Source organism: Macrotis lagotis, chromosome 7 (assembly GCF_037893015.1).
Source record: "Macrotis lagotis isolate mMagLag1 chromosome 7, bilby.v1.9.chrom.fasta, whole genome shotgun sequence".
Taxonomy (NCBI): domain Eukaryota; kingdom Metazoa; phylum Chordata; class Mammalia; order Peramelemorphia; family Peramelidae; genus Macrotis; species Macrotis lagotis.
Genome location: NC_133664.1, coordinates 195,521,772 through 195,810,129, shown reverse-complemented (window position 1 = coordinate 195,810,129; position 288,358 = coordinate 195,521,772). Strand labels below are relative to the sequence as shown.

The 288,358-nt window shown below is 33.8% G+C and overlaps 1 protein-coding gene and 1 pseudogene across 1 annotated transcript; one reads left to right on the top strand and one right to left on the bottom strand.

The window, feature by feature from the left end:
* Positions 1 to 104,263: 104,263 nt before the first annotated feature.
* On the bottom strand, positions 104,264 to 250,328 carry SLC15A5 (solute carrier family 15 member 5). The gene is made up of 9 exons (XM_074195312.1): positions 249,974 to 250,328; positions 240,761 to 240,983; positions 216,007 to 216,176; positions 189,863 to 190,083; positions 169,079 to 169,265; positions 150,609 to 150,797; positions 143,581 to 143,712; positions 108,580 to 108,688; positions 104,264 to 104,411 (listed from the first exon to the last, which is right to left on the bottom strand). The coding sequence occupies exons 1-9, from the start codon at positions 250,326 to 250,328 to the stop codon at positions 104,264 to 104,266; spliced, it is 1,734 nt and encodes a 577-aa protein (XP_074051413.1).
* Positions 218,789 to 224,337, top strand: LOC141493569 (PHD finger protein 6 pseudogene; annotated as a pseudogene).
* Positions 250,329 to 288,358: the final 38,030 nt, after the last annotated feature.

The following is a 288,358-nucleotide window of genomic DNA, read 5'->3' as shown; positions in this document are numbered from 1 at the left end:
TTTTCTTCTTCCCTCCCCCCCCCCAATGATTAGGAAATGTCTCTGATTCAAATTTTGTCTGTATTAAGACTTTTCCTCCATAAGAATTTGGCAAGTGTTGAAAAATCAATAATAATAGACATGGTCCCAAAGAAGAAATATGAACACACCACCAGTCCAATGCTTTGAAGACCTTGGAATTCATTTACGGAACACTGCATAATATATTTTCAGAGTTTTTCAATCTTTTGATTAGTTTGATGACTTTTTCCTCTTTTTTTCCTTTAAAATTTTATTTGCTCTTTAGGATGACTCTTCAGAAGGGGACAGAAGAGTAATGATGAGAGAAATTTTTATTGTACAAAAACAAAACATATCAATGAAAATTTATTTAAAAAGGAATATGGAAGGTTAGAGTTTTCTAAACCACAAAATTCTTCTCCCACTATGTGGTTCTGGAGGTGTGAATTCCCTTTGGCCCACATTTCTCTCCTTCCTTTTACTCAGATATTAAATTGTGTCTTAGGCACCATGGCTGACTGTTTAAAAAGTATTTTGGGGTGACTAGGTGGCGCAGTGGATAGAGCACCAGCCCTGGAGTCAGGAGTACCTGAGTTCAAATCTGACCTCAGATACTTAATAATTACCTAGCTGTGTGGCTTTGGGCAAGCCAATTAATCACATTGCCTTGCAAAAAAACCAACACCTAAAAAAAAAAGTATTGTGCTTATTCTAGGACAAAGGTAGGAAAAACCTTCCATCCAGATTGCTTCTGTCTTTTTAGAAGTTTATCAGAGTGAGTTATACTCATTAAAACCACAAATATGTCAGAATTACATTTTGGAATCCTTCATTTAGAGAGGAAATTCTAATATTTTGGATGGAGATCATATTTCTATCCCCATTTAGGTTTGTGTATATCAAGGTAATCACTGGTGTTCTACATATTTCTCCTCACTTGCATTCATTTAAAACTCATATGTCACAGAACTGTTATGATCAATTATTTCTTTTATTTTTTAAATATGAAATTAAATGAAAAAGTAGAGAGAAAAGTCACCTTAAAGCACCTGCTAGCAAAGGGCACTGGAGAGTGTGGGGTGGATAAAGTTAAACCTTTTATAGCTATTCTTAAACTGGTTCTTACAAATCAACCTTTGTCAGAATCTTTTTGAGAGGTAGAACACTGAAAGAGAAAAATTTCTTACCCCATCAGTGCCTTATAGGTAGACTGAAGCATACATATTTATAGTACTAGTACTTTACTCAGTCATTCTTTCTTCTCAGTTTCTGTCTCCTCTTGCTTATCTGCTGAGGACTCAATCAAAAATTCTTATATTAAAAATCTGAAAGAGGAAAAAGACTCATATATCCAAAAATACTATAACAGCTCTTTTTTAATTTCAAAAAATTATTTATTTATTTGAATTTTACAATTTTTCCCCAAATCTCAAAACCCTCCGCCTACCCCAGAGAAGGCAGTCTATTAGTTTTTAGATTGTTTTCATGCTATACACTGATCTAAATTGAATATGTTGAGAGAGAAATCATATCCTTAAGGGAAAAAAATGTAAGAGATAGCAAGATTACAAAATAAGACAGCAATTTTTTTTTAAATTAAAGGTAATAGTCTGTGGTCTTTGTTCAAACTCCACAATATTTTCTCTGGATACAGATGGTATTCTCCATCACAGATACCCCGAAGTTGTCCCTGATTGTTGCACTGATGGAATGAGCAAGTGCATTAAGGTCATCATCACCCCCATGTTGCTGTTAGGGTGTACAATGTACTTCTGGTTCTGCTCATCTCACTTAGCATCAATTCATGCAAATCCCTGCAGGCTTCTCTGAATTCCCATCCCTCCTAGTTTCTAATAAAACAATAGTGTTCTATGACATACATATACCACAGTTTGTTAAGCCATTCCCCAATTGAAAGATATTCACTTAATTTCCAATTCTCTGCTACTACAAATAGAGCTGCTATGAATATTTTTGTACAAGCGGATGTTTTTACCCTTTTTTATGATCTCTTCAGGGTATAGAACCAGTAGTGGTATTGCTAGATCAAAGGATATGCACATTTTTATTGCCCTTTGGGCATAATTCCAAATGGCTGTCCAGAAAGGTTGGATGAGTTCTTAGCTCCACCAACAATGCATTAGTGTCCTGGATTTCCCACATCTCTTCCAACATTGATCATTGTCCTTTCTGGTCATAATGGCCAGTCTGAGAGGTGTGGAGTGGTACCTCAGAGATGCTTTAATTTGCATTTTTCTAATAAATAATGATTTAGAGCAATTTATCATATGACTATGGGAAGCTTTGATTTCTTCAAATATAAATTGCCTCTACCACATATCCTTTGACCATTTGTCAATTGGGGAATGGCTTTTTTAAAATTAATTTAACTTAGTTCTCTATATAGTTTAGAACTGAGTCCTCTGGCAGAAATACTAGTTGTAAAAAGGTGTTTCCCAATTTGCTACATTTCTTTTGATTTTGGTTGCAGTGGTTCCGTTAGTGCAAAAGATTTTTAATTTTAATGTAGTCAAAATTATCTAGCTTTTTTTAAAATGATATTCTCCATCTCTTCCTTGGTCATAAACTGCTTCCCTTACCATAGATCTGATAGGTAAACTATTCCTTGATCTCCTAGTTTGCTTATAATATTGTCTTTTATGTCTAAATCCTACATCTGTTTTGATCTTATCTTGGTATAAGGTGTGAGGTGTTGGTCTAATCTAAGTTTCTGCCATACTAAAGTTCAATTTTCCTAACAGTTTTTATCAAAGAGAGAATTTTTTCCCCCAAAGCTGAACTCTTTGAGTTTATCAAACAGCAGATTACTATAAGCATTTTCTGCTCTTGCACCTAGTCTATTCCACTTATCCATCACTTTATTTGTCAGTTTTGATGACTGAAGCTTTATAATATAATTTTGGATCTAGTAGGGCTAAGCCACCTTCTTTTCCACATTTTTTCATTAAATCCCTGAAAATTCTTGGCTTTCTATTTCTCCATATCAATTTACTTACAATTTTCCTAACTCATTAAATTAGTTTTTTGGGGGGGATTTTGATTGGTAGGTCACTAAATAAGTAATTTAATTTAGGTAGAATTGTCATTTTTATTATATTAGCTCGGCCTATCCATGAGCAGTAGGTATTTGCCCAGATTTTTAAATCTTATTTTATTTGTGAGATAAGTGTTTTGAGGTTCTTTTCATAGTGTTTCTGAGTCTGCCTTGGCAGGTAGACTCCCAAGTATTTTATATTGTCAATAACAGCTCTTTTTGTACCAAAGAATTAGAAATAGAGTGGAGGTCCATCAGTTGGGGAATGGGTGAGCAAGTTTTGGTATTTGACTATGATGATGTACTGTAAATGATTAAGGAAATGATTTTAAACAAACCTGGGAAGTGTAGTATGAACTGATACAAAGTGACATGAGCAGAATCAAGTGAACATTTTATATAATAATACAAAAAATAATATAAGGATAAGGAATTTTAAAAGTCCATGGGACTCATGATGAAAAATGTTACTTGCATTCAGAGAGACAACCTATGATTCAGAGTATAGACTGAAGAGCAGCTCCTTCCCTTACTCCTTTTCCTTCCTCTCTTACTTTCAGAGCTGAAAATTAAAAAAAAAGTCTAATTGAAAACAAATAAAATGCAAATAACTCTTGGAAGAGCAGGACATTGCTCTAGTCCAGAATTAATGACAACCTAAATCTCTCTGGGTGTCAGAAAAACTTGTGGCCAAAGCAATTCACATCTTTGGTCATTCAGGTCCCTAATACCTTTTCTTTCTCCAAACTATCAATGCAAATTTTGTTATGAGGTGTAATGTTTTTGATAGACAATTTGCTCCACTAATGGACTGGACTGGTTTCTTGTAGAGCACAGTTGAGTGGCTCTCTCTAAAGATTACTAGATTGCTGGCTTGGAATCAGGAATACCCAATTTCACATTTGTTCTCAGATACCAGCTATGAGACCCTGGACAAGTTAATTAACCTTTGTTTGTCTCAGTTTTCTCAACTATAAAATGGAAATTAAAAATAGAACCTGCCTCACAGCAGCATTGTGAGATTAAAATGAGATAATATTTACAAAAGTACTTTACACACTTTCTGACCCCTTAGAGATGCTTATTCTTTCCCCACCCTCCTATAAGACTACTAAAATGAGGTCATGCAAATCATTAGGTTATGAAGCTGACTCCTTATCAGGTTTAGGTAGACTGGCCTCACAATTTGTTTTGCTGCTGGGCAGCAAGTGGAACATATTGTTCGATCCCAGGGTAATAGCTGCCCAGGCTAAGGATGGTTGGATTACTCTGCCAATGGATTTTTCTGAAATTATCTTCATTGGGTGGACCTGCTGGGATTTGTGGATTTATTATAAGGGCAGCTGACATTTTCAATCACTTCAACTTTTGCTTAGGATGAATGTTATAATTCTCTTTTTTGTAAGGGCAGAGACAACCTCAGATTTTTTTTTTTTTTTTGCAAAGCAATGGGGTTAAGTGACTTGCCCAAGCCCACACAGCTAGGTACTTATTATGTGTCTGAGGCCAGATTTGAACTCAAGTACTCCTAACTCCAGGATTGGTGCTCTATCCACTGCGCCACCTAGCCGTCCCCATAACAATCTCAGATTAACAGAATCCTCCTTGACTGTGTTTTGGGGTTTCTCACATCTGCCTCTTCTATTACACAATCCTTTTGGTTTCAGTAGTCAGATTATCATAGATTAGCGATTGAAGAAGCATTAGAAGTCTTTTCATCCAGTCCTTTCATTTTTACAAATTAGGAAATTGAGGCACAGAGTGATTTGCCCAGAGACGCAAATGTAGGAGTTGAACTCAGCCCTTCCTGATTCTAATGTTTACATAGTATCCATAGTGCCATTTACTGCTTCTCTAAGTGAAAGACAACCTTTTTTTTTTTTGTTGTGAAGTTACATGGTAGTTAACACTTTCCACTCGGGTTGGATCTTAAAGTCTCTGGTCCTTATAACCTTGATTCTTAAATGAAACTAAATTTTTTTAAAAAGATGGTAAAAAGAGAAATGGACTAGATCTTCCATCATATTAAAAATGAAAAGAACAAAGGAAGAAATAAAACTTTTGTCTTCTAGAATTATTGTCTTGCATTAGAGGTATAGGGAGCACAAAGGAGGAATGTGCAAGTCCATAGCTAATGAAAGAGATTAGATTATATTCAGAATAGAGTAAAGAGAAGAAAATAAAAAAAGAGATGGAAAAAATTGAATATTTCTTGAAAAGGATATCAAAAAATAGTTTTCAAGTTAAGAAGGAGTTTAAGTGGGGGAAGAGGAAGAAAAGAGAAAATATTATTTAAATTAGAAGAGGAAAGAAAAATTAGTCTAAGAAAGCCTACACTCATTCACAGTAGTGTTTGCCTATTGTGACAGACCAGTGAGAACTGCCCTGATGGGAGCAGCATAATAACATCACCAGAAGATATGGGCATCCAAACAGTCATGCTCTGTTCCTCTATTCATATTCCTTAGTCTCAAGTCTTCCTTAACTATTATACATTTATACCTTTATAAGATATATTCACTTTCACTCATGTTCTGGTTGCATGTTTCCTTTGGTGGCATATACATTTGTGGAGGAATGTTCCCCAAATTGATTGGGGGAAATGATTTATTGCTACTTCCTACTAAATTTCATCAAATACTTTTTCTTTAAACATATTTTATTCTCTAGTTGAAAAGTAAATGTGAATACATTGATTGAGTCTTGGCAGCTAAGGTTTTGAGGGGATGAGTACTCACTGGTGGGCTAGTAAATTTTTAATTACCACTTCTCCAAAAATGTATATGTTTTTAAATTTAAGCTGCATTAGGGACCTTTTCTCCATTATCTTCTTAAGGCTAAACAATTGGATCAATAAATCAAGACCTGATTTGTAGTATTTGTTAATTTCTGAGTTATAAATGTTCACAGTAAAAATTACTAATTGACTCTTACAAGGTAGTTTTGCTGGCTCCGGTATCCTGCTGTAACATGATGGACCTGGAATCTGGGTTAATTATATTTAGGAGATTCACATTGAGAGTGAGTTGCCCCTAGATTTTACATTTTTTCTACATGATGGGGTTCAGTGTGGGGTGACATGTATCATCTTGAAAAGAAAAAATTATTGATGTAATTTTTAAAAAAGTTAGGGATATTAGATGACTGTGAGCTCACTTTAAATCAGAAGTTTTAAATGACAGTCAAAAAAGTCAGTAGAATTTTAGACTGATTTGAGAGAAGTATAGAGGTTAGTTCCAGGGAAGTGAACTGGAGACATTTGGATTAGAGATGAGATGATTTAGAAGAGAAATGATAGTTGTTTTCAGGTTTTTGAAGGGCTACTCCATGGAAGATGGATTGGACTTGTTCAGCTACAGAACAGTGGGAGGATCTGAGATCACTGAGCGAAAATTGTTAAGATGCAAATTTAAATTTGATGAAAGAGAGAAATTTCCCACAAGTTAGAGGTATCCTAAAGCAGAATCATTGCCTAAGGAGATACCTCCTTCAATGAAGTGTTTTATTAAGGAAAGGCTGAATAAACACTTTTTTGGTATGATTTAGAATTTAGAGGGATTCTTTTGGGTGTATTGATTGGATTAGTAGTCATCTAAGTTGTCATACTTTTCTTTGGACACTGTGATTTTCTTGATTGACATCCCTCAGACTTATATTTTTCCAAGTTTCTGAGGACACTTTTAAAAAGCTATGGAGGTGGAGGTAGTTCAGTTTGGTTCTGTGAAATGAAAAAGAAATCAAGTTTGCTTTTTCATGTGCCTTATTTCTCTTTCACTTGTTTCCTCACCAACTGGCAAGTGGCCAACTTTATCAGAGCTAAAACATCAGACAGCTAGAGGAGAGTTTCTCAGTTGATAAATATTTGATTTACAAGGTATTGAGAGGTTTAAAGAAATGGAAGGGGTTTTTGCCTAATGGGAGTTGTGTTTAATATAGTGAAGGAGATAACCAATAACCAGGTCTGTTTTTCTTTCTCATGGACTAACTTTATCAGCCTTGTTACATTCCAGATTGCATTGAGCTCAGCTGACAACTAAGCAAAACCAAGGAGGACTGGGACATGCTGCACCCTTCTTCTCTACAACCTGTGATAAATATTGTATGACTGAGCTGTACTGGGAAAAAAATGATTGATCCTTTTTTAGTGATATAGATATGTTCCTATATTTGCTATATGCAGAATGCAAGGTTGTGAGAGAATGCGGAAAAGGGGAGGAGTGAGAGAGACATATTAGAATTTCCAACAGCAATATGAAGGATAAGGTAGGAATATTAGTACATTCAGGGTGAATTTTAACCCTAATTTGGAAGAGGGTTTTATTAAATGAGCTTCTTTTAACTTCTATTTCTCATCAGGGATGCTACAAGGAAAATCTAGAAAACTTATAAAGAGATAATTATAATAACAAATATTCATATAATATAGAATCATAAGTCGTGAGCTGTAAGGGACCATCTATTCCTCATTTTGCAAATGAGGAATCTAAGTCTCAAGGCAGTCAAGTGATTTATCCAAGGTCAAGAAAATATTAAGGATTAGAGATGAGATTTAAACCTATGTCCTCTGTTTTCAGAACTGGAGCTTTTTCCAGATTTTATGATAGTTTTCTTACAACATCCTGGAAGAGTAGTTTGTTTAAGAATTGCTATCTGGGTCCCTCTCTCCCACCATGAGAAAGGTGTGCCATTTTGTTAAGATATCTTAATAAAAACCATTAAAAAAGAATTACTATCTATATTTTATAGGCAGGTAAATTGAAGCTCAAAAGAGCTTAGATTAGTTTTTCAAGTTCATACAACCAATAAGTGATTGAGCTATGAATTGAAGTCAGGACTTCTAATTTTGACTCAGGTTCTTGTGATCTCACCCATTGCCTCTCAAGTCTAGAATATGTCGCCTAAGCTGAATATGGAAGGGAGCTTCATGTGGCAAATGTAAGGAGGATGGATATTGTAGGCACGAGATATAGCCTAAGAAAAGAATGGACATGGGAGATGAGATGTTAGTATTAGAAATTATGAAAAGATCATTTTAGTTTAGAATATGGAGTACTAGCATAGGCAATTCACATTGCCAGGGTTAGAGGAGTGGTGCCCCCATGATCTGGAAAATCCATGTAAAATTTTTTTATTCTGCCTTCATACCAGAGAAGACAACTTTTTTCTTTTTCTTTTATGGAGTATTTATTGTTTAGGTTAAGTTTCTGTTCATAGTCTATATTATATAATGCTGCACACACACACACACAAACACACACACAGACATATATAAAATTTATGGATTTCTGAGTTCCTAAACATTTTGGTGTCATCAGCTGGCATTAATGAACTCCCCAAAATTCCCTCTTAATTTCTTTTGCTTACTGATAATATAATGAAAGCATGATGGAACAAATCATGATGTGGAAGGGGTAACTATAATGTTAACTAATCTAGAAATACAAGCATGAGTCTATGAAGAACTTTAAAAGTCAGTTCCTAAAGGCAATGGAGTTATCATTCAATATTCTTGAGGAAATAAATGTCATAGTCACACATGCATTATGGATACTTTTGGCAGTTTAGTGAAGCTTATGCACCTCTTTTCAGAACAGTGCTTTAAAATGCACAAATAACTATAATTATAAAGGAGATCAATTGTAATGAAATGCCATTGTAAAATTATGCTTAAAAAAACCCCAATGAGTTAATGGACATAGTTTAATAACTCTTGATCTTGATAGACCTCAAGTTGTAGTCCAGAGTATTATCTTTCCTAGTAATCAGTGAAGATTTGTCCAAGGTATTCAGCTCAGATATTACTTGACTATTATCCCCCTTGGACAGAAGAGGAAAGGGAACAGGTCTTTTGAGTTTGAAGTCCCAGAGGGCAGTTGGAGGAAGGGACAAAGGATGAACAAGGTACAGAAGATGGAGAATTTGTGTGGAATGTAGAAAATGAAGCATGACAGTTAAATAGTGGGTGGAATGCTGATCCTGGGGTCTGAAATATCTGGGTTCAAATTCCACCTCTGCCACATAATAATGGTGTTCTTGTTCAGTCATTTTCTGGCAATTGTTCATGACCCCATTTGGTGTTTTCTTGGTAGAAGTACTAGGGTAGATTGTCATTTCCTTCTCTAGCTCATTTTAAAGAAGGGGAAACTGAAGCAGCTGTAACCTTGAGTAAATCACTAAACCTCTTAATATCAAAACCTACTTACTCATGTTTTTGTCTGAAAAGGCAGGTTAGTGTAGTAGAAAGAATAGGAGAGAAAGATCTAGAATCAAAAGACTGGATTCTAGTGTTATCTCTGCTACTTAGTAGTCACTTAAACAATAAAACGAATGGGAACAGGATAAAAACTCTCTTCCATAAACTGTTGGCAAAATTGGAAGTTAGTATCGAAGAAACTTAGTTTAGACCAACACTTCACACCCTATACCAAGAAAAGATGCAAATGGATACAGGATTTAGACATAAAGGAACAATATTATAAACAAACTAGAAGGTCAAGGAGTAGGTTACCTGTAAGATATATGGAAAGGGAAGCAGTTTATGACTAAGGAAGAGATGGAGAACATTAAAAAGAAACTAGATAGTTTTGATTACATTAAATTAAAAAAACTTGTGCACAGAAAAAACACTGTAACCAAGATAAAAAGAAATGTAGTAAAAAGAGAAATAATTTTTGCAACTAGTATTTCTGACAAAGGACTCATTTCCAAAATATACAGAGAATTGAGTCAAATTTTCAAAAAAACAAGCCATTCCTCAATTGACAAATAGTCAAAGGATATGCAAAGGCAATTTACAGTTGAGGAAATCAAAGGGATCCATAGTCACACAAAAAATTGCTCCAAATCATTTCTTATTAGAGAAATGCAAATTAAAGCATCTCTGAGATACCACTTCATACCTCTCAGACTGGTCAATGTGACCAGAAAGGATAACGATCAATGTTTGAAGGGATGCTGGAAATCTAGGACACTAATACATTGTTGGCAGAGTTGTGAACTGATCCAATCTTTCTGGAGAGCAATTTGGGATTATGCCCAAAGGGCAACAAAAATGTTCACACCCTTTGAACCAGCAATACTACTACTAGGTCTATACCCTGAAGAGATTATGAAAAAGGGTAAAAGCATCACGTACAAAAATATTCATGGCAGCCCTGTTTGTGGTACCAAAGAATTGGAAATTAAGTGAATGTTCTTCATTTGGGGAATGGCTTAGCAAACTATGGTATATGTATGTTATGGAACACTATTGTTCTATTAGAAACCAAGAGGGTTGCGAATTTAGGGAAACTTGGAAGGATTTGCATGAACTGATGCTGAGCAAGATGAGCAGAATCAGAAAAAAACATTGTACACCCTAACAGTAACAGGGGGGTGATAATCAACCTTGATAGACTTGCTCATTCCATCAGTGCAGACAATTTTGGGGCTATCTGCAATGGAGAATATTATCTGTAAACAGAGAAAGAATTATGGACTTTGAACACATGACAAAGAGAAAAGACTATTACCTTCAAATTAGGAAAAAAACCCGTTATCTTATAATGTAATTTTACTATCTCATGCTTTATTTTTCTTCCTTAAGGATAAGATTTCTCTGTCATCACATTCAAATGAGATCAGTGTATACCATGGAAACAATCTAAAGACTAGCAGAATGCATTAGGTGGGGGGTGGGGGAAGGGATGCAAGAATGGGGGTGGGAGTTGTAAAACTCAAAATCAATAAAATCTTTCTTAAAAAAGTGGTAACTAGACTTGTAATTTAATTAATGCAGGGAATGCCCAACCGAGGAGATCTCTCTACCAATGCAGTCCAGCACCTTCTCATCTTAAAGAGTTGCCTAGAAAGCCATTATGTATCAAAAGTGGGACATGTACATCCTTTTTACTCCAAGGTCAGCTCTCTTCCCACAATGTCATACTGCTTGTAGGTGAATAATAGCAATAGATCATATTTTTATAGAGTGTTCTGGTTTATAAAGCACTTCCCTCTTAAATAACCTTGTTAGTATGTAAGCTCTTCAAGGGCAGAGATTGTTTTGTTTTTGCCTTGGTGAAGTGAATACTTCTTACCTTGGATTAAATTGAAATATCTAGTGCAAATATAATTGCCTCTACTATAAATTAGTACTAGTGACTTGTTAAGTCATTCAATTAATAGTGTTGAAGCTTAGCCTTGAACCAAATTCCCAAATCCAGAACCATTCTTAACTTATTTTTCTGAGTCTCGCTTTTCTCATCCATTTGTTGTTCTGTTGTTTCACTTGTTTCTAACTTTCTTATGATCCAATTTCATGGGTTTTTTTTTGACAAAAAGCCTGGAGTGATTTGTCATTTCTCATCTCATCCTTTTTTACATTTAATTTATTTATTTTCACATTGCTACAATAGTCTTGTAAAAGTAAACAACCTCCCTCCTCCCACAAAGATAGAGAATCCTCAAGAAAAATAAAGTGAGAGGAAAAAAAGTATATTTCTGTCTGTGTTCAGATACCATCAGCTATGTCTCTAGAATGGATGACATTCTTTATCGTAAGTCCATCAGAGAAGGTGCTTCAATATTTTTTTTACCAGAGTTGCTATTGTTAGCTGTATTTCCTCCCTTCTATTCCTCCCTACTCCCATTTATCCTATCTCTCTCCTTTGTGTGTTGTATCTGACTATCCTCTCCCATGATTTTCCCTCTCTTCTATCCCCTTACACCCTCACTCCACTCCTCCATTCCCTTTCTCCCATCCCTTTCTTCTTCTTTTTCCCCTTAAGGTATAATAGATTTCTATACCCTATTGAGTGTGCATATTATTTCTTCACTGAGTCATTCCTGATGAGAATGAAAGCACACTCATTCCCCCTCACCTTCCCCCTCTCACTCTTGACTCTTTTACATGAAATAATCAAGCCATTCTACCTCTCCTTTCTCTTTCTCCCAGTACATTCCTTTTTCACCATTGAATATATAGTTTTTAATATATTATACCTTTATATTCAGTTCTTTCCTGTGCCTGTATATACTATATAGGCTATACTTTGTGTTTAGCTCTTTCCTCTTCAGGAAAGTTTGAAAGTCCCTTATTTCACTGAATGTTCATCTTTTCCCCTGAAAGAGGATGTTCAGTTTTTCTGGGTAATTGATTCTTGGTCATAATCCAAGCTCTTTTGCTTTCTAGAATATCATATTCTAAGATCTATGAGCTTTTAACTAATCCTGTGTAATCCTAACTATAGCACCACAATATATGAATTGTTTCTTTCTGACTGATTGTAATATTTTCATTTTGACTTGGGAGTTCTGAAATTCGGCTATAATATTTCTGGGAGTTTTTATTTTGGGATCACTCTTAGGAGGTGATTGGTGAATTCCCTCACTTTCTATTTTACCCTCTTCTTCTAGGATATATCAGGGCAATTTCCTGGAAAATTTCTTGAAAAATAATGTCTAACCTCTTTTCCTGGTCATAACTTTCTTATTATTAGTTATTAAGTATTAATAATTTATTATTAAGCATCAATAATTAATCATTAAGTATCTTTAAGACAGATTTGAACTCAGGTACTCCTGACTCCAGGGCCGGTGCTCTATCCACTGTGCCACCTAGCTGCCCCCCTGGTCAGGACTTTCAAGTAGCCCAATAAATATCTTCTAGTTTTTTATTCTTTTGTTTTTGTTTTATAGTTTCTTGATTTCTCTCAAAGTCATAACCTTCCTTTAGCTCCTTTCTACATATGAAGGAATTACTTTCTTCAGAGAGCTTTTGTATCTCCTTTTCCATCTGGCCAGTTCTGCTTTTTAAGGAGCTTTTCTCCTCATTGCCTTTTTAGACTGCTTTTCCCATTTGAATCAAACTAGCTTTTAAGATGTTATTTTCTTCAATTTTTTTTGTGATTCCTTTATCAACCTGCGGACTTGATTTTCATTATTTTCCCATATTACTCTCATTTCTCTTCCCAATTTTTTCTTTACCTTCCTTACTTAATTTTCAAAAATCTCTTTTGAACTCTTCCATATCCTGTGACAAATTCCTATTTTTCTTGGGGGTTTTGGACACATAAACTTTGACTTTGTCATCTTTTGAGTGTATATTTTGATTCTCTATGGGAGCAAAGTATTTATCTATGGTCAGATTCTTTTTCTTTTGTTCTTCCCCAGACTGTGACCTGATTTTTTTAAAAATTAATTAATTTATTTTTGAATTTTACAATTTTCCCCCTAATCTCTCCCTCCCCCCAACCCCCATAGAAGGTAGCCATGACTTCTCAAGCTTTTGAATATTGTGGGACTCCTCCCCAGGCCCCTTAATTTCTTCAAGTTCTTATGAGAGACTCTCACTACTCTCCTGGCTAGTGCTCTGATTATGATCACAAGCATTCCCTTCTGCCCTGACATTATGAGAAGAGTCTCTACTCTGCTATGGCAGTATGCCTCCCCTTTCATCCCCACCCCCATCCCAGATTGTGACCTGGATCTGAGTTTGGACAAAGCAATGGAATCCTGTCCCGGGAATAGCAGAGAAACTTCTACAGTCTCCTCTGACCACTTTACTGTCCATGGGCTGAGCACTCTGGAAGCAGCAGCTGGGTGACTCCACAGGCCTGCTTCCAGTTCCTGGGCTGAATTTGTGCTGAGGACTGAATTGCACTTGGTAATGCATTCACTCTGGTGTAGAAGAGTTTCCCACTGACTTTCCAATTTGTGCTTGGCAATCCTGGGCCGAGAATTCTGGAAACTACTCTCTCAGTCATGGACCCAGGTGCCCTGTAAGCTATTCCTGGAAGGCTGGAGTTGGTTTGCTCTGGCCCAGTGCAATCTGGGCTGTGCTGAAGTCCTTTTGAACCCTGGAGGAACAGATCCTTCCCACAGATCTTCCAAGTTGTCTTGGGTTGGAAAATAGTTTCATTCAGTCTTTCTGTGGGCTCTGCCACTCTAGAATTTGGTTATAGTAATAATTCTAAGGCATTTGAAGCGATCTGGGGGGGGTAGATCTTCTGGGAATTCCTGCCTCCATGCTGCATCTAGGGTCTAGTTCCCCCTCCTCTCTCCCAGCTCATCTTGAAAATGAGGAAATGGAGGGAAACAGGGTTTGGTGATTTATCCAAGGGCACATATTTAGTAAATATCTGAGGCCACATTTGAACTCAGATTCTTCTTGACTTGAGGAATGGTACTCTATTCACCATGGTAATTAATTTCTCCTTCCTCATACATAAAAGAGTGATAATGACAACTACTTCATCCTCTTTAAAATATTGTTGGGAAGCTTATATATGAAGTAATATGTATGAAAATGGTTTGTAAACATTAATCAGCATGTAAATATAAGGGTTTGATGGGAGTCAGAGCAAGGAATAATACCTATGACTATACAGAAAATATAACCTATTTGGAGTAAATTTATGCATTAAAAGAAACTCCAACTCTCCCATGAAAGAATTTGCATGTGACCCTGGTCATCCCTGACACTATGCCTTCTTTGCTCCATATATTTATAATATGTGACCCAAGCTAGGGTTGGTATGAGGTATAATACTTTGTCCTGCTGCCACCCAGGACTGGCTCCTTGTGAGTAAGGTCCCCCAATTAACCCTAATAAAGCCTATTAATAATCAAGCTGGCATAGTTTGGGTATCTCAGAATTCTCTTGGTAGGTATATAATTCTATAATTGGTATAATCAGGGCAGAAAACACCTGCCATGTTAAATTTGCTGGTGTTGGCTGTTGGGTTCCCCAAATCCCATGTCCTTACAATGAGTTATCATTATTTACTGTTTGTGGCCGGTTTAGATTGTGAACCCTTTGACAGCAGAGACTACCTTCTTATTCTTCCTATAGAAAACAAGTTCTAAAACAATGGTGAGTACTTGGAACTGACAAATGAGTGAATAACAGAAAAAGTATTTGTTTAGCTCTTAAAGCATACTAAATTCCAAGTACTATGTAAAACCCTGGGGATCCAAAGACAAAAAGTGAGACAGACAGTGTCTCTCATTGAAAAGCTTATATTTGGGGAATTTATTTTTTGGTATGCAAGAATAACTAACTCTGCTTCTGCCCAATTTTGGGCAGTTTATGGAAGGACAATCCCACATTACATGCTGAACCCTCCAAAGGCATTATCTATGGGAAGACTAAAGTCAAGGACTGTCATGTTCCTTGACCTCTGGGGCTTTCAATTCTAGTGACTGCTGAGAGCAGATTTCCCCTGGGTGTATCCCTGAATGTCATGGAAACAAAGTAAAGCGATTTGAAGAGATCTGCAACATTTATTCAGCATTTTCTCAGCCAGTCAGGAGTTACATCTTCCTCCATATCAGTAGCACAAAGCATGGGATCATTCTTTTGCAATACCATCCTAATCAGGACAGTAGGGTTTTTTAAGAGTGTACATGAAAAACACAAATTAAATGTGAGGTAATTAGTTTTGAGGGAAAGTGGATGAGATGCTGGGAGAAAGTCCAAAGCAGGTGTGTGGAAGGACAACGTCATGCCTGTGATATTGCTGGGCTTCTAGACAGTCTTCTCCTGAATGCTGCTCTGTTGGTCCTGTGATTGATGCTGACTGTTTCCAGGCAAAGCCAATTCCATTGGATACTTGCTTGTGGCTTCTGACCAGTTGTAGAGATTAGCTAGGTGAATAGCTCTTTATGAGTTGGTAATGCTATATGTTTTTCACTTTAAAAACTAGACTTTCCCCCAATTCTTTTAAAGAGCAGTCACCAAACTAACAACTAGTTTTTGGTTGGGGTGGATTTGCATCTTCGTGATTTTCTTTAAGAAGTATTTTTTCTGTTCCTATTAGAGCCTTGGCAAAAGCAGATGTTCTCATTTCCAGGAGCAAATTTTTGCCTCAGGTTGCAGATTCTCTCAGGTTTTGGTATCTTTAAGCTTAATTTATTTTTGTACCATATTTCCCAGTCACTGAGGCTTGGATCTCCACTAGAGACTGCCTTCTATTTTTGTGCAGAAATTCTTTATGCCTACACACATAATTCCATTGGGGATTCTAGTCCCAAAAATTCATTTTGGGGGGAGCTCCTCTACCACAAAATCCTACAGAATTAGGTGGGTCTGATCACTCGCAGTTGCTTTTTGGTATGGTGTCTGCTATACGGATAAATCTAATGCATTACAAAACCCATGGTAAGGGGAACAAGGATTTTGTTCAACAATGACAAGAAGCATTTATAAATTGCTTACTCTGTCCAAAGTGCTGTGCTAAAGGTTAGGTATGCAAATAAAGGCAAATATGTTCTCTGCTCTCAAGAAGCTCATAGTCTAATGAGGAGACAACATCTAAACAATTTTGTCTAAACAACACAAATACAAGATAAATTATATGTAATCTGAGAAAGAAGGCACTAAAACTAAGAGAGATAAGAAAAATTTCCTTGAAAAAAAGGTGAGATTTTCATTTAGATTTAAAGGAAGACAGGGGAGACAAAAAACAGAAATAAAAAGAGAAAATTCTAGGAGTGAAGGATATCCAGTGAAAATTCTGCATCTGGAAATGGAGAGATTCCTGGTTTTCTTAGTTTTTCACATATGCTGTGGCAGTAAAAAGTCCACTCACTCTATGAAACAACTTATAATAAGAGTATTTTAATCCTGTCTTAGTTATATTAGTGGTGAAAATAGCTTTCATGAAATTACATGTGATATCTACATTTGAAGATCAGTGAAGATGAATGATTCTTCTGAGTTATCATTAAAATTTCTGTTATAATCAAATGACAAAGACATTGTGAGAATTAAAGCAGTAGTTCCTTGACACCTGAGAAAATGTTGTCTAATGGCTTAGTGTACTAGGAATTAGTACCTTTTGTTTTGTAAAGGTAATATCTTAAAGACAATGATAGTCTTTTTATTCAGTCACCTCTTTCCATTTCATAAATATCTCTTATTTTTAGATTTTTTTTTGCAAGGCAATGGGGTTAAGTGGCTTGCCCAAGGCCACACAGCTTAATTATTAAGTGTCTTAGACTGGATTTGAACTCAGGTACTCCTGAGGCTGGTGCTCTATCCATTGTGCCACCTAGTCACCCCCATAAAGATCTCTTTAGGAAAAAAACAAAAAAAAATCCCAGAGGTGACTAGTCTTTGTATGTGTTCTATGCACCTAATTATTTTCATGCTTATATCCTTCATTAGACTGTGAGGTACTTGAAGATTAAAATTCTTTTTGCACTTCTTATAAACTCAGTTCTTATTGCAATATATTCTGTAATATATTGAGTTCTTTAAAAAAATTTTAATTGGCAAAAATCCCCCCAGTTTCTTTCTCTTCCCCTTTTAGCTTCCCCAACCAAGAAAGAAAAAATAAAAACTTTGCTAAAATATGTATAGTCAGACACAACAAAATCCATATTGACCATCTTAAAATAATTATCTCAATTTGCACTCTGTGTCACCTCACTGTTAGAAGGTGGGTAGCACTTTTTAACATAAATTGCTCTGGAATTGTGATTGGTTATAGTATTGATCAGAGTTCCCAAATCTTTTCAAAGTTTGTTTGTACAATATTGTTCTTACTGTATAAATTATTATCATGCTCATCTCACTCTGCATCAATTCATAAAAGTTTTCCAGGTTTTTGCCAATTTCCTTCATCATTTCTTACAGCATAATTATATTCTCTCACCTTTATGTGCCATAACTTGTTTAACCTCACCTCAAATCTTTGCCACTATAAAGGTTGTTTTTTTTTAATATCTTTAGACTGAGTTTGTTTTGTGTGGGACTGATTTCTTCTCCTTAGTTTATCTCCCTTCTTACTTTTTCCTCATCCTGCTCTTTTCTTCTTGTTTCCTTGTTAAGTGAAATGTTTTCTTGTATATTTTCCCCTTTGGTCAATTCAGATGATAGTGAAAATTAAGTTATCCATTGTTCTTTGTATAAATCTCTATTTGTATACCTTAAGCAAATGAGACAACATCTCCCATCCTTCATATACTCTTTTCCTCCCTGGTGCATTCTTCTTCTTCTTCTTCTTTTTTCCTTCTTATAAGATCATAAAAACAGGACTGAACTACTCCCAGATACTCCCAGATACTCACTATGATCTCTGATGATGATGGGGTCAAAATAATTGTGTCCAAGCTATGTTTTGTAGATGTTTTGAAGTAACAATCTTCTAGATTGTGTCTTGATTGTTCCTGACACCACAACAGCATTTTTATAAATTGGATTCTATTTTTGGAGGGAGAGCATATTTTTGTGTTATTGGATAGCAGGCTTCAAAACAATATAAGGAAATATTCATATCAATTAGAGCTGTCAATTGGGGAAATGAATTCCCTACAAGTAGAATTGTTCAAACAGAAGCTAGGAGGCCATTTTTCAAACAGATGAAAAGGGAATTATGTTTCTTGGAAGGAGGGGATTAGTTGAACTACAAGGTCCTTTCTACTGTAATCTGTCATACAGATATTCTAATAATTATGATCATACATTTAAAAGTGTTGTGAGTAGAACCCTAATTAATAAACTTATGGTAACCAAATTCCCAAGGTAAGGTTAATGACAATTGATTTGAAGTATGGATGGGAATCAAGATTCTACTAAGTGAGGGGCAGTTAGATGGTGTAATAGGTAGGAGGACTTGAGTTCAAATCCAGCCTCAGACACTTCTTAATTATTGCTTAGCTGTATGACCTTGGGCAAAACACTTAACCCCATTGCTTTAAATAAATAAAAAAAATTAAAAAAAAAATTTTCAAGGCGATGGGGTTAAGTGGATTGCCCAAGGCCACACAGCTAGGTAATTATTAAGTGTCTGAGGTCACATTTGAACTCAGGTACTCCTGACTCCAAGGACAGTGCTCTATGCCCTGCCACCTTAGCTGCCCCAATAAATAAAATTTTTAAAACAGATTCTGCTAAGTAACTTTGTAGAAGCCTCAACCTCTTTTGGCATTAGTTTTTCTCAAGCTAGATAAGATCTAATGCCTCTGCTCAAAAAAAAAATAGAGATGTTCTCCAATTACAGAATTTCAAGCATTTAGTTAGAGGAAAGAGAAAGAGGATATTCAGGAAAAGACTGCTACCTTAAATCTTTTCAGGAGGTGATAATCTATTCTACCTATTGGAAATTGCAACTTGTCAGAGTTCATAGTTGTTTGCATTATACAAAAATGTATGAATTGCACTTCTTACATTTTATATTAAGGAGTTGATTTCAGGTCACTTATTTATTTCTTTGCTTCCTTCAAAAAATAAAATGACAATTCTCAGGGAAGATCTTGCTTAACTTAAATGAAATTGGGGCAGCTAGGTGGTGCAGTGGATAAAGTACCTGCCCTGGAGTCAGGAGGACCTGAGTTCAAAAATGACCTCAAGCACTAAAAAATTACCTAGCTGTATGACCTTGGGCAAGTCACTTAACCCCATTGCCATGCAAACCCTCCCCCCCAAATTAAATGAAATCATCAACCAAAAGGAAGCTACAAATAGAACACCAATTTATGAATTTAGTGAAAGCTATCTAAAACAGTAGATCGTTTGGTTTTTAGTTATAAGTAATTATTTTTGTGGGGTGACCTAGGCCTATTTAAAAAGATGAGTAGCCAGTCTGGGTGGATTCAACCTCTTATCATTAACTCATCCAGCTCTCTTCAGGCTATGACACTTTGTTTCAATCTACCTTTGCAATGCAAAATCAAAGGCCAATTACCCAGCAGTCAAATATAAGAGAGCTCTAAAGGATAACTGGAGAGTGATATAAAAGGTTTACTAATCAGAATACCTAATTGTAAAGAGAAGTAAATAATTTTTATGAGTGTCTGAACCATAATTAAATACAAATAATCAACTTAGAGATTTCCATCATTTTTGTAGTGTGTTCTCTGAGGTAGTGAATGTTTTCCCTAGAGGGAATGCAATATCTTTTCAGGTAAATTAAGCTCATAAGAAAAAAAAGGCATAATATAAACCAGGAAATTGGGAATGTAGAATCTCCTGGGAAGAAGCTGAAAGAATTCCTGAAATCAAGAAGAGGTAGCAGGAGCTTTAGAGGATTAAAAAAGAGGCAAATTAAACAAAGGAGAAAAATTTAATGAAGAGGAAATAAAGGAGTAGAATGAGGGAGGGGAGTACAAGAAGAGATCATATCACTAATATCTTAGGATCTAATAAAGAATAATCAGTAACTATTAATTTGATTCCAGTAAAGATATTTTTGATTGAATAATAAATATTTCTCATTTAGTGTTTATTATTCCCAGACATGCAAATATATATTTGCATGTCTGGGAATAATAAACACTATATATATATATATATATATATATATATATATATATACTTCAAGAAAGGTTTAGTTCAGAGATTCTTAAATTTGTTTTGTCTTGTAGATCTTTTTGATAGTTTTGGTGAAGTTTATGGATCCTCTTAGTATTGTGTTTTTAAATGCAAAAGAATAAAATACAAAGGATTATAAGGAAAATCAATTATATTGAAATACATTCATACATATACATGAGTATCTCTGTGTATTGTAGTTTGTAGACCTTAGATTAATAACCATGGTTTAGATAAATTAAAAGATAAATATTATTGATGATGCTAAGGGAAGAGAGGGATTGTGGAGTATAGATGTTTCAGATTCACCAAATCTTAGAACTAGAGGAGTAACTCTGAAGTAATATACTTCTAAATAGAAATACTTTCTATGATATCCCTAAGCAATTTACATTCTCCAATGCCTCACAAAAGACCTTGAACATAGTAAATAATAAATTTTTATTGTTTAATTGAGTGACCCAAACTTCAAGTGAAGATCTTAAGTAATGATGAGATAGATTCCTCCAAGGGGGCAGCTAGGTGGTGCAATTGATAGAGCACTGGCTTTGGAGTCAGGAGGACCTGAATTCAAATCCTACCTCAGATAGATACTTAATAATTATCTAGCTGTGTGACCTTGGGCAAGTCACTAAACTCCATTTCCTTGAAAAAACACACCGTCCAAAAGTAATCCATTTGCAAAGTAGGTTGAGTTCAAGTCACAATCACAATCTAAAGCAGAATTTCTTTTACTCCATACATATATGAAAGACATCTATCCTTTGAAGATCACCAGTGGCAGAGTTTTGATCATTAAGAAATTTTTCTGTGAATTGTCTCAACCTAACTCTTTGTAACTTCCAGACATTCTAGATAGTAAATGAGGTTACTAAATTACAAAACTAAGCTAGATTGCTTAGAGCATAGAATCTTGAGTCTAGAGTCAGAAGATCTGGGTTCAAATCTGTTCCCAGACACTTATCTATGTTACCCTGGCCAAGTTCTTAAACTCTGCTTGCCTTAATCCTTTGGATAAGAAAATGGCAAACAACTCCAGTATCTTTGCTCAGGAAGCCCCAAGGATAGTCAATGTACTCATGAAAGGTTGGGATACAAATAAATGACTCAACAATAGCAACAGACTTTAGAGTCAGAGATCTTGGACTTGAATCCCAGTTCTGAGTGACTCTGGACAAATAGCAGCTTCTCTGCTCTCTGAGGGCACACACGTGTGTGTGTGTGTGTGTGTGTGTGTGTGTGTGTGTGTGCGCGCGTGCGCACTTTGGATTATATGACTTTTAAAGTTCTTTCCAGCTATAAATATATGATCCTTAGATCCCAATTCTTATCTGCTTTATAAGATAATTTTTTAAATATTTGGAAAAGAAATTGTCATGTCCCCATCTAAATATTTTTTTTCTGAAAAAAGATATATAGGTCTAGTTCATTCAATTTATTCATTCCACAAATATTTATGAGATACTTAGCATATAATACTCACATGCTATGTGTTAAGAATACAAAAATTTTTAAAAATCTCCACAAAAATTTAAAAACCCTTCTACATTCAAGGGAGTTATCTTTTTTTTTCTTGGCAAGGAAATGGGGTAAAGTAACTCGCCCATGGTCACACAGCTAAGTAAGTACTAAGTGTCTGGGGACAGATTTAAACTCATGTCCTCTTGACTCCAGTGCTATATTTCCCCAGGAATTGCCTTCAATTGGAATGTAAGATAGAAATATATAACAATGAGATAATTTGAGAAGGGAGAGAATACTAGAAATTAGAGCAAAGATTCCTATTGGTAGATGTCATAGATTCATAAACTTGGGCAGGAAAAAAACTGCATCTTTATTTTCACTAACCTTCAACATAAATAATAACATTTCCTTCAATTTAGAAAAGTATGTTAGTTTTGGAAGGGGTCCAGAGATTTTACCAGCTGCCAAAGGGTTTCATTTCACCAAAATGCTAAGGACTTCTTAATTAGAATAAAAAAATATTTCCACAAGGAGGTAACACTTGATCCCATTCTTAAAAACATCTAATAACAATGCTGAAACAGAGGCAAGGAAGGAGTATATGTTAGTATGGGCCACAGTCTGTGCAAAGGCATAGAGGAGGGAGATAAAAATAGCAAGTTTGTCAAATAGGTCAATTTGACTGGAAAATAGAGTTGTGAAAGGGAGTAAATCAAAATAAATCTGGATAAGTAGGCGAGAGTCAGAATTTGAAAGACATTAAATATCAGGGTGAGGATCTATATTTTGTCCTAGACACACAAAATGACACTGGTGATTGCTGAGCAAAGGAGTAACATGATCAGTCTTGTCCTTTAGGAGGATGGTTTTAGCATTTGCTTGGGACATTATACAAAAGGCAAAGAACATTTGGAATGTTATTGAAATAGATCACAAGAAATGCAATAAGGGATTGAACTAGGTGAAATCAGGAACAGTGATTATGTGAATGGAGAGAGATGTAGAGGCAAAATCTGTAATGCCTGGAAAGAAGGAAAGAGTTCAAGATTCATTTGTTAAATTGTTTCTTTATTCAACAAGCACTAATAAGTACCTATTCCAACACTGTTAATCTGATGATTTGGACAATGGTGGTAATTTGAACAGAAGTAGGGAAATTTAGCTGAGGTGGATTTAAGTGGAAATGCAAACTGTTTTATGGATGATGAATTTAAGATGACTATCAGGATAAGCAAACAGACATGCAAGTCTGGAACTCAGAAGACAGATTAGAGCTGGATATATAGATCTCTTAGTCATCTTCATAGAGAAGATAATTAAACCCATGAGAATTGATGAGACCTCCAAGAAAGGAAATAGAGAAAAGAAGGTACAACAGATCATTAAGGGAAATTGATATGTGTGTATGTCCATAAACATCATTACATATTTTTCAGATAAATTTCTGTCAAAAATGCCTAATCCTTTTTAATTATGCCGAGTACTAGATTTTTTTTAACCCAATTATAATTTATCCTTTTTAAATTTCATCTTATTCAATTCAGTTGAAAGTTCTAGTCTGTCAAAAACTTTTTGTATTTTACTCCTTTCATCTCATAATTTGCCTTCTTAGCTTCATGCCATATTCAAATTTGATAAGCAGGTTTCTTATACTTTTATCCTAGGACTGTATAGAAATATGAAATAGCCTAGGTCACCGGGTACTCCACTAAGGATTTCCATATGAATGGACCTCAAGTTATTAATGATGATTCTTTGGATCCAGTCATTCAACAATTTCCTGATTCCTTAAATTTTGCTATTAAAATAGTCTGTATCCATGTTTTCTGGAAGAAGATATGTGACTATCAAATACTTTGCTAAAATCTAGATAAATTATATTTTTATCTTTCCTATAACCTATCAGTCTAGTAACCTTGAGAAGACTTGACAAGATGTTCTTAAATATCACTAACAGATTTAAAACTTTTGGAATTTAAATGAATTTCATCATTATTACTACCACATTTTCTAAGGGCTAATTAGGTCTTAGAAAATATATTTTGAAATTTTATCCTTCAAAGATTCATGAGATCACTTATGTGACTTTACCTCATCCAATGTAGATTCCAAGTTTCTATAACCTTACACATATGTTCTTTCATATTTATTATGACTAAAAGTTCATCACTCTTCAACCAGTTTGGTGAATGGGTTCTTAAAACATAGGCCAGGTTTATACTAAGGCAGCATAGATTTGAAACTTTATACTCTTTGTTTCCCCAAAAGCATAGTTTATAAAAAATTTTTTAAAACTGAATCAAATTACATTTGAATAAATTAAAATACTGATTATAGTTTCAGAAGTAATGTATAGTAAGAACTCATTTCTTTATAAAAATTCCCAATGCTCTTCTTTCTTACAAATATTGAAAATTTACCATGACACCAAATTTGTCATTTGTATTTTTTGAATTTGAACTTATTGTGCAAGTCGATATCTGAATACTAATGAATGCTAGTGATAAAATGCCCTTGTCATCAGAAAAAATGTCTTGTAAAATCATAATAGTAAAAAGAAATTGAGATAACCAATGGGCAGACTTAATTGTCAGACTTCAAAATATATTTGCTATGTCCACTTATAGATGGTAGAAAATAATATGTAGTTTTTTTATGATGGCAAATAGCTGAAAATAAAAGTTTCCCATCAGTTGGAAATGACTAAACATTGTGATACATGAATATTATTGCTCTATATGAAACAATATATATGTATATATATATGTATATATATATATATACATATATATATATATAAAATTCAGAGATGTAGACTGAGAAAGACATATGAGCTTTTATGATGGAAAAGGAAGTAAATACAACCAAGAAAATAATATACATGGTATGTACAACATGTAAAAGTAAAGTGAAAGTTTGATCCTAGAAAAGAACTGAGAAAATATATCTCCCTCTTTTCTTTGAAGAGATAGGGAGACGAAGGATATACAATACTGTGCACACTTTTAGACATAGTTAATATATTGCTTGCTTTCCCAGTTTTTTTAAAAGAAAGCTTTATTGTTACAAAAGATGATTCATCAGGAAGGAATGAGAAGGATGAAAAGTCAAAAACGAAAGTAATATAAAAAATCATTTGCCGCTGGTGAAATCACTATTAATGACATAAACATATCAATTTCCTTCTCAGTTCTCCCAATCGTGGTAGAAATGAAAATATGTACCAGAATTCAAATTTAGGATGTTTTTACTCTGTTTGAAAAAGATATGTAAACGCCCAACTGAAAGGTTCCCTGAATTTATCATTTTGATTCATGCCATCAATTAGGAAGGGGGTGCAAACTACTGTAGATTTTTAAGAAACAATGGCATTAAATTGTGAAAAGTACAGTGACATACTTTTAGGAAGTGTGCGTATATGCACTTGCACCACAAAATACAAACTAATCTAAAAGTCAAGTACATAAGTCATTGGCACCTTAGGGTGGCAGCAGCTTATTCACAATTGACTTAAGCAGATGTTGCTACTGTTATTATCTTGCAATTCAACATTCATGAATAAATTTTCTCATCCTGAGGCACACAAACACATGCATTCATGAAAGAACCTACACAAATCTCTTTATTTTTAGGAGATTACATAAAATATTTATGGCCCTCTATCTTTTCAATCAATTACTTTTTCTAAGGAAAAAAGATACATATGAAATGTGATTAAAATTTTACCTTACAACAAATAACGTGCAATTAACTCCTACATTTCCACATTTCTTTCAGATATGGTTTGGTATATGTCAGAAAATAGCTATCACTTTTGAACAAACTAGCAATACTCCATATCAACTGTGGCAGGCAAGTCAAAACACAATGTAGATTTCTTATCAATCAGAATGTCAAATGATCTCATTATAGTTTCAGGTCTGTATATAGCTTCATTTCAACCACTCAGCTTTTTCTGCAAGAAGGCTTAGTAAAGATTAAGTCATTTAGCAGCGACAGTTGGCTAGGCTAAGGCAAGTGAGTGGAATCTTTGATGATCCTTGTCAATTGCTTTCTAGTAACTTTGCTTTAGACAGCTGAGTATTAGGAATAACCACTGTCAGAATTACCATCAAGACATGATCGCAATTTTTTGGAAACAATATTCCTTCCTTAAGTTTTTCCTCCAGCTGTTTTTGAGACCTTTATTCTTTTAACTATGCTTGAAAATGATAGGGTCAAATAGTTGCCTTGCAAATTAATTAACAGAGCATTATTGACTGTGATTCTCCCTTTTTTCAGTAGAGTAAGAGGTAAAACTGATTTTAAAAGTTGGTCTCTAGTTTTGTGAGCACAAATAAGTCATAATTAAATAATATCATATTTCCTCCTAAGTATTTGATGTTCCAATGATGATGATGATGATAATGTTTGTCCTTCATTCTTCTCAAAGACCAAGGCATCAGGGAGGTGATATCATGACAAGAACATGGAATTGGATTTGAGTAAGGGGATGCTAGGCTAAGTCACCAGTTATCTCACCTTTTCCTCCAGAGTCATCTGATCCAGTGACCAGATATGAATCTGACAATTAGAGTTAAATGACTTGCTCAAGGTCACACAGAAAGTAAATGTCAAGTGTCTGAGGCTGAATTCGAACTTCTATCTTCCTGATTCCAAACTCAGTGCTCTATCCACTGTGCAACCTAGCTGCCCTATGTTCTTATGAGAATTTGTTTGAACGTCTATTTTTTCCCTTTTCCAAATCGTTCCCTTTTTATTTCATTTTCAAAAGTTGTAATCAATTTATTAAAGAGCTGAGTGATTAGGCATCTGCAATGGTGACTTCTACACCTGATTCAATGCTGATAGAAGTGATCTGCTTAACACTTTCAGAAGGGCTGCGCAAATCAAGAAGGCATTGTGGATTCTCATCTGGAACCTCAAGGAGTTTTTCTGGTTGTGATGTGAAGCATCTTGGTGGGTATTCGAACAGGTCCTTCACTTTCAGCTTCTCTTCTTGGCTCCTCTAATTAGATCAGCACACACTTTCTCCAGTGACTTCACATTGCGGCTGGTGAGGGGTGATATGGATCCGGTGAATGGCCATTTCGGGCTCCACGAGTGTCTTGCCGGTGTCTCAATGTCATGGCAGTGGAGCGGCTTCCTGACCGACTCATTCCTCCGTGAGAGCGAACAGCGGTCAGTCAGGAGGAGGAAAGGCAGGAAATGCTGCCTGCACGGAGCCGCAGCAATGATATCTTCAACAAAAGAGCCCCACCCCCTTTATTTTAAACAAAATTTCTTTCTTATTTTGATTTAATTCTGGGAGTCATATGAGGTAAATAGTACTGTCTCTCTCATAAGTCTGAGGTAAATTAAAATGTAGGGTTAGGGCATTCAATCAGTAAATTAGTCATTCAAAATGCAAGGTGCTGAGGGCCAGAAAAGGTGAAACTGAAACATTCCCTTCCCTCAACGAGTTTATAGTCATCAGAAGAGCTTACACTGGAACATAGTGTAAAATCATATACTTCAAACTTCAGTTTGTATCAAGGTCCTATATCATCTCTAGTAGCTCTCATTTGTTATTAGGGATAGGTAGTCCCTTAGGGACATTCTTTCAGAAGCCATTAGCTATAGTAAGTCCAAGGTTGACTAGGATTAAATGAGATGATAAATATAAAAGTGCAAATCTTAAAATGCAATACAAATATGAACCATTATCCATGAATGTTATTTCCAGTAGCCTGATCAACTCATTTCCGAATGAGATCTCCTCTCAAGGAACTACTCTCAGGAACAAAGGTGTATGCGTGCAACTCCTCCCACCCCCAACACACCTACACACACACACCTACACACACACACACACACACACACACACACACACACACACACACACACACACACACATACACACACACACACACACACACACCACACAGATGCACAGACAAACTCATCTACATCTGCTCATGCAGAAGATGAACTTTACACCTCATACCACAAGTATGATACCTCAGGGAACTAGTTCCCACCAAACCTCCCTGGCTCTACAGAGTCAGCAACCTGTCATAACTTCTTAGCAAGGCTTGAAAGAGGCTGATCAGAATAACTAGCACTGGGAGGCCTCTGGTACTGATTTATATAGGGTACTACTTCTACACAGGGGGCAGAGGCTACTCTGCAGGGATAACTCTAACTGTGGCAGATGGTAACTTGTTTACAACCTACTGCATCTGTGTCTCTGAGCCCTGTGGCTGCTCTGCGGTGATGTTGCTGACAGTCATCAGCTCTGATCTGCTGACAGCTTGTGATGTATTTATATAGTGCATACAAATCTTAATCTTCTAATGTGCATGAGTGACTGAACACTCTAGGAATGATTCTAGCTGCTTCTGATCTTGGATTTTCAAAATATCGTTTCTCTTTTCTCTAAGAAATTAATAATATTCAAAACCATCTGGAATAGTGTATCTAGTTCTGGATGCCACAATTTAAGAGGAAAAATTGACACACTGGAATGAGTCCAGAAAAGCATGACAAAGATGTGAGGATATGAAAGTCAATTCCACACGAGGATTAGTTGAAAGCACTGGGGATGCTTTAACCTGGAGAAGGGAAGACATAATAGCTGTCTTTAAGTGGTTGAAGGACTGTCATATGGAAGAGGAATTGGGCTTGTTCTGTTCAACCTCAGAGGACACAACTGAGAATAATGAGTATAAGTTGAAGAGAGACACGTTTAGGCTAAAGTGAGATAAAACTTCCTGACAGAATTGTCCAAAAGTGAAATGCTCTGATTTGGGAAGAAGTAAGATCCTTATCACAGGAGGTCTTCAAACAATGACTGGATGATTAGTTTAGGAGACTATAATTATAATAGACTTACTGTTAAAGATCATGTAAAATATAAGTGTAGAATTCATTAACTCCCCTTGTGAGTTTCTCTCAATTACAATTAGGGAAGATAAAAGCACTGTATTTCCCTTTTTCTATCCTTTATCACACTTTTTTTTCTGGGAAATTATAGAGAGGAGTCTCTGATTGATACAAGGCAAAGTAGGGAATCTTCCAACTTAAAACCTCCAACTTGAATATAATAGATAATACCAAATTACTTCTGAAGTCCCTTGATTCACCACTCTGACCAGGACTCTTTTAATTCACAACTCAACTAGAAAACCCACTAAGGTGGGTTGTTTTATTATTATTATCAGAGAAGGGCATCCATAATTGAGTATTGCCTCCTTCCTTTAAAAAGAAAAACCATTTTCATTGACTTTTGTAGGTAGTAAAGTTTACAGAAGCTAAGATATTGTTCCTCCTTCAGGCAAATTATAGGGGGAATACTGTGTCCTGAAAATGTAGGCAAGGATTCACAAAAAGGTCTTCTGAAATCTTTCTCTTGGCCTTGCTTTATCCTTTTTGGTCAATCATGACTACTGCAGATTGTTGGCTCTGCTCTCACTCTTTCCTCTGCCTAGCCTCCAAGATAGCAGAAGCCTCTACTTGCTATATCTCCATTTCTCTCTCTGACTCTTTAGGAATAATGAAGCAGCAGGAGAGAGGAGACTGTTTTATCAGTTTCTCTAGAGTCAGTGGTGTAAAAGAATACTCTACTCTGTAGAGTACTGTGCCAATGCTACATCAATACTGTATCAATGCTACAGTGATCCTGAGGGTACTGGACCTCAAGGGACTTGGGGTTTTGCAGGCTCAGTTAGAGATGGTAGAAGATACAAGGGCAGGTGGGGAAAGATATGGTAGTGTTTTTCCCAGTCTTTTATTATCTCTTATAATACATTTCTCTTGGATGGTTTATTGTACTGAATTTTGCTCCAATACAGGTTGAACTAGAGCAAGCATTCTTTTTTTTAGGTTTTTTTTTGCAAGACAAATGGGGTTAAGTGGCTTGACCAAGGCCACACAGCTAGGTAATTATTAAGTGTCTGAGGCTGGATTTGAACTCAGGTACTCCTGACTCCAGGGTCAGTGCTCTATCCACTGCGCCACCTAGCTGCCCCTAGAGCAAGCATTCTTAACCCTTTCAGTGAGTGTGGTGGAACCTCTTGACAGCCTGGTGAAGTCTATTGACCCTTTCTCAGAATAGTGTTTTTAAGTGCATAAAATAAAACACCTTGGGTTAAAAAGTAACTAATTGCACTAAAATTTAGATAGCTTAAAATTATTCAAAGGCCTCAGTTTTAGAATCCCTGGAGAGGTAGATTTATAAGACTCCTTCCAGTTTTGAGATTCTGTGAAAGTCCAGCAAAAATAAACCACAGATAATTTTTGTACAGATCAAGGAAAAGAAAAGTACTTATTTAATACCTATTTGTGCTCAGGAATGGTGCTAAGAACTTTGTAATTTTATTTCATTTTACTCTTATAATAACCCTGTAAGGTAGATATCATTATCCCCATTTTACTATTGAGAAAACTGAGGCAAACAGATTTTAAGTGACTTGCTCAGGATCACACGGTGAATTAGTTCCTGATACCTAATTTGAACTCTTGTCTTTCTGAGTCCATACCCAGTACTTTATCCAACAACTGCTCAATCTAGGGAACTGAGTATTAAGCAATTAATCAGATGAGCTTTATCCATTTTTTAAAGAGTGTTAGGACAATGTGAAAGATACTTTGAATAAATTAACAGAATAGCAAACTGAGACTTCTACTGAAGTGGAGATACATATTTAAGTAATTTCTAGCTTTATTGTAATTATTGATGTCTTAAGACTGTCCAGAATTCTATGGCTGGTGATGAGAGGAAAGGATGGAATAAAATAGTATTCTTGTTCTGGTGAATCAAAGTGGGTACATTAGGCTGCTACAAGGGCAGCTTTCCAAGGAATGTGTTTCCCTCAGGATATCTCTTGAATCTGTGTTCTTATTGTGACACTGGGGCAGAGATCTGGGACACAGTTACTCTGTGATAGTTTTGTTTTCCTTGCCTCAGAGAAGCTTCATATAAGCTACATATCTTCTACTAAGTCTTTTTTTTTAAAGGCATGATGGTAGGGGGCAGTAATATGACAAAAATTCTTCTTTAACCTATTGGGTTAACTGCTATAAACTAACACTGTATAAAAGATTTATGGAAAGTCTTGTATCTAAATCTATGCCAACCTTTTTGTTTTAAAACAACTTGGTAATAGAACAAAATAATTTTAATACCAGCATTTTGCATTTCATTAACATCAATCAGAATAGAAGGTGAATTTTGGAGTTCAAAATATCCTAAAATTTGCTCTTGAATTCCTTTGTATGCATCTTCAATAGTGGAATAATCTTGGAACATTGAATGTTAATTTAAGTCCTTAAGGAAAAAGGCAGTTACTGTGGAAACAGTACCAAACAGTGGGAGCATTGCTAAATAATTTAGCTATATTAAAAAAATACTTCTTTTTGGATTCATTTCATGAAGAGGAAAATCTATATTATTTAATTTTTTAGCATTTATCTTATACACTTTAAGAATTTGTTTATTTTTATTTTTCCCACTTAATAGTATTTTATTTTTCCAATCTTATGTAATTTTCAACATTCAATTTTATAAAATTTCAAGGCCCAAACTTTTCTCCCTTCTTCTTTCCTTCCTCTTCAAGACAACAATCTGGTATATGTTATACTTATACAATCATGTTAAACATTTTTCTATATTACTCATGTTGTGAAAGAAGAATCAGAAAAAAGGGGGGAAAACCATGAGAAACAAAAAGAAAAAAATGAAAATGGTATGCTTCAATGTTATTTCAGATTCCATAATTCTTTCTCTGGATATGGATATCATTTTTCATCATGAGTCTTTTGAAATTGTCCTAGATCATTTTATTTCTAAAAAGAGTTAAGACTATCATAGTTAATCATTGCACAATATTGCTGTTTCTGTGTACAATGTTCTCCTGGTTCTACTCATTTCACTCAGCATCAGTTCATATAAATCTTTCAAGGTTTTTCTTTTTCTTTTTCTTTTTCTTTTCTTTCTTTTTTTTTTTAAGGTTTTTGCAAGGCAAATGGGGTTAAGTGGCTTGCCCAAGGCCACACAGCTAGGTAATCCTTAAGTGTCTGAGACCGGATTTGAAGCCAGGTACTCCTGACTCCAGGGCTGGTGCTTCATCCACTGCACCACCTAGAGGCCCCTTTCAAGGATTTTCTTGAAATTTACCTGTAGCAATAGCACAATAGTATTCCATTATATTCATATACCACAATTTGTTCAGTCATTCCCTAGTTGATGGGCATTCCCTCAATTTCCAATTATTTGCTAACTCTAAAAGAGTTTTAAATATTTTTGTATATATGGGTCCTTTCTCCCTTTTTATGATCTCTTTGGGATACAGACTTAGTGGTGGTATTTCTGGATGAAACAATATACACAAATTTTATAGCTCTTTTGCATATTTTCAAATTGCTCACCAGAATGGTTGCATCAGTTGCTAACTCCACCAATAGTACATTAGTGTCCTACTTTCCCATATCCCCTCAAATTTTTTATCATTTTTCTTTTCTGTCATATATCACAATTTGTTCAGTCATTCCCCAATTGATGGGCATTCCCTCAATTTTCAATTCTTTGCTAACCTAAAAAAAGCTGCTTTAAATATTTTTATTCATAAGGGCCTTTTCCCCTTTGTTATAGTCTATTTGAAAACACATCAGTTTTATAGCCCTTTGAGTATAGTTCCAAATTGTCCTCCATAATAATTGGATCAGTTCACAATTCCAGAAATAGTGCTTTGTGTTCCACTTGGAGGAAAATTTATTTCAATCAAAAGTGTGGGTGATCTTTTTGGGGAGGTTTTTCAAGGCAATAGGGTTAAGTGGCTTACCCAAACTCACACAACTAGACAATTGTTAGGTGTCTGAGGTCAAATTTGAACTTAGATCCTCCTGACTCCAGGACAAGTACTCTATCCATCTAACTTCCCTGAAGGTATGGGTGATCTTAAGAGAGTTTCTACAACTTTCTGGTTAGACAGTTAGCTAGATAAATGGCACAATTAGTTTTTTTTTTTTTAGGTATTTTTGCAAGGCAAACGGGGTTAAGTGGCTTGCCCAAGGCCACACAGCTAGATAGTTATTAAGTGTCTGAGGCCTGATTTAAACTCAGGTACTCCTGACTCCAGGGCCAGTGCTCTATGCACTGGGCCACCTAGCTGCCCCTGCACTATTAGTTTTATATGCTCAATAGATCCCTTTTCAGGGAGTCTAGGTGGGGTAGTGGATAAAGCACCAGCCCTGGAGTCAGGAGTACCTGGGTTCAAATCCGGTCTCAGACACTTACTAATTACCTAGCTGTGTGGCCTTGGGCAAGCCACTTAACCCTGTTTGCCTTGCAAAAAAAATAAATCCATTTTCATTTTGTTTACCTCATATTAAAACAAGGATTTGTACTTTTCATAACTCTTTGGATTTTGAGATGATGGTCATGAAAATGATGATGATTTTGATGCTGATGATGAGGATGATGATATAATAAGAGTGAGACCCACATATGAAGAGGGTCACCTGTAGGGAGACCCACATGTTGTGAGACTTAAAGGACTTAAAGAGAAGAAGAATATACATCTCTGGCTTCTTCTTTTCCAACTTTTCTCCAAGGGAGACTTTCATTCCTGCCATGAATAAAAACTTTAGGCTGGAGCTTAAATCTTTAAGAATATATGAAGAGAGGAAATCTTTCTGATAAATGTTAATGTTAGAAGCAGAGAATTTTCTCTATAAATGAGCAATTCAACCTCAAATGGCATTACAGCTGAATTCATCCTGAATACTCATCCTGGGACCTTTACAATGGAACTGGTATTTATAGCATTATGGAAAATGTTGGTATGGGACCAGAAGAAACTCTATAAGAGGAATGGTTATCTCATTTGAAAGCACCTGAAATATATGGATAGCTTTTGTCCTTTTAGCACTTGGTATCTATTTGAAATCTTACTGGTAATAATTTTTCTCCACAATAACTCTTCAATACATCTCACCAGATTATGGGTAAATTGTGGATTTTGTTCTCTTTTTAGTAGTGCGGGGTAATGATTCCCTCAAAACTGTTCATTACTATTTATTAGTTTCTAATTTACTCATTTTTGTTGAGGACATCACTATTCTCCCTGTCACCCAAGCTTGCAAATTAGTTGTCATCCTCAGTTTTTCACTCTTTAACTTTCCCAATATTCCCAGAGAGAAAACAAGCCTATACTGTTCTTCTTGCAGGCTCTATGATACATTTTTTCCTTCCTCTCTCCTTCCCTCCTGTCTCCTTCCATTCCTTCCTTCTTCCCTTCTTTCCTTTGTTCCTTCTTTGTTTCTTTCTTGCTTTCTTATAAGGCAATTGTGATTGATTTGACCAGGATCACAAAACTAGTAGGTATCCAAGGCAAGATTTGTTTTATTTCTTTTTCAATATTTATACGTAAAGGTAATTTTGAACATTCAATTTTGTAAAGTTTTCTCCCCTCTTCTTTCCATTCCCTCACACTAGGAAAGCAAGTAATTTAACATAGGTTATACACCTTCCATTGTGTTAAACATGTTTCCATATTAGTTACCCTATGAAATAATCAAAGCAAAAAAGGAAAAAATGAGAAGGAAAAAGCAAAAGAAATTTTGAACAGGTAAAAATAATGTTTTGGTCTTCATTCATATCTCATGGTTCTTTCTCTGGATCGATTTCATCATAGGTCTTTTAAAATTTCCTTTGTTTTATTGCTGAGAAGCACTATTATACTTGATCATCACAAAATGTTGCTGTTATGGTATGCAATGTTCTCATAGTTCTACTCACTTCACTTAGTATCAGTTCTATGTCTTCCTGGGATTTTTTGAAATCTTCTTGCTCTTCATTTTTTATAGAGCAATAATATTCCTTTACATTCACATACCACAAATTGTTAAGCCATTCCCCAATTGATGGACATCTCCTTAATTTTCAATTGCTTGCCAACACAAAAAAAAAAATTGCCATAATTTTTTAAATGAAGGTCCATTTCCCTTTTATGAACTCTTTGAAATATAGACCTAGTAGTGGTTTTGCTCCATCGAAGGGTATGTAACATTTTATAGTCTTATGGACTCTCCACAATGATTGTTCAGATCATAACTTCACCAATAGTGCATTAGTGTCTCAGCTGGCCTAATATTTATCTAATATTTATCATATCCCTTTTCTGTCATATTAGCCAATCTAATAGATGCAAAGCGGTATCTCAAAGTTGTTTTAATTTGCATTTCTCTAATTAACAGTGAATTAGAGCATTTTTCATATGATTTTTAGATAGCTTTTTAATTTCTTCATCTGAAAACTGTCTGTTCATATAGTTTGACCATTTCACAATTGGGAAACAAATTGTATTCTTATAAATTTAACTCATTTCTTTCTATATTTTAGAAATGGGAACTTTATCTGTAACACAGGCTATAAAAATTGTGTCTCAGCTTTCTGCCTTCCTTCTAATCTTGATTGTATTGATTTTATTTGTGCAAAAGTATTTCAATTTAATGTAATCAAAATTATCCATTTTGCATTTTAGAATGTTTTCCATCTCTTCTATAGTCAGAAATTCTCCTTCTCTCTATAGATCTGACAGGTAAACAAATCTTTGCTCTTCTAATTGGCTTATGGTATGCATAGGGTATAAGATATTGTTTCTATGCCTAGTTTGTTTCATATAATTTTCAAGTTTAACCAAAAGATTTTATCAAATAGTGAATTCTTACCTCAGAAGCTGAAGTCTTTGGGTTTATTAAACAGACAATTAATATAGTAATTTATTACTGCTCTGTCTTATGAACCTAACCTTATCCATTGACCCATCATTTTATTTCTTAGTCAATACCAGACAGTTTTGATAACTATTTTTTAATAATGTGGTTTTTGATCTGGTACAAGATCACCTTCTTTTGCATTCTTCTGGAGATTTTTTTCATAGGAGTTCATTGATGTTTGTTCAATTTCTTTTTCTCAAATAGGGCTATTTAAATATTTTCTTTCCTCTTCTACTAATCTGGGTGATTTGTATTTTTACAAATATTCATTCATTTCACTCAGATTATCAGATTACAATTGGGCAAAATAGGTCTGCATTATACTTTAATTTCCTTTTCATTGGCGATGAATTCACCCTATTCATTTTTGAAAGTGGGAATTTTGTTTTCTTCTTTCTTTTAATAAATAAAATAAACCAAGGGTTTATTTATTTTGTATGTTTTTTCAGAAAACCAACTCAGTCTTATTTACTAGTCCAATAGTTTTATTATTTTATGTTTCATTAATCTCTCTTTTGATATTCATGATTTCAAATTTGGTATTTTATTGAAGATTTATAATTTATTCTTTTTTCTAGGTCTTTTAGTTGCATCCCAATTCATTGATCTCTTCTTTCACTATTTAATTCATGTTTGCCTTTAAAGATGTAAAATTTTTCCTTAAGAACTGCTTTGTCAACACTTCAGTTCAGCTAAGATGGTGGGGAGAAGCCAGGCATTGTTTTAAGCTCTCCTGTCTTTCCCTCAGAACTAACATAATTCAAGCCTCTTAACAGATTTTGGATCCACAGAACCCAAGGAGAATAACAGAGAGGTCTGTCACAGGGGAGTGTGGGTGTGCGGGAGACAGAGAGCAGAGACCCAGCACAGGGGTTGGGGGGGGGTGAGGCTGGACATTAACTTAAGAACTGGCAGAAGCATTTGCTGTATGCATGGCAGGCAGATGGGAGAATTCCAGCACAACATCCAGATACCTAATCCCATTAGTTTGATTGATCTGGAAGACCTGGACCTTGAGGCCTCTTGCTTCCAGATGCAACAGTCCCCAGCCCATTCCTGTGGGAAGGCATGACTTTCTCCAGAACAAGCACACTACAGTCCCCAGGTGTGCCCCAAGACCCAGGTGTGGGTAGATCTCTCCCTCAGTGCTGATTAAGTTTATTAACATTTTAGTCTGAGGGCCCAGCCTACATTACCCCCATTACCCTCAGGCCTAGGGAGTGAGCCACTAATCACATCACAGATAATCCAGAGAAAGCTTCTGACATGTCTTACAGGATGGTCCACTGAGTAAACAAGGCCTCTGAACCAGTCCCTCTCCCAACACAAGACCCTAGGGAAAGGGCCAAAAATAAAAAAAAAATAGTCAGTGCAAAGTGGGGTCAAATGAATGTTACCTTGAAGACAAGGATCCTAACTCAGAGATGACTGGAGCTTCAGAGGACAATATGAATTGGTCTCCAGACCAGAAAGACTTCTTAGAGGAGATCTGAAAGGAGTTTAAAAATCAAATGGAAAATTTGGGGAAAGAAACACAAAAGAAAATTAATATTATGCAATAATATATGTAGCAAAAAATGAAAAAATAGAAGAAACTGTAAAATAGATTCAGAAGAAACAATTTAAGAATCACAGAACTTCTTGAAAACTTTGAAGAAATAAAGGCTCGGTCCATTCTTCAGAATATAGTGAAGGAGAACTGTCCTGATATCTTTGAAGCAGAGGGCAAAATAGTCATTGAAAGAATATATTGCTCCCCTCCTGAAAGGGATCCCAAAATGAAAACACCAAGAAATACTCTGGTCAAACTTCAGAGCTCTCAGATCAAGTTGAAAATCCTGCAAGTGGTCAGAAAGAAACAATTCAAAATTCAAGGAGTCACAGTCAGGATTACACAGGACCTGGTTGTATCAACATTAAGGGATCTAAGGGCTTGGAATATTCTATTCTAGAGAGCAAAGAAGTTTGGAATGCAGCTGAGAATTTACTATCCTTGTCTTCCAGGGGAAAGGATGGATATTTAACAAAATAGGAGACTTTCAACTTTTCTTGAGGAAAAGACCAAAGCTAAACAGAAAATTTGGTCTTCAAACAGGAGACTCAAGAGAAGCAAGATAAGGTAAACAGGGAAAAGAAAAATAAACTGTTATCCCATAAGATGAAACTGGCTATATCCTCACCTGGGAGAAAGATTTTCATAGGAGGAAGGGGAAGATTGAATGGGGTAAATTAAATTACATCACACAAAGAAGTGCAAAGGACCTATTGCAATAAGGGGGGAGAAGGGAGGAGGTGAGAACCACCTGAATCTTACTTTCATCAGATTTGACTCAAAGAGGGAGTCTCACACCCACTCAGTTGAGTTTAGAAACTTATCTTCACTTTCAAGTCTTAAGAAGGGAAAGGGGGAGCAGGGAAGAAAGGAGGAACTGACAGAAGGAAGGGAAGGAAGAAGTGGTAAAGGGAAAGTGGAAAGAAAGGGAAGGAGGATTGGATAGAAGGGAGTAAATATACAAAAGGAGGTGCTAGTCGGAGGAAAATTATGGGGAATAGGGATATGGGGAAAAATACAAATGTAGGAAAGATAGCATGGAGGCCAATAAAGAGTTAGTAATTATAACACTGAATGTGAATGAGATGAACTCTCACATAAAATGGAAGTAGATAGCAGAATAGATTAAAAACCAGAATCCTACAATATGTTGTTTACAAGAAATCCATTTGAAGCACACAGATACATACAGAGTAAATGTAAAAGGCTAGAGTAGAATATATTATGCCTCAGCTGAAGTGAAAAAGGGAGGAGTAGCAATCCTTATCTGAGACAAAACAGCTGCAAAAGTAGAATTTATTAAAAGAAATTAGGAAGAAAACTATATTCTCCTAAAGGTACCATAGTCAATGAAGTAATTTCAATACTAAATATTTATGCACCAAGCAATGTAGCATCCAAATTCTTAGAGGAAAAGCTGAATGAGTTACAGGAAGACACAGACAACAAAATTCTACTGGTGGGAGATAGATAAATCTAACCACAAAATAAACAAGAAGGAAGTTAAGGTGGTAAATAGAATGTTAGAAAACTTAGACATGATAGACTTTTGGAGAAAAATAAACAGGAATAGAAAGGAATATACCTTTTTTTTCTGCAGTACGTGGCACCTGCACAAAAATTGACCATGTATCAGGACATAAAAACCTCATAATCAAATGCAGAAAGGAAGAAATATTAGATACATTATTTTCAGACCCTAATGCCATAAAAATCATGTGCAATAATGGGCCATGGAGAGGTAGACCTAAATGAAATTGTTAACTAAATAGCCTCATTTTGAAAAATGAATAGATCAAGCAACATATCTTAGAAAGAATTAATGATTTCATTCTATACAATGACAGTAAGGAGACAATATACCAGAACTTATGGGATACAGCCAAAATAGTTGTAAGGAGATATGTTATATCTCTAAATACTTATATGAATAAAATAGAGAAAGAGGAAATCAATGAGCTGAATAAGTAACTAAAAAAGTTAGAGAAAGAACAAATTAAAAATCACCAATTAAATACCAAATTAGAATTAACAAAATTGAAAATAAGAAAATTATTGAACTAATAAATAAAACAGAGTTGATTTTATGAAAAAAAATAAATGAAGAAAGAAGAAAAACAAATTACTAGTATAACCACCAATAAGGAGAAAATTAAAGAAGTTATAATTCAGAACTATTATGCCAACTGTATGCCAACAAATTTGATCATCTAAGTGAAATGGATGAATATTTACAAAAATATAAACTGCCCAGGTTAAATGAAGAAAAAATTGAATACTTGAATAGGTCTCTCTCAGAAAAAGAAATTCAAAAAGCCATTAATGAACTCCCTAAGCAAAAATCTGCAAGGCCACATGGATTCACAAGTGAATTCTATAAACATTCAAGAAACAAGTAGTTTCAATATTATATAAACTATTTAGAAAAGTAGGTTAAGATAGAACTCTGCCTAATTCTTTTTATGGCACCAATATGGTGCTGATACCTAAACCAGGAAGAATCAAATCAGAGAAACAGAGAAAAGAAGATTATAGACCAATTTCCCTAATGAATGCAAAAACGGATAAATAAAATTTTAGCAAAATGATTGCAGCTAGTTAACACTGAGATAATACCTATGACCAAGCAGGATTTATTTCAGAAATGTAGGATTGGTTCAATATTAGGAAAATAACACCAAAATTGATATATCAATAGCAAACCTAAGAGAAATCATATCATCATCTCATTAGACGCTGAAAAAAATCTTTGACAAAATACAACACCCATTTCTACTAAGAACATTAGAAAGCATAGGAAAACATGGATTGTTCCTTAAAATGATATGCAGTATCTATCTGAAACCATTAACAAATGTTATATGCAATTAGTTAGAAGCATTCCCAATAAGATCAGGGATGAAATAAGGATGCTTATTATCACCATTACTGTTAAATATTGTATTAGAATTGTTAGCTTTAGCAATAAGAAAAGAAAAAGAAATTGAAGGAGTACAATTGGGAAGGAAGAAACAAAACTCTCATTTCATGCAGATGTCACGATGATATATCTAGAGAAACCTAAAAAATCATCTTAAAAAAACTACTGGAAAGAATTAGCAACTTTAGCAAAGTCAGCATTTCTATATATTACTAATAAGGTACAGCAGCAAGTGTTAGAAAGAGAAATCCTCTTTAAAATAACTTCAGACAATAAAAATACTTGGGAATCTACCTGCCAAAGTAGACTCAGAAACTATATGAAAACAACTATAAAATACTTTTAATACAAATAAAATCAGATCTATATTACAGAACAAATATCAACTGCTCATGGATAGTCTGGGATAAAATAATAAATATGACAATTCTGCCTTAATTAAACTACTTATTTATTAGTTTATCAATCAAACTTTCAAAAAATAACTTTAGTGAGCTAGAAAAAAATAACTGAATTCACATGAAGAAGCAAAAAGTCAACAATATCAAGGGATTTAATGAAAAAAAAATGGAAAAAGGAGGTGACTTAGTCTTACCAGATCTAAAATTATACTATAAGTCATCAAAACTGTCTGGTACTGGCTAAGAAATAGAGTGTTGAATCAGTGGAATAGATTAAGTGCAAAAGAGACAGCAGGAAATGATTATCATAATCTAGTGTTTGGGAAACTCAAAGAGTCCAGTTTTTGGGATAAGAACTCACTCTTAGATAAAAATGCTGGCAAAACTGCACTATAGTTTGACAGAAACTAGGATTAGATGAACATCTCACTCTTTATACCAAGGTAAGATCAAAATTGGTGTAGGATTTAGACATAAAAGGCAATATCATAAGCAAACTAGGAGCACAAGGAATAGTTTGCCTGTCAGATCTATGGAAAGGGGAGTGGTTCATGACCAAGATAAAGAGAACACTATTAAAAATTAATTAGATAATTTTGATTACATTAAATTAAAAAGCTTTTGCACTAACAGAACCACTGTAATAAGATCAGAAGAAATGTAGAAAATTGAGGAAAAAAATTTTACAACTAGTATTTCTGACAAATTTCTAAAATATATAGAGAATGGAGTCAAATTAAAAAAAAACCAAGCCATTCCCCAATTGACAAATGGTTAAAGGATATGAAAAGGCAGTTTTCAGATGAGAAAATCAAAACTATCTATAGTAATATGAAAAATTGCTCTAAATCATTATTAATCTGATTAGAGAAATATAAATTTAAGTATCTCTAAGGTACCATTTCACACCTCACAGACTGGCCAATATGACCAGAAAGGATAAGGATTAATGTTGGAGGGGTTGAGGGAAATCTGGAACAATAATCCATTGTTGGTGGTGCTGTGAACTGATTCAGCGTTTCTGGAGAATAATTTGGAACTATGTTCAAATGACAATAAAAATGTGCATACCCTTTGATCCAGCAAAACCAATACTGTGTCTATATCCTGAGGAGATAATGAAAAAGGGCAATAATCCCAAATGTATAAAAATATTCTTAGCAGTCTGTTTGTAGTGAAATCAAGGGGATGTCCATATTTGGGGAATGGCTGACCAAATTCTGGTATGTGCATGTTAAGGAACACTATTATTCTATAAGAAATCAGGAGGGATGGGATTTCAAAAAAGCTTGGAAAGACTTGCATGAATTGATGCTGTGTAAGATGAGCAGAATCAGAAAAATATTATACACTTTAACAGCAACATGGAATGATGATCAGTCTTAATGGACTTGCTCCCTCCATCAGTGCAATGATCAGGGACAATTATAGGGAATCACTGAGAGGGAATACCTTCTGCATCCAAAGAATGAATTGTGGAGTTTAAAGGAAGATCAAAGATTATTATCTTCAATTTTTTTTAAAACCTGTCTTATATATTACATAATTTTACTAACTCTAATATTTCCATCCTTATAGATATGTCTTTTTCTCTCAACATATTTAATTTTCATCTATGCATATCATGGAAACAAATGTAAAACTATATCAAAATGACTTTTTTGGGGAATGGGGGAAGGAGGGAAGGGGGGAATATTGTAAAATTCAAAAATCTTGCAAAAAATGCTTGGTTGAAATTACTATTGTATATAATTAGAAAACAAATGAAATATTTATATAATTAAAAAAAAAGAACTGTTATGTCTGGAGACAGCTAGATGGTGCAGTGGATAGAGCACCAGCCCTAGAGTCAGGAGGATCTGAGTTCAAATCCAGCCTCTGATACTTAACCATTACCTAGTGTGTGACTTGGGCCTAGTCACTTAACATCACTGCCTTGAAAACCCGCCCCAATAAAAACTACCTTATCTGCATCCTACAAGTTTTGGTATGTTGTCTTATTATTGTCGTTTTCTTGGATGGAATTATTGATTGTTTCTATGATATCTTGTTTGACCCAAACTTAAGAAGATTATGTTATTAGTTTCAAATTTGATTTTTAATGTGTCTTTCCATGGCACTTTATTGCATGTAATTTTATTGCACCATGATCTGAGAAAGATACATGTAACATTTCTGCCTTTCTTCATTTAATGTGAACTTTTTATGCCCTAATACATGATCAATGCTTATTCAGTTTTCTTCAGAGGTCTATCATATCTAGCTTTTTAAAAGATTTTGTTCATTTCCTTCATTTCTTTTTTGTTTGTTTTTGTGGTTAAATTTATCTAATTCTGAGAGCAGGAGACTGAGCTCCCAAACTAGGAGAGTTTTCCTGTCTATTTCTTCCTGAAATTTACTTAACTTATCCTGTAAGAATATGGATGTCATTACACTTGGTACATATATAGTTAGTACTGATGTTGCTTCCTTGTCTATGGTGTCTTTAAATAAGATGTTGTTTCCTATCTTATATCTTTTAATTAGGTTTATTTTTTCTTTTTGACTGATGCAAGATCCAGGATTGCTAGTCCTTATTTTTTTTTTTTTGGCTTCAGCTGAAGAATAGTATATTTTGCTCCAGTCGTTTACCTTTATTCTGTGTATAGCGCTCTACTTAAAATGAATTTCTTGTAAACAATATATTGTAGGATTCTTGTTTTTAATCCACTCTGCTATCCACTTCCATTTTATTATTCCCATTCATACTCTTAATGCTATTTTTTCCCATTTATACTTATTTCTCTTTTTTTACCCTTTCCCTCCTTCCCAGTACTTTGCTTTTGATTTCTACCTCCCTCAATCTTCCCCCTTCTATCAATACTACCATTATTCTTTCCCCCTTACCTTCCTATGTCTACTTTCTTCTCTTTTTTTTGCAAGGCAAATGGGGTTAAGTGGCTTGCCCAAGGCCTCACAGCTAGGTAATTATTAAGTGTCTGAGACCAGATTTGAACCCAGGTACTCCTGACTCCAAGTGCTTTATCCACTGTGCCACCTAGCCGCCCCTACTTTCTTTTCTATCATTCCCTCCATTCCTATTTCTTTCCCTTTTCCCCTCTTATTTCCCTGTAGGGTAGGATAAATTTGTAAACCCAATTGGAAGTGTATGATATTCCCTCTTTAAGGCAAATACTTGAGAGTAAGATTCAATCAATGCCACATACTCCCTTCATTCCCTCTTCTATTATAGTCCCTTTGGGCCATTTCATGTGATGTGATTTACCCTCTTCTGCTTCCCCTCTTTTCCCAATATACTTTTGTTCATGTCTTCCTTGTTTTTTTTAAAATCATCTCATCATTATTAATGTATACATAAACCCTCTGTCTAAATATACCTTCCAATGGTCATAATAGAAATACAGTTCTCAAAAGTTATGTTAACTTTCCTAGTAGAATTGTAAGAAGTTTAGTCTTATTGACTAATAATTTTTATCTTTCCATTTATGGTTTTACATATTTCTTGAGTCTTGTATTTGAAAACCAACTTTTCTGTTCAGTTCTGGTCTTTTTATCAGGAAAGTTTGAAAGTCCTTTATTTCATTGAATGTCCATGTTTTCCCTTGAAAGAGTATGTTGAATTTTGAAGTATACTTGATTCTTGGATGAAATTCAAACTCCTTTGCCCTTCAGAATATCATATCCTAGATCCTCTAATCCTTTAATGCAGAAGGCGCTAAATCCTGTGTAATCCTGACTGTGGCTCCTTGGTATTTGAAATGTTTCTTTCTGGATGTTTGCAGTATTTTTTTTCTTGAGCTGATAATTCTGAAATGTGATTACAATATTTTTTTTGGCTTTTACAAGGCAAATGGGGTTAAAAGGCTTGCCTAAGGCCACACAGCTATGTAATTATTAAGTGACTGAGGCCGGATTTGAACCCAGGTATTCCTGACTCCAGGGCCAGTGCTTTATCCACTGCGCCACCTAGCTGCCCCAATTACAATTTTTTTTTTTGTTTTTATTTTGTGATCTCTTTCAAGAGGTGATTGGTGAACTTTTTTTCATGGATCATTTTATCCTCTCATTCTATATATTAGAGAGGTTTTCCTTGATAATTTCTTTAAAGATATTGCACAGGCTTTTTTTTATTATGCCTTTCAGGGACCAATAATTTTTAAATTGTCTCTGCTATATCTGTTTTCTAGATCGGACATTGTCTCTATGAAGTGCTGTAAATTTTTTTCTATTTTTTCAAGTTTTTGATTTTGCTTGATGGATCCTTGATGTATTATAGTCATTAGTTTTCACTTGCCCTAATTTTTAAGGATCTTTTTTCTTCAGTTAGTTTTCATATCTCCTTTTCCATTTGCTCAATTGTACCTTTTTTCCTGTTTTTTTTTGCAAGGCAAATGGGGTTAAGTGGCTTGTCCAAGGCCACATGGCTAGGAAATTATTAAGTGTCTGAGATCAGATTTGAACCCAGGTACTCCTGACTCCAGGGTGGTGCTTTATCCACTGCGCCACCTAGCCGCCCCATTTGTACTTTTAAAGATCTTGTTTTCTTCAGTCAATTTTTATACTTCCTTTTCTAATTTTCATAAATCTCCTACATAACTCTTATTTTCCCCAATTTTCTTCTACCTCTCTTATTAAGTTTTTAAAATTCTTTATAAGCTCTTCCAAGAGGATATTTCTGAATTTGAGAACAACTCATAATCCCCAATGAGACATAAATATAGGCATTTTGTCACTGCTTTTCTCTTTTGATATGGTACTTTGATCTTCTCTGTTGCTATTACAGCTTTTTATGGTTAGGGGTCTTTGAATTTTTGCTCATTTTAAAAGTTGAACTCTGCTCCAGGTACATAGGGGCACATTCTTTACTTTTTTTGAGTTACTTTTTTGCACTGAGCACTTGGGTGCTGGCAGCTTGTTCCTTATGTTAGGATATTCTAATTTAATCCTGCCTGTTGCACCAGCACTCTGTAGCAACCAATATGCCTCTGCTGGAACTGGGGCACTCACTAATGCCCTACTGGACTGCTGAACTGAGACTGGCTAAGTACCTCCCACTAGCTTCCGTTTCTTGCCTAGACTGTGATCCCCTTTAATCCAAGTGAAACAGACATTTCCTGAAGTCCCTCCAAGATTTCTTGAGTTCAAAAATTATTTCATTATGTCTTTTTCTGGGTTCTGTCACCCTAGAGTGTGTTTAGAGTGTTTATTTAAAATTGTTTTAGATAAAAACTGGGCAAAGCTCAGGGAGATTTATAGTTTTTCTACACTATCATTCTGAGATAAGCATTTAACTCAAGGGTCCCTGCTTTCAGGCCCAGTGCTAGTTTTCTCTGTACTAGATAAGGAACAAGATAAGGAGTACCTAGCTGACCTTGAATAATTCAAGTTACCTGGCTCACAATATATCTTTTGGTACTGAAAGAAAAAAACATGTTACTGGTAAGCCACTGCACTAAATATTCAGAAGAGCATGGAAAAGAAGAGAGATATTGGAGAAAGAAAAATTTTCTTCATTTTTTTCAAAGGGGAAAAAAGGCACAACTATTTAAGTCAATGATTTTAACTTCAACTCCTAGGAAATTTTGAAAACAAATCACCATAGAAGTAATTGTTAGGTATCTAGAAAGTGAAGTGGTGTTTACAGAAAATCAATATGACTTCATCAAATATGGGTCATGACAGACTAATTTGTTCAAGAAATCATTCTTTATGACCTAGTTGGATTTATATCAGGAATAAAAACTTGTTTCAACATTAGGGAAAAAATCAACATAATTTAATATTATTAAAAATAAAAATATCTACAACTAATGTTTTTGACAAAGGACTTATTTCTAAAATATACAGAGAACTGAGTCAATTTTTTAAAAAAAAGCCATTCCCCAATTGACAAATGGTCAAATAATATGCAAAGACAATTTATGGATGAGGATATCAAAGCAATCCTTAGTCATATGAAAAATTGCTCTAAATTATTACTTATTAGAGAAATTCAAATTAAAGCTTCTTTGAGATACCACCTCACACCTCTCAGACTAGCCAATTTGACCAGAAAGGACAATGATCACTGTTGGAAGGGTTGTGGGGAATCTGGGACACTATTACATTGTTGGTGGAGCAATGAACTTATCCAACTTTTCCGGAGAGAAATTTGGAACTATGCCCAAAGGGGAACAAAAATGAGCATACCCTTAGATCCAGCAATACCACTACTGGGTCTATACCCTGAAGAGATGAGGAAAAAGGGTAAAAGCATCACTTGTACAAAAATATTCATAGCAGCCCTGTTTGTAGTGGCAAAGAATTGGAAATCAAGTAGATGTCCTTCAATTGGGGAATGGCTTAGCAAACTGTGGTATATGTATGTCATGGAACACTATTGTTCTATTAGAAACCAGGAGGGATGGAAATTCAGGGAAGCCTGGAGGGATTTGCATGAAATGATGCTGAGTGAGATGAACAGAACCAGAAAAACATTGTACAAACTAACAGCAACATGGGGGTGATGATCAACCTTGATGGACTTGCTCATTCCATCAGTTCAACAATTAGGGATAATTTGGGGTTGTCTGCAGTGGAGAATACCATCTGTATCTGGATAAAGAACTGTGGAGTTTGAATAAAGACCAAGGACTATTACCTTTAATTTAGAAAAATACCTGATATTTTATTGTCTGATCTTTGTATCTCTTATACTTTATGTATCTTCCTTAAGGATATAATTTCTCTCTCATCACATTCAATTTGGATGAGTGTATATCATGGAAACAATGTAAAGACTGGCAAATTGCCTTCTGTGGGCGGTGGGGGGGAGGGAAGTAAGATTATGGGAAAATTGTAAAACTCAAAATAAATAAAATCTTTATAATTAAAAAATAAAAATATTCAAAGTCATATATTTCAGAAAAAGTATTTGAAAAACATAAATCCGGGGCGGCTAGGTGGCGCAGTGGGGGGCAGCTAGGTGGCTTAGTGGATAGAGCACCGGCTTTGGAGTCAGTAGTACCTGGGTCCAAATCTGACCTCAGACACTTAATAATTGCCTAGCCGTGTGGCCTTGGGCAAGCCACTTAACCCCATTGCCTTGAAAAATCTAAAAAAAAAAAACCCAACAAAAAAACAAACAAAAAACAACACATAAATCCAACTATGCTAAAAACATCTCTATGTGGAAGAATTTTAATATCGTAAGAAGTCTATGTCTAGAACCAAAAGCAAGCATCAAATGCAATGAAGATACATTAGAAACTTTCCAAATAGAGAAGTAGGAAATATGCCCATTCTCCTTTTAGTCCTACATAAAAGTTCTAAAAATGCTTATAGGCACAATAAGAATGGAGAAAGAAATTAAAGATATGTAAGCAAAGGGGAGGTAAAACCATCCCAATTTACTGATAATATAATGGTTTAAATAGAAAATCCCAAGAAATCAGGCAAGAAACTAATTGAGACAATGCTCTTGTTTCCATAGCACTATCTTCTCTTATTTCTTCTTAGCCATTCTTTCTTGGGTCCTTTGCCAGCTCTGTGCATGCCTCAAGGCTTTGTCATGGGTCATCTTTCTTTTTTTCTTTATATCATTTCACTTGACAAAATCATCAGCTCCCATTATTTTAATTGTTACCCTACTTTGATCATTCTCAATCAGAATATCTGGTTTTTATTCTCTATTTTCAGCTCAAGTCTCCCATTGTTCAATTGCCTATTGGACATCTGAACTGTTTGTTACATATAAATCGTCATCATTTAAGAAAAAGGGAAGCCTCATTATCAGTGTTTTAAGGATGAAAATTGTTTTTATAATTAATTAGAACTTGACTGATTTTTTTTTGAGGCAATGGGGTTAAATGGCTTGCCCAAAATCTCAGAGCTAGTAAGTATCAAATGTCTGTGATTGGATTTGAACTTAGGTCTTCCTGGCTCCAGGACTGATGCTCTATTCACTGGTGCTCTAACCATTACCTATCTAGGCCTTGACTTTTAAAAGATAGCATTCTTATTGGCATTATTATAATATTATATACCTTATTTTCATAGTTTTTCTTCATTATGTATCAGTTCCTATAGTGTTCCCATATTTTTAATTCTTCTTATTCATTATTTCTTACAGCACAATTATATTTCAATAAATACTTATATTATAATATGTTCAATCATTTTTCAAAGAGAATCTAGCATTTTCAGTTTTTCTTAATACTACAAAAATACTGCTATAATTTTCTTGAGAACTATAGTGTATTAGGTATTTTGAAAGGAAAAAGGGTTAATAAGTTAGCACTAAAATTTTGTGAATACAGTTTATATAGATTAGACACTCCCTCTTTATTTGGTTTGCTTGGAATATAAACCTAGTTTTTGAATTGTTAGAAAAAGGATAACAATTTTGTTACATAATTTCAAGTGGCTTTTGAGAAACATTGAACCAATTCATAGTTTTATCAACAACATAGTATTTCCCTCTTCTTAAATTCCTTCCAAAATGAACTATAGCCATCTATTTTTTTTAATTTATCACTCTGATATGTGTTTTAATTTGGGGGAAGCATATTACATTCTAAGGGAGTGAAATTCTGTTTATTTGCCCACCTCCTTGGAAGAATGATGCAACCTCCAAAAGGGTCCTTTAAAAAAAAGTAAGATTTATTGTTACCACCTCTATCAAAAGTACTTAAAAGGATAAAGAAATTCTAACTGGCATTTTAGAAAAATAGAATGAGTATTTGTATAGAATTATTTGCTATTTTTGTTATTGATTATGGCCCCAAGACAAGTTTCATTTAAGAGGGGAATGACTTTTTTGGCATCTTATTTCAAATGACTCTGAATCATGATCAGGGTTGGTAACTGAGTTGCAAGTATCAGTATCTGTACTGTGACCCTGTTGTCTCTTGTCTCTCTTTCATTCCTGCACTGACCTCTTCACTAGTGTTTCCTACACTGAACCTCTCAAACTTGAAGTCTGAGCTGTCCAAAAGGCCACTGAAATCATTTCAGAGTAGTAGATTCTCCAGAGGACTTTCAGGGCTTTTTCCTTTTAGGGCCTTTTCATCATGGGGTAACATATAGTAGGGAGCAACATAGTAGTAAGGCTTGATTATTTTTTCCTAAAAAAGCAATGAAACCACCCTCAAGACTTAATTGTTTCAGGGGACTAAGGGTCAAATTTCTGATGTTGCTTTTCAGTCAATTAAGGTTTTAAAAAATCTAGCATATTAGTAAGTCAAGACTGATGTCATCCCTGTTGTCAATCACATTATTACATTTTTGGTGACCAAGCATCTGATGTTTGATGTTCACCAATTCAATGCTATCCTTTGCTAAGTATCCTCTTTCCTGATGCATATTCTCCTCTTAAATAAATTTATTCTGTTAAAGGTTATACAATTTATGAGTCCCATCTTGTTCTCCATGGGAGAAATACTAGAGAAATATTTGTCTAGCTTTTCTGTAATATTAAGAATCTATTTTCTCTTGCCTGGAATGTTCTGGGGGCTTTGAATTCTTTCCGTTTTTTTAGAATAACCCTCTTCTGAAATGCAAATTCACTAAGATAATAGGGAGCAACCTTAGGCCCTTCCCCCACCCATGCCCTCCTCTACCTCTCTGGCACATAACCTTCCAAGGTTATGTGACTCCAACCACATCAAGGGGTTTGTCCTTGAACCTTCCCTCTGGCTCCTCCCTGGATAGAAGGTAGAATAAATTTCCTAAAAAATTCTCATCACCCTCTTCTCCATGCTGGATCCATGTTGATCCCAATCCAGTCACCCATCTTGCGATTTAACTGTCCTTGATTTTCTCACTAACCCAGATTGTACTGTTTTTTAGTTGTTTAAATTTTACTATCTCCTTAAAAACTCATCCTCTTTACCTATCTGCCTTCCCAAAGAACTCTAATTAATTTGTAACATTTTGCAAAACCTGCAAATTAAAATCTTCTTATCATCCTGAGTCAGAGAACCTTGTGATTTCTTCACTGATAAATGAACCCCCACTGGTCCTCTCAAGTTCCTTTCCCCAAACAATTCTACTAGCTCTGTTCTATTTTCAAGTCTTAAGAACTCCAAAATATTGAATGAGGCCTGTTCAGTACATGGTGCTTTGTTCATTTTTTCCCCCCAAATTCATTATCATTCCTTTTACTATTTTCTTAATGTCTGTTCATAGAAGGAGAATTTTTCCTGAGTCCTAATTAATAAACTCTCATCTTCATTTTGTCATTAATTGCTTGCTAATTATTCTTTTATTAATTATTAAGTTTATACTTTGATTTAGGTCTATGTCATTTATTTGTATGCCTTTTATCAATGATATTTATTGCATTATCATCTTTAAAAGCTTGTTTACTATTTCTGCCTCTTTGCATGAGCTAAGTATATTATTTGATAGGCAGATAGAAGAATTGCTGGAAGGAAGGAAGGAAGGAAGGAAGGAAGGAAGGAAGGAAGGAAGGAAGGAAGGGAGAGAAGGAGGAAGGAAGGAAGGAAGGAAGCAAGGAAGGAAGCAAGGAGAGAAGGGAAGGGAGGGAAGTAGGAAATGGAAGGAAAGAGGGAAGGAAAGGACAGAGGGAAGGGAGGAAGGGAGGAAGAAAGAAACAAGGGGAGGAAGGAAGGAATGAAGGCAGGCAAATATTATCTTCATAAATATCATCTCATTTGATTCTCATAACAACCCTGAGAGGTAGGTACTATTAGCACTGATGATATTTGGGGTGATTCTAGTTTTGTATTTGAATGTGTGACAAATTCACAAAAGGACCAGTTCTGACTCAGAAGTACTTTAGGACATAAAAAAAATGTTAATTTACATATTACTGTGGTAAGGAGAAGCTAAAGCAGAGAGAGATAAAGACAGTGAACTGATCCCCTGATAGGATGGTCAAGAAAGAAAGTAGACAGTTACAGGAACAGTTGTAGTAGCAGCAGCAGAAGCAGCAGTAGTAGTCCCTACTACCATAAGAAAGTAGTAAGGAAGGAGAGCAGCATAAGTAAGAGAAATTAGGGATAGTTGAAAGAGCAATTGGCAAGTTTATATAGGGGAGTAGCAAATGTTATAAGTGCAGGCAGTAGTTTAAGGGGGAAGGAGGTGAAATTATCCCTATTATTTCAGTGAGTTTATATCTCAGAAGAGATTGAGGTAATACCCACAATTACAGTTACCCTTTTGATGTGGGATTAACCCTGGGGTGAATTTGGGAAAGAAGCTAAAGCATTTACATTGAGTTTGTTAAAGAATTTAAGACATCAGGGTGGCTAGGTGGCGCAGTGGATAGAGCACCGGCCCTGGAGTCAGGAGTACTGAGTTCAAATCCAGCCTCAGACACTTAATAATTACCTAGCTGTGTGGCCTTGGGCAAGCCACTTAACCCCATTGCCTTGCAAAAGCCTAAAAATTAAAAAAAAGAAAAAAAAAGAATTTAAGACATCTACATTTCAGTAGGGGTTGAGGTACTAGATAATATTTTCTCTATTTCTAGTATCCTCATTTTACAAGGGAGGAAAATGAGGCATGTAGAAGATAAGTGTCTTGCCCAGGATCACTTGCCCAGGGATACAGTGTTTGAAGCAAATGTTGAGTTCATATCTTCCTTAAGGAAGACTCAGGAAGTTCTTCTTGATTCTAAGACTTTATCCACTTCATCACCCAGCTACTTCTAGAAAGTAAATTAATATCATTTCTAAACATTTTAGAACAAAGAGTCAGAATCATTCTTAATAAAATATTATCTTCAGTCTTAACTTTTTATTTGAGCACAATTTCTTGGATGATTGGAGGTCCATCCTGAGATCTCACTCTAGCCTATTTGTCTGTCCTATTTGTGAGGCTGGCTGTGTGGGATCAGAACAGTTACAACTTTGGTTCTCCTTAAACAGAATAATCAGAAGACCTGGACTGGAGAACAAAAAGAAGTTTATTTGCTCTTCTCAAGAGGAGGGCACGACCTCTGTAACATGAATTACAGCACTAGAAGGAGTACAAAGTGCCAAAGTGTGCAATCCCCTTTTATCCTTGTCCCTAACACAGTCCCAACCGTGGACTCACAATCTTTCCTCTGTATCTAGCCAATTGTTACAAAGTATTTTCAAACCCTATTTCCATAATTATTTAGATTCAGTTTTACTCTATCAAAAAGAGATAATTAGTTTTACCCTATCAGAGAGATAATTCTGTATCCTTTCTTATATGGGGATCAAACAGCACAGTGCTATATAATATTTGTTATTACCTGACCTTGGGGAAGTGGAAACTTTGCAATCCTTGCTGATGTGGATTTGTGAAAAAAGGAAGACACATTGAAACCATGAGGGAGGCTGCATTCAGTTATAGTCCCACTCATGATTAATTTGTGCAACTTTGGCTCACTTAAAAGTAATTCACACATTATAGACTATTTTGCTCCAACATCATGCTGTTATGGTCCTCTTGGAAAATGAAGGTTGAACTACCTCAATCTAATCCCTATGCTTAGGGAATTGCATTTCTAATAAACTACTAGAATTCCCAGAATAAGGTATTCTCAATTTCTTACATTTTTGGATCTTCTAATCAAATGTACGGTTTAAGAATAAAGGAAGAAAGACAAAACTAAACCTAGTGGACTAAATTTTATCTTTCTACATAGTTCTACCTATATCTTCTAGCTACATTGCATCCCTTATTATGTATATATGAACAGCAATGTCTAAAGTCTTTTCAAACTCTTAACTTCCTTACATATTAATTATTCTTTAAGTCTTTGATAGAATTCAATGGAAAAAATCTCTCTAGTCTGGGTTTTATTTTTTTTCTCTCTTTCAATATTTTTTAAGGCTCATTCAGTTTCTTTTTCCTTTTGCTTTCTTTAGCTAAGTTGGGCATTTCATAGCATTATAAGTACTCATTCATTTCCATTTGTTGGCATAAAATTCTGTATAGTAGTTACTGATGCTTATACTGATACTTTTTTCATTATAAATTCACTTCATTATTTTATATTTTTGTAATTTGATTTTCTTCTCTTATCTTTCTGTGTCCCTTTCTTTGACTCTGTCTCTGTCTTTGCCTTGTTTCTCTGTTCCATCTTTGTTTTTTCTTCATTTAGACATATTCCTCCACAACTATAGATATATTTATAGCATTAAATTCTGTACAGTTCCCTAAATCCTTTATTCAGACTATGCAAGTGCTCAAAAATTATCACACCTCTGATCACCAGCCTTCTCTAACTGGTTCCTTAGCTTCAATTCACAGTTGTAGGCCTTGGTTACTTTCCATTATAAGGCTGTTAGTAACTGCATGAGTCTTCAAAATATGTCTGCCACTATTAAATTGTCAAGTAAGTATAATTAAACATTGAAATATGGCAACCTTGGGGAGTTGCATTTTCAGTGTGCTTTGAAAATCAAGAGCAGTTCCTCTGAGGCTCCCTAGTCATCTCAAGACTCAAAGAAAAGTTAAAAATATAACATTTATAAACATTTAAAAACAATTTTAAAATAGGTTTCAGTAAGTTAAATTGTTGAAGTAAAGGAAATGTTAAGAGAGATATGTTCTCTAATCTGTTCCCTGGACTGACCATGAATCTTACATCAGCACTGACCTTTCTACCCCACCTACCCATCCCCTTGTCCAAGCTATCCAGATGAGATCAAAGAACTTTTTAGTTCAACACCTTCCCCCTAGCCAGCAAGTACTTAACAAATCCTTGCCCCCAGGAACAAGACAAGCCCCTATCAGCAAAACAATGGATTCCTACCCTAGACTGAAAGTCTTTGAGTTACCACCCTCTCATCTACATATCCCTACTTATCTCATTTCTGCTAATTTATTGACCCCATATACATATAGCTAAATTATTTCATCTTTCTGCTCAATTAAAAGCTCTATCCTTTCCTCAGTCTTCCTTTGGGAAATTAGCCCACTCTTGGTAAATGTCATCCCCCAAATAAACATTCCTGCCTTTATACCCTTTTTACTACTTATACCTCAGCTACTTGTCACTTCCTAACTGAGTGACTTTGGGCAAGTCACTTAACCCTGACTACTTTACATTCTGGGTCATCTGGCCATGGATCTTCATGGCTCTGGAGGAGAAAGTGAGATTTGTTACCCCCTCAATCAAATTCAATTCATGTTTTTGTCAGGGCATCACCTCCCTCTTGCCATGGTCTTCTTTGGGAAGGAATGAAAAATATCATCAACAACTTATACCCTGATAGTTTGTCTCCCTTTGGGAGGTCAATCTACTCTGGTAGAGCATGGCTCCCCAAATAACCTCTCTCATGCCTCTATACCCTTCCTTACTGTTTATCTCCTGATGTCTTGTCTTCCTTTGGGAAGCTAGTCTTCTCTTGAGGAGAGCATCATCCTTCCAATAAACTTTCCTGTCCTTATAGTTTTCCTTACTACTTATATCCTGATGCTCATATCCCTTTGGGAGATTAGCCCACTCTTGGAGAACATGATCTACTAATTAAACTCTCATAATCCTATATCTTTCCTTACTGCTTATCCTCTCATGGTGATTGCTGTTGCTGTGGCTAATCTTTCTTTCCATAGCTTCTACTAACCAAGACAATATGTTAAAAAAAAAAACCAAAACCTTTTTTGTTCCTAAATTCTTCTGGGTCAGAGTAGATCTTTTAAGTGAATTCTTTCTTGCCCAAATCCCAGAAACCTTTAGCTGGTGGCATTTCCCTGCTATCTGATCTTTAGGAATAATATAATCTATTGGAAGGATGATACTAAATTAGTGTTCAGAAGTGTTATGGAGTTTCTCGTTTCACTTTGCTATTAAACCACCCAAACATTTTGTGTGTGTGTATATATATATATATATATATATATATATATATATATATATACACATATATATGTAGATATAGATATAGATATAGATATAGATATAGATGTAGATGTAGATATAGATGTAGATATAGATGTAGATATAGATATCTATGTACACACAGATATCTAGATATATACAAAATTGTTTGGATGGTGTAGTACCTACAAGCATACATATATATTCTTCCCAAGAACACTAAAAAAGTTCACAGGAACTCTTCCAATGCCAACATTCAGCTTCAAACCCACAGGATCCAGTTATCCCAGTTATCTCAAAATAGTAAGCAGGGGAATAAACACCATATAAGTTTATGTCACCTACCCTGAATTCATTAGACAGGAGACAATGAAAATTGTGTGACTGGAAAGTGGAAAAGACATGACTTTTTTAGAGATCCAAAGTGGCTAACCAAGGAGACTATCCCTGCCACACCTAACAGATTCTAAAATCTGATATAGTTTTTTAAAAGAAACTTATTAGGTTATTTGGTGGAGGAGAGTTAGTAGGGAAGGAAGTATGGCTGTGAAAGTTTTAGGTTAGAAAATATTTAGACAGGGTACCTGCACACAAATCACACAGAGTTAAACAAATTTGTCAAGAAGGCAGCTTGAAAGTCAAGCAGATTGAGACAGTTATGAGTACACATTTATTAAAATTTGAGTGAAGTCAAAACACAAGCTTGGGTAGACCCATCTCTAGTCCTGGGTTTGGCAACCCAAAACAAGATGGCTAAAAATTAGAACCATGACCTGGGAGAACTTAAAATACCTTGTAGACATCTCTAGCACTCCTAGAATTATGGGGGCCAGGAAACCTTCTGGGTGCAGGCAACTTTTAATCATATAGGGCTGGATTTAGATCACGATTTTTCCCATTCTAGGCATATTCAAATGAACAGTTGCATCCAAATATCCCTATCATTAGAGTCAATAAATATCTATCAAATCAATAGCCCTTTATAATAATCTTATTCAGTGATTGTGTGGTAATATTTTAATAACTCACAGTCATGGTAGTAGTCACCAGGGATACAGTTTTGGAAAAAATCTCAGTGTTCATTTAGTACAACCTATATAGCCTCATGAATCCTGGCTACATCATACTTAAATAATCAATCACCCTCTTTTTAAAGACCTTCAAAAAGAGAGCACACATCATTTGTAATTCTTCTTTCATATAGTTTGAATTATTAACAAATTTTTCCTGCCATGAAGCTTAAATTTGCCACTCTGCAACTTCTACCCATTTGTTCCTGATTCTTACCGCTGGGAATAAGTACAATGGAAGCAATACTTGGAGGATGTGGTTTCAAATCCTGTTCCTCACACTATGTGAACAACGACAAGTCAACCTATCTGGGCCTCCTTTTTCGACTAGAAGACCTCTGCGGTTCTTCCTAACTTGAGATCTATGCCCTATCCTCTAAAGTCTGATTCCTCTTACAAAAGGTAATCTTTTAGCTACATGAAGTAAGTTACTTTCTCTGCTTCAATTAGCCCTCCCCTTCTCTAAGTTAAAAATTAGTTACTTCAATTGATCTTTATATTTCTGCAGGAGCAGCTGGGGTGGGGAGATCCAAGAGAGAGAGAGTTGTGGTTTCTCTAACTCAGGAGGGAAAGAAAAGGCTTAGATTTTATTTCACAGGTTGCTGTTAAATTTCACTAGTTACTACAAAAAATTCAAAAGTTACTATAAAAAATTGACAGGTTAAATTCTTTACCAAAGAAAGAAGTGAGTATTTAAGAGATAAGTTTTAAGCAAAGAAACAGCTATAAGCTAGAGTGGGGAGAAAAGTAAAGACAATTAAGAAAGGGTAACAGTCATGAAACTGTTGCTGGGCTTAGATCATCATGGATTCAGTCTCATGGAGCTGGAACCACATGGATTCAGAAGCATGGAGCAGAGGGTGAAAGGGTTTGGGGTATCACACTCCCCCAAACAAGTTATCCTCCAAAAGAAGGCAAGCCATCAGGGAATAAAGCAATAAGGAAGGGGTTAAGAATGGGAGATCACGTTCCCCCAAAATGGGCTAGCTTCATAGGATGACAAACAACTCAACTGAGGAGGGAGTTGAACTTTGAAAGGAGAAGAAAGATGAAGAAATCTAGATATATATTGATGGGGGCATTAACTCATAGAACAGAGATGAGGTAATTAGGGATATGTAGATGATCAGTAGTCAAAGATGTAATCCTTTCAGGTTAAGGCAGGGATTCATTATTTTGTTGGTAGAGCCTTGTTTTGTGCCTGGGGGAAAGAGGGGCAAGGTACTTTAACAAAAGTCCATTGACCTCATCTTAGAACTTAGACAATGAGATAGGAGGGTTCAGTGTTAATGCAAGTTTTATAGTCAGTGCAAAGGAAACAGATGGCAGTCAAAACAATTTTCATAACAATCTTAAGATATTGTTTGCCAAGGAAAATACTCCCCCTTTTCCTACTATATGTCCCTGTGAGGTCGAATTTTCTTTCTATATTTCAATCAAAACAAGACATCACAACATTGAGTACAGAATCAGATGAGATTCTAATTGCCTTCTACTTGGAAAACTATGTTATAAAATGCTACTTTTCTCATTAAATTTTTGGGAGGGGAAATATAGTCATTTTTCACAAAATATTTATGTTAACATATAATATATTTTCTATTGCTATATTAAAATGAATAAATAAATAATTTTAACATTGGCCACTTTTAATTTTAGATATAGTGGATATTGATAGTATAAGCAAAAATTTAATTTTTAAGACTGAAAAGAAGTCCTGAAATAAAACAAAAAGTTTAGGGACCATTTTTTACACTATGAAGATCTTTTAAGTTCTTGACAAAGCCTAATACTCTTTGTGTTAATATCACTTTTTTTTTCAAATTTAAGGAAATAGGGGTAAGTGACTTGCCCAAGGCCACACAGCTAGGTAATTATTAAATGTCTGAGACTGGATTTGAACTCAGGTACTCCTGACTCCAAGGCCTGTTCTTTACCCACTGTTCCACTTAGTTGCCCTAATATCACTTTTATCTTTGTGTTATCTGCAAATTTGCTATAAATGTCAAATGCAATTTTACCTAGCTATTGGATATAAAGTCAAGAAATAACCCCCTGGGTTACTCCAGGTGAAGACCTCCTTCCAACCTGACATGGAATTCTTTGGGAATAGTCTTTGAAAGCTTATCTAAATTCAAATCATTAAATTATTCTTTAGCATATATTTCTGCATCTTTTCCAAAGGAAAATTATACAGGGCTTTGTTAAATCTTTTAAAAACTGTAATAACAACATTCTCTCATGAATTAGTAGATCAAAGTGATTAGATGTGTGATTTACTTGGCATCTGTTCAGGTGTTTTTCACTTATGTCCAACTCTTTGTGAACCCTTTGGGTTTTTCCTTGATAAGGTTATTGGACTGGTTTACTATTTCTTTCTCTAATTTATTTTTACAGATGAGGAACTTCAGCAAACAGGATGAAATGACTTAGCAAGGGTCATACAGTTAGTAAGTATCTGAATCCAGGTTTGAACTCAAGAGATGAGTCTTCTTTATTCCAATCTTGGCACTCTATTTACTGTAACCTAGTTGCCTTTTCTTTGGTATAAGGAAAGTTACAAGTAAAGAAACCTGCCCACCAATGCAGGTCAACCACATTCTCAGAAACCTATTGTCTTGGTTGTCTGAAGTACTGGGCAGTTCAGGACTGCACATCAGAGGCAGTTAAGTAACTCAGTAGAGTATTGAAAGTAGAGTCAGGGACAGCCAGGTGATACAGTGGATAGAGCACCAGCCCTGGAGTCAGGAGGGCCTGAGTTCAAATCCGGCCAGATACACTTAATAATTGCCTAGCTATGTGACCTTGGGCAAGTCACTTAAACTCATTGACTTGCAAAAACTAAAAAAAAAATTGAGTCAGAAAGCCCTGAGTTCAAATGTGGCCTCAGATTCTTCCTAACCTATGTCACTTGTCAAGTCACTTTATATGTTTTTTTATCTCAGTTTATTCAATTGTAAAATGAGAATAATAAAGATAGCTGTCAGGGTCATGTGAGGATCAAATTATATGATTTTCATAAAGTACTTAATACAGGGTCTGACAGATAGTAGACATTCAATAATTTTTTTTCCCCATTTTGATGACTAGAATAGCTCTCCATCCACTCATTACACTGCTTCTGTGTTTATGGCTAATGCTGATTATAACCTATCACATTACACTATAATGCTTTGAGATAAGTTTATACACCAAAACAATGTTGCCCTTAACTTACATATTTTCCCCCTCTTAAAGGAGATCAAATGTTTGCTTATTAAGGAAGCCTTTGCCTTCTTTAAGTTACCTCATTGTATCACTACTTTACCTCAATTTGACTTCACTAAAAGTAGTGATAGCACAAATATACCCCAACACTTTGGAATTATAAACTTATTTATAGACCAACTGGATCTGTTATAATTGCAAATGGTATTTTTTGATCTCATCAACCCCTGAACTTAAATTGAAATTTTTTGAAGACAGTCCTGGGATTACCTTCCCATAGATTGATTTCAGAAGACTCAAGTTGTGATATCTATAAATGGAAATTGAGGACTACATAACCAGTGTCTCTGTCTCTATTACATGATCAGAATTTCCTGATTTGACACTTGTGTCAATAAGGTGAGTTCAAAGGAATCCTTGCCATTTTTATGTTTGTCTATTAATGGGGTTGCAATCTCTTAGAAATTTATTAGAATTATTAGTATTTGAAAATATGTTTAAAAAGGATTCTTAACATTTGCAGTTTATTGATAGTGAATTTGGAGCTAACTATGGTGGAAAGGTATTAGTGAATTGAAGTCTAAAAGTAAAATGTAGTTAAAACATACCTTATAAGGGTGACTAGGTGGTGCAGTGGATAGAGCACTGGCCCTGGAGTCAGGAGTAGCTGAGTTCAAATCCGGCCTCAGACACTTAATAATTACCTAGCTGTGTGGCCTTGGGAAAGCAACTTAACCCCATTTGCCTTGCACAAACCAAAAAAAAAATCCTAACACCATACCTTATATGTAGCAATGGATAGAGCATTGGCCTTGAAGTCAGGAGGACAGGAGGACAGGAGTTTAAATCCAGCCTCAGACACTTGTGCTTTCTAGTTGTGTGACCTTGAACAAGTCATTTAACCATGATTACCTTGCATCCAGGGCCATCTACAGTCATCTTGATTCATATCTGGTCATTGGACCCAGATGACTCTGGAGGAGAAAGTGAGGCTGGTGACTTAGCAGAGCAACCCCCTCACTCAAATCCAATTTATGTGCTCATCATCTCTCTGATGTCATAGTCTTCTTTGAGAGCAAATGACAAACATCATCATCATTATATGCGGCAAACTAGTAAAGTTAACTGAATAATATGCCACACAATTTCAGATTTACTTACACAGATGTAATCATCTATTTACATAGTATCAGAAATGCAAATATTACCATTCTTGGCTGTGGTAATCATACACCCAAGAAAGATATAACATTTCGCTGTTGAAAGCTCCTTGGAAGAGATATAAGGGTGAGTCCCACTGGTGGTTTTGTCATTAATTCTGACATTTATTTGTAGTTAAGTGATGTACCCAACAGATGTCTGATAAGTAGACAACTGTATAAAGCTTTAAAACTACAAAATATATCAGTTATATAATTATAGTGTCCAAAGTAATTGAACCAAGGTCTCAGAGTAAATAGCCAGCAATGCAGAATCTATCAGAGGTGTGAAGATTAATTATACAGGAGAGAACTGTTTACAGACAAGGAATTAAGCTTTCACAGCAGCTCTAAAGAAGACTTTTGAATTAATGGCTAATTTCAAACAAAACATTTAATGACACCACTTGAAATGATTTAGTAATAATTCAAATAGTTTAATTCTGAGCCACTTATGATTAAATTTCAAATATGCTAAGGTATTATTAGACGTTTATGGGGAAAATAATTTTTTTCCTGCGAATTAAACATTTTTCTTTGACAATGATTTGAGTTAAAATAAGGTCCGTTTTTTCTTTTAATTATAACCAAAACACTTACAAGGATAAAGTAGCAACATGATCACTATTTCATTTTGGAGTCATTATTGCTGAAATACAAACTATCTCAATCCTTCTCCCTCCTTTGTACCCACCCCAAGGTTTTCTTTTTAATCCCATAAAAGCATCTGTCTTTGATTTCAAGTGGAATACCTGCTGTGCAGGATGCAATGCAAATCCAATTTGTGTGTAACAAAACCAAATGGGTTGAAATGAACTCTGCATTTTAAAGATGTTTTTGTTTAATCATTGCCATAGCTCCTCTTTAATGAATGCATAATCAAGTTAAACTTCAAGCTAGAAATGGAATGACTCTTCTTAAAGAGAAAGCAAATCCTTGTGATTTCCCTTATTGCTGGTCCTTCATTCCTGTGTTGGCTGGGAGAAAATAACAAAAGTCATCAAATGAATATTACTGTAAGTTGTTGGAAGCTAAGGAATGAGCAGCAGTATAATTGCTTTTTTTCTTTCCTCTTTAGAAATATACAAATGTGGGGTCAGAGTTAAAAAAGAAGGATAAGGAGTTCCTGATTTCCTATAGCAATGAGTTATGGTGACATTTCTGTGCCCCAGATTGCCAAATTATAAGGTCATAACAGGATTTTATATATGCAAAGGCTAGTAATAAAAAAAAGTCTCTCTTTAATGTATGAGATTTTAAGTAAGAACCAGATTTGGAATTCTGTCAGTTAGATACTGTATATTCATTTTTGTCATCATTACGATGATGGGGTATGGCCAGGTTATTTTTAGGTTCCATTCCAGTTCCAAAGTTATGATCTAGATTTGAATGATCACAGTGTAGAAGAAAGAATTTAGTATCAAGAATGTGAAATTTGAATTGTGGACAAAGTACTTCACCACTTTGAGTCTCAATTATCTCATGTGTAAAATGGAGATAATAATGTTTATCCTATTCACCTCACAAAATTGTCATGATAATAATGTTTTATAGAACTTAATATATATATGTATATATATTTTATGTGTGTGTGTGTGTGTGCATCTCTATAGCTATATGAAATGTATAAATGAGCATTTGAAATAGATCAGGGGTTTCAAAAGCTGTAGAGATTCCAAAGAAAAAGCCCACTATTAAAATGACTCGGTAACTGCCCTGCAATTTATAGTCCTAGAGAGTGATCTGAAGCATGGAGGGGTTAAATTATTTGCCTGAGAATAACATAGCAGTTTATCACAGTTTACCTCTAAAAAATAAAAAAATTAAAAGTTTTATTAGAGAAAAATCAGTTATCATAGAGGAAATAGAATAATAAAAAATTAAAGAGATCATAAAAATATTTTGTCCTGCTATTTTATAAATGAAGAAACTGTCTTAGAGGCACAAAGATTTAGCCATGTTCACATCAGAGTTGGTGCTAGATTTTAATTTTCTTGACTGAGCCCTAATTTTTTCTTTACCACTTTCCAATTACCTTTTCACTAGTAATTTATTGTTACCACTATCCCAAAATAATAGAATGAGTACTCTAGAACCATCAGATTCTTTTGCATGTTTTTTGGAAGTAAATGTAGGCATAAAAATGCCTACACATGATACTCAAGTAAATAATAATCATTTTTTAAATAGCCAATTTGCCTGACTCATATCTGTGAATTATTCACTATTAAGAAGTACCTAAGTTATTCTTATATACATGAGGAAGCTCATACAGGATATCTGGTGGGCATCAAAGAATTCATTAAAAGGTCCAACCAAATTTCAAAGTGCATTCATTTCTTTCATTTGGAATTAATTCCTTTGGAAGAAGACATTTTCATCTGTTTAAAAACAAAACTTTACTTCAAGAATATTTTGCTTGATATGAGATCCATATCACAACCTCCTCCATGCCTTAGAAGATCATTTTTATAAAATACTTGGCCCACAAGACCCATCATCTGTCAGTCAGTTTTTTGCTGATGAACATCTCCAAATTTAGGCAGTCTAGTCTTCAGAAGACAAAAAAAAATGTATTTTAGCATTAGGAACATGCTCCAAATTTGTAGGATCAGGCAGACTTTGAACATAAATATAAATAACCTTTGAAAAACTTAACTTCAGGTTAGGATGTGGTATGATCTATACAATTATCAACAATTTCATATGAATTGAATTTATTTTCCATATTTGAAAAATGAGTGGTTATTCTTCATGAATTATAAGACTCTCAAATTTGGTTTATGAATTTATCATATTTCCATTCTTCACTGATTGCTGTGAGGAGAGTTTTTTAAAAAGATTAAAGTTAATTTTACTTTGAATGAAGGTATAAATCTAGAGGACAGTTCTGGATAGGCTATGAAATTGGAATACAAAGGTAGCCAGAGAATGTCATTGAGACAAGAAATAGCAGGGATGATGGACTACAGGGCAAAAGACTCAATTTTTTCTTGCTTCACATTTTTTTTCCCTAGGATAACTGGCCCATATGAAAGCTCACTAAGGTGCAAAGAATATGAGTAGAATATACCAGACAAAGAAAAGTCCAAAATAATTGAACTTAATAATCTAGTACTCAATAATTTCCCAAAAAGAAATGACAAGAATTAGTAGAAAAATTGAAAAACAGTTGGAAGAATAATGATAATAATATTTAAAGAAATTGGAAGCAAATCAGATCAGGTACTTTTTAGAGCTACACATGGGAAGTACATTTTTAAAGTAACCAAGGATTGGGGCAATCACAGAAGTTAAAATAAGAAATTTTTATTACATGAAATTGAAAAAGTCTTTTGCATTAACAAAATTAATGTAAGTAGGTAAATAGAAAGAGTTGACAGGGTGGGGGGAAGGTTTCTATCATTTTTCTTTGATAAGGATTCAATATCTAATCTACATATTCAACTAACAGAAATACATAGGACAAAAAGCCACTTCCCAATAGACAACTGGACAAAAGATAAACCAACTAGTACTCAAAAGAAAAAAACATTAACAACAATATAAAAGAATTCTCCAAATTAAAGCAAATTAGAAAAAAAATCTGAGTTTTTACCATAAACCAGCACATTGGTAAAAATGACAAAAGATGGAATTAGTCAAAGTTAGAGAAATGAAAAGATGTTTTACAAATGCACTGTTAGTGGAGCTATTTATTATTTCAATTATTCCAGAAAATCAGTTTTGGATTATGTGAAGAAAATGCATAAAATATTTGGACACTTTGATTGAAAGATCTCATTGTTAAATAAATTCCTTAAGGATATTTCAAGTAGGTTAAATACACCTAACATTTATAGCAACAATTTTAAAAATAGAAAATAATTGTAAATAAAGTTAATGCCCATCGATTCAAGGATGACTAAAGAATTGTGTTATATGAAATGTAATTAAAATTCATGTGCTACAAAAGTGAATATGCTGAATAGAGAAAATCATAGGACATATATATATATTAATACAACTAATCAATTAATACAAATCAATAAACAGAACTGGGCAAACAATATAGTCAATGACATTATAAATGGGAAGAATAATAACAGCAAAACAAAACTGAATTCTGTAAAATTACAATGATCAAACTAGATTGATAAGGAATGCTACATGATGTCAAATTTTACTTTGCTGAGCTTTGACTTCATTTTTATTCTTTGCTCTAAGGAGTAGCTTTCTGGGAAGGGGTGAAGAAAGCTATCTGAAAAGCATTAAAAAACCCCAAATATATAAATAAAAATTATAAATAAACTAACTTGATATATACTAACTTGAAATGTATTAATTTGAGTTTATTATTGATTTTGTTTCTGTTGCACACACTGTCATTACCTGCCCTCATAGCTCCTACCAGACTGGACTACTCTGGGGATGGCTTCCCAGGGATTCATGCATCAGACAGAGGGTTGGATTAGATGTCCTCTTAATAACCTTTCCAACTCTTGAGATTCTGATTCTACAAGTGATCTTGAATGAGACACTTCAGCTCTTCATTCATAGATGGCTTGTTTTAAAAAGGGTAACACATCTTCCCCGCTGACTGCCCCATTGATGAGATTATTCCTGTTAAGTGTTTTGATCTTTTCAAATGAAAGGAACTAAATAAACATAAAGGACTCTTTTGTATCTTTAGAGTTCTGTTTTAGGAAGTCCTGCATTGGAAAAGGATATTTCAAGGATTGTCTCTATCTTAGCCTTTGAAAGAGAGTTAATATTTTAATTACTTATAGAAGATAAAAAAACCCTGGATATTATATTTTAATGGAACTACTATTTAAAAAAACATGCATTAAATAGTTTCTATTTTCTGAATATAACATTTAGATTAATATGTAATATATATTCTAAGTGGAACAAAGATTGCCAGTTTTGTTGAAACTGAAGGTATCACTTAATATGAATTAGAGGTAATCATTGCCCAGGATCACACGACTAGTTTTTCAAATGTCTGAGGCTGGATTTGAACTGAGGTTCTCCTCACTCCACTGTGCCACCTAGATTCTCTAATTATAACATTTTTAATAATGATTTTGGAAAGGTGTACAAGGATACTGAGGTTTTGTCTCGGGCTAAGGAGGTTGTATTTCCTTTTTACCCCCAATCTGCGAGTGCCTTCTGGATCTGTTTGTTGGGTCAAAATGACATCACAATATAATTTGTCTAACTGTGACTGATGACCAAAAGGAACTTGGAATGCTCCACTACAGATCTGACATCTGGGTGGAGGTCTGTAGGTTTGCACATCTCACATTTCAATATAATGGAATTCTACTTTATTCATAGTGGTTCCCAATTGCTACAATTGATACAAAGTTTTTTAGAGAGACCTTAAGAGAGTCCTTGTATCACTTTTTCTGACCTCCCTGTGAGGATTTGCCTGCCAGAGTTCTCAGTAAGAGTCTTTTAGGAAAATAAACATTTGACATACAAACAACAATGCCAGACTTTTGGAGTTGTGTTCTATGGGAGCTTTTTTCTTTTAAATAATTAATCTTTAGCTTTCAATGTTCACTTTTATAAGACTTTGAGTTCTAAATTTTTCTCACTTCCCCATTTTCTCTCTGCCTTCTTTTAGATAGCAAGAGAAATGTTACACATGTTGTCAGACTTCATGAGTTTGACCATAATAAAGAATTTATTAAACATAGTGTTAACTTCCAGAGTTTGTCCTAATAAGAGACAAATGTTAGCCTCTAGAGCTTGGTTTCAAGAAAGACATAGAATTAATTTACATAAATATTTATTAAATTTCTCTAAGCTCTGGGATAATGCCTACATGCCTTATGGAGACATGCATCCCAGATGGAATTATGGAGAGGCATTCTTATATAATTTTACTATCAGAAGGCAGGATCCGAAAAAGCTGTTTCTGACCTGTCCATCAGAGTGACCTTTTAATCAGGATGAACCTCTTTATCAGACATTCCATTGGGCCAGGGGGAATAGCCCCTCTCAGCTCAGGACATTTGTGCCTTCCTTATTTACTTATTTATTTACATATTTATGTATTAATTAATTAATTTATTATTTCAAGACAATGGGGTTAAGTGACTTGGCCAAGGTCACACAGCTAGGTAATTATTGTGTCTGTGGTCAAATTTGAACTCAGATCCTCCTGACTCCAGGGTCAGTGCTCTAACCACTTCCCCACCTAGCTCCATTATCATTTATGCTAAGGACCTCTACAAAACATTTGAATTATTTCCCCTCCATCATAGTAACCTTTGATGCAATGAGGATTCATATTAGTTATTAGAAAGAAAAAAAAGACAAAATTTATACTTGTTTTTTGGCAACTTCAACAACATGCAATCATATTCATCATATTCTTACATTAGTTATGTTGTGAAAAAAAGAAGTAAAGGTAAAAATCACGCAAAAGAAAAACCCAACAAAAATATGCAAAAAGATGAAAATAGTATGTTTCAATTTACATTTGAACTTCATAGTTCTTTCTCTAATGTGGACAGCATTTTCCATCATGTGTCTTTTGTAATTGTCTTAGGTCATTGCATTGCTGAGAAGAGCCAAACCTTAACATAGTTGATCGTCACATAGTATTGTTAATCTGTATAATGTTCTACTGGATTTGCTCACTTCACTCAGAATAAGTTCATGTAAGTCTTTTCAGATTTTTCTGACATCATCTGGCTCATTATTTTTTATAGCAAAATAATATTCTGTTGCATTCAAACATTGCAATTTGTTCAGCCTTTCCCCAATTAATGGGCATCACCCAAATTTTCAATTCCTTGCCACCACAGAAAAGTTGCAATAAATGTTTTTATTTTTTTAAATGTGGGTCCTTTTCTCCCTTATGTTACCTTTGATATCCAGATTTAGTACTGGTATTGCTGGATCAAAGGGTATGCATCATTTTATAGCCCATTGGGCACACTTCCAAATTGTTCTCCTGAATGGGTACATCAGTGTACCAATTTTCCCACATCCCCTCCAACATTTGTCATATTTTCTTTTTATCATGACAGTCAATCTAATAGGTGTGAGGTGGGACTTCAGACTTATTTTAATTTGCATTTATGTAATCAATAGTGATTTAGTTTATGAATAACTTTAATTTCTTCATCTAAAATCTGCTTTGATCATTAATTAATTGGGAAATGACTTGTAGTCTTAGAAATTTGAAACACTTCTCTATATATTTTAGAAAAGAGGTTTTTCCTCAGAAACATTGGCTGTAAAATTTTTTCCCAGTTTTCTACTTTCCTTCTAATCTTGGTTGCAGTAGCTTTGGGCAGTTACCTTTTGTTTTAATATAATCAGAATTATCCATTTTGCATTTCATAATGTTCTCTAGTTCTTGTTTAGTCAGAAATACTTTCCTTATCCATAAGTCGGGTAGATAAATAATTCCTTATTCTTCTCATTGGCTTATGGTATCACTCTTTATGTCTTAATCAAATACCATATATCATATTTTGATCTTATCTTTGTAAAGGATATGAGATGTTCATCTATACATAGTTTCTGAAATTCTATTTTCTACTTTTCCTAAGTGCTTTTGTCAAATAGTGAATTACTATCTTAAATTTTGGAGTCTTTGGGTTTATCAAAAAGTATACTTACAGTCATTTACTAGTCTGTGTTATGTATTTAACCTATTCTATCGATCCACTATTCTATTTCTTAGCCAATATCAAATTGTTTTGATTATAAAGAACCAAATTGTTTTTATAAAATTCTTGATCTACTACAGCTAGATCTCCTACTTTTATATTTTTAAAATTATTTCCCCTGATATTCTTGATCTCATCTTCTTTTTAAAAAAAGATTTATTTATTTAAGGCAATGGTATTGAGTGACTTGCCCAAGGACATATTGCTAAGCAATAATTAAATGTCTGAGGCTGAATTTGAATTCAGGTCCTGCTGACTCCAAGGCCAGTGCTCTATCTACTGCACCACCTAGCTACTCTATGATCTTATTTCCAGATACATTTTATTATTATTTTCTAGCTCTACAAAATATTTTTTGGTAGTTTTATTGACATGGCATTGAATAAATCAATTTAGAAAAACAATATTTTTATTGCATAAGCTCAGCCTACCCATGAGCAGTTGATATTTTCCAGTTGTTTAGATCTGATTTTATTTTTGCAAAATGTTTTGTATTTTATGTTTTCCTTCCTTTCTCACATTTTTTCCTTTCCCCTTAGTTCTAATTCTTTCACAACATGACTAATATGTAAATATGTTAAACATCAATGTACATATGCAACTTTTACCAGACTATTCACTGCCAAGGGGAGGGGAAGGAAAGGAAAGGGAGAGTGGTAGAAAAATGTGTAACACATCAATTTGCAAATGGATGAATGTTGAAAAAATACCATGCATGTAACTGGAAAAATAAAATAAAGTTTCAATTAAAAAAAAGTGTTTTGTAATTGTGTTCATATAATTCCTAGATTTGTCCTGGCAGATAGATTCTCAAATATTTTGTCTTATATTATTTTAATTTATTTCACTGTTTTATACAAAATACATCTTTTAATCTCTTGCTGCTGGGTTTTGTTGTTATTATATAGAAATGGTGATAATTTACGAGGGTTTATTTAGTATACTGTAACTTTATTAATGCTATTTCAGGTGGTTTTCTTTTTTTTAAGAAAGATTTATTTATTTTGAGTTTTACAATTTTTTCCCTAATCTTGCTTCCCTCTCCCCACGCCCCATAGAAGGCAGTCTGTTAGTCTGTACATTGTTTCCATGACATATATTGATCTAAGTTGAATGAGAGAGAAATCATATCCTTAAGAAAGAAAAATAAAGTATGAGAGATAGCGAAATCACAGAATAAGGTAACCTTTTCCCCCCTAAATTAAAGGTAATAGACTTTGGATTTTGTTCAAACTCCACAAGTATTTCTCTAGATACAAATAGTATTCTCCATCACAGATACCCCTGAATTATTAGTGCAATGATGGAATGAGCAAGTCCATTAACGTTGATCATCACCCCTATGTTGCTGTTAGGTTGTAAAATGTTTTTTTGGTTCTACTCATCTTGCTCAGCATCAGTTCATACAAATCCTTCCAGGCTTCTCTGAATTCCCATCCCTCCTGGTTTCTAATAAAACAATAGTGTTGTATGACATACATATGCCACAGTTTGTTAAGCCATTCTCCAATTGAAAGACATTCACTTGATTTCCAATTCTTTGCCACCCCAAACAGGGCTGCCAAGAATATTTTTGTATAAGTGATGGTTTTACCCCTTTTCATAATCTCTTCAGTAGTGTTATTGCTGGATCAAGGAGTATTTTTGTTGCCCTTTGGGTGTAATTCCAAATTACTCTCCAGAAAGGTTGGATGAGTTCACAGTTCTACCAAAATATATTAGTGTCCCAGATTTGCGACATCCTTTCCAACATTGACCATTGTCCTTTCTGGTCATATTGGCCAGTATGAAAGGTATGAGGTGGTATCTCAGATATGCTTTAATTTGCATTTTTCTAATAAGTGATAATTTAGAGCAATTTTTCATATGACTATGGAATGCTTTGATTTTTCTCATCTGTAAATTGCCTTGGCATATCCTTTGACCACTCCTCAATTGGGGAATGACTTGTTTTTTTGAAAATTTGATTCAGTTCTCTTATATTCTAGAAATGAGTCCTTTGTCAGAAATACTAGTTTTAAAAATTGTTTCCCAATTTACTACATTTCTTTTGATCTTGGTTACTGTGTTTTTTTTTTCTGTGCAAAAGCTTTTTAATTTAATGTAATCAAAATTATCTAGATTGTTTTTAATGATATTCTTCATCTCTTCCTTGGTCATAAACTGTTTCCCTTTCCATAGATCTTTATAGGTAAACTACACCTTGATCTTCTAGTTTGTTTATGGTATTGTTTTTTTATGTCTAAATCCTGTATTCATTTTGATCTGATCTTTTCTTGGTAGAGGGAGTGAGGTATTGGTCTAATCTAAGTTTCTTCTATACTAACTTCCAATTTTCCCAACAGTTTTTAATGAAGAGAGAGTTTTTATCTCAATAGTTGGACTCTTTGGGTTTATCAAACAGCAGGTTACTATAATAATTTCCTTCTATTGTACCTAGTTTATTCTACTGATCCACTACTCTCTTTCTTAGCCAATACCAGACAGATGTTTTATAATATGATTTTATATCTGGTAAGATAATATGAATTTACTTACAACTTTTTCAAACTCATTAAAGTAGTTTTTTGGAATTTTGCTTGATAGGACACTAAGCAAGTAGTTTAGCTTTAGAAGAATTGTCATTTTTATTATATTAGCTCAACCTATCCATGAGTAGTTGATGTTTGCCCAGTTATTTAAATCTGATTTTATTTGTGTGAGAAGTGTTTTGTAATTGTTTTCAAAAAGTTTTTGAATCTGCCTTGGCAGACAGACTACCAGGTATTTTATATAGTCTGAGGTTACTTTGAATGAGATTTCTCTCTCTAGCTCTTTCTGCTGTAGCTTGCTAGACATATATAGAAATGTTGAGGATTTATGAGGGCTTATTTTATATCGTGTGACCTTCCTAAAGTTGCTATTTATTTCTAATAGTTTTTTAGATGATTTTTTTTGGATTCTCTAGGTATACCATCATGTCATCTGCAAAGAGTGAGAGTTTTGTCTCTTCCATCCCAATTCTAATTCCTTCAATTTTTTTCTTCTCTCATTGCTGAAGCTAACATTTCTAATAAAATATTAATGGTAGTGGTGATAATGGGCATCCTTGTTTCATCCCTGATCTTACTGGGAATGCCTCTAGCCTATCCTCATTGCATATAATGCTTGTTGATGGTTTCAGATAGATGCTGCTTATTATTCTAAGGAACAATCCATTTATTCCTACACTCTCTAGTGTTTTTAGAAGGAATGGATGCTGTATTTTTTAAAGGTTTTTCAGCACCTATTGATATAATCATATGATTTCTGATAGGTTTTCCTAATATCGAATCAACCCTGCATTCCTGGGATAAAGATGGTCACAGTGTATTATCCTAGTGATTACTTGTTGTAATCATTTTGCTAAGGTTTTATTTAAGATTTTTCCATCTATATTCTTCAGGGAGATAGGTCTATAATTTTCTTCCTCTGTTTTAACTCTTTCTGGTTCAGCACCATATTGGTGTCATAGAAAGAATTAGGCAGAGTTCTGTCTTCACCTATTTTTCCAAAGAGTTTATATAGAATTGGAACCAATTGTTCCTTAAATGTTTGATAGAATTCACTTGTGAATCCATCTAGCCCTGGAAATTTTTTCTTAGGGAGTTCAATAATGGCTTGTTGGAATTCTTTTTCTGTGACAGGGCTGTTTAGGTATTTAATTTCCTCTTCATTTAACTTGGGAAACTTATATTTTTGTAAATGTTCATCCATTTCACTTAGATTGTCAAATTTATTGACATAGAGTTGGGCAAAATAATTCCAAATTATTACTTTAATTTCCCCCTCATTGGTGGTGAGATCAGATTTTTCATTTATGATACCAGCAATTTGGTTTTCTTCTTTCTTTTTTTAAATCAGATTGACCAGAGGTTTATCAATTTTATTGTTTTTTTTCATAAAAACCACTTCTTGGTTTTATTTATTAGTTCAATAGATTTCTTGCTTTTCATTTTATTAATTTCTCCTTTAATTTTTAGAATTTCTAATTTGGTATTTAATTGGGGGTTTTAATTGGTTCTTTCTCTAATTTTTTTAGCTTCATATTTAGTTCATTGATTTTCTCTTTCTCTAATTTCTTCATGTAACATTTAAAGATATGTGCCCTAATAGCTTCCTTGAGTGATTCCCACAGGTTTTGATATATTATTTCATTATTGTCCTTATCTAGGATGAAATAATTAATTTTTCTATAATTTTCTATTTAATCCACTCATTTTTAAATTTTTTAAAATGAGGCTATTTAGTTTCCAATTAGTTTTGGGTCTATATCTCTCTGGCTCAATATTGCATATGATTTTTATTGCATTATGATCTGAGAAAGATGCATTCACTATTTCTGCCCTTCTGCAATTGATCGTTAAGTTTTTATGCCTTAGTACATGGTCAATTTTTGTGTAAGTGCCATGTGCTACAGGAAAAAAGTATATTCCCTTCTATCCTCCTTCAATTTCCTCCATAAGTCTATCATATCTAGATTTTTCTAACAATCTATTTACCTCCTTAGCTTTCTTCTTGTTTATTTTATGATTAGATTTATCTAAATCTGAGAATGGGAGATTGAGGTCTCCCACTAGTAGAGTTTTGCTGTCTATGTCTTCCTATAGCTCTTTCAACTTCTCCTCTAAGAATTTGGATGCCATACCATTGAGTTCATACATATTCCATACTGAAATTACTTTATTACTACTTTTTAGGAGGATATAGTTTCCTTCCTTATCTCTTTTATCACTATCTATTTTTGCAGCTGCTTTGTCTGAGATAATGATTGCTATCCCTGCTTTTTCTTACTTCAGCTGAAGCAAAATATATTTTATTCCAACCTTTTACTTTTACTTTATTTGTATCTCTGTGTTTCAAATGAGTTTCCTTTAAGCAGCATAAAGTAGGATTCTGATTTTTAATCCACTCTGCTATTTGTTTGCATTTTTAAGGGAGAGTTCATTCCATTCACATTCAAAATTACAATCACTCTTTATTGCTCTCCATGTTATCTTCCCTGTGTATTTTTCCCATTTTTTCTCTTTATCCATATTCCCCAGTATTTTGTTTCTGAATACTGACACCTTCAGTTTGTTTGCCTTCCTATATTAACCCACATCCCCTTTCTTTCCCCTTTTCCTATGCCCCTTCTTCCTTCCCTTCCTTCTGTTAGTTCCCCTTTTTGTTCAACTCCATTTCCCCCTTTTAATACTTGAAAGTTAAGATAAGTTTCTTAACTTAAAAGAGGGTGTGTAAGTTAACTTTAAGCCAAATCTGATGAGAGGAAGATTCAGGTTGTTCTCACCTCCTCCTTTCTTCCCCTCTATTACAATAGGTCTTTTGTACCTCTTAATGTAATGTGATTTACCCCACTCAATCTCCTCCCATCTCCTTACTGTCCCCCTTTTTAAGGAGGTATTGTTTTTAAATCATTCTATCTGAGTCATAAAAATGTAATGAGTGCCCATAACTTCTAGCTAAGTATATTCTCTCTAATATAGTTACAATTATCAAGAGTTATGAAAATCTTTCTCCTAAGTGGGGATATAGACAGTTTCATCTTACTAAATATCAATTTTTTTTATTTACCCCTCTATTTATTTACCTTTTCATGTGTCTCTTGAGCCTCATGTTTGGTGTTCAAATTTTCTATTTAGCTCTGGTCTTTTCTTTAGGAAATGTTGGAAGTCTCCCATTTCCTTAAATGTCCATCTTTTCCCCTGGAAGAGAAGGCTCAGCTTTGCTGTATAATGGATTCTAGGCTGCATTCCAAGCTCCCTTGTTCTTTGGATTATCTCTTTCCAGGCACTTCTATCCCCTAATGTTGATGCAGGCAGGTCTGCATAATCTTTTCTGTGTCTGCTTGGTATTTAAATTGTTTCTTTCTGGATGTTTGCAGGATTTTCTCTTTTTTTCTGATAGTTCTGGAATTTGGTCACAACATTCCTTGGTGTTTTCATTTTAGGATTTCTTTCTGGAGGGGATTAATGTATTCTTTCAATAAGTATTTTGCCCTCTGGTTCCATGATATCAGGGCAGATTTCCATCACTAAATCCAGGCTTTTTTTCTCTTCAATGTTTTCAAGAAGATCTATAATTTTCACGTTGTCCCTTCTTGATCTATTCTTAAGTCCAGTGGTTTTGTTGATGAGAAATTTTACATTTTCTTCCAATTTTTTAAGTTTTTGTTTTTACAGACTCTTGCTGTCTTATGAAGTTATTAGTTTTCACAGACTCTGATCTTTTCTTTAGAGAAGAATTTTCTTCATTTATCTTTGCAACTCCTTTTACACTTGGTCAATTCAATTTTTGAAAGAGCTTCCATTTGACCAATTGAGGTTTTGAGAGTTTTTTTTTTGATTTTTGCATTTGTCTAATTGCATTTTCCAATGATTTGTTTTCTTGTTGGAAGGTGTCAATTTTCTCACCCAAACTTTCCAATTCATTTTTAGGTGTTTTTTTGCAAGGCAATGGGGTTAAGTGGCTTGCCCAAGGCTTCACAGCTAGGTAGTTATTGTCTGAGGCTGGATTTGAACTCAGGTACTCTATCCACTATACCACATAGCTGCCCTCCAATTCATTTTAAACTCCTTCCTGATTTCTTCGAGGAAGTCATTCTTTGCTGGAAACCACATCATTTTCTCCTCAGAGGTTCTAGGTCTGAGTTAGGGTCTTTGCCTTCTAGAAATTTTTCTATGGACTGTCCTTGGTTCATATACTTTTAGTAGTGCTATTATTTCATTGTATATGATACCTTTTAGCAAGATGTACTTTCCTTCTTCCCTATCTCTTAAAAAGAGCTAGGCCAGCAGGCCTTTCTTCATTTTCCTAAGATCTTGTGTTGGGGAGGGGCTGGTTCACAGACGTTTGGTGTTGAGATCCCTAAAGGCTTTACTGACTGGGTTTAGTTGCTCCACATGGACCTGCCAGTAGCCTGTGGTGGTTGCTTTCTCTAGATTGTCTGTGACCTTGATTTGAGGCCCTCTCCCTTGGACTGGAAGGGGTGGTTGAAGCTGCTGAATCCTTTTATCTTTGCACAATGATGGGCTATGCTATAGAGCAAGGTAATTGCTCTTCCTATTCACAGCTGAAAGAGTTCTTCTGCTCATACCTAAGCCTGGGGCAGAGGTGGGCTGTATTTGTGTTGGTTCTGGGAAGAAGCCTCAACTGAAATAAAGGTATGGCCTCTGAGTTCCTCCAGACCACAGAAGCACAGGGATGGATATCTGCAACTCTCCTGCACTGGAACTCACCCTCCAGTACTACTGGCAAGCTACAGACCATCAGTGCCCCTTTGGCTGATCATGCCAGGCCCCACTCTGGCTCTTGCCCCACCACTGATCAGGCTGGTCCCACTCTCAGGCTCTTAGGCTCTCATCCCATCCTATGCCCCCAGCAGAGACCATCCTCTGCACCTGGGCTCATCCACAATCTTGGAAGACAAACCTTGAGGTAGATGTTCTTCTCCTAGCTTCTCTTTCTGGGTTTTGTAGATTGGATTTCTGTTAAGAAGTTTGTTTCAGGGTGCTGCTAGGTGGCATAGTGGATAAAGCACCAGCCTTGGAGTCAGGAGTACCTGGGTTCAAATCCCGTCTCAGACACTTAGTAATTACCTAGCTGTGTGGCCTTGGGCAAGCCACTTAACCCCATTTGCATTGCAAAAAAAAACCTAAAAAAAAAAGAAGTTTGTTTCATATTATAGATCAGGGAAGATCAGGAGACTAGCACTTTGCTTCTTCTCTTTACCATCTTGACTGGAAATCCCTTTCAAGTGGTATTCAAAGTTGATTTTTAAAAAATTTCCTATGTATACCATCATACCATCTGTAAAGAATAATAATTTTGTTCCTTTGTTGCCCATTCTAATTCATTCAATTTTTTTTCTCCTATAGCTAAAGTTAACATTTCTAGGAAAATATTGAATAATAGTGGTAATAATGGGCATCTTTTTTTTTATCCCTCATCTTATTGGGAATGCTACTAGTTTATCCCCCTTGCCTATAATGCTTTCTGATGTTTTTTAATTAAATGATACTTATCATTTTAAGGAAAACTCCATTTGTTCCTATGCTCTCTAGTGTTTTTAATAGGAATGGGTGCTATATTTTGTCAAAAGACTTTTCCAGCATTTATTGAAACAATCATAAGATTTCTGTTAGTTTTGTTATTGATATGATCAATTATGTACATATTTTTCCTAACATTGAACCAGTCCTACATTCCTGGTATAAATCCCACCTGGTCATAGTGAACCATCTTGATGATACATTGCTGTAATCTCTTTCTTAATATTTTATTCAAAATTTTTGCATCAATATTCATTAGCAAAATTGATCTATAATTTTCTTTTATGATTTTGACTCTTGCTGGTTTTGGGATCAGCACCATATTTATCTCATTAAAGGAATTTGGTAGGACTCCTTTGTTTATTTTGCCAAATAGTTTACATAATATTGGAATCAATTAAACTTTAACTGTTTGTTAGAATTCACTTGTAAATCCATCTGAGTGTAAATTTTTTTCTTAGGGATTTAATTGATTGACTTCTTCAATTTATTTTTCTAAAATTGGGATAAGCATTTTAGTTCTCTTTTGTTAATCTAGGCAATTTAAATTTCCTAAATATTCATTCCTTTCACTTAGAACATTAGATTTATTGGGATTTATTTTGACAAAACAGTTTCTAAACTATTTCAAAACTTTAAAAAAATCAAATTAACCCAGGTGTATCCATTTTATTGATTTGTGCATAAAACCAGCTCTTAGTTTGATTTATTAATTCAATAGTTTTCATACTTTCAATTTTATTAATTCTCCTTTGATTTTCAGGATTTCTAATTTGGTATTTAATTGGGAGTTTTTTAATTTGTTTCCATTCTAGCTTTTTTAGTTGCATGCCCAATTCATTGATCTCCTCTGTACTTTATTGATGTAAACATTTAGAGATATAAAATTTCTCCTAATATTTCTTTGTAAGTAGTCTCATTATTGTGATTCTTTGTTGATTGTTTCTATGATTTGGTGTTTGAAATACTCATTCTGTAAGATTCAATATTTGGTTTCAAATTAATTTTTATTCTATCATTCCATAGCACTTTATTACATGTACTTTTTATTGCATTATGAACTGAATATTTCCACCCTTTTGCATTTTATTGTGAGATTTTTATGGCCTCATTTATGTTTGATTTTTTTATATAGGTGCCATGTACCACTGGGAAAAAATATATTATTTTTTATTCCCATTCAATTTTGTCCAAATTTTATCATATATAACTTTTCTAAAATTCTATTCCCTCCATAACTTTTTTCTTGTTTATTTTGTATTTATATTTATTTAGTTCTGAGAGGTTCCCCATTTATATAGTTTTGCTCTTTCTTCTTGTAACTCACTTAACTTCTCCCTTAAAATTTTGGAATCTATACCACTTGGTTCATATACTTTTAGTAGTGCTATTATTTCATTGCATATGATACCTTTTAGTAAGATGTACTTTCCTTCCCTATCTCTTAAAAAGAGCTATTTTTGCTTTTGCCTTATCTGAGATTATGCTTGCTACCCCTGCTATTTTTACTGCAGTTGAAATATAATATATTCAGCTCTAGTCTTTTACCTTTACTCTGTGTGATTCTCTCTGCTTCAAATGTGTCTCTTGAAAGCAATATATTGTAGGATTCTTATTTTTTAAATTTAAATATTTTATTTATTTGTTTTTTCCAACTTTATGCAATGGTAGTTTTTAACCAATCATTTTTTTTGCAAGGTTTTGAGTTTTACAATTTTTCTCCCTCCTTCCCTTCCTTTTCCCCCTGACAGAAAAGAAACCTGATATAACCTCTACATTTATAACTATGCTAAGTATTGAACATGTTGGGAGAAAAGAAACAGATCCAAGTGGAAGAAAGAAAACATTAGAGAGAGAAAAAAATGACATAATACATGACAACTTTCAAAAATTAAAGAAAATAACCTTTGATCTTTATTTAAACTCCATGGTTTCTTCTCTGGATATGAATGATATTTTCCATCACAAGTTTTTTAAATTTTCATTATTTTACTCTTGAAATCAACAAGTCTATCATAGTTGATCATCACCCCATGTTGTTGTAAATGTAAATAATATTCTTCTGGTTCTGCTCATCTCTTTCAGCATCAATTTTTTAAAAAAATTATTTATTTTGAACTTTACAATATTTTCCCCTAATCTTGCTTCTCTCTCACCCACCCCCCACAGAAGGCAGTCTGTTAGCTTTTACATTGTTTCCATGGTATACATTGATCTAAATTGAATGTGATGAGAGAAAAATCATATCCTTAAGGAAAAAAATAAAGTATAAGAGATAGCAAAATTACATAATAAGTTAACTTTTTTTTTTAAATTAAAGGTAATAGACTTTAGTCTTTGTCCAAACTCCACAATTTCTTCTCTGGATACAGATGGCATTCTCCATCACAGATATCCCAAAATTGTCCCTTATTGCTGCACTGATGGAATGAGCAAGTCCATTAAGGTTGACCATCACCCCCATGTTGCTATTGGGGTATACGATGTTCTGGTTCTGTTCATCTTGCTCAGCATCATTTCAAGCAAATCCTTCCAGATTTTTCTGAATTTCTATCCCTCCTGGTTTCTAATATAACAATAGTGTTCCATCACATACATATACCACAGTTTATTAAGTCATTCCCCAATTGAAGGACATTCACTCAATTTCCAATTCTTTGCCACCACAAACAGCTGCTATGAATATTTTTGTACAAGTGATGTTTTTACCCTTTTTCATAATCTCTTCAGGGTATAGACCCAGTAACGTTATTGCTGGATCAAAGAGTATGCACATTTTTTTTTTTGCCCTTTGGGTGTAATTCCAAAATGCTCTCCAGAAAGGTTGGATGAGTTCACAGCTCTGCCAACAATGCATTAATGTCCCAGATTTCCCACATCCCTTCTAGCATTGATCATTGTTCTTTCTGGTCATATTGGCCATTCTGACAGGTGTGAGGTGGTACCTCAGAGATCAGCATCAATTCTTGTAAGTCTTTACATGCTTTTCTGAATTCCTGTCCCTCATGATTTCTTATAGAATAGGAATGTTCCATCACATACATATGCCACAATTTGTTTAGCCTTTCCCCAATTGATGAGCAGTTTCTCAATCCTGATTCTTTGCCACTACAAAAAAAGATACTATGAATATTCTTGTACATGTGGGATTTTTGCTGTCTTTCATGTTCTCTCCAGGATACAGACCCAGTAGTAGTATTGCTTGATCAAAGAGTATGCATATTTGTATTGCCCTTTGGTCATAATTCCAAATTATTCATCAGAAAAATGAAATCAGTTCACAATTCCTCCATCAATACATTAGTATCCCACTTTTCTCACATTCCCTCCAACACTGATCATTTTCCTTTTTGAGTTATATTGGTCATTCTGAGAGGTGTGAGGTGGTACCTAATTTGTATTTTTCTAATCAATTTAGAGTGATTTTTATAAGACAATAGATAACTGATTTTTTTTTGACTGAGTATTACCGTTTCATATCCTTTGACCATTTATCAATTAAGGAATGACTTTTTTTAAAAAATAAATTAGAATCAGTTTTCTATATATTTTGAAATGAGTCCTTTGCCAGAAATACTAGTTGTAAAAATTGTTTCCCAGCTTATAACATTCCTTTTAATCTTAGTTGCAGTGGGTTTTTTTGTGCAAAAAGTGTTTCATTTAATGTAATCAAAATTATCCAGTTTGTTTTTTATAATATCCTCCATCTCTTCTTTACTCATAAACTGCTTCCTTTTCTATTGATCTGACAGTTAAACTATTCCTTGTTCTCCTTATAATTGGCTTATAATATTACTTTTTATGTCTAAATCTTGGACCCATTTTGACCTCATCTTCTTCTAGAGTGTGAGATTTTGGTCTATTCCTAGTTTCTGCCATGCAGTCTTCCAGTTTTTCCAGAAGTTTTTGTCTAAGTATGATTTTATCCAAGAAGCTGGATTCTTTGGGTTTATCAAACTGCCTAGATTACTATAGTCATTTACTGCTGTCTCTTTTGCACCTAATCTATTCCACTGATCTACCACTCTATTTCTTAGCTTGTACCAAATAGTTTTGATGACTGATGTTTTATATTTAATTTTAAATCTGGTATGACTAGACCACCTTCCTTTGCATTTTTTTTCATTAATTCCCTTGATATTCTTGACCTCTTCCTCCATATGAATTTAGTTACTATTTTTCCTAGCTCACTAAAGTTATTTTTAGATCTTTGATTGGTATGGCACAAAATAAGTAATTTAATTTAGGTAGAATTGCTATTTTTATTATATTAGCTTGGCCTACCCATGAGCAATTGTCATTTGCCCAGTTAGATCTAATTTTATTTGTGTAAAAAATATTTTATGATTGTTTTTTATAAAGTTTCTGAGTTTGCCTAGGCAAGTAGACTCCCAAGTATTTTATGTTGTAGTGTTGCTGTATCTTTTTAGTAAAACATAGAAATGCTGAGGATTTTATGGGTTTATTTTATATTCTGTGACTTTGCAGAAGTTGCTAATTGTTTCCAGTAATTTTTAAAAGATTTTCTAGGTATACTATCATATCATTTGCAAAGAATAGGTTTTGTTTCTTCATTATAGATTGTGTTCCCTTTAATTTCTTTTTTCTTTTATTATTCTTAAGCTAACATTTCTAATACGATATTTAATGATAGTGATAATAATAGGCAGTCTTTTTTCATCCCTGATCTTACTGGAAACAATTCCTGGTCTTATTGGAAATAATTCTAGTTTGTCACCATTATATATAATATTTGTTGAAAGTTTCAAGTAATTACTACTTATCATTTTAAGGAATATTCCACTTATTTCTATGCTCTGTAGTTTTTAATAGGAATGGGTCCTGTATTTGTATAAAGCGTTTTCAGTATCTATTGAAATATTCATATTCTTTCTGTTGGTTTTGTTACTGATATAGTCATTTATGTTGATACTTTTCGTAATATTGAAACAACCCTGCATTCCTAGTAAATCCTGCTTGATCATAGTGTATTATCCTAGTAGTAACTTACTGTAATCACTTTGCTAATATTTCATTTAAAATTTTTGTATCCATTTTCATTAGGGAAATTGGTCTATAATTTTCTTTCTCCATTTTGACTCATTCAGGATTAGATATATGTATGTATGTATGTCTATGCCTTCTATCTGCCTTAATAGAGGCACAATTCTCAACAGTTACAAGTATCATCCCCACATGGAGTGATGTAGACAGTTTAACCTTATTGACTGACATGATATTTTTTTTCCTGTTCACCTTTTTATTCTTCTCAAGTCTTGTATTTGAAGATTGCATTTTCTGTTCAGCTCTGCTCTTTTCATCAGGAATTTTGAAAGTCCCCTATTTCATTGAATGAACATCTTTTCCCCTGAAAGACTAGGCTCAGTTTTGCTGGGTTGTTGATTCTTTGTTGTAATACAAATTCTTTTACCTTCCTCAATATCATAATTCTAGGTCTTCTGATCCTTTAATGTTGAAGCTATGTCAATAATTCCAACTACTGCTTCTTGGTATTTGAATTATTTCTTTCTTGCTATTTGCAGTATTTTCTTCTTGATTTGATAATTGTGCAATTAAGTCATGCTTTAGAGTTTTTATTTTGAGATCTTTTTTCAGGAAATGATCAGTGGATTCTTCAGTGACTATTTTACCTTCTGGTTCTGAAATATCAGGACAATTTTCCTTGACAATTTCTTGAAAGATGCTATCCATATTCTTTTTATTTTTTTTACTCATGGCTTTCAAGTAGTCCAATAATAATTAAATTATCTCTCCTGAATCTATTTCCAGGTCAGTTGTTTTTCTAATGAGGAGCAAGTGAAACAGAACTTTCCTGAGGATCTTCCAGGTTTTCCAATGCTAAGGAAATTATTTCACTGTCTCCTTGTGGATTCTGTAACTCCAGAATTCCTTTAGAGGCATGCTTTACCATTATTTCCAAGGGAAACTGGAGAAAGCTCAGGCAAGTTCCTAGCTTCTCTCTGTCATCTTAATTCACCACCACCCTCATGGGAGTTTGAATGCCAGATAGATTAGAAAGGACCTTCGTATTCAGTATCTTATATCACCAAGTAATCTTCAGAATTTTTTAAAGATAAGTCAAATGGAAATAGTTTCAATTTTCACTGACTTATACTGTCCAGATTTTATAGTCATACAAGAGTGAGATCAGCACAATAGTTCAGTAGACCTTAAGTTTGGTAGGTAGCCTCTTAATTCTCATACCTTTTATCTGAGCTTCCCAAAATGCATCTATCTTGCCCTAAATGCCATTTTATGGTCTAAAAACCTTTGGGCATCACAACTATTCATCACTTATGGAATCACACTGTTCAGTGATAGGGATATGATCCTGGAGAGATAGGCTTACTGTTTCCATAGTGTTCTCAACAGACTGTCATCAATCAATGCTGCAGGTCTCAAGTTAAAGTTAATCCCTCTTTAGCCAAACTTCCAACTGGAGAAGAGGTATTTTTGAATACTTTTCATATTACTGTTAGGCTAATTGTGGGCTGACACGTGGTTCTATGACCATTGCACTTTTCTTTTCAGAGCTACCTTCCCACTGATATATCAGTTTTCATGATATCTCCCATACTGGGGGCATATACCACAAAAGATGCCCAAGCAATGCTCTTTGCTTCTTCACCTCTTTACATCCATATAATGAATGCTTTGAGTGGCTGGGCAGTGTCTTTTGGCTTTGTGACCCTGGCACCATTCTATATACATATATAACATTCATTAAATGTTAATAAATTATAAGTTGGTATCTTATCATATGCCCCACACATTTTTCTTTACCAGAGTAATATATTAAAGGGAATCCTCCTTAGAATCAATATCTGAAAAACTGCTTGTATACATTTTCAATTTGAAATTTTGAGTAAACTTAGTCCCTTTGTCTTTGGTCTTCCACCATATAGTATTAACAACAAATTCCTACTTTTTGTTCCTCTGATTTCTGTGATTCAACTAATTCTTCTGCCTAAGGAAAAGGTTCTTCCCCTTCTTCTAGTTCTCCCCAAATTATCATCTGAATTCAGTCAAACTCTAGTCTTCTTCAGGCCTTTCCAAATCCTTTCTTTCCACCATGTCCTGTGAAACACTTTTCTGTTGCTAACAAACTTCCCTTCTTTCCCTTCGTTGTTCTGAATATCTCTTTTCTCACATTTCTTCCATCTTTTTGTACTTAACTTAATTCTTCTAAAATATCTCTTTAATATTGATTATTCTTCAGATATATAGAAGCAAGAGCAGTAGGATTTGACATGTCACTTGATTCTGACTTCCTTTTTTCCCACCTTCCTTTTGCCTTTATCTCTGAGGAAGAAGTTCCTCTCACTTACAATTCATTCCAAATTCTTTAGATTCTTGTTGTTGTCTTCTCTGGACCTTTAAGTTACTCTTCCTTCTCCCTGGAGGAGAAGAAACAAGGATCTGATCCAAAATCTTCTACTGTGCTATTACCTCCGAAATGCATTCATTGAATTCCAGTACTTCATCCTCTTCAAATCCATGACTTTTGTCTTTAACCTACCCCACTACCCACAAAAGTTTAAAACTTAATTCTTCAAACCCCCTACTCAAGTGAATTTGCTCCAATTATTAGAATTCTTAGCTATGCTTCCAAAAATTGACTTTATTCTCTCGCTAATGTATTTCCTCCTAGTTAGAAGATAAAACTCTTATTCTCTCTAAATTTCTACTCCTGTCCAAATTGCCAGTTAGAAGATGCATTTGATATTTGCCTGTTCTTCACCCTCGGAGTTTGTTTTTCAACCTCTGAGAAAAAAGGGCCACAAAAGGTAATTGACTGAGTCATTTTAAAAACAATCATACATAATGTATTTTTTACCTGAAGAAGAAATATTTCCTGAAGCTCAAATATTTTAGAGGATTTGGGAAAGATGTATTTTGACAATTAAAATGATCAAATGGGACATCATATATAAGGCATTTTGCAAAACATAAAATTCTGTCTCCCATTTAGACATTTAACCATTGTTAAACTTCCTTGATCTATATACTCAGCAATCTTCTTCTGGAATTCATTGGAAAAAAGCATTGGACTCTAAAGGGTAGCATAAGCTAACTACTAAGAATGGATGCTTCACAAGTCAGAGAAAATAAAATAAAATTTTGAAAATTTAGTAGCCTGAATCAGAGATAGCCACATTATAGTAGTAGTCAAAAATGAACAAGGCATGAAGACTGGCAAATCCTCTTTTTTACTGGGAGATTCAGGTGCTATCAATCTACATGACCACTGGATGTCCCCATTCTTCCTCAAATGTAGCTAAGGTATCATTTAACTGGCAGTTACATTTTTCAGAGAGCAATAAAAATACCCCAATAATATTGCACATGTTAGTTCATGTCATATGTATTTGGCTATATCAAAGTGGTCATGAAGAGGAATGTACTTTGGAGAGGGATATGCTAGTAAATGTTTAACAAGCAGATTTCCAGAAAAATATGACATACTTTTAAGTTTAATATGCATTATGAACATTTTCTCCAGCATTTCCTTAAGTCCAGATAATCAACAAGATGACAAATTACGCCTTTATTTGTGTCTTATTGGAGCTGGTTCAAGCTAGTTCCAGAGTACTCCTGTTTACAGATAAATTTAAGGAAACATTGGAAAAAGAAATCTTTCCTCTTGTTCTTTGGATCAGTTTATTTAGTCTTATACTTCTCTTTAGTTTTCAAATTTCTTAATATTCTCTAAGAAGCATGTTGAGTATCAGAGGAACCTATTGATGCTGCAACTATAAATGGATCATGAAAGAGACAAGGCAATATGTAAAGGTTCCTAATGTATAAACTTCTTAGTCTGCTTTGTGTGGATAATCTCCACACAATAATTCTCCATTGCCCAGAGGCAGTTCTTTTTTTCTAATTATCTTTTTTTTAGGTTTTTGCAAGGCAAGTGGGGTTAATTGGCTTGCCCAAGGTCACACAGCTAGGTAATTATTAAGTCTCTGAGGCTGGATTTGAACTCAGGTACTCCTGACTCCAAGGCTGGTGCTTTATCCACTACACCACCTAGCTGTCCCCTAATTACCTTTTAAAAGTTAATGCAACATCATTGTTCAAGTATTAATTTTAAGGCTGAAATTTATGTAGCATTTTATTTTATCTTCACAACAACTTTGGAAAGTAAGTGATATACTCTTTTAGAGATAAGGAGATTGAGACATCATTGTCATTGGAAAATGAACCTAGGACATTTATTCATACTCCTTCAGAGAGTTAACTTTGTTAAAAGTATTTATTATTTTGTTAAGGGGACATCTTCAGTGTCACAACAAAATTTTCATCAGTGGGAAACATGGACTTTTTCACTTTTTAGAGTGAAGTTCAATTTTCATATTTTCCCTGAGTTAAAAATGTTTTGTATTTACAATAACTATAGCATAACTTTAGATCCATACTTGATTCTCCTGGGTGGGGGGATCCTGGAACATTCCACTGTTTCAGAAGTTCACACAATATAGCACTTTCCTATTTATTGTACACCATCCTTAGTTTTAGTATTAGCTCAAAAACTCTTCAGGAGGATTTGAAGTTCTTTCATAACTGCCTTCTTCTCTCTCAAATTCAATAAATTAGAGTATGCTCAGTCAAAATGCTTAATTACTACTATCATGCTTATTGGAATGATATCTAACTCACATGAGAACATCTTACCAGATGACCTACCACAGGTTTAAGGTAACTAGTAAGAAAAAAACCTCATGAATTCCCATCATTTATATGACAACATATATTCATAGCAAAAGAAGTTAATAAGCTCTCATATTAAGAAAATAGTAATAGAACAATGGAATATTTATTCCCCTCCCCTCCCACACACAGACACACAAGCACACTCACACATACATATATTCACACACTTCAGTAGGAAGGAAGAAAACAATTACAGAGCACATGAAGAGAACTGTAAAAGAAACATGGTTAGATCACATGTGTGGAAGGACTTATTCACTGGGTATATATATATATAGAGAGAGAGAGTGCATTCATAAAGAAGCACACTTGTTGCAGTATGTGGGCCTGGGATATATATATGAGTAAGCAATTCATGTTTTTAACGTAGTGGTGTTGCTCATTTATTTAACTGATATTGTCAACTTGTTCCAGCCAGGCTTGCTCTTTACTTGTCTTGTACGATATGCAGTCTTTACTGGATATGTTGTCTCCATGACCACTGCTTTTTGTCAGTTTTGCATAATTTTTCCAGGAATGACTCCACTGGGGATGAGGCTATAAAGTTTTTCACTGCTTCCACCTTTTGACTTCAGTTTGAGTCCTCAGATGAGGTGCTATAGCTTTCCCTAAGAGGGAGATTGGGCTCTGACATTTCTCTTTTAGCTTAAAATTCAGAGCTTAAACTTTAACTTTTTCGTTAGTTAGACCCTTTGCATACTGATTATCAAGTTATAGAAAAGTCTTACTGTTTTGTTAGTTACTATTTTTACTATGCCATCTTAGTAAATGTTTTTTAATAGTTATTTAGATATATTGGATGTTTGTTAATGGGAAGCATGCCAGTGAGTGAAGGATACCAGTTTTAGATGGGTGATTTCATGGGGTAAGTTTACCAGGAGGTAGTAAGAGTAGGAAGAATCTTCTGGTTAGGATTGAGAACTCCACAGATTAGGAATTCCCACATCAGGTAGACACCATTCTTACTGGTGGGAAGGTGGATCTTGGGACAGGCATATCATGTTTATGAATTTCTGTGAGGTGACATGGTATCTTTCTAGCATTGGCAAAAGAATAATCAAGGAGGAGGAGGGAAGTTGGTTTTGATTCTCATTGGTCTTGTAGCCAGACGGAATTTCTTAAAGGAGATATGGATGCAGTTCTCAATCTTCTGGGGCATTTTTAGAATGGAGGAAGACTGAACATAGAGGGACAGCCTATAGAAAAGGTTGTCAGTAGGTTTTTTACCATTGTTACATATATTTTTATGTTGTGCTTCCTGTGTTTCTTTGAAGCCATCGATATTGTACTCATTTTACAACTGAAGAAATTGAACAGAGGGAAGTTAACTGACTAACTCAGAATCATATGGTTGGAGAGTCATAGAGGTAGGACCTGAACCAGAGTTCACTGACTCCCTGAGATCAAATGACTCTCACAATCAGGCACTATTTATGATGGACCTAAAGAAGAAAGTTTTAATGAAAGACTAGTAATTTCTTTGAGTTCTTCAACCCAGCAACCTAAGTGAGAAATTGTTATAAGCATTTGTAAATTTAGAATTCAGAATCAAGCACTCTGCCTTCCTGGTGCACAATGGGTTGCATATGGTGATTTGCAGCTACCGTATGGGATGAAACTCCTGCCTCAAGAGAAAGTTTCTCTTGTTCACTGTGGTTGTGGGAAGCAGATTGGTTGTTGAAGTGTTATTAGTAATGTGAATTACTTCTGGACAGCTTGAATTGGAAGATAATTTATTCTCTGTGAACTTCTAATTGCAGAAAAGCAGTTCATTCACTGCCACATTTGTCCATCTTGTTTGTTCCTCTCTTTTGGGCATGTTTGGCTGCAGATAATAAGACAGATCAGTCCAAACTGCAAAAGAAATAAAACTCTGCACTCTTGGAGAATTTATGGAATCTGATTTATATGGGCTCCTTTTAGATTTGTGAAAGTTGTAAAGTTCATAATAACAACAAACTATTAGATGAGCTAGGATCATAGATGTAAGAGCAGGAAGGTACCTGAGAGATCATCAAGTTTTATCCCTTTATTTTACAGATTAGGAAACTGATATTCAGAGGTGTTAAGCAAAAGTGCAGAGGGAGAGGTCACAAGAGTAAGCCCAGTTTGCCTTAACACAATATCATGAATTGTGCTAAATAAAATTAAATAGCATGATGTAGTGGAGAGATTAGTAGACTTGGAGTCAGGATGAATAATGATCAAAATACTATAGATTTTATTAAGTTAGGAAGTATCATGGTCAGCCAGGAATTTTAGGAAAACCAGTTTGTTACCTGTGTGGAGGATGCATTGGAATGAAGAGAGACTTGAGCAGGAGAGACCAAATTAGAGTCTATTGCTATAGTCTGGATGAGAGGAAGTAACATGAAAAATTAGAGATAATGGTACATATGTGAGAGATTATATAGAGAGAAACAAGGTCTGTAGCTGGTTGGATATGTGAGGAAAGAGAATGAAAAGACAAATTTTATTCCAGTTTGAGAAAATGGGTAATTGAAATGTTCATGGTGCTCTCTATAGAAACAGAGAAGTTCTAAAAAGGGGAAAGTTTTGATGAGAAAGTTAACGAACTCTTTCTATTGAGATTGAAATGCTTACAGGAAATATTGCCAGAATGTTCAATTCACTAGTGAACTGGTTGCTCACTAGAGAGTAGGGATCTCAAAAACAGGGATGGAAATTGATCCCATGGGAGCTGATGGGTTCACTAAGTGAGAGTGTACATAAAGAAAATGAAAGAAAGCCCAGGCCACAGAGCTTTGAGGTACACTCATGGTTAGTGGGGATGCCATGGATGAAGAACCAACATAGGAAACTAAGGAGTAGTCAGAGCGTTTGAAAGAAAATCAAGTAAGAAATGTCACACAAGAGATTATCCAGGAGGAGAGGGCTGTCAGTAGTACTGAATGTTTAAAGGAGTTTAAGAAGGATAAAGACAGAGGAAAGAACATCAGATTTGGCAATTAAGAGATCGTTGGTAACTTTGGAAAAGAAATTTCCCTTGAGTAGTGAGGTTGAAAATAAAAGTTTTTAGGTTTTGAAGAGAATGAATGATGAATTGGTAGCACTGAATACACACACACACACACACACACACACACACACACACACACACACATATATATTTCAAGGACTTCAAGGAAAAGAAAAATATAGGATAAGGACAGAAGGATTAAGTGAGAATTTGTATAAGGATGACACATGGGTTTATCAATAGAAGGGAAGGAGTCAGTAGGCAGGGAGATTGAAGATTAGAGTGAGAATAGGGGAAGACAGTGGAGTCAATCTGCTGGAGAAGGTGGGAGCAATGATAAATGTAAAGGTACTGGTTAGTTTCTTAATCAGATTCTGAAGTGAAGGAGGATATAGTTAGGAATTGAATGTAAGGCTGAGAAGCTAAGCAGAGGGAATGCCTTGGGACCTTCAAGAGAAAAGGCTAATTTTTGGAATATCTACTATTATGATGATGGAGATGAAGGATCAGTAGAGGAAGAATAGAAAGATTACCTTGTGGTAAATGATGTCAAAATGTTAGTGAGATGTGATGAAGGAACTGAGAAAGTGATTTCAAAGTAGAGCTTAGTATAGACTTGAATTGGAAATTAAGGAAAGTAAATTTAGAATCTGTGAGAACATTGAGGGATAAAGATGTTGGAACTCCAAATAACAAATATAGATTTAGGAAGGGTAAGGTACATAGGGAGAGGAAGAATGATAGGAAGGTATATATGATAAAAAACTTTGTAACATTTAATCATAGAATTTGTGCAATTATAAGTGAGATCAAAGATGTGACTATCTTTATTACTGAGATAGAGTGGAAGAGATCAAGGAATTGGAAGGTTAATGTGTTTGAGAGAACAACAATATATGGATCAATGTCTCATTATATAAGGGCAATAGTTGGTATAAAGAGTGAAACTGTGATTCAGACAATGTATTCATTGAGAAGGATGGAGAATATCTTGGGTATTGATAGACGGCTACCATTAGATCTTGATTGTATGAACACACCATATAGTGGGAACTACAAAAACATCATAAAGGAGCAAAGGAAGAGTTGATGGAATGAATGGGACATTAAAGTTTGGGAAAAAGGATGGTTATCTCTTGAGCAGCTGGTGATTTTCTGTCACAGAGACTGAGAGAGGAAGAGATGATATGGTTTTGCTGACCATAGGGACTGAATTTAGGTAGAGGATGTATATGTTTGGTGGAATTAGTAGATAATGGAAACAACTTTGCTAATGGCAGTACATTACAGTAGGTAGAAGGTTTCTCTGGTTTTTCTTTTTAGCTCTACCTAATGCTATCATAAAAGTGAAAATATCTACCTTGAAGGAAGATAGAGGAATTTTTTGTGGAGTACACTCATAAAGTCATTCTGAAAGGGAGGGAAAAGAGTACTATTCTTTTGCAGTTACTTTGTCTACAAGTCAGTGAGGTGACAAAGAGAGATCAGTTTTGGGATTGGGGGTTCAAAAATGAAAATGAAAAGTAAATCAGCAATAAAAGGACATGGGAGAAGTTGGGGCATTTCATATGAAAGCCTTTAAATGGAATAAGTGGAAGGTAGGCATCTCATGCAACTCACTCATCTGGGTAAAGTAAAGTAAAGGAAGGTTATAAAAATTTCTGTAGAAAAGGAAGTAGAGTAAAAGGGCTGGCTAGGTTAGGAAAGGAAGAGAGATTTTTGAACTGTCAAGTTGGGATGGGAGAAGGATCCTATAAGCCAAAAGAAAGTATTTACTATTATGAGAGGAAAAAGATGAGTACATTGAAGTAAGATCTTATAACTTGCTTCAAGTTGGGAAGAGAAGGGGAAAGGAAGAAACTAATATCATATTATTCAAAGTGTTAAAGATAGATTCCTAACTCTGATTTCTCTATTTTTATTCTTTGAAAAGGGAACAAAAAGAAATGTCCTGAGATAATTTAATGGAGGGGAAACAAAAACATTCACATTTATGAATATAATGAAATTAATGATAAAGAGGAGGATGAATTAGAATTAAGTAGGAAGCAAATTGAGTAATTATTATTGCTTATTAGAAGCACATAAAATAAAAGTGAGTCAAATAGAGAATGAATTAGGGAAGAGCAGAAGGATTACTTTGTTGTGAATGATTTCAGGGGAAAAGAAGATATAAAGAAGGGGAGAAGAGGGACTTAAGAGACAATGGTCTCTATCTTTCTTCAATTAATATGTACAATTATGGTAGAATTTGTTAGGCTTCAAGGTAGAAAAGTAGCAATCATAAGTTCAGATAATTCAGCAGTTAGTACAGATATAAGGTTGATGATCAATTGAATCAATAACTCCTATTCCATTTAAAGTGAGGTAATTCCATTACCTTAATCATATGAAAATATCTCAATTCAATCAATCAATCAACCAAAATAGTTAACTAGTTAATCAATTTGGAAGGAATGAAAATTATTTATAATGAGACTACATGGGAAGTGTAATTGAGGAGACTCCAAACAATCTTATAGGAAAAAAGTAATAAAATTTAGAATGTGCAAATTCTAGTTGTGGGACAGGTTAAGGGAATAGTCTTGTGAAGCCTCTGTCTATTCTTCTCATCTTGATCTGAGGATGACCTTAGAAACTTGGATGGGTCAAAGGACTTGAACTTCTCACTGTCAAACTACGAGTACCCACACCAATGGGTAATGGCAGTGTCTGCATCTGGAGCCAAGGATAAATTTGATATACTGAGGGAAGGCAGCTTCAAGGAAGAAAGCTACATTATATGCAAGATGACTTCATGAAGACCTTTAAAGAGAAGAAAAGGACTTATTGCAAAAGGGCTATGAGGTATTCCTTTGCCACAAATACTCTGAGTCTAACACTATTTTCCCAAGTGCTTTGTATATACTTGTGAGAGAGCCTAACCTTGATTTTGTCAGTGATTGTGGTGGTGGATATGAATATTTTGTAGCAATTGGTCTTACTATATCACCTTGGCATATAACCATTTTTGAAAGCTAATTAATTCTCTAGTTAATTAATACCAAGTGATAATTTTTGGGAGGAGCATACTGATGGGAGAATGGCATTAGAAAAATATCTCTAATCTCTCAATATTACCCCTAGCCCCTTGAGAAGAGAGTCAGTTGTCATCTGAGTATCCAGGATACTAATGAAAATATGGGTTTGAACAAAAGCTCAGAACCTATGCTATACATTTGTTATTAATAAAGGCAAACAGAGAAACTGCATTATGTTTAAGATCATATGATTATTGATCATGTTGCTATGATAATAAAATACTATTGACAATTAGTGAATATATAGTAAATACATATGTGTATACATATAGTGAATAATGAAGCAGCAACGTACTAAAATGAAAACAGAACTATGAGTAACCTCTTAGACAGTAAGAACATAGTTATTAGCTACATCTGTCTATTTTAGAATCAGAAAACTAAGAGAAAGATAAAATAAAAACTTTGGATCTCAAAAGAATATTAGAAAAATGAGATACAGTAGAAAGCTTTCATTTACTGAATAGAAATTCTAAACAGAATGCTAAATTTTCAGCTTTAAATAGCTTGTTTGCAGAAAAATATGCTAAACAACTAATCAGAAAAAAGAAAGATAGAAATACTAAATTGCACAGTGCAATAGAAATAAGATCACTAAGAGAAGTATGACCAAGAGGCACAGATTTAAATAGATATTTTAAAAAATTATATTAAGAATGAATAACTCCAAAATCATAAAACATTAAATAATTGTATTAAATATAATGGTATCCAAGAAAGAAAATGAGACAGTTTTTCAAAATTCAGGAGATATAACTAAAAGGAGTTGTTGTTGTTTTTCTTTTTTTTCTTTTCTTTTTTTTTAGGTTTTTCCCAAGGCAAATGGGGTTAAGTGGCTTGCCCAAGGCCACACAGCTAGGTAATTCCCAAGTGTCTGAGGTTGGATTTGAACTCAGGTACTCCTGACTCCAGGGCCAGTGCTCTATCCACTGTGCCACCTAGCCACCCCTAAAAGGAGTTCTTAAAGGACAATTTTTGTCTTGGGACACATATTAACAAAATAGAAAAATAAATCCAATGAACTGAACATTGAACTTTAAAAATGAAAAATCAACAAATTAATCATTTCAAAATGAGAACAAAAATAGAGATTGTTTAAAATTAAAAAATAAAATTGAAAACAAAAAGACTTTAATTGATAAAACTAATTTTGAGAGAAAAATAGCTAAGCCATTAGTTAATTTGGTTCATTGACTTTTCAGAGTGATTGTATTGCCCTCAAATAATTATCAGCTAGAAAAATGTCTTATGAATAATGTTTATTTTAAATTCAAGAGAATAAATCCTGTAAGATTTTTTCACTTATCTGAGGCAAATTTTTATCAGTCTACTTCGATTATTCAAGACCCTTACTTCTCAAAATGAAGACCACTATTTTCTTATATTGAGGCCTTGGCTATTTAGGCTCACATGCATCCCAGTTTCAGTCCTTGGGTAAGCCTGATCTCCACTGAAAAGGTCAGAGTCTTTTGTGGGTCTGGCTCCTTATACTCCCATCTCAGAGGTTAGTCAGGTTGGAGTTAATATTATGAAGTACGATTATTTGAACAAAATATGAGGACAAGTAATTAAGAGGATTAAAAAGCTAATGAGGGAAAATCATATAATTTGATGCATTTCTACTTATGTGGAAATTATATTTTACTATTAGAAATAAAATTTCTTTTCTTTATATTTAGATACATTCACATTCAAAGCATGAAATTGTTTTCAATTCCACAGAGGTTTGAGATGTTACACAAGGAAAGGGTAAAGAGGGACTAGTAAAGATGATGGAATAAGAAGAAAGTAGTTAAGCTGATTCCTTTCTCATAATTATTCTACAAAAATCTAGAAAACATACCTCACCAATTCTGTTCAAGAAATCCAAGACAAAAATTATAATGAGTCCTTTATCCAACCTAGTTTGGTATAGGGAGACAGAGATAGAGGTCTTCAGAACTGGAATAGATTTTAGCTGGAAGAAGCAGCTTGGAGTCTTCTAATGAAAAGATCAGTGCAAGAAAGAGGTTCCAGGTCTGATTCAAAGGAGCCTGTGCAAGGAGGAGGAAGAAGTGTAAACTGATAACTCATTTTCTATGCTGTGCTGGATCACAGATCCCCTGTCAATTGAGGAGACCTGCAAGTAGGGTTGGCAATCAAAGATAAAATGGTAGTTTCAGGATATGTACTGATATGTTTTGATTAAGATGAAAGTACTGAAGCAAGTAGTAATTATAAGGTTCTGATCTAGAAACTGAACATGGTCTCAGATTCAGTCCCCAGCACAGTCTGAAACATGTAGCAAAATAACACTACCAACAACAAAATTCAGCATTAGTCTACTGGTACTCCAACTAGTTGTAAAGTGACAGATGTGTTACTTGATCTAAGGTCAGGAGGGCAGTGATCAGACTTTAACCTGGGTTAGATTATTTTTAAAAATATTTTATTTGTTTTCCAATTATATATAATAGTACTTTCTACCTATCATTTCTTGTAAGGTTTTGAATTTTACAATTTTCCCCCCCATTCTCCCTTCCCTACCCCCCCCCACAGAAGGCAGTTTGATGTTCTTTACATTGTTTCCATGCTACACATTGATTTAAATTGAATGTGTTGAGAGAGAAAATATACCCATAAGAGATAATAAAATTTTAGAGATAATAAAATCATGTAGTGCATAAGAAGTGATTACATAAATGAAAGAATGCAAGATAAAACAGTTGAAAAAGAAATGACAGTGTAAGGGGGGAAAGCTAGAAAAGAATTGAGAGTTGTGGAAGAAATAATTTGAAAGAGAATTAACACAGGATTTACAAATTTCTTTGAAGACTTCTTTAAATTAGAGTGGACCAAATAGAAGTCAATGATTCCATGAGACAACAATAAATATTAAATCCAAGACGAAAGACTAAAAAAAATAAAAGGATAAGGTATTATATAAAAAAATCAAATTGACCAGGAGAACAGATCATAGAGGGATAATTTAAGAATCATTCATTACCTGAAATCCATGACTAAAAAAGAGCATAAACATATATATTTTTTCCCCAAATAATCATAAAACTGTCTAGATAGCTTAGAATCAAAATGCAAAGTAAAAAGAGAATATATTCATCACCTCCTAAGGGAAGCCCCCAAAATGAAAACTCCAAGAAACATTTTAGTTAAAATCCAAAGTTTTAAAGTCAAGGAAAATAAGTTTACTGTAAGCAGACAGAAAGAAGTCCTTAAAATTTTGAGTAGTCAAAGTTATGACCACAAACAACTTAGCAGTTGTAACTACTTAGAGTTTTAATTCTAAGTTCATAGAATTTAGAATATTATATTGCAAGCGGCAAAAGATGTAGCCTTAAATCAAGAATAATTTACTCAACAAAATTGAGCCAAATCTTCTAGGGCAGATAGTCAAACTGGACTAGAAAGAAGGATCACTAAATCATAGGTCTGTATTTTTATTGCCACATTTTGACTTAGAAACCATTTATTAATATTGTGTATGCTTTATGGTATTTTTATTATTTTGTTAAATATTTCCCAATTACATTTTAATCAGGTTACCTGGAAGTGTAACAAGGTATACATCTGATTTGGGGGTGGGGGGGGGGGAGATGCTTTAATGAAGCAGAGAAATCCCAAGCATCCCTGATGAAAAAATCAAAGCTACATAGACATTTTGAAATACAAACATAGGTAAATATGTGAATGTAAATATAAGTACAGAATCATAAAGGACTAAACAAGGAAACATAATTTATATGTACTATGGAGAGATAAAACATATATTCCTTACAAAGCTATATCATTATGTATGGTAGAGTCCATGACTAGGGAGCCATGAACTGTATCTGTCAGGATTTGCACTGTATAAGTCTAATAGAGGTAGCACAGGTACATGCTTATTATATAACTCAATCCAGTCTGTGAGCGATTGTGCAGTTTGAGGTGAAGCACAGCTCTACTTCCTCTGCCTTCCTTCACCGCACATTCCTGTGATATTAGGGGTAATAGAAGGAGTTTAATAAGGTAGAATGTCTGGGAATTCTTTTCATGTTTTGATGTTCTTAAAAGAAGAAAGGGAAAGAAGGGAAAATGGAATACACTAGAGAATGGGAAAGGTAGAAAGATCATCTTACATAATTTAGTGAATAAACAGAATACACAAACAAAGATCATATACTTCCGGGATTATATGTAAAAGTCTGGCTTTGGGCATTCATAAATTTCCCCTTTCCAGTCTTACATCTTACATTGCATACTTTACCCCATTCTCTCTCATCCATCATATACTCTTGTATCTAGTTTCATTGGCCTTCTTGTAGTTTCTTGAACAAGACATTCCATCTCCCAACTCTAGGATGTTCCACTGGCTGTTACCCACATTTGGAATTAATTTCCTCTTCATCTCCTCCTTCTGGCTTCCCTGACTTCTTTCAAATTTAAGATAAAATTCTATCTTTTAAGGGAAGTCTTTTATTTCTTTTTTTTAAATAGTTTTTTTGGGAAATCTTTTCTAATTTCCCTGATTCCAAATTTTCCCTATTGATTATTGCTAATTTATATGGTTGTTTGAATGTTATTTACCCAATTAGACTGGGAACAACTTGATAGCAAGGCTTGTCTTTCACATTTCCTAGCACAGTAATAGCTGGTAATTAATAAATTTTATTGATATGCTGATTCAACAGGAAAACAAGAGAGAAAAATAGAAGATGAAGAATAAATAATGGAAATACCAGTCATAAGGAAATAAAAACTCTAGTTATGAATATTGAATCATAAAGAGGAAAAGAAAGAAAGAATAAGATCCTATGATTGGACTGGGCAGTGGAGCAGACATATTGCATCAAACCCAAGAACACTGATACTGAGCACTGCTTATTTCTTACCAACTTCTTCTTTATAAAGAGGGATGAGAAACTATAATCAATGCAATGGTTAACCAAGATTTAAGAATAACTTGATGGAATTTTTCTCCTTACAAAGAGTTGATGAATTTGAGGTATAATTGTGCTTTTATTTCTTTTTAATGGAATGGGGGAGTTGGGAGTGCTAATTTTTGTTAATTGAAAAATATATTTTTTTGATATGTAAAAAGTAACTGTCAAAAATCTTTTGTGGTAAGTTTCTCTGGTTAAGGTTTTGTTTCCAAGATATATAAGGAATGGATTCAAATTTATAAATGAGTCATTTCCAATAACAAATAGTTAAAGGATATGAACAAGAAGTCCTTGGGTGAATAAACTAAGTTATCTAATGTTGTTGTTCATTTATTCACTCAAGTCTAATTCTTTATGATATTATGAACTAGAGCATGACAGGCCCTTCTATCCTCTACTATCTTACAAAGTTTGTCCAAGTTCATGGTTGTTGCTTCCATGTCACTATCCATCTCATCATCTGAAGACCTTTTCTCCTTTTGCCTTCAATCTTCTCAAACATTAGAGTTGTTTCCAAAGAGTCTTGTCTTTTTGCTTTGTGGTTAAATTATTTTTCAGCTTTCAGTATTTGTCCTTCCAATGAATACTCTAAAATAATTTGTTTTAGTATTGTATGTTTTGATCTCTTTGCTGTTCAAGAAATGATTGAAAGTCTTCTCAGCACCACAATTTCAAAGTTTGATTCTACTCAACTTTCCTTTCAATTCATCTCTCAAAGTCATACATTACTTCTGTAAAACACATAGATTTACCTCTATGGACCTGCAAATTTGCCTTAGCTTTCCTTCCAAGGAATAAGTATCTTTTAATTTTTGACTACCAATGGCTGTCTGCAGTGATCTTTGAGCCCAAGAATATAAAATCTAAAACTGCTTCCATTTATTCTCCAGTGTTTTCCAGGAAATGATAAGATCAATTGCCATGATCTTAGTTTATCTTTAAGTTAAGTTTCATCAAGAGACTTCTTAATTCTTCCTTGCTTTCTGCCATCAGAGTAATAATATCTGGCATTTCACATCATGTACTCCCTTTCCTTCATCATACTCCTTTCCTACTCTTAAACCAATTAATTGTTCCAAGTTTGTTCTAACTGTTGCTTCTTGATATGCATACATGTTTCTTAGCACACATATAAGAGGATCTGATACTTCCATTTTTTAAATTGTGATCCACACAAAGTCTTTAATGTACTCAATGAAGTAGAAATAGATATTTTTCTGAAACTCCTTTGCTTTCTCCATAATGCAGTAATTATTTCAGTCTCTCGTTTCTTTGCTTCTTTGAAAACCAGTCAGCTTGCTTTACATATTGCTAAAGCCAAGCTTGCAAAATCTTGAGCATAACCTTGCTGGCATGTGAAACAAGTGCAATTACTCATTAATTTTCCCATGCTCTGGCATCACCCTTCTTTAGGATTGGGATATAAACTGATCTTTTCCAATTTAGTGGCCACTGAGTTTTCCATATTTGTCAGCATATTGAATAATGATGGGATTTTAAATAACCTCAGCTGGAATTCTGTCATCTACACTAATATTATTATCAATGCTTCCTAAGGTCCATTTGACTTCATTCCCTTGGAAGTCTGGCTCTAGATCAATAACCATACTATGGTGATTATTAGTGATGTTAAGATATTTCTTTTTCATATTCTTGCCACCTCTTCTTAATATTTTCTGCTTCTATCGATCTCTACCATTTTTGTCTTTTATCATGCCCATTTTGCATGAAATGGTTCCTTTGATAACTAATTTTATTAAAGAAATTATAGTCTTTCCATTTAAAAAAAATCTATTTTCATTGCTCATCTAGGAAACCTTTTATCTCTCCTTGGTATTCTCTAGTATTTTATATTCAGTTAAGTATGTTGCATGTTTTTCCCTTTCTCTTTTCTCCTTCTCTTTCCCTTTCCTTCTTTCCTCAACTATTTGTAAAGTTTCAACATATAGCCATTTTACTTTCTTGCTCTTTTTTCTTTGGAGTTTTTTTTTTGTTGTGACTAATTATCTATAACCATAGTTTTAAAAATGGAGATTAAACAACTCTGAGTCTCCATATCATACTTAGAAGATTGTAAAGGAAGACAAAAGTGGAGAATTATGATATTGGAGGGGCACATTCATGCATTGTTAGTTGAGTAGTTAATTAGTCCAGTCATTCTAGAACATAATTTGCAACTATATGGTCCCTAAATTATTAAACTCTGAATGTTCTTTAATATCATTATATCATTAATAAGTCTGTAGAACTGTACTCCAGAGAGTTCAAAGAAAGAAGAAAAGAATCTTTTTCATCCATCTTTTTCTCTCTCTTATACCTACATACAGAGATATATTTCGCATTAGTTCTTTTAGTGGTGGAAAAGAACTAGAATCTAAGAGGATGCCTCTCAAATGACTGAAAAAAATTAAGAAATAACAATATAATTGAACAACCTTGTGATAGAGGAAATTGTGCAAATGATGACTTAAGAGAAATCTGGGAATCTTGTGAAATGATGCAAAATTAATTGAGAAGAATCAGTAGAACAATTTGCCTACTAACTATAACATTTTAAAGATAAACAACTTTGAGACTTAAGAACTCTGATCAATGCAAAGACAAAACATGATTCCAGAAGACTAATAATGAAAAATACTCCTTATAGAAAGGTGAGAGTTTCAAGATGCAGAATGAGATGCATTTTTAATAAGTCCAATATGGAAATTTTTTTGCTTGATAGTGTATTTTCCTTACAAGAGTTTTCTTCTTATTTTTCCAGTGGGAAATATAAGTGAGGAGGAAAAAAATAAAAATTTGTTATAAATACATAAAATAAACTATATGTCATCATATATATGTATGTAAAATAAAATATGTCATCATCAGTTGAAGATAGGATTATCTTGGGTCAGTCCTATGCTCTTGGGTCACATTATACTCTTTCAAATATCTTTTCTCTCAGGTCTCAACTATTGGCACAAACAGAACACAAGGATATTTCAAAGAATACTTATATTGCCAGTTTGGTTTTTTTCTTCTGTATGATAAAAAGAGCAAATGCCTAGAGGGATAGAGAACTCTTGCCACTGAGTAACTGAAAAGAAATAGAAGAGTGAAGAGATCCAAAACTTTGCTTGCCACTGAGCAAACTATAAAAATACAGTATGAAGCCCAGCAGGCTTCTGCAAACAAAGTGTTCCTTTAAGTTAATTAGTATTATATAGAAAATGAACTCTTCTGCTTATTTACAAAGCTACAGATTTATGTAAAGCAAAACCAATTATACTTAATGCCTAAACTATTCCAGGTGCTCAGTGACAGTGTTGCTAAGCACTAGAGATTAAGCTACTCTTTGAAAATGTCTTGCTCTAAATGGAAGAATGCATTGTAGCTGCATTTTTAGATATTATTAATATTGCCAAATTTTAGTTTTTTTGTAGGGTTACTGTTGGGTAACAATTCCATAGCTTAACTTGTATGATATATGAACAACAGGAGGCTTAATATTTGTTTTTTGGTGTTTTTTAAACTACAGTCTATATGCTAATAAATCACAAGAAAATTAAGAAGAAAAAGACAAATTCCCAATTACATTAAGAACTATTGAGTAATTCCTAACAAAGGTCTGAGAGTGTTTTGACCATCTGATTTCCCTTTAGAAATCAATTTTACAATGGTACATTTTGACTTCTGCAATAAAAAAGATCTCTTTTTTATGTAATGAAGACCCATAAAAGTCCCAAGGAGAGTATTTATGGCTTTTTATTTTATCCTTAAAATAGAATTGGTAGAGAAAAAGAAACACCTGGAATTTTATAGCAGTAGCTTGGCAAAATGAATATTTTGCCACCACACCAAGTCAAGTTTCACATATCTTTTGTTTTACAAATCTAGAATCTTTTATATACACTCTAAAGGGCTTTATTACTGTCACAGTAATAGTAAAGTTTACGAATCTTGTGATTAAATAGCAGATGCTGATTTCATAGGCCAAGATGGCAGAGTAAGCAGTAAATCACTGCAATGCTCCTGTATTTTCCTCCAAATAACCATACAATAAGGTGGCTCAGAAAACAGACCACTAGCCCTGGAATCAGAAGGACCAGAATTCTAATCTGACATCAGACATTTGACATTTACTAACTGTGTGACTTTGTATAAGTCACTTAATTCTGATTGTCTCATATCCATGGACATGTCATTGTGATTAATATCTGACCATTGGCTCCAGATGACTCCAGAGGAGAAAGTGAGACTGGTGATTTAGCATAGAAACCCCTCATTAATTCACAGAACTCACCAATTCACTTGCTTGTCATGGTATCACCTCCCTGATGTCATAGTCTTCTTTGAGAAAGAAGAATTAAAAAAATCAACACAAAATAGCACCCCAACACAAATTCTGGGGTAGCAGAATGAGCAAATAGGGCAAAACAATCTTTTAGCTCAAGAAATTTGAAAGATTGTCAAGAAAGGTCTGCCTCATGGGTTAAAAGGGATACCAATCCAGTCCAGTAAATGTTCCAGAAAGCCAGTAGGAGAGCCAGTCTCAGCAAACCAGTAGGCTATCTTGAGCCTCATTGTGATGGAGCAGGTAAAGACCAACACCAGGAGGTCCCCCCCCACTCCACATGGCACAGTTTGCAAGACAGCTGACAGCCTTCATCTCTTTCATTTACTTCAGTGTAGCCCTAAGTAAACAGCCTTCCTCCCATGGCCAGACCTTCAGGTGTTTCAGCATAGACATCCTCCAGGTGCTCCTAGTCCTCTATGTGCTTCAGCATAGACCTGGATAAACAGATACCAACTCTATGGGTACTTTAGCAAACAGGTAGCTGTTAGTCCCAGCACCCCAATCCTACCCCAAAGGCATCGTAGCTCTGGACAAACAGAAAGCCTTCAATATCCAGACCACTAAGTATCCCTGAGAAAATGCAGAAACACCCTATTTGTCTCAGCACATGCCAGACACTACCACTAGAACTAAGCCTATGACCTTCAGCTGTGCCAATCATTCCATACCTTATGGGAAAAACAACTAACCTGGAAAATAGATCCAGAATAGAGACAAAGTTAGAATAATTGGGCTATCTTAAAGACATAATCAAAAGGAAGACTTGGATAGCATGTTTTGAGAAATTATCAAGGAAAACTACCCTGGTATCCTGAAACCAGAGAGCAAAATAGGCATTGAAAGAATCCACTGATGATCTCAGGAAAGTGATGACAAAATTAAAAACTCCAAATTCTAGCCAAATTATAGAACTATTACATCATGAAAAAATATCACAAATGGCCAGAAAGAAATAATTCAAATAGTGGGAAGGCAATCTATATTCAAAGAGATCATCAAAAAAGGAAAAAGAACTATATGTGCAAAAAATTTATAGCAACCCTTTTTGTTGTAGCAAAATATTGAAATTTGAGGGGATGCCCATTACTTGGAGAGTGATTGAATAAATTGCATACACTATTTGAATGGAATGCTATTGTGCAATAAGAAATGAACAGGAAGAATTCAGAAAAACCTGGAAAGACTTTACAAAATGATGCAAAGTGGAAAGAACAGAACTATGAAAACATTGTACACAGTATCAGCAATATTGCTACCTAAGGATCAGCCTTGAATGATTCAGTTCTTCTGAACAACTCCAAAACAAGTACAAAGGGCCTGGAAAGGAAATGCTATCTACATCTAGATAAAGAACTTAAAGTAGATTGAAACACTTTTATTCACTTACTTTGTTGGTTTTTACTTTTTTCCTTTTGATCTGTTTGTTCCTTCACAACTGTGACTAATATGGAAATGTTTGAAATCCTAGAATTTGTATAACCTCTATCTAATTGCCTACCATTTTTGGAAGAGGAGAGGGGAAGATAGGAGAAAACTTTGAAACTCAAAATCTTGTAAAAATGTATGTTAATATTATCTTGATATAATCAGGAAAAAATAAACTTCCTTTAAAAATAAAATTAAATAGCAGATGCTTTAGAATAAAATATCTCATCTCCCCTTTCTTGCCAGCATCAAATTGGAAATCAGAAATGAGTTATCTGACTTTCCAGAGCTCTGTCACTGCAAAATAATCACTTTCTCTGTAAATGGAATACTACAGATATCAAAATCAGTATCACATTACAAGTGGAAACAGAATGAAACTTGGGACTAGAGATTTCCTTCTAGCACCTCTGCTCTGCTTAGTTACTTTGGAAAGTTTTCTGGTCAGTCAATAACCCCATGATTTCCCTTCAGTTCTTTTTTTTCTTTTTCTTTAGTTTGCATATTTTCATTAATTCATATGAACATGACAAATACTACACAGTCTGAAAGTCATCTTTTTTGATCATTGGTTCTTTAAGGGGAACTTGACCTTTAAACTTGGATCATATTTTCTAATCATTCAATTTAAATCTTGGTTAGGGTGATATACAGGTAATATAGATATATAATTGCTATCCTCAGAGAAATCTGCTATAAGATAAAAACAATAAGATCAATATTATGAAGGGTTTTTTCAAGGCAAATGGGGTTAAGTGGCTTGCCCAAGGTCACACAGCTAGGTAATTATTAAGTGTCTGAGACCGGATTTGAACCCAGGTACTCCTGACTCTAGGGCTGGTGCCTTATCCACTGCACCACCTAGCCGCCCTTGAAGGTTGCTTTTCAGTAGCTATGCTCTCTCTACCTAAGGAATACATTAGAAATCTTCAATTTGAAAAGAAATATAATATATAGAATATAGGAAACTATTTTGTGGCATGATTAATTAATTTAACCATTCATCCAATACAATATGCATGTGTAAGCATAATTGTAAAATCTAAATTAATTTTTTAAAATTATTTTTATTTTCAGTTTTATATTCTCTCCCAATGTCCATTCCCTCTCTTATCAATTAAGCAAGAAATGCAACAGATATTATACATATGAAGTCAAACAAAGCAACATCTAAATTTTTATGTCTTTACAAATAAAACAGAAAAAAGTGACATAAATGACATAAATCTCAAAAATATTTGTTCTTAGAAGATACTCAAAACACTCAGCCTGAAGGTTACACATCAAAAATACTGTGATGACAAGTCTCATCTATTTTTCACAAGATTGTTTCATTAGAATCAAAAGTGGAAGAAAATTCCATGATACTGTCATAACATTTTAGATATTGGTCATTTTGTAGAAGTGTTTCTTCAAGATGATGTCTTCTGATTCTCTGGTCATGAACTTGATCTAGGTTATAGTATCTAAGAATAAGGGGAAGGAAGAGAAAAAGGAGGAAGAGAAGGAAAGAAAAAAGAAGATGTTACTATTATTACTACTGTTTAATATTTTCCTTTATTTAAGATAAGCTCTGAGGCAAGTAAACATAGCTACTTCTTCCTTTGTAACAATTGACAGCTGATCTAAAATGCACCATCAATTTGAGGAAAATGGATTTCTAATTCTACAGAGAAATTATAAGAAGAATTGGATGATATTGGATAAATTATTTAATCTTATTTTCTTCAGCAATAAATGTGGGGAGAGGTTTAGATGGTCTTTAAAAGTCTCTTCCATATCTAAATCGATTATTATATATTATATTTTAAAATTCTGTAGGATAAATTAGCCATATGGAATGGTAAGATTTTAGGACTAGCAATCTAACAAGAGAAAGAGAAACAATCTGTTGAGAAAAAGAAATGGGGGTGTATTTAAAACAGAGGCCCTTAAAGTAGAGTCCATGGGTAACTTTTAGGAAGTCTTTGTGTTTTGTTTATATGTATATTTTTTTAGTTTTTTTTGCAAGGCAATGGGGTTAAGTGGCTTGCCCAAGGTCACACAGCTAGGTAATTTTTAAGTATCTGAGGCCAGATTACTCAGGTACTGCTGACTCCAGGGCCGGTGCTCTATCCACTGCGCCACCTAGCCGTCCTTTGTTTTTATTTTGATAACTATATTTCAGCATCATTATATTCCTTTGGAATTCTAAGTACATTATTTGAAATATTTTAAATCTATTTTGAGGACAATACCAAAACATCTTAAAACCCCCAAAACTCCTTGTCTAAAGTGTGAGCAATGTGGAAGTCTGGAGAATACACCAATCAACTTGGAAGTTAAGTAGGTAGGTGAGTAGGGTGAGTACAAAAGACAAGATGATCATATAAGAATTATGTCAGGAGCACTTAAGTTCAAAATGAAATGATTCTGATGAAGAAATGAGGCTTTAAGAACTATATTGATGTTAAACACAATTGTACATGAACAACCTACATCAAACTGTTAACTACCAGAGGGAGAGGAAATTGAAGGGTGGGTACTAGAAAAATGTGGAACTCAAAAGCCTACAAAAGGATGGATATTGAATACCATCTTTGCATGTAATTGAAAAAAGTAAATTAAAAACTTTGTTTTCAGTATAATGGTTTTATACACACATGCACACACACATAAATATAAAAGAAAACTCTCAGAATTTCAAATGGAGTCAATTATATCAGAACATGGTTATCAAACCACATAAAACAACATAAAATTCTTTTAAAAGATGGATCCATAGGTGGGGACACCTGCTTGGTGGGGATGCTATGATAACTAAAAACTCAGAGAAGGAAGAGCCACTCTATTATTTTAAGTCTTTTTTCTCTGAAAAAGAATTTGGATTAAAAAGAGAAGAACAAAAATGACACGGGTATTTGTATCCTAGATAAATAAGGGGATGGAAGGAAGTACTTGACTAACCTTAATGGTTTCAAGTCCCAGCAACCTAAGTGACAAATGTCCTTGCTTATTGAAGGAATCAGAAACTAGAATTGCTGAACCCCTGTCAGTAATCACTGTAAAAGAGCATAGATGAGAGAAGTTCTAAAGCACTGAGGACAAAGCAATGGGAAGGGAGCTGAACATGCAATCTGTAATGCCAGAGAGTTTGGCTTTGATTCCTGGGGGGAGAAAGAAAGTCAAACAAACCCTAGAACATATTATTAAAGAAGTATTTAGCGAATATCTCATAAAGAAAGAGGTGATCATAAAGAGCTAAGCATACTTCATCATTCCACACTATCCATATTTCCTTTTGCTGATAGGATTGTAGACCATGAGAATGTTTTAGATAAAATTTATCTATATTTTACCAAACTATTTAAAAATAAAGTCTTTCATGATTTTCTTGTTAGAAAGAAGAAATGCACACTACCCAATACTATAACTGGATAGGTTCAGAACTGGCCAAATAACAAGACACAGAATCATTAATGATTTGAGGTTAATTTGGAAGGATCTTCATTGAATATTACAACCCCTACTTTGCTCAGGGACTTGTGTTTGCTTTAACCACTTAACAAGTATGTCAACACCATAGGGGAAAAGCATAGAAGGAAGTTTTCCAAATTTATCAATGATGCAGAGCTGATCGGAAAAATTAGCAGAAAGTCAAGAATCAAGAAGAAGTTGATAGGCTATAATTTTGGACTTTATCTAATTGTATGAAATTTAAAAGAGATAAAGAATAAATCTTATACTTAGATTAGGAAAAATACCCTTGGGGCAGCTAGTGGTGCAGTGTATAGATAACAGGCTTGGAGTCAGGAGGACTGGAATTCAAATCCAGTCTCAGACACTTAGTAATTGCCTAGCTATGTGACTTTGGGCAAGTTACTTAACCCCATTGCCTTAAATAAATACATTTCTTTAAAGAGAAAAATAGCTTTACAAGTAGGAATGTAAGAATCATGGCTATATAACAGTTGACTTGAAAGAAAGATCTTGGGGTTTGGTGGACTGCAAACTCATTATGCGTAAACAGTTTTGTATATTGTCCAAAAAATACATTGTGGATTGTATTAAGATGAGCAAAGGAAAATTAGAATAAAGAAGAGATACAATACTATATCTTTCTGGATTAGTTCACCGTTGTTGTATTGTGTGCAGTTCTGGACATAAAACTTTAGGAATTTCACTGAAAAATAGATCAGACACAAAGAAAGGCAACTAGAATGAAGAAACCTCTTGAAATCTATTTTAGTTTCAGGATTGGTTAAAAGAATTAGAGATGTTCAGCCTGGAGAAGAAGAAGGTGATATGATAGACATCTTCAAGTATTTGAAGAATTGACATCTCATAGAGTGATCAAATGTTGCTGTTTGTTCTAAGTGGCAGAACTTACAAAGATTTATTCATAATTAATATGAAAAAGACTTCCAAATAGTTAAAGCTATCCAAATCTGGAATAGACTGCTTGAAAAGGCAGTGACTTCCTACTCATTTGAGATAGTACAGAATAGCCTGAGTGTTTATTTGTTGGGGCTACTATAGAGAGGATTCTTTTTAGTTATAGGATATACTAGATGGTCCTTATGGTCTCTTACAACACTGAAATTCTGTGAGTCTGTGATATCTGCATATCTAGAAATTCAAAATCCATTGTTGTGGCAGGGGAAAAGAAATAGGAAGAAGAAGAAAAACAGATTCAGAATTGGAAGAATGAATAGGGTAGATAAGAGATGGCAAGAAGAAAAGAATTGGGTGAATAGTATAGAATGATTTTGACATTTGATTGATAGCTTTTAGATGGGTGGTGGGACTGGGAGCAAGTAGAGGAAGCATAGTTTAATTATATGTATTTAAGTAGGGGAATATTCCTGAATTAGTGAGTTGGATTGATGGGAGTGGGAATGAGGATGTATAAATGGAAGAAGAGAGATAGTGCCATAATCTCAAGTTGTTGCCTAAATGGTCCTTCTTAGGCTTCTGCTGATCTTGAAGTGGACACTGCTATTTCAACCACATAAAGGTAAATGCATAACATAGATGATTGGTGATAGGAGCCTGAACGAAGGGTAAAGCTGTATGAGTAGAGAGAAAAGGTAAGGTGCAAGAGAAACTATGGAGGTAGAAATTGCAATATTTTTGACTTATTGTCAACATGAGAAGAACAAAAGTAAGAAACTAAGAGTTATGCCAAGATATTGCTTTTTTAATGAACTTGATGTTAATTCCATATCCTGACTCAGTCACACTTTGAGATGGTTATACTTTTGATCTTTCTATCACCTAATAATTGCATTCCTGGTTATTTATTTAATGATATTTACTTATAATGCCAATTACTGCCAATTACTATAATTCTTATAATCCACATGATGATTCTTTTCTTTTAAAATGTCAATTTTTAATATAGGAAAAATGTACTATTTTATATAGACTAGAATTGTACAAAACAGTATTTTATTGAAAAATTAATGCAAAACTAAAAATCTAGATTTCAGTTCATTTCTCTGACTAATCTGTATTACATTGTGCTAGTATGTTCATTTTTCTATCCATTATAGACAGAATTCTTATTGGTTTAGTGATTGTTCCAGGACCAATATTTCACTGAATAAGAAATTGTTCCTACCACCACTGTCTAGTATTTAATTAGGTACTTACCTATGTGAAATGCTCCAGAATCCTAGGATGTTCAGCAACATTAATGATGCCAGAAAGAAGAAAGAGTTTTCTAAATTGCCTTTGTTTAATGCATTTGGAAACCAATTGCCTGTGTAGAACAAAGGTAATTATTATTCAACTCCAAAGGAGTTACTATGACTAATCATTACACAATCCATAGAACATGGTTTGATTCAATAATGTCAACAAAATTGCATCAAAGTTCAATTGTTGCTATTTAGTTTTATTTATAACAAGCAATCACATAGACCAGGCAGGACATTAAGAATATTTTCTATTATCATTGAAGGTCAGAAAAATTTAACCTCAGATAGCAGTCTAAAAGTCAGGACATTTTGATATTTATTCAGATTACATTGTTATCTGTGTGAACATGGACACTTCACTTCCTTTTTCTGAATTTGTAAAATATTTGTAAAATAAAGTTAGCAAACAGTGAATGATTATATATTAATTTTCCAGGCACTGTTGAGGCTTGAGGGAGGGTGGGACACAAAAAGAGGCAAAAGACAGTTCTTGCCCTCAATAAGCATGCAGTCTAATCGGAGAAGATATATGCAAACAAATATTGAGAGCCTACATTATAAGGATGGGAGAGAGTCAAGGAAAATAGTTGGACTTCCTTGTCCTGGAGAGGGAGTGATGTACAATGAACCTGGAAAGATAGAATAGTACCAGGTTCTGAAATGCTTTACAAAACTAAATAGAAGGGTTTAAATTTGATTCTAGAAGTCATGGATAAGTTATGGGAGTTTATGGACTAGGACAGTGACATAATCAGATCTGCACTTACAGAAAATTAATTTTACGGAAGTGTGGAAGATGTACTGATTTTCTAAGTACCTAGGTAATTGGTGATAAGAGCCTGAAATAAGGTGATAGCTGTATGAGTAGAGAGAAAAGGTAAGGTGCAAGACATACTATGGAGGTAGAAATTGCAATATTTTTTGACTTATTGGCAACACGGGAAGTATAACAGTAAGAAACTGAGAGTAATGCCAGATATTGCTATTTAAATGAACTTGATGTTAATTCCATATCCTACCTCAATCACATTTTGAGATGGTTATACCCTTGATCTTTCTATCACCTAATAAGCATTTCACTTCCATACTTGTGAACTCTGAAATTCCTTTATCTGATCATAAGTTTTAATTATTCTGTATTTCCCTCAGCCATATGACTTATAATCTTGTTCCTCTTTATGACCTTTATTTCCTTCATTGCTCAGTTCATTTCTAGTTCAATTCTCCACTGGCCATACTTTCTTCACTTCTCTATTTGACCCCTTGGTGTGTCAATTTAATTTTACTCAGTCTTCTAAATTTGAGTCTATTACCTCCTTATTTCATCACTGATCAAGCCTTGCTCAAACCTTGTATTACTTTCACAATTCATTGCTATCACTTTTATTCATACGTTGCTGAATGAAAGTAGAGAAAAATCATAAAACCATATTGACTGGTGCCATTACAAATTTATGTTACATCATCTCGACTGGGTCTTCACTTGAAACAATTAAATTTTTTATACCTCTTTAAGCAATTCATTATTCCACTCATCACAATAGCTATTCCAAATCTTTTCATTCCTCCTAAATTTTTCCATGGCATCCTTTCTGTCAACTTTTTACCTTCTTCATACTGAATAGAAAAAAGTTAGGTCATTCCTGAGAGCTCTATCTTCTCCTTTTCTCCTCAGTGTCATATCATTGAAATGTATTACCTTACTAGCTCCTTTGTCTTTGCTCACCTACCTCTCCTTGCCTTGGAAAACAACTCTAAATGCATATGTGATATTATATCCTCTCTTTTTCAGGAGATCATTCCATCTCTCATTCCTATTCTCTTACTAATTTTCAATTTCTTCTTGTCTGTCCACTGTTTCTTGCTGCCTGAAAACATGTCCATGTGTTTCTTTCTATTCCCCCCTAACTCTGCTTAAAAAACCTTCCTATGATCACGCTATTCTATTAGCTATTGCCCTATACTTCTTTGCTTTTTATGGCTAAATTCCTTGAGGAAAGATCACTACAATTTGTGACTCTAGTTCTTCCTCTTTCAACTTTCTTCTAAATCTTCTGCTGACTGATTTCCAGGTTCATCACTCAATTGAAAATACTTCTTTCGATGATGCCAATCATCTCTTAGTTGACAAAATTAATGGCCTTGAGTTCGGTGTGGTGGTGCATCCCTTTCTCTTCTCTAATACAGCCTCTAACCTGGTGGAGGTTCTCATTACTTCACTTCTGGACTATTGCAATAGCCTTCTGATTGGTTACCCTGTCTCATCTCATACCATTCTAATTGATCTTTTACTAACTTGCCAAGCAGATCTTATAGAATAGGTAGGCTTGATTATATTATTCTCCTACTCCATAAACTTCAGTGACTCCCTATGTTCTCCAGGATAAAGTATATAATCTCCTCTGTGTTTTTAAATGACTTTATTGATTTCCCTTAATTCTAATTCCCTCATCTGGTGACTTCCCATTTAGACTGCTCAAATCATGTTTCATTATTTTTATGCAGAACTAGATAGCTTTAGAATGTGAGTTACTTGAGAGCAGAAAATAGATTTTTGCTCTTTCTTTTTATCATCATAGTTTAGCATAAAGCCTCCTATATAGTAAACACTTAATACTACTTGACTGATTTTTTTCTCCCATTAGTATGTAAACTCCTTGATATCAAGGGTTATCTTGATTTCTTTTATTTGTATCCCCAGCACTTAGTCCAGTTCTTGTAACATAGTAAATAAATAATAACTGCTTAATCTATTTACTTATCTATTATTTGTCTACCAATCTACTGATCATCTATATTTTTCTTTTCTTTGAACCAATCTTAGCTAATCTCATAAAAGCCAGTCTGGCAATAAAATGAGGGATTTTTTCAGCATCAGCCAATCTCAGAGAGAACATACTAAATAATAAAAGGACTTCTCTATATGTTAGTGGATTGAATAATTACATCAAGCGAATTATCAATCCTTGAAATACTGAAACATAGATTATTTATGCATAACATATCATTAACTTATATATGATCATGACCTGCACTAAAAATCTATCTTTTCAAGAGTAAGAAGTAAACTTAAGTTTTTGTATATCAATCCAGTGGAGTACAAGCCAGTCAATCAGTAAAATTTATTGCGCACCTAATATATGTAATGTGCTGTGTAAAATATCATCTAAAGAGAGGAAATCCAATGGGATTTTAGTTGGGACTTGGAGGGCAAACTTGGAGGATCAAAGTCACCTAATCTGAGAAAAAATCACAAATCTGAGGTCCAGTTTAATTAAATTTGAGAGACTTATAAGCAGAGGCCTGGACTCAAAGTAATTATTGCACAGTCTAATAGTGGAGACAAAATGAAAACAACCATTTAAAAATAGAATATATGCAGGATAAATTGGAGTTAATCAATACAAAGAAGATACTAGCATTTAAGGGGATCCAGTAAAGGTTTCCTGTAGGAGAATATATATATATAAACATACACATACACATACATATTCATATGCATATATATCAAAGTATATATAATATATATGTATATATTTTATATATATGAAATTTACTTGCACACATATGTCTACATATAATACATTGCTCAGTCATTTTCTCAGTCATATCCGACTCTTTGTGACCTCATTTGGGGAATTTTTGGTTGAGATACTGGAGTGGTTTGCTATTTCTTTTTCTAGTTCATGTTACATATGAGTAAACTGAGGCAAATAAGATTAAGTGATTTGTCTGGAGTCTTACAGCTATTAAGGGTCTGAGGTCAGATTTAAACTCAGTAAGATGAGTCTTCCTGATTTCAGTCTTGGTATTCTATCCATTGTGCCACCCAGTTTCCCTTCTTTATGTACATACATACATAAATACATACATACATACATATATACATACATACAATACACATTTTAGACTATTATAATACAATTTTCACTCATAATACATCTGTTTTATTTTATGAATTTAAAAATATTATTGTCAAAAGGGGTCTATACTTTTCATCATACTGATAAATGGGTTTTTGCTACAGAAAGGTTAATACTCTCTGCTCTAAATGATTATTCCCAAAAGGACAAGGACTCTATATGCTTCAGAGAAAAAACAAAACCAATTATTCTTCTTAGATCATTCTAGACCATTCTGATATATAAATAGAACAGAAGTTTACAGCATTTGAAAAGATTCATGAGACAAAGTTCTGACTGATTTTTTTTCATATTGTACTAGAATTTAAGAAGTAATATGGGATATCAAGGTAAAGCTCTGGAAAGAGTATACCCTTTTACTAAAAGTAACTGGCACTATTTCTCAAGATAGTTGAGGAGAGTTATATAAGAGTAGAAATCTAGGCATTTGGCTTTAGCACAGTTTCAAGGAGAGGGTTTCAAGGAGAGGTTTCAAAGGAGAGGGAAGGCTTTTTTGGACTAGAGAATTGTATCCTTTCATATCATAATGTATTGGAAAAACCAATCAGTGATTAAAGCTTTTGTTTAGAGAAGTATAGAGAATAGTGAGAAGTTTTGAGTGATCTGCTCAAAAAATGTCTTTAAAGTCAAGGCCAAGAAATTCTTATCTATGCTAATCAAATATTTATTAAAGATGATAAAGAAACTGCCTATCTTTGCCAAGTTAGATATTATAGGTTCTATGGAGAACATGATAAGGTAGGAGACTTTTACATCATTACACAACTGAAAAGAACCATTGAGAACCTCTGGTGCCACTTGTAACCAAATAAGAATCCCATTCTTGATGGTCAATTTTTGCTTAGTTATCAATTTCATGCAAGAGAAAGTCCAATCTAAGTTTTTCCCTCTAGTATCAAGAGCAGAAAACTTCAAAACTCTTCACTAATATAACTCTTCTCCACTATAAACATCCTCAATTATGTTAATCTATCTTCATATGGAATGAACTTCAGGTAGTATCTACTATTTTGGTTGCTCATTCTTCAGCTTTTCAACATTCTTCCTAAAGTATGGCTCTCAGAATTAAAACTATATTCTAGAAATAATTTGACCAACACTGGATGTAGTGAGCTGGTTTTGAACAATATGCTTCTACTTCAGTATGATTGCATCAACTTTCTACTAAACATCCTCAGTTAATTTTCAAATTGCTATCTAGAAAATTCCCTTATCCTAATCTAGTGAAACTGATTGTTTAAACATAGAATAAAAATATACATTTATCTCTTTAAAATGCCCTTTATAATGCCATATGTAATCCAATGTTTTATACTGTCAAGAACGTTCTGATTTTCCAACACTATCATGCAATGTGTTCGCCATCCCTGCCAATATTGGTATTATTGTCAAGTTTGATAAGCATACCCATTTATGACTGTTAAAGATATATTAGAATTTTAGGGGGTACAAAATTTAAGAAATGAACAAGCAATAAAATTCATGACCTTAAATTACTAAATGAAAATGGACAAAGTATGAGCAACATAGGACCTGAGGGTGAATCTGAGGCAAATTTGACCACATGATTATCATTTAGACATGGTAAGATGCTACCTAAGATTGCTATGTGATTATAGCAATAGGGTAGGTATGTATTATTCAGAAAGAAAGATTTAAAAGTGTGAACAGGGCAGTATTTTCTGTTAAGAGGTCATAGAGTACTTATGCATAGAAATGAAGTCACTTGTTTGAACATTAATCTAAAGAAGCAAAAATCATTTTCAAGTATACTAAAAACAATTGCATGATTCTGGATAGCAGATTTCCCAGTCACCAATGGAGTGAAACAAGGATATATCCTTACTTCCAAAACTTTTACCATGATACTTTCAGCCATGTTATCAATGCCTTCACTGAGACTGAACATGGTGTCAAGGTCAGCTACCTTACTGATGGCAAATTCTTCAACATGAAAAGATTACAAGCAAAGACCAAAGTGGAGGGAGTGTTGTATGATCTTCTGCTTGCAGATGATTGTGCATGCAATGCAGACTTTGAAGCTTAGCTGCGATCAATTATCTGCTGCTTGTGCTAATTTTGGTCTAACAATTAACACCAAGAAAGCACAGGTACTCCATTAGCTGGCATCACACCATCCATATATGAAACCATTGTTTAAAGCAAATGGAGAAATTTTGAGTTCTGTGGACAAGTTCACTTACCTTGGCGGTGTTCTTTCCAGGGAGGTACACATTGACAATGAGGTTGACACATGCATTGCCAGAACTAGCTCAGTAGGAGGCTCCAAAAGAAAGTGTGGGAGAGAAGAAACATTATACTGACTATCAAACCAAAGGTCTGCAGAGCCATTGTGCTGACCTTATTGCTATATGTCTATGAAACCTAGACAGTCGACCAGCACCATGTCCAGAAACTGACCTGCTTCCATTTAAATTGTCTTAGGAAGATTCTGAAGATTACCTGGCAGGCAGAAGATACCAGTTCTTTCTCAAGCTAAACTGCCTAGCATTCCAACATTACTACAGAAAATGCAACTGTGATGGATTAGATATGTTATTAGAATGCAAAACATAACACTTGCCACAAAAACTATTTTATGGAGAATTCACACTGGGAAAGCGCTCACAAAGGTGATCAGAAGGAGTGATACCAAGATACCCTGAAGGTTTCACTGAAGAAATTTAGAATTGATTGGGCAGCCTGAGAGACACTGGCACAGGATTGCCCAGCACGGCAGGCCCTCAGCAGAGAGGGTGCTACACTCTATGAGGAAGGCAGAATTGAAACAACTCAAAGGAAATGTGAAATACGTAAGTGTAGAGTACCCACCCCATGTTCACATTGTGTCCAACATGTGGTAGAGTATTCCAAGTTCATTTTGGTCTGATCAGCCATAGTTGGACACACTGTAATTTATCTCAAACATAGTGATGTCATTTTGGCCTTCTTTGATAATAAAGGAAAAGAACCACCTAAAACCAACTTGTAAAGAAGGAATATAGATTGGCAATTACAGAAACAAAATCCAAGCCTGGAACAGTAGCATAGTGAAGACAGTGATTGACCTGTAATCAGGACAGACCTGGGTTCAAATCTGAATTTGCATACTTGTTAGTTGTGTGACTTTGGACTTAAGCCCTTGAAAATTAGTTTTCCCACCTGTAAAATGAAAATCATAATAGTGTCTACTTGACAAGGTTGTTCTGAAGATCAAATGAGATTATATATGTAAAGTTCATGGTAAATTTTAAATCATGTTCCATTAAGTGTGAGATGTTATGATGATGTGACCCCGGGATTCTAATCATCATAACACTTGGAATTTCCTTTCTTAAAAAGTAGAATATCTAATAATTTCTGGGAAAATCTTAATGATAATTTCATCTTTTGAGAAGTGCTATCCTGGTACTTCTCATCAACAAGGAGAAATTTGTTGCCCATATAGAAATTATGGAGACCTTCAGTGAAATTTGTAATTGGATAGAGATTAGTACTTGACTTGAGCTTCAGGAAACTCCTAGATGAGTGTAGGGTCACTTCTTTTTATTCATATTCAGTTCTGATTCAGTAATTTCTGAGTCATCAGTTTTTCTGGTTTCACAGTCAACTAGAATATTTTCCCTCATTACACAGGACCAACCAAGAATAAAAATTTACATTTATCCCTTTAAAATTCCATTCTATTAGATTCAGTTCTATATTTAAGGCTGATAAGAGCTTTCTGATCTCCATTGCTGTCACCCATCCTATTAGTCATCCTTTCCAACATTGGTATTATCTTCTAGTTTGATAATCATGTAATTTCTGACTGTTAAAGACAAACAGAACTTCAGAAAATTAAAAAAAATGGAGGAAAGGAGCCAGCAATAAAACTCATGACCTCAAATAGCTATCAAAGTCAATTGATGAGTCACTCTGTTGTCAGAAATTTGACTCTGCACAGTTTCCATGGGGTTGGATTAGAAGTAAGTATAGAACATTCACACATGCTGTATACATTTCCCTAGGAAGAGCAAAATATAACATGTCCCCTCTGTTGATAATATTTTGTACAACCAGAAAAATAAAATTTGTTATTGCCACTAGTACTTAGCATGAATTTGCTAAGTCAGACCTGTCTCGGGTCAATCTAATCTATTTGCTTGCTATTTAACATTATACTGGAATGAACTATAAAATATACCATTTAACATTGTCAGTTGACAGCTCTTAGGTGCTATAACTTTATTTTAGTAATTTTTAAGCTTTTACTGTTACTATTCAAACTCATGCAGATTTTTAGCTACATTTCCAGAGACTGAGTGAAAATAAGGAATACCAATCCATAAGAAGACACAATAAATGATTTTTTAAGCCTGTAATTGGATCATAATATTTTTGAGGTGGTAGTGACCTTGGAGAGTATTTAGTCCAACCCTATAATCTCACAAATGAGATTACATGATTTCTCCAAGGTTACAAGATAGTAAATGGAAGAGCTAATATTTGAACCCAGATCTTTTGAATCCAAATCCAGTTAATTATTTTTTTAATCAAAATTTAAATCCAATCTAGAAATTGAGGAAAGACAACTGGGTAGCACAATGATAGAATGCTGTGCCTAGAGCCAGGATAATCTGAGTTTAAATCTGACTTTAGCTTTTTACTAACTTTGTGATCTAGGGCAAGTCACTGAGTTGTTTGTCTTATCTGTAAACTTAGACAATTTTCTCATCTATAAAATGAGGTGGAGAAAGAAATGGCAACCCACCCTAGTATCTTTGCCCCCAAACCCTAAAAGGGGTAACAGAGTTGTACATGACTCAAAAACAGCAAAATAGAGTTCAGGGTAGCTTATCAAACTTGATAATTAATAAATGTATATAAGCAAAGTAATATTTTATTGAATTATAAACTTTATAAGAATATTCGGGGGACAGTTAGGTGGTGTAGTTGACAGAGAACCAGCCCTGGAGTCAGTAGAACCTGAGTTCAAATATAGCCTCAGACACTTAATAATTATCCAGCTGTGTGACCTTGGGCAAGTCACTTAACCCCACTACCTTGCCCAAAAGAAACCAAATCTAAAAAAAAAAGAATATTTGTCAGGTTAGGGTTTACTTAACTTTCCAAAATTGAAAATATATGGACAATGAATAAACTCCCAAAATAATTATTTGGAAAAGTGATATGACTCATCTATGCTAGTGACTTCATAATTTGTAATTCTTTTGTATGAGTACGTGTTACTTCTACCTTTAAGAATATAAACTACACGGGGGTAAAAATTGCTTCATTTTTTTCCTTTTCAATTCTAAGTACATGGTGCATGGTGGAACTTTTTTCTTTCCCCATCGACAAAGAAGTGATCTTAGTCTCAGTGAGGGAGGTGAAGTGAGTCAAATGCAGATCTCTGGGCTCCCCCGGTCTTGACTGCTACCATATTACTAGTTCCTTCCTGCTGACTGGCTCAATGACAAGCATGATCTTGTCGTTTTTTTTTTTTAGTTTTTTTTTGCAAGGCAAATAGGGTTAAGTGGCTTGGCCAAGGCCGTACAGCTAGGTAATTATTAAGTGCCTGAGACAGGATTTGAACCTAGGTACTCCTGACTCCGCGGCTGGTGCTTTATCCACTGTACCACCTAGCCACCTCCACCATCTTGTCTTAACTTGAACCACAAAATTTAGAGGTGGAAGTTGCCTTAGGGATAATGTAGTTTAATTTAATAATTTCTTTTATATTCTAAAGTGACAAAAGAGTAAATATGAACATTTCTAAATGAAGAAAAAATGGAATTTTAGCTTCTGTTGTATACATTTTGTTCGACTTTCTTTTTTCCACTACACAGCTTTTCTAGAGAGGAGAGAGAGAGAGAGAGAGGGAGAGAGAGAGGGAGAGGGAGAGAGAGAGGGAGAGAGAGAGAGAGAGGGAGAGAGAGAGAGAGAGAGAGAGAGAGAGAGAGAGAGAGAGAGAGAGAGAGAGAGAGACCCCTTTCTGAACATCCTGAACATCTGGCAGTGTGTTCTTCCAATGATCAGCAGGTGATGTCAATTAGTCAGCCACACTTAATTAGCTTCTTAAGGTGGCAGAGAAAGAGCTGCTAATGTAAATCATCCCTCAAAAAAATCCATAACCTACTCTTTCAGAATCCAGGGGAAAGTGTATTCAATCTTAGAGAACACAAGTGGAAAAGGAACAATCCATAACTTTTAGAAATCCTTTGGTTGAAGATCTCAAGGTATCTCCCTTTAGGATGGTATGGTTTTCTTCTGGATACGGAATTTGAATTTACCTTTGCTCTTTATAGCCAGCTGGTCCTCAGATTTTTTTTGTTTGTTTTTGCAAGGCAATGGGGCTTAAGTGGCTTGCCCAAGGCTACACAGCCGGGTAATTATTAAGTGTCTGAGGTCGGATCTGAATTCGGGTACTCCTGACTCCAGGACCGGTGCTCTATCCACTGTGACAACTAGCCGCCCTGGTTCTCAGATCTTAATGCAGATACTAATACTCAGCTGATCCACTTCTGGAGTCAGTGCATATATAAATCTAAATTTTCTACTAACTAAGCTAGGGGTGGGAGAAAGGAGAGTTCTGGAAGGTTAACAAGGCTGGAGTGCTCACGTTCACATTAGTATTTCTTCCATTTTCTTCTCCATATTATTTGAGACTAGATTTTATTTGAATAATTTTTTTCTTAAAATATGTGACTTTTGTTAACCTACAATAATCATTATTTTAAAATAAGTTAAATATTTTAAAATGATTGGTTTTTTATTTCAGATTTGACAGGTATTGAGAGATATAATCTATATACATGAATAAAAATGTTCTATGGTCCTCAATAATTTTTAATATTGTAAAGGGATCCTAAGCCCCTACATTTTGGAACTATTCTAGAAAACTACTTAAATTATGGAAAAGTCTTTGACCTACATTGGTAGAGGGAATTTCTGCTTCTGGGGGTACCCATATTAGTGAAATCACAAATCCAGTTTCTATGGCAACAAAAAAGTATTGCTATAAATATATTTGCTTATATAGATTCTTTTTCTCTTTCTTTGATCAAAAGACTAGTAGAATTATTTTGTAACTCAGTAACTTTTGAGGTAGAATTACAAATTACTTTCCAGAATGCTTGAATCTATCCATTTTCTATACCTATTCCATTTTTTGTCACTAGCATTATCTTCCCATATGCCACCTAATTCTCTCCCTTTTAAAAAACAAAGTTTTCCACTATAATAAATTTGTATAGTCACATAAAAATAAATGTGCCTATTGGCTTTAAAAGAGTGTCTCATTCCATAACCTCTGTTGACCACTTTTCTTAGTGGAGGTAAAGAATATGATTTATCAGCAGAGTTGTACAGTCATAATTAGCCAATGTAGTTTATATTTCTTAAATATTTGAGTTATTTTTCTTCAAAACATTGTATTCATATAAATCATTCTCTTGTTTTTACTCACTTTACTCTTTTTTAATTCTAAATAATCTTTTCAGATCTCTAAATTCCTTTCACTATTTCTTTTAGCCAATGACATTCCTTTACATTCATATACCATAATTTCATCAGGCATCTTTTAATTGATATAAACCCCTTTGCTTCTAGTTATTTGCTTCAACAAAAAAGGAACAATAAATATATCTGTTCATATAAATCCATAACCTTTTCTTTTGAACTTTTAGATGTCTAAGCCTAGTAGTGATAATTCTATAACTTAGTATCTTTTGGGATATCATTCCAAATTACTTTTAAGACTGATTGGATCAATTCACATCTCTAACAACAATGCCTAACAAAAGGCATCAGTGCATGTATCCTTCTATAGCTTTTCCAAAAACTATCATTTTCCTTTTTTTATCTTCTTTGCCAATCTTATGGTTGCATAGTAGAATCTCAGAGAATTTAGAGTTTTAATTTTCATTTCTCAGGGTCCAAAGTCATGGAGTAGCAGGAATAAATATACCTAAGATCCTCCTCATAATTCTTCCAGTTAGATCTAGGAAATACACTGGACTGAGTCTGATTTAGGAAATATATGAAAAAAAAACCATAATGAATTCTCCCTTTCCCTCTCCTACCCTAGCCCATGTCAACATAGGGAGCTAGACAGAAAGGTCTATAGACAATGGGCATAGACATCTAGCAGAGATGACTGAGAGAACAATTCATCTCAGGGAGACTATACACTAGAGCAAGAAGAGTTTTGAGTCACAGATCTCGGATTGACAGGGATGATGATTGATGCCTATAGATGGTGCTCCAAGGAAAAGAAATGTTCCAGGACCAAGATCAAAAAGGAGCAAATTCAGAAGCAGTATCTGTGGTTTGAACAGTAAGCTCTCAGTTCCAGCCTCTAGCCCAGTTTGAATCCTAAAGTAGAATAATTAGGGCAAGAATCCTAGATGGAAGGGAAGCTTGTGGGTCTGTCAATCTGAACCAGTAAGGCTTTTCAGTTTCAGGTTGAAAACCCAACGATGCAGATCTAAGTCAAGAACTTTCAGAGTTCAGACTAGGAGAGTAGAAATTGCACTGTTTTGAATCAGAACATATTGAGGGTATTGAAAGTTTGCAGGTTTTCAGTGGGCCCTGTCTTTGAGTTCCTGAAATAACTCAATTCTTTTTTTTTTTTTATTGTTTTTTTTGTAAGGCAAATGGGGTAAAGTGGCTTGCCTAAGGCCACACAGAAAGGTAATTATTAAATGTCTGAGGTCAGATTTGAACGCAAGTACTCTGGCCTCCACTCCACTATGCCACCTAGCCACCCTGAAATAACTCAGTTCTTGATGACTCAAGAATGCAGTAACAAGATCAATCTGAACTTCCTTCCTGGAATAGGCAGAAAACTAGAGGAATGAGAAAACTATAAAACAAGAAAAACTCTTTGTGCTAATAGGGCTGTTCAAGATGTAAACCCACAAAAAAGAGATTAAGTCAAAAGCAACTATAAGCAAATTTTAGAGATAAACATTCTATGGGAACAAATTCAAACAGAACTCCTGGAAGAGATGCAGAATAAAAAAAAAAGTTTGAAATGTCTTTATAAATGAAATGAGAGCACTAGAGTGAAGCATTTGAAAAACAAACGCTAAGTAAATAATTGGAAAGAGAAATAACAGCTTGATCCAAGAGGTACAAAACTTTTTTCCAGGGATTAAATTCTGAAAATTAGAAAGGACCAAAAAAAAGTTAATGAGTCTATATGACAAAAAGAAAGAAGTTAAATCAAAAGTTAATAAAAGAAAATTCTCATAGTAAGGATTTTCATTGTAAAAACAAAAACTTGGAAAACAGATCAAGAAGGGATAATTTTAAAATCATTGAACTACCAGAAAGACATAACTGAAAAAAAGCCTATATATCATATTTCAGGAAATCTTAAAAGAAAGATACCGAGATTTCTTATAACAGAGGGCAAGTAGAAATAGAATTTACTGTTCATCTCCTGAAAGAAACATCAAAATGAAAATTCCCAGGAAAATTATATCTAAAATTTTGAACAAGCAACCATAAGGAACTAAACAAGAATAAATGTTGACACTCTAATATGAAGAGATGATACATGTAAGCCATAAAATATATATGATTATCAAGAGTTATAGAGGGAATTTAATCAGACAGAAGACTTAAAAGTGGTTGTGTTATGCTTTAAAGAATGAAAAAGAAGGGAACCAGTCATATACTTGGAGGGAAAGAGAGAGGATGGGGAAAATTATCTTATAAAATCATGACTTACAAATAGAAGACTATACATACAAGGAAGCATGAACATCACTTTTCATCTCAATTGGTTAAAGGAATGAAATCTACATAGACAATTGGGGAGAGAAGCATTTTTCACTCAACATAAGGAAAGAAAAAAAGGAAGAAACAGAAACAAGATGGAAAGTAGATTACAGAAAGATTTAGTCCCAATTATCTGGGGTATCATCTATCTATCTATCTATCTATCTATCTATCTATCTATCTATCTATCTATCTATCTATCTATCTATCTAACTATCTATCTATCTATCTATCTATCTATCTATCTATCTATCTATCTACTTGTCATCACTCTCTCTCTGTATATATATATACATGTATATGTATACATGTATATATCATATGTACATATGTATCCAGCTATATAGTACAAAGACCTGAAAACCTAGAGTTATTATTCAGTCATGTTCAACTCTTCCTGCTCCAAGTTGAGGTTAAAGATACTGCAGTGGTTTGCCATGTCCTTCTCCAGATCATTTTACAGAAGAGGAAACTCAGGTAAACTGACTTGTTTAGGATTACATAGCTTGTAAGTATCTGAAAATATATTTGAATTCATGAAGATGAGTCTTCCTGGATTTGGTTCTGGTATTTTCTGATTTTGTGCCCACTTAGCTGCCCTGAAAATGGATAAAGTATGGTTTAATTTGAAATTGATTAAATAACAAATTGTATAATTATGTGATGAAATAAGCTTGCATTTCTATTATTAGTAATTTAGAACAGTTTTTATTTCATTGTTGATAATATTTCTTTCTTCTTTTGAGAACTGTTTAGTCATTTTCCTTTCACTGTGAAAAGATCTTATACAATTACTTATGTAATTCTAACTGGTTTTTTAAAACTTGAATTCATTTTTTCCCAAATTACAATTTTTTTTTCTTTGACTTGGAAGACCTGAATTTTGTGTATGTTATTTTTAAGAGCTTTTACTTTGGAACTTTAACTTTCTTTAAGGAAGTGATAGGCAGAATCTTTCTGTTTTTCTTTTGCCTTATGGTTCTAAAATATTTAAACAGGTTTTTTTAAGATTTCCTGAAATATGCTATTTCAGTGTTTCTTTAAGTAAGTTATAGTTTTCAAAGACTTTAATGATGTTTAAATTATCTTTCCTTTATCTATTTTTTTAGGTTTTTGCAAGGCAAATGGGGTTAAGTGGCTTGCCCAAGACCAGACAGCTAGGTAATTATTGTCTAAGACTGTATTTGAACCCAGGTACTCCTGACTCCAGGGCTGGTGCTTTATCCACTGCGCCACCTAGCTGTCCCACTTTATCTGTTTTTCTAGGCAAGTTGTTTTTGATAAAGAAACTTTAAATTTACTACTTTTTCAAACATTTGACTTTGTTCTAAAAGTTTTCTCTTGAAAAGTCACTGAGTTCTGCTCATTAACTCCATTTTTTTAAGGAGTCCACTACTTAGGTAATGCTCTCTACTTTCTATTTTAAGATATTTATTATCACTTAACCTCATTGCCTTGAAGAAACAGACAACAACCAAAAAAGTAGCTATTAGTAAGAGATCTTAGGTTGGATTTGAAATCAGGTCCTCCTGCGTCCAGGATCCATACTGTATCCACTGCACCATCTAGATGCAGCCTCCCCCTACCCTGAAATCTTAATTTTTAATTTCCTTTTTAAAAAATCTTGTTTCATATCTTTCAGCGAGTCTTGTACTTCTCATGGCTGTCTTTTTTTAAAATTCTGCTTGTAGATGAAAGTCATGAATTACTTTCTTCTTTTGGACTTAACAGTGCTTTCTTAGCTCGAAGTATGTCTTCATTGTGGTTAATGCACTCATAAGTTCAGTCTTTGTTCTTGATTTAGGATTTTGAACTTGATATGGATCTTCTGATGGAATAGTCTTTCTTTGATCCTCCCTCCTCTGTAGTCTCAATGTTTCTATCAGGTCAGGTAGGGTGCCTAGTAATCGAACTCATTCTCTGCTTCAATCTCTGACTTCCATCTTAATTTTCTAGTAGTCCATCGTGACTATATTCTCTTTTTTCTTCTTGTACAATCCTCAGTTGCAACCTGGATCTGCCCACTGCAGTAGTACCAGGGGGATGCTGGAAATCAAACTGGTCTCATGTCCTCTAAATAGCTTCTCTGACCTTGGCACCAGGGAGATATTGGCACCAATGTTGATTTGGCTTTGTCATCTGCTTTAGTTTCCAGTGTTCTGAAAAGTATGCAGCCAGGTCCTATCTCCCTTCAAAGTAATCTGTTTGATCTTGCTCTTTCCCTGTCTCTGCTCTTCCAGACTAGGGCTTAGATTTCGTTTAAGGACCACTACTGGAACATACAATTATGTGTGATCTTCTTGTCTAGAGTGTTGACTTGGCTTTCTGTTTATTTATAGGAGCCTGGCTGGGTTCCTTGGGTTAGCTCTGGTCTTTGGTTTCAATAGCTTCAGACTTATTTATTGGAATTTGTACTGGCATGCCTGGCAAGACCTCCTCCAGCTTCCATTTTTTTTCAGACACTTCTTGACTGGAAGGGGGAGCTTACTATGTTTCTATCCAATTTTATCTTTAATCATTTTGGAGTCCTTTTTCATACATTTGCTGCAGTTTATGTAGATAAACTAGGATTCATTATATGTAGTCTAAAGAAATATATGCTGAACTGAATTGATTTGAACATTGTCTTAACTAAGTTTTATATACTCCTCCTTCATGCCTTCAGTTTGATGATAATGCTAATCCTTCATTTTCAGGGAGATGATTCCATAACATGTATTTGAATTGAATTTGAGAGAGGATGTCCAGTGGCCAGATATGAATCAGGATGATTAGAGATGACCTTGGATGTGAGGCTATCAGAGATAAATGATTTGTCATGCAGCTAGCTAGTAAGTATCTGAGGCTGCCTTCAATGTACCTTGATCACAATATGTACTGAGTAATTTTTGTTGTGTCATTTTTGAATACTGAAGATGTGTTACAAGATGAAGTTTTCATTAAAACTCATAATACAGGGGGCAGAGCCAAGATGGCGACAAGAAGGGATTGAGTCTTAGGAGCGCTCTGATAAAACTCATAAGCTAAGGACTAAACTTTTGAGAGACAGAACCCACAAAGGGACCGAGTGAGGCAGTTCTCCTACTCAAGGTAACCTGGAAAAGAGAAGAAAGGCTCTGGTCCCTGGGATCGGAGAGGCGACCTGCCAGAGGGGTGGCCTGCCAGAGCCAAAGAACTTCAGCCTCCTGGAGGCAGCCCCAGGGTGCTGGGAGCCTCAGCTCACAGCAGCGGAGGAGTCTCCAGAGCTGCACCCCGAGGAGCACCAGGCACAAAGTAGGGGAACAGCGGGGGACCTCTGCCAGAGCTAGCAAGTGGAGCCCAGCCCTCAGGGCACACAGGTCTTTCCCCAGCCCTGATCCAGGAAACAGAAGCAGGCAGAGCCCTAAGCAGGAACCTGCAGGACATGAGCCCATTGAGCTGAGGGAGGCGAGTGAAGAGAGACTGCAGAGCTCTGTCCTCTGCCTCTGGAACAGGACTCTGGGGCTCTGACCACATTCAGATCCTGATTGCAGTCTAGGCCCCCCCATAGAACAGCAGGGCCCCCTCCACCTTAGCCCCCTGGCAGAGGGAGGTGCTTATGGTCATTCACAGACCAGGAGGGAGGACAGAGCCTCACACACTGAGGACCTTGTGGGAGTGTCCCAAAAGCTCAAGAAACACCCCAAACCAGGCCCAGGCTGGTAAAATGAGCAAGCAGAGAAACAAAAAGAAGACTATTGAGAAATATTTTGCAAATGAGCCCAAGAAGGACCAAAATACTTAGTCTGAAGATGAGGGAGCACAAGCTCCTGCATCTAAAGACTCCAAGAAAAACAAAAATTGGGCTTTAGTCAAGGAAATCCAAAAAAATGCTGAAGAAAATAGCATGCTAAAAACCAGCTTAGGTCAAATGGATAAAACAGTTCAAAAAGTTATTGAGGAGAAGAATGCTTTAAAAAGCAAAATTGGCCGGATGGAAAAAGAGATAAGAAAATTCTCCGAGGAGAACAAATCCTTCAGACAAAGAATAGAATGCAGGAAGATTAATGAATTTACCAGAAATCAGGAATCAATACTTCAAAACCAAAAACATGAAAAATTAGAAGAAAATGTGAAATATCTCATTGAAAAAACAACTGATATGGAAAACAGACTTAGGAAAGATAATTTAAAAATTATTGCAATACCTGAAAGTCATGATCAGGAAAAGAGCCTTGACATCATTTTCAAAGAATTACTACAGGAAAATTGCCCTGATATTCTAGAAGCAGAGGGCAAAATAGAAATGGAGAGAATCCACTGATCCCCCAGAGAAATAGATCCCAAAAAACGAACCCCTAGGAATATTATAGCCAAGTTCCAGAACTCCCAAGTCAAAGAGAAAATATTACAAGCAGCCAGAAAGACACAGTTCAAATATCATGGAGCTGCAGTCAGGATCACACAGGACTTAGCAGCAACTACATTGGAAGCTCATAGGACTTGGAATACAATATACTGGAAGGCAAAAGAGCTTAGAATGCAGCCAAGAATGAACTACCCTGCAAGGCTGAATGTCCTCTTCCAGGGAAAAAGATGGACTTTCAATGAACCAGGGGAATTTCAAATGTTCCTTTTGGAATGGCCAGAGCTGAACAGAAGGTTTGATCTTCAGATACAGGACTCAGGTGAAGCATGGAGATTGGAGGAGTAGGGGAAAATATGAGGGACTTAATGATGATGAACTGCATGTATTACTGCATAGAAAAATGACACTGATAATACTAATATGAACCTTCTCAGTTAATAGAGCAGGTAGAGGGAGCTTTTATAGTTGAAGCACAGGAGAAAGCTGAATTCGAAGATAAAATGTGGTGTAAAAACGGAGTCAATAGAAAAAAAAAGGGAAATGGAATGGGAGAAAGAAAAAGGAGAGGGGGAATAGTCCAAGATATTTCACATAAGATTTTTTTATTACAATGAGCTATTGCAATGATATGGAAGGGGGGGAGGCAAGGGGGAATGAAGGAACCTTTACTCTCATCACAGATGTCTAGGAGAGGAACCAGCATATATACTCAATGGGGTATAGGCATCTGGAGTAAGAAGGAGGAGGGAGCAGGGGGAAGGGGTGGGGATATGAATAAAGGAGGAGAGGATGGACCGTGGGGGGAGAGTGGTCAGATATAATACATTTTCTTTCTTACTTCTTGCAAGGGGCTGGGATTGGAAGGCCTGCCTAGGACCATGGGGCCAGGTGGATTCTGGGCCTAAGGGGTGGTATGGGGGCTCAGGGCTTCTTGGCCCCAGGACCAGGGATCTGTCTGCTGAGCCAATCAATGACCCTACAGCAGAGCCAGAGTGAAAGGAGAGAGAAAATAGAGTACATGGTAGTGGAGAAATAAGAAAGGAAGGAGTTGTGATCAGCAAAGGCGAAGGTGGAAAAATATGTCAGTACCTTTTTTGATGGACTTACCATAAAGAATGAGATCCACCCATGACAGAGTTGTTGGTGTTGGAACAAAGACTCAAGCACATTTTTTTTGTTATTATTATTTGGGGGAGGGTACAGGGCAAGTGGGGCTGGATGGCCTGCCTGGGGCCACATAGCAAGGTAATCTTTGGGTGTTGGGGGGCAGATTTGGACCCAGGTGCTCCTGGCTCAAGGGCCAATGCTCTGTCTGCCACCCACCCACCCCTACTATTATTACTATTTTATTTTATTTTGGGTCTTTTTTTCTTTTTTTTTTTGGTTTTTGCAGGGCAGTGGGGATCAGATGGCTTTCATGTCACACAGCTGGGTGATTGTTGGGTTTATGAGGCTGGATATGGGCTTGGGTGCTCATTGCTCCAGGGCTGGTGCTTCGTCCATTGCACCACCTGGCCATACCTACAATTATTACTATTACTTTTTTTAATTTTAATTTTTTTTCTCTCCCCTTTACTTTTTTTGCCCAAGCAAATCTATCTATATTCATGGGGGAGGAGGGGTATTTTGTTTACTTGTAAACAAGAATATTTTATTAATGTAAAAAAAATTTGTACAAAATGAGAATAAAAAAATAAAAAAATTCAATACCTTGCAAAAAACTCATAATACATTTTAGATTTAGTATTTGACATCTTATCTAATTATTAATGTTATTGTTGGATAGGCCATCTATTAATAAAATACAATAGATGACTTTCAAAATCACTGAATTCTTGTCTCTAATTTGCTTTTTAGGGTTGTTAAAATCTTTTCTTAACTATTAGCAATAAAAACTTTCTGTTAATAATAGGAGTTACACTTAATAGATTACAAAATATGTTCAGATACATTCACTTATTTTTCCTTATCCAGTTCCATAAGAGTTGAATAAATCCTAGTGTTTGCTTTGGATGACACTAGATTGAAATATATGCTAATTTTTTTTTTTTAAAATAGAGAGGTAGAAAGATACTAAAGATATAAAATGTTGCATGCCCTCTCAGATAATGATATCAATGCATTATTAGTTTTAGTTTTGTTACAAGAGACCTCTTGAGCCATGTGAAAAATCTATTAATATGATTTAAAAAGCAAAACCTCAATAAAATTTAAGGAAAGAAAAGACAAAAAATACAAAGACATCAGTCTTCTCCTCCCTTAGAATTTTCACGCAGCCAGGATCTAGTGAATAAAAATTTGTTTATGAATTCTAAAACTTAGCAACATGGTGCTGATACCTAACAAAAATTCAGATAATTGGGATGATCCCAAGAGATCCTGATTTACTTTGTCACAAATCTAAAATTTTTTCCAATTTTATTTAATTTTCATTTACAAATTCTCTGTTTTCCTTCCCCTTTGCCAATTAAAAAAGAACAAAACTAAATATAAATATGTATAACCATACAAAACAAATTTCCACATTAGCCATGTTCACAAACTTTTTACTCTGTTTTTTTTTGTTTGAATAGGTAAAAATATCTCCCTTTAAAAAAGATAAATGTTTTTGTATAGTCTCTTGATAAGTGGTTGAGAGACAAGTCTATTGATAAGTGGTTGATAGACAAGCAAATGAATGAAGAAGGACTCCATGATCATTAATGATGAAATTGGATAGAGACAGAATAAGTTCCCTCTTCCAGTCAAGAACTGCATGAAAAAATGGAAGCTAGGAGGCCAGAAGAGGGGACATACCAGGGAAGCCAGTACAAATTCCAATGTCAATTTACTCCATGTACTAAAGGCAACTAAAAATGTACCAAAGTTAGGGTAATTAATATTTTAGTAAGAAGAGGTGAAAAGTCATAATTACCTCCAAATAATGCAATGCTGTCTAAATTGCAGGAGACAACCTACCCAAAGATACTACTCACCACTGTCTCTCCAAGTCTGCCTGTTCTTGATACACATAGGAGATATAATCTGATGGGTTTGCATTTTCCACTTTGACTGTGGTGGCCTTTATTCTGCCACCTCATAGCATTTCCTCAATCTGTCCCACTATGGAGAAACTATATTTCCATAAAAGAAAAGAGGGCACAAATATGAAGTAGTATAAAGACTCAGAAGTATAGAATTTGTTAGAGGAGAAGATACCTTCACACTTATGGGAAAGGGGAAATAACCCAAGTTGTAGTCATCAGTCTTCTCTCTTAGAATTTTCACACAACCAGAATATAGTTAAAGCCCTATATACCTCAACTGAAGCAGGCTAAGGTCATCATGCTGTAGGAGTCTGGATAGGAAAAAATGTATCCCATATCAGTGGAAGGAAGAAAGATAAAACAATATTTAAAGCATTGGGAATAGAAGGTGCAAGATGAAAGATAGATCCAGAAGAAAATGGTAGATCTAGGCTAGCCCCTTACCAAAATAAACCAACAGTGAAGACAAATAAAGAAGGAAAAATGAACTAATATTCTAGATCAAGTAAATACACTGTGGTCAACAATTCTATTTTTGAAGAAAGTGAATGCAAAATTTCCTACTAATAGTGAAAATATATGTGACTTTAGATCATATAAAAGAAAAAAAATTAAAAGGAAAATAATTTGAATGGAAAGAAAAAGTGTTCATGATTAAATCAATGAGTTTAAGAGTAGAATCTCTCCAAAATAATAGAACAAAAGATTTGAAATTTTTAAACTTGAGAAGAAATTTGACAGAAAACAAATTAAAAAGTCAACAATTTAAAAATATTTCATAAGTCAAAAAATTGACCTTTGAAGATATGGTGTGTGTGTATATATATATATATATATATATATATATATATATATATATATATATATGTTTATACACACACACACACACACACACACACACACATGCATATAGTGTGTGAAGTTGAGGAAGGAGAGAATTATAGGCAGGGAAAATCAACCAGAGGATTTTACATTTAATCCTGGAGGTGATCGGGTATCACCGGAGTTTATTCTAAGGTTTTGCCTCCAACAGAAATTATTGTTTGGAGGGAAGTTTGATTGGTTGTGGAAGATAATCTGTTCTGTTTTAGATATGGTAAGTTTGAGATGATTTGGGGACATGGAGATATCCAGTCAAATATTGTGGCATTGGAGTTCAGGAGAGAATTGGACTAGATAAACAGATTTGGGTATTATCTTCATAGACTTGACAATTGATCTGATGGGTGATGACTGGTTATCAAGATTTAGGGAATAGAGAGAAGAAAGGAGTACCCACTTTCTGAAAAAGAAAGAAAAAATATTTCTATGTAAAGAAAAATAATGGAATAAAGAAAAAAATAAGTTCCCATCTCTTTCTTACATGAATAGTTTGATTGCTCAAATGATTTCACATAAATTAAGTGTTTAGAAAATCTTAAAATACTATATAAATGCTAGCTTCTCTGATACCACTGTTACTGCTGCTGCTGCTGCTCCTGCTTCTACTACTTTTTATCATCGTCATCATCATCATCATCATCATCATCATCATCATCATCATCATCATCATCTAGAAAAGTGAGTTTCATCACTTTTACCTCATTAAGAAAAGAATTATATATCAACAGAAAGCTCCAATTTGGGTAGTAGGACAATTAAGTCTATAGTAGCTGAGAATGAAGATGTCAGGAGGAGAGTCAGTTAACAGGAAGAGTTCAGCTACTATCTTAGGAGAGATTTGATGAGAGGCTTGCTTAGCAGATCAACTGAAGAAAAGGCTGTGAACATATTCATCAAAGAAGTGAACTCTGCTACAATTTAAACTGTTGCTTTCCAATGCCATTTATAGTTTTAGAAAGTTGATACTTCTCTGAGCTACCTTGTTGCTCTCTTCTGCCCTCTTTGGTTTTGAGATAGAGAAGCAGAGTTGTGAGAATAGACTTGTGTAGCTGAGAGCAGATAGTCAATGCAGAATCTTAATGAGAGAAGAGGTTTATCAACACTGCCAGAGAGCCAGTGGGATGGGCTTTGTAGTTTTTGGGCTTGAGGGAATTGTTTGTTACCACAATAATATAACACATTCAGTGCCCTTTTCAGGATAACTACAGGTTAAAAGAGTTTGTCACTACTTTCTTAGCTTGTGAGCAGCAGTGGGTTTGATCAACAGCAGAAGAATGATGAAAATTAGAAAGTGTGTAAGTAGTTAGCAGATAAATGGCTTGGTATGGGGCATTTTTTCCTCTGAAGGGACAAAAAACAACAAGGAATTGTAAACTGCCCTCACTCATATGTTGGTTAATTTTTTTTTTTTGAGCTCACTTCCCCCTCTATGGACATTGTGCATTTGGTGTAAGAATGTAACCCAGGTTTATGTGTGGATTGTGATGTTTTGAGTATTAATGCATTTGACATACTGAGTAACATGTTACTATTCTTGCCTTTGCCTTATTGTTAAATAAATGCTTAAAAGGTTGAGTCAAAGGTGCCACCTCGTATCAGAGAGACAGATGATGGATCCAAGATATAGAATGAGAGAGAGCCAGTACATGTTGATTCTGGGTTAACCCTGGAACTGTTCACCCAGTCTTCCATGCTCTGGTTTTAAATTTAATCTTAAAAAGGTGCTGGTGGTAAGAAGGAGCAGAAAGCCATTATGAATGAGGAGATACCAGCAACAGGCCATTGGCAGCAAATGTCACTATACTTGTTGATGTTTATTAAGTTCATTATAATAAAAGAAAATTATAAAAGGAAAGATAAATCATGAGAATCTTCTGATTGTTTAGACTGGTATTGAACAGAACTATAGATAGGAGAAGGACATGTGCAATTCAAAGGTTGTAGGAATGAGACTGTGATTCAGAACAAGCTAAAACAAAAAATTTGGGAATCTATATTTCTTTCCTTATACCCCCAGATATCTAGGCATACACTAGGAATAATGGCACCTTTCGACTTTCCTTACTTTGTTTCTCCTGGGGAATACACTCTTTCAAGAGTTTCACTTTTTTCCATCTATTAGGGAAAATTGCTTATCATTTTTTTCCAGCAACAAGTAAAAGTAACCTGAAGTTTACAAACATGCCTGTTCCTTAATTCCTACTTTGTTTGGATTAATTTTTTAAACTTATCATAAAAGGCATCCCAGTTTAATATTTATGTATACACTGAAAAGAAGGGAGATCTAAAGTTATGAAGGATAAATTAACTCAAAATGGCTTGGGATTCAAGGTTGTATATTTAATAGAAATAAGAGGGATTTTTATGTGGTTTAATGAGGACACTAAAAAGAAAGGAAAGGAAGCCATCTTTGGAAAGATTCTTCTAAGTAATGTGAGATGAACAGCCCCAGAAGTGGAAGGATCAAGCAATATAGAAGATATTTTACTTACTCTAAAAATAAATCCATGCTGTTAAAACAAAAGACTATAACCCAGGAGAGAAAAGAATGGTAAGTTAAGATCCTTGTCCATGTCAAGGGAAGATATAGAAAGAGCACTCCTTAGTAATCATGCCAGTATAAATGTAGTGGAAAGCAATGGATAGAAAGCCAGTATGTTTGGGATGTACTCTTGGTTCTGCTTGCAGCTAGTTAAGTGACCCTGAGCAAGTCACTTCATTATTTTGACCTTTTTCTTCATCTCTGAAATGAAGGGGTGAGATTAGATCAGAGGCTCATAATCACTTTTTTGTTGTTGTTATAGAGTACTATGGCAGCTTATAGAATATTTTTAAATATTTAAAGTAAAGTACATAGGATTACAAAAGAAATCAATTATATTAAAATACAATTATTAAAATAATTTAACAAACAAGTTCATGGATTTAGGGTCCCAGATTAAGGATCTTTGTACTAGATGTTATACAGGGTTCATTTCAGCTCTATTAACATACAAGTTTCAGCAGAAAATCATAATTTGTAAATAGCTTAATAATGCCTCTGGCTAGTATCAATTATATTAGCATTAATTAAAAGCAATTAACAATACTAAATGTAAGTTAAATATTTCTAAAGATTCCTACCCTTTAAAGGATCATTAATACAGGTTTTGTTTTTCTTACAACACAAAAAGAGTGTCTTAAACATAATGGGTGCTCAGTATTTATTAGCTGAATGAATAAACAATTAAATAAATCCCTAATCAATTTGAAATAAATTTATTGAATTTAAATAATGCAACATAGTGCAAGGTGTAACTAAAATATTTTTGTTTACAATTTATTCTCTTATTCATATATATTATATGAGATCAAACAATGCAGACAATCAAAATACTCACTTTTGGATTTTGAGAAGAGTATAATTAATATTAAAGGAAATTTTCATTATGATTTGAATTCTAGTCTTTCTGATTCCAATTCCAGGACTCTGTCTATGACATCAATTCTCTGCTCCTTTCCCTTTCTGGTTCTCAGTTTCATTATCTTTGAGTAACATAATAGGAACTCTCTAGTTTTCTTCTCATTCTAGCCAGGATCTAGAAGTTGAACTTGGGGGGAAAATGCTAAATTTAAAGTAAAAAAGAATATATACCTTGAAAGCAGAAACAAGCCTGTGAATTCTGAACCACTATTTTTTCTTTATACACATTTTTTTCAAGTTATTTCTAGCAGCAAGTTCTTATTTTATAAGTGACTCAGTGATTCATGCTGACATGCCTGTCAGCAACCTCTAAAATTGATGGATATTCAAATGAGAGTTTTAAAAGGATCTCATTTTTATTTAATATGGTTTTGATGGAAATTAAATACCTAGATTCTTTGTTCCTCCTCTGAACTTTGAGGAGGTGGTAAAGGAGGGGTAAAGAGGTGCATCTCTTGGCCTCTTCTTACATCCAATTACCCTTTTCCTCTTGGGTATTTGGCTTTGTACTTTTTCTATTATCAGTGTGTCCATAACTAAGATATAATTTCCCCTGAATTCTATTTTGTTATTTATGTCATAAGGGTAAGTTGGAATTCACAAGTGTGAGAAAATTGATACTGTTGCTAATGGGATACAGTAGAAATAAGCAGTTTGACTGACTTCTTCACTCCCTTATATTTGCATTGCTATTCTACTGCTAAACTATTCCTGAAATGATTAGTGTAGGAGGATGGGTTTGGTCTTGAATCTTCTCCCTTTGAGTTTTGAGAGTTGGAGATCCCAGAAGGATCAGTTTTCTCACTTGTACATAAAATGTCACTCTAACAGTTATCTGTCTGCACAGTCAAATTTCAAGAATACGTTTGAATTTACCGCATTCACACCATTTTCTGTCGTGGTGCTAAAAATGAGTAATACAGCCTAGAGCCTGTGAGGTTGTGATAACTGATCAACTTTGCCAATAAGAAAAAAAAAACCTCACATACATTCAACTGACATTAGAAAGTCATGAAAGGTTTTAAAAAATTCTAAATATGAAATTCAGGGATGAGAAATGGAATTCATACATTGCCTGAGTCTGCCTTCAACTACTGATGATTGTTATGGCCAATTTAACAAAAAAATCAGTAAAGTTGTTAGGATAAGGTGCATTTCACTGTCCTGGTTTTTAAATTAATATAATCATTGCAGTGTTTGATAAGTTATTAATAATAAAATTCCTAGCATTGCTATAACTTTATTTTTTCTCCTTTTGAATTTAAAAAAAAATTTATTTAGGGCAATGGTATTAAGTGACTTGCCCAAGGTCACATATTCAGGAAGAACTGACGCTTACTAATCTCAGACACTTACTAATTGTATAATTCTAGGAAGTTCACAACTTCTGTTTGCCTTGGGTCACTTAAATATGAAATGAGAATGATAATAATACCTATCTTCAAGTTTTTTTGTGAGAATCAAAAAAAATAATATTGTAAGGTGCTTAACAGAGTGCCTTAGTGCACAGTCATTTATTAAGTTCTCAATATTGTTGTTGAGTCATTTTCAGTTATTATTGATTCTTCATGATCCCATTTTCAATTTTCTTGGCAGAGATACTGGAGGGGTAGGGACAGCTAGGTGGCACAATGGATAGAGCATCAGCCTTGGAATCAAGAGGTCCTGAATTAAAATCCAGTCTCAGTCACTTAACAATTACCTAGCTGTGTGACCTTGGGCAAGTCACTTAACCCCATTGCCTTGCAAAAAAAAAAGTATTGGAGGGTTTTGCCATTTCTATTTCCTTATCCAGTTCATTTCACAGATAAGGAAACTGAGACAAACAGAGGTAATTGACTTGTCTAGAGTCACACAACTATTAAGTGTCTTAGACCATATTTTGAAATCTTCCTGTCTCCAGATCTGATACTCTATCCACTGAATGACCAGTTTGTTCTATTTAACTCACAGTAGGTATTTGATAAACCTTTCATTTCTTCCTTCCTTCCTTCCTTCCTTCCTTCCTTCCTTCCTTCCTTCCTTCCTTCCTTTCTTCCTTCCTTCTTTCCTTCCTTCCTTCACCTTCTTTTTTCCTTCATTCCCTCCTTCTTTCCTAATTTTAAGGCATTGATTTGGAGAATTTAACTATACACATTGATAAATCAAAATGTTGCTATGACCAGAATATATTCTTTGACTTATCTTGCTGAAATCACTTTCTTTCATTGACTGCCCCAAATGAAAGATGTTAACTTTATGTTTCAATCATTGCTTTTGTATCACATCCAACATGTCATCTATTCCCAAATAATGGTAAGCAGTAACAATATACAGAAGCATTTGTAGTATATAGGGAAATGAGTATAATTAATGGGCAACTTAATATAATTTTACTTTGTATAGAGAAAAATACTCTGTAAGATACACACAAATCCAAAGAAATTAAGTTAAATAACAGAAAGGATCTTATTTGAAGAAAGTTTCAATATATGGAACCTGAGGATAACATCAGAGTGAGCCTCCTTCACACATTGCCTTAAGCATAATCATAGAGGAAAATCCATATTTTTTAAAAAGATAAATTTGGAACATATTATAGAGCTCACAAAAAATTCACACAAGGATTTCTTAAAATAGCATTTAAAAAATATACCTCCATTGTGTATTCTGCAACTCTTTGCTGTAGTAGCAATTGTTGTCTCTTTAAAATAGATTGCACAGCTTCAGGCTACTCTTAAAAAAAGCAGGAGGTACAAGAATGATTTCAGATGAAGCAACACTAAAAATTGATAATGTCAAGAGAAAAGAACCCAAGAAACTACATTATGCTTAAAGGCACCATAGATAATGAAAAAAAAACACTAAGTATATATGCACCAAATGACATAGTGTCAAAGTTGTGAAAAGGAAAGTTACGCTGAGCTCTCCAAGATGGCAACATTGTTATCATCATGAGCTTTTTCAACCTTACAACCTCAAAGGAAGGAAATATAAGCCAAATTTAATGCAATGAATACTAAATCTACAAGATAAGAAAAACTATATACTACATAGCAATAAAACTTTATGTTCTGAAATAATAGAAGAGAAATGAAATACCTAAAATTATGACTCACCAATTCCTATCTCAGAATATCCTATGTATCAGGTTTGGGCTAGCTAAAAGAAAATGTAGAATTATATGGTTTCCATGATCTGTTTGTGGTGGCCCAGCTCTGATTCCCCTTGAGAAATAGAAGTCATTATATAAAAAGTGCGGATAACTTGGGGTAAGGGAAGAAGTTGTGGTAGCATAGAGGCAACTTAAAAGGTGTTTCCACATCCAAGAGAAAGGAGACTAGAAACCTAACTAGAATCAGATCTTTTTCCTAATGTGTTTATTTGGACAGACTAAACTGGATCTATAAAGCTACAATTGGGGAGAATAAAAAAGTCTAGTTTCCTGAGTTTGTGTTGGAGACCTCATATAAGAAACAGAAATTGAAGGAGGAGGGTCAAAGAGGACAGTCAGAGAATGAGGAAGGGAGAAAGATAAAGTATGAGAAAAATAAACAAAAATAATTTCAAAAAATCAAGAGAGAAAGTCTGGAAAATAGACAGTCAAACAAACTAACCAACATTTCATTCATAAAACAGAAGAGAAAATACATTAGAATTTTTTAAAAGGTTGTTAACATATTGAATAAATATTACACGTTGAAGGAAAAGGAACTCAAAGGTTCCAACTGACAAAGAAACTTGTTGTCTATTCAGGCATTATTGAATAATTGCAAATAAATCCAGAATTGTTAAAAAAAAGTAATACTTTTCAAAGATTATATTAGTATGGAAAACAAGTCAGAAATCAGAGCTTTCAAAACAGACATAACTAAGACAAATGACTAAGTAGATAAATGGGACTAAATAATGGAGAATCCCTTTCTGTTAATGGAGGTTAATTTAGTCCATTATCAACTTCACCAGGACAAATACAATGGCTTGCTAACTATTCTCTCTGCCTTAATTCTCTTCCTACTGGAAAATACCATACAAATAGCTGCCAAAATGATTTTTCCTAGAGCAGAGGTCTGATCATACTCATTCCACTACTCAACAAAGTCCAGCAGCTTTCTATTACTTAATAAAATCTTTCATTTGGTATTTCAAGGTTTTTATCCCCTTTATCAAGATCTTTATCATCTTCTCTTTCATGATTCTCATTATTCCTAACAACAATTTTATGGCCCAGTCATATTGTTCTATTTACTGTCTTTACACATTTACACTGGTTATTCTCAGTGTCTGTTATGCTTTCCCTATGCATATTTCCTTATTCAAAACATGTCCTTCCTTCAAGACTCATACAAGACAGCAGTCCTTCTGAAAGTTAGCTAGTGCTAACTTTTCTGTTTACCTCACACTTAACTCTGTGCATACCTTGTACTTAGTTACTTACATATTTTCTTCTCCATGAGACTGCAGGTTCACTGAATGTAGAGATTGTTTCCATTTTTTTTATTTTTGGATTTAGAACAATACTTAGTGCATAACCAACACTTGACAAATGTTTTTTGATTGAATTAGAAAATAGAAATAGAAAAATGCAAGAAAATTTATCAGAAGAAAAGTTAAGTGGTAATAATTTGGTGAAAAATTTGCATACAAAAATATATTAAAAATAAATGTACATATATAGTTAAAATGAGATGCTAAAACAAAATTTTAGCTATAATCATGGTATCAGACTAGGAATCAGAATAAGTATAGAGCCTGTAATTTCACTAATATGGGAAAGTTTTGGATAAGGAAGCTCTCTTGAATGAGGGAGGTTAGTACTTTCTTTGAAATTCAAAGTGTTAGAAAAGTTGCTTAGAGAATTCAGAGGTTGTGATTTACAAAGAATTACATATGTTTCAAAGGCAAATCTTGAAGCTAGTCTTCCTAATTTTGAAGGCGGTTCTCTATCCATTATATGTCTATCTCTACTTGCTTTCAGTTAAGGGAAATTTAAAAATTCAAAAAGTCAAGAAATATAAATAGGTCACTATATATTATTCTTAAGGGAAGCATATATGTCACACTATTATTAACATGCATTTATACACTGAAGAGCATAATATCTAACTTCATATGGAAAAGGTTACTCTCTCAAACCTGGAAAAATCTAGCAGAATGATAAGCAAATAACAGAACTAAACCAATCTGAAAAGTTAGATATGAAAGAATTATGCCATTTTCTAAATTGATATATATATATATATATGTGTGTGTGTGTGTGTGTGTGTGTGTGTGTGTGTGTGTGTGCATATATATATGTGTGTATATATATATATATATATGTATATATACATATATATATATATATATATATATCACCATAGGATGATACCTTTAAAACTAAACAATAAGCTATGGCATAGAGAGATTAAAAATAATACCAGATGAAATATTAAGTATACTTTCATCCTGATATTAGTGATTAATACAGAGACTACAATCAAACATACTTAGATATAGAATTAATAATGTTACCTTGAATAATAAGAAACTCAAGAGAAAAATCATGAAAATATTTTATAATTATGTGAAAGAGAAAGATAATTGTGAACCAAGATATCAAATTTTCAGGGACACAGTTATCATGGGAAATTTATTTCTGAAAATATTTATTAATAAAATAGAATAAGAGGATAATAAATTGAGTATGAAATTTTAAAACCTATAAAATCAACAAGTGAGTACATGAATCATCAATATTTTAGTCATTAAGTCCTTTATTCTGTTATTTTCAATAATTGAGAAAGAATTCTACTAAATTTATTTTATAAGAGAAAATTTATCCTAAGATAACCTGAGGAAGGAAAAAAGGATAGAAAGAGAAGTTTGGACTAATATGACTAATTTATATTTATTTTAAAATGTAAATAATGTTCCAATTAAAAAGTAGAGAAATATGCAGACACATATGTATATACACATTATTATAAACAAAAAAATAAGATCATGCAATTATGAAAACATGCTGAAAAAATTCTGGCAAACTACAACATTCATTTATTCTAATGTGTTAAAAATATAGGCAAATAAAGACATTTTCCAATGTGATAAAATGGCATTTTAATTATGTTTTTGTTGCTTTTTATACTTTTATAGGAAACTCTCTAAATTTTAGCATAGATGATGATGTATCTATACATTAATCAGCACAGAAAATGGACATTTGAGTGACTATACTTCTGGCCTATGTAAAATAGGGAGACCAAGTTTCCAAATTTTTTATATACACAGATGTGTGTGTGTGTGTGTGTGTGTGTGTGTGTATGTACACACATATATGCACACACACACACACACACACACACATATATATATATAGACACAGATACATATGTATAAACATGCATATATATATATATATATATATATATATCTCAGTAACTTGAATTATTCACAATGGGCACAGACTGAAACTTCCCAAATAAGTTTACAGGTAGAGCAAAGATGTTACTATGCCTTTATTTAGCAAGTAAATAAGATAAGATAAGAATCAAGTATTAAAGAGAGGAGGAAAAAAGTATTCCTTGTGGGTCACATGAAGATTTACTTAGAAAATTTCATGTATTTTTTTTCTTTAGTTTTTGCAAGGCAATGGGGTTAAGTGGCTTGCTGGGTAATTAAATGTCTGAGGCCAGATTTGAACTCCAGGGCCAGTGCTCTATCCACTGTGCTACCTAGCTGCCCTGAAAATTTCATGTATTAAAAAAAATTGTGATAGTAATAGTTTCTTCAAATTAACAGACAACATAAATCCTCAATATAATAACATTTCTTTACAGCATCAAAAAGAGTAGAAAATGATTTTTAAAATGCATTAAGCATAACTTCAAAATTCATAAGATATATTGGAAGTTAATCTACCAAGACACACTTAGGATATTAGGATATATTTTCTGTTTGTGTGTGTGTGTGTATGTGTGTGTGTGTGTGTGTGTGTGCGTGTGTGCACGTGCGCGTGTGTGTGTGTGTTTAAAGTTCACTTTATAGAAATAAAAGAAAGCAAAATATTTGGACAGATATTCAATATCCATATTTGAGCGACATCAATTAAATGAAATAATTTTATTATTTGAATTAATCTATAGATTTGGAATTATATGCAATGACCAAGAAAATACTTCATAGAATAGACAAAATAGTAACAAAGTTTATTTGTAGGAACTAAAATTCTAGAATATCAAAGGAAATGGAGAAAAGTAGGAATGAAGAAATGATCTCATTATCAGATAAAATTATAATAATAAAAATATTTGGTAAAAAATAAAAATTTATTATTAGAGTGCTCACATAGAAATAATTAGAAAGAATTCATCTCAAAATTCCATTCTTTCACTACCTGAGAATTTACTCTATTTGTGAAAGAACGAATTCTTTGACAAATAGTATCCTGAAAACAGGAGAGTAATTAGGCAGAAATTAGTTTTACAGTAATACTTTATAACAGATGCAATGATATGCATAAATAGATACCAATTTGAATACAAAAGATCAACCATAAAAATGGGAAGAGGACATGATCAAATGCCTTTCACAACTATGGCAAAGGAAAGAAGTTTAAACTAAATAATGGATAAGGGAGATTTTAAAGGAAAGAAAAAAACCAGATAATTTCCATTACTTGGAATTAACAATTTTTCATGAGCAACATCTATGCCACTGGTCACAAAGAGGATTCTGTCCATTTGGGGGGGGGGGTTTATTCATTAAATTTCTTTTCTCATTGTCTGATAGCTAAGATAAATGGGAAATTAATACAAATATAAAAGACCAGGAGTCATTTCCCTGTGATCAAAGGATTAAACAAATGTTCTCCAGAGTGGGAAACTATTAACAGAAATGAAAGAATTATTCAAATCATTAATAATAAAGGAAATGAAATTCAAAACAACTCAGAGGTTTCAAATCACACCCAGTGAAACATATCAAAAGATGAAAATACTCAAATCTAGAGAGGCTGTATGTAGTTAGGCACACTGAAATAACATTGGTGTCCTAATGTATTTGTCATATCATTTTGAAAAACAATTTGCAATTATGCTAAAAATAATTAAAATGTCCATGTCTTTTCTTAACAGGTTTTATTTTGAGGAATATTCTTCAATGTTGTAGAAGATAGAAGGGTCATCATTAAAATATCCAGAAGAGCAGTTATTGTAGCAAGGAATCGTAAACAAAGTTAGCTAACCAAAAGTGAATAAATTTTTGAAAGCATTTCTTAAACAATTTCTAAATGCTAAATAATGGTAATAACAAATACCAAAATGATACTGTCCCTGCCCTAAAGAAGTTTATATTGCATTGGGAGAGACAACACATTTAGGGCAATGGTTGCCAGGGAAAGGAAAAATGGTCTGGGGATTTTGATTGGATCCACATAGCAGTTTATTACCATATCCTTTCCAATACCAGAGATAGTAATAATTGGATTACTATTTGTAGATCAAGAAATGGAAAGTAAGAGCTTGTATTGACAGGACAGATGATAAGATACTTATCAATTTGGGCATTGATTGTGGAATACAAATCTTAAGGAATAATACTGTACCACAAGAAATAGTGAATAGGACACATCCAGGAAAGAATGTGAAGGTTTATGTAAAAACAAGTGAAGTAATAGAAGTCAATCAGAAAAATGAAATATACAATAATTAGACAATGTAAATAACAACAGTCAATTTGAATCATGTGTGATTGTAACAAAAGAAACGGGTCCTGAAAAATAGCTCTTTTGGATTGGAGAGCAAGAAGGAAGTGAGAAGATATAAATGTGGCAGAGAAATTGTTTTGGTGAAAGGCATAGAAATAAAGTGATGGTAAAACAATAATTGCATGACTAATCATTCTGCACTATTTATTTACTGAGTCTATGATAAAAGTAAGCACAGCATGAAATATTTAAGCATATTTGTCTGCCTCAGGCTAAAGTTGAGAAAAGAATCATGCCATTGTCATGTGACTAGATATCATTGAAATACACCAAATTTGATGTTTTTCCTGTGAGTGGACACTCAAAGGAAATTTTAATCAGACCCACAAATTCATATACCCCTGGAAATGAACCATTCTTTAAGGAGAGAGATGGAGTCAGTTAAGGTCCTCATGATACAGACTCTTTTTTAGCAGCATGCTCTCTGAAAAATTCTGAAACATCTCTCATAGCTCTGGTCTCCAAATATTGTCTATCTTTATGATGCATTTGTATTATAGAATAAAGCTATATTGACAGGTCTATTAGATATATACACTCATCATTGAGTTTTAAAGTACACAAAATACTCAGTAAACAAGTCTGCAAGAGAAGTGACATTCTGTAATTACCTCTTCCTATCAAAAGAAAAACAATTCACAGAAATTTAATTAATACAGCAAGAGTCTATTTCCTATCTTAATTCTATCTTAATTGCAAAAGCAGATCAATTAGAATCAACAGGAAATAGTGCAGCCCCTATGCAGTTTTAAGTTTCATGTAACAATTCCTTAGTCAGTAGGATCAATATATAGAAGTGCTTAATAGATGTTGAATTGAATTTAATTATGAACATACCTTCTGAAGTTGCATATACTACCTTCACCATCAGTGCCCCAATGAAGCAACCAAATCCATTAAATAGAGTCAAGAAATTCATGGAAATTCCTCTGACTCTACTTGGTATGAGCTTATATGATATTGTGGAACCTTAGAAAAGCAAGAGAAAGGAAGAGTTCAGGGAAAAATATACCCCAAAACAATTATAAAAATTGCCTAAATCCTGTTGAATTAAATCCCAGATCATTATGGGGGAGATCGGTGTGAGAATGAGTCATAGTTTATGTGAAGTTTGCTACTCAGGAGTAATTCTTTTGACTATTATTTATCAATGACTGCAAGAGTTAAAATTAAGCAAAACATAATTTTGTTAGACTATAAGAAATGGATTAGTTAATAAAAATATTGCAGTATTCAGAGATCTCCCTACAATTTGTTAGAAAGGTAATTTTTGATATATTTCTACAATGAGTAGGCAACCTTTTGTGCCCTATTCTAGCACATTGATCCTGGGATTCTCTTAACATTAATTTAAATGCAGAAATATAATCTTTCTTATAAAATTCTACAAATATTTATTGAGTCTCTACTACATATAAAGCATTGTGTCAGACACTTGGTTGTTGCTGCTGTTTTTAATTTGTAGAGTTGACCATTCATCTAGAGTTAATACAGAGCAATAGAGACACAATGAATCTTTGGAATGATTCCTTTCTCTCAACATTATTAAAATAACTGTGTGTCTCAGTCTCACAGGATCTAAGGAGGAAAATTAAAACAAGAGTGAAATATTTCACTTTTCTGGCCCTTTCTTCTGGAAAGGAGTGCTTTTACTCACTTCTTCCCTCCTGTTGGCCTCATGCTTGTGACCTTTCCTTCTTCAACAATAGGTGAAGCAGATTTGAAGTCAAGGAGAACAGAATTCAAATCCGTTCTATGTGTATATCTTCACATACATATATAAATGCAGAGTAGGTGTGAGAGGTGTGGGACTAAAATTTGGGGAAGGCAAGCAAATTGGGAGCAGGTTGCAATTGATATATGAAAATGATTATCAATTAAACCTTCACTTTTTTATCTTTTAACAGAAGGTAAGCTACTTGAGGGCAGGGACTTTTTTATAGTTTGTCTGTGTATCTCTAGCACCTACGAGGACTTAATAAATGCTTGTGAATTGATTGATTGTTGGCAATTATAATGATTTCCCTTCACCTTTCCCAGTATAGGTCTTGAAAGTTATATTTCATGATTTCATATCAATTACATTTCTACCCTGACTTTTTACTTCCAAGTCTATCTCTCAACACACAAATGTCCTGATGCCTCATTCTGTTTTAGTCTAACATTTTTGCTCTATTGTTTATGTGTCCTGAATATATATGTCTGCAATGTGTCTGCCTTCAATTATCAAGTTCCAAAAAACACATAGTATATCTCCAAATATAGAATCCAAGGGATTCTTTTTGTAAAGTACTTAGCATAGCATAAAAGTAATCAGGTACTTAATAATTTATTGCATAGTTGTTTTTTTCAGTTATGTATGACTCTTTGTGATTCTATTTGGGTTTTTCTTGATAAAGATACTGAAGTGATTTTCCATTTCCTTTTTCTGCTTTTTCTATAAATGAAGAAACTGAGGCAAACATGTTTAAGTGACTTGCCCAGAGTCTTTCAACTAGTGACATGACAGAGACAAGATATAAACTCAGCAAGATGAATCTTCCTGACTTCAGGCTCAACATGCTATCCACCTTACTGCTCTCACTTGAAAATATTATGATGAGTGATGATGGAACATCACATGAGAAAATACTTTGAACTTTTTTTAGAAAAGACATTATCCAAATCCAAGGCTATCTTATGTAGTAGCATTTGGCAGAAATCCTGAGTCTAACTTTAAGAGTAATGTAAAGAAGATATTCATAAGACAAACCAGAAGAGGCTAAAGAAGTTTTTGAGAAAAATAATTGTTAAAAGAAAGGGAAAAAAAACTTTTCTTGTAGACTTTGCTATCTATAAATTTAGAAATGCAAATAATTGTCTAAATAGTCCTATTTCTTTCATTGTGGGGAAGTAGAATTTTCAGTCCATTATTAACCTGTTAATTATTAATTGACACTTTTATCTTGGTGGAATTTCTAGTACAATGTAATTTATTAACACATTTTGCTAGTTCTTTGCTTCATGATCCCTCTTTTGTGTCACTTTAGAAGTGTTGAAAGTGACTACTTCCCTTTTATAGCACTTACACTTTTTAAGACCAAGAATTTTGACCCTTTCCATTTCTCTTCCTTCATACTCCATTCTTCAAACTATAAGTGAATATTATTTTTAGGTCCAAAGGTATTTTATCTCAGCTTCTGATTTTTTGGCCTGAAGTAAACCAACCACTATTAAAAAGTTCTTTTAGTTCACTACTAAATTACACATAACTACCCATAAGCATTAAGGACATATCTGAATTCTAGTCCACCTACCACTAAACTGCTAAAATGTCTCTACAGGTGGTGGGTGACTACTAACACAGATGTTTAATCAAAACATAATCAGAGTAAACTAAATATATTGTAACAATAATCTTTTTGAAGTACCTTGGAAAGTTCATTAACTTTTTTTTTAGCAAGGCAAATGGGGTTAAGTGGCTTGCCCAAGGCCACACAGCTAGGTAATTATTAAGTGTCTGAGACCGGATTTGAACCCAGGTACTCCTGACTCCAAGGCCAGTGCTTTATCCACTACGCCACCTAGCTGCCTCAGTTCATCAACTTTTGCAGAGAGATGAAAGTCTTTCCCTGTCCAAAATTCAGGACCAATGCAAAGACCTAATTAGCTGCTGATAGATATGCATAATAAAGATAGGAAGAATGTCTAAGTGGATGGAGAATATTGACTTTGCTTCTTTACTTACCTTTGATTCTGGTGCAAATTCATTTTAATAATAGAACAGAGAGTATTTTGAGAGCATTTTGCCCTAAATTAGATAATTCTTCAATAGAGTGATATGATTTCCAATGAAGACATAAAAAGAGGTATCTAGTATTGGCTTGGGTACACTCTAGCTGATTTTTGTTAGTTGAGTGTAGTGGTGATAATTAAAGAGTTGTGAATCTGTCTTCATCAAGGAGAAGTCCTACATACTCTATTCTTGTCTACTTAAACAGAGATGACTCAGGTCACTTTGAAGAGAAGATATACCAGGATTCAACACTGCAGACACTGTGAGTCAGTAGAGGGATTTGCCAAAGGCAGAGGCCAAAGACCATGAAAGCAACATGTCCACAGAGACAAGCTACATAGCATTCAACAAAGCAATAGAAATCAGCAGAACACTGTGCCCAGAAGAAGTTCACCTCCAGAGAAGAGATGAATATATGAACATAAAAAACCTTGATATTCTTGCTTTGTCAAAAGAAGGAAACTTTGCCATACACATTCACATTCACATACATATGGGTTCCTAATCTATGATCCCAACAGATGATGACTTTTCAATTAGGGTGAGCTTATTTATGGGAAAATGTACTCCACATTTATGCATGAAATGTAATATTATGAATCATCTTAATATATTATTTCATTAATTGCTATTTCCTTCAACCAACTGTGTCCTCTTAGTGACTAAAGAAAAAGTAAGAACCTATAAGGTTTGAATTTTCACTTTGAGTGGAGTAGACTCTAGGAGTACCTTCAACCTGAAGTTGAAAGTCCCACATAATAGAGAGGTATCTTCTATGTTGTTCTTAATAAATATTACAAGTTGTTCCTAACTCCCATATCCATTTTAATACTCTAGTTGGCCACTGATGACTTCTGAATATTTGAGTAAGATTGAGGGCATTAGAAGAGATGGTCTCTTATTCATGTAATCATATCATAGGAATAATCTCCAGTGAGCCATAGCCTGAGGAAGTGGTCTTCTAACATAGATATAGGACAGGACCCTCTTGATTTATTACAATGGACACTAAGAAGGGAGATGGTTCACTGTTCAATTTATCAAGAATCAGATTCTGTATCAAATGTGTTGGCTGTTTTCAACATGGGAAGGCATCATATTTCCTTGCAGTATCCAATATGAATAGACATTGCATATCCTCTAATGAGGTGTTGAGGACAGTCACAATACTCAACTTATTTTACCAGAAATTGGAGCATTTCTGGAGTTTTGACCCTTTATATTCCTTTCTGCCATTTTCTTGCCTTATTGCTATAAAAGGAGAAGGAATTTGAGGATTCTGAAGCTCTTTCTTGTTTTACTCTTACCTGTTAGCTAGAAGAAGAATAAAAATCTGGTGGTTCTGCTCCTATCATTGCTTCCTGGATTGTGGGTAGAGGAACTCAACCATATATTTTCTCTATTCATACTTAATGAGAATGGAGAAGAGAATTGTGTTCACGGTCCATTACAAATTAATGTTATCTAACCTAAAATTGATTACCAGTGTGACAAGAAAGTTACCTTACCACTGACAACCAAAACTTTTATTTTTCCTTGTTTGACTGTCTACCCCAATCTCTTTATGAACTGATCTAAACCATTTTTTCTCTCAAGTCTCATCTTCTCCACCTCTCCCTTTCTCTCCTTTATTAAGAAAATCCAGTTTATCTATTCTTACTTTTCTTCTCTATATGGGGAAGAGGTGACCCTTTTAATTGTTAAAGCAAACCCCTATTCCTGGACCCTGGCTCTATTCTTTTTTGCCATCTTCAAGAACATAGTTTTTCTCTCTCACACTTTCACTTTCCAATCTTTTGACTCCCACCATTTATTGTCTCTTTTCTTGTTTTCTAAATTTATTTAAGACAATGGAATTAAATGACTTGCTCAAGACAATTATTAAGTGTCTGATGCTGAATTTGAACTCAGGTCCTCCTGACTCCAGGGCCAGTGTTGTATCCATGGCATCACCTATCTGCCCCTGTTGTCTCTTTTCATCATGCTATAAACAGGATAAGACTTTCCCTACTTGAAAAATACCATTTTGCTGTCCCATTTTCTTAAACCATTACTATACATTTTTCTTCCCTTTCCCTTTCAAATTTTTAATTGTAGTAGTAGTAGTAGTGGTAGTAGTGATAGTAATGGTAGTAAATGTAGTAGTAACAGTAGTAGTAGTAGCAGTAGTAGCAGCTGCAGCAGCAGTAGGAATAGTAATAAAAAGTATGAGTAGTAGTAATAACAGCAACTTGCACAGGGTTACATAGTTTGTGTCTAACATGGAATAAGAACTCAGCTCTCACTGTCCCTGTGACTGACCCTATAACTGCTATACAGCTTTTAGTTAGTTCACATCCTCTGACTTCATTTTCTTACCAGTTTCAGAGCCCCTTGTAATATTGCTTCTAATTCCATCACTAGAATGAAAGTTCTACAAAGCAGCCAATTTTTTGCTCATAACTTTAATAGCTTTTTATCAGTGCTCAATCACTTTGGCCTGTTTACATTTTTTGATAAAACCTTTTCTCCTTGACACTTCCCCTCCCCCTGCTCCTTTTCTGTAGCATGATTCTTTGCAGATTCTCCTCCTTTTCATTTGCTCTTTCTTATTCTTCCTTGCTGGCTCATCAGCTACCTGCTGTTCTCTTAGCATGGATATTCTCCTGAACTATATTTTCTTATTCTTATTTTTAATCTACTCTTTCCTTTGGTGATATCATATACTTCCATGATTTCAAACATCATAGCTTAAAAATGATTCCAAAATCCATATATCCAGTCCTAATCCCTTCTGAACTTTATTCCTGCATTGTCTATCATGCATTGGATAGTTCTTGTTTGTCTTCTAGACATCTCAATCTTATGTCTGAAATCAATTTATTATTTCTTCTTTCCCCTAAAGCTTCCCCTTCTCTAATCATTTTTACTGATTATAAAATAAATAAAAAAACTCTTTAGGCTGGCATTTGAGGCCTTTATCATCTGGTTCCCACTAACATGTTCAGCCTCATTCTGTCTTACCACCCCTCACAAATTCTACATTACTTGAATTCAAACATGTAATCCACTGTCTTCATACACTGGCCATTCTCATGCTTTGTGGGGACTCCCTTTTAATCTCTACCTCTTGCATTTTTTATCTTTCTTCAACAGCTATCTCAGTTGCCACTTCCGCTATGAATAACTGTTTATAAGAAAGGAATATAAGTTGTAAAAAAAAGGGGGATTTTTTTACATAATATCCAGTTATGTTGTAAACTAATGCCACTGAATTTTTTATTCAACAAATTGTTTTGGTTTTATATAAATTTAGTCAAACTATAGGATTTTCTATTTCATAGAAATATTTCCTTCCTTCCTTCCTTCCTTCCTTCCTTCCTTCCTTCCTTCTTCCTTCTTCCTTCTTCCTTCTTCCTTCTTTCCTATGTGTGTGTAACCATATTAATGTCGAACTTAGTATGCAAACCCAATAGACTCATCAACTTATTCCAGTGTAGTTCAGAGCCCCCATGCTCAAGAGTTCTGTTGACTTCGGTCTGACTTTTGCAAAAATGAAAGAGCATTCAAACTCTAAAGATACCCTAGATCTTTAATTGAGGTAAATGTTGAATTTTATACCTACTTTCTGAGATGTTATTGATTCCATTCAAGAGTTCAAGTTTTGTTAGTAACACTAATTTTCTTTTTTTTTTTTTTTACATTTCACTTTGAGTAGATGCCATTAAAGCACCTTATTACTTGACGTCTCATAGGCTTGCTTGTGAGCAAACCAGAAAGAGATAATAATCCTTAAAGACAGATTGCCTCCTTCCAAATATTTTTGTTTTCTTCCTTTTGAATATCTGGCCTAATGATTAATATTTTGTTTCAGTTAGTATGGCTTCCACTCCACACAGTTCTGATAGCATCAATTATTGTTTTACATGTGACAAAGTGATAAAAATAAATTAAACACTTTTAAATGCAGATGATCCAGAGGTTTACTCAAAATTATGGAAAACAGCCAGGGGGTAAAAAGGCAACTATTTTAATTGTTCTTACAAGGCTGATGTTATTTTTCATGAAATAGTTACAAAAGGTCATACAACTGGTTGATGCTTCTACTTACAAGCAGGATTTACTAGAGCTTCAGCCACACCAAGTAAAATGTACTGAGGGGTCAACTGGAGACAAGACATAGCAGAAACTGGAAGGATTTTGCCAGAAAGTATCTGCTCCATCAGAGGAAAGTTTTTTCTATGGATCTCAAAGAAGCCAGCTCCCATCACAGAAAAGGCAGCAGAAAGGTTACCAGCAACTGAAGGAAACAAATAAAAAGGGTAAAAATACAAATTCATGGAAAAAAAGATTGTACTAAGCAGCAATAATGATTCTTGCAACAAAAATGCTTCAAATCCCTAACATCTAGAGAAAAAAATGTATTAAAATGGCTAGGAGGTTTATTGCATGCCTTAAAGAAGACCATGACAATGTAGGAGTTTGGTAAAGATAACCTAAAGAGGAAAATGACAAATGGTAGAGGAGTTGTGAGAAACAGACCCACTGATGTACTGTTATTGGAGTTATAGATTGTTAGAGCAATTCTGGAAAATGACACTAAATTGTGCATGCCATTTGATCTTGTGATACCTCTACATGACATATACCCCCTAAAAGACAAAAAAATGAATAAGGTCAATCAATAATAACATATTTATTAGCAACTCTTTTATTTTTAAGTTTTACAAGGCAATGGGGTTAAGAGGCTTACCCAGCTAGGTAATTATTAAGTGTCTGAGGCCAGATTTGAACTTGGATCCTCCTGACTCCAGGGTCAGTGCTCTATCCACTGTGCCATCTAGCTGCCCCCCCAGAAACTCTTTTTTATTGAAGAACTGGAAAATAAGAAGGTGTTCATTGACTAAGTAATACTAAACAAATCATGTTATATGAATGTAATGGAATATTTTTGTGCTCTAAGAAATGATGAAATGAATGGGTTCAGAGAAAACTGGGAAGCATTTTTATGAACTCAGAGTAAAATGAGTCAAACAACATTAAAAGTCTTAAGAGGACTGATCAATGCAATGACCAAGCATGATCTGATAGGAATGATGATGAGCACTGCTACCTACATATATTATCAACCCACTCAATATGCAGAATGAAAAAGATTTTTGGACATGGGTAATGTAAAAATTTGTTTTTCTTGAATGCATGCTTGTTTCAATAGTTTTCATTTTTTTAAAGAGGAAGATGGAAGGTGGAGGTAGAAGGGAAAGAAAAGGAATACCTGAAAATTGAAAAAAAATTCAAATAAAAATGAGGCAGCTTAATTTTTTTTAAAAAAAAGTGAGTTATCTCAAAAAACTTAATTTTTTAGAAAATAAATTCTGAATGAAAAACTATTAGTTTTTAGTCTGATGTATGCATGGATACACACACACACATTCATATAAACCTCCTGCTATTCAAATTGTAAAATGACTATGAAATCTAATTTTTGAGATTTATAATAAAAATTCACATCCATATAAGAAGTTAGAGTTATAAGGGATATGTTTTGTGTTTTATTCCATTTGTCATAATAACCCTGTAACTGAAGAAATACAGATAGTATTATCTCCATTTTACAAACATATCTATATGTTTGAAATCTATGAAACATATAGATTGTGCTTGTCCAAATTCAAATAGATAAGCTACCCGATCTGTAACTAGGAATTCTGGTAGGAGACAAATTCATTTGAATAGGTTGATGTGATCCATGGGACTTCTTCCATTTTATAGTTGGCCTTACTCTTTCTCCAGATTGAACATGGCACAGAGACTTACATCTTTTTCCTTAGACCTGACTAATTCCTGCCCTTTGAGGATTCAGAGTCCTTTTGTTCTCAATGAAAATTCCTATGCCTATGCATCCTTTTTTACCTCTCCTGAGAAGTTCTCCCTTTATTCCTTCCTTTATTCCATTGGAAGATTTAGAGCTCTCAGCCATCACTGGAAGGCTTATTTCTTACTCTCCTGAGTAATCCTACATCTTTATCTAGGAGGTCAAGACCTCTGACGTATCAGGAAGAACATCCACTCTTTTGAGTAACCCCTATCTTGAGAGAGAAAAGGACTCCTATACAATTGGAAATATTCTTTGCCATCTTTAGAAACACTTGACCCTTGTCATGAGGGTACCTGGAGTTCTAAATTCCTCCTTCTCCCTGGGGAGATTATGGTTGAGAAAAATCTAAATATTGATAAAATCTCTGTTTTTTTCCCTCTCTCTTGTCTGTATTTGCCTCTAAGGATTGTATTTAGTTGGAAGGAGTATGAGAATTTTACTGGATTCATTCAACACTTGATCCTTATCCTTGGACTGAACGACTGAGAACTTGGAGTCTAATTCTTCTTCTCCTTCCTTGGATAGAAAACTACTACTCATAAAGTCTGTGCTTAAGTTTATTTCTTTAGTTTGTGTAAACTCCAGTGACCCCATCCTTATAATGGTTCTGGGGACTATAGTTCTTTGACCTCAAATGTAATTTTCTTTTCCTTCCTTTGAATTAATTTATGATTGATTTCATTATTTTGCAATATTCTATAGAAATTATAAAATTTGTAACACTCCTCTTCCAAGATTTCTCCATGTCATGGTATTGTTATTATACACATAATGCTTGAAGAGAGCTAATGTTATTATTACACAGAATAAGGGAAAGAAAATTTTGAAGTTAATAAAACATATCTTATTTCTATCTTAAATTAGGTCCCTAAATTATCAGAGCTCTTTTGCTAAAACTTGAAAACTTAGAGACTGTCCATAAATTTTCTTTTTTTTAGTTTTTGCAAGGCAATGGGGTTAAGTGGCTTGCCTATGGCCACATGGCTAGGTAATTATTAAGTGTCTGAGGTCGAATTTGAACTCAGGTCTTTCTGACTCCAGGGTCAGTGTTCTATCCACTGCGCAACCTAGCCACCTCAACTGTCCATAATTTTATAGTACACTCTAATTCTCCATCTCTCTGTTTTTATGTCTCTTTTATTACATTTGGACATCAAGGTAGTAAGGTTGACTAGAGTATCTTGGTATGAGCTATACTGCTTTTTTTTCCTTGTATCTGTCAAGCAGACAAAGGACTTAGATAGTAAAGAACAACAACTCTTTAAAAGCAATTTACCTCTTTACCTACCCCGGGAACTAGAGTAAAGCATGATCAGAAGAACCTGTTTTTCAATTTTTGTCTATTAAAGAATTTCTGGCACAAGGTTTATATAAGCTTAAAATGGAGGACTATGTTCACCTTTGGGAGAGGGTAGAGTTCAAAAAAAGAAGCAAATAATGTACCAAGTGTTTTGAATTACTGGTTCAAAATTAACCAAATAAACTCTTGTGGATGCTGATTTTTTTCCCCTGTGAAGAGGAGTAGAGGTATGGGGAAACATTTGGATCTCTTTAGAAGAAATATCTCTGCTTCTGCACAGCTGAAAACTGGGGGGAGGGGGGAACCATAAAGATAGTGACTCTATTCAAAATAATGGATGACAATGAGGCACATTGAAATGGTGTTCTTAATCAAGAGCAAGTTTGCATAAACAAGATAATTTAGAAACAAGAAGAGAGATTAATAACAAAGAATGTAAATATATTCCTAGATTTAGGAGAGAGAGAGAGAGAGAGAGAGAGAGAGAGAGAGAGAGAGAGAGAGAGAGAGAGAGAGAGAGAGAGAGAGAGAAGCAACTGAGTAAAAAATGAGCCATCTGAAAAAGGTAAATCTGTGCCACTCATCTGAAATATTTCTTAAGTGGAAGTGACATCCCCATTCAAACTTGCATAACTTGCAATGCTTTGCTTTAATTTTTTATTTAAGTGACAGGTTGATTTCCAACCATTAATAGAACTTAGGGACTTTCTTATTCTTTATTGTATGTTAAATAATAGTATTGATAAGGTTGAGCTTTTCTTTCTCTATAAACTTATTGGAGTTCTTCCAGTATTTTCCATCACAAAAAAATGCTACTATTACTTTTAGATGTATCGCTAATAATCTAAATAATTCTTTTATATTTCAAAGAAGAGCACCACTGATTTTTAGTATTTAACATACATTAACCCTCTATTTTGCCAAAGTATTTTTCTGTATTCATTATACAATCATGAGATAATGTTTTCTTTTTATGTTATTATTCTATCTTCTTTTTTTTTGCAAAGCAATGGAGTTAAGTGATCTGCCCAAGTTCATTCAGCTAGGTAATTATTAAATTTCTGAGATTGGATTTGAACTCAGGTCCTCCTGACTCCAGGCCTGGAGTTGTATCCACAATGCCATCTATCTGCCCCCATGTTATTATTCTAAATTTTTATTATATTGACTTTAAATCCCAAGTACACATTTGTTTTAGTCATTGTTAAATTTTTTGATATATTACATTATTGTTCTCTGCTACTTCTGTGAGTTAAAACTGGAGCTGATCTTTGAATTCACTTATCTCACTTTACAAATGATAAAATTGAGACCCATAGAAGTTAACTGTCTTCTGTAGGAGTACACAACTGGCAAGTAGCAGATTTGAACTCAGACCACTTGACCTGACCTAAATCTATTTCTCTTTCCATTGCAGAACAGTATTTAAAACTTAATGAATAGAGTTTATATGCTTTGGAGTCCTTGAGATAAAGGCTCATTCCCTACTCAGGCAACATACTAGGTTTATCAACACTGAAAAATTACTTAACCTATTGGTGTCCCAATCAATCCTTTAAAACTATGAATTACAGAATAGTGGCGAATGTGCTTTAATGGAGTGAGTTTTGGTAAAAGAAATTTTCTATGCCACAGAAGTAACAGATCTAGAAAAAACTAAAGGGAAAGATTTACTTATGCAATTGGCTTACATTTTTTTCTTTTTATACACTGATTCTTACCTATATTGGGAATCAGTAATACACTTGCTTCACAAAAGGGATTTTTTCTATATCATTGAGTACAATTATTAAAATCATTGGTATTGATTTCTTTACTAAGCCTTGTTCCAGTGATTTATAATTGCTTAAAATCAAACTTGGTTTCTCAGAAACTATTCTAATAAAGATATAAATGAAATTCTACTGAAGTTTTTTTCACCTTTTCTTCTAGAAAAGGAATGAAAAATTAGAGCCAGACTCCTAGAGCTTATATTTCCATTTGATTCTGACCTGAAAAAAAAACAAAAACAAGAATTACTGACTGCTTTCTGAAATCAACTGAGCTAAATATAGGGAGACTAGGTTTGACTCTTTAGTCATAGCCAAGTCTATGAATTATCAGATAAATCTAAGAATCAAAAAGTAAAAAAAAAAGTGCCGCAAAGCTCTGATTACCTGTCTTCCTGACTTTTTCAGCCTGTGTCTATCTCAATTCCTTGTCCTAGACAAACATTTCACTTACTCTTGGAGATTTCTGAGATCTTGGATTTGAACTAGAAGAAAAACTAAACTAAGAACGAAAGATTATGGTCCTAGAGTCAAAGATATTGCTGACTTTATTTTGTTTTCTAAGCCTCTTAGACTCTGTGTTATATTATAACATCTTGCTATTTAGTGAATTTACGACAAAGTGAATATAGAGAAAAATATGTAGGAAAAAGAGACATAGATTTAAAGAAGCCCCATGCTTATATATCATTTATATTTCCTCTTAGAAAAGAACTGGAAGGTCTTAGAGATAGAAAGTATCAAATAAAATCCAGAAAATTAAATGTATTATATTTTAGTAGATAGAATATTGATTATAAGTTGTGGATAAGTATTCTTAAATCAACTTACATGTATGTGTATAATTAAATAAAAGACTTGCTAGAAAAAATATTTATACAAAATAAAATTTAAAAATTAAAATGAGGAAAGAATTTGATATGAAATTAAACAATTCAAACCTGACCTACATAAATGACTTACTGATGCAACAAAATGGGAAATGAATGGAATTATATCACTAATTATGACAAATTTGCATAGAAGCTTAACTAATAAAATTCAATTTTTAGAGAGGCCAAAAGAATTTGAAAATCACCTTCAAAAAACACGACCTACTTCCCAATTAAAGTTTTGAGTTAAAATTATTTTTAAAATGTTAGAGGATGATGGAAGGCTATTTGCATCATAACTTCAAAAAACAAAAAGAAAATGTGGAGAATAATAAAATAAGAAGTTTTGGTTATGAACTCTACTGACAAAATAGTGCCAAGAGTGTCGAGGTGAGACTTGAAAATCATTCAATTTTTTAAAAATAGCAAACTTTTCATCATTATGAACAATAAAGCAACCACAAATGAAATCTATTATCATGGTCTCTCATATGTTTTTAAATGATGTGAAAATTTCCCTGAAGAAAATCAAGAAGTTGGACTAGGATCAACTATGAATAGGAGAAATCCGCATCAGAGATGAAACAATTTTGAGGGAATTACAAGATGGAGGGAGAATTGAGATGGATGGCAATATCAAAGGTGTGGAAAATATCCCAGACCTTATCAATCATTGAATATTTATTAAGTGCCTACTATACTTATGTCATTGAGGCAGGTAGACAACTCAACTGAAAGAATGCTGGGTCAGGAAGGCCTGAGTTCAAATCTAACTTTAGATATTTACTAGTTGTATGATCCTGTGCAAGCCATTTAACCTCTGTTTTCCTTAATCCATTGGAAAGGAAAACGGCAAATTAATCCAGTATCTCTTCCCAGAAAACTTATTGAAAAACATTGACATCCTATGGCCCACAGGTTACTAAGGGTTGGACATGACTGAACAACTGAAAAATAACAATAATCTACACCAAATTTGACCAAGTTTAAAGTAAAACAAGATTCAGTAGAGATAATAAGTTTCTCCAGGTGTCTTTCTTTGCATGTAGTATTGTGATGCTTGAAACAAGTCCTAGAATATTACTGAATTTATGAAACTAGAGTCAGGAAAATCTGAATTTGGATTCTGCTTCATATACTTTCTACCCATGTGACTATTAAATTGCTTAACTTGTCTTTCTTTGGCTGTCTAATTCACTACACTATTTCTTGTTCTTCCTAAGTGGCAGGTGACCATTAGAGATTGAATGATTTTACCAGTGTCAATCTATTGATAAAATGTTAGTAAAGATTAATTATTTCATTTTTAGCTAATAAGTAAAAATAACTATAAATCTTAATTTTTCCAGGTTGCCTCATTTGTAAAACAGAAATAATAATAGCACCTACTTCCCAAAGTTGTTGTAAAGATGAAATGAGATAATTGTAAAGCCTTTTGCAAATCCTCAAATTCTGTATAAATGCTAGTCATTGTTATTGGAGCTCTTTCATGATCATGACTTTGATCCAACTATTCACATAGGAAAAAACTGGAGAAGACTACTACTTATATGAATATGCTAGTAGTCTCTAAGTCTCCTGATCTCTTATCTACCAATAATTTAAAAAGTGCCTTTGCCTTTTATGCCTTTATCTATATCATATATAATCTATTTTGTATTCATGTATGTATAGATACATGTATTTTGTATATGTATTACTATACTCACATGCTGTATAACTAAAAACTGACAAACACAAGTTAAAATGATGCAATAAAAATACAATATAAAATAAACTATTTTATTTATCAGTAGTACGAACAATTTTCTGCTTCTACTAAAATCATTATTGATATTTTTTAGAAATATCAATGTGATTAAATGTTTCATTATTTTTAAGAATATTAGTTTAATATTTTGTGATATAGTGATTCAAAGGTTGGGTTTAAGGTTCAGTTTATATTGATATTAGATTTAAATGACTGAAAATGATTCCTCACCAAAATGAATAGATTCAAATGAAAGCCATGAATAGTTGATTGCACTGAATAAAATCATGACACTAATTTTCAGTTCCATCCACCAATTATATTTGTTGTGGTTTTTGAAATTTGACTAGAAATTTCAATTTTCCTTGATGTTAATCAGTTGTTCTTGCAAACTAATAGGAGGTTTTAGTACTTTCATAGTTTCAAAATCCACTGAATCTTAATTTGAAATACTTTTACTTTAAATAAGTTATAAAGTTCTGTTCCCAAGTTTTTAGTAGTTGGCACATAAATTTTTGGCAACAAAAGCTTAATTTTTAAATGTCTTGCTAAATGACTTCATAGTATCTTTAAGCTAATACACTCATGGCAAGATTCCTTATTAATATAGAAGTTGAAAAATCATATTTCAAATTTTTAATATATATATATATATATATTTTGGCTGCCTTATTGTCTGATTTTAATAGTTCTTCATTGTTTTTATCTTGCAATAGGACTAATGAAAAAGCTCAACTAAGGATTAGAGTTGTCAACTCTACAATCTTCTAACTGTTCATCTATGCTCCCATATTGTCATTAACTTCATCATGTGCTTTCTTTGCAGCAATCTTTATAAAGTTTGGTTTAGTTAAAACTGAACAATTAAACTGTAATCTATTTCACTAGATAGAAATAGTTGAAAACAAATTAACAAAAGATGGAGTTTCTGTGTCGTTTGAATGTATAATTTGGTAAACTACTTGTTCATTCTAGGTGACAAGTGACCATTTAGACTGAGTGATGATGCCAGTGTCAATCCATTGATTAAATATTAGAAAAGATCAATTATTTAGTTTTTATATAATAAGTAAATATAACTATATGCTTTAATTTTCCCCTTTATCTTGATGGATCATCTTACATTATATATATATATATATATATATCTTACATTGGGGTCTACTGATGTAAAAGCTGATATTAGTTGAAATAACACCCTGTAGGAGACTTCTGGGGTGGCGTCAAGATGTGGTCTGAAGGTATCATACTCCCAAAGTTTTTCCGTATACAACACTAAATGAAGCCTCTACAGAGAAATTAAAACAACAGATCCCACCAATAAAAGACAAGATTGAAGCAGGTTTTTCATGGTAGACATCGTGGAGGATTGACAGTGAAGGTCTGTCTCTTTTTTTTTGGGGGGGGGGGAAGTAAAATCCAGGTAGGGAGGAGAGCAGTGAAGTCAGTGTGAAACTTTTAGTCACAGTGCAGTCCAGGTCCTGGCAGCTTGACAACAACACTGGTCAACAGGGAGGATCCCAAACCCAAAGAAAATATGAATACTGCTGGGAAAACTAGGGCAAAAGACAGGACTGGGTTGGGAACTAACCAATGCTTAGGCAGAACCTGGACATAAAGGAGGAAACAAACCTCTGTAAAGGCAACATCTAGGCAGCATAGGCAACATTTTAGTCAGTGATAATCCAGGGATCAGATTCCGGATCTAGCATAAAAAACCCCCAAACTTTAGTCTATAAATCACTATACACTAGGAGTAGAACTCAAACCATCAAAATGAGTAAAAAACCCAACAAACAAACAGAAAACAGAGTTAAACAGATATTATGCAGATAAAGATGATAATAGTATCACCTCAGAAGAAGGAAGCAGAGAAAAATTACCTACATGGGAAGTCTCAAAAGAATCTATGAATTGGACTCAAATCCAAAAGCTCATTGAAGAGTTTACAAGAGAATTTAAAAACCAAATAAGAGAGGAAGAAGAAAAATGTGAAAAAAAGAAATGAGAGTCATGTAGGAAAATTATAAAAAATTGACCAAAGAAATCAGCTCCCTTAAAAGTAAAAAATAACCACCTGGAGAAAGATTGTAACTCTTCAAAAAATAAAAAAGTGACCAACTGGAAAAGGAATGCAACTTATCTAAAACTCAAATCCACCAAATGGAGAAGGAATGCCTCAGCAAAAAAGTAAAATTACCTACTGGAAAAAGAAACAAAAGCACATTGAAGAAAATAAAGCCATAAAAATTAAAATTTGGCAAACAGAAAGAAAAGAAACTATAAGACTACAAGATTCCATCAAGCAAAGAAAAAAATGAAGAAAATGAAAAGTACCTTTTAGGAAAACAAACAACCCCAAAAATATACAGGAGAGATCATTTATGAATTGTTGTGATTCCAAAAAGCCTAGATCAAAAAAGAGCCTGGAAAATGACTTTCAGGAAATTATCAGGGAAAACTGTTCAAATCTGTTAGATCAAGAAGACAAAATAGACATTGAAAAAACACATAGAACTCCTCCAGAAAGAAACTTAGGGATAAAAACTCCAAGGACTATGGTAGGCAAATTATGGAATTCTCAAGTAAAGGTGAAAATACTTTAAGCAGTAAAAAAGAAGTAATTTAAATACAAAGGAAACACAATCAGACTTAGACAGGACTTACCAGCTTCAACACTGAAGGACCAAAGGACCTGGAATCAGAGGGTAAAGGACCTTGGATTAACCAATAATTTACTACCCTAAAAAATTCAACATATTCTTCCAGGGGAAAAGATGGATATTCAAAAAAAGAGGACTTTCAAAATTTTCTGATTAAAATGGCCAGAATTGAATAGAGAATTGAAGCTCAAAATACAAAACTCAAGAGATGCATAAAAAAGAAAGAGGGAAAGACCCCCAAATAAATGTTAGTCAAGAACATTAAATTATATACAACTCTACAAGGGAACATATATATAACACTTGTAATGCTTGAGAATTATATTTCTCTTAGGATAGTTAAAGGGTTGAATATAGTTGACAAGATTGGATTTTGAGGACATGGAAAAGGTTGCTTCTTGTATTTTTGTTGAACAGGACCAAGATGACTACTATGTCTGAAATATATAAACCCAGGTGAAAAGTTGGGTGTTTAAGATTATGTGTCTCACATTTCCTTTGACCTTTCTTGCTCATAGAGCTTAGCATTTCTCTGATGAGGGCATCCCATGTTGGGTGGTCCTCAACCAGTGTCTTCCATACCTTACAATCAACTGTAAAATTCTTAAGAGAGACCTTCAGAGTGTCCCAGTACTTAAGAGTACTTAGAGGTTTTATAGTTAATTAAATCAGAGGTAACTTGACTTTACTTGATACTTAGGGGTTTGTAGTACCATAGAGGCAGAGGGTGGGAACCAACTTAGAAGAGTAGGAAATAAGAAATTAGGAAGAGACTTTTTTTTAATCTAAACTTTAGTTAATGAGGGTTCCAGTACCATGGTTGGGAAGCTAAGGGGTTGTGTGGGAGAGAGTATGCTTGGAGGGTGCAATGGTTCATGAAATGATCTGGCTTTGCATAATGCTTTGACTCATAAGGCTTGTGTGTCCATGGTGTATGCTTGAAAATGAGATAAGGTAGAAAGTGATTACAATTTGATGTGGTTCATGAATCTTGAGAAGTGTAATTGTAATGAGACAGAAGAGGGGAAGGCATTTAGTGATTGAGGCAATGCTGCTTATCAGTCAATCAATTAACTTCTGATTGTACTTTGAGTTTAACAAGCAATCAAGCAATCAATTAAAAGGAGTACAGTTTGATTAAAGGCATGTAGGTATAAGACAGGGCTAAAACTATAAAAATATAAAAAGAAGAAGGCTAGGCATTAGTGAACAAATACCACCAGGTAAAGAGGCACAAAGACCAATTTTAGTAGAGGGGAATGAAGGGAGAGTGTGAACACTGAGTAAATCTTATTCAAAAATCTTATTCAATAAGATACATTCTCACTTGGATTTAAAAAATCTATCTTACTCTACAGGGAAGGGGGTAAGGGGAAAAGGGAAGGGGAATAAGGGACTGATAAAAAGGAAAGCAAAGTTATAAATGAAAATAAACTGAAAATTAAAATTGAAAAGAAAAGTTAAAGGGGAAAGGGAACTTTGGTGAGGAGACATAAGAGGAAAGGAAAGAGACAAGTAAGAATGGGGTAAGATAACATGGAGGGAAATACAGAATTAGTAATCTTGACTGTAAATGTGAATGGGATGAACTCTTCCATAAAATGGGAGCCAAAAAGAGATTGGATAAAAAACCAGCATCTTACAATAGGTTGTTTACAAGAAACACATTTGAAGTAGAGAAACACACACAGGATAAAGATAAAAGACTGGAACACAATATTTTAAACTTCAGCTAAAGTAAGAAATCAGGTGTTATGATGCTGATCTCACACAGCACAAAAGAAAAAATAGATCTCATTAAAAGAGATAAGGAAGGGAAGTACATCTTCTTAAAAGATGCCAATCAATGAAGGTATATTATTATAAAACATGTGGAATAGCATCCAAATTCTTTGAGCAGAAGCTGAGTGAATTAAATGGAGACATAGACAGCAAAACTTTAATAATGGGGGGACCTCAAACTTTCTCTCTCAGAGCTAGATAAATCTAAGCACAAAATAAACAAGAATGTGATAAAATCTTAGAAATCTTAAAAAAAATGATAGACCTCTGGAGAAAGTTTAATGGAGATAGAAAATAATATACTGTTTTTTCTCTGCAGTATGTGCACCTTTGCACAAATTGACTATCTACTAGGGTGTTAAAAAATCAAATGCAGAAAGGAAGAAAAAATAAATGCATACTTTTCAAATCAAAATGCAGTAAAATTACATGTAATGAATCACAGAAAGATGAAGCAAAACCTAATTGGAAATTAAATAACAATTTTAAAGAACAAGTGGATCAAGTAACAAATCATAGAAATAACTATTCATTTCATCCAAGAATATGATATCAATGAGATGTCATACCAAAATTTAAAGGATGCAGTCCAAGCAGTTTTTAGGAAAAATTTTATATCTCTAAATGCCTATATGGATAAAATAGAGAAAGAGAAAATCAATGAATTGGGTATACCCTTTAAAAAGTTAGAAAAAGAACAAATTAAAGATCTGAAATTAATTATCAAATAAGAAATTTTGAAAATCAAGGGAGAGATTAATAAAACTGAAAGCAAGAAAATCTTTCATGTAATAAATAAAACTAAGAGTTGGTTTTATGAAGAAAACCAAATAAAATAGATAAAGCTTTGGTAATCAGATTAGATTAAAAAAAAAGAAAGAAGAAAACCAAATTACCAGCATCAAAAATAAAAGGGTGAAGTATAATTTGATGTTATTTTGCCAAACTGTTTTATCAATAAATTTGATAACATATGAGAAATGGATGAATATTAATAAAATACAAACTGTCCAGATTAACAGAAGAGGAAATAAAATACCTAAATAACTCCATTTCAAATAAAGAATTGGAAGAAACTATCAATACATGTTCTAAGAAAAAGTGTCCAGGACCAGATGGATTTTACAAGTGAATTCTACCAAACATTTAAGGAACAATAAGTTCTGAATTCCAAATTCTACATAAATTATTTAAAAATTAGGAGGTGTTCTGCCAAATTCCTTTGATGAAATCAATCTGGTGCTGATACCTAAACCATGAAGAACCAAAACATACAAAGGAAATTATAGACTTATCTCCCTAATGAGCATTGATGCAAAAATCTTAAATAAAATTTTAGCAAAGTGATTACAGTGAGTTATTACTAGGATAATACACATTATCAGGTTGGATTTATATCAGGTAGGTAGAAATGATTCACTATTAGGAAAACTCAACATAATTGAACATATCAATTACAAAACTAACAGAAATCATATGATTATCTCAATAGATGATGAAAAATTCTTTGACAAAATGCAACAAAAACTAAAAAGTATAAGAGTAAATGGGATTTTTCTTAAAGTAATAAGTAGGGGCAGCTAGGTGGTGCAGTGGATAAAGCACCGGCCCTGGAGTCAGGAGTACCTGGGTTCAAATCTGGTCTCAGACACTTAATAATTACCTAGCTGTGTGGCCTTGGGCAAGCCACTTAACCCTGTTTGCCTTGCAAAAAAACCTAAAAAAAAGAAAAAAGTAAAATAATAAGTAGTATCGAACTAAAACCATGAAGAAATATTTTATGTAATGGGGAAAAACTAGGAGTATTTTTAATAAGATCAGGGGTAAAACAAGGAAGCCCATTTTCACAATTACTATTCAATATAATATTAGAAATGCTAACTTTAGCAATAAGAGAAGAAAAAGAAATTTATGGAATCAGAATGGGCAATGAGGAAGCAAAGGTTTCACTCATTGCAGAGGATATGATGGCACATCTAGAATACCCAAGAAAATCATCTAAAAATCTACTTGTAACAGTTAACACCTTCAGCAAAGTTGCAGGATATAAAATAAACTCATATAAATCATCAGCATTTCTATATATGAACAACAAAGTTGAAGAGCAAGAGATAGAAAGAGAAATTCCATTTAAAGCAACTGCAGACAACACTAAATACTTGAGAATCTTCCTCTCAAGACAAACCCAGAAACTATATGAACACAATTACAAAGCACTTCTCACATAAATAGAGTGAGATCTAACCAACTGGATAAATATTAATTGCTTGTGGTTAGAGCGAGATAGCATAATAAAAATGGCAATTCTACCCAAATTAATTTACTTATTCAGTGCAAACTACCAAATAACTTGCTTTACTGAATTAGAAAAAAGCAGCAAAAAATTCATCTGGAACAACAAAAGGTCAAGAATATCAACTGAATTGATGAAAAAATGTAAAGAAAGGTTGCTTAGCTCTACTAGAGCTAAAATTATACTATAAAGCTTCAATCATCAAAGCTGCTTGGTAATGGTGAAGAAATAGATTAATGAATCAGTGGATTAGGATTAGTTCAAAAGAACCAGTAGTAAATGACTGCAGTATGCTTTGACAAACCCAAAGATATTAGCTTCTGGGATAAGAACTCACTATTTGATAAAAATTGTTGGGAACACTGGAAAATACTGTGGCATAGACCCACATCTCATTCCCTATACCAAACTAAGGTCAAAATGGGTATAGGATTTAGACATAAAAAGATACCATAGACCAATTAACAGATCAAGAAAAACTGAATCTATCAGATCTAGGAAAGTGGAGAAATTTCTGACCATTATAAATTGCAGAATGGATGATTTGGGTTATATTAAATTAAAAAAAAAAGGTGTTGCACTAATAAAACCAATGGTGCCAAAACTAAAAGGAAAACAGACAATTGGGAAACAATTTTCTTAGCTAGGGGTTCTGATAAAGGTCTCACTTCTAAAATATATAGAAAATTGCATCAAATTTATAAGGTTGTGATTCATTCCCCAACTGATAAGTGATCAAAGAACATAAACAGTTTCCAAATGAAGAAATTAAAGTTATATATAATCACATGAATAAATGCTCCAAATCATTACTGGTTAGAAAAATGCAAATTAAAACAACTGTGAAGTTCCACCTCACACCTATCAGATTGGTTAAGATGACAAAAAGGAAAAACGATCAACACTGGAGAGGTTATAGCAGAATTGGGACATTAATGCATTGTTGGTGGAGTTTTGAACTGATCCAACCATTCTGGAGAGCAATATGGAACTATGCCCAAAGAGCAATAAAACTGATCAGAACCCTTTGATCCAGCAATACAAATACTATGCTCATATCCAGAAGGAATCATAAAAAATAGAAAAAGTACTACATGTTCCAAAATATTTATAGCAGCTCTTTTTTGCAGTTGCAAAGAATTGGAAACTGAGTGAATACTTATCAATTAGGGAATGACTGAATAAGTTATGATATATGAATGTTATGGAATACTATTGTTCTATAAGAAATCATGAATGGTTAAGCTCCAGAGAAGCATGGAACGAATTACAGTAATTGATGCTGAGCAAAGGAAGGAGAAGCAAGAGAAGATTGTACACATTAATGACAAAATTGTGAGTTGATCATCCATGATGGATACAACTCCTCTCAGCAGTTCAGATAGCTAGGACAACCTCTAAGAGACCTGCTAAGGACAATGCTAATCCACATCCAGAGGAAGAAAAACAAAATAAAATAAAACTACAGAATGTGAATGAACATTACATTCACTTTTAAAAAATTCCTCTAATGTTTTTCCTTTCCTATCTCATAATTTTCTTTCTTTTCCCTTAATCCTAATTTCTCATACTGAAAATGACTAATCTGTAAACATGCTAAACATGAGTGTGTATGTGCAATATTCACCAGACTGTTAGCTGCTAAGGGGAGGAGGGTGGGAGGGGAGGGAGGAAGGAAATTATGTAACTTAAAACTAAGCATTTATATATGAATGAATCTTGAAAAACTTTCATAATGTAATTGGAAAAATAAAATAAAATATTAATTAAAAAAGAAAAAACACCCTGTAATTCTCATCTGTTGAGTATATATATATATATATATGTATATGTATATATACATATATGTATATATATGCATATATATATCTCACATAGAATTAATAAGAAAAGGAGAATTGCCTTAGGAAGTTACAAGATTCTTTTAATTTCTTCTTGTGCTATAGAATAGTGTTGGGTCATAATTCTTGAAAAAGTGAAATGAATCACTCAGAAGACAATGGGGAAACTCAATGTGAACATGACCAAGAAGCTATATATTAAATAAAAGATATCATGAGGAGAAAGCAATATTTAGCTTATTAAAGAGTTGTACACTTAACAAAGATGAGCAGTCATATCAGCAGAAGCAAAGAAAAATTGATGAACATTTTGCTTCATTAGTGTCCTGCCTTTGCTAACGGAACTCACAGAAAGTCTTGCGAAGACTGTGCAATGAATTTATGCAAAGAAATGGAAAGGATAACATAGGATGAGCAGGTCTAATAACTTGTGATATGTATTGCTGGAAGGTATATTCATATTTATGAAATCATAGATTTAATAGAGAGCTGAAGGTATTAATTTATCTTTTGACATTTGATGGCTTATACTATCAAATATATAAAATTTAGATATGTGCTGTCATATATAACTCTATTGTATATAAAACATATCAGAATAATGTAATACATATAAATTAGCTTTAAATAATTTTTATTTTATCAATGGTATTTGAACCCTTTGAATTACATCAAATTAATATTTATATTTTCAAAAAAGCAATGTGAATAAATATGTTTTATTATGTTTCAAAATCTTAGTTTAACATCTTTTGATAAAGTGATTCAAAGGTCTGGTTCTAAGTTTAATTTATTTTAATTCTAGAATTTAATGACTGAAAATCATTACTCACAAAAATACCTAGTTCCAAATGAAAGCAGTGCATCTTTGATTACATGATATTGCAAATACAGCTAGATGTTGTTATATAAAATCTTGTTATTTAGATTTTTTCTCTAATTTGTCATCAATTTACAAAAGCAAATTGCCATTTCATTTCTTATTCTACTTTCATCTTCCTCTCTGTCTCTGTCTCTGTCTCTCAGTCTCTGTCTGCCTGTCTCTCTGTCTCTGCCTATCTCTGTCTTTGTCTCTCTCCTTCCCGCCTTCTCAAAACTCCAGCCCAATGTAAGAGAACTAATATTTGTAGTGAACAATAAGAAGGAATGAACTTCAGATTTGCCCACTGTTAATTCCTTCTATTCTTTCTTTCCTTACTCAAATGATTTTCCACTGTCCTCCCTCCCTCAAAATGTTGATTTTTTTCATTAAAGAATGTATGTTTATGTCTGCAAAATAGTGCCCCAACTTTATCCCTTTCTCTACTGATTATTTGGTCTTCAGAATATCCCCATTGAGGTTAATTCCTTGTTGTCTCAGTTGTCTTCAAAGCTTATGAAAGTTCAAACAAACTCTCTGATCCAACATGTATGTGCACACACACAAAATCATATATGACAATAGAATTCCCTTGTCTTAGATGCAAAAAAATTAATTTCATTGCAGATGGTTTTCTTTCCAGAAGTTCTTTTTTCTTTTATATTGCTTTGTGTCCTGAGTTTGCATAACAAATCCCCTGTTTACTTCATATTTCTTCAAAGAATCCTATACTTCTTTTTTATTGATAGTTAAATAACTTGTCAGGTTATTCTTGTTTCCCACACAGATGCTCTGGACTTTATATTTCTGGAAACTCATCCTACAAGATCCTGCAAGAGTTGATCAAGAGATTAACTCTAAAACACTCTAAGCCCCTGATCCTGGGGTTCTTCTCTCCCTCTAACTAGAAAGGGTGGTGGTGGGGGGAATGAGAATGCATCCTAGATCTTCCATTATTTAGGAGGCCACCCAGGGAATTCATCTAATTAAGTTCCACTGAATGCAGTTACAATGGCTACCTAACTCTTTCACCTTGTTTCTTTTTATGTATTGTCTTTCTCCTGAAATCCTTGAAGTCAGTGACAGTCATGCCTTTTCTTTGTATCTTCAGTGTTTAACACAGTGCTTTGTATAGAATAGGCACAAATATTTATTGACTGATTTTGACTCTGATATTTGTGGAGGAAAATAATATTCTTTGTTCTTTAGACTATCATTTTTCCATTTTCCATCTGCTTTCTTGTAACTGAAGAATCATCTTGCACAATCTGGATTGTTTTTCCTTTTTAAGTCAAGAACTTTTTTTTGGCTGTCTACAATACTTGATATTTAATATTCTATTTCTGAGGCCAGTCCCAATATTTTATAGTGACTCAAACTTGGGGTTTTCCACAAAACTACATTATGTTTTTTGACTCTTTTCAATGATCCCGATGTGTTTAGAATCATCAGTTAGCTCTTCTATCATTATCATTTAGGGTATTTTAAAGTAGAAATCTGCTCACATAGAAATATATGTATAGGAATAACTACATACAGATATACACAAATTTCTGGAAGTAAGTTATACTTACTAATATACATTAACAGTGGTGGTCCTCCCCTCTTTACAAGAAATAGACAAGTACTGATACATTCAAGAAAAGGAGCAAGAATTAATAGAGGTATGATGCTTATCACATTCATTGCTGCAATTGGCAGAAGAAACCCATTCAGATTCAAGTTGGAATTCATAGTCTGCAGATAATATCCTGAAGGAATCTGTATTTGGGAAAGAGGAAAAAAGCTTCTTCATTAAAATAGCGACAGCTTTAAAGAAAGCTTTTTATATATTCTCCCAGTGAACATTATTCTATTGACTAGGCATCTGAGAAAGACCAGAATAAGAATTCTCACCTTTTTAATAGTTTTAATTCTGAATTGATATAGCTTTACTAAACTGATGGCAAGAGAAGTTCTGTTCACTCTATGCACAATAGTAGTGCAGTTCATGGAAAAATTATTTGTAAAACCCATCTATTTTCATAATTTTTTCTCTATTGAGTATTTATACCATGCAGAATGTGTCCTTCCTAGGGTTGATATATAAGAAATGATATCCCTTAGGTTTTGAATTAGCTGTCAGTACCTTTTATTCAATCAACAATGAGTAGCAATCACTTAAAAGTGTTATTGTTGCTTTTATCTACATTGCAGAGTTAAATTCCTCACCAAGAGATATCCCAGAGCTGGCATTATGATCACTGGCAAAATCACCAAGGATGAATTTTGTTCTTTTTCTCACAAGACATACATGGAATGGTGGACACATTTTTGAAATTTTTAGTCATTGATTCATTCAGCTATTCACTAAGAGACTTCATAAGATAGTCTAGTGGGGCTTGCTAATTGAACCCAAATGACTTAAAAAAGGAAATGGAGAATAATCAAACACTTCATCTACTTTATGGTTTGTACTGAAGTACGTGGGTACTTTTATTTTTGATTCACAAAGAAAACCAAGAGAAGGGATATATATATATATATATATATGTATATATATATATATATATATATATCAATAAGCACAGGTCCATCAGTGTACTGGGAGACTAGGAGAGCTCCAATTAGAAAAATGAATACGGGGTGGCTAGGTGGCGCAGTGAATGAAGCACGGGCCTTGGAGTCAGGAGTACCTGGGTTCAAATCCGACCTCAAACACTTAATAATTACCTAACTGTGTGGCCTTGGGCAAGTCACCTAACCCCATTGTGTTGAAAAATCTAAAAAAAATTAAAAAATTAAAAACTGAATACATTTTAAAATTGCTATTTCACTCTCTGCAAACTCCACGGAAGCCTGAACTTTTAATAGCTCCTTTAAACCTTATAAAGTGCCTTATTTAACAAATAAACACACATGTCTTAGTTAAGTAGCTATATCACCTATTATGTAGACATTTCAGGTATTTATATGTTGTCCAACATGCACCCACAAATGTACTTCCTACATATTATATACATATACATCTCTTTAAATATATACATATATGTGTATATAGAACTACATTTCTCTATCTCTTTTTCTCTAATATACAGTTAACTAGTGTGTTCTTTAAGTTCCTTGGGAAATATAAAGATATTAAAGATTTAGAATTTATCTTCATGCAGTTTTCACTATGACAATTTATAAATGTATATAAATGAATACATATTTTATATGCAAATATGTGTATATATGGAGAGAAATAGCAGAGAGAGAGAGAGAGAGAGAGAGAGAGAGAGGCCATAGACAAGAAACAAAGGCTAAATCTAAGTAACATTTACTCATGCATCTTATTTACCAACTTACACAATAGTGTTTTTTTCTCCACCTAAGAACACTATCAAGTTCTCCCTCCACTTCTCCATCCACAATCACAATACACCTTTGGTTATGAAACAAAGAACTGGGTTCATCATAGTGCTAAAAGGGAGCAAAATCTTACGTAAATTCTTACTCTCATGTAATAGTATTCATTGAGGGCCCATAGTTATATGACTATTTAAGCAAGTCAGTTATGAAGTAATCTTTAACTTCTAGAGTAGGTATTAGTAACATGGGATTTCAATCTTGGTCATCCAGTAAATCCATGAGGGAACCAGAGAGGTAGAATTTAGGATTTAAATGCTACCTCATCTATTCCTAATATTTAGTATAATCCTTGACTCTATTTGGATCCTATATCACTTACATTTTATAAAAATACTTAATGATTGATTGATTCTTAGTAGATGTAACAATGTATATATACTATGAGGAAATTCCAGCTCTACTAACATTCCTAAAGAAATTTAATGTACAATTATACAATATACAATATAATTATATAGTATAGAATATATTGTAAATGGCATTACACTTGAAATGATTATTAACTCATTCTCCTTCAGAATTTAAAGGGAAATGTAGTCAAGATATCAGGAAATTTCAATAAACTTCTGAATATACATTAAGAGCATTATTTATAATGGAACATAAAAGAAGAGGAACATTATGAAATTAGTAAAAATTAGTGAGCAATACACCTATGCATTCACTACACTTAACACAATAGGGAGTTAAAAGTGACTTACTTATATACTTATTTTCGCTGACCTTCAATTTCTCCATTTGCTAAACAGAATGTGATTCACAGGCTCATAAATTTAGAGTCAGAAACTACCTTAGAAATATGTTCTCCATATTAACACAAGTTGTCTACAAAGAATCAAAGAGACAGTTAAAAATAAAGTTGAGATTTGAACTCAGATATTTTTCCTCCTCCACAGTAACGTATTTCCTCATGTTAGGGAGATTGTGAGAGCATAAGTAAAAGATGTGGGTTAGCTCCTTATTTAGCTTGGCACTTCTCTTATGTGTTTTCTTTTCTCCTATAACCGGGAACACGGGACTATTAGGAGAATAATTATCTATTTAAAAAAATCACAGCTCTATTTATACAAAGCAATCCTAATAATGCATGAATTATTGTAAAGAAATTTAATTAAAATGAAATGACAATTCAATAACAAGGAACTGAATGTGGTAAGAAGCATTTTCAGCACCCATTTCCATGTAGGTGCTAATCCTAGCATGTCTCCCAATAGTTCTAATCAATTCCCAATTAACTCTTCTGTCTCCCCAACACAGCAGGAGAAGGACATATCAGATCACTCACAGAATGGTATTAGGGAATCTTGTTACTGTAGAAGTAAAAAAAAGCAAAAAAAAAAAACCTGTTGACTTCTCTGGGCACAGCAGCTGTAGTCTAGCGTTCATTGATCCCTTGGTGATACTTCCCATGGTATGGTCTAGATGAAGCTGCAAATTTTCCTCATCTCTCTCATCTATTCTCTCTAGCCTCCCTGGTGAGACTTATCAGCTTTTCAAAACTGTACACTGGCACTGTGCCTGCCCGAAAAGAGTCCATGCTGGGTGACATGGTCATACTGTAGAGTCCATGAACAGGTTTCTGTGAATAGCAGTCCAAAGACAATTTTCTTCAATGATCTAGAAACTTTTCACCCCAACTTTGTGGGGAAACAGAGCATATACACTCATCCAGTCCTTACTCTCAAAACACACAAAATAAATTTTATATAAATTCTATTTTCATTTAAAATATACTTTACTACATTGTGTTTCCAAATTTATTTTTTATTTCATACACTTAAAATCTCCACTAAAGGTAAAATTTTATGAAATGTGAAGACTCAAAGTAGTGTGCTCTTGACCCTAATATCTTAATAATTCTTCTAATGAAGTACCTTAATGGATTCTACCAAGCTAAAAATCATTTTAATGCAGTATCTGTATACAATGTATACTACATATAGATTGTAAATATAGAAGGTAAATATAAAAGATATTATTAACACTGGGTATATGCATATGTGTGTTTATTGCTCATGTACATATCCATATGGTTTTGTCTATGCAGCCTATAGGAAAATATGAATAGCTATCTCTAGGATTCTGTTTCAAGGAGGACTGATTTTTTTTCCCGAAGAGAAGTATGAGATTGGGGCTAGAGTTATATTCTCCTCAGAGAATTATATGTATCAGCTTCCCTAAATATTTCTAGTTAGGAGTATATTATTTTTATATAAAAAACACTTTAAGTTGCTGTCCCTCAATGAAGAAGGAATGCCCTCTATATCCAAAAACTTGACTCCCTGTAAACCAAGGACCAGGATTCTAAAGACCATCATTCAATGTCACCTATGGGGAAGTTCCCTAAAGTCACTAGTAAAACAAACTAGAAATGAGGATATCTTTGAAATTCTGACTCCTCTACTTGCTGGTCCCTTCCCAGAGTTTTCTCTCCCTCATGGAGTCTCTCTCTTAGAACTTCAGAACCAGGTGTCCCTTCATTTGAAGCCTGAAACCTGAGGAAGCAATCTCTTCTTTCCCAAACTCTTCCCAATTTCACCACAACCTTCAAGCCCCCCCCCCCCCCAACACCCACTCCTCAGTCAGGGAGAGAGAATATCATGTGTTCATTATTTTTCCCTATGAGGAAAGTCTTATGAAAATAGCTGGGGTGGGTGGAGCCACAGCATGAAGGCAGGAATTCCTGGAAGCTCATCCCCCCCCTAAAACTCCAAAAGTTGTCAGATTATGACTCTAGTCAAAATTTAGAGGCGCAGAAATGACAGAAAGACTGGGTGATACAATTTCCCAGTCCAAGACAACTTAGAAGTTCCATGGGAAATGTCTCTTTCATTGAGACTGGGGTTGGAAAAAGCTGCTGCAGCTGCAGCCACAGTGCAGAACAGCTGGTGGGGTGCCTAGATTCCTGGGAGGTGCCTGGGTCTGTGGCAGAGGGGGCAATTTCTAGATCTCTTGACCCAGGGATCACTGAGAACAGCTTGAAGGGGTGGAGAGAGAACTCTGCAGCACCACAGTGAGTGCAGAGCAAGTACTGGCCTCAGAGCAGCCTGTGGTGAGAACTTACAGTAGGAATCGGGGAAGGCAACCTGCACCTCCAGAGTACAGCCCACAGATGGCAAGAGGGTCAGGGGAGACTGCAGAGGCCTCTCTGCTCTCCCTGGGGGCAGGATTTTGCTGTTTGCCCACACCCAGATCCAGGTTGCAATCCAGGTCCGACACCACTATAGCCTAACAGGGACCTTCCTCAGAGCTCCAGAGCACAGGGAAGGCTGGGTGATCATCTACATCCCAGAGCACAGACAAGGGAGCAGTCAGAGACTCTCATAAGACCTTAGACGAATTAAGGTCCCTGTGAGTTGTTCCAACTCTCTCCCCCCCCCCCCCCCCCCCCCCCCCCCCCCGCAAAGTCTTGGAGGCAAGGTAAATCAGTCATAGGCTGAGGAAACGAGCAAACAAAAGAAAAAGAACAATCTAACCCTAGAAAAATTACTTTGGTCCCATGGAACCTGCAGAATATTGAAAAACCCAAGCTTCTGTACCCAAAACCTGTAAGAGAAATAGAAAATGGACACAGGCTAAGGATGAGCTCAAAAAAAAAAGACTTTGAAAAGCATTTAAGGGAGGAAGAGGAAAAATTGGGTGGAGAAATGAGAGCGATGAAGATAAATCATGACAACCAAATCAGCAACTTAGTGAAAGAAATACAAAAAAAAACCTGAAAAAAAATTGTTAAAAACCAGTTTTGGGCCAAATAAAAAAACAACACAAAAAGCAAATGAGAAGAATGCCTTAAAAAGCAGAACTGGCCAGCTGGAAAAGGAGATAAAAAAGCTCTCTGAAGAAAATAACTTCTTCATATGCAAAATGGAACTAAAGGAAGCTGATGACTTTGTGAGAAATCAGGAAAAAATAAAACTATTCCAAAAAACACCCCCAAATTAGAAGAAAATATGAAATATTTCATTGGAAAAACAATCAACCTTGAAAAGAGATCCAGGAGAGATTATTTAAAATTTTTTTGGCTACCCAAAAGTCATGACCAGGAAAAGAGGCTAGACTTCTTTTTTCAAGAAATAATAATACAGTAAAATTTACCTGAGATCCTAGAAGCAGAGGGTAAAATAGTAATTGAGGGAATTCATCAATTGCCTCCTAAAAGAGATGCCAAAAGAAAAACTTCCAGGAATATCATGTCCAAATTCCAAAACTCCCAAGTCAAAGAGAAAATACTAAAAGCTGCCAGAAACAAACACTTCAATTACTGTGGGTCTACAGTGAGGATTATGCAAGATCTGGCAGCATCTACATTAAGGGCTCATAGGGCCTGGAATATGATAATCTGGAAGGCAAAAGATCTTGGTTTACAACCAAGAATCAACTACCCAACAAAACTAAACATCCTCTTTCAGGGAAAAGATGGACTTTCAATAAAACAGGGGGCTTTCAAACTTTTCTATTGAAGCAACCAGAGCTGATCAGGAAGTTTTATCTCAATACAGGAATCAGGTGAACCATAGAGAGGGAAGAAGAAGACTAACTATGAGAAATTTAATGGTTTTGAACCGTTTGTATTCTTGCATAGGAAGAAGATATAAGAACAATTAGAAAGAGTATATAGAGACTAGGCACAGGAAGGAGCTGAATATAATGGTATAGTATAGTAAAAAGATGAAGTCAATGTGTGATAAAGGAAAGTATTGGGAGGAAGAGAAAGGAAAGGAAGAAGGGGCTAAGATATTTCACTTAAGAGTCCAGAAAAAGCTTTTGCAATGGAGTGGAACAGAGGAAGTTAGGGATAATGAGTGAGCTTTCATTCTCAGCAGAAATGACTCATAGAGGAAATAACATACACACAATAGGGTATAGAAATCTATCTTACCCTAGAGAAAAATGAGAAAAAAGGGATTGGTTAAGAGGGAATGGGGGAAGCAAAGGGAGGAGTAGGTGATAGAAGAGAGGAAAGATCGTGGGAGAGGGTACTCAGATACAACACACTTTTGAACAGAGACAGGGTGAAAGTAGAGACAGAATAGAATAAATAAGAGTGGGTTGGAATATAGTGGAGGGAAATACAGCTAGTGATAGCAACTGTGGGAAAAGTACTGAAGCAACTTCTTTGGAGGACTTACAATAAAGAAGGCAACTCATTGCATAGACAGAGCCATTGGAATCTGGACACAGACTAAAGTACATTTTTCTTTCTTTCTATTCTTGAGGTTTCTCACCTTTTGGGGATGCTGTTTTTACTTTCAAAACAAGATTATTGTAATAATATAAAATAAATAAACCAAAAACATGCAAAAAAAGAAAATAGCTAGACTTGCTCACTGCTGAAGAATCAGAGCTTCGGAGATCTTTGATTTTGCACTGCTAGTGAGTGTCAAGGACAAATTCCAAATCTAACATCTCACTCCAAGTCTAGTATGCTTGGGAGATTTTACTTTGAATTTGAAACGAACAAAATATTGACTATCAGAAGAATTGTTTTTTACATAGCAATTCCCAAAAATTATTTAGCAAGACATAGAAACATTACAGTAGCAGCATTTGCACCATTACAATTGTGGATTTCTAAAAAAATTTAAAAATAGAAATATTCTCAGACTAATTCTCTGTGAGAGTAAATAAGTATTGTAGAAGGTCTTTGAGTAAGTATCAGCAGGTGAGTGGGCAAAATATACATATACACATATATGTTAGAATAAATAAGGAGAGGAATGATGAACTTTAGATTATTTGATTTTAGAAAGATTTCAAGACTATTATTAGAATTGTCTAAAATCACAATGGATTTCATTAGCAGGTAGTACATTATTCACTGGAATTATTGATACCTTGAAGACACATTGTTGGGGAAGTTTTGAAGAAAATTCATCCTCTAGTGATTCTTTTATATTAATATTGATGATGTTGACTTCTTTTGAAGTTGAAAAACAACTGTCAAAGTCTTTAATACATCCACTTCTATTAATATTATGGAACCAAGAAAGACTTTAATGGAAAGTTGACCAAACCTTAGCTTTGCAATTAAGAAAACCAGATTTGAGTCTCAAACTTCCTAGCTATTTGACCAACAGAAATTCACTTAACCTTTCTTGTTAAAACTGCTGCATATTTTAGTTGAATTATTGTCTTTTTGACTCTTCAATGTATTTGTGAAGTAAGTTTTTGCAAAGGATGCAGGAAAAAGTCTATACATTTATATTTCTCACAATTACATTTCATGTTTTTTATGCACCTGATTCCCAACCATAGAGATCTATTTGAATTATGACTCTCTCATACTTTTTTATAGAATTTAAGTCACATTGATAGAAATATAATCATCAATGTCAGCTCTAAAAATTACTCTTAAAATAACTTCTTATTGACTTTGAATACATGATGAAACCAACTCTACAATCTGTTCTGTAATACACTCTCTGTGAAGAACTTGTGTTTTTTTCTTCCATTTAACTACAGCTCTTTTATGTTTTTTCATCTTTATCATGCATGCTAATATGTACTTTAGTTTGTCCAGTTTTTCCAATGATCTTTGGGCAAAAATTAGATATTGATTAAATCATGATTTTAGATGACTAAAGTTTTTATACTTAGCATTCTCTTCCCCATTCTTATAATTTTCAGGTTGACTCTAAAGAAGCAGAGACTTGCATTTCTGTCCATTTAATAAATTGATAATTTTATTCTTTCTCTGGTGGGCAAACATGTTTGCATGAGCCTTATTAAATTTAGGCTTGTACTTAGGGAATAATATGTTCATGTATATTTAGAGTCAGAAAAAGTTTAGAGATCACTTAGTTAAATTTTTTCATTTAATAAATGAAAAAACTGAGTTAGAAGTTGAATGACTTGCTCAAGGTCACATAGCTACTAAGTATCTAAAGTGGAGTTCAATCACACAGTTTTCCCTGTCTCTGAGTAGACACTCTATCCACTATACTATATTAACTACTTGGAAAATAGTAAGTCTCTAAATTTACCCTTGACACCATTCCAGTTTAATCACAGAACTTGCCAGAGATTGTGCTCCATGCTATAGTCTCCTAGAAACCAGGGTGTTTTCTATTGTACAAGATATTTGGGACCTTTATGGAGAATTTGGATTATACAGTATTATAAATTCTAAGAAAGAAAGATTATGCTTTCATTTAATTTCCAAGAGAGTTGTCTCCTCCAGATGTTTGTATAAAAATGTTTCCTTCATTATTTGGAGATAATAATGTCTTATCAACCTTCAAGAAGGGGTAGGGATAGGTAATTTCCTTCATTCTCTTCTAATTCTTCTAACTCTACTGTACTAAATGATAATGGATCTTAAAACCAATAATATGGCTCATTGGGCAGTAAATAAGAATCAATTCAGTTGGGTACCAAGGAGAAGTATGATCTAAATATCAGTTATTACCCTTATCAGTTCAAAAGATTTATTAAGAACATATCTCCTAATCAAAAGGAAAAATGAATAGTATGCCAAAAAAATGCTGGCAGCTGAGCTATTGCAAATAGGAAGGGCTGCTAGCACAACTTTCAAGTGTCTGTTAACTGATTTCGAATGAGAATTATCGTTAAAAGGAATAAAGTTATTATCAGCATGAATCACAGACACAGAAACCTGTTAACTTAATAATGTGACAAAAGTACTATTAATCTTTAGTGGAGCAATATTAATATATTACCTAATCTAAGAAAAGGCTCCAATGTCTTGAAAGCTTGAAATCATTTTTGCTTCTACCTCAAATACTGAAATTATTCCCTCTTAAAATTTAAATACTTTTATTTTATATATGCCTGTGAGTATTCCAATATAAATGCTGTCAATAGAGTTTCATTATCAACTTTGAGTGTCCACTGATGCCAAGTGCCAAAATCATCACCCCTAAGCTCAAAATATTTTTAAAAATATATCTCTGAAATAAAGGTTAGTAATAACTACCAAAACTAAAACATAGAATTAAAAGATTGTATTATATTCTCCTTCAGTACATTGGTCATCTTTAAAGGTTGATTTTTTTTCTCTTTTAATAAACACACAACCAATCCCATTAAAAGTTTCTCTATTTTCCTTAAGATGTGGAAGATTCCACTGATTCTTTTACATTTTCTAATCTAACATCATTTTAAATAACATGCACTTGGACATTAACTACAAGTAAAAGAACATTAAAAGGATTATGATGGAAAGACTTTAGTATCTAAAGGTCCCTGCCTGAATTCTGATGCTTATTTATTATGCAGATACTTTCATGCCTATGTGATGTAGTTTCCTCATTTGTAAAATGAGAATATGTATTTTCCTAATTACTTCACAAATTAGTTAGGAATAAAAACACATATAGCCTACAAAACATGATATAAATGAGTTAATAATCACTTAATCGATCATTGTAAATCAAAATCAATGAAAATAATAATAATGAATCATAAATTATACAATGAATCAATAGAAACTGTGCAACATATTACTGTAGGCTGCAAAAGTATAACACTTATCAACTATCTATCTAGAAAGATATGACCTGAAACCAAAGATGACCAATGGCAATTAAATGTCTCAGTTGATAGAATTCTGGACCTGATATCAGGAAGACAAGTTTAAATTGGTCCTAGTTTGTGAAAACTGGGCAAGTTTCTTATCTTCTTTTCGCCTCAGTGTCCTCATTTGTAAAGTAAGGACCATAAAAATAACACCTACCTCCCAGGATTCTTGTTTTGGGGATCAAATGAGACAATTGTGAAGCATTTAGCTTAGTGTCCAGGCACTTGTCAAGTGCCATATAAATTATATGATAGATAAATGTTATCTATTATTATGCATCAGAATTTTACTACCTTTTTTTTATAAACTAACCAGTAAATCTATAGAGTACAAATATAGAACTCAATATATCCTTGTGAATTCAAGATACAAACTATAGTGGAGAAAGTTTCAGATAAAACTGTTGACCCCAATTGCCCAAAAAATAAAAATTTATGAACATAAAGCATTAAGAATGATATTTATAATAGGTATTGACATACCAAATACTCATAATCTCAAAGTTAGACAGAAAACTTTTCAGATATTGAGGTATAACAGAAAAATAAAAACCATGTGAGCACTGATAAGGTACATATCATCTTTGTTATCTCCTCTGCTTCTGGGATTACTCTAAGGATATTTTTAGTAAGCAGAAGATGAATTTACATGCCATTTCTTTTACTGAATTATAGAAAGCTCCTCTGAAATGGACTTTAGAATATTATTAATAAAAGAATGGTAGGATAATAAAATGTCCAAGGGCAACTTCTATTTGAATTCAATCTAAAAAGATGAGAATAAGATGAATAATAATAATAATAATAATAATAATAATAATAATAATAATAGAAGCAATCAGAGTTTAATTTATCAACCATGATTGAGTTGTAGGGAGATTGGGCATAGGAGGGTAAAATATCAAATTAAGAAAATGTCAGCCCTGGTGATTAGAATGAGAATTTTGCATGGCTTTAGTTCATTATAGTAGTTGTGAAACTTTGGCAGAAACACTGAAACTGGTCATGTGAGCTTTAATAAGACTTCTAGTTTTGTAAGTAGCCTAATTCATATCCTAAGAGTCAATGAAGTAGGTGAGTGGCTAAAGATTGTGGGTTGGCCCTATTCAAAACAGAAGACTGTGAAATTCTTTTGACTTTCTTGCACCACAAGAAGGCAATTTGCATTAGAACAAATCCAAAATAATCTAGCAATTCACTTTCTCAAGTACTTTAGTGTAGGTAGTGCTACATTCTAAACTGAGTAAATCACAGGTTCACAAGACATGGACTAAAGATGATCATTTTGAACCAGTAGTACATCATAAGAATATGGGAAACTGATATTGACAGTTATAGGCAAGAGCATTATATTGTTTTTCTCTATCTGTCCCTAAGTTCTAAATCATACAACAATATACTCCCACCAAGTATGGGGAAATCATAAGACATAATGATGCATAAGTACAGAATATGACATCAAAGAGCTTCCAATCTCTGAAGGAGAAAAAAAATCACATAATTTAAGAACATTGAAAATTTTTTAATTAAAACATCCTGAAATTTTATTTGAAAAAGAAATCTATGTCAACAACATTACCAATATTTCTGGGTGGTAACTGTAGACAGGTATGTAGTTGCACACAGTGTTGAATATGGTATTGAGAAGACCTAAGTGCAAATCTATCATCAAATACTAACTGGGCAAGACTAACTTTTCTTATTTGCAAAATGGGGATAATAATAGAAACTACTGTCCAGGCTTATCATGAAGATAAAATAATAAAATATTTTAAAAGTATTTATAAACTTTAGAACATAATATAAATGTTATTGTTATTAATAAAAAAGGAAATGGACATACTCAAACTGGAATTTTTTTTAAAAATCCTTTTTACGTTTGATATCATGAATCTTTTTTTTTAGGTTTTTGCAAGGCAAATGGGGTTAAGTGGCTTGCCCAAGGCCACACAGGATATCATGAATCTAACTTGAAAATCAATGATATCAAAACAGAGCAATTCAAGAAAGATTCTCTAATATCATAATGAAGAAGCACATTGTCCCAAAGTAATTGATAAAAAGTGATAAAAACAGATTAGGATTTGCAAATAATAGTATATAGATCAGTCCAACTGCAGCAAGTAATCTTCAGAAGGAAAGAAAATTACATAAAGAAAAGCATCAAAAGGTACCATGGAATAAGGGACTTCAGAAAATTGTGGAAAGTTTGTGAAAAGGCATTGTCAATATATCCAAAGACAGGCATCAAAAATGGTTAAGGCGGAAATGAATTTAGAAAAATTTGGAAGCTCTGTGGAAAAGTATTATTTGTTTGTACACATAGCAGGAAGTTTGAAAGCCATGTTGACCAATTAGACAACTCAAAAGAAGCATGCTTAATAGAATCTGGAAAAAGTAAAATACAAGTGATCCTCATTATTTGCAAATTCTATATTTGAAAATTTACCTGTTCAGTAAAATTTATTTGTATCCTCAAAATCAGTATTTGCAGTGTTGTTTTTTTTTAAACTATTCATGGACATGCAGAGAAGGGCAAAGCAATTCTGAATCTTCTAAAATATATTCTCAGTTGAAATCAAACAGGATGATCTCCCTTTTTCTTTTAACTTTCATAATGAAAATGAATAACAATTTTCATCATCTAGTTGTCAATTTCTTGCATAACTTTTAAAAAAATTATTTACTTAAGGCAATGGGGTTAAATGATTTGCGGTCACACAGCTAGGCAATTATTAACTGTCTGAGGTCACATTTGAACTCAGGTACTCCTGGCTCCAGGGCCGGAGCTCTATCCACTGTGCCACCTAGCTGCCCTGGAGTGATACTTTTTTACATTTTTGTGCCTTATTTTTTTTGTTGAAAATTTCTCTGTTTAAAATAGTCTACCTCCAGGGAGCCAAGATGGCGACAGGAGAAGAGCCTCTCCTAGGTGTTCTCTCCATAATATTTCAAAAAAATTTTAAATTATGACTCTAACTAAATTTTTGAGAGACAGAACCCATAGAAAGATCCAGTGAGGCAATTCTCCAGACCAAGGTGACCTGGAAAATAGTGGAAAGGCTCCACTCCATGGTTTTAGAGGGGCAACCTGCCAGAGTGAAGAACCTTCAATTTACAATTACTATATGCCTTTCATTGTTCTTTGTGGCATAAACCATTACTATTTTTGTGAAAACAATGTACTTCCTTGACTTGCAGACAAATGACTGAATATCACCCTTTTGATCTGGAATAATCTTTTTTTGCCAACTCTACATAATTTCAAAAAATAAAAATAAACTTTTCTTTTTGTCTTATTCAAATATGGAATCCAATCATTATCTTGTCATTCATCTTTATTTTTTCCAAGATGAATGTAGGGTGGAGGATTGTGGAAGGAGTAGCTTAAGACCTCCCAAGAAATATAGTTAAAACACCAGTTTAAAATCTCATTCCATGTACCTATGGAATGATTACAAGGTTAAAAACAGCAGAATGAGTCTGAATGGTTGTAGTGTTGGCACATAGGATCCAGGTAGAAAGTTATGACAGCAGAGGTATCCAAGAGATTAAAAAATAAAGGAGTGTAACAGGTGGTAGACATAGAGAATAAAGACTGTAGTTAAAGCTACTGGGCAACACCTAGTGTCTATCATAAGCAGAAAAGGCTACTCTGCAGAGGATGATGAGCTTGGTAGTGAACTTCTCACTTTGTGTCTAAGGGATTATAATTTTTTTCTTCTTTTTTTCTTTTACTCTACTTACTCATCACTCTCCTTTCCATATTTTCAGAAAGTACTTCTTTTGGGGTTTTTTGCAAGGTAATGGGGTTGTGACTTGCCCAAGACCACACAGCTAGGTCATTATTAAGGGTCTGAGGTCGGGTTTGAACTCAGATACTCCTGACTCCAGTGCCAGTGCTCTATCCACTGTGCCACCTAGCTGCCCCTTAGAAAGTACATTTCATTCAATGTTTCCTCTTTCCCTATTAAACTATATTATTTATTCTCCATAGTATTTTACAAAATTGATTTCTTCAGCTAGCAGAGTAGTTTCCTTTGGAGGAAAAGTCTTAATTTGTGATCACAGTATGCAGTGGGGGACTTCTCTGAGGAGTATCTTCAATTTATAGATTATGTAAACTTGGAGTTGCACAATATCATGCATGAGATATTCTGTAGTTTTAAATAACTTTATAAATTCCTTGAGTAGATCTTAATATATAATCTAAGGCTTTTTTATACTGCATCTGAACATGTAAACATGCCTAAGGGAACTTTGTCTTATGGCCTTGGCTAAGTCTCCTTCTTCAAATTTGGACTTATTTGGGAAAGAAAGGGAAAAGTGAGTTGCAACCAGGTGGGAAGATTCAACTGTAACCTGGTTTAATTAGGCATGGCCTTTTGGTCTAGGATTTGTGTTTCTATTCAGAATGGAAAGTAAAGTGAGCATAGATAGCTAGTACCAAAGTCATACCTATAAGTTACACCTATATTTTGATGGTTTAGGTCTATGGGGTCTTTAATACACTGTATGCCATGCTATCAATCATAGGGATTCTTTATTCACTTGTTTTTTCTTAAGTGGATATTTACTGTAATTATGGATATCATTTAAAAATCATTGCATTGTTCTGGAGTTTGATCTAATCATCACATTGTCATTAACAAAAGTAACAAATAAGGACCATTTGCTTCATGTTGTCCATTTTCTGACAGTGATGAGTATCTTTTGTTACATAATAAGTCATATATTTTGCTGATGTATGACAACATAGTTTGTCTAGTGGCTTGTAGGGAGATATGAATATTTATCTCTGGGAACTTAACAAGAGTTTTTTGCCTGGTAAGGAGTCAGAGAAGAGGCCCCAAGACTTGAACATTCTGCCATCCTCAAAGAAGAAGTGCCAGACCAGAATTACATTTTTCTGCCACTTTAAATATTTCTAATCCAAGGAAAAATATTTCCTCCACTTAGATTGAAGATATTTTTCTAGTTACTACCCCCTAAAGAGGATTGCTCCTTCTAATGACATGTTAATTACACAAAATATCATCCCAAGTAGTTAATGATTATACCCATTTATCTAAACAGACAGTCAACAGAAATTAGAGAACATACATAGATAAGAATCAGATGATCCAAAACAGAGAGAGAAAAGAGAGGTGGGGAGGAGGCAGACAGACAGATACTCATCATTACCTTTTTTAGGTAATCAAGCTGGAAATGGAGGTATATTCAGGACTGTGTTTATCCCTAAATATATGCCTTCCAAAATCTATTTTCTTGCTCACTGTATTGATACAAAGAAGATCTAGAATCACATTAAATCATTAAGGATAAATCATCTCTTCTCTTGAACTATCTCTTTAATGATGCTTTGTATGCATATACACATTATGATAGATTGCTCTTTCCAGCAATAAGGAAAGTTTTGTACAAGTACACCAAGTGTAAGCCACAATTTACTTGTAAATTCATGTCTCTAGTTTGAGCCACATTCTGTATTAATAATTATATATATATATATATATATAAACTTTTTCACATATTTAAAGAGATTTTTATGTGATACTAACTTTATACCTTGAAGTAGCTTTTTTTTTGGAGAAAAATCTTTATGATGTCATTTTCTCTACAACATAAAAAGGGGTTTTATAGACACAAAAAAAATAATCACAAGTAGGACTTCATATTTTCTACATCTTTTGGATACTCAGGTGAATGTAAATCTTTGGACTTTTTTGTAGAATATTGTATGGAGAAGCCTTCACATTCCCTTTTTCATACCCTCATCAAGGATGCCTTTGATGTGTGAAAATTATTCTTAGAAATTTTTTTAGATATGGGAAGTAGGCATTTGGGTCAATAATTATTGATATTTTCTCAGTTGCCTTTTTACTAATCATATAATCCTGTTTTTTCTCTAAGTCTTTGGTATACTCCTTTCATATATTTTGACAGGCCAATCCCGAACACCGTTAAAATTGTTTCACTTTCACCCAATCACTTTCCCAATTTTTCTTTTCTTCAGTGACATTTCTATTCTTTCATAGGGCATAGGGCACCCTGGGAACTTAAAGAGCCCACAAATAGTAGAATTTGCTATATAATTTTCTAGAGATTTTCCCCCATTTTTTATTTATTCTTTGACTTCATTCTAGATCTATGCTTCTGGGATCATTCTTTACATTTAAATCTCTCGAAGTCTTTCAATAAACTTATTTTTTTTTGCTTCTATTTTATAAAATGATATTGTTTCCAATTTTCTAAAATCCTCCTCTATAAGAATTAAAATACAGGTTTGTGCTCTAAACTGGTTTTGTCCTTGGAAGTCATATTACATTGTTTGTCAAGGAAAGCAAGCTTTTGTTCTACCTGAAGGGGTTTCTGGGTTCTGTGGCTGGCTTCGTTGTGGTCATTGATTTACATTAGGTAAACCTCTTTAGAAAATGTGATCAATTGTGTAATATCTTTTCTTGTAAATTAATTCCCCAATTTTGTCAACAATTTATTTAAATAGATCAGGTTGGAGTTGACTATATCTTTAATTTTTTTCTTGAAATAGGATATGCAGTTCAATACAGTGGGAACTAGGCTGAATGTTAGAGTAGTTGTAAGAGATTCAATATCAAATTCATGGAGAGCATTCAATGAAGGACTCAAGATCTGTGCTTGATTTTGTATTAACATTTTTATCAATGACTTTGTAACGTTATTAAGAAAGCATGTCTATCAAATTTGCAGATTATAGAGAGAAAGGAGGGATAGCTTATTTATTGGATTAATAGAATCAGGATTTTAAAAAAATTAGAACTGTGTACTGAATTTAAGGAGATGAAGTTCAGGAGAGGAAGTTATAAAGTCTTAGTCTTGGGTTCAATAAATCAACTTTGCAAGTTCAGGTTGGGGTTTGTCTAAACCCCATGTAGTTTGTCTAAAATTTTCTGTAGCTTTTATGAGGCAGCAGTATTATGTGGCAGTCAAAAAATAAACTCAAGGGCAAAACAAATAGCCCCCAGAATCTATATTACTCTGGTTTACATTGAGAGTGATAGCTTCTAAGAAGAGTGGGATGATACTTATTTTGTTCTGCCTTGATCTGAACACAAGAGGAATATTGTGCTTAGTATATATGAAACTTATTGATAAAATGAAAAATTTCAGAGGAAGGTTACCAGGATAATGAAGTACCTTGATTCCATTTTAGGGAAGTAATGACTGATGGAAATGGTGATATTTACTTTGGAGAAGTTAAGACTGAGGGGTATATGTCTGCATACATGGTTAAAAGATATATTCATATATCTGAAAAACTGCTGTGTGGAAGACAAATTCATTTGTTTGGTCTGAACCAGAGAAGAGCAGAGGCAGAAGCAAAGGGTGGAAAGTGAAAAAATGCAAATTTAGATATGATAGAAAAAACATTTTTTAACATTGGAAACTTTCGCAAAGTGGAATGAAATGCTTTGAAAAATTAAGTGCTTTCTTTTTAAGGAGATTTTCAAGTAGAAACCAGATGACCATTTTGTACTATTTGTTATATTACAGAAGAAATTCCTTTTTGGGTAAAGTTTAGATCAAATGGTCATTGAAGCCCCTTCTGAAATTCTCTCATTCTACAAAATTATTCACCTTCTCTTTGTCTGATTTTTCTTATTTGAAAATGAGTATGATGTATACTAAATGATCCTTCAAATTCCTTCCAGATTTTGATTTGGAAAGAGAAAAGAAGTCCAAATATATTTCTAGCCTTTAATCTCTCTGATTCTCTAGACTTGTAACTAAAAATTCCTCTACCTCCTAGGAGCATTGTTTTAAATAGATATTTCTAATGTAATGTGGTTTTTTTGGGTTGAATCATTTTGGAAGTTGTAGATAAATAAAAAAAAACACATCCCATGCCATTTCTTTCACAGACTAGTTAATCATAAAAATTGGTAGGCTTACAACTTTATAAACATCAGGGTGAGGTGGAAAGAGCATTGGAATGGAATAAGGAAATCTAAATTTTAGTTCTGGTTTTGCTATAAACATGCTAAGTAACTTTCATGTTTCTTAGCTACAGTTTCCTTATTTTTAAAAAGGCATGGAGGTGGAGTTGGACTATAGGGTTTATAGCTGGAAGAGACTAATGTCCAAGAATACAGGTCATTTGTTTTCCTCTGTATTCCAAATTGGAATTCATAAACCCTCAACTTCACTTAAAGATTTACATTCATTTAGATATTTATAGTCTTTTAGCAGGGGACACAGTAAATTTATTACTGAAACACTGGCAATATTTTACTCATCTCTTATCTGTTTACTGACTCATAATTTAATTTTATTATTTATTTAATTTATTTTTTATAGTTTGATTTTTCAAGAGAATTATAGATTGGAGAAGGAAGAAGCACTGGGAGTGGATTAGGTGCTAAGATCAATTTTGGTATTTTTTTGTTTTTACAAGACAGTAGGGTTAAGTGACTAGGTAATTATTAAGAGTCTGAGGTCGAATTTGAACTCAGGTCCTTCTGACTCCAGGGCTGATGTTTTATCCATCTCACCACCTGGCCGCACCCCCGCCCAATTTTGGTACTTTTACTATTCTTCCTCAGAGACTCAAATGATAAGAACAATTCTCAAAATATAACTGACAAACTAACAATAAATCACTAATAGTGAAAGAAATACAAATAAAATCAAATGTGAGCTTTCACTACGCATTCAGAAAATTGGCAAAATTGACAACAAAAACTAGGAATCCTCTGTGTTGGAGGGTTTGTAACAGATGGGCAAACTAATTCAATATTGGGGAGCTATAAATTGGATCAGTTACTTTCTGGAAAAGGAAATATAAACCACAAAGTTGTCTTTGCCAAGTAAACCTTAAATGAGGTCCTGTAGAGTTGGACATATTTGAAATGACTGAACAACAACAAAGAAATCAGTTCAAACTTTCTCTCGGTTATTAGATATATACCCAGAAATCAAAGAAAAAGAAATAACCCACATATGTCAAAATATTTGTGGTCATATTTATATAGTAGCAAAAGCTTGTCAACAAAACTGATATTCATCAATTAGAGAAATTACTAAACACATTGTAGTACATGTATGTTAGTGAATATTATTGGGTTACGAGGAATAAAAAATATGATGAATTCAGAAAATCATGGGAAGATATCTATATTGGTGAAAATTAAAATAAACAGAACCAGGAATACACACACACACACACACACACACACACACACACACACACACACACACACACACACACACATATATATATCACAGCAATATAAATGAACATGAATTATGCTAAATTATAATGACCATGTTTAGCTTCAAAGAGGAGAAATGAGAAGTAATATCCCACCACTTCATTATAGAAGTAGGGGACTATGAGTATAGGACATTGTATATATCAATTTACTTTTTTGATGTGTTCATTTTGCTGAATCTTGTCTCTCCCTCCCCCTTTAACTATTTTATAAAAGGAATCTCTTTGGAAGGAGAGGAGGTAGAGATACATTGGAAAGTATAGTCATAAAATAAATTTAACAATATCAAAAAATTTTTAAAAGAAAAACATTGCTACTTACTAACACCTCTAAAGGTTTCTTGGGAGAAGAGGAAGAAACTTTTGATTAAAGGAACATTTTATAATTGCCTATAGGTTTAAATCTTCTAAGTGCAATTAATCCCATGCCTCATTAGAGTATTGCTTAAATTGAATACCCATTGAGAATTATTTTCAAGTGTTGAAATCTCATGTTGAGATTCTAACAACAATTCCATCCATTTATGACTGTACTTCAATGTATTATTCCTGATTCTACTTATGAAATGAGAACCTGGCATTGACAGGATAAATTCATAGAATCATAGGATTTAGAACTGGAGGGGACCATAGAAATCACTCAGTCCAATGTCATAATTTTACAAATAAGTAAACTATATCCCAAAGAGGCAAGGTTATTTTTTTAAGGATAGCATTTGTAGGAAGTGGCAGAGGTGGAATTTAAACCAAATAAGGAAGGTAGCACAGTTCAACAAAAAGGTTTCCAGGTTTGAGGGTGAGGGACTTGGGTTTCTAACTCAGCTCTGTCACTCAGAATTTAAACAGTAAATCCAACAAATACAATACGATTCAATGAAAAGAATATTAGATTTAGAATTAGAATAATCCCAACTCTGTTGTTTAAGTGACCTTAACAATATGTTTTAAACTCTTTTGGCCTTGGTTTATTAATCTGTAAAATGAGATTGTGGATTAAATGACTCTAAGGTCCCCTTCAATTGTAAAATCTATTTGTTATCTTTGATCCCGAGTTCCCACAGCTCTTGAATGATGAAAATACTTGGCTGATATTTTGTTTTTAAAAGGTGTTATTGACATTCTATGTAATCTCTTATATCAGTGTTAAAGTATAATCATATTTTATAGAATCCCTCACCTGCATAATGCACACTCGATATAAGATCTGAAAAAGAAAAAGAGGAAAAAGTCTGAAGAATGATTTTGTATTTTCCACTTGAAGTTCGCTGTACCAGCCACCATTTTTTTCTTTAGCCCGATCTAACCAGTTAGCCACATCAGGTCCCAGTTGGTTATACTTCAGACAGCACATTTTTACTGCATTAAAAAACACTCCCCAGATTGTCAGTAGGGAGCCACCTGCAAATAATAAAAAACATCATATATTGTTAAAAGACATTAGATCACCATTTTAGAACTAGATGTTACCTTAAACACTCTCAAATAAGTAATCGAATTTTACAGATGAAATGATGCCAAGAAAGGGGATTTGGACAGAGGTCCCCTTACCCTCAATTCAGTATTCTTTACATTGCACTTCCCTGCCTTTCTTGAACCTGTTATCCACTGACCATTGCAATCAATAAGGAAAATAAGATTTTTCAGGTGCTAGTACCTGAAAAGCTAAACTCAAAGAGCTATCGGCATCCAATAAAGGGTGGTTTTTTTGAAGCCATTGCAACAAAGAAAAAGATAAGATCTTAATTTAAAATGAAAGGAAAGATGATAAAAAGGACACAAATTAAAACTTTAAGTTAAAGAGTTCAGAATCTCAAGCACTTGACTAAAATAATATATTAAATTTATGAAAGATAGACTTTCCTTTAACTATTAACTACTGGACTTTTCCTTCATTTAAGATAATAGATTTATATCTGAAAAGGATCTCAGAGGCCTTCTAACCATTTCCCTCATTTTGAAGAGGAATTAGATCCCAGAGGAATTAAATTAATTGTTCCTCACTAAGGAAGAAGAAAATTTGAACTTAGGTCTTTTTATACTCTTTCTGCTATTTTTTTCTATCAGAAAGTGCCATGGATAGTAGTGACATGCTTTGGTGTGACTAAAAGATAAATCATTTTTGTTTTGACATTTTCTTTGAATTCTGGAAATAATTGTAAGCTTTAATCTCTTTATATAAATGTATATATATATATATATATATATATATATATTTATAAAACCATAAAGATCTTGGTGAACTTAGCTTGATTTAGTTTTCTTCAGCTATTTCGAATTATTCTTGAATCATGAATACCATTGATTGATGCATTTTCACTTATACCTTAATACTTTGCCTTGCATGTATTAGTATATGTGAGACTGCCTGATGCAAAGAAAAGGTTAAAAAATTATTCAATAGTTATTTTATTTGATTGCAATGATTTTTTTGGGAACTCTCCTTGCCTAACTGGATTTTCAACCCAGAAACTCATTCTATAAATTATACAAGTGCCTGGTATCAATATTTCTAGGATAAGTGGGAGTGTAGAAAGTACATTGAGTTATTTAGAAAGGTGCTATACAAATCCAAAGTATAACTATGATTGTCATCATCATTATTATTAAATTAAATTAAATTTTTCTGTAATATAGAATAGATCAACATTTAGCTACACAGCTCATTTTCAAATTGCCATGGATTATTTAGTAGTGAAATTTAAATGAAGAATATTTATTAATATTTCTCTTTGCAGCAGTAAGGTAGTTTGATTTCATCAGGTCTTTTTCTTAAATATTGTAATGGATCTATTATGTCAACCTTTGATTAATTGGGGAAGCATGGAGTCCTGGTAATTGGATATGGAGCCTTTCACCTCCAAGTCACTGAATCAAATCTACTCCAAATTGGTAGTGACCAAGAATGATTATAGTGATGCCTCTTTGGTGGCCTCTGTGAAGTGTATTTAGGGGGTAGGAGGTGTTTCAGGAGAATGCCTGAAAGGAGAAGGATTTGTTAGCAGGAAACCCATTTTGTATTTGCCTAAGGCTGACAGTCTCAAAGGAGAGTCCCAGGAACTAATTGGACCAATGAGTCAGAACCACCTCTAAATAGGTAAACCAAACCTCTGAGGCAGGTCATAGGGACATATCTGTCCTTTTTATTGGAAAAGACCTGCTCTATAATGAAACTTTTATAGATTTTTCAATTAGTTATGTTTTAGCTAGAGCATGGGACAAATTGATATGCAGTAATAGAAAGACTGGATCTGAAAATTTTGGGGCTCAAAGGATTGAAAATTATTTTTACATTTATTTTTGTATACTTTTACATACCTTTAATGATTAAGAATACTTAATCATTGAAGGAATGAATAATTGACTGTGCTAGCATTTATCTTATTTTCCTATAGCTTTTAGATGGCATTTTTAAAATCATATGGGCCTTCACATTCTCCTATCACCCAGAAATATGGTTATGTTAGTAAAGAGATAGATATAAAACCTTATAATTTTTGTGGCAAAACATCTTTCCATTATATTGCTACATCATAATTTGTTTAGCCATTCTTCAATAGATAAGCAACCCCTTAATTTACAGTTTAGGGAAATTATGAAATAAGCTGCTAAATATTGTTGGATGTATAGACTCTTTTTTTCTTTTGATTTCTTTCAAATTTATTCTTAGTTATCAGAGGCACTGCACAAAGCGTATGAATAATTTAACACGTTTTTAGGCGTGGTTCTAAATTGTTTTCCACCAATCATATGTCTGTTTTCGCATAGCTCCTCCAATGTTTGTAATTTCCTCTATTTCTGATTTTGTCAGTATGATCCAAATATGGTAGTATCTCAAAGTTGCTTTCATTTACATTTCTCTGTCAGTGATTTCAAGTATGAAAATATGATCATTGAATTGCTTGCGTTTCTTCCTTTGAAACTTCCTGTTCATGTTCGCTATTTGACTATTAGGGAACAGCTCAAATTTAAATCATTTCCTGTAATATTTTGCATATAAGACCCTTAACAGAGTAACTTGCTCCAAAAAATAAAAATCCTCAGGTAACTGTTTCTTTTTCTGACAGTAGCTACATTGACTTAAATCAATTCAACTTAAAGATTACATAATAAAAATTTTCATTTTATGATCAATGATCCTCTTTATCCCTTGTTTGATCATCAATTCTACCTCTACTCATAAATCTGAAAAACAATTTTTTCCTTGCTTCTTCATTTTGGTTAGAATGTAACTTTATATTTGTCAGGTAGTCATTTAGAACTTTAGTACATGATATGAAGTGTTGGTCTGAACCTAATTTCAACCAGACTGCCTTCAAATTTTTCAAGTATTTGTTAGCATTTAAGTAGGTTGACAGACTTCTCAGTGCTTTTTTAATGTATTGTTAAGCTCAATTCAATTGCTACTGCTGATACAATAGATTCTGTCCTTACCTCCCTAAATAGTGGCTATTTTCTCTGCTTAAAATATTACTTTTAGTCCACTGGTTCTTGTTAATCAGTGGAGACACTGATAACCGAAATTTTCTCATACACATCTCTTGGTCCCATCTGCATTTACTATGTCTTATGTTATTTGTATCTTCTCTCTTTGAAATAAAAAAAATGAGCCCTTTTAAAAATGAACCCTTTTGTACCATCCAATCCCTTCTGTTGATGGATGCTAGGATATAATTTGAAGTTCTTTCTACAACTCATACCCCTAATCAAGTACATAACAATCTGATTGGATGATACCTACGGAGCTGATCTACTCCAGAACTGATTACTTTGTTTCTCAATTAGTCTCAATCAGGCTTTACTTGACCCTGGGTGCAAGTTGATACTGCTAATACTAAGAACTCTGCAAGACTTCCTTAATATTAGTTTGTAAAACTGTAGAAACTGTTTTTTTATCTATTGGCTTGTAAGGTCTTTTGCATATAGAATGTATTTCCATTTGTCGAATTTTAAAGAACATAGGAAACTAAAGAAAAGAGACTAGAAAGCATCAGCATTGCGAGGGAAACTAGGATTGGGAAAATATTATTAGTGAAAGGAAATGATATCTACTTGGAGAGACAATGGACAAGAAACTAGGAATGAGATAGTCATACATACACAGAGGGAGACAGAGACAGAGACAGTGAGAGAACAATAAAGAGAAATGGGGAGAAGACGGCTGACTTAACTGGAGTGAAAGATGAAAATAATATGAATGGCATGAAGAAAAGATAGTTCTCAGAAATACAGAATGGGGGAGTGGGAAAGAGAAGAGCAAACTAATCAGTAGGAGCTGGGTAATGCTAATTAATCCATCTGTGCCTCTCTGGGTACCCACGATCATGTGAGGGGTTTTATGTATCCTGATACACCCTAGTAATTGATTGATGAATTTCTAGATAGGAATAAGTGGGGCTGGATCCTGATAAGTGAAACACCAATCAGATTTTGTGAGGGGAGGAATCTTTATCAGGAAAGTCCTTAAGAAAGCTGGGCAGAAGAAAGTTGTGTGAGGACAAAGTTGTGCCTCAGTCAGGGAAACTGCTTCAGGAAACTGCTGTCATACCATATCCCATGCTTAAAAATTACTTGTTTATCGTCAAACATCTCAATTCCAATGTAAGATCTAGTTTTTCCATTATCTATAAAGGAACATCAAAAGATCTTATTAAATAAAACTATTAGATTCTAAGAGACACAAGTAAAACATCAAAAATTCCTTAGTCATCAGAAAATATCAGCCAAGACATTAGAATTTCAAATTGTTTTTCTGCATTAGGAAAAGAAATGGGAATGTGAACAAATCTAGAACCAGGAATTTAAGCAAAATGAAGACAATTTTATTGAAATGTTCAAAACTTATAGTTTACATATAAGACTTTGAGTTCACACAGGTCAAGTTAAACCTCAGGAATTTCTTATATAAACACTATCCTCTTTATTTTCATGCTCCCACCTAGGATTTCTCTTTGTTAATGTCAAATTTGGCTCATATCTAAGTCTGTACCAAAGGAAAAGAACTGTCAACTTTCTTTCAAGTACTGAGGCAAACAAAATATTAAATATATGGCAAATCTTATTTAACCTGACAAAAATCCACAAGGGATTCATACATAAGGTTATAAATGATTAAGACAAATTCAGTTTTCTTACTTATTGAGGCTCACTGCTTCAGAGACTTAGATAGTCTTAGAAACTAATATAGTTTTTGATAGACTTCTCTTCATGAGGGGAAAATATGTGGAATTATTAAAAAGTCATACAATTCATTCTTATGTCAAGGTCTACATACTTAGGCATTGGTATAGCCCTCTTGACTTTTAGTATCACAATGAATTGTCATTGTTGGAAGGGGAAAGATCAACTTTGAGAGAATGTTAACTAACTTTCTTGCATCTCCCAAGTCCTGATAACTCATAATACCAATGAATGAAAAGTACAGGTTTATTTATTCACTTAATAGTTTTGCCTTTTGATGCTTTATGTTAGTTCTTGCTTGGGTCAATAACATCTATGAACTCTACTGGTAATATGTTCCTTGCTAGCTGTATGAATTCCTGTGATATGAGGGGGATTTTCCCATTGTTTTTATTTTTTGTCAACTTATCGTTTGAGTTTTGATGGTTCAGAATGAGTGTAAATAGCAATTGTTCCTGTTCTAGCCAGAAATTCTGAAAGTCTTCCTCTTTCAGACTGATTCTTTTATGTCTTTTATGAAGGCAAACTAGACCATGCTTTGCTTCAATTCTTACCTAGCCTATAACTACTGAATGGGTAATATCTCAGACAAACTGAGGCCTGGGAAAGACCGTAGCTTAAAAAGGTCAAAGTTTCTCACTGCTTTCAGGGACTTCACATGTAGTCTTGACCTTTGTCTTGGACTCTGGTGACTCTGAAGAAGAGAGTGAGGCTGACGAATTTGCACAGTCCTATCTCACTTAAATCCAATTCACTTTCAAGCCAATACATCACTCTTGATGTTATTGGTCTGCTTTGAGAACAAAGGATGAACAATAATATTTTGCCATCCCTAGGCCATGCGATTCTCTCCCTTCCTGAAAGAGGATGAAATGGGGCTCCTTTATGCACATGGTTTTCTTGGAGGGTGGATGGATGTGCTTTGGATGATTAGACTTCCATTCAGGGAAACCAGGTCAATACATACCTAATCATCTTTTCTCTATTCAATCTCTGAGCTCTTAGGAACAGATCTTTTCCTGATCTCATTGTTCTTTGTCTTTGCTCTCAATTTTAAAGCCAAATCTCAGGATATAGAAAGGCACATGATCTGGTCATGAAACCATAAATATTCTATAATTCATAAGGAGAGGTAAAGGAGTTCATCTTCCTGACTTCAAATCTGATCTCAGACACTTAATAGCTGTGTAACTCTGGGTGAGTTATTTAACCCTCTTTAAAAACAACAAATACTAGAAATTTTGTTCCATATTGGGGGTTCATCACTAATCACTGATGAGTCTATGCAGGGAATAATTTGTACCTTGCATCAAGTTATAGTATCAATACCAGACCAAAGATTTAATTGTAAAATATTGTAATAAAAAACCTCCATTGCATTCTAGATGGTAGATCCATATTTTTCCATCTTTGGTCACCTGCCAGTTCTCAAAATTATAGTAGTGGGAAGAAATGCAAATGAAGGCAGTATTTGACAGCTAAACATAATGGAATGCATGGTCCACATTTGAAAAGCTACCTTAAAATAAAAGGTAATATATATAAAATTATTTCTTTAAGGTCACCTATGGCTTTGAATTACAGCTTTGAAGAATTTCCCATTTAGTCATTATAGAGAAAGAGGCCAAAATAAGGATTATACACTTTGCTAGAGGAAAGACAGAATTTACATCATCATAAATATGATCTCATAAATTAGAAGTATAAGAACTCCACAATAGTCATACTCATTAGCTAAAGTATTGTAAACACAAGTGAATGTTTTCACCTCAATTTTATGTTATAAGTACATTTTAAAATATTTATATAGATTTAATTTGATTCAATATAACTTTTTAAAAAACATATTATTGCAAGGCATTATTTTAGGTGCCAGAAATAGAAGGTGAAATCAAATAGCTCTTGTTCTAAAGGAGCTTTCAATTTGCTAGGAGTTATACTATGAATATTTTATGATATATTTACATTTAAATATGTAAACATGCATATATCTATGCATTATATCTCTAGATGTCTGTATAGATTTGTGTTTATTTTAGATATTTTTTATATAGTGTATCTCAGAAGGTTTAGTGTAGTTTTAAACTTTAATAGACATCCTAAATATTGAAATGAAAGAAGTCATGAAGGGATGAGTCTGAGAATTCTAGAATGATTAGAATAGAGACCTAATGGGTGAGGGGATCAATGGCATCTGTAATTTTTCTACCTGAGATGAGCCTTGATGAAAGTTTTGAAAGGCAGAAAAGATGAGAAAATTTCATTCACAAAATACAGCTTTTGTGACTATGTGTGGGCATCACAGAGAGAGAGAGATTACAATTTCAGAGTTGTTAAGAAGTTCCACCTCTACCAATTGGTCTAACAAACACCAGAAAAAGAATTTCCATTACAATACACTTTACCTAATAATCACTTGTGGGAAAGAATCCACTATTTTTTGAAAGCCACTCATTGATCCTTTGGGTAGCATTAATTTTTAGGAAATTTTCTTGAAATCAAGTCTAAATTTTACTTCTTTAAAATTATACCCATTATTCTAAGTTTCACTTTTGGAGTCAAACAGATTAGGTTTGATCTTTATTCTATACAATAGCCCCTGAAGTACATAAAGAGAAGAATCCAATTATTCCTAGGCCTTTTCCATTTCAACTGATCCTCATGTGGCATAGAGGAGGCATGGAGGAAGTGCACAGTACACACAATAAATGCATATTCATCGATTAGTTGATCTATTCAGTACCACCACCTACTACAGACACCTACAAGGATTAACCCTAAAACTTAAAGTAACATCCATTCCACATGAGAAACCCAAGTCTCAGAATGTGAATATGATCTGATTAGGGTGGGGGGAGGAAACTTGGAGGGGTGCTACATGAAAAATAAGACAACATTGACCTTATCTAGCCCTCCAGTATTTTTCCTGTTTCCCCCAATTTCAATCTTTCAACTATTACTGTTAATGATTCAGTTCTTTCACTTCCTAAGAATACAATACATTTGAACCAGGTGAGATGAATACATCAAGGAGCAGCTAAGTACTCTATCTAAGTACTCTATCTCCTTACTTATTTTGATTATTATTCATTAGCTATTTTTGTTTTGTTCTTTTCACTCTGTTATTCCCCTTGAGGGAGAAAATAATTTAAAAAACTCAACTCCACTTTCACTATGTCATTTATTAATATCTCTCATCAACCTTGAGAAATAGTTCCATCATTTTTATTCTATTTTCCCTCAATATAAGAAAAATATATCATTGTTCTCTTTAATTTTTTAATAGTCTTAGTTGATTCTAAGTTTTAGCACTCATAAGAGTCACACTTTTGTATTCATTTGCTCTATAGAGTTCTTCCTTTTTTCTTTTTAAAAAAATTTTTATGAAATAATTTATTTTTCCACATCATGTAATGGCAATTTTCAACGATCACATTTTGCTAGGTTTTGAGGATTACATTTATCTTCCTTCCCTGTCCTCCCCCTTCCCCTCACAGAAAACAATCTAATATAAGCTACACATGCTAAGCTTAGATCCATGTTAATGATATGAAAGAGAAATTAAATCCAGACCAAAAAAATTAGGATAAAAAGATAATTTTTAAACTGAAGCTTTAGTCTACATTTAAATGCCACAATTGCTTCTCTGAATATGAGGGATATTTTCTGTCACAAGTCTTGGATAATTGTACTTATGAAATGAAAGAGCCCATCACAGTTGATCATCACCCAATGTGGCTGCTGCTGTGTATAATGTTCTAGCTCTGCTTGCTAGTATTTTTTTTAGGTTTTTTTTTTGCAAGGCAAATGGGGTTAAGTGGCTTGCCCAAGGCCACACAGCTAGGTAATTATTAAGTGTCTGAGACCAGATTTGAACCCAGGTACTCCTGACTCCAAGGCTGGTGCTTTATCCACTACTCTACCTAGCCGCCCCTTGCTAGTATTTTTTAGAAAGATTTTATTTATTTTGAGTTTTACAATTCCCCCCATTCTTACTTCCCTCCCCCCCACCAGAAGGCATGCTGCTAGTCTTTACATTGTTTCCATGGTATACGTTGATCTCAGTTGAATGTGATAAGAGAGAAATCATATCCTTAAGGAAAAAAAATAAAGTATAAGAGATAGCAAAATTACATAATAAGATGATGGGCTATTTCTTAATTTAAGCTAATAGTCTTTGGTATTTGCTTAAAGTCCACAATTCTTTCTCTGGAAACAGATGGTATTACCCATTGCAGATAGCCCAAAATTGTTCCTAGTTGTTGTACTGATGGAATGAGCAAGTTCATCAAGGTTGATCATTACCCCCATGTTACTGTTAGGGTGTACATTTTTTTCTGGTTCTGCTCATCTCACTCAGCATCAGTTCATGCAGATCCTTCCAGGCTTCCCTACATTCCCATCCCTCCTGGTAGAAAGACAATAGTATTCCATGACATACATATACCACAGTTTGCTAAGCCATTCCCCAATTGAAGGACATTTACTTGATTTCCAATTCTTTGCCACCACAAACAGGACTGCTATGAATATTTTTGTACAAATGATATTTTTACCCCTTTTCATCATCTCTTCAGGGTATAGACCCAGTAGTGGTATTGCTGGATCAAAGGATATGCACATTTCTCTTGCCCTTTGATCATAATTCCAAATTCCTCTCCAGAAAAGGTGAATGAGTTCACAGCTCCACCAACAATGTATTAGTGTCCCAGATTTCCCACATCCCTTCCAACACTGATCATTGTCCTTTCTGGTCATATTGGTCAGTCTGAGTGATGTGAGGGGTATCTCAGAGATGCTTTAATTTGCATTTCTCTAATAAGTAATGATTTAGAGGATTTTTTTTATATGACTATGGATCATTTTTATTTCCTCATCTGTAAATTGCCTTTGCATATCCTTTGACCATTTGTCAATTGGAGAATGGCTTGTTTTTTTTGAAAAATTGACAGCTCTCTGTATATTTTAGAAATGAGACCTTTGTCAGAAATAATGGTTGTAAATATTGTTTCCAAATTTACTACATTTCTTTTGATCTTGGTTACATTAATTTTGTCTGTGCAAAAGCTTTTTAACTTAATGTAATCAAAATTATCTAGTTTGTTTTTAATGATATTCTTCATCTCTTCCTTGGTCATAAACTTTTTCCTTTTCCATAAATCTCATATGTAAACTACTCCTTGATCTTGTATTCTGCTCATAATATTATTTTTTTATGTCTAAATACTGTATCCATTTTGATCTTATCTTGATATAGGGTGTGAGGTGTTGGTCTAATTTAAGTTTCTTCCATACTAACTTCCAATTTTTCCTACAGCTTTTAATTGAAGAGAGAGTTTTTATCCCAATAACTAGACTCTTTAGATTTATCACACAGCTGATTACTATAAGGCTTTCCTGTGACTGCACCTAGTCTATTCCACTGATCCACCACTCTATTACTTAGCCAATACCAGACAATTTTGATGACATACTTTATAATATAATTTTAGATCTGATAAGGCAAAGTGACCTTCTTTTGCACTTTTTTTCCATTGAATCCCTGGAAATTCTTGACTTTTTATTTCTCCATATGAATTTACTTACAACTTTGTCTAGCTCATTAAAGTAGTTTTATAGAATTTTGATTGGTAGGACACTAAACAAGTAGTTTAGTTTTGGTAGAATTGTCATTTTTATTATATTACCTCAACCTATCCATGAGGAGTTGATGTTTGCCCAGTTATTTAAATCTGATTTAATTTGTATGAGAAGTGTTTTATAAATGTTTTCAAAAAGTTTTTGAGTCTGTCGTGGCAGGTAGATTCTCAGGTATTTTATATTGTCTGAGGTTATTTTGAATGGGATTTCTCTTTCTAGCCCTTTCTACTGTATCTTTTTAGTCACATATAGACATGTTGAGGCTTTATGTGCGTTTATTTTATATCCTGATGCTTTGCTAAAGTTGCTAATTATTTCTAGTAGTTTTTTAGATATTTTTTTCAGATTCTCTAGGTATACTATCATGCCATCTGCAAAGAGTAAGAGTTTTGCCTCTTCCTACCCAATTCTAATTCCTTCCATTTCTTTTTATTCTCTTATTGCTGAAGCTAACATTTCTAATACAATATTGAATAGTAGTGATGATAATGGGCATCCTTGTTTCACCCCTGATCTTATTGGGAATACCTCTAGCCTATCCCTCTTGCATATAATGTTTGTTGATGGTTTCAGATAGATACTGCTTATTATTCTGAGTAACAATCCATTCATTTCTACACTCTCTAGGGATTTTAGTAGGAACGGGTACTGTATTTTGTCAAAAGCTTTTTCTGCATCTGTTGATGTGATGATATAATTTATAATAGGTTTGTTATTGATATAATTAATTATACTGACAGTTTTCCTAATATTGAACCAATCCTGCATTCTTGGGATAAATCCTACTTGATCATGATGTATTATCCCAGTGATAAGTTGTTGTAATAATTTTGCTAAGATTTTATTTAAGATTTTTGCATCTGTATTCATAAGGGAGATAGTTGTATAATTTTCTTTCTCTGTTTTAACGCTTCCTGGTTTAGGTATCAACACCATATTGGTGTCATAGAAAGAGTTAGGCAGAGTTTCGTCTCCACCTATTTTTCCAAAGAGTTGATCTAGAACTGGAACCAATTGTTCCTTAAATATTTGATAGAATTCAATTGTGAATCCATCTAGCCCTGGAGATTTTTTCTTAGGGAGTTCAATAATGGCTTGTTGAATTTCTTTTTCTGAGATACGGTTATTTAGGGTTTTAATTTCCTCTTCATTTAATCTTAGCAACTTATATTTTTCTAAATATTCATCCATTTTTACTTAGATAGTTAAATTTGTTGGCAAAGAGTTGGGCAAAATAATTCCAAACTGTTACTTTAATTTCCTTCTCATTGGTGGTGAGTTCACCTTTTTCATTTACAATACTAGCAATTTGGTTTTATTCTTTCTTTTTTTAAATCAAATTGACCAGAGGTTTATTGCTTTCATTGTTTTTTTTTCATAAAACCAGATCTTGGTTTTATTTATTAGCTCAAAAGTTTTCTTGCTTTCCATTTTATTAATTTCTCCTTTAATTCTTAGAATTTCTTGTTTGGTATTTAATTGGGGTTTTTAAATTTTTTCTTTCTCTAATTTTTTTAGTTGCACATTTAGTTCATTGATTTCTTCTTTCTCTAATATATTCATGTAAGCATTTAAAGCCATAATATATCCCCTGAAAGCTGCCTTGAGTGTATCCCATAGGGTTTGCTATGTTGTTTCTTTATTGTCATTATCTAGGATGAAATAATTAATTCTTTCTATCATTTGTTGCTTGATCCACTCATTTTTTAAAATGAGATTATTTAGTTTCCAATTGGTTCTGGGTCTATAATCTCCCTGGCCCAATATTACATATGACTTTTATTGCCTTATGATCTGAGAAAGATGTATTCACTATTTCTGCCTTTCTGCAATTGATCATAAGGTTTTATGCCCTAGTACATGGTCAATATTTGTGTAAATGCCATGGACTGCAGGAAAAAGTATAATCCTTTCTATCCCCATTCAATTTCCTCTATAGGTCTATCATTATTCAGGTTTTCTAATGATCTATTTACCTCCTTCACTTCCTTCTTGTTTATTTTATGATTTGATTTATCTAATTCTGCGAGTTAGACGTTGAGGTCTCCCATTAGTAGACTTTTGCTGTCTATGTCTTCCTGTAGCTCTTTCAACTTCTGTAAGAATTTGGATGCTATACTATTGGGTGCATACATATTTAATATTGAAATTACTTTATTGTTTATGGTACCTTTTAGGAGGATTTAGTTTCCTTCCTTATCTCTTTTAACACTATTTATTTCTGCAGCTGCTTTGTCTGAGATAAGGATTGCTACCCCTGCTTTTTTTTCATTTCAGTTGATCAAAATATGTTTTTCTCCAACTTTTCTCCTTCACTCTATATATATCTCTCTGCTTCAAATGACTTTCTTTTATGCAGCATATTGTAGGATTCTGGTTTTAAGCCACTCTGCTATTTGCTTACCTTTTAAGGGACAGTTCATCCCATTCACATTCAAAGTTATAATTACCAAGTCTTTATTGCCCTCCATGCAATCTTCCTTCTGTTTGTATTTTTCTCCTTTTTCCCTTTATCCATATTCCCCAGTGTTTTGTTTTTGAATAACACCACCTTCAGTGTGTTTGCCCTCCTAAATCTACCCCCTTCCCCTTTCTTTCCCCTTTCCCTTTTCCCTTTCTTCCCTTCCTTCTGTTAGTTCTCCTTTTCTCCCCCTCCTGTCCTCCCTCCCCTTTCTCCCTTTTAATACTTGAAAGATAAGACAAATTTCTTAACTCAACTGAATGTGTCTAAGTTAACTTTAAGCCATGTCTCATAAGATGAAGATTCAGGTGGTTCTCACTTCCTCCCTCCTTCCCCTCTATTATAATAGGTCTTTTTTACTTCTTTACATAATGAGATTTATCCCATTCAGTCTCCTCCACTCTCCCATCTTCTTACTGTCCCACTTTTTAAGGTGATATTGTTTTTAAATCATTCTATCTGAATCACAGAAAATCAGGAATGTCCATAACTTCTGGCTAAGTATATTCTCTGGAATAGAGTTACAGTTCTCAAGAGCTATGAGAATATTTCTTCCAGGTAGGGATATAGCCAGTTTAATTTTATTGGATAGCAATTTTTTTCTTTACCCTTTAATTTATTTATTTATTCATTCATTCATTCATTTAATTTTTTTGTTTGTTTATTTATTTATTTGTTTGTTTGTTTGTTTACCTTTTCTTGTTTCTCTTGACCCTCCTGTTTGGTGTCCAAATTTTCTATTTAGCTCTGGGCTTTTCATCAGGAAATATTGGAAGTCTCCCATTTTGTTAAATATCTATCTTTTCTCCTGGAAGAGAAGGCTCAACTTTGCTGAATAATGGATTCTTGGCTGCATTCCAAGCTCTCTTGTTATTTGGAATATCTCATTCCAGGCCCTTCAATTGATCCCCTAATGTTGATGTATCCAAGTCCTGCATTATCCTTTCTGTGGCTCTTTGGTATTTACATTGTTTCTTTCTGGATGCTTTCAGGATTTTCTCTTTTATTTGATAGTTCTGGAATTTGGCCACAACATTCCTTGGTGTTTTCATTTTAGGATCTCTTTCTGGAGGGGATCAATGTCTTCTTTCTCTTTTTTGTTACACAAGAGACACTGATCCTGGCTTTATTCACTCAAAGTTACATCTAACATTTGTTATAGTTCTTTCTTCAAATTCCAAAATGCTTTTTAGAATCTCAAATCTGGATTCATATTGTTGATTTCAAATTGTAATCAAGAATTTCAAATAAAAAAATGACTTGCCAATAAAACTGGAAACTGTCAGTGCAGGTACAAAATAAGTAAAATCCAAATAGAAATTTGAGTTCAAAAATAATTTTAGTCAGCAATTGTCACCTTGGGTTATCTTGGGTCTAGACACCATAGGTATATGTCAGTAACAAACCATCTACCCATTAACTCTTTTTTTTTAGTTTTCTTTTTTTTTTGCAAGGCAAACGGGGTTAAGTGGCTTGCCCAAGGCCACACAGCTAGGTAATTATTAAGGGTTTGAGACTGGATTTGAACTCAGGTACTCCTGACCCCCAGGCTGGTGCTTTAATCCACTGTGCCACCTAGCTGCCCCACCCATTAACTCTTAATCAAGTTTCCTTTCTTCTTGACTTGTACTTTAAAATTAAAGGTCATAGTGATTTAAAATTAACATAGTTAAGTCAGTTGGATGCCAACACAGCCTGATGTCTTCTTTTATTAACTATTTTGCCCTCTTGTTCCATGATATCAGGGCAATTTTCCATCACTAAGTCCTGTAATAGGAAGGCCTATAATTCTTGGGTTTTCCCTTCTTGAAATATTCTTGAGGTTAGTGGTTTTGGTGATGAAATATTTTACATTTTCTTCTATTTTTTGATCTTTTGGGTTTTTTAACAGACTCTTGTCTCATGAAGTCATTAGTTTCCATCAATTCCATTCTTTTTTTTTTTTAGAGAAGAATTTTCTTCAATTACCTTTTGCAACTCCTTTTCCAGTGGGTCAATTCTATTTTTGAAGTTTTCCATTTGTCCAAGTGTAGTTTTCAGAAAATCATTTTCTTTTTGCATTTTCCCAATTGAAGATTTGAGAGAATTATTTTCTTTTTATTTGAATTTTCCCAATTGAAGGTCTGAGAGAATTATTCGCATTTTGTATTTTCCAAGAATTTGATTTCTTATTGCAATGTATTAATTTTTTCTTGAGTTTCTTTTCCCAATTTTTGCAAATGATTTTTAAACTCCTCCCTGATTTCTTCAAGGAGGTCTTTCTGGGTTGGAGATCAATTCATATTCTCTTCAGAAATGCTAAATCTCTCTGGGTAAGGTGAGTTCCCTTATAATATGTCAAATCTGTGCAAATCTAACTGTTCTTACTTTGAATCAAAAGAAATCTGCTCCTGAAATCTAGAATTTAATACATACATTCTTCTAAATTTTCTCTTATTACCATCTAGCAATCAGTCTTCCTTGGTGAAAATAAGATTAGAATTCTGCTTTATCAAAATAACCAATTTAATAGTAGAGCATGTCAAGAGAACATTTGCCACTCTGTTTGTGGCATAGACAGAGAGATAAACAGTGAGAAACAGAGACAGAGACAAAGAGAGCTCCTCTGTACATGTGTTTGTCTTTCTGAATATGTCTGAATAATTGAAATTCCTATTCGCTTCTCTATCATGCTATTTCCTCTTTCATCCTGTGTTCTCAAGAAAAAATTGCTAGTGTTTTCCTGTATTTTGACTTTTGTGCTTTATCTGTCTTCACCAATTAGAATACAAGCCTTTTTGAAGGTAGAGATTATCTTTTTGAGTTTATATTTATATTGCTGTCTCATGGCATATGGTAATTGTTTAATATATATATATATATATATATATATATATATATATATATACATATATATATGTATATACTTATTAGCTGACTTGACTTATTTAAATCTCTCTTTTTCAGGGATCAGTTGAATGAGTCCTTCATGTTTGTTCTCTTACTTTTGATTCAATCAAATTCTGACCAATCCAAGACATTTATTATGCAAGACACTGAACAAGGTGCTTAAAATTAGAAAGACAAAATGAAAAAGCCTTACTTTCCCTAAATGATATATGTAGATGTGTGTATGTGTTCACATATACATATGTATACATTAATGCATGTGTAAGCATATACAAATATTTGTCTGAAGAGGCATACAATAATTAACAACTAGGGGAATTAGGAGAAATTTAACAGAGTAGGTGCATGATTTTAACCTTGATGAAAATTAGTGATTCTAAGAGACAGAAGTCAGGGGTGGGGTGGCTTGTGCAAAGGTATAGTGAAGAGGGATAGAATGGAGTTTAGGATTGAACAAATAGGTGATTTGCATTAGAGCACAACATGTGTAGAAAGGGAGAAATGTGCAACAAACCTGCATATCACCAAGACCTTTAAATGTCAAACTGAGAAGTTTGTATTTTATTCTAGAACCAATTGGAAGGACAAAAGGTTTTTGAACTAGTGAGTGATTTTATTGGATCCATCCTTTAGGAAAATTATTTTTGGAGCCCATGAGGCAAAGGATTTGAGAGAGAATGAAAACAAAAGATCCCAGAAAGTTAGGAAACGATTGCAATATTCCAGGGAATAGGTGAAGGAGGCCTAAAACAGTGAGGTATAATAAATAAACCTTAGCAGGTGATTTGATATAGAGTACAAGGGAACCATTGGGGTCTGTAATGATCTAGAATTGGATACCTGACTAACAAGAAGAATGATGTACGCTTAACACATATAGAGAAATTTAGAGAAGAGATTGAGTTAATGGGAGTAGTATATTAAATTAAAAATGTCTTTTGAGCATACAATAGGCAATAGATGATGTATGACTGGAGCTCATGAGAGACTGGATGGATAGCTTTTTAAATCATCTGCATAGAAATGATAATTAAATCCACAAAAACTTATGAGATCTTAAGTGGGAGAACATAAAGGGATAAGATGGCCCAGGAACCTTGGAGGACACCTTTACTTAGAAGATCAGGATAGCAGGGATGATGATCAGTCAAAAGAAATTAAAGAGATATAAAAAGAAACAGAAGAGTATAATATCATAATAAGCAAAGGAAAACATAAATTTCACAAGCAGGAAGTGGATAGCATTATAAAAATATTTGAAAGCTGTCAGGAAGAATAAGAAAAAGTCAATTAGATTTAAGAATAAAGAACATAATAGAAACCTTAGAAAAATTTGAGTGGTGAGACAGGCTGGAGAATTTTGCAAGAACTTGAGAAATGAGTCAGAACAGAAGAAGTTTATGTAACTAGTGTAAATAGTGTTTTCTAGTATTTAGACTGGTAGAGGATAGCTATAGTCATTTTAACTGGCAAATATTTAAGATTAATCTCCCTAAAATAGTCCCTATAATACTTTTTAAAGTTTAATCAGCATTATTAATATTTTCTCCATTATTTTCGTTATCTCTGGACAATCCACAAAACAATGACTCAAGTTAATTTCTTTGAAGATTTCTGAGGTGTAAATCCTCACATCGAAAAGTTAACAAATGGGGAGGCTAGGTGGCACAGTGAATAGAGCACCGGCCTTGGAGTCAGGAGTACCTGGGTTCAAATCTGACCTCAAACACTTAATAATTACCTAGCCGTGTGGCCTTGGGCAAGCCACTTAACCCCATTGCCTTGCAAAACTAAAAAGAAAGGGAAAAGTTAACAAACAACTCTTGTCCCCTGAAATGTGCTCATAAACCCTTGGATATAATATAATAGTTTGAGTGGGGAACAGGATTATATAAAGGGTTTTTTGGGGGGTGCATAAGGGAGACAGACATAAATAGTAGAAAGAGCTGGAGGATTCTCTTGAAAAGAGAGAAAAACACCCAGAGATGACAATAAGTAATGGAATCAATAATACAAGTAGAGGTTTCACTATTAGAAAGGAAGAGTAATATTTTTTACTTTGAGACTGGAGGATGATACTGAAGGGATTAAAGATAAAGGATGGAGGGGCGGCTAGGTGGCTCAGTGGAGAGAGCACTGGCCCTGGAGTCAGGAGTACCTGAGTTCAAATCCGACCTCAGACCCTTAATATTTATCTAGCTGTGAGGCCTTGGGCAAGCCACTTAACCCCATTGCCTTGAAAAAACCTAAAAGATAGATATAGGATAGGAAAGAAAAGCATATTTTTGATGTATGGATTATCCTTTTTGCACAAAGTATAAAGTGGGACTCTTTATTGAGAGAGTCAAAGAGAGGCCTGAGGAGGGACGGCCATGTAAGAATAGAAAATGGTACAGATGTCACAGGGTTGGAATTTTGCTATATAGGACAACTGATAGGATAAAGGATCAATAATTCATTCTAGATGGTAATGTATAATTAAAATAGCTAACTAAAAGTCAGGATTTTGAATGTACAAAAATGATGCCAAAGTAAAGGTGGACTTTCACAGTGATTAAGAGAGGAAAAGGTGGGATTTTGCTATTCATTGAATGAAGATGTAGGGCATTTGAACTGGACTCCTACCCTTAGAGCTTGTGTAATTGCAGAAAGGGACACAGTTAGTTTTTTTTCAGGTACATAAAGAAAGGAAAATTTAGTTAGTCACCTGGGTCTTTAAATATACTAGAGTTAGTTTGCAACAATTTGACTGACATTTGCAATCTGTATCAATTTAAAAAATAATCCCAAAATTGTAGGGAATGATACATAGTTGGAAAGTTTCTTGTATGTAGAAACAAATTTTAGGTTATACTCCTAAATGTATTCTGATTTATGAACTTTGGTTTCTGAGACTAGTCCTAGTTAAGAACTGGTTCAACCATGGAAGTTTCTCCTCTGCCCCATTATAATGGTAATAAAGAATTCTAGTGTTGTTGTGGTGAGTCAGGACTTTGCAACTTCTCTGAGTGTTCCTTACTTTTCAGAATAGTTTCTGATCTTCTGATATTGACTCTCCACAGAACAGGAAGTTACTTTTTTGCAGCCCCATGGTGTTTGCATTTCTAGACCCTAGAGTTGATTCCTTGAAATGTTCAGTGGTATTTCTAGAATTAAGGGCCTAACACATCTCATACTCTTGTTCCTGCCTCTACTGTGAGGATATATTGCACAAGGCTATCTCAAGTAAGATAAATCACATACTCAGACTAGGAGCAGATTTATTGGCATCCATGTCTGGCCAACTCATGTTTTGTTATGATGAATGCTATGATATATACTGCTTCCCTTTCTTAGCTGTAACTCTCATAGTGTAAATTAGTAATAACAAAATTTCTTAATTTATGCACCCGTCTAACAGCCCAGATGAAATCATGGCAGCAGTCTACTTTTGCAGAAAGGGCTAGGGATTATTGAATATGCCTGCTACAGGTTTAACTGAAGGTCAACATAAGGATACAGCATAAGATAAGGGAATTTTTGTTAATGAAAGAGAAGAGAGTTCAGAGGACATGGGAGAAGGCAAAGGCAGAGGAGGGTAGGAACGGGGGAAATGGAAATAATGAGCTGGATAGGAATGAGATTTTGGGGAGATATTTCAGGACAAAATTTGGTGCTGCTTCAATCAAAGAGATTAGGGGAACAGGATGTAAATGTTTGCCAGTCATTGGATAGGGGAAATACCAGCTCCTCAAAATACTCAATAGCTCAGAAATGTAGGTAGTAAGGTTGACAACAGTAGAGGAAAGATTGTTTGGTGAAGAAGACTATCATCCTGTGTAATATATATTGAGGGCATCTATTTTGTCTTCCATTGCTCTTCTTATCAACCGTTTTGTGGGGCTACGTGATTTAGAAGAGTTAGTTTAACCTGTTTAAGAAAGCTTAACTTTTATTTTAATGCAAATCAAATAAAAGTAGTAATAATAAAAATAATACAAATAAGTGGCTGAGTCCTGAGGAATTAATTATAGAATAAAAGGGATTATGATGGCAATTGAGGAACAGGTAATTCTCAAAGAACCCAGAAATATTGATTCATGCAGATAAAACAAATAAATAGAATTAACTGTGCCACAAATCATTTCAAACTGCAAAAATTTCATACCTGCTGAACCCTGAACATGATATGACTTACAAGTAGGATTAAAACTGTCTTTCATAAACTAATGTATAGGAAATAGGAAAAGACTTTGAAATTGGTTTTTTTTTTTTGTTTTTTGTTTTTTAGATTTTTCAAGGCAATAGGGTTAAGTGGCTTGCCCAAGGCCACACAGCTAGGTAACTATTAAGTGTCTGAAGTCAGATTTGAGCCCAGGTACTCCTGACTCCAAGGCTGGTACTCTATCTACTGTACCACCTAGCTGCCCCAAGACTTTGATATTGTCTTGGAAATTTAGTAAATAAACTCTAGAGGAACTTGAGTATTATCAAGGATGGAACTGTGACTACGACAGGGTAATAATCTATAAAAATTTAAGATGATTTTTATAATAAGTCTCCATATCAAATATTTATATTTTTCAAATTATATGAAATTAAAAGTTTTCACAATATAAAAACCTAACTGAAGAAATTAAAATTATACACAAACCATATACATAGCTCAGTGAGTACTAGACTTGTAATTAGAAAGATCCAAGTTCAAAACTTGCCTTAGACACCTACTAACTTTATGTCCCTTCAAAAGACTTTTAATTGATGTCAAATTCTTTTTGTTTCTTCATCTATGAAATGGAGTAATAATAATAATCTCATTGTGAGAATTAACTAAGATGTATACACACATTTATATACACACACACACACACACACACACACACACACACACACACATACATACATAACATTTTGTAAACCTTAAATTCCTATTTAAATGTTAGCCATTAAATTTTTTCTAGAATATTCCTATTGCTTTTAGGAAATCTACAGAAGTGGAACCAATGTCCCAAAACTTTTAGTCAATTGCCAAAAAGCAGTGATTTCATCCATTTGTATGATAGTTTGCAGCATGTTAAAAAGTAATAACAACAGGATAGATACTTGACCTGGAACTATTTCTACCTGAATGCCATCAAAATTTAAACAAAAAGAAAGAATGAGTTAAGAATAGTAGCTCATATTTTTATAGAACTATAGTTTCCAAGATACTCATGATAAATTGGCTTAAATTTCAAAGAAGGAATAACCATTTTACCTATTGAAATGAGAGAGAGAGAGAGAGAGAGAGAGAGAGAGAGAGAGAGAGAGAGAATGACTTCCCCACTTTATTATCACATCGTGTCAGAGCTAGGACTTAAGGACAGGATATTTTGATCTGAGATTTATATGTCATATTTGTAATAAATAGAATGCCTTCATTTCTTCAACAGATAATATATCTACCTTCTTCAAAATAGTCAAATACCTTCATTAATAGTTATATATTTAAAATGTTATTTAGGTTAAAATGAAACAGTTGAAAAACTACTCTGTAAATCTAAATCTATCCAGGCAATTCAGTTCTTCCCCTTAAAATAAATCACTCAAATTCATTCCTTTTTTTGGGGGGGGGGGCAAAAATCCAAGTTGAAAAAATAGATCAATATAATCTTTCATTGTAGATAATACTGATTTTTCCCTATATTGTTCATTGGATACCCCAAGGGCTATAAAACTGTACACATCCTTTGATCCAACAATATCACTAATTAGATTTATATTCTGAAGAGATTCATAAAAAAGGGAAAAGGATACACCATGCAAATATATTTATAATAAGTCTTTTTTGTGGAGGTAAAAAATTGGAAATTGAGTGGATATCCATCAATTGGTGATGACTCAAGTTGTGATTTATGAATGTAATAAAATGATGCTGTTTGTCCTTTGAAGAGGACCATGGCATCAGAGAAATGTTGCTATGACAAACACATGTATTTTTTCCTATGGACTTTTGTAAGGCAATGTAGTTAAGTGACTTACCCAGGGTCACACAGCTAGGTTAATTATTTAGTGTCTGAGGTCAGATTTGAACTCAGGTCCTTCTGACTCCAGGGTCAGTACTATGACAAACACATGGATTGGATTTGAGTGAGGGGGGGGGCTGTTCAAAGTCACCAGCCTCACTTGCCCCTCCAGAACCATCTGGATCCAGTGGTCAGATGTGAATTAGGATGATTAGAGATGGATGAGGGAGTCAGGGTTAAGTAACTTGTCCTAGATCTCACAGCTAGTAAGTAGCAAGTGTTTGAGGTCAGATCCAAACTCCCATCCTCCTGACTTTAAGACCAGTGCTCTATCCACTGCACTACTTAGCTGCCCAAATGTAATGGAATACTATTGTGATATAAGAAATTACGAGCAGAATTTCAGAAAAATATCCTGGGAATCCTATATTGTTCATGTTTATTTTGAGATTTCTTAATTTCATTCCTTTAAATCCATATCTCCTCTTACTATCAATATCTCACACTTAAGGATTATGCATAAAGGAAACTTCAAGATAACTTCAAGGATTTGAATATTTCCCTACCCCATAACTCTAAGCTACAAAATAACTCCTTCACTATTTCCCTTTGGGAATCCAAGAATAGTCTTCTGTAGTTGACCATGTAGTTTTACCATAGAGACCAGTATGGGTTATTAATTATTGAGAAAGTTTTATTATCATTGAAAACATTGTAGGTTGCAAATATTTATTTTTAGATTATCATCAGCCTTTTCCCACTAAGATACTACTCTGATCTCTTTTCATAGTGTGAAAATCATCCCAAATTCTCAGAGGCTTTGTCTTTTGAAAATAAATTCTAATAGATTTGCACATAAGCTCAGCATAGTCTGTGATTTTATTGTCAATGGCAAATTTGAAAAAGTCAAACACCAGAAGCTTAGCCAGCAAGGGATGCATTTTTTTTAACTAGCATTTTTGACCATTATTTTATAAATTGGAGGGCTTTTGTAAAGTCAAAATATAATATGATTAGGAATTAGATCTGGATGCTGATTCAACTTTTTCCATCCCTTGCTATTCAGTCTGACTCTTATGACTCCATCGACCATAGCATACCAATGCTGTCTCTTGAATTTTCTTAGTAAAGATACTGGAGTGTTTTGCAATTTCCTTCTTCATTTTAAGCGTATACTACCTGATAATCTCATTTGGTCACTCATTCAAGGGTTAACCAGACCAACCCTGCTTAGCTTTTGTAGATAAGAAGAAGAGTAGTTATGTTCAGCCTCTTATAATCATGGATGATCTACTGACTCATTGTGTAACAATGAATAATTACTTAAAATGATATATACAATATCTACTCAATAGATTTATTTGTTTATAAACATACGGACTGATAATATATCTTAGAAAGCTTTTAATTTTTAAAAAAATTATAGAAATTTAAAGCATTAAGTTTATATGTTAAATATCTAATAGTTTCTTTGGGTTCCTTAAAGTCATATTCTGTTAGATCCTAAGAAATTAGATTACTAGAATTTTCCTGAAGACCAGACTCAGTAAATTAGCAATTCAATTCCATCAATAAATATTTATTACTATGAGCCATTCACCAATAAAAAGAAAGTCTTTGTTTTTAAGGAGCTTACGATCTATTGAGGGAAGACAATAATTAGAAGAAAGCTGAAAACTGAGAATGTATGATATTTTGTGAAGTTTAAACCAAATAAAACAGTTGATCTATAAAGGGAGGATTTGGGAGGAGTTTATTACTCCATCCTCCAGTTCTTCATGTTGAAGAATATTATTAAATTAAAGAGAATGTGATCTGTTTCAGCAGTAGTAAATTAATTATTTAAGGAGGGAGTTCATAGTGGATTCTTCATAATTTCTTGTTTGTACAACTTCACCATGCCTCTTAGGTACTCTCCTACTTCTTCATCCTCCACCCTCTACTTTTCATTTTCTTTTTATATATTGTCTTTCCCCACTAAACTATGAACTCCTTTAGGGAAAAGACTATCTTTTACCTTTCTTATTTCTCCAGGTCCTAGCACAGAGCCTGATACATAGTAGTTTCTTTTTTTCTTTTTTTTTAAATTTTATTTATTTAAGGAAATGGGGTTAAGCGACTTTCCCAAGGTCACATAGCTAGGCAATTATTAAGTGTCTGAATCTGGATTTGAATTCAGGTCCTCCTGACTCCAGGATGGGTACTCTATCCACTGTGCCACTTAGTTACCCCTATAATAGCCTCTTAATGAACATTTATTGAATGATAGGGAGCATAATTACTAGATATAATCATTAATACTTTAATATAGAAAATGAATAAATTAAAATTAAAATAGTATAAAAGTGTTAAAGGAGAAAATTAGAGCTAAGTAATGAGATAGTAAGAAAGTATTTAGCTATCCTTGAAGAATTAAAGGGACTCGAATACCTTGGATTCTGAAAGAACTAGCAGGTTTGATTGCTGAGGCATTGTCAAAGATACTTATAAGAAAATAGTGGGAAAGAGAGGTAGTACAACATTGGGAAAAAAAGCAAAATTTATCCTAATTTTTTTTAGTTTTTGCAAGGCAAATGGGGTTAAGTGGCTTGCCCAAGGCCACACAGCTAGGTAATTATTAAGGGCCTGAGGCAGGGCCGATGTTCTATCCACTGTGCCACCTAGTCGCACTATCTTATTTTTCAAAAAGAAATGTAGGTCAGATGAGCTTGACTTGAATTGTGAGCAGAATACTAGAATGTACTACTAAAGATATCACATTCAAACTTCTAGAAAAAAGTCATAATGAACCAGCATAATTTCAAGAGTTAATCTAAATTAATCTAATTTTCTTATTGACAGGTATAAACTACTAGAAAACAAAATTGTATAGGTAGAATTTATCTAGGTTTTAGTGAAATTTTATTAAAATATCTCATGTCATTTTAATAGAAAAGATATAGAGGGTTTCAGCTAGACAATAGTTTAATTGAATGTATTTGGAACTGGTTGAAAGGATGAAACAAAAAAATAATGATTTGATGATACCTTGGCTAGTGGTCTCTAGGACATTGTCCTAAGTGCTTGGGCATGTACTACTTAACATTTTCATCAATGACTTGGATAAAGATATTATGATATGCTTGTCAAATTTGTAGATGACACAAAAGTGGGAGGGATAAGTAAGAGTGAATAATAGAGTCAGCATAGAAAAAAAGATCTTGACAATCTAAAATCCTGAATGAGATGGAATTTAATAAAGATAAAAATTTTGCTTCTGACACATAATGAGAGTGTAATCCCATGCAGGTCACTTAACTTTTCATTACCCTAGGGAGTTCTCTAAGGCTGTAAAATGGAGATCTAGTACTGATCTGCATTAATAGAATGATTTTCCTCATGAATTTCATATTCCAATAAAGTCATGGGATTAATACAAAAAGGAAATTATTGATCTTTTATTAAAATAATTTTCTTCACTTGTAAAAAATTGGCAAAAACATGTTAATTAATAAACATGTATTAAACACCTACACTATACCAGACACTGTTGTTTGAAAGAAGATCTAATGTTTTCTGGAAACTGTAATCTTAAATGAGTTTGCAAAACATGACAGTAGTTCCCCTCTTTTCTGCCCTGGTCAGATGAAGTCTGTAGTATTGTGTCTAGTTTGGAGTATCACATTTTTAGAATGAAATCATACAAAAATGCCTCAAAGAAGGGCAGTCCTTTGAGTACTTGCCATATGGATGGTTTGAAGGATGGGCTATTTTATCTGGAGAAAACTTAGAGAAACATAACTGCTGTTTTTTAAGTTCTTGAAGGACAGAAGGATCAAAATTATTTGGCCTCAGAGAGCAAAACCAAGATCAATGGATGAGTACTGCCAAGAGGTAAAATTTATGATCAATATTGGGAAACCAATTTCCTAACTATTACAGTAGATCACACCAATAGTGGAATGGGCTGCCTGGGGAGGTGGTGGACTCTTTCCATTTTATTAGAAATGTTCAAGTAACAACTCTATGTCCCTTTATGAGCTATGTTGTAGTGCAAGTTCTTTGGGGAATATGTTAAGACTGAAAAGAGGTTTAACACTCAAATTCTTCCAATTTCAAAATTCTTGTGATTCTATGTTTTGGCAAAATTAAAAAATAAAATGGCAATACTTACAGAAGACATTCACCTACCTTTCTCTGGTTGGTAAATTAGTTCACTGTGTACCATGTGAATAGTAATCAGAGCCATAAGCATAGACACAAATGGAATAAGGAAGACAAAATTTCTGGCCACTGATTGCTGGATATAACATATTCCCAGAAAGGCAATAACTGCATTTAGATTCATCAGCCAATTGCACCTATAATAAATGAAGAGACCAAAAAAAAACCCAACATCCTAATGAGCCCACTTCAGGTTAAAAATAGTCATTCTAAAATTTTTGCAGAAATTTGAGGAAGGAAATGATTTAATCTAAAGGTTTAAATAGATGACTAGAAAATTGTTTTCAAATACTAGATCCACTAATTGTATGGTCAGGGTATAAATAACATATTTTCTTCATCAGTTTAATAAACTTAGGAAATAAAAGGAAATAAGTGAACTTTGAAAGACATCTGCAATTTTCCTATGTGAACTTTATAAACAGTCTAGGTAAGAAACCCTTCAAGTATAGTTTATTTTGAGGAAAATTTCCAGGTTGCAGAAAAACTTCTTTTCTTAAAATATTCTCCCAAACAACATAGTGAGTTGATCTACCTTGATGGATGCATCAACCTCTCAGCATTCAGATATCTAGGACAACCCAGGGAAACCTATTATGGACATTGCTATCCACATTCAGAGGAAGAAAAACAGAACAAAACTAAATGAACCAAACCAAAAACCCTACAGAATCTGAATGAAAACTACATTCACATCTTTAAAACTTCCCTTATGTATTTCTTTCCTATCTCATGCTTTTCTTTCTTTTCCTTTAATTTTAATTCTTCATACTAAAAATGACTAATCTGTAAACATGTTAAACATAAATATATATGTACAATATTCGCTTCATTCTTTGCCATGGAGGAGAGGAGGGTGGGAAGGGAGAGTGGAAGAGAATCATGTAACTTAAAAACCTGCATATGCATGTGAATGAATGTTAAAAGATTTTCATGACATATAATTGGAAAAATAAAATATTGGAAAAAACATATTCTCCCCAGTGCTTGCTGTGGAGTTCAATGAAATTACTTAGAATTTCAAACTTAAAAAAAAATAAATCATAGAATTTTAGAGTTGGAAGGGACCCAGGAGGATCAATACCTAAAACCATAATTTTCCAAACTATGTAAGCTGATGCCTTGAAAAGATGCAAGACCTTTTTGGTGAGGGGAAGAGGTTGTGGCAGGCAAAATTATGAACCCAAATGACTAGAAATGTTTAATTATTTCTTTTACACATATAGGGTTTCATGTGTGCCTTGCCAGCGTGAATCATGTATATCTACTAGATTTTCTAGATATAGCTCAGGTCTTAATAGATTATCTCTAGTGTCTTCTTTGACCATTTTTTTCTCTAAGGGAGACTTTAATTCCTGTCAGGGAGGGAAGTAGGAGACCAGCCTATTCTCCTCTCCTAAGAAAGGAGGTTTCGAGCTATAATTTTAATTATCTACGTCCCTATATATTGACACTTTATAGGAAATAACTTCTAGGTTCTATATTTCTAGCCTTAGTTTCTATCCCTTTAACAGGGAATACTCCTAGTGACATACACAAAGGATTGAATTCCCACCCAAATGCCAGTTGCAGGAAAACCATGGCATGAAGTGAATACTAAATAAACTCATTTATCCAAGTCTGTAAGTAAAAAGAAATTATAGAAGTTACACCAATTACCAATTAGAATATGTCAGTTATTGGATTCTCCCACTGGGAAAGAAATAAAGAAGGAAAAGAGGGAGACAGAGAGAGAGAGAGAGAGAGAGAGAGAGAGAGAGAGAGAGAGAGAGAGAGAGAGAGGAGAGGAGAGGAGAGGAGAGGAGAGGAGAGGAGAGAGAGAGAGAGAGAGAGAGAGGAGAGAGAGAGAGAGAGAGAGAGAGAGGAGAGAGAGAGAAAGGGTCAGAGACAGATAGATGAATCAGACAGGGAGTTAGAAACAGAAAGAGAGAAAGAGAAGCAGACAAGATCAGGATTCTGGCTCCTCTTCCCAGAAGAATTAAATGAACCTTCTGACCTGAATGAAATAGAAGGGGAAAACCTGCTTATTATTCTCTCAACTAGTCCACCAAAACAATTTTCATTTTTATTCTAAATACTTAAATAGTTATAAACATAAATAGATAAATAAGTAGCCCATTTGCCATGGATAAATATGACACATTTGGTTTTTCTTCATCCAAAAAAGAGAAAAAAATTAATAGATTTCTTTGGATAATATATTGAAATAAGCATTTTTACCTAAATATCTTATTATGTTTTATTTAGAGGCAAAGAAGACTTCTCTAATTCATTAATGTGATATTAGTTTTGCTACCATTGTTAACAGCTTATTTGCATGAAATGTGATTTTTTTCCCCTTTCATCAATGAAATAAAGATAAAATATTGATCTTATGAGTAGTGGTTGAAAAATAATTATGAACAGAAATAACATTAAAACATGTTTTAAGAAGTTTTTTTGGGGAAGACCTTATTTATCACAATCATCTTAGTTATTTTATATTACAAATAAAATTAAAATATTTTATCAAAGACATTTGGATACAGAATGGGGAGATAGTATGCAGAAAAGGAGATCATAGGTTCATTAGATTTTAGCTAGTGGAAATCTAGTGTATAACCCTCTCCTTTTACAGATTAGTTAAATGTGTTACAGAGAAATCAATCAATACAACAATAAGAAGATATGTATTAATTAGACATTAGGTATACAAAGATAGAAATTAAATAGTCCCTTTCCTAATCAAATTCCTTATTGATTATCGCAGATGCTGAGACACAAGTATTAAATATTTCTATGATTATCATTAGTAATGCCAACTAAGACAATAACTGACATTTTTAACATTTTAATGTTTATGAAACATTTTATTTATAAGGGTTAAGGAAAAGAAAAATTGTCTGCTTCATACAATAAGAGCCAGACAGTTTTAAACTTAGGAATTCTCCTTATTATTATTATTTTATTATTAATTCTTTCCACTTGATATGATGGTGAATACTAGAAAGATTTGTGTGTTGGACATGTGAAGAGTGTGGGCTGGCTTAAATCCAGAGAGACAGGGCATATCTTTTCTGATTCTTTTCAGGAACACTCTCTCTCTTATGCTTACACAGAGGGTCACCATTAAATAATTATGTAATCACAGTCCCAAAGACCATAAGTGTGGCACAGATAGTGAAAAGTAAGCATCCTCACCTGTTTACATAAATTATTCATGGTCTCCTCTGTCAAAAAAGAAGCTTTGTTCTACCATTTCAAAAGTGCCATAGGAAAAGTCTGTCTACTGCTAAATAATTCTGGTTTTACTTTTAATCTGATTCCCCATTTTCAACAATATACACAAACTCTTTTCTTCAATTTGACTGTGTTACTTCCACAATATGCTCATTTTGAACTGCCTTTGGTGATCTCATCACCTCAAAAAAATGCCCTTTCAACTCTCCTTGACCTACTCAAAGATTAACTATTCCTATGATGTAAGTCAAGCCCCTCCTCAATATTTTTATTTCATTGATTTAATTTGAATGATCATTTAGCACAGAAAGCTTCCTTGACTAATCTACTAAACAATAACAACCTCCAGAATTTTGAATTTATCAAACATTTTATCAAGTAATTTTATATCATCTCATATGTTTATTAGTTTCAGTTGCATTTTTCTTCTTAAATTGATTGACTATAATCTCCTTGAAGTTAGGATAATTTCTCTTATATTTTCTGTATTTGACAAAAATCTATCACTGTGATAGGTATTCTATTATTTCTTATTGATTAGTTGATGAGACATTTGAGATACTGTATGGAACTGACCAAGAGTTGGCTTGGGAAAATAATAATCTTTTTTGGGGGGTTCTTTGATTTTAATTCATGCCTCTTTTGAACTAAAATCAACTGGGGCAGTTATTTATTCCTTTTTTTTATTGATATTTTGTTTTTCCAAGATTTTCAACATTCATCCATATACCTAAGTATATTTTTAAGTTACAAAATTTCCTTTCACCCTCCCTTCTCACCTCATTTCCCTCAGTGGTGAACAGTCAGGTTAATATTGTATGTACACATTTGTGTTAAACATGTTTACAGAAGAGTCATTTTTGGTAGGAGGAATTAGAATAAATAAGAGATATATATTTTTAAAAAGTGAATGAAATACTCATCAGATTCTGAAGGATTTTCTTTTGTTTTTCTTCCTCTGGATGGGAAAAGTATTGTCCATAACACGTCTAATAAGGTTCTCCTAGCTCTCTAAATTGCTAAAAGTAGCTGTATACATCCAGGTTGATCATCTTACAATGCTATTTTTAATGTGTTTATTGTTCTCTTGGTTCTGCTCCCCTTGCTTAGTATTAAATCCTGTAATTCATTTCATGCTTTTCTAGAGTCCGACTATTTATGATTTCTTATAGAAAAATAGTATTCTGTAATATTCATGTACTATAACTTGTTTAACCATTTTTTCAATTGGTGGGCATCCCCTCAATTTCCAATTCTTCGCCACTACAAAAAATAGCTGCTTATGAATATTTTGGAACATGTGGGACTTTCCCATTTTTGTGATTTCTTCTGAATATAGACCTAGTATTGGTATTATTGGATCAAAGGGTATGAACACTTTTATGGCTGTCCAGAATTGTTGTATCTGTTTGCAACTCCATCAGCAATGCATCAATGTCCCAATCCTCCCACGGTCTCTCCATATTGATTATTTTCCCTTTTTCTCATCTTGGCCAATCTGATAGATGTAAGGTGATACTTTATAGTTGCTTTTAATTTGCATTTCTCTAATCAATATTGATTTGGAACTTTTTTACTTGATTACATATATATATATATATATATGTATATAGCTTTAATTTCTTCATTTGAAAACTATTCATATCCTTTGACCATTTATCAACTGGGGAATGACTTGCACACTTATAAATTTAATTCAGTTCTCTATATATTTTAGAAATGAGACCTTTATCAGAACTCCTAGTTGGGAAGATTGTTTCCTAGCTTCCTGCTTTCCTTCTAATTTTGGTAGCATTGATTTTATTAGTGAAAAAATTTCTTCACTTAATTTAGTTAAAATATTCACTTTGTAGTTTATTATGTACTCTATTTCATGTTTTATCATAAATTTGTCTCCTTTCCATAGATCTGATAGAGTTTTTCTTGGTCTCTTAATTTGTCTATGATGTCACCTGTTATGTCTAAATCCTGTACCCATTTTGACCTTATTTTGGTATAGGGTATGAGTTGTGGGTCTGTGCCTAGATTTTGCTGTACTATTTTCCAGTTTTCCCAACAAATTTTGTCAGGTAATGAGTTCTTATCCCAGAAAGTAATGTTTTGGGGTTTCTCAAACAGTAGATTATTATAGTCATTTATTACAGTTTCTTTTGAACCTATTCTAACCCACTGATTCATTATTCTCTTTCTTAACCAGTGCGAGACAGTTTTGTTGAATGCAGCTATATAGTATAGTTTTAGATCTGGTAGAACTAGGCAACCTTCCTTTACATTTTTTCCATCAGTTCCCTTTTTATTCTTGACTTTTTGTTGCTCAAGATGAATTTTGTTACTATTTTTTCTAGCTCAGTAAAATAATTATTTAGTAGTTTTCTTGGTATGTCACTGAATAAATAACTTAATTTTATAGAATTGTAAAATAACAACCTTTTATTGTAATTCTGTGTGTAGGCAATGCAACATGGTAATTTTATGATGTTTCTGGATGAGATCCTTAGACAGCCTCTGGTCATCCTTTAATACTATTGTAAGTTGTACATTTGGGTTGTGACTACAGGAACTAAGAACAGCATTGAACTGGAAATCATGGTATATTTCAAGTTTTTTGGAAATAATTTCATTCAAAATAAGCATTCTTCAGAAGATTCAAGAAGACATTGTGATTCTTTGATATAATGTATGTTCCTAGAAATTTTTACTATTCTTTTTTTTAAGAATTTTGAACGCAGTGGGGTTAAGTGGCTTGCCCAAGGCCACATGGCTAGGTAATTATTAAGTGTCTGAGGTCAGATTTGAACCCAGGTGCTCCTGACTCCAAGACCGGTGCTCTATCCACTGCGCAACCTAGCTGCCCCAATTTTTACTGTTCTAAGTAAGGTCAAGGAAACTTGCTGTTATGCTGACATTTAAAATTTTTAACAGTCAATATGAAGGATATACAAATATGAAGGAAAGACTGGGAGGAGCTGGTATCTAATGAACCTCACTGTTATCTAAATCAGACAAAGGAGGGTTGAAAATACAGACAAAACACACTCAGAACTTGATGCAAAATTATATCAAGTTCAAAAGAGGAACAGGCAGGTAAACTTGGAGAAGGAATGCTCTCAGAAGAAAAATCATAAGGATCATAAAGGATGGATTAAAAGAAAAAAATAATTTAAGGAAAGAGCTCTGTCTGGGAGTGGTGAAGAGTGGAGACACAGAGGAGTAGGAACATGTAATTTCAACATATATTAGTAATGTTGACCAGATCCTGAACTATTTTTGACTAAATTATTTAAATGTTTTGCATCAATATTCACTAGGGACATAAGTCTATGTCCTTTTTTGCTTGTTTTCTTCCATAATTTAGTTATTAGAACTACATTTCTCTAATGGGAAGAGTTTTGTCAGAGGGTTACATTTTCAAATTTTGATGAATATCTCCTTAAAAATTTGATAAAATTTTCTTAAATCTGACAGGACCAAATATCTTCCCACCTCCTTAGCAATTCATTTTTAAGCTATTGAATTTTTCTTTCTGAGGTGAGAATTAATTGTTTTGTTAATTTGGGCAAGATTTATTTGGGGGTAGGTAAGTATTTCTTTCCTTTAAATTCTTGAATTTGTTATCACATGTCTCCTAACAATTATTTAAAAATTTTTTTCCTATTGTCATTTTGTCAAGTCATTTTCTCAAGGAATTTCTATGATAATTTCATTTTTTCTCTAGATTTTTCATGCAGGTTAAAGTCTCATTTATATTATTAGTTTTATTTATTGTTTCTATAATCATTTTTACTTCAGTCTTTGGTGTTTCCTTTTTTCATTTATTCTCTTTAAATTAAATTTTATTTTTATTCTTTTTTATTTATTTACTTTAGATCAAATTTTGTTTTCAGATCTGCCTTTGCTGCTTCTCCTCTCCCCACTCCAATTAAAAATTCAGAAAAACAAATTCTCTGTTAAAACATATATAACTGTATTTAAAGATAGTACAAAAAATAAATCTGGACTTGGAATCTGTTATTTCTCAGTCAACAGGTAGGTAGCATGATTCCCCTTGAAACTTCTGGAATTATAATTGGTCATTTTGTTGATTAGAATTTCTAAATCTTTTGAAGTTTGTTTTTATATTATTCTGGCTTTTGGGGGCAGCTAGGTGGTACAGTGGATAGAGCACCAGCCCTGGAGTTGGGAAGACCTGAGTTCAAATCAGTCCTCAGACTCTTAATAATTACCTAGCTGGGTGACCTTAGGCAAGTCACTTAACCCCATTGCCTTAAGTAAATTAAAATAAAACTATTCCTGCTATTGAATAAATAATTCTTTTGGATCTGCTTGCTTTACTCTGCATCAATTCATAGAAGTCTATACATATTCTCTGATACTATCCTTATATCATTACTCTATTACATAAACAGCACAACAGTATCCCATGATATTTATAATTCTTTGCCAATACAAAAAGCGGTGTTGCATTTTATATACTTTTTTCTCTTTCTCTTCTCTCCAAAAGACCAAGAAAAATTATTTTAAAGGGACAATCAGAAGACAATAGATCTGAAGGCACAGATAAAATACAGAGCAGTTCCTATAGAGAGGTCTCTACACAGAAACATTCCCAGTGTTACCAAGCTTAAATGTAGATTTTGTTATGTAGCTTAAAAAGAGAATGAAGAAAACATCATTTATTTAATTCCAAAAAGGGAGTTGTGCATTATAAATACTAACCATTCTCTTTTGGTACAGCACAATTCACAAAAACATTAAGAGCAGAATTTGGTGATTTGATATTAAATCTGTCCTTCAAGAGATTAAGCATGTAAAAAAATGAAGTGTATACTTCGTAGCCAAGTTCCTGGTACTATTACATGTGACATAAAAAGCTTGTAACAAGTCTTACCATTAATGCTGTGGTATGCCAGGTAAAGTTAATATATTAAAAATATGTGACAAGGGATTTACAAACTATACTGTAAAGTTCATAATCAAAATGATGAGTGAGATGAAGAGGAAGAATGAAAAAACTAAAGCAGAGAAAAAGTAGAATGTGATTATAGTGACTTCCCTCAGCAGCAAATCAATGAAAACTAGGTTTAAGGGACAAAGAGAAAACTGTGAATGAATAAAGCATACATAACTGTCATCCATTTTCACTTTTTCTAAAATCAGAAAAGATTAGGAACTTTCTTTTCCTTCATTGAGCTTCCTGAGATGTTTGTGTGTGTGAACCTTCAACAGGTGGCAGAGTTTCATTTATCAATATTAAATAATATATAGTATTCACTATCTGGACAATATGGTAATTCAATGATATATATATATATATAATATACAGTATCAAAAATTAAGAGAAATATTGAAATGAACTAAGCTCTATTTCTGAACTGAATAAAATGGAAAGATCAGGAATGTGTGAAAAAGTAAAACAGTCTTCATAATTTAATAACTCTTGAATAATAGTTTCAAATTGTTTTCCAGTATGGAAAAATGTACTTGTTTAATGTATCTGTTTTCTCACTGCTAATTCAGCATTTAATTTTTTTTCTTTTTTACCAATTTTGACAATCTGATGGATTATGTTTCTTTTAAAATTGTTAATCTGTTGATATTATAGCTTCTAGCATTGTTATTCATTGATTATGACTGTTTTCTATTGTATTGATTTCATTTTTAAAAGTACAATTTTCCCTCTGAAGCTAGCCATAGTATCATCTCACAATTTTAGTAACTTGTTTTATTATCATCCTCTTTTAACTCTTATTCATGTTTCTGTGGTGCTATTTGACTTATTTAGGATCTTAATACATAATCTCCTTTTAGTTCTATATATTTTCCTTACATTTTCTGAATTTATCATTTCTTTTGAGTTTGGATCAGTCAATTTATCAATTAACAACTTAAGCATTTACTATATGACAGACCCAGTGCTACATACTAGGGATATAAAGATAAGCAAAAGCCCTTGCTCTCAAGGAGTTCACATCCTAAGGGAATGGGGAAAGGTTATCATGCAAATAAGTATATGCATACAAGACATCTATCTATACCTGTTTCTCTGAGTATAGAGATATAGATGTGTTTAGATATGTGTATATACATACAAAAGAAATATATGTGTATATTTATTACACACAGGAATATATAACATATCTGTACATACATGTGTGTGTGTTTGCATATATATGTATATGCATATATACACATATATAGGAAATCAATAACAAAGAGAAAGAAATACAAGTGAGAGGTGAATTTAATATTATTTCATCTGAATTATGAAGCCACGAAAGTGAGGAAATAGAGATAAGAAAAAGGGAGACAAACAGCACGGGATGACAGCATTGGGAGATAGAGTATGGTGTGTGAAGAACAGAAAATGTGGAGAAGTTTAACTGGATTGTAGAGGATGCAGTAGAGTCTCAAGAACATGATAACAAGAACAACAAAAAACAGAAATGGGATGGGTTAAAATGATCCTTAAATACTAAAAATGACACTTTATATTTGATTTTAGAGATAGGGAGCTACTGCTCACCACTTTGATGACTCTTTGGACTTTTTAACATTGTTTCGATATGTACTATTTCACATCTGGTTTTCCGCTCCCTTTTCTGTGTTTTCTTCCTCAATTAGAATATAAGCTTCTAGAGGACAGGGATCATCTTTTCGAGTGCATTTAGCACTTAGCAGACTACCTGGATCATAAGTGCTTGGATAGATAAATATTTTTTCTATCCATGTATGCTTCTATACATCTACAGTTATCCCTTCCACATCACAACTTTCCCTAGTATGGTTTTGATATATCACGAGTCAGTATAAAAATAGGAATTTGGGGAAAATTTGTGGAAGTTGCAGACAGCATGTGAAGGACAGCAGGTAACATAGAAAAAGTTTAGAAACTCAGAAATGCACAATATCAACATATTTTTATCTTTTAATGCCTAATTTTAGAAAGGGCATTTTTTCATTGAAGAGTCTCTTAAAGCAGACATTCAAGATGATGAAGAATCTTGAGTCCACAGCTAATTAAGATCAGTTGAAGGAACATGGGATAAGGAAGAGCAGAATAAAGAAGAGGGAAAAGTAAGACTCTTCAAGTAAGTAACAGGTAGTTGAGTCAAACAAATGTGCATAATGAACATTTATTAAGATCTTTTTGGTATTAGGGGAAATTAGAAGATAAAACTGAAGCATGAGTAGAAGTTGCTAGATGGCAAATTTGGACAATGTCAGTAAAAGATCTAGTAGATATTTTTAAATGAAACAGATAGGCAGGGAATAGCAGACTCCTGCTCATTGAAGGTCTTTAAGAAAAGACTGAATGACCTCTCTGGGGGAATATTTTAGTGGAGATTCATTTATTTTTTTCAGTGAGGATGAGATGGGTATTGGACTAAACATTTGTTGACAAATCTTTCTTGATAACTAACTTCCAGTTCTAAAATCCTGTGACTTTATCTTCCTGATTCAAAGCTCTATACTAAATCCACCACTCTACAACTGTTGAAAATAGTTCTTGTAGTAAGTAAATCTTTATTTTCATTTTCAGTGCCTACTTGAACTTATTATTAATAATTTTAAAGTCAAATAGTCAATAAACATTTATTAAAAAATTCTAAATGCTAGGCACTATGCTAAGTGTTAGGGACACAAATATAAATGAATAGAAAAATAGTTCTTATCCTCAAAGAGCCTATAATTGTATGGGAAAACAAGACAAAAAGGGAAGCTGAAAAGTGAGGAGGGAGGAAGAGTGGGAGAGAAAAAGATTCTTGGTATGGAAGGTACAGTGGAAACTTCCAATGAGGTCCAAAAATCTGTGCAGTTGATGGGAAATATGGAAAATAACTATGAATACCCCTTCCTTAAACAGAGGCCCTCTAACTTATGCCCTCCAGAAGGTCCTATCAGAAGGGTAGAGGGTATCACTAAGATATGAGAAATAGAAGTCCAAAAGTTGTTTGAAATGTGGAGAGAAACAGTGAGTTATTTTTTGATGTTTGTTGGAGAAGACATTCTATGATGATCTTTGGAATTCTTTAATGCATTTTTAGAGGAAGGTTGTTATTTTTTTCCCCGATATCATTAGAAATGAGTAGGTTACATAGATAGGTGGACTATGTCAAAAAGTCATCATAATATTGCTATGTAATTTTAAAACAAGAGAATATCTTGCTTCAGAAGTAAGCAATATAGAAAAAATATCCAAGAGGGCACTTTGTAACTTGATATTGTGATAACATTAAATTGTCTAGGGACAGTGAGATAAATGTACAAAGACTCATTTTATTTTTATCTATAAGATTTTGTTTATTTTAGAATAAACATTTTCCTCTCATGATTCTACATTAAGTAATACTTACAAAATAAAAATTTTGAAGCAAGAGATGGGATATAATCTTTAAATTTCTTCCTTCTAAATTTTTCAGGGGAATGGATTAGGTTTATACTTTAATGAAATAGGATCTTTTGACTTTGGTCTAGGGAATCAAAGGTTGAAATGAATTTTTAAACCTCATTTTATGATTTTTGATTTGGAAAAACCTTGCAGCTGTTTCTCTTTCACTCTTTTCTCCTTGTCTTCTTTTTATTTTTTTCTTTGTGATTACTGTGGACTTTTTTTAGTTGTCCTCCTTTTTCCACAGACTATCTCAATAGCCTTGAACTCTAAAATCCTATAATCAGTCCCCTCATGAAAATAACAACTATTCCAAGTACCCAGAGCCTAAAAACCTTTCCTAAGAAGGTAAATCAGACAACAAGTCAAAAGTGAAGTTTAATGTATTCTGTCTCTTTTCTATTTCCATTTTGGTTCGATTTTCATGGGTGTATGTGTTTGGGGAAGAATTCTGAAGGAATTTCCTGCAGGCTTATGTTCACATTACCCTTTTGATGTCAAAAGGCTAAGGAAGAAGGTATTTGTTTCTAAAAAGGGAGGCTATAGCACTGTTGGTGTGGATAGAATGCCAATTGAATTTCAGTTGTACTATTTTTGTTGAAAGATATTTCCAAGCTGCTGCTCAGAATACAAACCTAAGGATATTCTAAAGATAAAACTAGATGTTATTAAGGCAAGGAGGCAAATTTGATGTCATGGACATTATTGTGACTTGGCAGGATGAGAGTTATGACTAGAATATAACTTTGAGAGGGCAGACATAAAAAAAAAACCAGGACAGATAAAATGAAGAGGTAAAGATGAAGTAGTATTGTAGATTATCAAGATATTCTTATTTGAGGAAAGTCAGGTACAAGAAAGGAGAGACATTGCAAAGAACCTCTAAATGAAAATCAACAGAATTAGAACAAAAATTAATATTACCTACCACCTAGAGGAAAGAAGAAATGGATTAGAAGTATGGGCAACCCAAAGTGTGGCAAAACTGGCCATATCCTTTGATCCAGTGATACCACTACGGAGTCTGTATTCCAGAGAGTTAAAAAAGGGGAAAAAGACATATTTGCATAAAAATACTTATAGCAATTTTTTGTGGTAACCATGAATGAGAAATTGAGATGTACATTAATTGAGGAAAGAATGAACAAGTTGTGGTATATATTTGTTATAGAATATTATTATGCTATAAGAAATGACAAGCTGGATGTTTAAAAAAAACATGGAAAGACATACATGAATTGATGCAAAGTGAAGTGAAGCAGAACCAGAATATTGTAAACAGCAACAGCAAAATTATACAATGAAAAACTCTGAATGATTTAGTTGTTCTCAGCAATACAATGATCCAAGATCATCCCAAAGATGAATCCTATAATGATGTATGCTATCCACCTCGAGACAAAGAACTGATATTATCTGAATACAGACTGAAACATACTGTTTTTCTTTTTCTTCTTTCCTTCCTTCCTCCCTTCCTTTCTTTTCTTTGTTTCTTTGTTTACTTTGTTCCTTCCCTCCTCTCACTTTCTCTCCCTCCCTCTCTCCCTTTCTCCCTTCCTCACACCCTGCCTCCTCTCCTCCTACCTTGTCTTTCTTCCATCCTTTCCTTCCTTCCTTCCTTCCTTCCTTCCTTCCTTCCTTCCTTCCTTCCTTCCTTCCTTCCTTCCTTCCTTCTTTCCTTCCTTCCTTCCTTCCTTCCTTCCTTCCTTCCTTCCTTCCTTCCTTCCTTCCTTCCTTCCTTCCTTCCTTCTTTCTTCTTTCCTCTCTTTCTCTTCTTTCTTTTTCTTTCTTCATTCCATTCCTTCCTTCCTTCCTTCCTTCCTTCCTTTCTTCCTTCTTTCCTCTCTTTCTCTTCTTTCTTTTTCTTTCTTCATTCCATTCCTTCCTTCCTTCCTTCCTTCCTTCCTTCCTTCCTTCCTTCCTTCCTTCCTTCCTTCCTTCCTTCCTTCCTTCCTTCCTTCCTTCCTTCCTTCCTTCCTTCCTTCCTTCCTTCCTTCCTTCCTTCCTTCCTTCCTTCCTTCTTTCCTTCCTTCCTTCATCCCTCCCTCTCCTTCTTTGTTTCTTTTGTTTTGGAAATTATGAAAATAGGATGATTTTGACACATCCAATCAGAAATGCCTAATACACAATTGGTGATGTAAAATTTTACTTCAGGAAAGCAACTAAAGTTGCATATAGAGAGATACAGAAATAGCCTACTGAAGCTATTGAGGCCACAGAGAGAGAGTTTGTAATGATAAAAAAGGAACTTAGAATATTGGGGGATCATTAATGTCTAGGCATAGTGATACCAATTGTGATTTAGCAGAGGATAATGGAATAAAGTACTTAGATTGAAAGAGAACTAGAGGAGTCAATGTGACAAAAACTGGAGGAGAGTGAAAAGTTTCACAAGGGTAGAGACTACTGAGAAGATGAATACAATGAAGATATGATAAATTTGGAAAGATAGCTTAAACTGAGTGGTAAAGTCAGGAAATAAAAGTGCAAAGGGCCAAAATATCTAATTCTGTCTTCCTCAGGTCTTGGTGGCATACCGGATCCTGTACCCCATTGCACAGCTGTAATTTTTAATTTCTACAATGACAACTTAGCATCCTCTAAATTTGCATGTGTTCAAGATAAAACTCTTTTTGCCCAAGTGTGGTTCTGGTTCTATTCTCTCTAAGAAATTTCTGCAGTAGGGAATGTGGATCATTATTATTTAACATTATTAAAAGATAGATATTTTGTGGTTGATTAATTAGAAAGGGAACTATTCATTCCAGTTTTCCCATTTCTTTCTAAGTTTATTGACAGGAAACTGACAACTGTTTTTCCTCTTACTTCAACCGCCACAAAATTACTTTCTTTTGATTATGCTAAATAATAATGGGTTAAAGTTGCCTTATGCAAAAATTCTTCTGTAAGAGCAAAATGAGTAATTTTTGGAGCTGGATTAACTCTTTTAGTTCTTTTAGGTATCATTTGTTCAAACTCTTGCTGGTATCTTGTTACCCTTGTGGGTTGTGTTAATGTATCCCAAATCAATCCCATACACTGGATTTCATACTAGGTGTGTCTAAATGAGTAATTTTATCTTAATGTAGACCCAATGTTTCAGTTATTTTCCACTCACTAGCACAGAACTCAAGAAACTATGGATATTGACTTCAAAGTTTTGGAAATATGAATCTTTGAGCCTCCAGAGACTCACATCACTATATACTATCAAACTGATTCCTTACATCAACTTATGAAGTGATATAACTTCAGGATGCTATCTAATGATGAGAAAATAGCACCAGATCACATTCTTGGAGTCTGTAATGAGATTAGGAAATAATAAAAAACCAAATTTAAATTATTCATCCTATAGTTGTAATTGAATGGCCTGGATACCACACAGCTGGAAAAATTCATTTTCACCTCATTCCCCACCCTCCTATTTCCCAAAGCTTCTTCCACTCCCCAAAGAAGTAGTTCATTCATATTATGTCTCCTTTGTAATCAACACTGAGAAATGTCACTTTGATTAAACACAACTTTGAATGACTAAGACCACAGTATAATAAATTCTCCAGAGCTATCTTTCAGAACAACTGATTGCTCTCCAGCCTTAATCCTCCAGAGTCTTATTTAATCAAAATGATGTTGCTAATTAAGGATTAAAACCTCCAAATAGAGTTTAAAAAAGAAGGATTTTTCTTTCTCCTTTGGGCAGGTCAAGGAGGCAGAATCTGCTATAAGGAACTGAATAGTCCCTCACATCCCTAGTAAAACTGCTTTATTCTCTGACATTTGGATTTAATCCAAAATAGGCTCAAGTGCTTTGTAATATTAACATAATTAAAAAGAATGAATCTAACTTGGAAAGTTACATTCACATAAGCAAGATTTGTTCTAACTTTTCTCACTAATTTTATATGTAGGGTTACCAAGTTTAAAATTATATATAATATATGCATATCCAATTGCTCATAATGGAAGATTACTGCTTAGATTTACCGTCAACAGTGGCTGAAGCAATGGGGCTAGTGTTTACTGAGGAACAACCCTAAAACTTCAGAATTGTCAGAGACTTGAGTTTAATCAGAGGGATTAGATTGAACAGTTGAGTTGATTTGTTAAGAAGAGAAGTGAAGGGAAGAAGCTTTCTTAGTGTCATAGGATATGGAAGGAACCTCTTTGGAATCTGCTTACTGTGGTGAGTCATAAACGGGGAGAATTAATTAACTGGGACAATTTCCTAATATGAAAATGGAAAGAAGAATTGGGAAAAAGGAGTAATAGAATGAGTTTGAAATAACATCCCTAGAACCAAGAGTATTTGTAGAATCTCCATTAACCCTGGTGCCTTAAGGTGAATAATTCCATCTGAAATATATCCATAGTACTCCATGACCTAGTCGAGAGGAATGACTGTCTATTCAAGCATAAGGAGAATAATTTCTGCCCCTTGCTATGATTTTTCCTTAGGTTATTACTTCACAACTGTCATAGGGTGCTTATACCATTATGTTTTTTGTAGGGGTGAATAGGGAGGAGATTGTGTAGGGATATTGTAGGGGAAATTTAAAATGATTCTATGAACCATTTATGCTCCTATGAATTGCTATGCTATTCTGACTTTAATTTTTAAAAATGAATTTCTGGCTTCTTGCTGCTATATGAACAGAAAGAATATACTGGAATAGGGGTTTATGCCAAAGAAATTGATACTGAATGTCTACATGACTGAGTCTTAGGTTATATTTAAATAGATTCATAGAGATGGTCAAGATTTTTTTTTAGGTTTTTGCAAGGCAAATGAGGTTAAGTGGTTTGCCTGAGGCCACACAGCTAGGTAATTATTAAATATTGGAGGCCAGATTTGAATTCAGGTACTCCTGACCCCAGGGCCAGTGTTCTCTCCACTGTGCCACCTAGCCGCCCTGATGGTCAAGATTTTACAGAGCAAATTGCTTACATTAATAATACTAAACCAGTAATTTCCTGTTATTAAATGACTTATAATTTTCTATTTAAATGTCATATTTGTTTATATATCAATTAATTAATAATTTAGGCTTACTATACCTTCATATTTTAAGGTACATGTGATTACAATATGGTTTAGTAGATAGACAGCTTCAAAGACAAGAATATTTGATTCTGGTTGGTACTTGAAGCAAGTCATTTAACCTCTTAGAGCTCTAGGAAGCTCTTGATCTACTCCATATTGTTTGAAGGTTAATGGAGTTTTAAAGAAATTTGAATCAGAGAAGTTGAAGCCAACTTCTTTTAAATAAAGTCTCTTATAGATAGAAGGAAAGAAGTTGTATCATGGAAACACTACTTCTGTCACAAGGCTTTATGATTTGCTTCAGCAGTGTTCAGTAGCATCAAAATAGGATCAGAAAAGGAAGATGGTAGGAATAGTTGGGTTTAGAAAAGAATAAACTATTATAAGACAAGAAAGTTAGGAATTCATGGTTACTTAAACGAATAAAGCTGAATTATTAATTATAAGATTAAGATTGGAGAGGGAAGAAAATGAAACCAGAGCATGAGTGAAGGACTGGGAAAGCAGGGGGAGGTGGAAGAACAGGAGGTTTCAGCAGGTATAAAGTGTTGGATTAGGAAAGTGAAAATAGAACTTTCAAAGTTATTTATTACACAATGGAGCACATAGGATATAATGAAATTAAGTATATGACCATCCTTTTATATAGCTGAGATGAAGTGAAGTTATAAATCATAAAACTGCAGAGGTCAATGGACTTAAGGATTTTTCAGGAATATTAACAGGGAAAATAAACTGCTCAAAGATAAGGACAGAAGTTGAAGTGAGAGAAAGGTTATGAGACAGATACTGAATTTCTGGAGAAAAGGAGGAGAAAGACTTCTGGGGATCATATATAACTTTCAATCAGATCTGTATAGAGTGTTATAATTGGATGAAGTGAAATTCAAACATGGAGATGTTGCTGTGAGATGATGGTAAGAGAAAGTTTGGAAAATATCAGAGAGAGGCAAGAAGCAGACCAAATGTTCTCCTCCTATCTTATTTTGTTGGGAAAAAGGAAATAGCATCCAGAGAAACAATATCTTCTGGTAAATTTCTGTGATTATAAGAAGGTAGATGGAGTATAGGGGGAAGTAAAAAAGCATAGGACTATAAAAGGAGATAAGAATGTGAAAGGGCAGGCAAAAATAAGCATGAGGGTGTCAATATTAAGAGACAAATTTTTTTCCCTCTGCAGTTAATGACTCTAAATGGAAAAGAAATAATTTGCAATTCAAAAAACAACAGATAGCCATATTTTCCATAGGAGCCTTGGTTCATATTGAAGGATCAGGGATTAAGGGAGCAGTTCAAGTTCTGGTGGTCAGTTAGCTCACTGGTAAAGACAGGAGGTCATCCATGGAGAACTTATTTGCCTTCCTCATGTTCTATCATTCATATCTCTTCTACCACTCTTCCCTCCTTCATTCTTGTCTGAAATGAAGACGTAACCATTCTCAACAAGGCAAATCCCTTCTTCATACTAAAGTGATACATTGTCAGAGTTATTCTTTCTAATTTTCAATTTCTTTCCACCTTTTGATCATGATTGCCCACAAACCCCCCATCCTTTTTTAAATATTTAATATTTATTTATTCTCATTTTGTACAAATTTTTTATACATTAATAAAATATTCTTGTTTAAGAGTACACAAAATACCCCCTCCCCCCAAAAATATAGACTCACTTGAGTGATAAAGTAAAGGGGGGAGAAAAAAAATAAAATAAAAAAAACAGTAATAATTGTAGGTATGGCGAGGTGGCTCAGTGGACAGAGCACCAGCCCTGGAGTTATGAGCACCCAAGCCCACATCCAGCCCCATACACCCAACAATCACCCAGCTGTGTGACATGCAAGCCACCCCAACCCCACTGCCCTGAAAAAACCAAAAAAAGAAAAAAAATCCAAAATAAAATAAAATAGTAATAATAGTAGGGGTGGCTAGGTGGCAGACAGAGCATTGGCTGTTGAGCCAGAAGCACCTGGGTCCAAATCTGGCCACAGACACCCAACGATCACCCTGTTATGCGGCCCCAGATGGGCCACCAAGCCCCATTTGCCCTAGACCCCCCCCAAATAATAATAAAAAATTTGCTTGAGTCTTTGTTCCAACACCAACAACTCTGTCGCGAGTGGGTCACATTCTTTATGATAAGTCCATGGCAAAAGTTACTTCCATATTTTTCCACTGTTGCCATTGCTGATCACAACTCCCTCCTTTTGTATTTCTCCATTACCATGTACTATATTTTTCTCTCTCCTTTCACTCTGACTCTGCTGTAGCATAGCTGAGTGGCACAGCGGGACAGATCCCTGGCCCTGGGGCCAAGAGGCCCTGAGCCCCCATACCACCCCTTAGGCCCAGTATCTACCTGACCTTATGGTCCCGGACAGGCCATCCAATCCCAGCCCCTTGCAAGAAGTAAAAAAGAAAACGTGTTATATCCGAACACTCCCCCCTGTGGTCCATCCTCTCCTCCATCACTCACAACAACCCCCCTTCCCCCTGTCCCCACCCTCCTTCTTACACCAGATGCCTATACCCCATTGATTATATATGCTGTTTCCTCTCCTAGCCACCTCTGATGAGAGCGAAGATACCCTCATTCCCCCCTTGCCTTACCCCCTTCCATATCATTGCAGTAGCTCATTGCAATAAAGAAAAATTTTATTATATGAAATATCTTGGCCTATTCCCCCTCTCCTTTTTCTTTCTCCCATTACATTTCCCTTTTTTCTATTGACTCCATTTTTACTCCACATTTTATCTTTGAATTCAGCTTTCTCCTGTGCTTCAACTATAAAAGCTATCTCTACCTGCTCTATTAACTGAGAAGGTTCATATGAATATTATCAGTGTCATTTTTCTATGCAGGAATACATGCCATTCATCATCATTAAGTCCCTCATATTTTCCCCCTTTCCTTCAATCTCTATGCTTCACCTGAGTCCTGTATCTGTTCAGCTCTGGCCATTCCAACAGGAACATTTGAAATTCCCCTGTTTCATTGAAAGTCCATCTTTTTCCCTGGAAGAGGACATTCATTTTTGCTGGGTAGTTGATTCTTGGTTGCATTCTAAGCTCTTTTGCCTTCCAGTATATTATATTCCAAGCCCCACAAGCTTCCAATGTAGCTGCTGCTAAGTCCTGTGTGATCCTGACTGCAGCTCCACAATATTTGAATTGTGTCCTTCTGGCTGCTTGTAATATTTTCTCTTTGACTTGGGAGTTCTGGAATTTGGAATATTCCTAGGGGTTGGTTTTTTGGGATCTCTTTCTCGGGGGGATCGGTGGATTCTCTCCATTTCTATTTTACCTTCTGCTTCTAGAATATCAGGGCAATTTTCCTATAGTAATTCTTCAAAAATGCTGTCAAGGCTCTTTTCCTGATCATGACTTTCATGTATTCCAATAATTTTTAAATTATCTTTCCTAAGTCTGTTTTCCATTTTCTTCTAATTTTTCATTTTTTTTTTTGGTTTTGAAGTATTGATTCCTGATTTCTGGTAAATTCATCAATCTCCCTGAATTCTATTCTTTGTCTGAAGGATTTGTTCTCCTCAGAGAGTTTTCTTATCTCTTTTTCATCTGGCCAATTTTGCTTTTTAACACATTTTTCTCCACAATAACTTTTTGAACTGTTTTATCCATTTGACCTAAGCTGGTTTTTAGCATGCTATTTTCTTCAGCATTTTTTTGGATTTTTTTGACTAGGCTGCTGACTTCATTTTCATGTTTTTCTTGCATCTCTCTCCTTTCTTTTCCCAGTTTTTCTTCTAATTCCCTCATTTGATTTTCAAAGTCTTTTTTGAGCTCTATCATATCCTGAGCCCAATTTCTGTTTGTCTTGGAGTCTTTAGATGCAGGAGCTTATGCTTCCTCATCTTCAGACTGAGTATATTGATCCTTCTTGGGTTCATAGATAATGTATTTCTCAATGGTGTTTATCTTGTGTCTCTGCTTGCTCATTTTCCCAGTCTAAGGCTGTTTTTTGGGTGCTTCCTGAGCTTTTGGGATACTCCCACAATGGTCTCAGTATGTGAGGTTCTGTCCTCCCTCCTGGTCTTTGAATGACCATATGCGACCCTCTGCCACGGGGCTGAGGTGTGGGGGCCCTGCTGTTCTATGGTGGGGGGACTAGACTGTGATCAGGATCTGAATGTTGTCAGAGCCCCAGAGTCCTGTTCCAGGGGCAGAGGACAGAGCTCTGCAGTCTCTCTTCACTCCCCTCCCTAGGTTCAATGGGCTCATGCCATGGGGGCTCCTGCTTACCAGCTCAGGCTGCTTCTGTTTCCTGAATCTGGAATGCAGTGGCCAAACAGCTTGCTGTGTGCCCTGAGGCCTGGGCTTCAAGTGCTCCCTCTGGCAGAGGTCCCCTGCTGTTCTCCCAATTTGTGCCTTCTGCTCCCTGGAGCTTAGGTCAGGAAACTACTGAGCTGCTTTGAGCTGCAGTTTCCAGCTCCCTGGGACTGCCTCCAGGAGGCTTAAGTTCTTTTGTTCTGGCAGGCCACCCCTCTTGTGGCTGCCCCTCCAACCCTGGGGAGCAAAGCCTTTCTGCTTTTTTCCAGGTTACCTTGAATAGGAGAACTGCCTCATTGGTCCCTCTGTGGGTTCAGTCTCTTGAAAATTTAGTTAGAGTCCTTAGTTTCAAAGATTTATGAGAGAGCGCCTAGGACAGGATCCACTCTTGTTGCCATCTTGGCTCCGCCCCCCAAGTCCCCCATCCTTAAGACACACTCACTTGTTCAGTTTATCCCCTCTAGCTATATCTCTGAGAAAACTGTCAAAAATATGTTTCTATAATTTCTTCCTTCTTACTTTCCTCTTTATTCTTGTAATCTCTCTGCAACTCAGTTTCCAACTTTATTATTCAACTGGTAATGTTGAATAAGTACTTCCAAAGTTATTTATGATCTCTAAGTTACCATTTGAATGATCTTTTCTCTTTATTGTTCTTGACCTCTCTAGAACCTTAGTCATTATTCACTAGTCCTTTTCCCCTGACATTCTTTTCTCTTTAGGTTTTTGTGACACTTGTCATTCTCAGTTCTCCTAATACCAATGTGATGGTTCCTTTTCAGTCTCTTTTGCTTCTTCACACCTCTGATATCAAGGTCCTCTTCAAGAATGGAGGAAAATCCACAACCGACTGAAAAAGTAAGAGCTATCCCACTACTGGCCAGCTGAACCACAACTCCTCTCTCTCTCTCTCTCTCTCTTTTCTCTCTCTCGTTTTTTTTCTCTGGCAGATTGATTTTTTTAGGTAAAAGGGGTCATCTTTAATTCATTATTTTTACCTGGCTTTATCACTGATGAGAATTGCCACTATCAAACTGAGACCTAGTAAAAACCTGAGTTCAAATCCAGCTCCAGACTGCCTTAATAACTGCCTAACTTTGTGACCTTGGGCAAGTTACTCTTAACCCTATTGTCTTAAATTATAAATAATCCAGGGCAATCTCCAGTTGTCCTAATCCAAATCTGGCCATTGGACCCAAATAGCTCAATGAGAAAATGGATCTGGTGACTAAATCTATTTCACTTGTATATCATGGCATTACACCTTTGATATCCTACTCCTCTTCCAGAAAGACAGGTAAACGGCCACCACAACAACCCATTATCCAATCTGTTGCTGAGAGCAATCAGTTTGATGTCACATTTATCCCCACTCTCCTCCTCTCTCTTGTCACTTCAATTGTCTTGGTTCAAGTTCTCATCATTTCATACCTGGCTTGTTGCAAAAGCCTTCTGTCATCTAATCTCAAGTATCTCCCCCTTCTGGTCTATCCTATACAATTGAGAAATTGCTCTTAAAGTGAAAGTATGTATATGTTACTTCCCTATTTGATAAACGTGAGAGATTCTAGTATCAAATATAAGAACCTATGTTTGATTGTCATGTCCTATAAGTTTGGAATGTGGATCAAGAAGATAGTTGAGCTAGAGAGAAGTAGATTTTAATGGCCCCCAAATGGCAGTAAAATGTGAGATGTACTCAATATGGTTCAAGAAAAGTGCTGCCAATTTGTGCTGCATACTTAGAAAGTAACAGTAAGCCTTTGGAATCTGTTTACATTGACTTTCTATCTCTGGAAGGAGATGGGGAAAACATAAGCAATATCTCATTGATTATAGACTAGTGTTCTTGGTATGTATATGAATCTTCATGATGATCCAGGAAACTTACTTCTTAAAGTGCCAAAGTAATTATAACAAACCTCCTTAGAGAAATGGTGACCTTGGTAGGAATCAAAAAGTCTAGATCCACACTTTACCACCGTCAGAAAATTCCACAGCTTGAGTATTTCAATTTCATATTGCTAAACATTTTGAATACCCTGGTATCTTAACAAGAAGCCAAGTAGAGTTATGATGTGAAATTGCTAGTACATGTAAACAATGCCACAAGGAATGACACTACAGGATTGACTCTATATGAGAGACATACCTGTCCATTTACTTATGCTCTGATGTTTTAGAAGCAGTAAAAGTAAAAAATGGAGAGAATCACAACCACTATGTTCTCAAATGATTGAGAGCTGAAGAAGATCTGATGCCTTATTTGTGGCCTTAGCCCACAAAAACTGAGAGAGAAAAGTGATAGTACGATACTTGAGCCTGTTGCCAAGGTTGTAAGCAATATGATAGAGTTCTGCTAATGAATCTTGGGGTGCATGGAAGAATGATGGGAAGCCATCCATATAAAGGAGTTGAAAGTATGGGAAACATAGCCATCAAATAGACTCAGAAAATAGTAAGGGATCCATCAAGACAATGAATACATGAAAATCATCCATTGGAGAGGTAGAAGGACTCCTTGGTAAGTAGAAGGAAAAGAAATTCCCCAAGTGAACTCTAAGAAGACTATGCTCGGAAATCTCAATAATTTAAGAGATACTCTTTGAGTTCAGTAAACTATTCAGGTGCCTACTTAGATAACAAAGCACATAAATACAAACTGGTTCCATAAAGGAAGTCAAATAAATATAACCTAGTCCTAAAGGGGTCCTTAGTCATTATACAGCTGAAAGTAAAGGCTGGATATAGGAACCACCCCCTTTTTAACATGATATTCTACCTGTGGAATCACCTAGTTGATAAAGGGAACCTAAAGTGTACGTAGAGAGTTATAATCAACCTGTCAGATCAAGATTAGAGTTGCAGGCAAGGGAGTCTGTGGAGACTGAGTTCAAGAGTACCTGGTCAAAGTGCCAGGACTATTATTGCAGTGAGAAAGCTCACTAATTACCTTTTAGAAGAAAAGAGAGAAGCAGTGCTTCTCATGTAGCACTGCTCATTGTAAAGAATATGTGAAACATCTATAATGTTTAAGAAAGATTAGGTGTTATATAAAAGCAATATGTTTGCTATGTAGTATACTTTCATTGTTTATCTTATATCTTTTCTGTTCATGATAGTATTTTGCCTACATATTGGTGACTAAAGGCATCCTTCTCTTGGGGTCTGAAAGAAGGGAGTTTAAGTTGACCTCAGAGGCTTATTAGCTATGTGAAACTGGGTCTAACCTCCTTTAGCCTCAGTTTTCTTATCTATCACATCATAAAATTATCTTCCTCACAAAGTTGTTGTAAGGATTGTGTGAAATAATACATGCAAAATTTTCAGTTCTCTACTATTATTGCTAATTAAATATATACTGGAATAAGGTTTTGAACCATATTTGAGTAATTAAGATTAACCCCAAACTCTCTACTTTATACTTAGGTGTAGCTAAGAACACCAAAGACATTATGCATCTCCAGGTGAAATATACAAACCTTCAGTGATCTAAACATTCATTTTCTTTATGTATTCTTAATGGAAGAATATATTTTTCTTGATCTTTTTGATTAAAGATCTTCAAACACAATTAAAAATAGTGCATTCCCATTTTATAGAAGAATAAAACTGTTTCATAGAAGTTATGGGACAAGTAATGTCTATTTTAGAGTACTTTGGAACTATTGTGTTAAAGGTCACAGCAATCTGCATCAGTTGTATATTCCAAAGCCTTAATTCAAATTAATTAAACAATAATATTTAGATAAATAATTTCTATAGTAAATTGTTTAGTTACCTACCAGGTAAAAAAAGACATTAGTTTTTTTGGTCCATACTTCTGAAGCCTGTAGGAACTTAGTGGACAGACAATGCTTCTTATTCCTCCAGTTCCAAGACAGGTAGCCATTAGTCCTAAATAGAACAGAATATTTTGTTCCTTTTTAGGTAGGCTGTGAATCATATAGTGATAGTCTACATAGAAATCTTCTGAGGGAAAAGCAACAACAGGTAGCATAGCAGTGCCTATGGGCAAAGCAAAAGACAAAATTAATTAAGTGTGAATAATCAATTAAGTTATGAATCAAGTTCTAAATTGTAATTTCTTTCTTTTAAAACAATTCTAATCTTTTTTTAAAAAAAGTATCTCAATACCACATTTCTAAGTTGAGATATTCAGTAACTATACAGTCATGAACACTCAACCTCCAGATATGAAAATTAGGTGAGTAAAATTTCTTGGGAGAAGTATTAACTACATTAAAACTATTCTATTGATTTTTTTGTCATAGCCATTTTTTTTATTGTTTTTAGCCCACCCCATTCAAAAGAACCATCCATTTATAACAAATAAGTGCAATCAAGTAAAATAAATCAACTTCTGACCATGTAAAGAGGTGCTTTGACTATTCAAAGGTATTAAATCACAAATTAGATGAGAGAGAACTTGATTGATTTTAGGTGTCACAGACCATTCTCAGTTTTGAAAACAATACATTAAAGATTCATTCTCCACCTTGAAATAAGCCCATAGTAAACCCTCTCTCTCACTCTATCTCTCTTATTTCCTTTATTCTGATTCTTTCTACTTTACTGTCTCCTTTCTTTTCTCATATACTGGAACTCACTATTAGATGTTGATCTAATTGGACTGGAATAGGGTTTTATGAGTTGACTTGAATAACACAATGTTGTAATGTGGTATGAAGGGCATCAGAGATGGGTATTCTTTATTTTTCCTTCAGAGGACTCCTAATTATCCATAGCACTGAGAATTAATATTATACAATTTGACTTTCTGATTCACATGTGTTAATTTTCTCCCTGCAGCAAGATTTTAAACTTGTTGAAGGCAGAGGACATCTTATATGGTTTATATATAATCACCCTGACTCATAGCACAGTGCTGGCCAAGTAGTAAACTTAGAATAAATACTCATTGTGTGACTATCATTGGCTCTTTTTCAAATACTATGAAAAATACACTTGTTAGATAGACAGAACTGGTATTTTTAACCTTGTTTCTTTTGACCTATCTCAAATGATAATAGTGATAGAGACCTTATGAGTATCAAGTCCTTTCCAGTTTAAAGAGCTGTACCAAAGGTAGGTAGAGGGATGTGGGGAATGGTTTTAGTAGGACAAACAATAATTGTAAAGGAAGTCTAGAAATAGTAACAGACCTGTCTCAAATATTTCATTTACCAAAATGAGAACTAGTGAAAGAGTGATATCTGAGCAAATTTTTGCCACTTATGTTTTAATCATTTGCCAAGTGTTCTCTAAATAACCAGACTGAATGTCACTAAAATATTTTACCATTAGAAAGTAACAATTCACAAATATATAAAAATACTTTCTTAAATTTGGATGTTTTGATCAATCAATGATTTTAATTTACTCTCCAGTCTATTGTTTTGTTTATTCTCTCTACATCATCAACTTAGTCCATTTGATGATCATATATATCCAGGATATTTTTCGCCACTTCTCATCTGTAAATTATTGTTGGCTGCATGGTATAATCTATGCAGAATAGTGTAGTAGAGAAAGCACAGAATTGGCAATTAGAAGATCTGGATTTTAATCCTGGCTCTGCTAGTTACTACTACTTATGCTACTTTGAGCAAGTCCATTAGTTTCTCTGTTTTATCTGTTTTGAATCTCATATAGGCTTTGGTCTTTCACTCTCAAGTCCCATATGTACCACCATGTCTAGTTCCTAGAACAAGGACCTCAGAGTCCCAGGGTAGCCCTGATGTGCTGATTCTAATGCTTTAGCTTATGAGTCCCACCAATGTGTTTGCTACTTGATAATGAAATGATATTGATTAGTCAGTGGGACAATTTGCTTTTAAAAAGTGTTATTTACTATGGTGATAAGACTGGAGAATGTGTGTGAGAAAGGTAAGATCAGATTAGTGCAAGCAAAACCATAAAAACTAAATTCTGATTTTAAAGAGATGGATAAAGAAGAAAAAAATCCAGTATCTTATTTAATGGAAGAAAACACAGATTATAAATCTAAATAAGAATGGATTAAAGTTTTTAACTTAAAAAAGTGGATGATAAAACTAAAGCCCAATAAACTTGCATACATCATATAGACATATGAATATTCAATTATATATATGTATATTTGTGTATATAATATATATATATATATGTATATATAATTTCACCAGAGTCACCAGCAGAATGAAAGTGATGAACTCAACTCATCAAAAAATCTATTGAGCTTTAGGGCATTTTTGAACAACCAGAATTGACATTATGATTTTAATGAAAATAATAATAAAAATTGATAATGTCAGAAAAGATTAGCAGGGCATGTTCATAATGTTCAAAATGCAACATAGGTAATGAAAAAAACCTATTATTTACAAAAAATAGGTACTAAATGACACCTTTATGAAATCATAAAGGAATAATAAAAGGTCACTGGAAGTAATGCAATAATTGTAAGAAAAATTCTTATTTCTCTTTTTGAAATGAATAAGTGTAATGGAAATATTTACAAGAAGCCAAATATAGAAATGAGCAGAATGGTGGGAAAAGTAGAATTGAATGACCTTTGGAAATTTCTGATGAATTATTAAAGAATATATATTTCATTCCATCAAATGTATTTTTATGAACATTGATTATATAATCCCAAATTTTTAAAGTACAGATAATAACAAGTTTCCTTTCCAAACCATAATATGATCAAGGTTTTTGTGCTGTTGTTTTCAGAGTCAATTCTAGAATCTGTACGTTTCCAAGGTAGCATAAACCAAACAGAGGTGTGGTCACTGCTCTCTTAGACTGCGCTCTGGTCTTTACTCAGTAAAAAGAACCTTGATCCCTTGCAATTGCAAGTGCTATGGCTATTTTTGATCTTGAAACTGTAACTAGGTCCCATATTTGCCTTCTGCCACATGCACTAGTGCTCTTCTTTGACCTGAAAAGAGACCCACAGCTACATATGGGAAATGTAATGGGGCTCTGCATTCATATCAGCAAAGGGTCCCCTGTAATTTCTTTCTGAGCAGTTGTCTGATCCTTTTACTCTCTGTGGGCTGAAAGCCCCTGAAACTGTTTCCGGGTCCGGGGTTGATGTTGCCAAGCTATATGTCAAACTCCGGACCTCATCCTAGTGTCACAGACCTCTCCTATTGATCATCTATATTGTCTTGATCTAGAAAAATATCTCACCCAACCTTTGTTCTACTTCCATTTCAGAATTTGATTTGAGGTATTATTTTAAAGTTGTTTGAAGGGGAATTTCAACTGAAGGATAGTTCATCTAAATTGCTGTCTATACTCAACTATCTTGGCTCCCAAAGACCATTTGTTATTAATATTTTCAAGTTCAGCATGCTTGATCCTAATTTGTATCACCACTGACTTATTCTCCACTGTACCAGGATGTTCTTCAAAAATCTGAGTATTGTATTCACTCTTTTCAAGAATTGTAATTTGAGTATCCCAGCTATACTTTGATTATTTTTTCATGTTTGATGTTGATGTTATATATTATTCACTGGCTTATATTCTTTAGTTTTTCCAAGCATGTCTGTTGTCTTCCCCATTAAATGTCAATATCAAGGCATCTATTTTACATCTCAAAGTGCTTAGAAAAGTGATAAAGCACAAGAAGAGGTCAATAAATGCTTAAAAGTCACATATTCATCAACTGATTTCATGGAATGTTGACATTGTTCTCAATTATTTTCTTGATTTCCCTTAACATTTAACAAATATCAACAAAGACTGGGGTTTGTAGCCTTTGCTTTCACCAGGTTTTCAACCTACATTTTTTATCCAATTATTTCTTGATATTCTTTACTCTATCTCTGTTTTGCAATTCCCAGTTTATGTTTTGTGGCCTACTCTCAATCACTCTGTCTCTTTCAAGGGACCTTTCTCATTTGACATGCTTCCTAAAGCTTTGTTACAACTCATAGTCATATGGTTTGACTAGTAGAATATTGGTAGAAAATATGGGATCTCTATTTTGGGGAGCTTTGGAATTATTAACTAATTTTTATAATTTATAAAGGTGATCCAGTCCACTACCATCTTCCTGATTAATTCCAGTCCTAAATTATTTTTCTTTGAAGTCTGTCTAGCTCATCTCCCTTTTCATCACAAGCCCCCCCCCCCCCACTCAATTAACTCCAGGGGCTTTCTACTAGTTCTAGAATAAAATATGATTTCCTCTGTGTTTTTCAAAATATTTCTCAGCATACCCTTTACTATTTTTCTAGTTTTCTTATGCCCTATTCCTTTCCATATATTCTGTGATCCAGTAACATTTATCTCGTTATTTTTCCTGGAACATGAATCAGTTTCCTACTGGTGTATTTTCACTGACTTCCAAGTCTGGAATACTCCCCTGCCTCATTTCTGCCTCCTGGTCTCCATAACATTTTCATATAGCATTCTACCTTCTGGAAAAAGTTTCTCCTATTCTTCCTTAATTTTAGTTCTTTCCCTCTGAGAATACTCTGAAGCTGTTCTGTCTTGTACATGTTTTTTGCATGTTGTCTCCTTCATTAGCCTATGGGATCTTTGAGAACATACAGTTTTTTCCTCTTTCTTATCTAATTTCTTGATTGACTAACTTATCAATTGTTCATCTTACTGATCTATTGTCTATCCAAGTGTCTATCATAATCTTAGCAAGAGGAATTTTTCATTCATTATTTTGCTCCAATAGTTATACCAATGTGTGTGTGTGTGTGTGTGTGTGTGTGTGTGTGTGTGTGTGTGTTTGATACAGCTTTCATTTAGGGGCTTCAAAAATGTATTAGCATGATAGTCCTGCATATAGTGTACCATACTCTAGATTTCATTATCCATAGGAAATTCTTATTCCATTTGAATGCTTCACTGGATCTCCTCTATTCAATGGTAAATACTTATAGTGAGCTTAAAGCTCCCTATTTTAGCTTTTTAAAAAAGAAATTATTTTATTTTTCCCCAATTAAATATCAAGACAATTTTTTGTCTTTACTTTTTAATATAGTATTTTATTTTTTCCAATTTTACATGTAGATATAGTTTTCAGTATTCATGCTTGTAAAATTTTCTCCCTTCCTTCCTTCCTTTTCCCAAGAAAGCAAGAAATTTGATAGAGGTTATACATACACAATTATGTTAAACATATTTCCATATACGTCATTAGCATTATTTTTTTTAAAAAAAGAAAGATTTTGAGTTCTAAATTTTTTTATTAAATTTCTTTTTTAATTTATTTAAGGCAATTGAGTTAAGTGACTTGCCCAAGGTCACAGAGCTAGCAACCATTAAGTGTCCAAGGCCAGATTTGAATTGGGATCCTCCCGACTCCAGGGCTGGTGTTCTATCCACTGTGCCACCTAGCTGCCCTGTTGATTTTCAAATTTTTCTCTATCCCTGTTTCCCCTTTCCTTTTTCAAATATGTTAGGTAATTTTAGATATCTTATTATATGCTATTATATGAAACATATTTTCATTTTAGTCATAGTTGTAGTAGAAGAAACAGATTGTAATGAAAAAAAACCAAAAAAATTGAACAAAATGAAAGAAAAAAAGTGTCCGTTTGAATTTAGAGTCCAGCAATTTTTTAATCTGGATGTGGATAGCATTTTCCTTCATTAGTTCTTTGCATCTATTGATCATTGTGCTGCTGAGAGGAACTGAGTTATTCATAATTGATCATCATACAATGTTGTCGATACTGTGATAATGTTTTCCTGGTTCTGCTCATTTTACGTTGATACAGTTCATATAAGTCTTTACAGGCTTTTCTGAAATCTGCTTTTCATCATTTCTTATTGCACAATAGTATTCCATTACATTGATATGTGACAACTTGTTCAAAAAGACTTCAATAAATGTTTTTGTACATTTAAGTCATTTTCCCTTTTTGATGATCTCATTGGTATATAGATCCAGTATTGGTATTGCTGGATCAAAAGGTATGCATTGTTTTATAACCTTTTGGGCATTGTTCCAAAATGCTCTCCAAAATGTTCCATGCAAAATGTTCATCAGTTCACAACTTCACCAACAATTCATTAGTATCCTAATTTTATCACATCCTCTCCAACAGTTGTTTTCTTTTTTTTTGTCATATTAGTCAATTTAATAGGTGTAAGGCTATGCTTCAGAGCTTATTTCATAGTTTGACTGAAATTAACAATCAAGATGTTGTTGAACAAAGTCATGTATATACATATATATATATATATATATATATATATATATATTTTCATGGAATCATGAATAGGTTTGGTATACAAAGGATATTTTTCTGGAAGTATATCTTTAAGTTTTGTTCTAACATTAGGCTCATATCTCAAAGACAACAAAGAAAGAAAAGGATCTATATTTTAGAAAAAAATAACTATAGTTTTTTATCAGTCCCAAACTGGAATGTCCTACTAATGAAGAATTCCTAAAACAATTGTGGTATTCCAAAAGAAATGATGAAATCAGGGGGCAGCTAGGTAACACAGTGGATAGAGTACCTGCCCTGGAGCCGGGAGGACCTCAGTTCAAATATGACCTTCGACACTTAATTCTAGACACTTAACCTAGCTATGCGAGCTTGGGCAAGTCACTAAACTCTGTTGCCCTGCAAACCAACAAACAAAAAAGAAATGATAAAATAAATAATTTAAAAATCCACTGATAAGATCTCTGTGTACAGATGAAAAGTGAAATTTCTAAAAGTAGAATATTTTATACAGTGGCAACACTGTGCAGAAAAACAGAACTTTGAAAGAATTTAGAACTGATCAATAAAATGATAAAATACAAGTCCAGAATACTGAAGATGAAAAATAGAGCCAATCTACTGTTAGAGATTTAAAATATACACACATAAATATTTGTATAAAAAGTTTGTTTATTTCTTTTATTTCTTAATGGAGTAAGACCTGGAAAAATTAACATGTAAGGAAAAAGGAAAAATGCTGAAAGAGTTGTACGGGAAAAAAAGCAGGTACATTAATGTAGTATTGGGAGAGCTGTGAACTGGTCTGACCTTTTTGGAAACCAATTTGGAACTGTGCCTGAAAAACTATTAAACTATGCATTTCTATTGATCCAGGGATACCACTAGTAAAAATATAACCTAGGAAAGACCAGAAAGTAAATTTGTTTTCAAATAGTAAACATGCACAAAAATATTTGTAGTATGTCTTTTCATGATAGCAGAAGTTGAAAACTGAGTGTTGTACATCAATTGGGGAACAATTAGATGAAAAACGTAGGGTATATGTATTGATAAAATGTAATGATTGTGTAATAATTTGAAGGAATTGGTTTTAGAAAACTGTGGGAAGATTTGTATGAAACTGGGGCAAAATGAAGTGAGCAGAACCATGAAACATATGAGAGCAACAGTACTGTAAAAACAAATAACTTTAAAAGTGCAAGGAATTCTGGTCAACACAAAAGAACCCACTACAATTGCATAAGACTCATGATGAAATACACTATCCTTTTCCAGAGGAAGACATGATGGACTTAGAATGCAAAATGAAGTATTTTTTTGGACATAGAAACTCTACAAATTTATATACACATTTGTAATGGGTTTTATTTTTCTGTTGTATAGGTAAAAGGGCGGGGGGAGAGATTGGAGGGAGATATTTCAAAACAGAAAATCAAATAAAATTTAGTTAAAGAAGAAGAAAAAGAAAAATATAGGACATAGGGAAGAGGAAGATAAAATAAATATTTATAATAAATAGATTTACTCATTGAACAATATACTCATAGCCAGCAAACACAAGCATAGTAGAATTTTTAAAAAATCCTAATCTTCCAATTAATTATACTGAGGCAAAAGTATAGTTTACCACAGATTATTGCATTAGAAAACTTGACCATTCTTTTTTAATATTCTCATTAAAAATACCTTTGATGTGAGTGTATCTTATTAAAATTCTATAAAGGGAAAAGGTGACATATAAGTTGACACTTGATATTTACTTGGTTACCTTTTTTTGGTGGTAGTAATGTTTCTTTCTTTGGCTATCTAGAAATTTGATTCCTCAACATCTTTACAAATTTTATAGCTTCTAACACAGACTTCCTCTCTCTCTCTCCTCTCTCTCTCTCTCTCTCTCTCTCTCTCTCTCTCTCTCTCTCTCTCTCTCTCTCATATATATACATATATATATATATATATATATATATATATATATATATATACTTGGTATAATCTATTTTCACAAATTGTTTTAGTACCATTTCAATAGATGCTTACTGAATGAAAATTATTGTATCCAAATGAGCCTTAAATGATAGAATACATCAAAGTGATTCATTTGAGCCTAAGAAAATCAGTTTGTGCTGGCTTCTCTACACCTACATTCACCAAAAAAATTTAGTTCTCAATAGTTCACAATAGTCTTGAACAATATATTTCCAGTACTAGAGTCCTCATTTCTCATTGCTGTGGATATACCTAAGAAGTCAGGAGACACTGTAGACTCTTTCTATACTCTACCATTTTTGTATACTACATGAGGCATGTTTTTAATAGTAAAAATGGGTATTTTCATAAGATAACTGAATTTCTTCACATTCTACATGTCCATATTTCACAAAGTATTACCTCTAATGGATTGTAGAAGTCTTTTTTTTCATAAAATGGAAGATCTACTTGTATTTTTTGAAAAGATGCTGACTACCTTTTTTCAGACATATAAGTATGTAGAAACAGAGATCCAAGGTTATTGATTCTTAAACTTTACAGAAAACCATAATATATAATAGTAGTTATGTAGTGCCTATGTTAATCAAAGTTGTACAAAAACCATACAAATAAATGCAAACATTTCACAAGTCATTAAAAACAAAAAACAACCTATCACCAATGTCATCCTAAACACTTAAGTATACATAAATTTAAGGAAAACATTTTCTCCAAACTGCCTATTTTAGATTGAGAGCAGAGAAGTAATCACATAAAGGATAAACTAATTTTAATATTTAAATCAAATTTTAAGCAATAGAAAGAAATGACACTAACCTACAAAGTGTAGAAATAAACAAAGATATACCAGTTTGGTCCTCTCCAGGCAGGAATCAGCCAGGCATCCCACAAACACAGGCATGAGCATGGAAGTCCCAATGAAACTGAGGTTCACAATGACTGCTTGATAATTGTGATAGCCTAGCTTCACAGTGCAAAAAATAATCATATTACAGACAATGGCAAAAAAAGTAAACCTTTCACACAACTCCACCAGCAACAAACAGATCTGAGCCTGAAATTTTTTCTTGGTCTGTGATACAGGGAAATCACTGACATCCTTTTGCTTCTTCTCTTTTGGGTGATTTAGAAGAAATTTTTCTTGAAGGCTTTTAAAGTTTCTATCAGGCATGACTAGTATCTCCTTGAACAAGGCAAGCATAAATGGTTTAAATTTGTGGGTTTTTTCCTCCTGCCCTCTTAATGAAATAAGATCTTTGCTTTGAATTTCACATCTCCATGTTACAATTTTGTAGTATTCTTTACACATTAATGTTATTCATTTTGGTGATCTGAGAGCACAATATACACAACTATTTAAACTTCTATCATCACCAGTTGTGTCCAAATCTGATTTGTTTGTTTAATTAGCTTATTTGTACTCTTCCTCCCCTAAAATATATTGAATTACATGAATCTAGTTGAATATGTGTGGGAACTCATCTGCTTTACACTGATAAAGGTTTAAATTGCAGGGTAGGTGAAGAAATATTTCAGGAGAATTTGAACAGTAGATCAAGAAATAATTTGAGTCTAATAATTTCTGATTCTTTAATTAAAAAAGCCCAAACAGTACAAAGGAATAAAGAATATCTGTTTTGGAGAGTGTGATATCTTATCATTATTACATTTCTTATTTTTGGTTGAAATTCAGATAAGGAAGTTAATTAGGTAACAAAAATGCTAGTACTTTAGGTAGCTGGCTGGGTTTATAATAGAGTAATCTGAGTTCATTAAGGAAATGGGAAAATACTAAACAAAAGGTAATGTGAGAATGTTTTTATAAACTAGTGACCAGGAATATAGAAACAAAGAAGGTACTTTTGGATAAGGGATGATTGGCTCTTTAGTCATCTAAGTGAGTGGATAATGGAATGGAGTTTTGGAAGGTAGGTGTTTACCAATCAAATCTAACAACAGTAAGAAGAAAATACTTCAAATTTCAAAGTATACAAACATTAACTATAACAGGAGGTTTATGGTGCCAGCTTTATTTAGCTTTATAAAGAACACTGGATTTGGAAGCAAGGGAATTGGTTAGAGCAATGACTTTGAGGCAGCCAATGGATCACAGAGTGCCCTCTTCCCACAAGGTGTCCAGCTTTAGGCTCAGATTGATGGGGTTCAATCTCAGAAAGAGCCTGTTCTCTAAAGAGAAGACTTTTTTCTCAGTTGATATTTTATTTTTCCAATTACATGTTTTGAAAGTTTTTCTACATTCATCCATATACATATGTATATTTTAAAGTTACATAATTTCATTCCTCCCTTTCCACTTCTCCTACCCTCAGAGGCAAACAGTCAGGTGAATAATGTATAAATACATTTCTGTTTAACATGTTTACAGTTTAGGAATTTTCAGTAAAAGGAATTAAGATTAAGGAAAAGAAAGAAAACCATAAAATAGGAAAGAAATACATAAGAGAAAATTTTACAAAGGTAAGTGTATTGTTCATTCATATTTTATGTGTTTTTGGTTCATTTTTTTTGTTTTGGTTTTCTTCTCTGGATTGTCCATAGGTGGTCTCTTAGGCTTATCCTAGCTCTTTGAACTGCTGAGAGGAACTGTAATGTGTACAATGTTCTCTTGGTTCTGCTCCCTTCACTCAGCATAATTTCCTGTAATTCATTCCATTCTTCTCTAGAGTCTGACCATTTATGGTTTCTTATAGAACAATAGTATTCCATAACATTCAAATACTATGGCTTGTTTAGCCTTTCCCCAGTTGATGGGCATGTGCTCAATTTTCAATTCTTTGTCACTACAAAAAAGAGCTGCAATGAATATTTTGGAACATGTAGGACTTTTTACCATTTTTTTGTGATTTCTTTTGGATATACAACACAATATTGGAATTGCTGGGTGAAAGGGTGTGATCAGTTTTATTGCTCTTTGCGTATAGTTCCATATTGCTCTCTAGAATGGTTGACTGAGTGAGTATTTCTTAATCTGTTAATTGATCCATGGTGTCACACTTTATGCACAAATCCCATATCCATTTTGACCTTATAGGTATAAGGTGTGAGATGTGGATTTTGCCTAGTTTTAGTCACAGTATTTCCAACAATTTTTTTTTGTCAAATACTGAGTCTTTGTGTTTGTCAAGCAGCAGATTACTGTACTCATTTACTACTGTTTCTTTTGAACATATCCTAATCCACTGACCCACGACTCTATTTCTCAACCAGAACCAGGCAGTTTTGATTACTGTTGTTTTATAGTATAATTTTAGATCTGGCAAAGCTAGGCTACCCTTTATTTTACTTTTTTTTCATTTCCCTTGATATTCTCAACCTTTTGTTGCTCCAGATGACTTTTGTTTCTATTTTTTCCAGCTCAGGAAAGTAGTTATTTGGTAGATTGATTGGTATGGCACTGAATAAGTAATTTAATTTGGATAGAATGGTCAATTTTATTACATTAGCTCAACCTAACTATGAGCATTTGACATTTTTCCAATTATTTAGATCTGATTTCCAATTATTTAGATCTGACTTTATTTGGGTGAGAAGTGTTTTATAATCGTATTTCTGTATTTGTCTTGATAGGTAGAGTCTCAAGTATTTAATGCTGTCTATAGTTATTTTAAATTAACTACCTCTTGTTATTGGACTTTGTTTTTCATATAAAGAAATGTTGATTATTTATGTATATTTATTTATATCCTTCTACTTTACTGAATTTGTTCATTGTGTCAAGTAGTTTTTTTAGATGATTTTCCCAGGTCCTCTAATTATACCATCATATCACCTGCAGAGTGAAAGCTTTGATTTCTCATTGTCAATTCTGATTCCTTCAATTTCTTGTTCTCTTATTGCTGAAGCTAACATTTCTAGCATTATATTGAACTGAAATGATGATAATAGGCATCCTTGTTTTACCGCTGATCTTATTGGAAATGCTCCTAGTTTATACTCATCACCTATATTATTGATTAATGATCTTAGATAGATACTGTTTATCATTTTAAGGAAAACTCCATTTATTCTTATACTTTCCAAGTCTTTTTAATAGGAATGGATATTGTATTTTATCAAAGGCTTTTGTAGAATCTTTTGAAATAATCATATGAATTCTGTCGATTCTGTTACTGATATGTTGAATTATGTTGAGTGTTTTCCTAACACTGAACCATCCTTGCCTACCTGGTAGAAATCCTATCTGATCATGGTGTATCATCCTAGTAATAATTTGCTGTAGTCTCTTTGATAAAATACTATTTAAGATTTTTGCATGAATTTTCCTTAGTGAGAGTGGTCTGTGATTTTGTCTGTTTTGGTTCTTCCAGGTTTAGGTATCAGAACCATATTGGTGTCATAAAAGGAAATTGGTAGAACAACTTATTTTAAAAAAAGTTTATGTAGAATAGGAATTAATTGTTCCTTAAATGTGTGGTAGAATTCACTTGTAAATCCATCTGATCCTGGAGACTTTTTCTTAGGAGTTTATTTCTGAAATGGAGTTATTTTAGTATTTTATTTCCTGTTCTGTTAATCTGGACAGTTTGCAGTTTTTTGTAAATATTCATCCATTTCACTCAGCTTATCAAATTTACTGGCATACAGTTCAGCAACAGAGCTCCAAATCATCTCTTTAATTTCCTCCTCATTGGTTGTTAGTTGGCCAATCTCATTTTTGATACTAGTAATTTGATTATCTTCTTTCTTTTTTAAAACAGATTTAACCAAAGGTTTCTCTATTTTATTGGCTTTTCATAAAACCAACTCAGTTTTATTTATTAGATTAACAGTTTTCTTGCTTTCAGTTTTATTAGTTTCTCCCTTGATATTCAGAATTCTAGTAGTTCAAATTCATTGATCTCCTCTTTCTTTTATTCATGTAAGCATTTAGAGATATAAAATTTTCTCTTAAATATGCCTTGACTACATCTCATAAATTTTGGTATTATGTCTCATTGTTACCATTTTTTTGGATGTAATGATTGATTATTTCTATGATTTGCTGTTTGATCTGCTTGTTATTTAAAACTAAACTATTCAGTTTCCAATTAATTTTTGGTTTATCTTTCCAGGACTCTTTATTATATGTAATTTTTATTGCATCCTAATCTGAAAAGCATGCATTTATTATTTCTTCCTTTCTGCATTTGATTAGAAGATTTGTATGGTATGGGTGCCATATACTGCAGAGAAAAACATATTCTCCCCCATATTCCCTCCTTCTAGCTCCCCAACCAGGGTACTTAAAGCCTTCATTTTTATTCTCATTAAGTTTTGTCCAGAGGTCTATCTAGAAAACTCAAGTTTTCTAAGATTTCATTCACCTTCTTAATTTCCTTCTTTTTTGTGGTTAGATTTATCTAGTTCTAAGAGAGGTGGGTTGAGGTCCCCCATTATTAAAGTTTTGTCTATGTCTCCTTTTAATTTATTCATCTTTTCCTGCAGGAACTTGGATGTTATATCACTAGGTGCATACAAATTTAATAATGATATAGCTTCATTCCCTATGATGTCTTTTAAGAAAATACAGTTTCCTTCCTTATCTCTTTTAATGTAATTGATTTTTGCTTTTGCTTTATCTTAGAGCAGGATTGCTACTGCGATGCTTTTTTTTTACTTCACTTGAAGCATAATATATTTTGTTCCAGTCTTTTACCTTTACCCTGTATGTCTCCCCACTTCAATGCTTTTCATTTCTGTTTTATTGGACAGTTCATTCAATTCATATTTACAGTTAAGATTACTAATTCTTTATTTCCCCCCATGCTTTATTTAACTTTTAATTTTTTTCTTTCCTTTACTCTTATTTCTCCTCACCAAAGTTTTACTTCCTTTCCTCTTTAACTTTTGTTTTAAAATTTAACTTTCATTATATTTTCACTTACACTTTTGTCTTCCCTTTTATCAGTCCCTTCTTCCCTTTTCTTTCCCTTCCCCCCCTTCTATGTAAAGCAGGTTGGATTGTTAAACAAAGTAGGAATGTATCTTATTCCCTCTCTGAGTCAAATCTATTGAATAGAATTTACTCAGTTTTTACACCCTCTCTTCTTTCCCTCTACTATAATAGGTCTTTGTGCCTCTTTACATGGTGTTATTTATCCATAGAAGTACTATCAATTAAGTACCATCAATCAAATTACCATCAGTCAAAGTTTGAATAACTGATTACTTGATAAGCTCAAATACTATCAAAATTCATTCACAGATTTATTTATTGATTGGTTGATAAGCAACATGGTCTCGTAGATGCTATGTACCCTCCCCTCTTCTGTCTCATTAGAAATACACTTCTCAAGAGTCATAAATCACATCAAATTATAATCATTCTATACATCACCCCCTTTTAAAGTACCTTCTAAGGACCCACAATCCTCATGAAGCAAAGTATCATTCAAAGCCAAATAATGGGACAGCTAGGTGGCACAGTGAATAGAGCACCAGCCCTGGAGTCAGGAGGCTCTGAATTCAAATGTGGCCTCAGACCATTAATAATTACCTATCTGTGTGACTTTGGGCAAGGCACTTAACCCCATTGCCTTGCAAAAACCTAAAAAAGTCAAATTATTCCATGAACCATTATACCCTTTCCCCAAACATAATCTCTCCCATATCCCCCCCTTTTAGCTCCCCTGTCAGGGAACTTAAATCCTTGTTCACTGAAGTATGGGTGAAGCCCTACTCTTCTAAGTAGGTTCCCACCTTTGGCTAGTAAAGTCACTTCTGATTTAATTAACTATAGAGTCTCTAAGTGCTCTAAGTACTGGGCCACTCTGAAGGTCTCTTAAGAACTTTACACTTGGTTATAAGGTTGGTTGATTCTTGTCCTTTGTTATCAAAGAAGACAAAAATGACATTGCTATGTTTGAGCCAAATTACAGGAGTGTCTGACTATGACTGATCAGACCAATATTAGCTCAGAATGCTCTACCACAGATTGGGCCCAAATAGTCCATGTGAAACCTGAAGTGTGTATTCTAAATGTAAGTATGTCATGTTTCCTTTAAACTCTTTCAATTCTGCCTTCCTCAGAGAGAATAACACCCTCTCTGATGAGGATCTGCCATGCTGGATGATTCTGTGCCAGCTTCTCCCATGCTGTACAAGCAGTTCTAAAGCCCTTCAATGAAACTTTCAAGATATCTCAGTATTGCTCCTTCTGACTCCCTTGGGAGCACTTGTCCTGTGTGATTTCTCCATAAAATAGATTTTTGGGCAAGTGTACATTTGGCATTTTAACAACATGTCCAGATGTGGGAGACTCCAACTCCAGATCACCCAGTATAGGGTGCCCTCATCAGAGAAAATACTAAGCTTTATGAGCAAAGCAGAATAAAAGTAGGTCAAAGAAAAGTGAGACATATACGTTTGAAGTAAACACCACTACTGTTCATCTGGCCTTTTTGTCTCAAATATAGAAATGTCATCTTGGTCCTCTTCAATGTAAAGATGAGAACCAACCATAAACATCTCCCTTAAATCCAGTCTCTTCAAATATTTAACCCTCCCATCTATCCTAAAAGAAATTCAATTCTCAAGAGTTACAATTGTTATATCTTCCCTTATAGGGTGGCATGCTATTTGATGCTCTTGACAAACATTTGTTTTGGGTTTTTACCCCTTCTTGTGACATTTGGAAGTTGAATTCTCTGTTCAGTTCTGGTCTTTTTATTAGGAAATTTTGGAAGTCCTTTATTTCACTGAACATTTATCTTTTCCCCAGAAACCATATAGAAACCAATTTCTATATGGTTTCCCCATAATATGCTGAATTTTGCAGGGCAGTAAATTTTTGGTTGTAATTCAATGTCCTTTATACTCTGGTATATGGTATTCCAGGTCCACCTGTCCTTCAGTGTTGAAACTGATAAGTCTTGTGCAAATCTGATTGTGTTTCCTTTGTATTTAAGTTGTTTCTTTTTGCTGCTTGTAATATTTTTCCTTTATTTGAGAATTCTGGAATTTGTCTATGATAGACCTTGGAGTTTTTAGCCTGGAGAATCTTTCTAGTGGAGTTTTATATATTCTTCCAATGGCTATTTTGTCTTCTTTTTTTATTTTTTATTTTTTGCAAGGCAAACGGGATTAAGTGGCTTGCCCAAGGCCACACAGCTAGGTAATTATTAAGTGTCTGAGACCAGATTTGAACCCAGGTACTCCTGACACCAGGGCCCATGCTTTATCCACTATGCCACCTAGCAGCCCCGCTATTTTGTCTTCTAACCCTAGCAGATGTAGATAGCTTTTCCCAGATAATTTCCCAGATAATTTGTTTTGATCTAGGCTTTCTAGTAGTTCAGTGATTCCTAAATTATTTCTTCTGGATCTATTTTCCAGGTCATTTGTTTTTCCTAAAATGAACTTTACATTTTCTTCAATTTGCTCAACCTTTTAACTTTTTTTTGATGGAATCTTGTTTTCTCATAGATTCATTAGTTTCTATTTATGCAATTCTAATTTTTAGTGTTTAATTTTCTTCAGTTAGCTTTTTTGTTTCCTTTTCCAGTCAGTTAATTTTATTCTTTGCTGAGTTGCATTCCTTTACCAGTTGGTTGATTTTATTTTTTGATGAGTTATATTATTTTTCCAGTTGGTTTTTTTATTTTTAAAGGACTTTATTTTCCTCTGCCCCTAGAGTCACTTCTAATTTAATTAACTATAAAGTCTCAAAGTTCCCTAAGTACTGGAAAATTTCTAAGGTCCCTCAAGAACTTTACAATTGATTGTAGGTTATGAGACATTGGCTCAGGAATGCCTAACATATGATGTCCTATTCAGAGAAAGTACTAAGTTTTGTGAACAAAGCAGAATTAAAATAGGTTAGAGGAAATTGAGACATATAAGTTTAGAGCAAACACTCCTGCTTTTCATCTCAAACATAGTGATGTGATCTTGGTCCTCTTCTATGCAATTACAAGAACCAATCATACCTATGTACTCTAAATCCAATCTCTTAAATTATATTCAAACCTTTAACTATCCTTAGAGAAATACAGTTCCCAAGAGTTATAAGTATTACATCTTCCTTTATAGATTTGTATAAAATCTGATGGTTTTTCACTATTATTTGTTATGTTTTATTTTGTTTATTCCCTTCTTTGGTTGTGTATTTGGCAATTGAACTCTCTGTTCAGTTCTGGTTTTTCATCAGGAAATTTTGGAAGTCCTCTGTTTTGTTGAAAAATTCATCTTTTCACCTGACAGTATATGCTCTTTTTTGCAGAGCAGTAAATTCTTGGTTGTAATCCAAGGTCTCTTACACTCTTATACATGGTATTCCAGGTCTTCTGACCCTTCAGTGTTGAAGCTGATAAGTCCTGTGTATGTATGTATGATTTTTGGTTTCTTTGTATTTAAATTGCTTCCTTTTTTACTGTCTGCAATGTTTTCTCTTTTATTTGAGAATTCTGGAATTTGGCTATGGTAGCCCTTGGGGTTTTTATCCTGGGGTCTCTTTCTGGAGGAGTTCTGTGCATTCTTTCAATGACTATTTTGTCTTCTTGCTTTAGCAGATTTACATAGTTTTCTCTGACAATTTCCTGCAAGATGTTTCCAGGTTCTTATTTTGATCTAGGCTTTCTAGTAGTCCAGTGATTCCTAAGTTATCTGTCCTGGATCTATTTTCCAGTCACTTGTTTTTTCTAAAAGTTACTTTACACTTTAGCCTTTTTATTTTATTTGATGGGATCTTGTAGTCTTGTAGATTCATTGGATTCTATTTGCTCAATTCTAATTTTTGTTTTATTTTCTTCAATTTACTTTTGTGTTTCCTTTCCCAGTAGGTCAATTTTGTTTTTTGAAGAATTACATTCTTTTTCCAGTTGCTTATTTTTACTTTTAAAAGAGTTGATTTCATTGGTTAATTTTTCATAATTTTCATGCATGACTCATTTTTTTTCCATTTTTCTTCTTCCTCTCTTCTTTGGTTCTTGAATTCTTTTTTAAGCTTTTCTATTAGCTTTTTAATTTGAGTTCAATTCATAGACTCTTTTGAGACTTCCTGTGTGAGTAATTTTTCACTACTTTCTTCTTGCAAGGTTGTATTATCATCTTTATTTCCATGTTAGCTTTCTAGAGTGAGCACTCTTTTAACTTTTTTGTTCTTCTTGAAATGTCTGAGCTCTAATATTAGGGTATGAAGAGTATAGATCCAAGCTTTATATACTGGGGCTGGGGTATTATCCCTGGCTTGTTGTTGGCCAAGATGTTGCTTGTGCATTCCAGCCCTTATCTTTGTAGAGGGTTTTGTTCTCTCCTTTAGCTCCAGGTTCTGTTTATGCAGTGGTTTGTTTCCAACCAAATCCTGTCTTTTACCCTGGTGTTCCCAGCATTCAGATTTTGGGGTTGAGACCCTCCCTGCTGGCTTGCTCTATAGCTGTTGGGACCTTTGTTGTTAATCTGTTGGAATTTGTACTGTAACAAAAAGCCTCCTGTTGACTTTTCTGCTCCCTCCATCAGCTGGTCTTTACTCCCCCCCCCCCCAAGAGACAGGCCCTCATTGAAAATCCTTTACAATGTCTACCATTGAAAATTTATTTAGATATTTTCTTTTTGGGTGATATTTGTGGTTTTAATGTCTGTGCAGAAGAAGTTTCATTTAGCTTTGTGTAGGGAAAAGTTCCAGGAGCATGCTAGCTTCATGTTGCCATCTTGACTCTGCCTCGGATGTTCATAAGAAAAGGCTTTTTAAAAAACATTTTATTGCACTATCTGACACAAAACACTTGGAATCCCAAACTAAAATTGTTGTAGGAGAAACTTCAAAACAAAATGTAAGCATGACATATGACTACAGTCTCCCTGAAAGGGATTAATAAGTTTTCAGATATGACAGTTATCTCCTTCACAAAATTTACTAGTCATAAGCATACATTGACAAAAACTTAAAATATGAAATAGTAACAAAAATTTTAGGCATTGGATAAGTAATAGTAGACATTTTAATGCAATAGGGCTAATGTAGCCCAATATGCATTACTGAGATGTGGTTAAAATGTCACTAATGATTAGACTATAAATCTGGATAGGTATGCCTGATTTAAAAGAAAAGGGATAGATAAAATTTTTGCTCTAAGTGATAACTGCATTTTTAAAAATTATATTAAACTGAGAAAACCTAGGAATCAGAGTGGGAAAAGTAAGATAGTGAGTATTTAGGTAAAGATCAAAAGAGAGAGAGAACTGATTTTGCCATTAAAGTACCCTATAAAATAGAACACTTGGAAAGAATGAAAAACAGACCATGGTACAGGGTCATCATATGGAACTCATAGGGATTTAAGTTATCTAGATTTCTGCCAGAGATCTTTCTTTTCCAAAACCAGAACAGTTGATAGCTTTTTGATTTGCTTTGGGAATAATTTAATCTTTCCAAAGCCTGAATAACCAATTAGGGAGAATACAATTCTCTATCTAACTCTCACTAATAGAGAACTGATTTCTGGGATGAAAAGAGTCAGCACCTTAAGGAAAAGTGCTTTTTCTACACAAAATTTTCACCAGAAAAAGAGAAAAAAAAATCTCATCATAGTCAGACATATACTCCAAATTTTGGGAAAACACATTTCAAAGGTTCAAAAGAATTATATGTAAGATTCTATTGATTAAAAATATTCAGAAGACAACCCAGGAGTGAAAGGAGATGCTTCCATAGTTTTGTAATTGCAATATGTTGCTCAGATGAAGAAGGGGGAAATTTCCATCTTTAAGGGAGAATTCATTGAGTATTATGGGGTACCATGCCATATTTTCAGACAAGAGGAAGAAGAAAGCAAAGAATGGAAGTTATATCTCCTTTTGAAGTCATCTATATAGATACTTATTAGGTTTTTTTTGGCAAGGCAAATGGGGTTAAGTGGCTTGCCCAAGGCCACACAGCTAGGTAATTATTAAGTGTCTGAGACCAGATTTGAACCCAGGTACTCCTGACTCCAGGGCTGGTGGTTTATCCACTGTGCCACCTAGCCACCCCCGATACTTCTTAACTAATTGGGTTTGATGCAGTTCCTTCCCTCTGTTGCAACCATGGGGAATGAGAAATTACTATCCACTGCCAGATATTTTATCAATTTTCATATGTCTCGATAAAGAGACTCAACTTGATAGGTGCCCTAGGAGATGTCTTAGCTACAATAGAACAGGGCATGAGCTTTGGGAAGATCAGATTGTATTAGTGATAACTAATCTTCTGGTTCAAAGGATAATAGAATGTTAGTCATTTTGTCCTTATAATTTCAAATTTCTTTCCAGCTGTCAGCTTCATAAACAGTGTGCCCATTTTTTTAACAATTTCATTTTTGGCTATATTTGTCAATTTCTGATTGTTAGGTGAAATTCCATAGGTATTTGAATTTGCATACCTCTTATTCTTAGTAATTTATAGCATTCCACTCATTTTACATAGCTGTTAATAGTTTGTAATTCTCTTTTGAAAGAGAGACACAGTTCTTTTTTTGTTAATTCTATCGAGATTTTTATGATGATAAGATTCTTAATAAAATTTTTGTAAATCTCATAATCAAAATAAAGTCATAAATAAAAGTAAAAGTGTATCTAAAACAAACTTTAAACAGAAGGTGGGAGAATCTCTACTTCTCATTCTTAGGTTTCCTTGTAAGCCCACAGTCAACTGCAAGCTATAATTGAAGGATGGCCTGCTCACAGAGAAAATCTGGTTCAGTTACTATAAATGTGATGCTTAATGTCATAGTTTTTCATAATTATAACAAATAGTCCTCTTGAAAATATAAATCATATCCCCAAGTGTAAAAATCAGTCTCCAGTTCAATTTTAATTTGAACTATTTACATTTGCCTAGAAATAATGGTATAGCATATACTTTTGCAAGAAAACAATAATAATTTATTTGCTGGTATCTAAAAGTTTACCTCCACTTTGGTCCTCCAAAATATTATTTTAGCAACATGAATTCTATTCTTGGTCTGCTGGCTCTGACTTGTATAATTGTGTTCAAGATTTTCTAGATCTTGTATTTCATATATATATATATATATATATATATATATATATATATATATATATGTGTGTGTGTGTGTGTGTGTGTGTGTGTGTGTGTGTGTGTGTGTGATTTTGACATTGTAAATGATCAATCTTAGGATGTTGGTTGCCATCCATGCAGAAATTGGCATTTGTTTCTGGTATGTAGGATGAGAGCTTTAATAGCAAAAGTATTAAATTATTTCTGCTTCTTAAGTGTTCCTGAATTTTCTCCATGTCTAGTTCAGTAGGATAAAATTGAGTGTTCTTTAACCCTATCTCTGAAACTCAAGGTCTTTCCATAGTCAGAAATTAAGAAGGATAGTGCTGCAGGATGGGAAAACTGTGTTCCTTCATACCAGATACCATACACTAGGTCTTAATATTATATTTTGAGTAAACAGTTGAATAGAAACTTTTTGGGGAACTAGGTGTCTTATGAACAGCAAAAAAATCAATATATATAATATATATATTTATAATATATAATATATATTTTAATATATAATATATAATATATATTAATATATAAGATATAAGATATAATATAATTAATATAATTATCAATACACATTTAAACTTTAGGAGTATTTGCTCTTTTCTTCCTAAAACAATTCATATTTCTTTGCCCTTTAAGGTTTACAAAGCACTTTCCTTCAAACAATTCCATGAAATAGATCATTTCAATTTTCTCTTTTTTTTGTAAAAAGGTCATATGATCTGTCTAGTTTACATGGGTACCAAGTAGTGGAGTTGGGATTTTCACCCAATTGCTGTCTCCAAATCCAGTGTTCTATCCACTTCACCATAATGAAAAGAGGAACTCAGGTCAGTGAAGTGATAGTAAATATTAGAGCCAAGATTTTAGCCCAGAGCTTCTGTTTCCACATTTACTGGTCTCCCATTTACTTTATAGACTTAGGAAAATTTGACATATACCAGTTATTTTTTATTTATTTCTGTAGCTTCCTGCAGCATATTTTAGCTGCCATGATTGAAAAGTGTATATTCATATTGATAAGAATTATCTTAACTCTATACTCCAAAAGAAAAATCCTTAAAGCAAAGTAAAAATTTCAGATTAAAAAAAAAACACTGGGTAGATAAGTAGACTTGATTTGTAAATAAATAATTGCTGATATTTCAAAAATAGAAAATGTGTGTTCTATTTAATTTAACAAAAACAGTTTCAAATCAGAACTAAAATTAGAGTAGTTAGCTTCTTATGGTGCATCACAGTGGTTAGAGGCACAATAGGGGATAAATTTCATTATTTTCAAATAAATGAATTTATTTTTAAATAAGAAAAGATTCAACCCTTTTGATATTTGTTTAGTTTTAAGTTAAAGCACCTGGTAGACAGTAATACACAAAGGATGAATATCTTTTTTTTTGCAAGGCAAATGGGGTTAAATGGCTTGCCCAAGGCCACACAGCTAGGTAAATATTAAGTTTCTGAGAACAGATTTGAACCCAGGTACTCCTGACTCCAAGGCCAGCACTTTATCCACTACACCACCTAGCCACCCCCAAAGGATGAATATCTTAAAGTTGGAAAGGAGACACAATTTTCAAATTTAGCTAAAGGAAACAAATACCTCCAACACTATTTCCTAAATGTGTGATCTAAAAGTGACACTATGGAATAATGAAAAGAAGATTTCAGAATCAGAAGAGCTAGTGTCAGGTCCTGACACTTGTTGTTACAAACATACATATGCTTGTCAATACATATGAATATGAAGACAATTTCTTCTTTCCAATAACTTCTCTTCTAATGGGGAAAATAGCACATATTGATGGTATTTAGTTGATAAAGGAATGGACTGATGTTGTTCATTCATTTTTCAAATATATCCAACTCTTTGTTTTTCTTGACAAATTTTCTGGACAAATAATCTGGAATTGTTTACCATTTCCTTCTTCAACTCATTTTACAAATAAGGAAATGAAGGTAAACTAGATAAAGTGACTTGCCCCAAGTCACACAGTCAACTTTGAACCCTAGAAGATGAGTCTTCCTGATATTAGGACTGGCACTCTATTCGTTGTGCTGCCTACAAGAAAGGTATTGCTTTGATTACATGTGGGATTGGGTTGGGTGGGAAAAAAATATGTGATTACTAGGCAGAAGATGACTGTGATATAAAGTGAAACATGTCTAGGGCTGTATAGACAGAATGGACTATGTGAGGTTCTCACTAACTAGGACAGGGTTGACTTCAGGAGAGGAAAGCCAGGGCTGAAATTAAGTCCTTTAGGGCATGACCTCCAGTCCAAAGGGTACATCATTAAAGAACAGTCAAGATGAAGGCCAGAATGTTTCTATATTTCTCCTCTACCTGTACTCAAAAATAATGTCAGTGGAGAACTAAATGATTTTTAAATGATTTCTTTTGTAGAATTCCTGATCCAAAGAGGTTTATGTAATACCTAGTAAGTACCTGGATCTAGTAGAGGTTTGGAGCTCATAACCCAGCAGTAGATGTTTTATTATGTGTCTTTTTATTGTTATTATACATTATTTATTGTATTTTATTGATCCTATGCCAGAAGTAAATGCACTACCTCTTTAAACAGTGTCATATGAATCAATACTCTACACAGGAGACATTTTGGCAAGCAGCAAAATCTGGTCCTAGCAGCACAACAAATGCTGTACTACTCAACAAACTACATGTAAGTACTGGGGCACAATTAGTGATGCTTTCACATGTTCATGTCAATCAAATCTGTCTTTCCAATTGATTGGTATTGAATCTCTGCCCAAACTCTGCTTTGGTGCCCTCTCTCATTGCACAGTCTTCAATTAAGTGGCAAAGGATGTTAACCCATTTAAAGACAGAAGGTGGATTGGTTTCATTAAGGACTGGTACTACCCCTTATAATTTCTTTGAAATTTGCTTCTTTAGTCCATTTAGTGCAATATTAATTGTCCTTACTTTTGAGGAAATAACTGAATTGACTGGAGAGTCAAGAGAACCTGATTTCTAGTTTTAATTTGCTATGTGAACCTTGGCAAAATTGCTTAAACTGTCTGAAACTCTGAGTTTCCATCTGTAAAATTGTGAAGACAATATTGACTTTTCCTTATTGTCACTGGGGAATCAGGATTATTAGCCTCAGTTAGTTAGCTAAAGGAGTGATCAGGGTTAAGGGTACAATCTCTACAAGGGGCTAAATAAAAGGTTGCCCATAATGTGCTATTTTATCATCACATTTCAAGAAACCAAATACTGAGATGTGAAGGGGACTGGGCTCATTCTTAGTAATGAGACCAATGAAATTGCAGATTTATTAAACTATTGGGATGCTCTTCCAAAACTAAATTTATTAAATTAATGAAAATATGACTGTTCTCATTGAATCAATCAACCCATATTCTTAGAAAACAAACTGAAAGAAATCAAGCAACATCTATTATCCAAAGAAGTCAGTTTTCCTAATAGTTCAACACCAGCTAGCACTTGGTCTCTTTCTATTTTGCTAGGACCTCCCAGAAGTGGGGTCACTTTTGGCCTGAATTAAATATCAGAACAGAATATTTTTGAAAATTTTTAATAGTTGACTTAATAAAAGCTCCTATCTGCTTCTTCATTTATTCACCAATTATATTGTTTTTGTTGAAGTGTGTGAAGAAAGCACAGTCCCACACAGATATGCAGTTGGGAAAAGGGAATAGTATTTTAATAAGTTAATAAAGACTTAGTATTACATAAAATAGTTTTGACCTTATATACCTCCTTAAAGAGTTTTAGGGACCTCCAGGAATCCTCAGACTACATTGAGAATCTCTGCTCTAGATAGTACTCAGGCTCCCTCCACATTTTGGGTGGTGGGGTTTGGTGGAGAGGGGGGAGAAATTGGTTTAGAGTAGATGATCTGTATGTCCTTTCTAGTTCTAAGATCTATAATCCTATTAAAAACATTCTTAGAAACATTTTTATTTTTCTTACATGTAAATTTTGCATAGAGTTTGGCTGCAATTTCAGTCTTTAAATTAAAAAGATTTTATAACTGGTTATGACTGCATTTTTGTCCTTTGTAGTTTTGTTCCTGTTGTAGGTACAAGTTGACAGCTGAAGAATATGGGGAGAAGTTATTGCTTATTTCATCCTGTAATGTGCTTCAATGTAAGATGGGTGTGTGTGTGTGTGGGGGGAATTATTCCCTGGTATTTGAAAACTTTCAAAGGGGGGAAAAAATAGAAAATTCAAAAATACAGCTATAAATAGAGCTTGAGTCTGATTTCATTGTTTCTTCAAACACTGCAAATTTTATTCTGGGGACTTCATTCAGACATATGTAATTACCTATGCTAAGCAGTTTTTCATACTCTCAAGGTTCTTGCATTATTGCACCTGTACGACGGTTTTATAATTCAGTAGTAATTGAACAGCAATTATTTTTCATGATGCATGTACATTTTTATATTAGATTGTTGGCAGATATTCTTTATGATGATGTCGCTCTTTCTAATGAGGAAATTAGAACTCGTTATATCATACAGTGAAATGTATTTTTCAGAGTCATTTCCTACTTCTTCTTGACATGTGGATTTTTAGGATGGGTTTCTGAGTAATAAAGCAGCATCTACAAAATGATGGGAATCATGTTATCTATAAATCACGGCAGTGACAGAATGCAGTGAAGAAGGTGAGGTGCTCTGTGGCATCTAGGATCTATCTGCACTAATACAGTCTATCAACCTGAGATCTGAATTTAATTTGGCTTTGCTCATGTGTTCTCACTTAGTTTCCAGATACTTTTTTTTCTTTTGACAAGCCCCCTTAACATCTAACATCATGATATGCACATTGTATGTTCAATAAATATTTTTATTGAATCCATATGTTGAATTAATGAATGTTTACATGCACCTAAATTAAAAACCTTACTGATGGCATTATCTAATGAATTCGAGTACCAACATCAATTAATCTAGGTCATCACTACCTAATCTCTTTTCAAGACTTCCTTACAACTTTTAATCTTGGTTGATAGTCTATAAGTGTACCTGGTATACTTAGAAAATATGCCCAATCTGTATTTTGCAGTCTTTAGTTCCTAATAGATATTTATCAACATACCCCATTTTCACCAGCATGCAATTGACTGAATACAAAATTCCACTGTACTTACTGTTTGTTAACTAAAACATTGGATTCATTAGAGTAAAACTGGAAGTTAAAAGTTTTCCATTAACATTTCCCAATATGTAAAAATACCCAATATTTTAAAAATGATTCTTTGTTATTATAATAACAGAAATAACCTTGTCTGATGACTCTATGATCATTAATATCAAGTGAGGCATAAAACAGGGAGACATATGTTGATAAAAACAAAATCCTGGTAGAGATCCAGTATAGAGTCCAAATAGAAGAGAATCTTTATATATGGTGAAGTTTCCAGATGCCTCTATTTGGATTTGTGCTGAACATAAAGTTTTGAAATGTCACAGCTCTTCCTAAATGAAATCCATAATCTTTAAAAGGTTTGGGCATAACAATGAACAAAGAAAACTAGTGAATGAAAAATGCATACGTTCTAGTCAGAGGTTCTATACCAGAGGTATCAAATTTGCTGCTGGTGACCTGCTTGAAGTCCATAAAACTTCCAAATACAATCCAAACTAGATTAAAATATAATTGAGGAATGCCTAACTAAATAAATTGAAATGCAGAGATGTTAAGTTTTTTTAGTTTATGTTAATGTTCTTATAAATGTACGTATATGAGATACAGTGGATGAACTGAAAAGACTGGATTGACTTTTGAAAAGCAGTTAAAAAATTAATGATTCAAAACTTCCCTCAGAAAGAACATGTCATCTTTTTGTTAAGCAACAAAATTCCTCTAGCTATCTATAGCTGTGAATCATGGGACCCTAGGGAACAGAAGTTGAAAATCACCCAAAGGTTCAATTGCCTGGACAGTTTACAATACATTTCAAATGAGCACTTGCCAAGAGGAGGAAAGGATGTCATTAGATAAATGTGTGGATGCAAAAGATATGTTAGTAATAAGGCAAGAACAAGGGATGATTGCACTTGTTCCATTGGTAGAAACTCAATGTGAAGAGATAATAAGAAGATCCCTAGAACATTGGGTAGAAAATTGTATAGGATGGTCAGGTTGCATCATTGAAAAGTGTTCATCTAAATTTGATCATAGATCTATTAGAGTATTAGGGATCAATGGTGTAGTAGACAAATGTTAGAAAGGCAATATGACATTGAAGAAGAGTTTGAGAATAGGACCAGACTTATGTTCTGGTTCTAATTATGTGACTGATAGCAAATAGTGGAGTGGAGAAAGTACTGCTCTAAGTTTGATGACAGGAGTTCAAATTCCCATTCCATTACTTTAAAAAATGTGAGACCCTGAAAAAAAAATCACTTTCTGTCACTGAGACCCAGTTACTTTATCTATAAAGTGAAATGGTTAACTAAATGGACCCTAACTCTCTTCCAACTCTATGCCTTATAAACCCTCATGTAAATGGAAAAACATGAAAGTGATACTGCTTATGTTGTAAGGCTGTTGTGCAGATCAAATTGGACACCTTTACATAAAAATTCTCTCTAACTCTAAGTTACTATATAAATGTAAATTATTGAGATAGTGAAGTAGAGAGTTGAGTAAATTTTACTAATTCAGATTTAAAAAAGCACTATTGAATAAAAAGAGGAACATTGGTAAGGAGAATGTTGGAGGATATCTTTAAAGAGCAGCATTCATGCCAGATTAATTGCATAATTACCAAATCTCTCATTTATTTGATTTGTAAAGACAGTACTTTCCAGTTAATTTAAGTTACCCACGCTGCGTTCTCACATACATACCCACTTTTTGACTTACAATATCCAATTTAGCTACTTATAGTGATTAAGCTCAGTATTTGCCAAATTTATTTGTGCTGTGCAGACAGTCCTTCTTTAAAATCCTGAGAGCATAGAACATTTAGTTGTTGCATTCCCTTATATTTGAAAATCATTTTCTGTGTCAATTCATGTGGCTGATACTATAAAAATCATTTTAAACCTAGTTTAACTTTTCTTTTTTAACATTTGGCTTATTCATAATTTTATGAGCTATAAATTTTATTGCATTGTGAATTGCCTTTCCCATCTGAGGAAGCCCTTGGAGGAATTGCTTAGGATGTGGTGAGAAATGAAAGGAAATAGACTTCTTTTGTGACTTCCTGCATGTGAGGCTAAAATGTACCCTTAGGCAAAAAAGTAGACCAATAGGGAAGAATTTAACCCTTTCATTTAGTATTCAAGTGACATTTTATTTTGAGAAATCTACTCTGGTAAGATATTAATGATGTGGCTTTACAAATTGAATAGGAGATTTGACAAATAAATGATTTTTCTCAGTCATTGAAAATCAGTCAATCATTCAACTAGCACCTAGCCATTTTTCTCACTTCTTAATCCTATTATTGTTAAGGGTACCACCATTCTCCTAATCACTCAGGCTCACAATTTATGCATCATTCTTGACTTCTTACTTTTTCTCACACCGTTCTTTCCAAAGTTGCCTAGTTCTGTTAGTTCTACTTCCTTAACATCTCTCATATATACCATCTTAATTTTACTGACACTGTCATAACCCTGGCTAGCAAGAGCTCTCATCACCTTTCCCCTAGACTCATGCAATAGGTTAATGGTTGGTCTTCCTATATTAAGCTTCTCCCCATTATATGCTATGCTCCAGTCAAAGACAAGTAGATATTCCTAAAATGCAGATTTGACTATATCACCATCCCCTTCTTATTAAATAAACTTCAGTGTTTTCCCCTTACCTTTGGATTCAAAGATACAATCTTCTATTTGGCTTTCAAAACTATTCATAACTTGTGCCCCTCCCATCTTTTCCTTTCTTACAACTTACACCCTTCTTCTAACTCTGTAATCCATTGAAACTGGTTTCCTTAGTGTTCTTCAAACTTAATACTCCATCTCCTTACTTAGAATTCCCCAATTCCTGCAAATTTCTTTTCCCACAACTTTATCTCCTAGCTTCCTTGGCTTTCTTTGAGACTCAGATGGAGTCCAAAGTTCTGCAAGACTCCTTCATATCATTAGTCTTAAGGAGGCTGATTTCCCTCTGATACTCTAACCGTAATTTATTATCTGTCCATAAATCAATTTATTATCTATTTATCTATAGTTGTTATATGTATCTTTGAAAATTGTTTGTAATCTCTCACTCTCATTAGATAGATTATGAGCTCCCTTATGAGACCTTTTGAGAGCAAAAACTTTTTTTCTTTGTTTTTTTTCCTTTCTATTTATTACCCAATTCATAGAATAATGCTTGGGACATAGAGGATACTTAAAATTTGCTTGTTGACTGATTTATTAAAATTGGTTCTAGAGAGATAGAATAAAAGAGAAATGAGTAAATTTTGGAATGCTTCAAGATATCCTTCCTATTAGGGCAAAAGAAAGGATTCAGGTATAGAAAGTGCTTTTGGGATGCTGGACTTGGCATTTTTCTTCTGACTTGTGATGACAAGCTAGATATAGATTCACAGTTCCACAAGTAGCCCAGCAAGGTATAAGAGAAACTTGAACTCCTCACAGATAGATAAAAAAACAACTTCTTTCAATAAGAAACTAAACGTTCTTACATTAGAAGCATCTTCTATCATGCTACAGCAGCCCTCTTGCTCTAGATGATCCCTCATCTATGGACCCCTTCTGTCTTATTGGTCAGTTTCTTTAATAACTTTCATTTTAAGGAATCCAAGGAGCAAATTCACTCTTTCATTCCTCTCTTGACTAACTGCGAACTTGCTCTGCATTCTTTCCCAGCTCCATTGAGTTTATGATGGGTAGATTTGGCCCTAGTAAGAAAGTTCATTTATAAACCTAAAATTTTTCTAATGTTCATATGGGCAATAAATTTATATATATTATATTATTATGTATTATATAATCTGCATTATAATAGAGCATGAAATAATATGCATTATAATTATACAATTATATAAGTTATTTGTAATGCAATACATGTAGGTATTTATCCCTGTTGATAAATATTGATAGATCTATAAATACAGTGTGTATAAACATAAATGCATGTTTATGTGTATAAATTTGTGTGTATATCTATATCTGTAACTATCTCTGACACATTAACCTTTTCCTTTTGACCTTAGAGAGACAGAGAGGATGAGAAAGACAAGAAGCTAAAAATTCCTCTTATACGAGTATAGATTCTTTTTTCTGTAGGAATGTGAGCACTAAAGAAGTGAAAGTTTTGTCTTTTTGTTCTGAGAGTACTTTGTTTCTGTTAAAGCAGCTGAGGCTGCTTACAGCTGCTTCTGTTATCAGGAAAATACTCTGGATATTGTCATACTCTCATGCACCATAGACAAAAAGAGTTTCTTGTTTTCTCTTATGATCAGACCATTACACTTAAACTGATTATATGGATCATGACTACCTTTTTGACTTTGGGCACATCACTTAATCTTTTTTGAGCCATTTTATTCTTTGGAAAATAGAAGCTCAATTGAATTTATGAATCACTTATGATATCTAGCATATAGAAGGTGATTAAAAATAAATGTTTATTGCCTTCTCTTTTCTCTTATGATATGAGCTGTTTGTTTTCAATTTTTCATTGAGAGTTTTGATGCTGTTGCAATTTTATAATTAATATTTTCTTTAAATAGTTTTATTTGTCTTTTGATTTTTTCTGCAGATTTTTGTTGCTTTTATTCACTCTGGGAGTCCAAAAATTTTCTTTTTAATCAAGGTACTTTGACTCACTTCTATTCCTGGTCTAAAACTTTTTCATGGTATTTTGATCATGTTTTACTCATGTTTATTTCTGTCTTTATGACCTCTCTGTTGAAATTTTTGCTTGTGAACTTTGTTTTTATTTAGATTTACTCTCTTGGCCTTTTGATTTTTGATTTACTTCTTGAACTTCAAGTAACTTTTGAATTCATTATCCTTCCAATGCTATACAGAGTTGTAAATATGGGAATCCTTATGTTCCTTAAAGATTTTAAGAATTCAGTGTAGGATGCTTGGTTTAGGAGGCTTCTTGGACTCTAAGAATTCTAAGCAAAGATGAATGCTTTGAATCCCCATAGTCGTAGAACTTGACCTGAAAGACAGGGAACCTGACCTGAAAGACAGGGAAAGACCCAAACTAGAGGCACCAGAAGACGTGGGAATTGAGTCTCAGAGAGGTTAATAGGATTACACTTGGTTTCACACCTTATTTTGTGTCTTTCTTCACATATGCTATATCTATACAATGTGGTCACAATTTCTGCAAAGCATGCATATTTAGTATATTTATGGAGTTTCTGGATACAGTATTAAAAGTCCTAAATGTCATAAAATTTCTATTTCCAATCCAATTAACAACTAAGGACAGTGGCAGTGTCCTGCACACTCGCATGGATGAAAAAAAAAGTGATTAATACAAAATTCCAAAGGAAACAAGTTTGGATCCAGAAACTGTCCATCTTGTCCATAGGAATAATGAAAAAAAGAGAAGTGTGGAAAAAGTTGCTTTTTACTGTGATGAGATTTGATCTATGTAGTGTTCTTCTAGCAACTTAGAACGTCAAGTCCGAGAGACTTTTATTGGGAGATGATAGTGGGAAAGTTTTCCTTGGGATATTAGTGTTTAGGAAACCCAAGATGTATAATTTGAAAGGTTTTTGCCATCTCCTTCTACTTGATACTGATTTTTAAGTTCAAATCAAAATAAGTATATAGTTTGTACTATGCAAGAACCAGCATTCCCTTAATGAGGGAAGCTCTGCAAAGTAAGGATCTTTTTGGATTATGAGACAGGATGTTTTATGGTGTAGACAGTAAATGCCTAATCTATACATTCATCATGCCTTTTTAGAGCATCTCTGACCTCTGTTTTCCTATTTGATATTGGCTATTTGATAGCCACTCTATGAATGACTGTTTTTTGACTATTGATCCATTATCAAGTGAGGCTGAAGAAATCCCAGAGCACAACTGTGATTATGCCAATAGCCCTGAGACTTCCTCCAAAGGGGAATCCAGTCCCTCACCTCAATAGATATACGTTTTCTCTTTATGGTGATATACCCTACTTTAGGATCAGAGAGAAGTGTTACTTATTTTGAATTTTTTTAGTTTTTTTCAAGGCAAATGGGGTTAAGTGGCTTGCCCAAGGCCACACAGCTAGGTAATTACTAAGTGTCTGAGACCGGATTTGAACCCAGGTACTTCTGACTCCAAGGCCGGTGCTTTATCCACTAAGCCACCTAACTGCCCCTCTTATTCTGAATTTTGCAGGAAATGTGAAGTCACCATCAGAAATATTGATAGACTCCGAATGAGTGACATAATATGCTTTAATTAACTATGTAAGTTTAGAAAATGCAAGAAATGAAGATTGATTTCCAGAATACAAAGATGGAAAGAGCAATGACACATCAAAAAGTCAAAAATAAATGCAACAAAATTATAAAGATCAAACTGAACTCTAATGAAGAAATATAAGAAGTGATATTCTTTAATAAAGGTGGGAGATCCACAATTATTACAAAATGTATTTCTTCGAATGTATTTTAAATGTATTGATCAGTTATGCTGATTTCTTTCCTCTCTAAAAAACAAACAAATCACTATTTGTCAGATGGCATTGCTCACATGGAGAGAAAGTGGGTGATACTTGGGATACTGAGGTCATATAAAAATAGAAAACAAATAAAATTATTTTTATAAAAGAAAAAAAGAAAAACTTTAAGGTCTCAATTTGGAACACAGTCCGGAATAAATTTGGAGGAATGAATCACGGATTATTTCTTAGTTCCTTTTATGATGAAGCTAGTTGGTCCAGTTGATAGATTACTGAGCCTTGAGTAAGGAAGACATGAATACAAATCCAGTCCCAGATACTTATTTGTTTCATGACTCTGGACAAGCCACTTCAACCTCTGTTTGCCTCTTTTCTTATCGTTTTCCCAGAGTTTTGGTACTTAAACACTTAGCACACTGGCACAGAATAGGTGCTATATAAATATTATAAATGTTAGCCAGTATTGTTTTCCCTTAAGCAGAAACTTTTCTCTTTAGCTTGGGACTTTGCATGACATTCTTCATTCCCCACATCTTCCAACCACTTCCATTTGTTTTTCTTTGTGTGATTTAAAAGAATCAGCATTGATTATCTGGTGTACCTATAGGTGGTTCAGATTGAGTCACTGATGCTGAAGGATTGAATAGAAACCCCATTGCAAGAATATGAAATATGACTGGATGTTAGTTTGTGTTGCCTGTACACAGTGGGCATATTGGTATGGGTAAGAGGGGGAAATTGAGGAAGATTTTTGAGAATAAAAGTTATTTCATATAAGTTAATTAATTTTTTATCTTGTGCAGTGCTATCATTTTCTCATCCAGATTCACACATAGTTATTCTAACTGGAGAATAATATCTTTGTTGTTCTTATTGTTGTTGAGGTTTTGGTGTTAAAAAAATTTTGTAGAAAATAGTTACTCTGTTATTTTCTTGATCACAAGATTTCCTTCCCTTTCTCATCAAAATCTGGAAGTGTTTTACGATATTCCTACAAGTACCACCATATACACCTCATTTTGACAATTATATATCACATGATTTAAGAACATCAGAAGTGAATGATTTTATGGATTTATGGAAAATAATATGTTTATTTGAATTTAAAATTATATAGAATGTCTTATAATATAGTAAATTGTTATAAAAGTGGAAATGACAATATTATTGATGAAATGTGAAATAAAAGTTTATTAAAATTTATTTATATAATATAAAATGTTTGAATTAAATAATAAAATGTTTGGGTGCTTTTATCAAGAAAACATTATCTAAATATGGATGATTACAATGGTGATGTTTGTGCAATGAACATCACCAATAGGGAAAATAGATCCAGAAAGCTTAGCAGTCAATATTGTCTGGGGATATAATTACCCTGTCACTAAATTGGAGACTGTAATTGTGTGGACAGAAAATAAGCATGAAGATGCCAAAGAATAGCCTGGAGTACCTTTCATAGCAACCATACATTGTTGCCCAACAATGAAATGAAGATGAAGATCAGAGCAAGAATTTTTAACTTTGCAGAACTGTCTAAGAATGAAAAGTGAACAGGAGAACCTAGCAGTCAGTGTGCAGTGAAAATAGTTATATGCAAAACTTCCTGAAAGAAAATAAAAAGTTCCACAAAAGACAGGGAGTAAAAGATGTACTTAAATGAAAGCATTGCATAAGTCATACAGCAAGAAGGGTGATAGAAGAGGGTATATGATTTAAAGATTGAACTACAAAAATGGCCAAATGACTAGCTTTCCTTCCCCCCCCCAAATAGAGTAAATCAGGGGTTCTGTTATTCAGACACAAATGAATACAATAAGCATGGGAATACAAATTCTGTTATCCTGAGGGTCTCTGGTTTCACCATGCTGAGTGACTATATAGTTGAAAAAATGACTGATTTTTATTATACATTTGGAGACAAAGTCGTGTTACCCTAACCACAGTGACAAATCTCCTAGGAAGTTCAACAAAGGAATCAAATGGATTGACACAATATCAAATCCCAGAGTGCTTTCTAGTTGGTATGAAACTTTGGTTCTATGCCAAGCAAAGTACATTGGAATGAAATCTGCTTTCTTCTTTGCTAAATAAGAATTACTGTCCATGCTATTTCAGACTATCCTGTCAGTAATGGACATTTAGTTACCAAAGTCAGAGATGAAAGATGAACTAAAACACACATTTATTAAATATCTACTGTGCTGGACAATTTGTTAAGAGTTTTACAAATTTTCTCTTTAAGATTCACAATAACCCCAGGAGATAGGTGTTATTTTTGTTCCCATTTTACAGTCAAGGAATCTGAGGTAGACCAAAGTTAAGTGACTTGTCCAGAGTCACACAGTTAGTAAATGACTTAAAGTGGATTTGAATTCAGATCTTTCTAAGTCTATACCCAGAACTCTATCCATCTAGTTGCCATTTAATAGAAAACTACTTCACTGAGATTGACTAATGGATAATAATGATAATGATAGCTAATATTTATATAGCTAAGTGTTTTACATGTGCTAACTGCTTTATCTTTATTATTTCATTTGAACCTCACAAATGTGGGAGGTAAGTGCTTTTACTATGTCCATTTTAAAGATGAGGAAACTGAGATATAGAGAAGAGGTTAAATTTGGAACAAAAATCTAAATGCTTAACAACATCATTATGAGTTGATTGACCTTGATGGATGCAACTCCTCTCAGCAGTTCAGAGAGCTATGACAACCCTAGGAGACTGACTACGGACAATGTTATCCCCATCCAGAGAAAACAAAACAAAACCCTAAAGAATATGAAAGAACACTGCATTCAATCTTCAAAATTTTCTTTTATATATTTCTTTTCTATATGATGGTTATCTTTCTTTTCCCTTAATCCTAATTCCTAATACCAAAATCACTAATCTATAAACATGTTAAACACAAAGGTGTATGTACAATATTTACCTGTTTGTTTCTGAGGGGAGGGGGGTAGGAAATTATGTAATTTAAAAAATGTTCATATGGATATGGATGAATGTTGAAAAACTTTCATAACATGTATTTGGAAAAATAAAATATCAATTAAAAAGGTTACATTATAGTAAATAAATGGACATTTTCTATTTCTATTCTAAATATTACAAAGTGGGGGAGGGTAACAATTGCTAGAGACCTTCAATTTTCACAAACTAAGACTTTACTTAGAATAAGAAAATGTTTTCTTTCCATGTTTTGATTACCCTAGAGAAAGTATGAGCATGAAAAATTTGGAATTTAATGATGACAAGGAAAAATGCAAAATAAAGAAAGTTAATGATAAAGTTAATTAAAACCAAAATTTAATTGGACATAAATTAAAATAAATTTAAATATATGTGATCATTTCTCTGAAAAAGCTTTTTCATAGATAGACTGTTTTATCTAAAATGCCAGAATTATAATATGTTAGGATTCTTAAATATTTACTATTGCACATTTTATCCTGCTTCCCAATAGATAATAAAAAATCAAATTTCAAAAATCTAAATGCTTATAAAATAGCTAACATTTTTAAAGTATTTCAAGGTTTGCAATATTATCTCATGTTATTCTCACATCCCTTCAAGGAAAGTGTTATTATTATCTTCATTTTACAGAATAAGAATGCAAAATACCTTTTTTATTTTTTCCATTTTAAATATTTCTTTTGATTTCTGTTAAGAAGTGACACACTCAGGGTCACAAAGCTAATAAATATCTGAGACAAGTTCAGATCTTCCTTTTTCCAGGTCTAATACTTTATCCATTACACCATCTAGCTACCTTTCACTAGTGGACTTGTTGACTGAGACTGAGGAGTGTATAGATCATGCAATTAGAGAATGTTTGGGGTGGGGAGATCTGAAAGGTTATCTAGTTCACAAGTCATGTAACAGAAGAAGAAACTAAGGCACAGAGAAGTGAAATGGTTTGCACAAGGTTCCACAGTGAGTTAGGGGCCAATTTACACTTCTTTTCATTTTTTTGTTTGTTTTTTAGGTTTTTGTGCAAGGCAAATAGGGTTAAGTGGCTTGGCCAAGACCACACAGCTAGTTAATTATTAAGTGTCTGAGACCGGATTTCAACCCAGGTACTCCTGACTCTAGGGCCGATGCTTTATCTACTGCGCCACCTAGCCATCCCCATAGTTCTTTCCATTGAAAGGTGGAATGGAGGAAATTTTCTCTATTTGTGCAATCATTTCTTCACTGGCCTCCAAAGGTACAGGAAGCCTCTTTCTCCAGAGCAAACAGAGAAAGAGTCAGGGAGACAAGGAAAGGGACCTGTATAGTTTGACTTGTCTCTGAGGTGGGTGTTACTCCAAATAATTAATAATTACAAATATATTTTTAAATGATATGTAAAGAAAAAGTAATGTTATCTTCCTAATGGACTCCTAACCTATTTTGTTATAAGTCCTATCATTTTTGTATAATTGGTATGAAATGAATAGAATGTTGGACTTGGAATCAGGAAGAACAGAGTTCAGATCTAAGCTTTGATATTAACTTACATTATACCCCTTAGTATATAACACTTAACTTCTGTTTTCATATTCCTTACTATCCCTCAGTGCTAATTGGATTTATCCAATGTTTGATTCCTTATCCCAATTGTGCCTAAAATTATATTGAAATAACTTTTACAACAGTCACTCCAATTTTTTAGATGATTGTTACCATCATTTGGTTAAGATTTTTTTGAGGTCTCAGAGTGAACCAAAAAATACAAATTGTTACTTGGGTAACATAGAAGAAACAAGACTTTTCAACAAGAAATTTCAACTCTAAAGGTGGGGAATGGATACATATGAAAAAGATGTACAACAGAAAACTCTTAAAGTTATAAAATGAAGCACAAGTTAACATAATGTCAACTATGTATATAATAACAACTGAGCAGAAGAAGTAGCTGAAATGAATAGATGTTAGTTTCGAATAGGATTTTGAAGGAGCTAAGAAAGGGATGTGAATTGAGAGAGAAAGTGGGAAAAGCAATTTAAAAAATGAAAATACCACATCCAAATGTTAGAATTAGAAGCTAGCACACAATCAATCAATCAATCAATCAAAGTATTTACTAGGCATTCGGTGTATGCCAGACTTAGAATCCCAGGACTAAACTATATTGCTATAGGTTAGATTAGGCTTTCCTTTACAATTTTTCACTTTCCAAATCATCCTTGTCTGTAAAAAGTCCTAAAGTACTGGTGGGAGTAGTTAAAATGAAGTGTGGGAAAGGAATTTCCAGTGTCACAATGCCAATGATATATTTTTTGATACCTTAGGCAACCAGAAGGGATATTTGATAGCTATAATACTTTCAAAATCAATGAAGGGATTAACCCTTAAATGTGATATATTATTTTAGTCTGATTAATCAAGAAGAAATTATCTTGATTAGATTTTGTAGCTGGTGTTTCAGTTTTAGTCACTTTGTATTAAGATTTGGTGAGATGAGTCCAGAATTAATTTTTCTATATTTGATAAATTTTTATAAATTAGTTTCCCTAGTATTTATTGAGTATTTTAAGTGCTTTGTAATTGTTTTTTAACAGCTCTTTATAAGAAATGTTAAATTAGTTCTAGTTGATGAAAAATAGTTAATAAAAGCAGGTGTTCATTTTTAAATTGTCTTTAGTCTACAGTTAATGCACATTAAATGTGCCACTGCAGTAATTATTTGGATATTTTTACATAAATCTGCATACTATAATCAAGACACTCTACCTCCAAATATGCAAACTAAAATACAATTAATTAACTAGTGCTACCTATTTTCAGTATTCAAATCCAATACTCAAATATGACATTCATACAGGATAAAATAGACATTTAAATCAATTAATTTTTTCACATATTTGTATATGTAGACAGAAACATACTAATGAATATAGACAAATACATACATATTTGGTTTCAATACAGTAAATGGTTCTGATGTCAAAGATTGCTGTTGCTGTTGATATTTGTCCATTCTCTATGGACTAGTAATATCTTGAGGGTGCTGAATAGACTTGGGTGTGAATTGGATTTAAAGTCAGCAGAGCTGTGCAAATTATTAACCTCACTCGCTCCTCCAGGTTCATTAGAATCCATTGGCAAGAAAAAAATCAAGACAACTGGCAATGGCTCAGAAGAATCAAAGAAGGATTTAACTTTTTCTGTATAGTTCAAAAATTCAGCAGTAGGAGCAAAAGCACAAAGTGCAGGAGCCAGAGTTTGCCTTGTGAGGGGAAAAAAAAACATCATTACCAGGAACTGTGGTAAAATGGAATGGAACACTTCAAGAGCTGATGTGGTCTTTTGCATTGAGGTCTATAAACAAAAGTTGAGTTGTTCTTTGAGAATTTTACAAGGGAGAGGGGACTCCTATTCAGGTTTTCCTAGCAACTCTGACATGCTCTGATTCTCATTGCCATCCTCCTCAAGTAACCAAATGATATTATAGACAATAGATCCCAAGAAGATATTGTGAGAGTTCTAAGAAACTAGGAATCCTCTGTCTATTTGAAAGTTGTTCTGTTAGTTACCTTGAATTCTCAAACAAAACTATTTCTGCATATTTCAAGGAATCTTGTGGCATTTAAGTGTAGAAACTAAGATAATAAACACTTGATTTTGATATGTGGAAAGATGGAAGCAAAGGTTGGCACATATTTAGAATAATCATTCTAAGAGCTAGCATTTTACAGTCGTTTGAAATTTACAAAACTATTACAGAAATATTTCATTTTATACTCACAACAACCTTAAGAAGCGGGTACTATCATTATTATCTTCATTTTACAGGTAAGAAAAGTGAGACGGGGGAGGTTAAGTGACTTGGCCATCATCACACACCTAGTTAATATCTCTGGCAGGATGTAAACTCAAGTCTTTCCTACTCGAAGTCCTTTGCTCTATAAACTGCTCCAACTCCTTTAAAACTTGTTTTTAATATATTTGTTAAGGAGTTTGATAGAGGGCTAAAAAGTGTATTGTGAAAAATAAACTCATATAAATTTGAGGAGTAGCAAAAAGTAAATCAAGTGTATATTATTAGTAAGAAGCACAACTTCAAGAAATTGTCCTGAAGGTTTTTAATGATGAAACTGGAAGGACAATAAAGGAAATGAAAAATGGAATAGATTTGAGAACTGATATTTTTGTATCATACTCTGTTCATCATCCATGACCATCACATACTGCCATCACATACTAACTTTAACATCAGAATTCCAAAAACATTGCATAAAAAAATAGAAAAGGCACCAAAGAGAAAACAAAGATGGTAAGCACAAGTAGGCCAGACCAAAATATATGGAGATTGTTTAGTGGTTTTTAGTTATATTTGACCCTTCATGAGTCATATGGAGTTTTATTGGCTGAGAAACTGGAGAGAATTTCCATTTCTTTCTCCAACTGGTTTCACAGATGAGGAAACTAAGGCAAATAAGGTTAAGTGACTTATTGAGTATCATATAGCTAGTAAGTGTCTGAGGTTAATTTGAACTCAGTAAGATGAGTCTTTGTGACTCCAAGTCTAACACATCTACTGTGGCACCACCAAGATCCATGCTAAATATGACAGAATGTTCAGGTTGTTGAGGGATTGATTCTCAAGATAACTGAAGGTAGATGATGCATAATTGGACCCTGTGTAAAGAATTCTGCCCAGAATCTAGTTCACATTCTACTTTTGCACAACTCTCATTATTAGGGAGGTTTTCCTGACATTAAATCTGAATTACATCATTGCAACTTTCACCCACTGATCTGGACTTTTGTTCCCAGGGCCAAATAATAATGATAACCCTTAAAATACTTCAAAAGAGATAAAATTCATTTCTCCTCCCCATCCACATTTTTCTCTTCTCCTGGAAAAACAAGCTTAAGTTCAAGTTTTTCACAATACTTGTTGCCCTCCTCTGCACATTCTCATGTATCCATGTTCTTAAATTGTTGGTGAGCAGATCTGAACTCACTATCCAGAATGAAATATGACAAGGCAGAGTACAAACAGACTAACACATCCCCATTCCTGTAGACAGCTTTGGTTTCTCAATGTAACCAACAGATCAAATCAGGTTTTTTTGGTTGCTATATCATAATATTGATTTAAATTCTACTTTTACAATGAATCAGAGTCAGTGATACATAATGAAAAAAATGTGAACTGGATAGTGAATAACTGTTCCCTTCCTTTCATCCTTCACTCCATAATTATTTCCAGAAGTTGCTTCCACTGCTATACAAATGGATTGTTATTTGAGTGCTCAAAAAAAGTCTCTTTTTACCTTAAAATGTCTTTCAATCCATATATTGAGAAATTATTATGTAAGGAAACATATATACATATATAGCTATATCTGGAGAATTAAGGACAAGCTGAAAAATGAATAGCATGATTGTGGGAATGGAAGTGCATATTTAAGTGATATACATTCTCAAGGCAAGTTAACAAGCACTTATAGAGTCAGACACATTGCTAAGCACTGAAAAAAAAACAGGCAGGAAGGCTCTCTTACCACAAACTCCTTCCTTCTAATGTGGAAGACATCACATGAGAGGGAACTGAAAGTTAGAAAGGACGGGGGGATGAAGGTAGAGTGGTCTGTCATTTTTTTTCCAACTCATTTTATAGATGTAGAAACTGAGGTTAAAAAGGGTTTTGACTTGTCTAGGATCTCATAGCTAGTAAGTGTCTGAGACCAGATTTGAACTCAGAAAGATGAGCCTTCTAGATTTTAAACTCAGTATTCTATCTACTGTGCTACCTAGCTGTCCTCTGTACAATTCTGAAAATTCACAATTGGTTCCAATATAATCCCTTCAGATTCCGCCGCAAAAGACAAAAACACTAATTCTGATCTCAAAGAGAACACAAACGAAGGTAACATCATTCAAATAACTATGCACATATAAGATAAATTGTGCTAACAAATTCACATATAAGATAAATTGTACCAACAAATAAAAAGTAATCTTAAAGGGAAGAGGGTAGAGAACAAGATAGCACTTCTGTCTTAAGTGTTGGTGGCATTTAATGTCAATATTGAAGGAAGAAAAAGAAGCTAGAAGTTAAAGGTGAAGCAGAAGGACATTCTAGTCAGGAGAGATAGCTTGTGTAAGTGCAAAAAGATGGGAGATGTGAGTACTCTGTGTGAGGAGCAGCAAATAGATCTAGTGTAGCTGGATTGTAGAATGAATAAAGGAGAATAAAATGGAAGATGATTAGAAAGGCAGGCAGGAAGGGGTTTTATATATATACATATACATATACATATACATATACATATACATATACATATACATATACATATACACAATATATATGTATATATATATATATATATATATTTGTGCTTCAGTAGTTAATAGGGAGTCACTGGATTATGCTGTATGGGGGAGAAACATAATCAGACATGAACTTTAGGAAGATAATTTTGGTAGGTGAATAAAGAATGTACAATGTAAAAAGGGCAACCATTATTTGCTTAGATAATGAGTTCTTGGACAATTGTGGTCAAAGGGTCAGAGGATAGAAAGTATTAAGTATGAGAGATATTAAGAAAATAAAAATGACAGATTTTAGTGACTGATTGGATTTGAGGATTGGGAAAGAGTAAGTAGAGGATGGTACTTAGGATAATTGCTAATGTGATGATGTCTTTGATAATAATAGGAAAATAATGAAGAAGGGAAAATTTTAGTAGGGAATTGATATTTTATTTTTCCAAATACATGTTATTAAAGTTTTTTCAATATTCATATGCATATGTATATTTTAAAATTCCAAAGTTTCATTCCACCCTCCCTTCCCACCCCCTCACCCCCTCCCTGCCAGCAGCAAACAGTCAGGTTAATATTGTATATACTCATTTGTATTAAACATGTTTATAGATTATTCAGTTTTGGTATGAGGAGTTATGATTAAGGGAAAGAAATACATAAGAGATATTTTTAAAGGTGAATGTAGGGGCAGCTAAGTGGTGCAGGGGATAGAACGACAAACCTGGAGTCATGAAAACTTGACACTTAATAATTACCTAGCTGTATGACCTTGGGCAAGTCACTTAACTCCATTGCCTTGCAAGAAACAAAAAAAAAAGGAAAGGAAAAAAAGTGAATGTAAAGTTCATTAGATTCTGAAGGTTTTTTTTTTTTTGGTTTGTTTTGTTTTTCTTCCTCTGAATGGGGATAGCATTGTCCTTGGTCTAATAGGGTTATTTCCTTTTTTCTGCTCTCTTTGCTAAGCATCAGAGCCTGTAATTCATTCATGCTTCTCTAGACTCTGATTTTTTATGGTTTCTTATAGAAAAAAAAAGAATTCCATAGTATTCATATGTCATAATTTGGTTAAGATTCCCCAATTGATGGGCATCCCCTCAATTTCCAATTCTTTGCCACTACAAAGAGCTGCTATTAATATTTTGGAACATGTGGAACTTATCCCATTTTTGATAATTTCTTCTGAATTTAGGCCTAGAATTGGAATTACTGGGTCAAAGGGTATGGTCTATTTTATTGCTCTTTGAGCATAATTCCATATTGGTCTCCAGATTGGTTGAATCAGTTCACAACTCCATGAGCATTGCATTAATGCCCCAGTCCTACCACAACCTCTCCAACATTGATCATTTTCCCATTTTGTCATCTTAGCCAATCTGATAGGTGTGAAGTGATACCTCAGAGTTGTTTTAATTTGCATTTCTCTAATAAATAATGATTTGGAGTATTTTTTCATATGATTTTATATATAGCTTTAATTTCTTCAATTTGATTATTTATATCCTTTGCTCATTTAACAACTTAGGAATGACTTGTAACCTTATAAATTTCATGCAGTTCTCCATATATTTTAAAAACGAGACCTTTATCAGCACTCCTAGTTGTGAAAATCATTTCCCACGTTTTTTGCTTTCCTTCTAATTTTGGCAGCATTGATTTTATTAGTGTAAAAATTTTTAATTTTTAAAAAAATCTTTTTTAGTTGTTTTGCAAGGCAAATGGGGTTAAGTGACTTGCCCAAGGCCACAGCTATTATTAAGTGTCTGAGACTGGATTTGAACCCAGGTACTCCTGACTCCAGGGCCAGTGCTCTATCCACTGCACCACCTAGCTGCCCCCCAAATTTTTTAATTTAATATAAGCAAAAATCATGGTAGGGTACTAATGAGTTCAATTTTGGATATATGTTCATTAACGTATCTATATAGTACATCCAGTTTAAGTCAAGACTGGAGATGAGCAAAGGGATTAAGATTAGATGTATAAATTTGAAAATTGCCTACAAAGAGAAGCTAATTGAATCCATGGGACCTGATGAAATTAAATAAAATTCTATAGAGCGAGAAGAGAAAAGTAATGATTAGATGCCATGATCTAAAAAAAGATTCAGAAAAACTGAGAAGAAATGATAATACATGTAGGGGGAGAATCAGGAGAGATCAGTAACTGAGAAACTAAGGAAAAAGAGAGTACCAAGGAGAAAACAATGATAGAAAGTGCCAAAGGCTATAGAAATTAAAGAATGATAAAGATTGAATAAAAGGCTTCAAGTTTTGTCAATGAATTCTTTGGTATCTTCGGTGACAACAGTTTCATTGAATGTGAAAACCAGACTACAAAGTGAAAAGAGTGAGAGGAAAGGATTTGGATGCACCTATTTTAGATAGCTTTCTCAAGAAGTTTAATAGAGTGATATGTGAAATTTTCTCATGCACCTTTTATCATTTATTATTTTAATCTTTATTATCTCAACCAGACTGATAAGAATTTCACAATTAATTTGTATTTCTCAATTGATGATTTAGAACACATTTGCAATTGGATTTTTTTGGATTTGCAGCTTGGATTTCTTTCTTGGAAAACTGTCTCTATGTTTTTCAACCATTTATTTATTAGGGAATGCCTCTTATACAAATTTGAATCAATTCTTCATAGTATTTTGAATATGAGACCTTTAGCAGAAAAAGTTTTTGCAAAAATTCTCCAACTCCTGTTCCTATTATGCTTTTTTCAATTACATTAAATTTTTTTGAGTATAACTTTTAAAGTTTTATATAATGAAAATTGTGCTTTATTTTGTGTGATCTTCACTATCACTTGTTTATTTATGAACTCTTCTGTAATTCAAAGATCCCAAAAAGTAATTTTATCCTTTCTCCTCTGATTTATTTATGGTGCAGTTTTTTTCATTGATGTCATGTATCCCTTTGGATATCTTCATGTAATGGTGAGTTGTTAAACTATTGCTAATTTCTACTTGAATGATGTCCAGTTTTCCTAGCAGATTTTTGTCAGTGAATCCTTCTTCCAATAATTGAGTCTGTCAAACTTTATACTAACATGGCTTTTTTTGCTGCTATACATTGTGTACATAATTTGTTCCACTGGTTGACTTTTCTCCTTTTTTTTAACCTGAATCAAGTCATTTTAGTGATTACTGCTTTGAAGTCAGTTTATGATATGACATGAATGGAATTTTTATTTTTTCAAAGGTGATACTTGTAAATTGTATATTGCAGATTTCTATTTCTAATCTATTTTATATTCTCTTCCATTTTTAAGTGAGTTCATTCTACTCTACTCTGGAAATGTTTGTTCATTGCATATTTATTGCTATCATATCCTCTTATACATTTACATCTTTTTTTTCCCTACAGTCTTTTTATAAATAAGGAATCATGGAGTGAGGGGCGGCTAGGTGCTGCAGTGGATAGAGCACCAGCCTTGGAGTCAGCCCTGAGTTCAAATCTGATTTCAGACACTTAATAATTACCTGGCTGTGTAGCCTTGGGCAAGCCACTTAACCCCATTTGCCTTGTAAAAACCTAAAAATAAAAAGAAGGACTAATGAAAGAAAAATATGATCAACACAAATTCACTGTCATTGAGACAGTGTGCTTCTGCATCACAGCTCTCTTTTTTTTTGTCTTTTCCAAGACCCTCATCACAAGATGTTATACCTTATCTTTAATACTTCTTTTATGATCCTTAGTTTCTTTGGAGCTTTGCTCAGATTTCAAAATGAAACCTTTTCTGTCTAACTTTTGTGCCTCTAACCCTGCCTTAAGTCCCTAGTTCTCTTCTATCCAATTACTTAGAATATTTTTTGCTTATAATTCATATTTTCTCATATATGTTTGTGTTTTTCCATCATAGAATGGAATCTCCTCATATGCAAGAATTATTTGATTGTATTTAATCTTTATACTCAACACAGTGCAAGCATATAGTAAATATTTAATTGAACTTTGATTGATTGACTGAAGGAATGCTGTAACCATGAACAAATTATTTTAAATTTCTAAACCTCAAGTAATTCTCTAAGACTAATTTATAATGTTCTAGCTATTTACACTGGTGGAGAACTACTACAATGAAAAAATCAGAGATAAATGTTTTTGTTTTATTCCTTTATATTCTTCCTTTGTAAATTCTTATGATACCTTAAGAGAGGGTCTTCTACTATTATTTCTCAAGGTACTACTTTGTGTGGATATATTCTTATTTTCTTCACATCTCAAATGTTTAAATTTTTCTTGCTAATAAACTTTTATTAAATAATTTTTGCTTCAGGTAGTCTATTTTTAATTGACCTTAGATGGTAGTCTTTTACATCATTTTATATACTCATGGCAAATGTGTTTTTCTGATTCATACCACCATCTTAGATGAGCCTGAATTTAAATCATATAAAATTTGTTCTCAGTAATCTCTCTTTTAGCATGCTGTAATACCTCAGTCCCTGAACAAAGCTGTGGATTTCAGAAAGTATCTAGGCTGATATAGAATGTTGAATTAATTCCATAAAAAGAGATGGCCTTGGACAGGATGCTATTTCTCTTAACTACTCAGACACTCTCTATCAATTGTTGCCATGGAAGCATTTAATTAATAATTTCATGTTGTACCCCAATATGATTTAGTACATTGTTAAATCTCACACTCTTGGCTCTCCCATGAATAATTAGAAACACATTCACCAAGCAGCCATGCACTTCCACAATGGCTCTTCATACTCTTAAGTAGAAGATTTGCTGAAGTGGCATAGTATAAAAGTATGCAAAACAAACCCCCAAAATTATTGCAACAATGACCTCCTGAAAGCTGGTTGTTCAACATTTATTTTAGCATGCTTTCTTTCTATTCTTGTTTTACAGTAGAGCTAGAGGGAAAAAGAAATGAAAGTAAGAAAGAATTCCATTTTTAAATGACACCATAGAATGCATCCAAATAAATAAAAATACTTAGGCAGTTTTGATATCATCTTCAACAAAATTGACCACCACATAATCTGAAATTTCTTGACAAAGGCCTAATGAGCTTTTGGGCATATTATTGGGAGGAGGGATGAAAACAATTTATTGCATTATATAAATTATTCACACATTTATAAATTTTTATTAAATGTCTACATTTTTTGCCATAGGCATAAATTATGCCATAGAACTTTGGGTAAAAAAAATAAAGACTTATTACAAACACTGGAAGAAAGGGCAGTCAAAAGCTATATAAGACATAAAACTGTATTTTAAAGGGATAATCTGCAAAACTATTTAATACCAGTTAAGAAACAGAGTGGTGGATCAGTGGAATAGGCTAGTTATACAAGACATAGTACTAA

Excerpts from the sequence above, each read along its gene's own strand:
- SLC15A5 (XM_074195312.1), bottom strand. The coding sequence starts at position 250,328 with ATGCCTGATAGAAACTTTAAAAGCCTTCAAGAAAAATTTCTTCTAAAT. Across the intron at positions 240,984-249,973 it reads TTTATTTCTACACTTTGTAG|GCACTGCTATGCTACCTGTT; the intron begins GTTAGTGTCATT and ends CTTTGCCCATAG. Across the intron at positions 108,689-143,580 it reads AGTATATGCAACTTCAGAAG|GCAATTGGTTTCCAAATGCA; the intron begins GTATGTTCATAA and ends TGTTCTACACAG.